This window comes from Paramisgurnus dabryanus, chromosome 17 (assembly GCF_030506205.2).
Source record: "Paramisgurnus dabryanus chromosome 17, PD_genome_1.1, whole genome shotgun sequence".
NCBI classification, from domain to species: domain Eukaryota; kingdom Metazoa; phylum Chordata; class Actinopteri; order Cypriniformes; family Cobitidae; genus Paramisgurnus; species Paramisgurnus dabryanus.
Window position 1 is genome coordinate 1,688,517 of NC_133353.1, and position 288,358 is coordinate 1,976,874.

Here is a 288,358-nt window from a genome sequence, read left to right on the forward strand (position 1 = left end):
TTGTTTCTCACTGCCTATGAGGTTCGCACACACCCATGCGCACACCCACATGCAATGTCCTGTGAAAATTCTCAAGCCTGTCAACAAAATATGTTCTCCCTTAAGAAACACAAGACTTAAATCACAGCTCCGCTGCCTGGTCTTGTTCGATAGGAATGCCGTCGCAACCAGAGAAAATGGTATGCGGCAAGTTGGGGGGCGAGCTCAGGATACTCTCCGTTTAATAGCATGTACAGTACGTACAAATACCACAAAGCATACAAAACTGCCCTTTTTCATTTAATCTCGCTACATTGGAATAATGCAATAACCGCTCGATCTGATGCCGGACCGCGATTTCAGCAAAAGGTCAACTTATCTCTCAGGCGCACATATGCATGCAATGAGGATGGAAAAAATGTGTAATGATAATTCAATGCTCAGACAATGAAAACAAAGATTTTATCATTAAATAAAATATATACATGGAAGGAGCGTCTTTTTATTGGACGAAAGAAAGTGTTTTGCTTATCGAGGAGAATCAGGAGATGGAAAGCCAACAAAGTTGCCAGGCGTCCCCTTAAAAAGCACCTTTTCATTACTGTACTAGTGTGCTTTCATCATCCTGTTTGGTGGCAAAGATGTAAAAATCTTCACTATTAAAACGAACTCAGCTCAGGTTAAATCAGAACTGAGGGCTCTTTATGTAAGCACATGCGTTTGTGTTTATCTCTTTGTTCTACAGTCCCCTGCTTTATTGAAACTACCCTAACATTTAAAGAAAAAAAAACATGCTTCTCTTTCTCCACACTAAAGGTTCAGATAGGAGGAGGGGTTGGATCTTGGGTTTCACTTCTTCTCTGGCTTGAGGGCTAGCAGGCAGCTATTGAAAGGTGTGTAACTATGAGAACAGGTCAGATCAGTTCAGACACAGAGTTTCCTTAACCCCTCACTGTCTCGGCCTGAGACTCCAGGGTGCTCTTGACGGACCTAAAAGATGAAGTCAAGCACAGACTGATCTTCTTGACTTTTGACCCTGAGGTCAAAGGGGGGATCAATTGAATAAATGAAAGAATGGATCTTAATTGTGTGAAGGGAGAGAAATTAAAAGGTTGACTTCCCTTCCTTTGACTTCACAGAAACGCTTTTGGCTAATTTTAAGAGCCACAGGTGGAGATCGAATCGATGATTTACATTTTCTGTTAGAAGCAAAATAGGTTGGACTGCTTGTACATTGGCACATCAGTGGATAGTTCACACGAAAATGAAAATGTTGTCTCTGTTGACTCACCCTCATGTCGTTCCAAAACTGTGTGGCTTTTTTTAAGGGACTGACAGCATCAGTCACCATTAACTTTTATTGTGTTGTTTTACATATAATAACCATGAAAGGTCATTTCCTAACAGTCAGCATGAGGGGCAGTAAATGCTAACAGAATTTTCATTTTTGGGTGAACTCTTTAAATCTCTATAAGCTGATGGTTCTGTTTTATTTATTTATTTATTTATTCACTTTGCAATAGATTTTATGATGTTGCATATTCTTGGACCATAGTCAACTTTTGTATTTCCTTTAATTATATAAATTTTACAGCATGTTTACCAGATGTGCTTAATTATCATGCATGCTTATTCTTTAAAAGAGCACCTATTGTCCGATTCACGATTTTACATTTCCTTTGGTGTGTAAGTGTGTATAAGTACATGTTAGAGATATGCAAAAGGTACAAACCCCAAAGTAAACGATGACGCGAGTTATCGTCTCCAGCGTAAATCAATTTTCTTGGACTACAACAAACACACAGATTGTAGGCAACTGTTTACGTCCTGGGATTGGTGATGTAGTAAAGACTCTTAGGATGTGTTAAAAACAACACAGTAGTGTTGTTTCTGGGACAATACACTAAATGCGTTGTCCCTGAATCTACCCATCTCTGTGTTGTTATTGAAACAACACATTTTGTGTTACTTTTAACACAACTTGTGTTTTATTTTAACACAAAATGAACACATCCTTTCTAAGAGTTTAAGTTTTTTTATTAATGCCATTAATGTTCAGTGTATACCACTAGTCAACTAAATGAATCTAATATGGCAAAGATAAATGCACATTTATATATTGATTCAATAGATTTATAGCATTTTGGAAAAAAAAACTTTAATCAGTTTTTATAATAAATATTTGAAAATCAAATTATGGATTTGAATTTTTAATGTTATTATAACTTAAAGTTGCTATGTGAAAGTTTGTAACAGAAAACAGTGGTTTTCATCGTGTTACTTTTATAGTGTAGAAGACACATTTTTACCGAAATTATTCAAAATGGATTTATTGCGTTTTGGAACCAAACTCATCATCTATAATGTATATACACTACTGCTCAAAAGTTTTAACTCTTTCACCGCCAGCGTTTTTAAAAAAAGTTGCCAGCCAGCGCCAGCGTTTTTCATGATTTAAACCAAAGTTTAATGCCTTCCAGAAAATGTTCTTCTTTAAATATATAAACATACAATATAACAAATGAAAGAACAGACCCTCTGCTTTCAAAAAAAAAAAAAAACGTTTCATCCTACCTTCAATGGTTCTTTTGTAATCAGCCTTTGAATATGGGTAGGTTTCTGCAAAAACACCACATTGTGAGCAAAAAGCAGAGATAATTCCATTTTTGTAACGGACTTTTCATAGAGATCCCATTCAGAGCGATCTTTAAAACAGACACTGACATGCAGCCGCTTGCCATAGGGCAATACTTCCGAGTTTAAAAAGTTGTGGAAGGGTGGATAGTAGCGGTATTGCGGAAAGACGGAAAATCTCGTCATTGGCAGGGAAGCGTTTTCTCTTGATTGACGAGATATCTCGTCAATGGCGGCGAAAAACCTCATTTTTTATTTATATTTTTTATATAATAAACTTATACAAACTATGGCATAACACAAATGTAACAGTGGGAATTATTTTGTAACTAAAATCATCCAAAATAAATTATAACTGTTATATTTTATCATCTGAAGTGCAGTCACCCATTACCTAGAAATTGCAAAACCATACTTGTGTCATTTAATCAAGTTTCTTGAAGTTTTACCTTAGGAGGATCTTTAAATAATATTGAAAGAGTTCACATTTAATCTGGGCTCTTATTGGATGATTTCCTTTAATATTCAGCCATTTATTTAAAAAAAATCTAATAACAGAAATTAATCAGTTTGGCACAGGTATATTTTGTCTACGAAAGTCATTTCAAGCATTAAAAAAATTCAAGCATTTTTAGACATTATTATTATTATTTTTTTTCTGTGGTTTCTTTTGTTCATCTTTTATTTAAAGCTGCTTTGAAACTATTCAAAAAGGTAAAAAAGCGATATATAAATAAATTTGACTTGACTTAAAAAACAAAGAAATCACGATTTTGAAAAAAAAAATCTGTAGCTCATTGAGTGTTTGGATTAGCAGTGCAAAGATTGTGAGCTTGATTCCCAAGAAACACACACACACACACACACACACACACACACACACACACACACACTGTTAAAATGTATACAGTTCTTTTAAAGAACTGTATGTCTCTTTGGACAAAAGCATTTCCAATTGCATACATAAATATATTTAATATACTAAAGCAGAGAATGACATATGCTGTCAACTGACTCAACATTTCTGTAAGTTAGCCTGGATTACAGTACAGTCAGCCACTGTACCTGGCTCCACTCTCACTCTCTCAAAAGCTTTCCTCTCTTTTTTGGACGAGAGCTCAGTTATCACAGCTCTTTAGCTTCTCCTGCCAGATCTCTCATTCCGTGGCCTTTTGATCATAGACTGGTCAGGGAATTTGGCCACAAAAACAGTGTTTAGTAACACGATATTGAGAACCGAGCCAAGCAGGCCATTGGTTCCATTGAAAAGACTCACACACATACAAGCCTATATAAAAACACCCAGCAAGCTCACACACGCACAGCTTTTCACAATCCAGGGTCTAGAGCCGCAAGCCGAAAGAACACCCTGTTTAACAGGGTGCTGGTTTTACTGAGGCCTGTCATTTGGGTCAGCTCATTGCACATTACACTGACAATCTCTACTGAGCAAAATTTGAGCTTTATCTGAGACGTGCATAACGTTTTGAAAATGCAGAGGTTGCTCGCCGTTGTGTGGAAACGGATTGCTGTGGTTTTTGTTAGTGCTGGTCTTCATTTGTAACATAATCTTGCTGTGGAATCGTTGTTAAAAGCAGTTTGACTGCTTTAAAGCAAAGCTGAGTCAACGTGAGACTCTTTCTCAGGCTCTCCGGCTCATCGTTTCACATTTGGGCAGTTGAAGGGTCTGAGTGTCTCTCCCCTCGAGGCGTTTCAAGATAATTGCATCGTGTGACAATAAAATTAATGCGGGGATGATAAAGACTAACAGTAAAATATTTTCATGCAAGCAATTTACATTTCAGATTTGTTTTTAGAAAAGGACAATAGTGCTTTTTCGACCTATGGTGTACCTAGAATAGGAACGTAGTGACCCCAATCTGGAGGCTTAATTAAAAGGGCTGCAAAACCTGGGACAAATGGTCCACTAAGTAATTTTGAAGGTAGAAAAAATTTAATACCCCAATACATTACAGCAAACTATGGTGTTGTCCTGTTAGATACAGACTAATATGACATTGCCAACAGATGCAGAAGAGGCGGCAAGCGCAAGTGATTTACATCTTAAGTCAATGCAAAGATGCGAATAGGCATCCTGCGGCGCGGCATGCACGAATGGCATGGTGCAAATGGCATGGTGCGAATGGAACGGAACGTGCGGAAGGCGCGACATGTATTACACGAATTGAGCGTTGCCGCAGGAAACGTGCGAGTTGAAAAATCTGAACTTTGGCGGATATTCGTGCCGCATTAACCAATAAGATACATGCTATGTGACGTGATCACAGGAAGCGAGCAGAGTTGCAGAAACCTCTCCCATGATGCGAATTTCCGTGTGAATGTCTCAAAATTAAGTCACAACCTTGAACTTCGAATTAAAAAATGGAATTGTGGATGCTGCAACGCCCCTATGTCACGTCCGGTCGGCTAGCCAAGCTTTTGTAGTGTAAACGTACATGTGGTTGAATGTGTTTGAACAGCCACAGGAGACAGCCTTCTCTCTGCCATTTTTCTAATCTGAGGTACTGAATAGGGCTGCACGATGTGAGGAAAAGTTGCGATGTGCGATGACATTGTTTAATGTTGCGATGACGATGTGAGTTGCGATAAATATTTTATATTTTTTCATGTTTTAGGGGCCATTCACATGTCGCGCCTAAAAACGCATGGAAAACACTAGACACGTAGGTTATTGTCACATGATATGCATGCTGCGCTTGTGTCATTCTGAAAAGTTAAAATGTTACTGCGCGCCTACATTTGAAATAATGAACTTGAGCGCGCAATAGATGCAATATGTGAATCACCACTTCCACAGTACATGTGTTTGCGGCGTCATCTTTCCTAAATCCAAAATAATTTCATGATATAGCTGAAGTGCTGTTCCTTTTCACCACAAGGTCTTCGTCTGACAACACATTTTCCTCACTCTTCTCTCCTTTCTCCGCCATCGTTTTTGCTAACAGGCACAGCGTCGCAACTGACACCTCACAAATCAATCTGAGCGTAGCTGACTTGGGGGTTTGCCTGATTGGCCTAATAGCATGAATGTGCAAACCATCCGTGCGTCCCAAACTGCCTACTTCCATACTATATAGTATGCAAAGAGTACGAGAAGTAGTGCTTTTTGCCTACTATATAGTATGGAAGTATGCGGTTTGGGACACAGGGCATGTCTTCAGGACTACGTGATAGGTCAAACGTTTATTACATGCGCTAACCGTTTTCCCTTCATTCATCGCGTCAAGGCTGTCTGTTGCGATGTGTTCATCGCGTGAGTTCATATCGCGATGACGATGAAAATCCGATGTATCGTTCAGCCCTAGTACTGATCACAATATTTTACGTCTTTTCTGACTTCTGGTGCGAACACACGGTGTACAGCGCTATTTATTAAGCCTTTCATTAATAAAACTACAGCAGCTGATCTCCGTATTTTCCTTTTGCAAGCGTGTGAAAGTTGCGCGATTTTATTTCATCAATTACGCTGAAAATTCAGACAAAGCTTTAAGTACAAAACACTGTGCAGCATGTTTACATACAACACAAGCAGCAGACTGACATAATATTAGTTCGCGTTCATAAAAACTCGTCATTACTCCTGCTTGCGTTAAATGACAAGGTGCAAAGTACTGACAGGAATGTTCATCTGACAGGAAGCTTCGTTTTATCAGGTATGTGAGTGTACCATATTTTTCCACTGGCAGCACAACTAACATGGCAGGGCATCTCCGGGTTCAAGGTCAGATATTATATTTCATAAAAGTCTGGTCTAAAAATGGCATAGCATTTTTTGTGCTTTAAAAAAAGAGGTACAAATCGAGAATCGAATCGTGAACTTAGAATCGAAAATATAATCGAATCGAGGATTTGGAGAATTGTGACACCCCTAGAATGACTAGAATTTCACGCACAAATGAAGCGAGTAAACTCAAAATGTTCAAGCGTCCAACTACACACGAATAGTGCGTTTTTACCGCCTATACCACGTTAGGTGTGAATTCAGCATATCAAACGACTTTGTGTTGTTTCCGGGCGGACCGTTGTTTGCAACAAACACATCTCCTGGAAATCCTGTGTAATTCAACCAATCAGAAGACGACTTCAAAATCTGCTGAAGTGTTTCCAGAGATGTGTTCAATATGCATGAGATGTTCTGCTAACGGTCCATGGGTGTGACGTCTGAAGCTGATACTAGCATTTAGGGCCCCCAAAACACATGTTCTCATGTAAACCAATGGCCAAAATGCATAAAAAGTTTCCCAATTTTAGTTGAAAACGTGTGTGAATATCCACAAGTTACACATATTTCTGTAAATGAATTTCTAATTAACCAGAGTCCATGATTTTGAAAACATCCAGTAGGAACAGTAGAACACAAAGCTCATATCACAACTGCAACGTAAGCCTTGATTCATAGTGAGGTTTTTATTGCGTTGTGAACAGTATCCATAACAATATTTTGTTTCAGTCAAGAAGTCATCGCCCGACTATTCAGAAGCAAAAGTCAATAAAAGTGTTGTTGCCGCTCTGGGATGTGAATTGGCCCGCTCCGACTCGGAGCACATGGCTGTGGCGCACTGTAAAATAATCTGATAGTAATGATGAGTGGGGGGTCAAAACAATGAATGAAAAATTACTTGTCTCGCTATAAGGAGTCTGAAATGTGTCGAACACTTCTGGTATAATAGTGTGACCTGATCATAGTTTTTGTTCGGTTTAAAAACCTCAAGGTTATAAGATTTGAGCGTTCTTAAAGCTGCGTGAAAGATCCTCTGCCTTATGTGCAATATATCACACCCTGCATGTGGAAAAGGTTTTTTTCGATGGTAATACACTGAAGAAGGTAAAGAACGTTTTTTTTTTTCAGTAGTTCAGCGAGGAAAGGTTATGTAGTTGCATTTACACTGTCCTCAGTATGCCAGAGCAGAGATAATGCAGAAGTAGCCACCTCAAACTGTGCATGTGTCTTTCAAAAGATCAAACCTTCATATGTGGCAAGATGTTTTGTAATGTACAATAGGTTATTGCTTGAAAACAATTGTCTGCTCCTATTGAAAGCCTTTGCAGTTGCATCAATATAACGTCTACCACATTCTCTCTGTGTGTATTTGTTAAAGCAATTTCAACGCGTGCAATTTTGTGTGCAATTTTACTCGGGGTGTATATGTACGTCAAGTCAAGAGCTAAATTTGTGAAGAGATCAAAAAAGGATCTGACATCTTTCCTTGTAAATGAGTATTTTTATCAGGCTATTATGTTAAGGTTAAGTAATTTTACTTTAATGGCAATGAAAAGATTAATAGTGAGTACTGTATTTAAAAATGCCTTATTTTCACAAATGTCACTAGTCATTCATAACAAATTTGACTGTCTTCTGCTGCAAAACCCTCTAAGTGACTTTGCAAATCACTAAAGATGCAACTAGAAAAATTCAGAATTCAAAATGTAAAATGAAGAAACTGATTCATGCCTTGCTGCCACATTCGTGCAAATCCACAACTGTACCTTTTCTGTCACTGTGGGGTACCATCAAAGGTTCCTTTTTGTATCTTCATGGGTATACAACACATTAAAATGCTGAACCATTTTGGGTGCAATAAGGACCTACTTTGTACCTTTAAGGACCTATTGTGTATTAGTTACATTTAAGCGGTACAAACAATTAAAGGATTACTCAACTTTCAAAAACAATCCAGAAAGTTCACTCACCCCCATTTCATCCAAGATGTGTATGTCTATCTTTGTTCAGTCAAAAAGAAATTAAGTTTTTTTGAGGAAAACATTCCAGGATTTTTCTCCATATAGCAAACTTTAGTGGACCTCAACAGATTACAGTTTTAATGTAGCTTCAAAGGGCTCTAAACCATCCCAACTGAGGCAGAAAAAAGTACTTTTAAACCACACCTTCTCGTCTTGCACTAGCCGTGTGACGCAAAAGCTTGACCTTACGTATTACTTTATCCCATTGAAAGGTCACACGTTACATATGTGAAACGTACACTTGCCGACCATTTTAAACAATAAACTGACACAAATACATTGAGTAACAACTTCTGAATGGTCCTCTTGGCATACATCATGCGTGACCTTTCAACAGGATTACGTAATTCATTTTTGGCAAAAATGACAGTTGTTTTGCTAGAAAGATTCCTCGGTTTGCATCTTTAATAGCCCTTTGAAGCTGCATTGAAACTGCATTTTTGAACTGCACTGAAACTGTAAACTGTTGAGGTCCACAAAAGTCAACTATATGGAGAAAAATCCTGGGGAAATCCCTAAAAAAATTAAAAATCCAGATAATTTACTCACCCCCATGGCATCCAAAATGTTAATGTCTTTCTTTATTCATTCGATTATAAATTAAGTTTTTTGAGGAAAAAATTTCAGGATTTTTCTAATTTTAATGGACTTCATTGGACGCCAACACTTTAGAGTTTAAATACAGTTTAAAATTGCAGTTTCAAAGGGCTCCACACGATCCCAAACAAGGCATAAGGGTTTTATCAAGCAAAATGATTGTCATTTTTGGCAAGAAAAATAAAAAATATGCACTTTTTAAACACAACTTCTCTTCTTGCTCCAGTCATGTGACACGTCAGCGCGACCTCCCGTGATTGCATAATGAACGTAGAAAGGTCACGTGTTACATATATGAAACGCACATTTGCGGACCATTTTAAACAATAACTGACACAAAGACATTAATTAGTATCTTTCCACATACAACAAAGTCGGAACGGTCCTATTTCTCCACACTGAGGTGGTATTTTCGCATACGTAATCAGTGACCTTTTGACGTGCTCATGCAATTACGTGAGGTTGTGAAGTTGTGGCTTAAATTGCATATTCTTTATTTTTCTTGCCAAAAATGACAATCATTTTGCTAGATAAGACCCTTATCATTTGGGATCGTTTAAAGTCCTTTGAAACTGCTATTTTAAACTGCATTGAAACTGTAAAGTGTTGGGGTCCAATAAAGTCCATTAAAATGAAAAAAAAATCATGGATTTTTTTTCTCAAAAAACCTAATTTCTTCTTGATTGAATAAAGAAAGACATCAACATTTTGGATGAGATGGGGGTGAGTAAATTATCAGGATTTTTTTAAGAAATGGAGTATTCCTTTAAAAAAAAAAATGTATTCTCGACTGAACAAAAAAAGACATAAACATCTTGGATGACATGAAGGTGAGTAAATTATCAGAATTTTTTATGCAAGTAGAATATTTCTTTAACTGTAGGCTACATTTAAAGGTGCACATAGGTCCTTGAGGTACAGTAATGTACCCAAAAAGGTACAACATTGTATTATGTTTTGTATACCTAAAGCAGTAATTCTCAAAGTGTGGTCCCCCAAACCCCCCCAGTGTTCCGCAAAAGATGACCTAAACTAGGCAAGTGTTTATACAATCATCACTTATTTAAGTAGATTTTAAATGCATTTGCAAAACTGTGATATCAGTTCTTGCCATTCTGTTTTAATAACGTAAAAATGGATCGGTGGCTAAACCAAAGAGGAGTCAAAAGAAGGATCATAGCAGCTAAAATCCACAGATCTATTAGTTTTGTAAAGTACTAGTTTTTGTTTCATGTGTAAAATCCCTGTAATTTCAGTGATTTTGGACATTAAGGGGAACATTTTTTTCAGTATTTTATTGTTACCATAGTTACAACCATAGACTTCATATACCCACTACCTCAGTTTTAAACTAAAGGCTCTTTGGAATGACATTAAGTTATAGTATGTTTAATTGCAGTTTTTTTCATATGTGCAGTTTGTTGTTCATATTAAGCTGTAACTCATTTCACATTTATTTGTTCAAATGAAATAAAATTCATATAATAATTTCTGAACAAAGTATTGCATTTGTGTTTAAAAAATTAGTTTTTGACTTGAAACAGTTACATATTAAACTTAAATTTAGCTTATCCTTCCTATTTTGTTGTTTTTTAGGGCTGTGTTAGAGTGGGATTCTGTTAGGTGGTCCTCAGAAAAAAATTGGAAGATAAAGTGGTCCTTGGGCTGAAAAAGTTTGAGAAACACTGACCTAAAGGTACAAAACGAAACCTTACGGCACCACCTGAGTGACAGAAAAGGTAGAGTTTTGTACTTTCTTCTGACAGTGTGTTGCATTCAGGTACTCACAAAGGACACAAGTGTAAATGTTATCTTTGGTCATTTCACATTTATTTTCCATGCACTTTGAGTACTTTAAAAAAAATTGACATGACGATTTATATAACATATTTTTATTATTATTTTTATTATTAATAATAATAAAGTTCTTATCATTCATTTAGAGAAATACACACAAATGAGACTGTTGTTGATTGAATTTGAGTTCATATTAAAATCTCTGACCTTTGACTGCAAATGTCTGAGGAAGTCTGAGCACAGTTTAAAATATTGATATCTGTCATTTTAAAGCAGACACAACTGTCGTCTTTTCTCAAAAGAAAACATTTGTCCAAAAATCTCCTTCTTTCTCATTTTATTCCCATTGGTTTCCTCGAAAAAAACAATTGACAGATTAAATAGATTTTTCTTATGAGTGGGTACCTCAAGCCAAAGGCTAAATATGTGTACTGTAGAGCATGGGGGAAGAGACAGAGTATTAATAGACATTGACATTTTTGTATGCATGTTCTGCAAGATGGGTTCGAGGCCATCTGGTCTTAATAGAACATCAATTGATGTGAACAGGAAAAGAGACCAATTTGTTTTCTCACCAGGGGGTTTAGGGCTGGTTTGTAAATCTCCACACATACACACACTTTGCGATAGTAGAAAAAGCGTTCTTCTTGATCCTTGCTATTGTCAGACGACGGCCTTACAGTAGAGACACCCAAGGCAGCCTACGTACCCGCGTGTGTGTGAACGTTGTTTAAGGGATGTTAGCGAACACAGGCAGAAGGTGGCGGACACCACGCTTCCTTAAGATGTTCTCGGGGCTGTTATGAAAGGTTTCGCGTGTATTTGTGTGTCTGTACGCATCGAGGCGTCTGTTGAGGGGTTTGCTATTGTGAAAGGGGTTGAGGAAGGCATGAATACCCTCAGTCAGCCAGCTGGCAGTCTCGGGTCTTTGTACAGCCCAGCTTTTCATATTGTCTGCTCAGTTTACAAATAAACATGGCTGGGGATGAGGCCTACAACAAACAGATAGCCCCATTCATTGTGCCTGACAAGCTGTGGGGAAAGCCCAGGCCCCTGTTTCCACACACCACTCATTTCAGAATGCACATTCAGCCAAAAACGTCTCCTTATAGTTTTGTACATATACATTATACAGTACACATACAATTTACATAATGCAGTCCTTATGCTTTCCGTCCTGTAGTGTGTATATATGTAATGTCATACACGGGGGTCCAAAAGATTGAAACCATTGGTGAAGATGGTTAAGCATGTTTCAAAAAAGATTTTTTGTCAGAATACCAATTTAAGGGTTAAATTGAATTAGGAAATTAACATGAGTTGCTTAGTATTGGGTATCTTCCTCTTTAACTATAATGGTAACATGTACCTGAGCTGGCACGGACTTCACAACTTTGTGCAAAACCTGAGGATCAAGGACATAGGTGCCAATTTCTTTTTCCGTTGATGGGTGCTCGGCACAACATCATGCAGCGCTTAGGTTGCTTAGCAACGGCAGATGCTACGGGAGCGCCCAAGCACTTTGAAAAGTAGGAAATTTAAAAGCGTTTAAGATTAAAATTAAAGTGATAGTTCACCCAAAAATAGGGTGACCATACGTGCCATTCTTCCCGGACAGGATTTCGGTGCATCTTCCGGAAGTCGTATTTTTTGACCGCATACACCATTCAGTTAAAAACATAAAACATACAATCGTAGTTTCAGTCTTACCTTAAAATGTAATGGTTGCTTTTCTGTAATAATAATATTAATTCTCCATGACGTATGTGGTTGATAAATACGACTTTCGGAAGACGCACCCGAAATCCTGGCCAGGGAAGAATGGCACGTATAGTCACCCTACCCAAAAATGAAAATTCTGTCATCATTCACTCACTCTCATGTAGTTACAAACCCAAATCAATTTCTTTGTTCTGATACTGTAAACAAAAAGTAAGATAATTTAAGAAATGTTTGTAACCAAACCGTTTGTGGACCCCATTTACTTTCATAGTGGGAAAAAAATAATAGAAATTTAATAAAAAAGAAATTTATACAGGTTTGTAACCACATGGGAGTGAGTGAATGATGACAGAATTTAAATTTTTGAGTGAACTCTCCCTTAATTGAGTGTATATTTTTTCAGGGGTGCTTGAGCCCCCAAGCACCCATGGGATCGGCGCCATAACCAATGACTAGGGCTGTCACTTTTTATTCGATATTCAAATATGCATTCGAACATGGCGTGAAATATCCGTATTCGAACTATAAATGAACCATCCGGTTTTTAAAATGCCATGTTTAGTGCATTTTTTACAGTAACAACGGCAACTGTGCGCAGGAATCAACTGGACCAACATGAACCTAATGTGCATGTCAAGATAGAATTATAGTTTGTATATAAAATGACATATTATTGTTTATAGTGAATATTATAGCAGAATAAAAAGCTTGTGTTAATACGTTCGCATTTTGAAATTAGCATGTATGAAGATAATTGTATTATTTTTACAACGCAATGTAAACTTTATATTAAACAACAGTAGCATTTGTCTTGTAAACGGATTTGAAATGATCGTGTGCTGACTGTCGCGTGTCACATAGACGACAGAGTGAGATCTGCTTAACTCAGCGGTAAGTTTTATTTCATCTCAAATATCAAATGGTTTGTGCTCTCTATCATTAAAAACGGTAAAGCAAACAGCACGCGCAGAGATAATGCACTTGTCAATGACGGCTCACAAACGTGCGGGATAGTCTATGTATGTGTGCTTGTTGTCAATTAAATTTTTTTCTCACAAACACGCTCAAGCGTGGGATATGTGTGCTTGTCAATGAATGGCATTGAATCCGCTGAGTTTTTCGTTTGGGCTTGGCTATATGCCTTACTCCTGCTGCTGTTTAAGTTGTCACCTGTTCTGAGTCATTGTTATTCATTAGTTGATAACTTGCTGTTTCAATCATTAAGTAAAAGAAAGTAATGCAGACAGCGCTGTATATGACTGTCACTGTAAATAAATTGAATCTCCGTTACGTTTTTTTTTATGCGCTCGGGGGGCACCTAGATATTCGAATATATTCGGATGCATTGCATGATATTCGATATCCATTCGAATTTGATTTTTCTCAAAAGTGACAGCCCTACCAATGACATCTGACCAGACGCGAGTTCAACGATTTGCGCGAGTAGATTACATACAAAATCAATACAAAGACAAGATCAGACCTGTCCTCGCGTGGGGCAATGCGAATGACGCAATATGGGCGGGCACGTTGGCGGCGAAAACGCGAGCTATTCACCTCAAACGCGCCTTAGCCCAAGTAAAAAATATTCAACTCAAGCGAAAAATTTGCATGACACGAAGTTAAATCCCGTAAGTAATCTCGAGAGAGTAATGCGATGCCCCGCGTTTGGTGGGTACGTAGCATTACTGTGCATTCAGACCGCCACCGGCGAGAGCGTCAATAAAAGCTCTGGCTGCCCTGACAACGACGCTAAAGAAAAGTTGTAGTGGACGCTCTGACGCTCGAATGCATTCTCTGAACTCCTCTATGGCGGAGGTTTCCGCCTTCCGATTGGTTGCCGGTGAACATTTCCGCCTTCCGATTGGTTGCCGCCGAACCGCGTCATATCTCATTACCATAAAGTTGAGCTGATTTCAACTCTCCTCGACGCTCACGCTGTACATGATGCGCAGCGCCGGAGCTTGCCGCCGGCTCTCATTGAAAATGAATGACTTCCGGCCACTTTGACGCTCTCGCCAGTGGCGGTCTGAATGCACAGTTAGACAGGAGTTAACATGGTCAGTGTCCCAAATTGGCTTATTTGTTTAGTGATGTAAAAATAGTGCCTGGTCTCACAGGAATTCATAGCTATGATATAAGGTGGCAAATTTGTATGATATGAATTATATAAAAGTGTCCGATTATTATTAAAAAAGCTCTAATGAAGCATTAAACATCACTGTCAGAAAAAGTCTCCAGTGAATTATGAATATGAATTAGCGTATTATGAATCGTTTAATAGTTACAAACTTTATCTTATTTATTTTACACCATTGCTTAATTTTGAGGTTTATTTTAAATTTGAATTTCATCCATTTTTTATTTCATGACTGTAGACTTGTAAAGCCCATGAAGTGCATGGACGACACAGTGTGTGTACTGTATTAGCCTTCAAGCCTGTTGACAGCAAAGTGCGGCTAGAAGGTTTAAGCACAGATAAAACATGACAAAAGACCTTTTGAATCAAATGCTCTCTTTTCACGCACTCAAGTACAGACTTTCTCTCTTTCAGATTCTCTCTCTCTCTCTCTCTCTCTCTCACTCGCTCTCTCGCTCTCATATTCTTTTTTTTTTTAAGGAAAATAATAGCAGGTTGTATGGATCCGCCTCCTGGCCAAGGGAGCTACTTTGTCTTAATTACCTCAGGACGAGCGAGTGGCCCCTGAAGCAATCATCTTTGTTTGTTAAAACAGCGGTTATCTGCTTCGGTAGGGTCCATAAATAAAACATAGCCCAGATTACAATGTCATGTTCCTTAGGACTTTAGAACCTAGGAACCGATCACAGCAAGAACAAAAAATCCCTGAGCGTTGTACACACACACAGATACAAACAAATGGGTCTCCCCATGTGTGTGTGTGTGTGTGTGTGTTGTTATCTGATGTCAGCTTGTCGAGACTGTCAATGCTGAGTGATCTAGAGCGAGCTGATCGTGGGTATCCACAGATGTAAATAACCTTTTTCACTAGTTCAAGGTGGGACATCTGTCCACTGTCATTTATTTAGTTTATTACTATGAACTGAGGGACAGCACCAGTGTGTGCTGTAGGCAGCAAAAGCAATAAATAATGACCTTTCTGTCTGAATTATAATCACCAAAGTGTTGCCATGGCACAGATCTGTGGCACTTCTCTTAGCAGCAGGGAAGCATCCAATCATATGCCGGACATATGGATCCTGCCCAACCCTGAATATCGTTCCCAATAGAAATGCATACTGATAAAATACACCTTGCACACCCGGTATGTTTCTTGTCTGTTAAAAGTTGTGTCATCTTTTAAAGTCGCCATGAAACGGAAGTAGCGGTTGCCTTATTTTCCCCGTGGTGACGTATATCCGAATGAAACGGCTTTTGTGATGAAATAAGGCAGGGCTGGATTTGAATTTGTCCATCGAGATCTGATTGGATCGTTTAAAGTTGGGTCGTGTTGCTAATTGCTAATCGCTGCGATCTTCTACCGGACCCCGCCCACCTGCCATACTTTTGACCGGAAGTGAAGAGATATCGTTTTGAGGAGGGGAGGAGATTTGCATTTTTGATTAAAGATTATGAGAACACACAAATTTTTTTTTAAATAATGAAGCTCACAGATAAGTCATTTGTTAATAATACCACAATATTAAAAAAATATACATAGTTTTTCATTTCAATTTCATTGCGACTTTAAGTAGTCAGTATTGTCAGTTTGATGTTTAAAATAGTGTGACATTAAAAAGTAAAATAAATGCTAGGTTTTACTGTCATGTTACAGTATGTCTATCATATAAGGATTTCTTGACACTTCACTTTTGTTACTTGAATTGCTTTTGCATTTATACAGTGTCCAGTGTTTGATGTCACATAAAAATGGGGATTAACAAACTCTTTTAAACATGGAAATGAAAACAAACTTTAAGGATTTTAAAACAAAACTTTAAAAGCGTAGCAAATATTTATCTGCAATATATCGAGAAATATCAAATTTGAAGCCAGCTAATATCTGAACATTTATTACAGGCTTTTCTTCGAATATATAAAGAGAGATAAACAGTATTCATCAATATTGCACACATTTCAGAGCAGAAAACTTTCTGAGCTTTCATTTCAAATTGGGAGTCATAAACCACCTTGATCTTGTATGCAGGGTAAGACTTATGAAAATTTCCCATGCCTTATCAACTTTTGTTTCATTAAAGGGAAGTGGAACCAGGTATGTGCAGGAACCAAATTTTACCAGGGAAAATTATGGCCCGTAATGTCTCCGAGATTCAATCCATTCTTGAAAATCTGCATTCGACAGTAACCTTAGAGAAAAATCGCCCGATTCCAATCTCTTGCCTGTGATGTAAACCGAATCACAATCACAGGAAATGAATCCAATCACAGAGGGGTGGTGCAACAATCTAGGTCAGTTTTGTAAATGACTGCTACAGGCAATAAGATTATGGAACGCACAGATTCGGTGAAATATGAATCAGTAAATAAGCTCTGAATGAATAACACTTTGCTTCTGTTCCGTGTCCTGTAATGTTTATATTTCCAAGTTATTTTTTACGATGAAGACGTGATAAAGCAGCATTATGTGTCTTTGTATTAACAGTACAGTAGATGAATTAGTAAAGAAATATATATTTTTTTGCAGCATCTACCGGTCGCCAGCCATCTACTCCCCCCTCCACACACACCTTCATTTCTACAGCTTAACTTCATTGTTTCAATCCCTTTCTTTCATCTTAAGACAAAGATTTATGTAAATCTTTGGGCCCGGCGTTAATGCGAGCCGCAGTGTGAGAAATAGCATTCCTAAATCGCAGTATTGTTGTTGAAAATGACAAGGCGGCCCCCTAATCCCACAATGCGATCATCCAAATGTGTCATAATGCTCTGTGTAGGCAGGCAAATCTGAATATCAAAAAGACGCCACGCACCTCGCCAGAGTCTTCAGTTCCTCAGAACCGCTTTTTTAAAGAACTCGCCCCGTTGTCACTTACGGAAAGGAAAAATATAAAAAAACACAAATGTGACATTTGAGTGACTGGCTCAGTGTGCTGTTAAAGGCATTTTCTTTCTTTGTCTCAATGTCTCAGTCCTTTTTGTGCTCGGTTTGTGTTTTTTAATATGACCTTCTCATTCCAAATCTAGGCATTGTGATTTTTTTTATTTCAGATTTTGACTAGGAAAGTTTGATATTAGATTCATTGATCATATATTCAATATGCTGTGTGCGTGCATGCGTGCGTGTGTACCTGGTAATTATCACGTTGTGGGGACCAATTGTCCCCACAAAGATAGGAATACCAGTAAATGTATGACCTCGTGGGGACATTTTGAGGTCCCCATGAGGAAACAAGCTTATAAATCAAACAAAATTATGTTTCTTGAAAATCTAACAGAAATTTTTTGTGATGGTTGGGGTTTGGGAAAGGGAATAGAATATACAGTTTGTATGGTATAAAATGCATTACGTCTATGGAATGTCCCCAGAAAACATGGTGTGACGACCCCTGCTGTATGCGTGTGTGTGCATGTGCGTGTGTGCGTGTGTATTACTATATATACTGGCTATACTTGTCTTCCGTTTCATTGGATTTTTTTTTAGACAATTTTATATTGTAGAAAGCAAATTCTTAGACAGAGAGAGCGAATATTGACTTATTTTCCATTATAGACTACAATCATATTATTATTAGTTAAATATAATACAAAGAAAACTTTCTGTATACAGTACAGACTTAATTTTGACAGACTGTCAACAATATAGGTACAAAAGCTGTCACCGGTATGTTACCCTTTTAAAGGGTCCTAATATTTGGGTACAGATATGTCCCTTTGGGATACCAATATGCACCCTTTAGGTACAAAATGTACTTTTTGAAAGGGTTCCACCTAGGGATGGGGCGATTACCGGTTTCACGATAAAAGAGAAATAAATAATTCCAGGGACATGAAATATTAAATTGTGATTTTCAAAAATAAAACTTGTTTTCAGTGTGTGTGTCAGTTCTTTTTGAACATTTCCAAAACCATGATAATATTGATAACCGTGATAACTTTGGTCACTATAATCATGATATGTTCATACCGTTACATCCCTATTTCCACCCTATTAAAGGGGACATATCATGAAAATCAGACTTTTTCCATGTTTACAGTAAGTGCTATAATTGAATCCTCAGTGCTTCTATCAACCTAAAAAAATTTTTAACCCAGTAACTTAGTTTTGGTAAACCATTCTCTGCAAGCATGTGAAAAAATGTGGAATTGAAATTTGGCTCCACTGTGATGTCAGAAGGGGATAATACCGCCCCTTAATCTGCACTATCCAACCACGACACTGCCATTTAGTGCAGATATCAGCTGATTTGCATTTAAAAAGATGTACCCAAAAATGGCACATTTTTGCTCACACCTACAAAGTGGAAACTTTAACATGCTATAATAAATTATCTGTGGGATATTTTGTACTCTAGGACACCAAAAATTTATTTTACATCATGTCCCCTTTAACAGCTTTTGTACCTTTTTTACGAGACTTCATGTGTGTGTGATGTTTTAATATTTATGTGTACACTGCAGTTCGGTCTAACTAGAAATGCTGCATTTGTTAAGCCTCAAATTGATTTAAACATATTTGATTAGTTTTCTTGTCATTTGTCATGCCGATCCGTCCATCAGAGGGACAGAGGAGAGAGTCGATGCTTTTGGAAACTGCCATGAAACAGCCATGTCAATCAATTGGACAAGGACCAGTTAGTTGAATAATAATGTTAATAATTACACAAGTCTAGGGAATCCCTGATTCGCCATGGCTCGCTCATCGAGCTATCTTCCACAGAGACTCTTCTCGTCCGATAATTAAAAGGACCATTATACTTTTTATTCTTGTTTTTCTGCAATTCCCACTGGGTCAGGTACGAGTAAAATAGGAGAAAGTAGAAAGTCTCCACACCTCACTCATAGATCTATTTAGCAGTCTGAATTCGCCCCCTCCCCATCCGACAGTAAAATCTTAGGCCGTCACTCGAGGCCCGGTGGGGGATTTTGTGGGAAAGAATAGCCGTGTTGATCTTGAAGTCTTAAGTCTCAGCGTACCTGTCAACACTCAGGCTCAATGGTAAAGACTGTGGCTTTAAGTCACTTGAAGTTGCCTTTTAATGAGTGGGGAGGTTTGCACACCCTGTCAGACTGAGCCGAAATAATTCCATACCTTCTGAATAACCCAAGCGTGTCTTTTAATCCTGGTGCTGTTTATGTAATGGAAATAAGCAGGAACAGGTTAATGAGAGGTTGAGTTCTGGCCTGCACACACACACGCATGCACACACACACACACACACACACACACACACACACACAGGATCAGGGCTGCTAATACTGTGAATTAGGTGTGAGGTATGTTTAAATAGACATGATGCTTGTCGCCTCCCCTAAACAAAATCGTGTAATAGCAATTTTGGCATTTTTAGTCAAACAGATGATGTCATTTCCTTCTCCCCAACTCACATAGAGAGACTTATAAGCTATTTTTAATTTACTAAAACGAACATTTGAAGCTTAACCAACATAATCTTATGGCAGTTCGCAACTATTTTACGAGGTGGTTAATTCGTACAATCCTATTTGTACAATTTTGTACAGTCTGCTCCCACCCCAGTTATTGCTTTTTCCAATAATCATGCATTTTTGTACCATTCAAATTCCTGTGAGATCAGGCTGATTAAAGAGTTTATTCGTTTTTTTTTTTCAATAGTTTTATTTTGTTAGTTTTTGTCATTTATTATTCATATTGGGTCTCATTCACTAATAAATGTGTACGTTTTTCGTATTTATACGGAACTTCTCGCGAAAACTTTCGCACATGAGTTTGTTCTTATAGTTGTTCTTACGTTAGTGAATTTGGAGTGTTCTGCATTAGCGGCCGCGTGCACGAGGTTGGTAATTTGCATAAAACACACCCAAACCAGCTCCATATAAGGGCTTTTTCCTCAGCGCAGGTCCACAGAAAACTTTAGAGCAGAAGCAAAAGAGCTCGAAATGAAATTAATGATCATATTTATTATCGGCAAAGTTTTGTATTTTTTATTTGGGAGGTTTCGCTGTCGTTCGGAATCTAGTGCTGTCCACCGACCGGAGTAACGTTAAAGAAGTACTGGATGCTTTAAAAAATATGACATTTAATTTATATGACAGAGACGCGCATCTGTATCTAAAAGATAAAGTGATTGACGTTTGGACTTCTCATTACATTTACATGACATAGGCATTAAGCAGACGCTTTCATATAGCGATTTAAAAAGTGAGGAAGGAAAGTGTGAACATTTGTCATTACGTGCATCTTCTTTATATGTTTAGAAAAAATAAGTAGGTTATAATAATATATTATATAATGTGTATAATAATAATAATAATAATATAGATCATGTATAATAATATATAATACAGAAAATATTATAATATAAAATATAATCATGTAAACTTTATACATCAACATTATTATAAACATTATAATTATAGCCTAGTATTTGATTATTGTGTACGTGAATATTGCATACGAGTGGTTTATGGTTTTCTTCAATTTTTCTGTACATTTAGAAGACATTTTGATACAAAAGTTTTTGTTGAATCACGTGAAAACATCCGTACGCACATCTCACGCACAAATTTGTGCGTACGCATGCTTGGTGAATGAGACCCATTGTTTTTAATTATTCATTTATTATCAATTAAGAAGTCCTGAATGATAGGAAATTATGGAGGATAAGAGAGGGAATGTGTTCGGGACACCTCATGAGCTACGCTGTAAATAAATGGCTGTAGTAAAAATAACAGCCTCATGCAAAGCATTCTGGGAACCAACATCTCAAAGAAAATAAAAAAAAAGTTGATGAGGATTTTTGCTTCCCAGAATGCTTTGCATGAGGCTGTTATTTTATAGTGTTATTCTGTAAAGACAAAGACTTGTTAATGTTAAATGCTCATTTAACTTTGAACAAACTGTTGCCAGTAAATAACAAAAATTTAAATCTACAGTAAATAATCTACAGAAATATGAATCAAACCTCTGTTACCTGAACTGCTGCATCGCAGCTCTTACATTGAACTATTTTATCATGCAGGTCTATTGATGCATTTTGTAGTAAAATCAATTTTTCCAAAACATAGTGGTTGTTTTGTTGTTTAGTTTATTAGACTGTGCATTTGTGACATTAAACAAATTGGTCCACATAACACCTTAGTTGCATTTTGTCTGTTTCCTGCAAGAGTGGAATTTTATAGAAACGAATACTGTCTTGCATTCTGTCATCCCCTTTCCTTCCATCCCTCTTTTTCTTGCCCGCTTTTCTTTCTGTACTCCATCTTCTCTCTTTTCCTTCACTGGGAATAATCCCCCCTACAGGAGACTTCAAAGAGCAAGGACAGGCTTAATTACCTCCCTGCCTTTAAAATGATGCCAAATCAAAACTTGTTCTGGTCCATCTCTGTCCCTGCCCTGGCAGTGCTAATTTTGGCCTTGGATTCTATTTCGGATGGTTTTGAAAAATTTCGAATTAAATCAAAACAAGAAGCACATTGGAGGCCAATCGCATCAATTTCACATCACATGGCATTTTCTTCAGCTCTGTCTGATTGATGAGTGTTTTTGGAGTTATTTCAGAGTCGGATATAATATCATCTAACATCATCATACTGTATAGAGCAGTACTTGTGGTGCAATAAATAGCACATCATTCAAAAGTCGAAAGGGCTGCGCATGTTAAGAGTGTTTTGTTTGGCCACTGCGGATATTTTGTGGAGAAAGTACTTCCATACGCCCTTCGTGTTTTTATCTTAGAGGGGGTACGAGGATGGGGTAATTCGATCCCATTTTTTCAAGCTTGTGAAGTTTTTAAACCCCTCCAGGATGTGCCGGGAGGTTTTGATGGCTGGCCGAGGGAGAGCATTACGTCGGGGTATTTAACACTGTGGAGAGTTGAGAACGAGGGGGTTTAATGATGGCGTCGCAGACGGGATGAGCGCTAATTCACCTCCCAGGGCCCGCGATAGATGTGGCACCTGCGGAGTCAGCCATCAGTCAGCTTAGCCACCCTCGACAGGTCCCGGGAGGAGCTCTGTATCCCTCTAACTCACATTCACCAAACTCACGAGCTGTCGCGCTCCACAAAATGGCCTCATAATGATAAATACACAAGCACGTGTATGTGGTAGATTGCATCTTAGGGAGGATTTTAAAGTAGAAGACTAAGAAATTAATTTTTTAATTTTTCTTTTCAGTCTGTGACTAAATGATGTCTTTTTCAGCAATCTGTTCAGCCTACGTACATGGTCCCAAAAGCACATTATATGTGCTTTAAATTCAAATGAATGGATTTTTATGCTCTAAAACACGGGTCTCCAACCTTTTTGTGGGCAAGGGCTACCACAATATATAAAACAATTTGCATTTACTTTTTTGTTTTACTTGTTGATTTTATTTTATTTTACTTGTTGATATGTTTTAGTATTGTTTAAAATGTTAACATACGTAAACCAAGCCAAGCTAATATAGAAAATATGTTATTTGGACACTCCTGATCTAAAGTATTCCCTTAAGATTTTAAGTCATGAAATATTTAAAATAATGTGATGTCACATAAACTTGTTTTTATGTTACTTATCAAATGAAGCAATTTATTATAAATACTTGAAATGACAGCCAATTAAACTTGTAACAACATGTTTTTAACAATGTAATATAATACATGTTTTTAACAATGTAATATAACATATACAATGTTGTATATATACATATATAATATGTATATATACAATGTATATAACACCAAACACTATCAGTTTACATCAGATTAATATTAAGTTTATATTATAGAAAACACAAACTATAGTTTCTTAAATATTGTCTGGACCCTCCCACTGTTTTCACTTTAGTTACTTTTCAAAAGTTTTATTACAATTATTTTCAAATAGAAACAATTTGACCAAGCATTAGGAATTGTGTAGTGAGAAATAAAGAGTAAACGGCAGTAAAAATTATTTTTCTTTTTATTCAAGACCTGCATACCAAAGTTGCTTCAGTCCAAACAAGGGGCATCAGCTTCTAATGCTCAGAAGAAATATGGGAGGGAAAAAAGACTAAAATATACACAGAAGGGCGGTTTTCAAAAACAACAAGTGAACATAATCTGCAGTTTGAGATGAATGTACTGTATAAATGAGTGGACAAACAGTGTCACATCTTTTCTTAGATGCCACGTTAATCCAAGATTAATGCATTCTGGGAAGGGTTTGAAAATATACACGGTGGGGTCAGCTTGATTGATTCACGTCTGTATGAGTGTGGTCAATTTTAGTAACTCTTTAATTGTAGCCTTTGGTCAGAAGCAAAAAGCTTTGATCTGAATTGCAGACAATTAGCAAACCTTCTATGTAGAATGAGGTTTGGCTTGGCTATCCTGTTACCTACACGCTTGAAAGTCCCCTTAGAGTTGACTATGTTGATTATTTAGTAATGTTATGAATGTGTGTATTTCCTGTGTGTATGTGCTTGAGAAGAAAATTTGAAAGAGAGAGAGAGAGAGAGAGACCTTATAAACGTTCCAGACCTTTTCTTTACTTCCTGATTAGAAAATGACAAAATGACCAATAATAACTTGGACAACATGTTGTATTTGTGCTCTATTCTTCTCATGCTAGAAGACCTGCACTTCACAGGCCCCATAAATCATGTATGAAGCCCCGAATCAGAGAAATGATGGGGCTTTGTTTAAAAAATAAAAATAGTCAAAGGATCCATCAGAGAAAACAAAACAAAGACTGGGCAAGCATATAAAATTATTTACAACCAAGATAAGAGTGAACAAAACATTTACTGTTGTATATGTAGCTACAGTAAAAGGTCAGACAATCTCTTAAACTCATCTGTACATTTTAATTTCAATTTTCACAATTGTATCCTGCCAAATGTGTGTACATATACAGTCTATATATACACACGCGCACACACACACTCACACACACATACATCATAGTGCCTACACATGTATTTCATTCCAGCCATTAAGAAAATCCATTAATGAAGAAGAAACCAGAAAGATATACATAACAGGAACCTCTGTATTTCTCCTGTAAACATCTTTCTGTATAATATCGCTGGCCCTTTCGCCTACAGATTCTGTTAGCAATTCTCTTTTATTCAATTTAATCTTTATTTTTTTACACCCAAGGCAGATAAAAATTACTAAAACTCAAGACTTTTACAGTTACAGTGACAAAACATTTTAGAGACCACAATTTAAATTGGACTGCAAAATGAAACTTAAAAAAAAAAGAAAAAGACAGAAATTATAGTTGGGAAAAAATATATTTTTTCTTTTCTTTTTTTTGTAAAATGCCCAGGCATTCTCCAATATTACAAATACTGGTATACTTTTACAGTAAACAAGAAATGTCATAATATATATATACTTAAAAGTATATATATATACTTAAAATCCCATCACCAAAAAAAAACAATATACACACGCCACTATGGCATTCAGAAAATTTTTATAAGCAAACTTGGAAAAAAGAAAAGAAAAATTCTTGTTTGTTTAAAACACACATACACAGACATATCATTTTACCCTTGTACTTGTTTCAATACTGTAAACGTATTTTAAGACAGAGTGCACTAAACGTTTTACTTTTTCTTTTTTCCTTTTTTTTTTGTCTTTTTTAAAGATTCTGTAGTTCCTGATTTTTGTCCAGTCTCTTTAGTAACTATTTGTAGCAAAAAAGTCATCCATTATTTTCAAGGGACGCAGTCTAGTCCTGAAGTGAAAAAATTGTACATATATTTATATATATATATATATACTATATATATATTTGTCTATTGTGTGTGTTTTTGTGCAGTTATATGTACATATGCATACATATATACACACATAGACACACATTAGTATTGTGCTGGCTACTTTTAATTTAACTTTAAATGATGTGATATCTGTTTTATCATTATTGTTTTAGAAGCAAATTAAAACCACATGGACTCAATTTTTTTTAAATCCTTTGCTTCACAAAAGCGTTGCATTTGTCTTATAAGACAATAAATAGGAAGATCAGTATTCAAGGCACACTCATGTCAAATTGAATGGCAGTACAAAAACTGTCCAAATAAATTAATTTCATTTTTTATAGTGCCAGCATTGTGAAAGCCAAGCCTATCAACGCTGGCACTTCAATCTCAAATGCTCCCACTAGCAAGGCCCAATAAATCCATTTTTGAACATAATTTCTTGTTCAGAAGCCGTTTCTCTGTTGTTTTCAAATATGGAAATCAAAATAATAAAGTGCGGGTCAACTGCAAAGAGCTGTGTATGTTTACTTTTCTTTCTTTCGCTCTCTCGCTTGATTATTATATTCTTTTTGAAACCACAATATTCCCTCAGTTCAATCATTTGTGGTGTTAGGGCATCTTGTCGAAAAAGGGTGTTTAACTGGCAACAAAACAGGTGTGTGACAGAGACAGCCCTTTTTAATAAAAATAAAAAAGAATAGAAGAGGAAAGAAAAGAGAAAAATCAGCTGTGCATTCTGTAAGCGTGTTGCTACTTCTGAGAATGCTCTCAACTACACATCACAGGAAGTCCTAAATGAGAGGAAAGAAAGAAAAAAAATGTCTTACTGTTTTAGCACACGCTCAACAGGTCATGACAAACACTCTTACTGTGCAATTGACTAAGCTGCTGATGGTTCTAACAAACGGGACATGACCAGATTAACCAGATAACTCAATAGCATACACGATTTAAGTCTATAATCAGATTTGCTATGCAGTATAAATTTGTTTCTCAAAATGACTGATAAATATATATATAGATATATGTACAAAAATGCATAGGGCTGTTTCAAGTGATTTAAGAAACATTGTAATAGAATGACAGTATTACTCAAAGTATACTTGAATTAATTACCATCTAATCTGGTTAAAGTGGTAACTCCCTAACTGCAGACCCTAATGAAACCCCATAAATGAAACAACAGAACGAAATGCAAAAGAAAAGTGTTCAGATTTAAATGTCAATGAAAAACACAATGGTGGCTTTGGACTAATGTGCTCTTAGCTTTACAAACCCGAATTGGACTGTACAGACCTCTCTCTCTCTCTCTCTCTCTCTCTCTTTCTGTATCTCACACTCTTTTGTTTGTGTGGTGTGTCTGTGTGTAATTCGCTCTCATAGTGTGTAAAATGTTCCTCTGTATGTTTAACTTAAAGGGATAGTTCATCTGAAATTTGAAATGTTTACCCAAGTCACCGTGTGACTTTCTTTCCTGCATGGAACAAAACTAAACTGTTTAGCAGCTTGTTCATCTTGTGCTTTTCCATAAAATGATGGCATTGATGTGGATGGAGACCAGGGATGGCTGTGGTCACCATTCAATTTCACTGTATGGAAAAAGGTAGCTTGGAAATTTTGAATTTCATGCAAGAAAGTCATACAGATTCGGGTGAGGACCGTAAATTATGTTTCAATAAAGAGATTTTTTATTTTTAGATGAACTACCCCTTTAACTGAAAAGCCACTTTTATGTGAACGATTGAGTTGATTCATGAAATTTAGGGGGGGGGGGGCTGGCAGTGTACTGTGAAGTGTGCGGACAAGGGCTGTGAATGACCTGAAACAGAAGACTGGACTATTTTATCAGAGAAGACGGCTGAGATCAGATAGCGGACTTGGCAGAAGTAGCTATGCAGCTCACCCTGAGTTGTTTTAAAGCTCACAAAAAGAGCCATGAAGCCATCTTTCTTCTACCCACTATTGTGCTGTTCAGCGAAATCAAACTGCTTTGATTAAGTGCAATGTCTATGGAAAGGGTGCTGGGGATTAAAATTCTCTATGAACGATTGGAGTGAGACCGATTAGAGAAGGTTCTATTACTAGCGTTGTCTGGGTCGGTACTAGGTACCAAGAAGCAGCTGCCTTGGCTATTGTTTGTTTTATAGTCTCCTCTCCCTGATTTCGGACCTGAAGAGTTGACAAAGGTTTTCAGCCCCACAGTCCTCTTTAGATTAACTGTTAGAACTGACATTCAGTGCTACATACCCAATTAGGTTGACATGTTTAAAGATCAGTTCATACTACACGGCCTAAGGATTGTTGTCCGCTCATTTAATAAGTATGAATAATAAACAAAAAAAGTAAATGAAAAGAAAAAATAGCTTTCTCAGTTTGAAATTTGAAGATCAGATGCGGCTTCTCTTCAAGAAATTACATGTGTAGCTTAAATAACCTACATCGTAAGCAGCGGCCTATGGATTTCTCAAACGATACTCTAAGTAAAAAAAATCTCAGGATGTCTCTTGGGTTTAAAAGCAAAATCTCAGTATTTAAAACAAAATGTAAGACAATGGAATAAAAAATGATGAAATAAAAATGAACCTGCACATGCCAAAACACTTAAAAAATCCAATAAATACAGAAATTATTGCACAGTTAAAGGCTCCATTTAAAATATTGACTAATGTATCCACTACAAATAAAAGTCAAAATAGGCGATTTAGACCAGCTCCGAATTAAATTTTCCTTTTCTTTTTGCATTTTTCCTCTTCTTTAATGTCTTTATCGTTCTCAGATGGCAGTTTTTTAGGACAAATCTAACTCAAACCATTAACTTGAAAACAAACAAACAAGCAACCAAACAAAACAACCAAACTAAAAAAACAGAGTATCCAGCTACCCCTTTTAGAATCAAGGAATTGTGAGGCAAAATAGGAAATCTGGCTTAGCTTCTCTCTGCTTGTTCAATTTTGACCTCATTCGTCATCAAATGTTCCCCATGCCACTTTTTCATGTGTTTCTCGAGCGTGCTGTAGACGCTGAAGGGCATTTGGCAAATGTCACAGCGGTACACTTCCTTACCGAGCTGGCCGTGCGTCTTCATGTGGCGGGTGAGCTTGCTGCTCTGGGCACAGGCGTAGTTGCAAAGCTCACACTTGTAGGGCCTCTCGCCTGTGTGACTGCGTCTGTGCACTGTCAGATTGCTACAGTTCTTGAACACCTTCCCGCAGTACTCGCAGGTGTCACTCCTTCGGCTCTCTTTGGAGCTGGGTCGGCCGGGTCCTGGTCCCCCACCCAAGTGCGGAGTGCTGCCTCCACTAGCGGTACCGCTGCGGCCGGAGAGGCCCCCGTCCAGCAGGTCCCCTGGCGGCGTGGAGAATCGCAGGCTGCCGTTTTCGGACGAGTGCTCCGAGGAGGTGGCGAATGGAGATTGTCTGGAATCAGTGAAGCCAAGAAAGGGATCTTTGATGAAGTGACGAGATGCGGCGTAGCCCACCAGCCACTGGGAGTAGACATTTTCGGACGGGATTAGGGGAGCTGGGGGCATGTCCAAATCCTTCTCTATTTTGATCCTCTTGTTAGAAGAGTTAGAGAGGCTAGGGCTGGTGATAGGAGTGGGCTTGCGGGGAAACAGGCCTGAGAAAGAGTCGCCAGATCCACAGTTCCTTCCGTTTACAGTTGCCCGCTCCACTTGGTCCATTTCCCTCACTACCGAATCGTCATCGCCCCTCTGCACATCTGAACCCCTTTTGGAGAACGGAAGCCTTTTCCGATTGTCAACTATTAAGTTACTGTACTGCTGGATGGAGCTGAGTCCCGCATTTTCTACCATTTTACCCAAGGAAAGATTTTTATCATCTGAAGGTGGCTTTGAGCCATTTTCTCTATTTCGACAGAACTCAGAATCCATGCTAAAATTTGACTCAGGCCTGCTCTCATTTTCCAGCTCTTCCTCTTCTTCCTCTTCCTCCTCCTCTTCGTTGTCAGGCCCCATGCCCTCACCTCTGAAGTCTCCATCTCTGTTTTTCATTCCCTCTCCAGTGACATCACTGGTGCCCGGCTCGGGTGAGCTAGTAGTGGAAAGACCATCATCGGAGCGGCCCGTCATGGAGCCGGACTTGTGCATGTGGGTCTTCATGTGCCTTTTCAGTTTGCTAGCTTGAGAACAGGCGTGGTCACACAATTGGCACTTGTAGGGTTTTTCGCCCGTGTGGCTTCGCCGATGTACAACAAGATTACTCTGAAACTTGAAAGTTTTCCCACAGAACTCGCAGGACTTTGACTTGCCCTGTATCTGTGGAGGAGTGGTGCTATTAGGGGGCATGGGGGGCAATGGAGGGGTGTTCAGAAAGGGCGATTTCGGGCTGGGCTGAAAAGGGTTGGGATTGAGAAGGCGATGCATAGGGTTGGCACGACTCGGTGACAGCGGTGGAGTGGAGTTGTTGTTTCCAGCAAGCTCCCTTAGCCGACGGGAGAAATCCATAGACTGAGACTCCATGGCCATGGGTGTCATGCGCATCACTCTCTCAAAGGCACTGGGATGTTGGGAGATTATACCCATTTCCTCTGCGCTAAGGCGTTCTAGGCGATGGGGATCTAAGTGATGGCGGGGAGGGGGGCTGACGAAGGGAGGCGTATTGGGGAGGCGGCTTTCCACGAAACCTGGTGGGGGCTCCCGGAGTAGGGGTCCAGACATCCTTAGGAGGTGGAAGGGGTTATTGTCCCCCAAAAAGCTGGTTAGTGGGGACTGTGGTATAGACTCAGCACCAATGGGAGGAGGAATGGTGATCCGTGGGGTTAAGGAGGTATTGGATGGGTTGCTTTCCAAATAAATGCGGATCCCGTGCGTGTTCTGAACGTGCTGCAGAAGGAACCAGGCGCTGGTAAAGGGCTGTTTGCACGTCGTGCATATGTAACTTGAAGGTTCATCTCTACCTGCAATCAAGAAGAAAACAACAAAAATCTTTATTGGAAAAAGTCAGGTGACTTCCACAACACTAAATAGCTTGCTAAAAATTCAATTGGAAGACATAACCCACATGGTGGAGCTGTGCTAAAAGCAGAGCTCATGTGAAATGGAAAATGTGGCATGGGATCAAGGAATGATTACGTGTTTTAAAGAACAAACTTTGAGCCATCTGACATATCTGTAAAATGTGACTCGCACTTTGGGCAATGGGCACAGTCTCACCCATCATGCTGCCATGTGAACAGGGCAGCTCATACTTAGCAGGCCTGTGACAAGTGCATTTACATACTACACCGTGAAGGCCTGCTGCTGTGGGAACACTGCATTCCCTATTTTAGCTTGTCTTTAATCTTCGCTTTTACAAACGGCTGACTCATTTTCGAAGCGTTATGCCAAGCAAGAGCACTCTAAACTGGGAAACCCTCCAAGCGCTGAGACTGTCCTAGGATGCCAGAGTAATATGCCACCAAATTGGAAAAGTACAACTTAAACTGTGATTTAGGAGACTCTCATCACTATCAAACAAATAAAGTTGTCCCCTCAAAGAAACAAATAAAAAATGAGAGAGGGGGCTGGGGGGAGGAGAGCACATCAAGATAAATGGTTTCAAATAAAGAGTGAAAACACTGCCTGTGATTTAAGAGGCTGTGGGGAAAAAAGGGGAAAACGGCTCAACGGTCTTAGTGTTAAAGTCTGTGGCATTTAAAACAGCTCAAGGGTATTATTTACTGTTCCATTAAGAATTTCTCAAGATTGTTTTTCTTACTTCCTGTCACGTTTTTTTTCTTATTGTTATACTTCCTGGACCCACCCCTTCATGACATCACAATGAGTCATTGCTTCATAACTAATCATAAAAAGATAGCTTGAAGTTTGATTATGGAAATAAAATAAATAAATAAATAAATAGCATTCCCGGCAAATTAATTGCAAAAAAAGGCTATGGCTGAATGTGTTTTTGAAGTCGCTAAAGCTGGGTACAGGTAAAGTGTGAAGTGCATCGGTTCTCGAATCCGAGGATGCGTTATAAAGCAAAGCGGCTCCTGTGCTCGGTGTGGCTCTGGAGTTTTAGCTATACATGACTAATTGATGCTACAACTTCACAGAAACACAGCTTTCGCCGTGCAAAGGGGACTCATTACCGTAGCAGCACAAACAAGCCGGGTGTACTGAGTATACAATGAAAAAGGATGCTAAACCGTCTCTGCTTCACTCCTGGGGCACAAGTGTAGAAAAAAGATCAACACAGTCCAAATGGTAATTGTGAACTAGGAAATGAGTTTCATTTATTTATTAAATGAAAGCTTGCTGTTCTGACCTAATGCAGCAATTTAGGATACGCAGGAAAACATATGCCGCGGTAATTGTTTGGGTGTTTGATTTCTGGCTGTGCTTTGTGTACCTTTATGAGCGTTTTCATGTGCATGTATTTGTACGAGGGAGAGAGAGAGAGAAAGAGAAAACAACGGGTGTCAGTCACACAGAGGAGCCAAGACCGGGAAGCCCTCATGGGTGTCTATTCCAATCATGGCCATTGTAAAGGATCAAAAAGAGCCGAAAGAATGGTTGGTATCTGTTCTAGCGTTCCTTTACATGCTGTTGAAGAGCAATGCTAAACAGAGAAGTGTGTTTTCATAAGAAATAAACAGAAACGTGGGATTATATACAGCTGTAGCCCAAAGCTGCATTTTGTTTGTACCCTTGATTTCATCAAGGAATTTGAATAGCAAGCAGACTTAAATGTAAATTAGTAAAATCAAGTACTGCTACCAGGACATGCATATATAATTTTTTTAATTGCTGTATTAAATAAAAAAAATGGTTTCCAGGAGGTATTATAGCAAAAAAATATGTGCTGTTATTAAGTTCACCCAACATAGAAAATTCCTAGGATAATATATATTTTAGGATGATGCTCTTTTCTATATATACTGAAAATGAATGCTGATCAAATTTGTATTAAAACATATTTAGTATGTTCATCAAACGACACTGTTGTGTGACTTAAGTAATCTTAAAATATAGTACATGACTCATACATCTACTGTCATGACGCTTCTGTGGTCTGTGTGAGTCCTTTAGGGTTTCTCTATCCATTTTATTGCATGGACGATAGCAGATTAATATTCCCTGAAAAGCTATACAGTAAATGATGACAGATTTTTTTTTGCATGAAATATCCTTTTAAATAGTTATCATTAGTTTGAAACAAAAATCTGAATATTATCTGAAAAACTAATGGCTAAAATGCCCAGTCAACGCCTTTTCATCTATACGGATGTGTAAAAGATTAAGTATTGCTAAAAATACATTCCCTCCGGACGTTATTATGTAGCTCATGTGTGAGTTCGGAAAAACATCTGTTTACCTCTGCAGTCTACTCCTGTCCTGTAAAACCTTTGACTTAATTACAGTGGACAGACCATAAGCTCTTGCACAATGGCCATTATTTTCCCTTCAGCCTCTTCGGGCCTACATATATGCGCACACACACACAGACGCACACAAACAATCGTCCACCCTCCTCTTGTTTTATGGCAGATGCTTTCAAAGACTAATGCTCCATGTAAAGGAGACCTAGAAAACAAGCAGCGTCTGTGTTTACTAGTCACCGTTTTCCTTGTCTGTGTGTGTGAGAACCCTTCACTAACTACCAGGGCGTAAAACACAGGCTACTGTACTATCTACTATCTAGCATAAACAGAAGTCATCAGGGGGCCGAATGTTCATTTCTGCCCCACAATTAAGACGAATCAATGGCCGCTGCCTGAAATGGTATTTGTGGCCGCGCTGAAGGGACTCGGGCACGAGTTATTGAGAAGTGTTCAGCGCCCGCTCTCCCGGGGGGATTGGAGTCCGACGCAGATGGCAAATAAAGTATGCAGCCCGAGGCGAGAGCACATTATGCTAATTCTAATGTCAGCTGTACTTTAATATACAGCTCTATTTAATCACCCTATTATTTCACATTTCCATATGAAAAAAGGAAGAGAGAGAGAGGGAGAGAGAAATAGAGAAAAACCTTCTCTTGCTACTAACACGATGAGTTTGCTTAGGTTTAGGTGAATATATCCCAGTTTTTGTGTCGGCACGGGGCGCTGTAGCTATTCGCTAGCGAGGACAACACACATTTATGCCTAAATAAACCGCTTTCAATCAAACACATTGAAACATCAAGACACACACATTTGTACAGAAAACACTACAATAAAGATATAAAATATGTTCCAATACCTAAACTAATAATTACTGAAACATTCACATTCCTTCATTAACCAGAGTAATGAAGGAATACCCTTACTGTAAAAAGAATTGACAAAAAATGACACAATAACACACATACACACTCAAGTAATAATAATGCATAATAATGCACTGGAGTATATAGGCACATGCATTTGCATGACGTGTGTATGCGAATACGTTATTAAACATAAAACAGAAGTAATGTGCAATGCTTAACAGCACACCTATAATATGAAATATCCAGGAATATATGTAGGTTGGATTGCAAATCAGGTTATTATATAATTGGTCAGTCAGTGCAAACACCCTTGTTTACGTCAGCAGTAAATTTCTTTCTTTATAAATAATAATAACTTTGCACTGATGAAGCATGTTATATATATATATATATATATATATATATATATATATATATATATATAAATATAAATATTACATAAATATAGGAAAGTTCAAATAATGGATTTTGATTTACATTTACCATTTACTACAAAAACACTAATATATATATATATATATGTATATATGTATATATATATATATATATATATATATATATATATATATATATATATATATATATATATATATATATATATATGTATATATGTATATATATATATATATATATATATATATATATGTATATATATATATATATATATATATATGTATATATGTATATATATATGTATATATATATATATATATATATATATATATATATATGTATATATATATATATATATATATATATATGTATATATATATATATATGTATATATATATATATATGTATATATATATATATATATATATATATATATATAGGAAATACATCACCAAACAAACTAGACATAATCCACAATACAGACATTTTACGCTGATGCTTCAATTCAGTGTAGAAATTCTCTCAGATTTCCCAAATTTTTAAAAGAAAGGGCCAAAAAGCAGCATGCATGTAAGTTTGGAGTGATTAGTTTCTCAAGCTGAGCACTGACTGATTGTATTTTCAATTAGATATTCCCATCGAGGCCCAGCTGCCGGGCGGGAGATGGGTATGAGGACGAGGTATTGTGCGAAAGAGTGTGTCATCACTGGCATCAGTCGTTCATGCAGACCCCAATTCAATTAAAGCGAAATTATCACTAATAACAATCGTAGCTCTCCGCACACACGGACTTAAACGGCATGCAAATGTCTGGCTTTAAGACACACTGAGCGAAAATAGAAAGATGGCTAATAGGTTTCAGCATCTCACTGAGAGGTACAATGAACCACTTTAGCTTTCAACCTCAGAGACATGCATTTCCTGGATAATAATAAAAAAAACTATGACTTTATGATTTTGTGGTATATAGCTGAATTTCTTCTAAAGAAATGCTTTGCGTTGATTGACTTAGTAGTTAGCACTGTTGACAAGATTAAAAATAAACCCTGAATCATTTCAAATGAAGCATTATTTGGTGATTTGCATTTAAAAAATGCAGAGCATTTGAGGAAGAGGCACTGTTTCATGAGGACAAAGCATCAGAAATGTCATTGAATTTTTGACACAATAAAGGCGGTTATAAATTGAAGGGATGCTGGGGGGGTGTTGGGGAGAAAGGAATATAGCATCTTTTAATGAGGTGCTCATTTGCTGACAATGGTTTTCACTATAGGGACTTCATTTAGGCTGTCATTAAGTTATTATCTAGCGTAAAGAATTTTGCCGTCCTGTAAGTAGCGTGTTGGGTCTGGAAGCTTTTCTCTGTCTATTAGTGGAAGCGTGCCGCGCTGGCCTGGACGACTGCCTGTGTTTTGTTTGGCTGTGGTTCACACACAGCTTTGGCAGGGGGCTTCTTGGATGGTTTACAGAGGAAAGAAGGAAAAGCGCGCGCAGGAAAGAAAGGGTGAGCGAGAAACAGAGAAAGCAGAAACTAGCTCGTGCACGGTAGCTTTTCTGGGCTCACGAGGGGTTCCAGTGTCCCATTTTCGGCATTTACAGTTACGGCATCCAAATTTCCAACTGCAACTACTGTCATAGTACAGTAAAGAGAGTCACGCTGCTGACCGAGACGCCTTTGAGACATAAGTGCTTCATCGTGGCGGTCTGGAAACATTTTTCAGTTACGCAAAGCAAAAATAATGGCTGAGATAAAGCTGTTGAAAAGTGAAAAATTACTATAATTGTTAATAAGAACAGGTTAAGGGTACATGTGTAGAAAATGCATTCAAGAGCAGCATGATGTGCTAAGACTGTGAAGTTTAAATGAAACCAGCGAACTTAAGTCGCCTGAGCTTTAAAAAGCAATCTCAGATGTTTTATTGAAAATTCCTTTGAAAAAATCAAAAGAGATGCAAATTTACCAATACAGTAAGAGCTATAAAAATATATAGCATGGCTCTGATATTCTTGCCTTTGATTTGAGTTCATATTATGGTTGAGATCTCTGCTACAACTCTACAGGATACATCTGAGATTAGTGTGTTTCTCAGGGAAACCAACCTCACTGCTACGTATCTAAAAAATAAAACGTTAGAGATTTTAAAGAAATCTAATTTAGTTGATGACTTTGAATGTGATATTAAAACAAATTTGAGACTAAAAAAGAAATGTTTTCCAATCCACTGTTTACATTAGATTTATTGCGCTGTGACCATTCCAACTACAATTACACTTGCTTGGTGTAAAACGCCAGGCTTGTGGAGAGACCCTGTCTTATACAAACGTCTTCTGGGACATCTCTAATAAGCCCCACCTTCTCTTGGCCTGATCTCCCAAGCTTTTTTCCTATTGATTAAGTGTAGTCTGGTCCTTAATGATAATTTAGAGGGACTAAACTCCACAGGCCTCTGGATGACTATTCCGTTGAATGATTATCAGTGTGGACACCCTGCTCGAAAATTAAGTTAGATTCTCCTCGGATAGATATGCAGAGCGACGCATGTCCCATTAATTAGGACTCAAGCTGCTGTTTGCGGAGACGAGTCTCGTGAAACATGGCGGCAGCCTCATTCAGGCGAGCCGTCTGGCTGCAAAGGGCCGGGCAGCTGAGTGTAAAGAATCGCCACACGTCTCTATTCAACCAGATGAGCGCATCAAACAGAGACGCAATTGTGGGGCAAAATATTTGTCTATGCGCATCTTCAGACAGAGAGAAAGCTGAACTTGCGTCCATTACGGTTCAATGATTTAAAATGTTTGTAACAACTGGACAGGCAGGAACGGGAAAATAATCAAATGGTATACACAGAGAAAAATACGAAACAAATGGGAACACTAAGTTCAGATTTTTGCAATTTTAAAGTGTTGACATACAGTACAGCAAAACGGCAGTAAATTACAATTGCATTGTTCAGATAATTTGGACAGAAATCTATGAATTTTTTTTTTACCAGATTTAAGTATCTTGGCCAATCTAAACACAGTTTAAAGCATTGCTAAGACGGACATGATTTCTAGGAAGTTTTTGGGAAAAACATCTGAGAACCAGAAGATTTGCTCTGTATTAATCTCAATGCAACAACTGAAATTAAAGAGATCTAATTTACTGATATGTTTCATATTGGCTTAAACAATACCCCGCTATTTTACATTCACCAACATAACGCACAGATTTGTGTTATGTGCTCACTGAGCATGCGCCACCAAGACGTGTAAGATTAAACAAACGCCACTGTAAACATGGGCAGAACTGAGATGATGTTACGGCTCCACGATTTCGACACACGGCCGGCCACCCTTTGAGGAAGGCAGGGTGCGGGATAAGCCTGTAAATGAGGGCCGCGTGCATACAGTAATGCCGATCTCTGGAATGATGAATGCTATTGTACTGTAAGAAAGAGGTGGGTGGTGCAGACAGAGAGGGAGAGAGAGCGAACGAGAGAGGCGCACGGCATTGTGGGTCTCCCCTGCTGTTCGTCCCTGGAGTACTGTGATGTGTGCTCTTCAAAAGAGCTCCTGTCACTGTCACCGCTTCATTTAAAGTCAGACTCCCCTGAATTTGCATCTTGCAACGTCTTACAGGACGTGCCATATGCCGTCCGAAAAAGACAATGCTCACAAATAAATTGGCATCCCCCACCTACCCCCCCTCCTCCGCGCTCAGAAAAACAACATCTGAGGCGAGAGGATGTTGTTTAAAGATGGCACACAACAAAATCCAGGCACCGTCTGTAACAAACCAAATAACAAAACATCACCTCGGGTACGAAGCGAATCAGATCCGCTTAAAAATTCGTTTTTTCATAATGACTGCCTTTATACCCGTATGAGGTGTTAGTGGAAAAGGCTGGTTAACACCATTCGCGGCGCGGATCTGAGGGAGAAATATTCGGCTGCGTTAATTTATCCGGCTAGCTCGTGTACTGCAATCCTCTTAGGAGCCTGCGTAGGCCCCGAGCGGAGACTTCATACCTCACAGCCCAGTCTGAAAGTGCAATAACGAATAAAAATGCTCATTACCGAATGATTTCAGTTTTCTCTATGATTCAATTTGCAGTAATTACTGTGGCCTGTGCTAATAAAAACTGCTACAAAACGCGAAGGTCAACTACCAGTTTGCCGTGTTCATTTTCATCTCAATGTATTCATCCTTGCCGCCTAATGGCCCAATTTTCTCCTCTCGCTCTTCAATAAATATTGCTGGAATTACAGGTTAAATAGCTAAATTAAATCATGGCTATTATGGAAGGCTGCACCGGTCGGTGAGGGAAACAGGTCTACCTCTAGATATACAATCGCTCGGGAAGTGCCAATCACTAGACAGTTTACGATTAATGTCAACTGTGTCGAGGCCGTCAAATTACAGCGTTTATTCCCTGCTCCGCGCCCTGCGCTGTGAAATAAGAGAATCGTATGCAAATGCCTTATTACTGCAAAATCAAAAGGGTGTTTGTCATGCTCTGTAACAAATTAGGCTTTTAAACAAACTAGGTGCAAGGTAACTTGGGAAAACAGACAAAATGGAAACAAGCAAGACTTAACTGGTCAAGTTTTTAAACACTTTGCTTGGAGTTATTAGTTTAACCCCTTCATAAATATGATGATGGTCGAGATGCGCAGTGAAAGGTTTAATTGCCAAGCGCCGGGTCTTGGAGGTGTTTTTTAATTGCTTAGGATGAATTTTGTTCCATCTGATTACCCAGCGTACTCTAATGACCAGGGCTACTTATGACAACTGCAGAGGTGCAGGCTGATATTGAGGCTAGGAGGTAATTTGTATAATGACTGCAGAGACCAAAAGTGGAGAGGAACTGATTTGGTACCTTCATTCATCGTAGGTTTCCTGACTTGAGCACTAGGCAGCCTGTTTGTGAAGAGTCCCCTCATTATCCGTCCTCTCGCCCCTTAACGTTTAATTAATATCTTAACCTTTTGAGTTATTTTAGGAGACTCTGTCTTTTCATGCCAGAGAAAAGAGCAAAGGAGGCGAACGAGTGGAAGAGGAAAAATTGGTCACATGGGACTTCAAATCCTACTTCAAAACTGGACATCCTGTTAACCAGGACTTACTCAGATAACCTTGGAATTTCCAGAGCGTTAGAAGTCTCCCTTTCTGAGCCACAGTCTCTCTTTGAACTGCCTGAAGTTTTCACACACTGGAGTTCTTAAATTATTAAGGTCAAGATTATATTCCTTGTATTTCACGGTACCTGCCGAATAGGTGGATTGAGTTTCTGCGAACAGATGCACTTGCAACGTTCTTTGTCGCGTTAATGTCCTCTGAGTGCTCTCTCCTGCAAAGAGGATTTCAAACGAGAAAGAGAGGATGAGGAGAACAGAGACGGAAAACACAAAAACCAAGTACTCTGTGTTGTGGATCGATGAAGCAGGCAACGAGAGGGTCCAGCGTGCAGCCAGACCTCACAGCCCTTGTGGGCCTGGGGTGTCAGAGCGTTCCACATTTGATAGAGTCAATGTCATGACAAACTGATTTGCATTTAGAACAAAGATGACATGAGCCCCAGGCACAGGGTACCGCCCTCCCGTCCGCCCAGCTTGTGGAAAGTTTCCTGACATTTCTTGCATTATTAAGCCAGGGGCTTCATTACCATGTGTGTGATCTGGGAATCTCCCAGGCCTCTAATTCCTCCTCACCTTGAATTGCTAATGTCTTGTTTATGACTATCATGGCAAATCCGAGGCAACAATTACATGCAAATCGGTCCCTGCGCATTCTGCCGCCGCGAACAAAGCTGCGGAGAGTCAGAAACGTGTCCGCAGTTTTCCTCATATGGAGGTACGCTTCACGCTTTGACACGCAACACGTGACGTATGCTTGTAGCAAGATCTACACCTGCTCCGAAGGATTCCAAAAGGAGAGATAATCCAACTGAACTAGTGTCGAAAAGAGGAACAGCCGTAAAATTACGCATCTCAGAGCGTGCTCAGTGGGGACAGGACGGTTTGCCACAAAGACAGTGGGCAGATCTGAGGGGGAGAGATAGCATTCAGCAGGGGAGCAGGGAATCATGGGTGATTTACTAAGTGTAAATGAGGCAAAGGAATCTGGAAGCAGCTGTTTTTTACAGCCTGCTTGACATACTAGTGCAGATCTGGACTGGACAGCACACAGCCATTTCCCACAGCTAACATCTGCTTTACATTCTCCGCCTCGATCTGCCAAATCCCCAACTGGACAGGTTCAGTTCAACAGGATAAACACACTTCAGCAGTCTGGACAACACTACTCCATGACTTTTCTTTCCTTCTTTATTCTTTTTGTCTTTTCGGTCAATTACATATAGAAATGTCATCTGGTCTTATGTTCCTCCATTTTTCTTTATTTAATTTATAGGACCAGTGAGAACATCATCTAAAAAAAGGTTGCAAACCAGAATCAAGGACATATAACGCTCATCCGTAAAGCTTTAAAATGAAGTACAATTATGCAAAAATATGTGTATGCAAAACATTATGCAATGAAAAGCACGCTAAATAAATGTGTGTGCTAACCACTAAACCACAAATCCAACTATATCATGTCTGTAGTATCTAAGCGGTACAGAGTGAGAAGTGGGAAAATCCAGAGTGGAACTGGAGCTGAATGATTACTAAACGCTTTAAATGGACAGGAAAAAATCACCTCGCTCCACTCACAACCTCTGCTTCCAAGACCAACGAAGTGAGTGGAAAAAGTTGTGAGTCTGTAACTGACAGTGCTCAGAAATGTTCACCACTGATTAGCCATTTTGACTTGGTCTTAAAGTGGAGCTCTAAAAAAACCCTTATGCACATCCAAAACCTCTAGCCCCATAAACACGAACGTCCATTATCCTGTCATAATTTCACGAGAATTCCATGAGAACTGACATTTATATGACTGTCTCTGTTAAAGCTTCCCCTGACTGACAAATACGCGCTCCCCTTTTTGAGATCTGGGTGCGCGTGGCATCGCTGTGGTGCGTCTCCTCACGTGAGATTAGGGGAGCGGGGATTAGGCAGGTTGGGAGGGGGTACGGAGCCAAAGGGTTACCGGCATTATTTCTTATGAATTTAAACGAATGCTGAGCGGCTTAGTGAATCAGAATGAATTAAATTCATTAACTCACCCAGTGACAGCAAAGTGGCAGGGCGGAGAGAAGAATTAACACTTTCTCTCCAATGAGGTCGTGTCGTTCGACAACAGGCCCCAACGGTAGATAGGCGGAGAGCTTGTGTGGGTCAGAACTTTGAAGATCATGTCAGGAAAGCACGCCTCGTTGGGTCACTGTCAAGCAGAGGGAGCTAAAGGCGAACAGAAGGTCTCATCTTGCTTCATCGTCTCTGCGGACGGGGGAAAGGTGGATGTCAACCTGTCATTACCAGTCCACTGGATTTACTGCCGCGGAAGAACATCGCCTTTTAAATAAGGCTTAAAAATTACCATAAGCGTGGCCGCGTGTGCGCGCGATGGCGTGAAAAGGTAGATGCTTTCACGAGTTTCTGGATGGGGAACCTGAGCTAATATGGAAGGCCTATGTCAGCAGCTCTGTGTATGAAAGCCTGTGTCATGTTAACAAATTAAAAGGATTAAAGGTGAATGGAACAGACATGGCTTAACATCCACATGAGGCTGGTCAGCAATGGTGTGTGTGTGGGTGGGGGGAAATGGGCAGCATTTGGATGAGGTGGGGGGAATCCAAGCCCCCTAATCCTTCCACAGAGGTCTTAAGTAGCACCAACCTCACCTGCATGCCTGTACCTGCCTCAAAACAGATGAACTAAAAATGTTGTGAGTTTAGGACATGATGGAGGACTCACCAGTTTAATATTTAATTTTTAACATCAGTATTGCGGCTTCTGCTTCCAATATACAAAGGCACCATAAATCTCACTGTAAAGGACTAAAAACCTGTAGATTTCGGGACAACCTTATATGTCCGCCCCCAATGCCGCATTGAGAGAGCACGTAGAAAACAGGCCAAAAACCCCACATGATATTTCTGCTTTTCCTGTCTCTTATTGGCTCAACACTACCTTTCTCCCTCTAATGTAATACGTTTTCAATCTGTTGAGACACAAGGTCTACCATTATATTCTTACAGTATACCGTAACACATATTTTTGGTTATATTTATACATTTGTTAAAAGTAAAATAAAGAAAATTAAACTCTCTTAACCAAAAAGAGCCATGAAAAAGTTCCCTATTATAGTTTCAGCCTGGTTTGTGGGTCCCTATACACATTTTCACTTGGCCTTAGCAGTGGCTCCCACAGTACAGTATAAAGTATGTTTTGGCTTGACGTTGGGCACTGTTATTTACTCAGCAGTAAGGTGTAAAGATGCCTGCCTGTGGGAAATTTGAGAAAGGTGCACCCCAAACTCATGCAATTTTATCCAAAGTTTTTATGCTGGGCTGGTCGGTATCCACCAAAAAAAAAACAGAGCAGTGTTATGATAGCACCATAGTGTTTATACTTTTTGGTGAAATCCACCTACAATGGCTTACATTTAGTTATGGGTGCATATACAACGAGGATAGGAGAAAGCTTAAGGAGTTAGACTGAAATGTGGATTAAATTTAAGAACAGAAGTAAACAGGAGGTACAGTATGTGTGCATGTTTATGTGATTTAGCAGGCAGCGTCCGTGAGCTCTGGCCGAGGTCTCTGTGTTTACACTTTAAAGACAGAGTGAACTGGCGAGCTGTGTCCTGGAGTGCAGATTCAGACCAGACGCGGGTTACAGTGGGAGGGGTGGGTGCGTGTCGTCTATCATAAACGGTCCTTATAAGGCCTGATCACACACAAGCGGCACCTGATGGACTGCACAGAGACACGGGGCAGCAGACTGTCGGACCACGGGAATTAAGAAAACACACGCATACTCACACATAACCTGTGGGAGAGGTCCTTCCTACCATCAAGCGGTCGGCAGTGTGAAAGGGTCGTTTTAACAAGTACCTGTAAAATTTAATCAGGCGTACCGAATAATAGAGCCATCCATTGTGTACAGGCCCATTCACTACTTCAGACCACGGCTTGCAAAAACGCACTAATTGCACAAGCACTTGATTTTCACCGTGTTTGGCCGCGCTGCTGAATGTAAATGTTATTTTAGGGTGATGCAAAACAATCCCTTAACTATACTGTAGCATTTCGGCGTGAAACACTTAAATCAAAGAGGCAGGCCAGACACAGTGGACTGTGATGTAGCCGCAATTATCAATTTAAGTTTGAACAGGCCGCAGTGGTTTTCGACATCCCTATGTTTCTGGATAGAATTCAGCTCGACAAAATAATACGAGAAATCGGGTGCTCCAGTCGACATAAACAATGTACCCCTCCATGTCAGCGCAAGGAAAACATTTTGCAAGGAATGATTATAACAGTGAGCCGAAGTTGTAAAATGGCCCCGTTGTCAAAGAGATAATGATAATCACATGACTCCCAGCAGCATGAACCTGGCATGCTCAGCGTGTCAAACCACATGCTTGAAAATGCTCTTTGTAAGTGCGATTTTGTGTTGAAACCCGTTTTTTCCCTGACAACGAAAAGAAATGTCTGAAAACGATAAGCGCGATTACAGGAGGGCTACAGCGAGCGGCTCTCCTTCTGTTTAATTCCCAAGCGAAGAAAGGGGACGGAAAAAAGGGAAGCTTAAGAAAAGAGCGCAGCAGAAAGTAATGCTGGAAAAAACATGTCAGAGACTGTAAACGGAGGATAGGGTGGTGGTAGTGGGGGGTATGGCATTCACACAGTACGCCTGTCTCCAGTATAACTGAAACCAGGCCCTCTCTCATAACCAGTTCAATCTGTTTTCATTTGCCAGAAACAGAGCTCCTTGAACACCCCCTTCTCTCCTCCCGATACCCTGTCCTCGGCGAAGAAAGGACTCCAAATATCAAACTGTACTCTTTTTGCTGGTAGACCATCGACACTCCGGCACATTGTTAACAGTGGAACTGAATTTTAAGGGATTGTTTTAGCTGCATGTTTTTAAACACAAACTGCATTTTTTTTTACAATAAGCACTTTGGACTTTTAGAAAAAAATTAACTCCTAAAACATTTCATCACTCTCACTTATTTATTTAAATTGTCTACCGATAATCACACATAGCACAGGAGAATTATTTCATTTTGTTATCTTTTTAGTATTTCCACAAAAGCTTAATTTTATCAATGCAATGCAATGTATTGTGTTTGATAACATTCTGTGCTGAATCAATTGGCATCTCAAACACTTCACATTTTTGGAATAAAATGACCCATTCCTTTTGTCTTGGTAGGGCAAACTTCGTAGGCAACATTTCATGTTCAAGTACACAATTTAAATGTACTTTGTGGTAGAATATGGCACACTTGTTGTTTTAGAGAGTCAGGGTCTTAAGTTATCATAATTAACGTATTAACAGTACAACCTATTTGAAAAAATAAAGACAAACAAATGAAGGCAATGAAAAGTGTTCAAGCTTTAAGTGACCTTTATAAAACAAACAGCTCAAATTTCTAAGTTTTACTGAAAATTAACCTCTAGAACATAAAAAGTGACCTAAAGTTGCAGAAACAGCCATTATACTTAGTACACCGACACCCTGTGAAATCTAATTATTCTAGTAAATCGTAAGAAATAACAAGGCAACAAGTCAACAACAGAGGAAATGTGCCAGAACGACACTTGTATTGTGTTAAGTGCAGGTCAAGTTAGTGGATATAAAGCGCAGTGTGGATTTTGCAAATGAGAAGGTAAACACACTAAAATGTTTAAGTAGGTTGCCCCAGTCCTTGTCATCAAGAGGGGGGTGAACGTGGGACCATCCAACACCAGAAAACTGAAAAAGCTAACTGTCAGAGAGAAAGAGCCAAAGACTCCTGGCACTGCCTCGGTCGAGAAAAAAATGGACTTCAAAAATTGCATTAGATGAGTTTTCATTTCATTCGAGAGAATCTACATCACTGCCTGGGAAAGATGTCACAATAAGAGCTAAAACGGACCGTCTTTGCCTTGATTCTGGCTCTGCTGTGGTAGAGCCTAGCCCGAAAAAAACGTCAAAGTGTCTCAAACGCCCAGAAGTGGAGCACATGAACAAAATCAACAGAAAAGAGACTGAATAAAAGCCTTTGTGTGAAGCGAAAAGATAATGATTCATTCTCTTTTAGTCTACATCAACCGGAAATTACTAAAAGCCAGATCCTTTCTGCCAGTTCGGCCCTTGAATTTTTGTGGGGGATCCCCATGCGTCTATTTCTCTGGCGGGTTATTGATCTTGAGCGGTCAACAACGGAGACCTCCGAGGTGCAGAAGGGGACAAGAGTGGAGTCCAGACGGTTTTGGGAGCTGAGGCAGTGAGAGAAGATGGGGGCTTGTGTTGAGTGAATTAATTACACGTGCATTTTTGGATGGCGTGTACCATAATGAGCCCCAGCTGGGCCAGGCATCCAGCTCCCTTTAAATGTAACTATAAAAAGCTGGGCATTCAGCAATCCCTTCACAAAGACAGCAAGGCGCTATAAAATGTCCCTGTGATGTGTGTGTAGAAATGTGCAGGGGGCAGGCAGGGAGACGTGCCAGTTGGGGCGTCCAGGCGCACGTTTTAGGTGTTGAGGGTTGTTATTGCGTGGACGACAATGGTTCGATGAGAGGGTTCGAAGACTATCACGAGTTGGCTGACTTGGAATAAGCCAATGAATCAACGCCATCAATATCTCACAAATTTTGACCAGTTCCTTTTGGCTTCAACGAAAATGAGTTGTGTTTGTGTTCGCACATGCCACGAAGGTTCAGGAAACAAGGTTATCTAGTAAAAGGTTAAATCAAATAAGTGCTGTTTAGATTTACTGACAGACTTTACACCAATCATTTTACACCTCTAGGTTTTAACAGGCATGATTGATATCACTACCATCTGAAGACGAGGTCGATTACCTTCCGCCTTATTTCAGCTTTGGTGATTAACTTTAATGATGCTCATTTAACCTTGTGATTCCTATCTGATTTCTGGCCCCAACTAAACAGAAAGAGAGACAGGAGCGTGTGTGAGAGAGAGAGAAAGAGAGAGGGAGGGAGTTTTTGAATAGAGGAAAGGGAGAAAGTTGACTCTTCAGCTCCAATTAAACTGGACTGATGCACTGGCCTCTATTTAATTTAATTTCACATGCTACCTCTCACTTTCAAATTAGGCAGATGGCCAAAGTTCCGCCAGAGGCAAAATTTCACATGGCATCCTCTTCCAACAACGGCGGCCACAGACTGCGGACGGAGCAACGTTCCCAGTCGGCAAACTGCAGATCACTCCTGACCAAGACAGACCCACCTGGGACAAGAATACACTGCATGTACTAGACTATCATAAGTGTCAAAAATGCTTACCATAAACAGACAGGGTGGCCTTATTCGTCAACCCATGCTGTCCATGTGCAAATAATGCCTTCCTAAAAAAACTCTGGACTAATAAAGGGTCTAGAGAGGGTAACGAAATAAAAGTGGCTCAGTTACCTGAAAGATATGCCTTTCATCTTCAATTTTACCCTTAAGTCATGCCAGGTGCATTAACACCTCTCTTCACAGACAACAGGGGTGCCATCTTAAAATAACAAGACTCTCTCGTCTACCCCACTCAACCGCCATGAGCAATTTTGCTGGATTAACTGGCAGGTTTCTCCAGTGGCTTTGAGTGCTGTGCTGAAGAAAGTGATTTATTTTCCTACTTCTAATCACAAGGACGTGTATTAAAGCACAATTAGTGACTAAGATTGGCTGTAGTCCAGCATTGTTTACAGCTAAAAGCTCCTTGAGCTTGCAAATAAAGTAGCTTGCCAATGGGTGGCTTGGCCTTCCAACAGGTTACAACAACCTCGGCTTTTGTCGCCGCCGTTAATTTATCAGCCATGCTCGGTTATTTGATGCAGGGGTTTGCAAAGTAATCATTAAAAAAACTCAGTTGATTCTTAGTAAGGCAAACACTTGCACATGGGTTGCCATGTTTTCTCAATGGATTAAAGGGGCGACTGTGTTGTTGTTGTTTTTTTCGGGTGAATCATTTGATTGTGTTTTGATACAGCCAGAGGTTGGATTAAATGCATAAAACCGAGCATCTGATAAGTAATTGGGCGGAATGCAGCTCTTAGTGAAAGCAGACACCCGCTTGTTTTACCACGCTGCCACCCAGACAGTCCCAAGTGTAAAGTAAATAGAAAAATAGCACCAGATTCAGCCGCATATTCACCCACAGAAGTACAAAATAAACCCTGAAACGTGTATGCGCCAAACCCAAACAGGCATAGTATGGAAACTCTAAAACCGCTCGTATGCTCTAATGTACACCAAATGCTGATCGGTCTGTCATGGTAAGGCCGGGGAGGGAAGGGTTAACCTGAGAGTGTCTCGTGGGACGGTCGAACGATGCCAGCCCATGATCCTCCGCTCCAGCCAGCGCTTTGATAGAGCGCTTTTTCTAAACTCCACAGACGAGAGCAATTACTGTAAGAGAAGCATGATTATAGGTCTGCCATATCCATGCAGGCCTGGCATTTTCCTGCTTTACATGCCGGGGGTTTCAAAGGAAGAAAGACAGAGGACTGTACAAAGCAAAGACAAGAAAGGCAGGGGGAAAAGAAAGAGAGAAAGAGTGAAAGATAGAGACCCCGGGGAACAAATATCAATATTGCAGGATGCATTTCAGCTTAAAGTAGCTAGAGCCATCACTCTGGCAGGGTGGAATGTCTAGGGCCCTGCGCTGCGACCGTTAGCATGTGAAATTGGGTAGACTTAAAACCCCCTAAACAAGGGGATCAACACGCATTCGTCAAGCTGCGCTGCCCGCCCGTACGCCCCATCCACAGAGCGACCGTGTCCCTCCGAACGCGCTCCGCCACGCTTCCTACCTTCAACGGTGACGAACATCCCCTCCGTAAATTGTCACCAGGCTTTAATTTCACTCTTAACGCCGTTTTCCTATGCCTCTCCACACGATCCGCAAACTTTGTATTATTCAACCACCGGCCCCTAATCCTCCCAAGCTAACAGAGGAAAAATGAGCTTTTGTTAAGTGGTGATTTCTCCTGCTAAATGGCAACACCCTTTTGTGGGAAATATTCCAGGCTTGAGAGCCTTGGTTAGACTGTTCGGATTTAAACCCCAGAGATGGACTAATTCCTTCAGACGTGCCGTGTCAAAACCCCAAGCGGAGGAACCTGAGAGAGGAACCTGCGCTAACCTGGTAATCCCATCCTGTCCACTGCCTTCTACATCCTCCCCATTGTTCGTGCCGCCAATCCACTTTTGCCAAAGCGGCTTTACAGCCGCTGCCATCCAGGCCTGCTTAGACCCAGCCTCAGGGGCTTACAATACGCTCTCCGCCCCAGCATCTCCACCGCTTTACAAATTCAAATCTTCATGGAGACTAGTTCACAAAACAAACACTGCCAGTTTGACAGAGTCTCCGTAACGATATGCAAAAGGCAAGCGGTGAAGATACTCATTTTTTTCAGAATTGCAGTGAAGCCACAACAAGCTGTGGAAACTGCAGGGGGAGGACCGAGCTAAACAAATAACGATAAATATACTTCCATATATATGTTTGAGAAGTGGCTTCAAGTCGAAAATCTTAAGAGGATTTAAAAGCTGTCGGTTACCTTGAATAATTCTGCGCAAGCGACGCAGGGATAGTCTACGTGCTTGTGTTTCACAGAGCATCTCTGCTGACTATAAAAGAAAGGAAAAAATAAATAAAACAAAGACCAGCGTGAGGGCGAAAGCCACCAGCGTGTGCAAGAGTCCTGCCAGCGCTCGCAATCCAAATTAGTGACAAGTTTATTCCCTGTCTGTGGTTGGGGGAGACTAAAATCCTGCCATACGACAGCCACAAAGTGGCAGAGGGACTGTTTGATGTCTTCATGTGGGATATAGTAACCTCTTAAAGCTTGTGCGCCATCCAGAACACATAAGATTACACTCAAACAATTATAGTAGGAGGGCATTGTTTACTTCTTTACAGATTGCTTGGGAATCTGTCACTCTTTTGGCTTTTATTTGAGATATTCTTTGTCCAGTACCTTTGCATTTACATTCATGCATTTGGCAGATGTTTTTATTTTTAAACAACATGGTGTACTCAAGCTATGTATCTGATTGTGGATCGACCCCATGACCTTTGCATTGCTAATGCAATGCTCTACCAAGTTAGCAGGAACAGCTTTGATATCTTTCATAAACAATTAGGATTTTAAAGATATCACAAATAAAAATTGTTAAAATATTTAAAAGTAATGTCATGATATATTTGAATAATTTTTGAACGTCCTAAACATACCTAGCCTGATTTCACAGCTATTCGTACTTGTTTTACAAAGTAAATCATATGAAATGTTCAATTATAATAAAAACACACATCACAGGGGCAAAATCATACAAAAACGAATTGTACGAATTAGCCACCTCGTAAAATCCAGACAAATTGCAATGATATTCCATTGGCATAATAAAACCATATTAGTTCCAATGTGAAATTTAATAATGCTTTACTTTCCTGACTTTTTTCTTTAAAAAAACAACCGTTCTGTCTTCTAAGTGTTTCTCTTTTGAATGTACAGTAACACCAAAATGATTGAAGGGTTTAAAAGTGTTTCGGCCATTATCGCACTAATGCCCCACATGGCAGCATTTAGAAAGTGAGCCGGGCTCCAGGTATGCCAAAGCTGTCGCACACTCCGTGCATTACAGCATACCGCTCATATGTTGAGCGTCTGTTGGCACAAAACACATCTCTTTGTTTTGGATCCAGCCCCAGAATCCTCATGCTGCTAAAAGTTGTGTTTAATTCTGTCGCTATATCAAAATGACAAGTAGACCAGCAGATTATGAAAAAGAAAAGCACACACAAACACAAACACACACTTCTCACTCTTACTTGTGCCGCTTGTGACAATACACACACACACTCCCTTGTGATGCCTCTGCCAAACCACAAGCAAAGGGCCAAAATTCCATAGGCAAACGCTTGAACCCAGCAGGGCTCTGACAAAAGCGAAAAGAAAAATCAGTGGAAAGGTAACATTATTTAAGTGCACATCAATTTGTACACGCTTTACTAAAGCAAATCCCTATTGAAAGGAACAAATGGAGCTCATTTCGAAGGTAAAATAGTGGGTTATTAGAAAAAAAACACACAGAGAAAGAGAGAACTCTGCAAGTGAGACATTAAATTTTTTTATCAGGTTTCATGGAGTAAAAGATCACGTAAGCCGACACTGAGTAAACTGAGGAAGAAATCAAATCGTAAAAATGGGTTTTAATTGCATTCTAGCAATAAGACTAGATTAAACCAATCAGTTGTAAGACTTAAAATGAACCATTGAAATGAGGAGGAGGAGGGAACGGGGAACAAGAAGATCTGGAAGAAAATGAAAATTAAGAAGGTAAACGATCTTTTTTTTTATTCTATTCTGACGACGTCCTCCATTCAAATGGTAAAAATGCCAAAGCGCTCCGATGCCAAGAGTAGTCGTCTTGTTTAGAAATAAATAGGCTAAACAATAGATTCGAAATGCCTGTCAGCAGTTGAAGGCTTGTTTTCTTCAGCTCGCTTTATGACGTTTCATTACATAAAATGCTGTTTAAATGACTGCTCTTTTTCTTAGACCAATTACAGGAGATATCCGAGAACAGCGGTGCAATAAAGAAGCATCACAAAACGCGCTATCGTCTCTTTCTCTCCGGTACATCCGTCCCTGTCTCCCCTTCCTTCTCCGCCTGACCCCCCCTCCTCAAAAACACGCACACACAAAACCCCGCATCCACAAGCACCACTGCCACCAATCACAGCCCTGACGCCAGGACATCAATTCTCGCAAGTCGCAGAAAATTACCATGCATGAATGCAAAAAAGCCTGATCAGGAGTAATTAACACGGCTTCATATGCAAATTTTATTAATGCAGAACTACAAAGTCATTATGCAAATGCAACTTTCGTCAGGCCTCTTGACAAATATTCAGAGCTCCAGCCAGAGAACAGGTTTTTCTCTCTCTCTCTTTCTCTCTCTCTTTTCCTCTCCCTCACTTTTTCCTTAGCACAATGTATGTTTTTTAGGCTTTTTCTTCATATTCTTATGGAAGTTTAAATCTTAGCAGTGATGCGATGATGGCCAGGCATCCACAATTAAAAAGCTGGCTCTTGGTAATGACTGTTTGGCTTTGGAGCGAGGTAATGAACCTGTAATTCTGGGGGAAGTGTGTGCGTGCGTGTGTGTGTGTGTGGCGGGGGGAACAGATATGAATATGCATGAAGCTCACTGGCTTTGATGATTAAAGAAAATTTTAATATTTAAATGAGCGCATGCAAAGTGATTAACTGAAAAAGGCAACGAGGCAAAAATCTGAGGAGGATTTCAAGATGCTAAGAACAACATGGATCCAGCATTGGGTTTTTATGGTCTATTAATGACTAAAACTGTTTTCTCTCTCCATTTCTCTCTCTCTCTCTCTCTCTCTCTCTCTCTCTCTCTCTCTCATTCTCTCTGATTCTCTACTCCTTCTGGCTTTTCCTGTTCCTGACACTGCTGGACATGGCCCAAACGCGAGGATTTGGAAAGCATTTCAAAAGCCAAGTAAAGGTAGCACTTTTCTGAATTTTGAAGTAGTGGATTAAACACGTGAAGGGGAAGAAATTAAAGTCTGGTTTACCCAAGGGGACGTCTTCAGCAACACCGTGCGATAACTAGAGTAGCGTAGCCCGAACTAAGGCCACAAGCGTCAAGCTGTTGCTAAAACCAGACACTCAACTTTATTTACTTTACGTGCAAGTGCGAGACGAAAAGATTTGGAGAGCTTGCTTGTGTGGTAGCGTAAAAATCCAAAGTTTTATAAATGTACACTAACTGTCCTGCACGCTTTTAAAGTCAGTATCCATGCTTTACCACACACGCACAGATAAACACACTAATGCATATTTAAACTTCCCAAAGGACACACCAATAAACACATGATGTGTAAGTGTATTTATATTTGTGCAACTTTTAAGTCGTAAGTAGCCTACATGTAGTCCTTGAAAACAAGTTTCTCTCTTGTTTTTTTAGACGTCCTGAACTTCAATGATACACTCGCAGCCTTATTAAATATGCATCTGCGTCACACACTGGAATTTATATGCATGCATGGAAAAAGAAACATGCCACATTATAAGAATTTAGACTCGGGCTATTGCATAAATGTTAAATGGCTAGAAAAAATATAAAATGACTAAAACACTAGACAAAGGGGGTAATTACCACTTCAAAATGGCCGCTTGGTCCTGCACTTCAGGCTTTATTGAAACAACGGATGAAGAAAAAAGCAAGAGTAATGTGCCTGAACCAGCACATTAAATCAAACACGCATCTACCGTGGTACACTGTCTGCACACATTGATTCAGGCATAGCCCATGCACCAGTCTGTCTCCCTGCCAAGCCTTTGTGAATCTTAATTGAAAAAATGGCATGTGTGTCATATTATGGGAAACATGTTTTCGATATCTCTGCGCCTGTGTTGTGTCATTATTTATTGAAGGGCCCTCCCAGTGTATATGTTGATTCTGGGCGAGAGACGTGTAGCCTCAATTGAGATGCTCGGCGCAGCGAGGGAGGATCCAGATATCTGTTTATTTTGGTTTGTACATGGACGTCTCTGCTGGGCAGAAAATAAGAAAATACATCATCTTTTTCATGCAATCAAAAATCAGGCAGCTTGATAACAGTGTAAACCATCTAATGGCCAGCGCACGCTCTCTCTAATGCGCTATACAAATATTGAATTTAGACGCAACCTCTGAGAAATTATGAACCGTACATGCAGAAAGGACTAAATCAGGCCGGTCTTTGTAAGAAATATTACATAAACCTCGATGAACTTGATACAGCCAACACCCTAAATACTGAATTTGTGTAAAAAAAAAAAGAAGAAATAAACTAAAAATAAAGCTTTGCATAGTTGATAGGCAAAGCTGGCAAACTCTTCTGGCACTACACCATTGCAAGTGAAACTCTGCCGAAACAAATCTTTCTGGGCAAAACTTCAAAAACAGGTAGGAAGTTGAGGGCACGAAACAGGAACCGGCTGGCCGAGCTTTCTCCCTGCCTCGCTTTTTAAGAGCTCCACCAAATTCCTCTTCTGTTGAGGAATACATCCATACGATTGAGATATTTTCGCTGCACTTTATTGATTTGTTTCACAAAGTACATCGCAATTATATCACAGTCCCAAATTAGTACTAATCTGCATATATAACCACAAAATGCATCGATATTAAGGGTGTCGGGCCCTAAAAAAATAATCACACGATTCGCCTTCTAAACGTTTTGCATAACAAATATAAACAGCACCCGAGAATGCATTAATGGCAGGTGCGCACTCAGAAGCGAAGGGGGCGAGGGACAGGCACAAGGAGAGGCAGGGTGAGAGAGTAGAGTGTTTGAGGTAAATTTCTTTATAAATATAGCATGTCTCATGAAATATTCACCACGACGATCTGGTGAGCCAAGGGTCAGAAATAACTCCCCGTCGCAGCACTTGTTAGACGTGTAAAGCCGTGCGAGTGTGCTTGGATGGTGTTAGTAGAGAGAGATGAAGGGAGAGAGAAGCTATGACAGAAACAGGAGCCCATCTCGCCCCCCACAACATACGATGGGTCCCACCTATGGTTCCTTTGGTGACAGAATGTAAATGAACTGATCCAGCATACAGCTTTTGGATTTTGCACTTATGCAAAGTTTGGTTATTTTTAAGGCACTGTTTTGAATAAAAAATTCAAAGACAATCTCATGGCAATTCATAAGTGTTTTACAAGGTGGCTTATTTGTATGAATTTGTATGATGTCATTAATAAGATCTGCTTTGACTCCAATAACATTTGGTTTGGGGGTGGGGCTTCATGTTTTTTATCATTTGGTTTTGTACAATGAATTTACATAATATGAATTCATATGAATTTGTCACCTCGTAAAATAGTTTTTCCCACACAAGTGAATCGTGTTTTCAATACAGTAATATAAACATCTTCAAGTGGCCTAAAAAGCGATACTTATAATCGTTATTCCCAGTGGTCTAAATTAGTCAGATTACAACATAGTTGACACAATGATTTAGAGCACAGCTAAAATAACAAAAACTGCTCTGTAGGAAATGTTTGCTTCCTATTTGTCACTCTTATTTGCTTACTGATATTTAAGCTAACCTCAAAATGCAGTGTTGGTTTGGAATGGTACATGGCCACATCACCACACTTGCAGACTGACAAGTCCTTCATTACAAACCAACACCAAACACACTGAAAAATAAGCCTCTGTTTACGCATTATTTATACGCAGTCTAATTCAGTTTTTTTACAAACGCAAAATACTTTCATTACTGATGCATACTGTAAAATTCAAATCATACAACAAACTTTAAGATTAAAACAATTTTATATTTCTTCTTCACTTATGAAAAAAGTTTGTGCTGGGGAATCCACAATATATTTTGCTAGCATGACATATGTGCATACAATATCATTATTAAACATATTGTATCGTTTAAAATAATTAAATATAACGTCTTTACAATAGTTAAAAAATTTACTTTATTAATTTTCAGTTTTAAGGGATAGTTCACTCAAAAATGACATTTTTGTCATCATTTACTCACCCACAACATGTTTCAAACCTGTAAAAATGTATTTGTTCTGCTGAACGCAAAAGAAGATATTTGTAATCAAGCAGGAAACAAGAGCACCATTGACTTCCATAGTAGGAAAATAAAAATACTATAGAAGTCAATGGAGCTTAAAAAAGCTTTGCTCAAAATATCTTCCTTTGTGTTCAGCAGAAATGTATACAGGTTTGTAAGAACATAATTTTTGGTTAAACTATCCCTTTAATAACACATTTATTGTTTTCATTTAAATAAACTTTATTTTAATCTATGTATGTGAAAGTATGTTTTTTTATAAATAAAGCTTTCTTTACTTTTTATTAAAAAATTAAAATGAGGCTATATTTGATGCTTGCTACATAAAGCTATAAAACTACAAAAATACCATAGTAAACACTGTCAGAGATTCGGGTGTCTGAAGATCCTTTAGTTTGGTTGTTGCATTCTCATCTTTGAGGTTCATGAGATCATATTAAATTATTACTTTTTAATTAAAGCATGCACGCGGCAAACAGTTTCAGCACAATGAAGCCGCCGCACAGCACTCTGTGGTTCATAGCACCTCTATCTGAGATCAATCCATAATTAAATAACAAGTACCATTAAATGCCTGACCAGCTTCAGCAGGCTAAGCCATCTAGATGCATTAAGGAGCAGTAAATGTCTTATTTATTTGTTTATTTATGCACTTATTTATTTATTTTACATTTAGATTGCTTAATGATGCACAGTGGCTACAGCCAGCTATGCTGGCCCCTATATTTTAGTACCACTAAACTGTTTTAAACTCACTGTACGGCAGATAGGGGGGCTCCGGTGGCTCGGGCCCGCCGTATGCCCATAGCAGAAGCTTTTACCGCCCGAGGGTATGCAGAATGTCATATTTTATTTAATTAGGGCTATTAAATATAATTAAATTCCACCAAAACTTAAGACGGCTAAGTGGCAATACAATGCAACGCCGAGCGGGCCTGTGTCCTACTGATATTTATGCAGGAAATATTGAATTCAACCCTCAAGTGGTTCCTCTTCAATGGCTGTTCTATATTGTCATAGATAACGTTGACTTTTTTCATAGGCACTAATAAAGCAAAGCCACTGGGAGAATTATCGCTAAAAGCTATTTCACTAATCAGAATACTTTATCATGAGGTCTTTTCGACTGATTATGCGTTTTCCAGATCAAAGATGCAATGTTTAGTTATCATTACGCCGTCTCTGGAGAACGCTTACGTATGACTTAATGAAATTGCCGTTTATGCATATTGTGTTACTGCTTTCATCGAGCCAAAAACAAAGAATTATTTTTTCCGTAAAGGACTATAACGTGCCACAAGATGAGCCGTGATATTGGGCTGTTAACTTTAGGAATTAAGACCTGAGATGATGATTGGTGAATCACACAAGAGAGGCTTATGGGATGGAGGCTGACAATTTGGGAATGAAACGGTGGAGTTTAGGACCTGTGACAACAATGCTTATGCGTCAGGTTTAGACTATTTCATCAGCACATGCATGTGGATATATGTTTATCTTCTGCATTATGTGATACATAAATGCTGAAACAATGAAAAGGCATGTGCACAATAATCTATTTTAAGTATTTCTCTAAGTTCAAATTATCATTTACAAACCATGCAAATGTAATCATGATTTACATATTAATGTACTACTAAGGATGCGAGTTTGCATTTGTAACGAATGACAATTACAAATAACATTGTGTGGGCCTGCTCTCAAAAAAATGCTATGTTGTTTTTTACCCATGCTGGGTAAATATTGGACGCAACACACCGCTGGGTTAAAAATTACCCAGTGCTGGGTTGTTGTTACCCAACCACGGGTTGAAACAACCGAAGATTGGATAATTTTTAACCCAGCGGTGTATTCAGTCCAATATTTACCCAGCATGGGTTAAAGACAACACAGCATTTTTAACGGTCATGTTAGTAAAAAATTATTTGTGTTAAATTCTCCCTTGAGAATGGTCCAAAAATCTGGTTTTAGAAGTGCAGGGAACTCTTAGTAAAATAATGTTGGTCTGATCAGAGTTAGCTTTTGAAATCTCATTGATGGATCCAGCAGTAGCCTTCCTTATCAACATCTCTCGCATGCTCACGCTCTCCCTCATTTATCCACTTGAAGCTGGCAGATGGATATATATTATATAAAGGAAAATAACAAATTCGTGAAAAATGATCTCTGCTTTGGCGAGCAAGAGCACCATTGCTTTTTCCGAGGCGGAGCGGCTGGGTGTTTTTTGCACGTCATTTTCTGTCTCACGTCGAGAACAAATGGAACAGGAAAGGTTTAGCATAAAAGAATACTTTAACCTGCTGGGAGGCAATTATGAATACAAGGCAGCCTGTGAGTGTTTAGCCGCGCGCACGGACTGACATTCAAGCGTCTTAATCACTTTCACAAGACGTTTCATCTGTCGCTATGTTTTCTTTTCTTCCAACTGCATCTCTCTCCAGCCCTGAATTAATGTAAGGTGTAAAATTTACCCTGCTAACTGCATTGCGATTTACAAAGGCAAATGTTCACCTTTCATTTTAATAACCCATTATTTAAATTCTCAAGTATAAATGAGATTAAAACTATCCTTCTTAACACTGAGCTTATAACGAAAGCAAGAGAAAATAAAGAGGGTGCAGTTTTTACACCATATATAATGAAGGGAAAAAATTCCTATAATGTTGATATTCCTTAAAAAAAAATTTTTCTTATTATACAAAAACAGTAACTAAACAAAATTGGTATAATTATGCAAAATCATTGTGCATCAGTGTCAACACGATAAATTTTTTTTTTTTTAAGCAAATTGTGTGGTTGCCAAAACACACGCTTGTGGCTCTCACCAGTCAGTACACTTTTTTTTTTTTAAATCAGGGATGACGAAGTGTAGTAGAACGATTTGCACGTAACACTGCAAGGACGCTTGCATCATATTTCACAACCGCCGCCAACACACTCGCTGTAAGCAGACAGTCAGTCAGTCTCAGAGTCGAGTCTGCCCTACATCATGTGAGGTAGCGAGTAATTTAGCAGCGCCCTCATTATTTGAGACATTTAAATACGTGAGGCATTGTGGTGGCACGGAATAAATTGTCTCAGATGCCGCGGGTAACTTTCACAAATAAGGATTGTGAGGCATTAAAAAGCGACGTTATTAAAAACCGAGGCAGTGTCATAAGCCGCTCCCCTGCGTTTCCCCCGGTAACTTTGTCCAACCTAGAATATTATTTTATGAGACCCATTTCCCATGATCCCTCAGGCGTCTTTGCGAAGGAATTGACTGCGCTGTTTTGCAAGATAACTGTGAGAGTTCTCACCCTACAGCTGGACTAAACTAAACTGCCTCTTTACCCCATTCAATAGGAAACTCACTCACTCTTTTAATCCTACTCTCTCTCGCCCCTCTCCCCTCTTTTTATTTTATATATATATATATATTTTTTTTATGGAGTATTTGAATTTTAATGAGCTTTTCACCTTTTAAGCAGATGGCTCAGGCTGGATTTCTCCATGGAAGTGGGGTGAGATCTCTGTCACGTCTTGCACAATTTGTTTCAACTACCAGAGTCCTTCAGGGGGTTTTAGGGTTTTCAGTCAGTAATTTGATGTTTCACTCTGTGCGGTGTAGGCTCCCCTAATGAAATCAGCTAAAGGAAAAACAATCTCTCTCGAGGCTTCGAGATGAACGGTATCACAATCACTACAGGACGCCCAGAGTCCTACCGCGGTAAATGAGTGTGTGTCTCCTTTTCGTCTAAAACTCTGCAGGCAGTGTGCGTGTGGTTGTTTCCTATGCATTTGTGCGTATGTGAATTGGAACGCATGCTGGTGTTGGCGTCACTGATCGCATGACTTTAAAAGCCTAATCTGAGTGCCTGTACTTTTCGTAGAGAGTTTGACCTACCTGCCAGGCCACTTTCTTGCTTAGGGCAAATTCCTTTTGGGGGCGTCAACAGTCTCTCGTCCTCTTCTTCTGGTGTCACCTGGATTCCGATTTCGACCGGTTCCACCACTTTCCTCAGCTCGGCGCGGGGCGGCGAGGGGCTGTTGCGGTCCGCCATCTTGTCGTAGCACCCGTGGCCGGCCGGCAGAGACTGGCACTGTTTTTTCTTGTGCTCGATGAAGAGCAGGATGTCTCCCAGTGGGAAGGTTAGTTGGCACTGACCGCAGGTGAGGAGGTCGTGGTCACCCAGGCCCGGGGGCAGATGCCCGGCCATGCTGGGGTCCAGCAGCGGGTGAGGGTGGAGATCGGCCACGGCCAGTCCGGCATCCACATGCTCAGCTTCTGCTGTGAGAGACAAAATAAAGACGCATTTTAAGCTTTAAGACCTTTAAAATGGAAACCCTCAAAATGTACGTTTCTCACCCGCCTCTAAAACAACATTTCCTGATGATGTAATGCCTTACAGAATATTATCATTACTCATAATAACATATTTAAAACTGTTGAATATTTAGGTGTAAATATAATATTGGATGCGACTTGGTTTAATTCATTGGAAACATGTTACACTGTAAACATTTTAAAACTAATAAGTGTAAGCAAGTAAAGTAAAATTAAAGTTTACAGTTCACTGTAAAAGTCAATTCAAGTGTTCAAGACAGTAAGCGTTTTTATTTATAGCACATTTAAATGTATTCTCGCTAACTTCTGAATAAACCTGACTGAAAAACCTTAGTGTAGAAAATAATGAATGATGGCATGATGAATGAGGCATAATCACACAACTTGGCGGTCTTTTCGAAATTTGTCAGCCTGTTAAAATAAAGGAAACTGGGGCTCATTTAACAGTTTACCTACGTCCCATGACAATCACTCTAAACTTTCAAATCACAGAATAAAGGGAGACGTCTACTGAATCATCTTGCTGGCCACACACGAGGCACCTCTCCCTTTTCGGCGTGTCCTGTCCTGTACCAAGCCAACTTCTGATAAACATCCATATGTGAGGCCAAGACCCAACAGCAAGGCACTGTTATTAATATACAATACAGTACTTGTGAGGCTGAGAATGAAAATGAAAACCGGTGAGCGTAAAAAAAAGGAAAAAGGATGAGGAGGAGGGGTAAGGGCTCAGTTTTGGCTGTGAGAGATATTTGCACAACCTTGAGAGCAAGAGGCCCTGCAGATCTTCTGGTTGATTCTGTCACCTAGATAAACAACGAGGAATGGCGGGCTCAACGAAAGCCGGACAACCCCTCGGTCCCTTGGCCTCCATTTTGAAATTTCAGCCTCACCTTTCAGCACTCGGTCCTTTGTAGCCTGATGCCGGGGTGCGAGAGCAGTTTTATCAAAGACAGTAGAGGCCCTTGACAAAGCCCTCTCGGGACCCTCTGACAGACAGCTCTGTTGATGTTACATTTGACAGCTTATCCTTGCGCCATACTAATCATAAGATCTAGACAAACACCTCACTGACTGCCACTTTACACTCCTCGACTTCCTGTCAGTGCTTTCATGCTCTCCCTGCTCAACACGCTGCATGATTTGGGTGAAAGCACAAAAAATTGAGATGAAAAAAAAACACTACCATAGCAACACTTAAAGCCACACAGCGAGCAGGTGTGGATTTTTGAAGTGCACATAAATCTGCTATAGGACAATGCCGAGAGGGATTCTCAAATTGTCAAAGACTAAAGAACAAACATCAGGTATTTTTTATTTATTTTTAACGAATCAACAACCTTGTGATACAACCAGACAGCGTTCATGACAAATTAAGATCTAATTTGATAAGTGTGGTTATTTTTTCCACTTAGACGGGACTGCACATGCCCCCCCACACCCAAGGATGCAACACGCTACGAAAGGCCTAAAAATCGCTAAGATCACAAGAAATGTGTGAAACCATGCCGCTTATGAGTGAGACAAAGATGAAGGAGCACAACATACTGCTCGCACAACACAGGTAGCCCTGTTTACATCTCCCATAGGAACCGCCTAACCACTAATTTTCAATGATAAATTATAACAGCCTGCGCATCCGTCTGCAATTTGTCCACGATCCAAATTATGAATGCGGACAGATTTGTAACGTCAAGTCCAGAATGCGAGATGAAATGAAACCACCAAACCCTGTTATCTGATTGAGCGGATGCAATCGACATGTTAGATGTGCATCCTGTTAAACACTATATGCAATCATGTATTATAGATTGTACACCCAAACACAAATTAAGTCCCTTACTAATATCTATATGGGTAGCAATGGAGTAAAGACCCCCTCTGGGTAAAATCAGGCCATCTGTGCATTAAATGAATTTGCAGTTCATCTATGTAAATAAAGAGAGAAAGGCCTACGCAGACTAAGAGACTGTGAACATCCTAATATAGCAAACATGCAACTTAATATTCTGCAGTTAAACTGTGCTTTGACCAGCTATTATACCACAAAATTGTCTGTTTCGAATAAATAATTTGATTTATGTTTTTGTATGGTTTGTATTGCTGACATTTTTGTTCTTCGACAGTATTTTGAATGCAAATACAAGGAAACAAATATGATTTTATGGTAATATGCAATATAGGTTAAACCACTGACAGTGTTACATATGCAGTGGGGGTCCAAAAGTCTGCTAATAAAAATGCATCTATTTTCTTATTTAATGCTATTTATTTTCAATGCACATCAATGTGTTAAATATAAATTTAGGTTGTTTTTTTTTTTGAATATTTGTTTTACACTTTTTTATTTAATGACAGCATGCACTCAAACTGCCATAGACTCCACAAGTTTATGCAAAATATTATCCATGTTATTCCAGAATGATTTGACAATATGTGCTTTATTTTGCAGAAACCAAAAAAAAGACTTTAAAGGTTAAAAAAAAAAAATCCAACACTATGTATGTTTGGACCCCACTGTAGGTAAATTTTTGTGTAATGTGGGGGGGGGTAGTGCAACCGTTTTACATACATCAAATATATCTACACCTGTGAGCACATGCACAAAAGCTTATGCATTTGAACCAATAAATTAAAATTGCTTGCAGGCATGAGCAATAGGTGTGCATGTGTGTCGGTTTGTGTGTGTGTGTGTGTGTGTGTGTGTGTGTGTGTGTGTGTGTGTATGTGTGTCATGCATTTGTGCATCCTGGGAAGCTGCAACAGCAGAGGTGCACACACACAAACACATACAGGAAGAGGTAGATTTCTATTATTTACAAGTTTACAACAAGGACCAGTGTACGTTTCTCCAACATTAACAGACTAACACATATCTATAATTCCTTAGCTTTTTGTGCAATAAAAAAGTTATAAGCTAGTCTCTCACGACTGTGTAATGAAAGGTAAAAGTGAAACTGTAGCCTGGGAGAGAATCTGAGGTACGCTGGTGGAAAGCGTTAGCTTAATGTGTCACAGGTCTGGCACAGACTTGAATCAAAATGACAGAAAAAAAGAACGAACGCAGCTGAAATTCTCTCTCTCCCTCCACATCATTTGCTCAGTCTGTGCCAACCACAGGAAACACGCTGCTTGCAAGCAATGCCGCTAGTACGCACTTCAAAAGAAGGGACCCCCGTATGCACGAACACACACACACCAGGTGTTGTAATCATGTAAAGACACGTCACATTCGAAGACTTGCCCTTAAAGTCCGAATGAAATCGTACAGTAGGTCAAGTAAAGCACTTACATGCGATACCCTTCACACAACTCTCTGCTAGCCATGTATGAACATGAACTATGCAGGCCTGATCCACCGGTGTACGTTTCCCGCTGTAGGCAAACGGGTGAGAGTGTGCGATTCCTCACAGTCACACACACTCGCGTCCACCAGCGATAACAATGCTGTCACCACGGTAACATTACAGCCCATGATTTTCTCTGATCCCTCAACAAATACTCCATATAATTCTATCAGGGCCACCGAAATGTCAAATGTTATTTGTCTTTATCAAGCACTCTCTGGCAGCCGGAGAGAAAGATAGTGAGAAGGACAGTTGAAAGCCTTACGAAAATATGTACTGGTTTGAAAACGAGTGTCATATGACGTATACAAACGTGCCACTTTTTATATCATTTTTGAATGTTGCATTTGTGAATAATAAAACATATTTTTCCATTAAATTGGCATCCTGTAATTATACTTAATACATACTAAAAGATTTACCCTTTTTAAGCGATAAGCAGCCTTTTATGACATTCTCATTTACCCTACACTATATGAGTCATATTGCACACTAATAGGATTTCTGTAAAATGAAACCCATAAAAAAGACGAGGCTTTTAAAAATAAAAGCGTTTTAATTCACGTTTAAAAGCATATTTTTTTCAGTTCCCTCCTGAATTTATGCACCATTGTCGAGGAGCGCGTCTGACTCATACTTACGGAGTCTTTTTGTTTGTGAGTGGAACAAAATTGCTGTTGACAGGTATTTGGCTGATCACGGTAGATCCTGGGTTTCCCTCCAAAAACACATGCATGTTACATAACGTTGCATTAGCGTAACTTTCATCCGTACCAAGAAACTAAACCACAGGTAACGCTTTGCGCTTTTTGGCCCGCTTCCGTTTAGATTTGCATATTGATGTAAGAAAGTCGCAAACTCACATAGGTTTCATCGCTACAGTTAAGGCCTAATTAGACACCATTTAACGGATTTCATATTGTTTTTACTGACTCCATAAATTTCCTATTTAAATCTTGAAAGACTTTGTAATGCTGTCCAGATAGAAAGATTTAACCCGGGCCAATTAAAGCCATTCACTGTGTGCACATTGAAAATGAAAGCCAGAGAAAGGCCCTAATCAAACAATAAAAGCTCCGCTTTACTGTTTGTGCATTATTTTCCCATGTTTCCCATCAGCCCGAGCTGCACAAGAGCAGAGACGGTGGGTGGGGGCTTAGCTATTTGCGCTGCTACGTACACAAACCTGACCACACCAGCCCACAAACTCCAATTTTGAAATACCTCTTATGTGTAACACAGCCCACTCCGACCAGCCCAAGATGCATAACAGAGATGTAGGCAAGCGCCCCAGCCTCAATGTTTGTGAATGAACCTGTGACTATTTTTGTTTAAGCCTCATACTCAGATGGCATGCAGACAAACAGGCCGGCGAAGAGGTAGCAAGCAGACGTCTTTTCCATCATTTCACGTTTGCAAAGCGTGCAGAAGTGCCGTGTGGCACATGCGTGCATGCACATGCAGCTTCAGCGTTCACAGGAATTTATCAGGAATTAATTAGGGTGCCATTAATCTCTAACCTACAGTCAAGCGCACCAACGCTCAAAAGGAAGCCGCAAACCTCCGCCTAACGTTTGACAAGCTAGGCCACTAGTCTTTCCTGTTTTCTCATGCTTTAAAGTCTTCTCAGACGACCATACCTCCCTGTGTTTGTTTGTTTTCATAAATCTATATCATTTTTTTCCCCACAAAGGACACCGTCTGATGTTTTAGTCTCGCTTTAGCTCTGAGTTTCTTAGCCTGAAGGCTTTCTAAAACGGAACAAAAGACTCTTGTTCGGGATATTAAGTTGCTGCGAGTGTCTTGCAGAACGTTTCTGTGCAAATGCAAAGGTTTTAAAACACTAGTAATTGAATGAATGCTCCGCGACTGTGTGTGTGTGCAAAGTGCAAATGAAGCTGTTAACAAGAGCAGAACAGGGATCATCGTGGCACGCCGCTGCGGTGGAATTTTAAATGCACGATCCTCGGCCACTACAGCCCGTTGTTTAATTAAAAAAGGGAAGAAAAGGAAATTTGTCGTCTTGCAGATAATGAGAGATTAACATGATGATGTCCACTGGGAGCCTGTCTAAGCATCGCTACCACTTTATCTGGAAATCTCATCGGGGAGATATTACCTAATATTTTCCCAAGAAAAAAAAGACGGGGAGAATTATGGGTAGCTAGTGTGACTAAATATCACCTGAAGCTCACCATCTCTACTGTTTTCCTGGTTGTGCAAAGCTTTCCAATGAAATGCATTCAGCACGACATGCATAATATCCCAATCGGAGAGCTACAGACATGCGCACAAATCTGCACAGTAGCTCAGAAACCGGAGTGTACTGTGTTGCTCGGTCAGCCAGCTGTGCGACGTCAAACATCCAAGCCACCATTAAGGCCCTCGTGTCTCATAAATCAAGCTTGCATGGATATGCCCACTTTTGATTCCGGCGTCTTGATGCATTTATACTGACAGACAGGCAGGCATACACATACACTTCTCTACATTTCATCAGAGGGAGGCAACGTGCTCGCTCTCCCTCATCGTCGCGCAAACAAAAGGCACCTGAAACGAAAGGAAGAGCGAATATGCAAGCGTATTAATCAAATGTGCCAGGCAGACATTTTGCCCATTGTTATGAGAGAAATGTAAGCTCTGTAGAGGCTACCAATTTTTTATATCCAAGACTCGAATTTATTTATTTAGATGGGAAGAACAATAGGTCCTCAGTCTGATGGGCCCGGAAGTTCCAGAGCCACTTCATCATTTACTTTTTTTTTTTAGAGGCGACACTCAACTTTAAATATTGGTTTTGTGGACTTATCAGATCCTCTCTTTATGCATAAATAATGTGAAATAATTACTTAAGTGCCAAGGATGGAAAGGAGTGATACAGAGGCAGCACGAATGACAGGCCGAGTGTGTTGTAAGACCAGCTGCTGCTGAGAGGCGTTGACAGTTTGTCTCCGAGCACGTGTGTTAATGGCAATATCATTTCAAACATCTTTGCAGAGTCGTCAGAAGCCGCAGACCAGTAGTTCATTCGACTTACACATTTAAACACATTTAAGAATTATGTTTTAACACTATTTCTGCCTCCCTCCCCCTCTGGCAGACTAAGAGCTCCCCCTAGCAGGTCAACACCAGCACACTCACTGCAAAGCAAGCCGGCACATTTCAGCAATGAAATTAAAACAAGGACCTGAACTCTACAGGCATCCAGAAAGGAAGCTGTAAGACCTGTTTACTGAACATCATGTCATTTTATATTTATATTGCATGTTAAATAAATCTCTTTTCATGCATGCTTTTTTAAAATAGAGTGACTGCTTAGATTTAGAAATGGACATTTATCACCTTTAAATGCCTTAGGATCTTTGTAATAATGTCTGCATTAAAATACCTTTAACATTCAAGTTACGTTATTCAAACATGCCACTGTGTAGGTACTGTATATTTCAAAAAATAATGTAATATATTTTTATTAATCGTTTACACTAGATTTGATGACCTTACTAAAAACAAATATAGCTGAAATATACGCATTCAAAGCAAAGTTCAGATAAAGAGCCAGCTTCCTGTGCTCTCATGTCTAATGCAAAACACGCATCTTAACCAAGATCTAAATATTTACGGTGTAACTTTGTAATTCTGATGCTCAGCGAGGGAAAAATACCTCTTCGCTCTCTTCTGATTTGCCTCACTTGAGGATGACATCTGTTACTTCGCATTTAGATTTATTTTTACAGCGCTACACCTCAATAAAGACACTTTGTGCACTGACATGAAAAATTGAACAGGTGTCAAAATCCAATTTAAATTCAGCCATTTCAGTTCATGCAAATATTTCACTAAATAAACATTTAAAATTTTTAACGTTTAAAAAAGGCCTTTGTTTGATGAAACACAACTTTGTTTTTGTTTTACTTTAAAAAAATCAATTCTTACTAAAAACTATAAGTGATCATCAGGTGCTGAGTGTATATGACAGATCTTGCAAAAAATCAGATGCATGCAAATAATCAAAATGTGCAAAGAAACCGCAAACGGTCGCATTTCACATAGAATTAATCAACCACTGGGTTTACAGAATATTTGAGAGTCATAATGTAGCACACACAACCACAGGCTGCTAAACCATTAAAACTACTGATGTACAGCATTGCAAAGTTTGCAGACCGCTCACGCCGAGAACACATAAATTACCATGTGGACATAAAGTACACGCTCTTTCTCTCTCCAGCACTTGAGCAGACAAAAATTGCCTCTCACTAACTCAAGGCTAATCCTGCTAAGACACACTGGTTAACAAAAGCTAAATACCAAAGAAGACATTCTGAAAAGCAGACATTCACACACACTTGCTGTGAACGTTTGACATTTTAAGCAATATCGGCGAAATTTAAAGGGGAAATAATTAGAGAGAAAACCTACATAACACCTCTTCCCAAATTAGCTATCATTCACAATTCCATACAAATTTTCCTGCTCTACAAGTATAGCCAATTCAAATAATCAGCCACGTTTCAAACAGAATAGGCTGACACAATATTTTCGAGTGTGCACACACAGTGGGAAGGCATTTTCATAAAGTACCTACAGTACCACAAATAAAAACACTGGTGACATCAAAATCATTGCCACATTCGCATGTGATGTGAATTCTGAGCTACACGAAAGAACGCAGCCTTGAGTTTAGATTCCTATCAGCTAACACCTGGCCTACTTGGCCCTGCATAAAACCACTAAGACCTGATACGTTTAAGGAGCAACTCTAAAGCTTATATATTCATTCATCTGTGATGCAATAAATGCCCTTCAATCTGTTGGTTCTAAGAAGGAGAAAGTCAAGCACCCTCCTCTCCTATTCTGCATGTTAAAAAATATACAAAAGCTTGATGTCTATGCTGGCGTCTGCTTTGCTATGTGCACGCCTGCATTTGTGTCCGTTTGTAAATGTGTGTGTGTGAGAGAGAGAGAGAGAGAGAGAGAGAGAGAGAGAGAGGGGAATGTGAGAAAACACACACAGGGAAAGTTCCTGTAACTGGAGCATTCTGAAATTTAAAGCCCAAATTAATAACCACAGCCATTGTATATGCAATGACTGATGGGATATGGGATAACTATAGCGACACAATTCCAAAAGGCCATTTTTTCACCAAACCAGCACGATTGTTTTACATGCACAACGCACAGATGACATTTAATGTATGGGGAAAATCTAAACACATAATCTTTTTACAAATGGCACATGAAGATTCAAAATATGAAATGGTTAGTCACAAATGCACACGCGGCGACTTATAACAAGGGCCGTGCTAGCCCTGTGGCAAATCTAGCCATGATAATTCACGCATCAAGCTTTAAATATCAAACACACTCTCATTCTGTCATAAGTCAGAGTCATATTCAAAAGACTCAGTCATTTTTATAAATTTAACAGTAAATTCAAAAACACAACATAGAGGCATGCCAAATGTTTACAGTGCAACCGCGCACACATACTGTATATGCATACACGTACAGTAAAAGATTATTGAGTTATTTAGTGAAAGAATGGTGTGTGTTTGAGTATTTGCAAAGCATACATGGCCCTAACCATGCAATACAAAACAGATTTGGGTGGCATTACATCACTGGTCTCTGTTATATATTATCTGGATTGGCACTGTATATTACACTTAAACACAGGAGAATATGATACTAAGTCTGGGTATAATTCATTGTCTTTGTTTACACCGAATAAGCTGAATCTAGAAAAATCATGCATACAGTATTTAAATTAGTTGGTGGATGTGTGGCAATATATTTTGTAAGTTGTCTCTAATGAAAATGTATCAAATAACAGAACAAAATCTGTCTTTGTTTGTCTGCAAGTTTTGTTGTGAAAGATCTGACAGAACTACCCCACATTACATTCGCTTCACATTCACAACCTTTACTCGGGGGCAAACTTAAGTGTAAGAAACCGTATTAAACCTCTGTGCTTGCTTTGTTGTGTTGATTGTGCAAACATGCATTTCCTTCACAAAAGTAAAAGCATTGCTTAATCAAGTTTACTTCTGTTAAACCCCAATTCTAAAAGTTCACATTTTATTTGTCACATGGTTAATGTTAAACTAAAAAAAATGTTTGACATTAAAATTATTTTGTTTAAATATTTTTATGATCTGATGCCTATTTTCAATTTTCCCTGTGCACATTTAAAATTTTAAAGCACAAATGTTGCATAATTATATACTTTAACCTAGTTTAGGAAAAACATCATAGACTCACAAATTTGGTTGCAACCTTGCAAAGTGTGCTCTAAAGTCAAACCTTTAACCGTTCCTGTCTTTGGTGGTTACAGGTAGCTGTTTACCTCGAGAACTACTATACAGTAGACATCTTCTTGTAAAAAGTAGGGAGGACTTTGATTTCAAGCTAAACAAGAGAATGTAACATTGTATTTTAAAGACAGGCCTACAACTAAAAACATGTTACTTGAAAAAAAAGTTTAAATGTTATGTTGTCCTGCGATAAATTATTAAAACGAGCATATATGACAGTATATTTATATAATGCTTAAGAAAACAAAAACACACTATAATCACTGTAAACGAGCTCTAAAATTGCGCGTATGTCTTAACACACAACTTGTGTTACTGATGTAACATCAGTCTTCTTTAAAGTTTAACTTTACATAAACTTTACAAAAGCGTTTGAATATCAGTGTCCAATGCAAATTCTCGTGGCCTGCAAACAATTCAAATTCAAACTGTCTGATATTAAAATTAAACAAAAGGACTTTTATAACACCGAGTGCTGAGCTTAGAAATGTGCTGTATTTAACAAATATTTAAATGCAGTTTTATTAAAATGCCTATATTAAAAAGTCTATAAACCTTTAAAGTGAAACTTAAAATACTTTAACTAAATACCTTTTTAAGTATAGGCTACAACTAATGTGACTAGTTTATTGCGTTTGAAAAATGATTAATGATTTAATATTTATTTTTAGTGAGATCAGTCCATCACTAACAATAAATAAACCTTAAAACTGTTTCTGTGCTGCACGGAAAAATTGTTTAAATCAATCTCTTAAACACCAAAAACAACCTCTTAAACACAAATAATTAAAACAAATAAGCGACTTACGTGTTATAATTTCTCTTTGCGACAAATGTTGAGGGTTTCCCTGCTTGCGACGGGACATTGCCCTGGCATTTACACTGGCATCGCCCGGAGACCAGCACAAGGAATAGTCGGCTCGCTTCTTCTTTCCTCCGTGTCCGTGGGCTTCGTCCCCCCTCACTAACTAACTTTTCCCGGGACTTCCACAGAAGTGCCACAGCTCCGGGCCGTGGATGTAGACAGACGTCCCTTGAACGTGAGGAAAGAGAAAGTGTCTCTGCGCTCCGGAGCTCCAGATGACCAGAGACGCGCAGACGCTCAGTATCTCACCGACACACACACATGCGCTTCTGTTGTGCGATGAGGGCAACCAAAAAATATCCTTGAAGTTTCACGCCTTTGAGTGACAGTTGTGAAGAAACCACTGTAAATGTCTCTTGGAGCTTGTGAAGTAAATCAGAACGCGATGCCCGGTGCGTTTGGAGAGGTTGGACACCAAAGTGGTTCTCTTCGTCAAGTCAGCGGCTTATAGAATTGTCATAGGCAATTAATATTTTCTTTAAGTCTAAATAATAATTTAAGAAAGAAAAAAACTACTTATTAAATTGGATGAATCCAAATTCTCCTTGAGTGTACACTTCAGTGCGCTAAGCGCCGGACAGTTCTTCTTTCCAGGGCACTATTGCATGCGATGCCCGGTTACTTCTCACTCCCTCCAACTCTTTGCACTTGCTCCCCCTATTCGGCTTTGCGGACCGGAGACCAGGGATACGGACTTGCCACCTCCTTTCCAGATGAATGAAGACCTGCGAGGTTTTTTCCCCTTTTCTGCCTGTATGAAGATGGCGGAGTCCTGTGTCTCCGGGAGCTCTCTGTCGCTCTGTGGCGAGGGCTGCCTCCGTACAATGGGATAAAATTCAAGTTCAAGTGCGGACGTGACGTTAAGTCTACAGTGGGAAAGGAAAATTTGAGACTGCAAGAGCACTGGGGGCGACTAGTGGTGGCTTTTCACAACTATCGGATCACCAGAACAGCGGTGGAGAGCGTGGACATCGCGAGCCGCTGTCTTACACACACACACACACACACACACACACACACACACACACACACACACACACACACACACACACACACACACACACACACACACACACACACACACACACACACACTCTCTCTCTCACACACAGACGCGCACACACACAAACACGCGGCACCCGGCACACTGCCTGTCTGTATTCGCAGCAGCGCAAATACCCAGTGTGATATCGTACGCGCAAGAGCATTTGCAATAAAAAAAGTTTATTTTAAAAATAACCTAAGTCAGCCTTGGTCGCAGTACGTTTTTACATTTAATTCATTGTGCATTTTTTTTAAATGTGCATGCTAATAAATGAATAATTTAAGATGTTAACGGATATGGATTGACATAAAATATTAAAATTAGAAAAATCTCAAATGATTTGATGGAAAACATTAAGAAACGGACGGGCGTGCATGAATGCACCTGCTGTTTATCTCAAAAGCCATAAATGACGAGACAGGAGTTGATAGTCACACATCACATTTGTTTTAAACGTGCCTATAATATTTTAAACTTTATTGGTTTATACACACTTTAGGGCAGAGAAAATTTATTTATTTTTGTCTATTGTGGATTTCCTCTTCAATATTTCTGACCTTTACCTTTTGGTAGGTAATCGGATGAACATTTTTATTATTTTGGCTACATCAACAGATGACATTACGAATGTACTGTGAATTTTTTCCTTTTTATTCTTTTCTTTTTAATTAAGTTATTAATTACATGGTGGCAAAACTGTTGCATTTGCATGACCGAATATTGCAGGAAGCGGCTGTCATTTTGCAAACAGGGAGGAGTGTTATTTATTGAGCAAATAGTTGCATGATTTGAGTTTACTGGGTGAAATACAGTCAGTGTTTGTTATTTTGCCACAGTTTCTGTTTAATGCTCAGCCCGCATCACTGGTCTGAAAGTTGGTCATGTGGAGTATATTTGTAGGCTAATGTGTTTTGGAAACATTGAAACGTGGACGTAAGTTGCGCACGCGTTCATACTGTACAGTAGCTACAGTACTGTGTTTCCCTTAATATTGAAATCATCATCAACTTTAATTTTTAAAGTTATATGTTTATAATTTATAAATGAAATGTTCCGCAGTTACTTAACAGTAAATTAAAAATACATTTACCTTATTTATGCATTTTGAGTAGTCTTTTTATCAGTGCGCATAGGGCAAGACGTGACCTGTAGCTTACGCCGAGGTCTGTCCTGAACATTGTTTAAGACGTCTAGGAGTTCAGGGTTAAACTAAGATGTTCTAATGTGGTCGTTTTATTTTAAAATTGCATTTTGATAAAAAATGTAAACGTTCATACTTTAGTGCTCATGCGTATTTACATAAGTACTAAGTAATAATGAACTACACGTCGGCTACTAAATATGCAATTATTTTCTAATTATAACTGCTTGTAATTACACATTTTCATTGTTAGTGATATATTAGGATACTTAATTACAGTAACTTGTTATATGCGAACATGGATAGTGCAAATTGTAACCAATTGTAGCCTCTATTGAAACCAAATTGAAGCACGCCGCGCACAAGCAGAAAAACGCAATGGCACTGAGAAAAAATGAAGGATTATTGTTTTAGCAAAGGAGAGTATCTGCATTACTTGTGATTGTTAAGTTGTTGCGTAAAAGAGCCATTGCGCACCCAAAGGCGCAGAGAGGGTCCAGGCTGTGCCAGTTCAGTGGCAGGTAGATTTTAGGCGGAGCGCCCAGATGAGAGAGTATCTGCGTCGATCCATCTGCTCATGATCCATCATGGGATGTGATGCTGGGTGGCACAGCCTCGCCAACAATGCCATATATCCTACCGATGTCCCTGATATATCCTCCGCCCCTGAGCACAGCCCCTGAACTCTGTGTTAAATGATACGCAACTTTATCCGAGTTTTATCCTGCTTCACATTTAAACCAGCAACATGATTTTCATTAAGGATGAAGAGAGTTGCACGATGAAACGCGCCTATTTTGCGCATATGGGCCTATGTGTGCCATTATGGTGTTGGATGAACAAAAAGCCAGTTTTATTAGATAGATAGATAGATAGATAGATAGATAGATAGATAGATAGATAGATAGATAGATAGATAGATAGATAGATAGATAGATAGATAGATAGATAGATAGATAGATAGATAGATCACATTTCATTTGCATGCATTCTTGTCTCTGAGCTATTTACATTTGCAATTCCAGGTGTGTTTTTGTTGCCAAAAAATGAGATTTTATGATTTACAAGCATGTTTAAATCTGGGGACACCATCTTCCTCGAAATAAAGATTAGAGGAGGCTGTCGCTGAGACAGGCTCTGCCAGTGCTGGATTATTCTCCCTATAAAAAGCGTGAAATGTTCTCTGAAAAGCAGTGGTTGCCTACAGCTGAGAATCCCATTTTATTGCATGAATTCATTGGACACATCCTGTACTTTGCTTAGTCCTCTATGTTGCATTAAGTTCTTTCCCTTATGCCAATAAATTTCTCTCTATAACGACAGCTTTGGCTCAAACACTGCCTGGACCACAAGCAAAAAGCTGAACGCCAACTTTCTCCTCCATACATTACCAGTGGGCATATATAAATAGCCTCTTTAGTTCTTGTTAACCTCAGTACATTCGGAAACTGAAATGATCTACATCTTTGTTAGCTGAGAAACATGTGCTGTGGTCTCCACTTGTCACAGTCTTGTACATTTTGCTATTGTAATCATTGCATCTGAAATTATGAAACCAGTGCACATTATCGCTGCCCATTACAGTTTTGCACACTTTTGGTCTAGTAGAAAATATTGAAGTTATTTGGACATGAGGCCACACATCTCAGGTCCTTCTGAGGAAACATTTATACCTACTTTCAAGTATTTGCCAGCGAATGACATTAAAGCACAGTTTATTACATCACAATAAAGTCCCAAATTGTGATTATTGACCATAGCAAAGAACTAAGCACTATGATAAAAACATATGTCACTTTTATCATCACAAACAACCTACAAAAACCAAATAGGATTTAAAACTCTATACATTTACTCTGAAATTAAATGTTCTTATGTTTAGCTTAATTTTAATTACAACCTTATTGCAACGTAACTGCAATATAAAGATTCACATCGACTCTCTGAGAAAAAATTATCAGCTCTATGAACAAAGTGTGTACACCACAGTTGGACAAGATATGTATTTGTTATCCACTATCATTGGCTAAACTTGCAATGCAACAGTGCCCTCTGTTGGTTGATTAACGCACCACAAGGATTCACAAGCAAGTATCTTACAACTCCGGTTGTGTGTGTTTACCAATCATCTGTGTTTTAGTTTAAATTAGGAGACTAAAGAATATGTATAAATTGGTAAATGTTATTTTTGCTAGCTGTTATATAAGTTAATTACTTGTAAAGATAAAATATGCTGTAGTCTGTCTTCAACATGTAATCAAGAACAGATTAAATGACATAGTTTATTTTGAAATTGAAACTCACAGCTGGATATTCTGAGACATGTATTTATTTTCCTCATTGTCTGTCTTATATAATTTTTTTAAACTTCTCACAATACATAAGCGAGTCCCAAGTCTCCTGTCTGTGCACTTTTTTGCAGACGGTAGGATGTAGCAAATTGACAAGTTATTAAAACAAAGGTGCTGATAAAAAGTGACAGAATTACATAGCACATGTACGCATGTTTATATGCACTACATTAATCATGACTGTAAGTTGTCAAAATAGCCTGATGTGCACTATAAGACAAAGACAGAAAATATAGACTTCAACTGTTAATTTGTGACAATTGTTAGGCTGTCAGGATGTTTCTCTCACATTTTCTTTCACACACACACATTTGGTCCGCATAACTGGATGATTACCAGGTGCACACACACACACACACCAACACACACTTTCCATTAACATCTGTATTGTTTATACTGACAATATCACAAAATCATTCTTTAAACATTATATTGCTTAATAAAGTGTTTTTTGGCAGATCCTTACAATGTACTCAAAACATGAGTCCTAAATCAGTTTCCAAAAAGCCAACAGCCACATGAACTCGAATACGGGGATTATACCACCATCGTAAAGTTCATTAAACCCATCTTTGCCCCACCTTTCTCTCTCATCCTATATCAAGAGAGAAACATTAATCTAGTAAAACTGAAGGAATGTCAGCCTTAATTGCTGTTCAATGAGGAAAGAGAGATAAAATGGAAAGACATAGCTTCATCAAGCAATAAAATATGTGAGCGATAAGACCTTCTTATAAATCATATCTTGGCTCCCTGTCATCATTAAACCCTGGGCCTGGTGGCCATCTTGTAGGCGGCTCTCACCCCAGGCCTGCGAACAAGAACCTAACAGGTTTACTTCCTCACAGGGGCTTCCAGGACGGTCCCATCACCGGGACGGCACATCCCTGCACTTTCCGGTGGGGGGACGTTTGTTTGAAAAGAAAAATGGCAATAGAGTGTGACTAAATCAGTTTGCTTGGCAGTCGGACAAAGCCTTGATTCCCCGCTCCCGAGAGGGAACGCGCGGCACGCAAATCCTGGCATCGGATCGGAAAGTTGAACGTTGCCAAAGGCGCACAGTCACAACAATTAGCTACCTTTTCTGTCCCAGCCCCCTGGTTATCCATCCCCTAGGTGGTTATCTAATCGCCCGCCTTTTGTTTAGAGGAAAGACTCGCTTTCACTCCACGCCGACATCGTTTACAGCTGCCGCCTGACGTTTTTCTAAATCTGCGGAGGAGATGGGCAGAAGTGGCGGCCCATCACGGAAACTAAGTAGATAAGCGGGGATGTGCTCAACCTCTTAAAGGAACTTTGCATGCCTCCGGTGCACACAGAGCCTCGCAAATGGGGCAATCGCTTGTCCGGTTTCCAGCATGCAAGCTGCGATATTAGTTTGCGTAAAACTTTTAGCAAAAAGTGAATGTCGACTTAAACCCGCCAAGGGGGGAGAGAGCTGGCGTTTAAGGAGACCAGAGGGATTAAACTGAAGGAGTATGAAAATTTCTACTTTATCCTTTAGCTTATGGCTGATGTCAAAAAGGATACAGTGACTGCCGGGGTGGTGTTGAGTTTTGCGTCCTTACATCACAATACCACTGGGAACACGTTTCATCACTGCTGTATTTGTGGCATAAAGCTTTCCATCATTATATCTACTAACGTTTAATGGCCCATATCCACTTCATATTCTCTCTCTCTCTCTCTTTCTCTCTCATTCAGTGTTGGTCTGGTGACAGCATATACAGAGGTTACTGTGAAGTGCACGCCTATGCGGTGATGAATAGTGCGGTCACCTGGTCATCATCCCTGTCGTCCTTACATAGAAGTCGCTCTTAGTTCACACAGATAACAGAGCTCCAGCTGTAAATACAGGGCTCATTTACATCAGGTGACGATAAATGTGCATGCGTGTGTGTGTTCTCACCGTGAGAGCTCGCGGGATGGTTCCGGGCTGTTCTATATCAAAAGGCCCGACACGCTTTCAGCAGAAGACCAGGCGTTACTCTTGCAAGACAGAAAAATGATGACATAAATTAGTTCCTATTATTTTCTTGGGGGGCATGTGGCAGTGATGCAATCATAAGCAACACACCCGCTGACATATTTGAAGTGTCAATGTATGAACATTGAAGATGCAATCCAGTTGCCCAAGCTTTACTCCTTTAATATTGACTGGGAAATGGATTTGCAATGTTTGTATGTGCTCTTTTGGCTGTGAATCCAGCTAAATGAAGGAATCTGTAAATTATGACAGGCTGTGCCTTATAGACAGTTTTATCGGACGGATGGGCGTTGCACACTGTTCACGCCAGTGGCGGCTGGTGACGAAGTTCGTCACAACATGTGTATAGCCCATCATGTGTGTGGTTCGTAATTTAAAATATGTGTTCGGCGCGTCGAGTGAACCTGTGTGCATCACGTGTCTTGTCAAAATAAGTGCCTGCTGCAGACGCGTCTAAAGGGTTTATGATAATAGAGACACTCGCGTTTGCCAAACACTCACATAATCTCTCATGCGTATTCAGAGTTTACTGTTAAGAGTGTCTTGCGTGTATTTTGTGAACGTGAGCGTCTCTTATCATAAATGGTTTTGACGCGTTTGCAGCAGGCACTTACTTTGAGAAAACGTGTGAAGCACATGGTTCACAAAACGTAACAAAAATATATTTTGAATACACAAGCAACACACATGACACCCCGAACACATATTTTGAATTTGCGCCCCTCGGAAGTGCAGTCACGAGCCGCCACTGGTTCATGCCTGGCCCGAAGTTAACTTTCGGTCTGTTAATAGGTCTGGCTAACGGCTAAATTGACTTCTAGAACAAATACCTTGTCGAAAATAAAAACATGCTATCGTCTCTCTCTTTGGTTTACCAAAGCAAAGTTACTGGGTTGTTCTTTTTCACGTTTTTCTAGGTTGATAGAAGCACTGGGGAGCCAATTATAGCACTTAACTCTTTCACCGCCAGCGTTTTTAAAAAAAGTTGCCAGCCAGCGCCAGCGTTTTTCATGATTTTCACCAAAGTTTAATGCCTTCCAGAAAATGTTCTTCTTTAAATAAATAAACATACAATATACCAAATGAAAGAACAGACCCTCTGCTTTCAAACAAAAAAAAAACGTTTCATCCTACCTTTAGTGGTTCTTTTGCAATCAGCTTTTGAATATGGGTAGGTTTTTGCAAAAACACCATATTTAGAGCAAAAAGCAAAAATAATTCCATATTTGTGACGGACTTTTCATAGAGATCTCATTCAGAGCGATCTTTAAAACAGACACTGACATGCAACTGATTTTCACGCTATGACCCCTTTAAGTTGCTAATTGCTTTAAAGGTGCTGTGTGTACATTTTAGCAACATCTAGCAGTCAGATTGCGAATTGCAACCAATCGCTCACTCCACAGCCCCCCCCCTTCAAAACTTATAGAGAAGCTACGGTAGCCGCGACAGGACAAACATGTCATCGTCTGTGACAACGTAGAGACGAAACACGCTCTATACACTGCAAAAAATTAATTTCAAGTAAAAAAATTCTTAGTATTTTTGTCTAGTTTTTAATAAAAATATCGAAAAATTCTTAAATTAAGATGCTTTTTCTTGATGAGCAAAACAACCCAAGAAAATAAGTCTTGTTTTTAGATAAATATCAAATTTAAGTGATTTTGTCATAAAACAAGAAAAAAAATCGGACAATGGGGTAAGCATTAAATTTAGTGTTTAAGAAAAATTTTCAAGATTTTTTGCTTACCCCATTGGCAGATTTTTTTTTTTTTTTGCTTGTTTTATGCACAAAATCACTTACATTTGATATTTAGATTTTTTATATTTAGTTTTTTACTGAAAACAAAACAAAAATACTAAGAATTTTTATAATTTTTTGCAGTGTAGAGCAGTTTGTACATTTAGGGCTACTTTAGAAACATGACGCCAACTTCCATTTAAGGAGTCCCGCTGTGTATTTAGATAAAACGGCTCATTCTGGGGTAATAAAAACAATACAGGTCATTACGTAAGGTCTTTATACCACACTGATAATATAGTTGTGTATATTATAATGCATTTGTGTCAAGAGATCGTAAGTAACACAGTGCACCTTTAACTCTTCCCCCGTCATTGACGAGTTAACTCGTCAATTAAGAGAAAATGCTTCTCTGCCAATTATGAGTTTTTCTGGCTATCCGTATTTCAGCTATTATCTACCAGGTGGCGCTCTTACCCAACTTATAAAACCCGCAAGTATACCCTTAGGGCAAACAGTTCAAACTCCATGTATGTTTTGATCATCGCTCTGAATCTGATCTCTACCAAAAACATAATTTTTTCAGCTCTTTGCTCAAAATGTGGTATTTTTGAAGAAACCAATCCATATTTGACAGGTGATAAAAAGAGAACAAATAAAGATAAAATGAAACTTTTTCTGTTTTGTTGTTTGAAAGCAGAGGGTCTGTTTTTTTCATTTGATATATTGTATGTTTATATATTTAAAGAACATTTTCTGGAAAGCATGAAACTTTTGTGAAAATCATAAAATGCTGGCACGGGCAGGGAAAGAGTTAATAAAATGCCAAAAACAGCAATATGATCAAATATGTCAATGTTCAATAAATAATTAAAGAATATTTGTCACCCAATCTTTCAAAACCCAACTAAACCCAAATATATCTTAAATATTAAAGCAACACTATGTAGTTTTTTTACCTTTAAATAATGTTTCTAAAATTATTTCAGTGATAGAACAACTTTTAACTGGACAAATTATACTGTTGCTGCAACCTGAGCAGCCTCCTAGCTGCTACAAGCACACTCTGAAAGTGGCGGTGGAGGGTAGGAAACACAGCCCCGCCCCTCCCCCTGCCTGCAGAAGAGTGTCTGATACCAGGCACTGTTGCGCTTTTCAACCACACGGGGGAGCTGTAAGTCATTTTTACATGGAAACTACATAGTGTTGCTTTAAATGAGTAAGGTCAAAGATTGAAATCAATGCAAAATCAATGAGTGAAATCCAACTAATGCTTCTAATCCCATAATTAGATTATAAGACTTCATCCTTGATTTCACAGACAGGGTCACATATGCGCTCACATTTGTATATCACTTAGAAATGGGCTCATCAAATCATAACTTACGGTTTTATATTATAAACCATGCTTTAAAGAAATTAGGTTTGGCCATCATACAGTAATATTCAGACTGTCATTTACGCAATGAGGACAGAAGGAAGCTCTTTTATTCCAGACTGTAAGCGGTGAACAGAGTTAATCAAAATGTCACACACACAGTGACCCCACAGGCTGAACTCGCTGTATTTGTTTGTCGCCGTGACTTGTTATCAGGAAGCAGTATTTCGAGGGACACCATACATACTTTATACAAATGGGTCTCTGCGCACCCACCGAAGCTCTATCTGTTAGACGCACACACACGGACATACAATCTTCGCAGGTCCTGCACTCCGATGTTGAATAATGGCGTCCTTTTTTGAAAGCGGCAGTTCCAGCCGTAGTCTTTTCCATCCAGCACCATCAGCACTTTAAAAGATTAAGTCCTACCTTTCCTTATCACACTACGTTCCCTGCTGTTGGCTCGACACGAGGTCCTCGCAGGCCGGCCGTGTCCCCTCTCTGCCAGCCATGCTCTGCCGTCTCGACAGGGTCTTAATTTCGGCCTCTTCGGCGACTATCTTTTTGTTTCACATTTTCTCCTCCACGTTCCCGAGCCCATCTCTTTCCGGCCATGCGATTCATCACCCCGAGATCAGCTACAAGCGGCCTCTCTGTCATTGAATGTTATCTACCATCTCAATGTCAGCCCCTTCAGCCAGACTGTGCCACATTGCACTGAGAGGAAAAGGAAAGAGAACAGAAAATGATGTTAACGGTTCTTTATGGAACCATACAGACCAACAAAGGAACCTTTCAGGAACCTTTGCTTTGAAGAATCTCAATGCTGATTGGTCAATACAGTACTTACCTGTACTTATTTACATACATAATAGATTTAATAGACATAATCTTAGTAAACGATTATAGAGTATATAAGAAGGTCTAGGTTCTGTGAGTATAGTCACGGATAACACAAGGGGATCTATCTGATGTTTGTATCAATGGACCTCTTTAGCCTATTAATGTTAAATGGTGGGAACAGAGCGTGGGTTTCATCTGATGTGTTTGTTACAGGAAATGTATTGCCTTGTTTCGGAGTACGCTTTTATCCCTTATCAATATACTGCTTGCCCTTAATTATGCAGAGGTGACTGATAAATGAGTTTAGACAGAATTGTGATTATCTCTTCAATCTGCCTCTATCTGGAATTAAAATCAATGGCTAATCAGCACTACACTACATGCTACACTAAGCCAAAAGATGCAAACACACAGTACAGTGTGTCATGTTTTTTCATACGCCTTACTGTACACACTTATTATTTCACATACATATATTAATTTCATTATTCATTCCTCAATAAAGCAAAACTATAATCAAGATAATCTTTGCTGGGGACATTTTTGGTGGTCCTATGGAGGATTTGGATAATTATTGTGCTTTGACATTTCATTGATTAATTTATGTATGTATGTCTGTCGGTATGCTGTGTCCTTCGTCCGGTAGTATATGTCTGTCTGTCTGTCTGTCTACAGTATCAGTCTGTCTGTCGATCTGCAGTATCAGTCTGTCTGTCGATCTGCAGTATCTGTCAGTCTGTCTGCAGTATCTGTCTGTCTGTCTGTCTGTCTGTCTGTGGTATCTGTCTGTCTGTCTATCTGCAGTATCTGTCTGTCTGTAGTATCTGTCTGTCTGCAGTGTCTGTCTGTCTGTCTGTCTGCAGTATCTGTCTGTCTGTCTGTCTGTCTGTCTGTCGGTCGGTCTGCAGTATCTGTCTGTCTGTCTGTTTGTCTACAGTATCTGTCTGTCTGTCGGTCTGCAGTATCTGTCTGTCTGTCTGTCTGTCTGTCTGTAGTATCTGTCTGTCTGTCTGTCTGTCAACAGTGTCTGTCTGTTTACAGTATCTGTCTGTTTGTCTGTCTGTCTACAGTATCTGTCTGTCTGTCTGTCTGCTGAATCTGTCTGTCTGTCTGTCGGTCTGCTGTATCTGTCTGTCTGTCTGTCTGTTTGTCTACAGTGTCTGTCTGTCTGTCTGTCTGTCTGTCTGTCTGTCTGTCTGTTGGTCGGTCGGCAGTATCTGTCTGTATGTCTGTCTAGAGTAGCTGACTGTTTGTCTGTCTGTCTACAGTATCTATCTATCTGTCTGTCTGTCTGTCTACAGTATCTGTCTGTTTCTCCGTCTGTCTACAGTATCTATCCATCTGTCTGTCTACAGTAATCTGTCTGTCTGTCTGTCTGTCTGTCTGTCTGTCTACAGTGTCTGTCTGTCTGTCTGTCTGTCTGTCTGTCTGTCTGTCTACAGTATCTGTCTGTTTCTCCGTCTGTCTAAATTATCTATCCATCTGTCTGTCTACAGTAATCTGTCTGTCTGTCTGTCTGTCTGTCTGTCTGTCTGTCTACAGTATCTATCGGTCTGTCTGTCTACAGTGTCTGTCTGTCTGTCTGTCTGTCTGTCTGTCTGTCTGTCTGTCTGTCTGTTGGTCGGTCGGTCTTTCTAGACTAGAGTATCTGACTGTTTGTCTGTCTGTCTACAGAATCTATCTATCTGTCTGTCTGTCTGTCTGTCTACAGGATCTGTCTGTTTCTCCGTCTGTCTACAGTATCTATCCATCTGTCTGTCTACAGTAATCTGTCTGTCTGTCTGTCTGTCTGTCTGTCTGTCTGTTTACAGTATCTATCGGTCTGTCTGTCTACAGTATCTGTCTGTCTACAGTGTCTGTCGGTCGGTCGGTCGGTCGGTCTGTCTGTCTAGAGTATCTGACTGTTTGTCTGTCTGTCTACAGTATCTATCTGTCTGTCTGTCTGTCTGTCTGTCTGTCTGTCTGTCTACAGGATCTGTCTGTTTCTCCGTCCGTCTACAGTATCTATCCATCTGTCTGTCTACAGTAATCTGTCTGTCTGTCTGTCTGTCTGTCTACAGTATCTATCGGTCTGTCTGTCTACAGTATCTGTCTGTCTACAGTATCTGTCTGTCTGTCTGTCTGTCTGTCTGTCTGTCTGTTGGTCGGTCTGCAGTATCTGTCTGTCTGTATGTCTGTCTGTCTAGAGTATCTGACTGTTTGTCTGTCTGTCTACATTATCTATCGATCTGTCTGTCTGTTTGTCTGTCTACAGTATCTGTCTGTCTGTCTGTCTGTCTGTTGGTCGGTCTGCAGTATATGTCTCTCTGTCTGTCTGTCTACAGTGTCTGTCTGTCTGTCTACAGTGTCTGTCTGTCTCTCTGTCTACAGTATCTTTCTGTCTGTCTACAGTATCTGTCTGTCTGTCTAGAGTATCTGACTGTTTGTCTGTCTGTCTACAGTATCTGTCTGTCTGTCTAGAGTATCTGACTGTTTGTCTGTCTGTCTACAGTATCTGTCTGTCTGTTTGTCTCTCTGTCTACAGTATCTTTCTGTCTGTCTACAGTATCTGTCTGTCTGTCTGTCTAGAGTATCTGACTGTTTGTCTGTCTGTCTACAGTATCTGTCTGTCTGTTTGTCTCTCTGTCTACAGTATCTGTCTGTCTGTCTAGGGCAGTGGTTTTCAATCTTGTCCTAGGGGACCCACAGCTCTGCATATTTTGTATGTCTCCCTTAACTGACACACCCAGTTCTGTTCATGGATCTCTCCCTTAATAAGCTGATGATCTGAATCAGGTGTGTTAGATAAGGGAGACATGCAAAATGTGCAGGGCAGTGGGTCCCCTAGGACAAGATTGAAAACCACTGGTCTAGAGTATCTGACTGTTTGTCTGTCTGTCTACAGTATCTATCTGTCTGTCTGTCTGTCTGTCTGTTGGTGGGTCTGCAGTATCTTTCTGTCTGTCTGTCTGTCTATCTCGAGTATCTGACTGTTTGTCTGTCTGTCTACAGTATCTATCTATCTGTCTGTCTCTCTGTCTACAGTATCTATCTATCTGTCTGTCTGTCTGTCCGTCTACCGTAAATGTCTGTCTGTCTACCGTAAATGTCTGTCTGTCTACACTATCTGTCTGTGTTTCTTTCTTTCTTTCTGTGTGTCTACTGTATATATCTGTCTGTCTACAACAGGGCTATTCAAATCTTACCCTGGAGGGCCGGAGCACTACAGTGTTTAGCTCCAACCCTAATTAAATGTACCCACCTGTGATTTTCTAGTGATCATGAAGACCCTAATTAACTTGCTCAGGTGTGTTTGATCAGGGTTGGAGCTAAACTTTACAGTGCTCGGCCCTCCAGGGTAAGATTTGAATAGCCCTGGTCTACAATGTCTGTCTGTCTGTCTACAATGTCTATCGGTCTGTTTACAATATCTGTCTGTCTGTTTGTCTGTCTTTCTATCTGTCTACAGTATCTCTGTGTGTGTGCGCATGCGTGTCTATCTATCTATCAATCTATCTATCTGTCTACATTATCAGTCTGTCTGTCTATCTGTCTGCCTATCTATCTACAGTATCTATCTGTCTATCTTTCTGTCTGTCTGTCCATCCATCAGCCTGGCATTTGAACCCTGATCTCCCATCATGATAAAGATTAACTATACCATGTTTTATATCCCCCTTTGGACATGTCGTATTTGACTTCCCTTTGTCAAATTTATCTAGTACAATGAAGAAGATATACACAACCTTTTTTCTGCATTTGCAGAAATAGGAGTTTTATGACACTAAATGACTAAAGATTTAACTCATTCACTACCCACTACTGCCCTCCGCTGGTTAAATGCTCCACAGAACATTCAAAGCAACTGTTCTCTATCCAATACTTAATCATCCAAAAGATGTACAAATCTAAACCATCACATTGATATAACCTACTCGAACATGCACACAAATGTATTTTAGGTCATTCAAAACCTATTGCACAGCCAATAACAAAAAATACTAAAGGTGTTGACCTATCAGTACATTACTGCAGAGCTTAACAAGCCCATTGTATGATTTCGGCAGACCAGGCTCTGTTCATAACTCCTGCTGGTGTGTGTGCTTAGCAGCACTCACTTTAATTAACAACAGTCGAGGTAGCACAGTCACATTTAAAAGGTTGCCATTCCACCAATATGAAAGCACAATTAAATATTAATTGCCTACTGAATAATAGATGAAGAGTATCTGTGTACAGTTCAGGAGCCTAATTCCTGTTAAAGTACAAGTCTTTAATCAAGCGGTAATGAGCACTGCTATGTCAACAGGCGTTGTGCCCTATCAGCAAAGAATAGAGAGAATTACCATCGAAGGCTCGCGCCGCCGAGAGCCTGTATCAATTTTAATGTAATTATGCTTTACTAATAACAATTCAACTCATTATAGCGAGCGCTCGCAGAAATTGATTCTGTAAACAGCAGACACGCACGATTCTATTGCGATTACTCTCCAGAGGTTTCTTCCTGCTGTGTGGTAGGCCAGCTTCACCGTGAGAGCTACATGGAACTTCAGAGAAGACACTAACTAGAGATCTCTCCAGTTTTCTTAAGTTTGATTCAACTGTTAAGCCCATTTCACACCACCAGCGACAAGCAGCAGCAAAGTGACTTGATCTCATTCATTCCAATGGAAGCTTTGCTGTTTTCAGCAACACAAGCAACAGTGACTGCCTGTGACAGGAAGTGGGCGTGTCCAGCAATGCAACAAAGTTCAGAAAAGTTCAACTTTTATGCACTATGATCCATGTTCTCATTCTGTTTACGCCAAATTCTGACTCTACCATCTGAATGTCTCAACAGAAATCGAGACTCATCAGACCAGGCAACATTTTTCCAGTCTTCAACTGTCCAATTTTGGTGAGCTTGTGCAAATTGTAGCTTCTTTTTCCTATTTATAGTGGAGATGAGTGGTACCCGGTGGGGTCTTCTGCTGTTGTAGCCCATCTGCCTCAAAGTTGTGCGTGTTGTGGCTTCACAAATGCTTTGCTGCATACCTCGCTTGTAACAAGTGGTTACTTCAGTCAAAGGAGCTCTTCTGTCAGCTTGAATCAGTCGGCCCATTCTCCTCTGATCTCTAGCATCAACAAGGCATTTTCGCCCACAGGACTGCCGCATACTGGATGTTTTTCCCTTTTCACACCATTCTTTATAAACCCTAGAAATGGTTGTGCGTGAAAATCCCAGTAACTGAGCAGATTGTGAAATACTCAGACCGGCCCATCTGGCACCGACAACCATGCCATGCTCAATATTGCTTAAATCACCTTTCTTTCCCATTCTGACATTCAGTTTGGAGTTCAGGAGATTGTCTTGACCAGGACCACATCCCTAAATGCATTGAAGCAACTGCCATGTGATTGGTTGATTAGATAATTGCATTAATGAGAAATTGAACATGTGTTTATAATAATCCTTTAGGTGACTGTCTATGGCTGATGCACAATGCCAATGTTTAACGCATGCATGCACTGCTTTCGTAAATACGCATCAGATGCTAAGACTATGGATTTCATCAAAAATATCTTAATTTGTGTTCTGAAGAAGGTCTTACGGATGTGAAACATCATAAGGTAAATTACAAAATTCAGTTCATTTTTAACTAATTCTTAACAGTAAGTCTTATTGTGAAATGATGAGACCTTGTGTCCTGCCCCACTTCTTCTCTTTGAGCAAGAGAGGCAGATAAAGACAGAGAAGAAAGTAGAGATAATCTGATGCCACATTCACCTCTGATCAAGTAAGATTTTTCACACCGTACTAGAGAACTGCACTTTTCACAGCCAGCCAATGGAAAACGCTTTAGTGTCCGACCGTATCTGCATCAGAGCCACTTCACCGTCGCCCTGACCTAGAAACAGAAGACCCGGTGAGCCGGCTGGCCGGCAAAGGGGGCGAAGGGGCCTCGGCAGACAGGAGCTGGACGCTCAGGTGGACGCACCGAGCTAAGGAAGACGAGATGGCTTGTGGCACTCTGGCTTTCCAGCTGGCCAACTCGTTCCACTGTCAGGACGAATGTCTGTGGAGGACGAGAGCGAATATAAAAGAGGAGAGAGAGTTCATTGTACAGGCACGACTGATGAGGAGAGGCCGAGTCACATTTCTCCTCTACAGGGTCAAAGTATTTGAGTATGGAGGGTCATGAAAAGGTGAAGGAGAGTTTAATATTCCAGCTGGAGTCTCATATAGCTATGTTTTTAGGCATCAGTATCAAGTTTGGTCCATTTAGGCATTTAGCAGACGCTTTTATCCAAAGCGACAAAGATTAGGAAACAATAAAGCGATTTGTCATAGGGAAGCAATAATACAAGAAGTGCTACCAAGTTTTCACTATTTTCGAAACATGTTGAGAGAGAAAGAGAATTAGTTAATTTTTTTAAGATAGAAGATATGTCTGCAGTCAAGATCAATTTGTCAAGTATTTTAGGAAAAGATGAGTTTTTTTTATGTGTCAAGAGATGTGGCTGAGTGGACTCCTATAGGAAGATCACTTCACCAGCAGGGAGTAAGGGAGTGAAGGAAAATGTTTTTGTGTCCTATTGGGAAAATAAAACAAGGCTCATTTGCTGAACGACGTAACGTTCTGGATGGTTTGTAGATTGCAGCTTTTTCCAACTAAGAACTGCCAATTAGAATAGATAGTCTCTGACAGACATTTAATACTTTGTTTAACATGACATTTAAAACCATTTTATTAGTGCTGGGCAAAGATTAATCGCGATTAATCGCATAAAAAATAAAAGTGAGTTTTTGCATAATATATGAGTGTGTGTTGTGTGTAATTATTATGTATATATATATATATATATATATATATTTATATATATTTATATATATATATATATATATATATATATATATATATATATATATATATATATATATATATATATATATATATATATATATATAATATATATACACACACACACACACACATTCATGTATGTATTAAAGAAACATTTACATGTGTGTATATATATATATATATATATATATATATATATATATATATATATATATATATATATATTATATTTATATATATATATATATATATATATATATATATATACACACACATTCATATATATATAATTTTTTTTATATATAAATAAAAAGATATATAAATAAAACGTTTTCTGAATTGTATACATGTTTGTATGTGTGTTTAAATATACATAATAATTACACACAGTACACACACATACTGTATATTAGGCAAAAACTCACTTTTATTTTGTATGCAATAAATTTTTGCCCAGCACAAATTTTTATACAAAACAAGAATATAGAACAAGATATTAAGAATGGATTAAAGTTAATTGTGCCTACTTTTGTTTTAGAATTAATTTGGTTTAGCCCAATAAATACTGAATACTAAATTTAAAAATCTGATAAAACCCTGTGAACAAATGAGAGCAAACACGTATTTTCATAGATGAGCAATACATTTTGCTCTTTGTAACTTTATTTTACTATATGTTTTTTTATTACTCAAAACCTAATAAATGTACATAAAGAAAGAAGCTATAAGAAAGAAAATACCAGCTAATCAGATGTAAGCGTTAAAGGGTAGTTTACCCAAAAATGAAAATTCTGTCATCATTTACTCATCGTCAGGTACATTTCTTTGTTTAGGAGCACCATGGACTTCTATCTTTTTCTTTTTTTTTTTATTGGTCAGTGGTCACTCGGCACAATTTTGAAAATGAACGTTAAGTGTTGTTTTAATGACATGTTTGTGCATAGCCCTTGACTTCCATTCTGAAGCAGTCAAGAGTCTAAACGAGTCAAAAAGTCAAGACATGACCCGTTGTCAAAATTTCAGTGTCCATCACTGTAGTTCATCCCAAACAAACCAGAAATGAGACTCAAAGTGTTAAATACCAGAATTATCCTTTAACAGTAAACTCTGATTACGCATGAGATTATGCGAGTATCTGGCAAACGCGAGTGTCTCTTTTATCATAAACCCTTTAGACGCGTCTGCGGCAGGTACTTATTTTGACAAGATCGTGATGCACATAGGTTCACTTAACGCGCAGAACACATATTTGGAAATTATGACGGCCTACATACATGTTGTGACGAATTTCGCATTGTGCGCCCTCGAAAAAAGAAGTCACCAGCCGCCGCTGCCTTTGGTGCACCTATATGCACTATGTGTTTGTTTTAAATGTAAAGCTGTAGAAAAGTGTGAAACAGAAGAGAACGGACTCACTTTTTTACTAAGAGGGAACACTTGACCCATTTTAAAAGGAAATAACCAGCCCTAAATGGTGTAACACAACATCTTACCTCTCTGTCTATACAATTTCTACAGACTGTGACATCTGTCTCTAGAGGTCTTTAACTGGACTGTATGTTGTTAGGTCTCAGAGGGCATGTTGGTCTAGCTGTTCTTGTAAGCTTCAATGGAAAAAAGGTTTGGTATGTGTATATACTCTCTAGAGATCCAGTAGAGAACCACAGTTTGTAAGACAATTGAAGCTCTTTAAAGCCACACTCGTTGCTTCTGTCGCCTTTCTTTATGTTATTTTCCGCAGCTATGTATTATCGATCCCACAACAGACAAAATTTGTTTTCCCCAGTACAGTACAAGTGAAGAAATTGCAGTTCTTTCATTACAAAAACATACAGAGTAAAACACAACACGCTCTCTATCACTTTCCGTGCGACACAAGTCTGAATTCTATTACGGGGAAGCGGTGGCAGATACAATGAAATATTTTCAAGGGATCTCGAGGCAACAAAGTATATAAAATGCCATAAATAAATTATGAAAGACAATTTTAAGAGCATTAAAAGTTTGATCTCCTTCAGGAGAGGCCGCCGGGGACTTTTTGAAGCAGTAATTATTCATAAAAATGAAATGTCATATTAGTTTGTCCCAGCTTAATTTGATTTCACGTTGATGAATTTTTTCCGCTTCGACAGGATTCGGTTGGACAAATGTGGTGCTCTCCTCACATCATTCTCTCTAATAAAGACACATTTGTTTGAAGATACAGACAGGGAGTTCCTGATAATGATAGTAATGATAGTAATCAGATGTTTAATGATTATGTCTGTTACTGTATCTGATATCAAAGTGATACACTGATAAAACATGTATACCTTGAATGCATTTTAAGCTTTATCAACTTACATTTTTCACTTAAAGATTTTAAGATTTCAAGATTTAAAAATTAAATTTTTTTAGGTTTTACTAATTGAAGTCATTTTTTAATTAATCTAACTTTAATTTTTTTACAGTGTATTCTTAGTGTAATATTTAGTGTAAAAGGCTAAACCTGTGGCGGACGGCGACTTTGCTTTCGAGGGGTTTGAATTCAAAATATGGTTTAGCCCGTCATGTGTGTGGCTCGTCATGTCAAAATATGTGTTTGGTTCGGGACACACTCTTAGAATAGATGTGTTAAAAACAACTCAATAGTGTTGACTCTGGGACCAATCTCTGTGTTATTATTGAAACAACACATTTTGTGTTACTTTCAACACAAAATGACACATAATGTGTTAAAATTACACATCATGTGTTAAAATTACACATCATGTGTTAAAAGCTTAACGCACAAAGATGTGTAAAAAATTAACACATCCTTTTTCAGACTGCAGTGCTCCGACACATGGTGCAGACGCACTTCCGGCGACCCGAGTTCGAATCCCAGCTTGAGGTCCTTGGCCGATCCTATACCCCTCTCTCCACCCATACTTTCCTGTCGTCTCTCAATTACTGTCTATCAAATAAAAGGCAAAATGGCCCAGAAAAATTTAATAAAAATATATAATATATATATATTCTATTTTATTTTTCTGGGCCATTTTTCCCAGAAAAATATGTGTTTGGTGCATCATGTGAACCTATGTGAATCACGTGTCATGTCAAATTACTTGCCTGCTGCAGAAGCGTCAAAAGGGTTTATGATAAGAGACACTTACGTTCACAAAATACTCGCGAGACACTAATTTAACACTAAACTCTGATTACACACAACATTAAGCGAGTATCTGGCAAACTCTTTTATCAGAAACCCCTTCGAAGTGTCTGCAGCAGGCAAGTATTTTGACATGATGTTTTGATGAGCTTCACATCGTGCACCCTAAAAACTCACCGGACGCCTCTGGGCTAAAAATATTATGATTCAAATATACTATGAAAAGGATTGCTTTGTGAAACGTTGATACAGTAGACAATTAGGGTCCAGAAGCCTAATCCTCATTTGATTTAACTTACTGACACCCAAATTAACCCGTTGTGGGTTGGTCAAATTCATTACCCTTTCGGGGTTGTTCATGTACAAAAAAGCCACTAAATTAAATGACTGTAAAAATTTATCAAATACTATTTTTATATAAATCTGTTAATCACCCTCAGTACTGATCAAAACTACCAAATGTTTACACAAATTCCATGATTTTAACTCTTTAATTCCCAAGTTCATAAGTGATGTCACTGATTTGGGGGAAAATACACATAATGACAGAATTTCAATATAAAAAGTGATTGTGGACTGGATTTTTTTTACTACTTTCACAGTCTTGGCCATGTTAAAGATTAGTAAAAACATTGGCTTTGATGCATTCTTAGTTTTTGTGCAGCATCAGTTTAAATTTTTTTCTCCCTAATTTATTGTTTGTGGCTTTTTTGCCCCATTGACTTCCATTATAACAACATTTTTTGATTGCAAAGCCATGACATCTAATAATCATGCATTCTTGATTGTTGGCGGTTTTTCCTTTTGCTAAGAAGTGAGATTGGTCATTTTTACTGTTGATCATCATGTTAACCCTTTAGTAGCCCTGTGCAAAAAAACAGAGCTTAATTTCTGGCTTGTACATTGAGTTATATAGAGTATAACAGCATATTAGTGTGTGTGTGTGGGGGGGGGGTTAGGGGTTAGTATTGAGGAGCACCTCCCTCGTGCACCAGTTGCTGCTGCAGCATAGACCTTTATCACAGTAACCGGAAATACGTAATCGTCGTGTAAGCAGAGTTCCTGTCAAGCGTCAACACACTAGAAAAACATAAACCCGGGCAAGTTTAAAATGGATCAAAGAGTCTACACAACTTCGTTAACGGATTTGCGAAATATTACATTTGCTGATGTGACACGACTAATGGAGGAAAACTTTTTCCATAAAGAATTTGTCCATAAATTTCTAGGTAAGTAGAGAGCGAGTCTAACTGTTACTGAACTGTTAACTAAAACGACACATTATAAGTCTCGCCGGATAGCCTGAATCCACTTCTGTCTAACTTCACCATCAACAGGGAATTGATGGAACAGATACGGCTTTTTACATTGCCTTGACTGCGGAGGAAGTAGATTTCTGCGACGATTGCGTATTTCCGGTCATAAATACGGAAGTTGTGTGAAAGGTCTATTGAGAACTAATCAGGGAGAAAAAATAAAATCTGATGCTCCACAAAAACTTAAAATGCATCAAAGCCAATGTTTTCACTTATCTTTGACATGCCCAAGACTGTGAAAAAGAAAAAAAAACTCAGTCCACATCCACGATCACTTTTTATTTTGAAAATCTGTCATTTTGTGTATTTTTCCCCAAATGAGTGACATCACTTAAGATGGCAATTAATGAGTTAAAATCATGGAAAATCATTTTGTAAACATTTGGTAGTTTTGATCAGTACTGAGGGTGATTAAAGGTAGGGTAACACATTTTGAAAAATGCTAACGGTAGCCGCCTAGCAATGAAATCCCGATCCCACCCTCAAGTCAAATCGCTCTATAAAGTCACTCCTCTTTCCAAACACATGAACACGCACAGATCAGACGGTCATGTCTCATGTCTCATTCACCAGTGAGAGAACTTTGCAGTACAAAGTGAATAACACTTCCAAAATAACCAACATAAACAACTGGTTTACATCAGAATTAGTTTAAGCACACGTTCGGTTTTGTAGACGTAGTAACTATATCGTTATGCTAATCCGTAAACGAACACAAATTTCATAAGCAACACAACGTTTCATCAAAGTATAATATCTGAATCCATCTCAATACAAACATATCGCGTACCTACCTTACCAAAATAAACAGTGCAACGACCCTTTCAGACCCTTTGCCTCCTGTAGCTGTTTGCATCTCGCGGTAAAGCAGTAAAGTTACAGATGTTAATTTGGATTTTTGCTCTTGCTGATCCAGGCAGTTTTTGCTGTTGTTGTTATAAAAGATGCATTTAGTTTTGTTGCTCCTGTGTAGGTTGTCAATTCAGCAGAAAAGTTTGGTGTTCTCGCTGTTTACAGACAGAGCGCACGTGAACGCGCCGATGACGTATGGTGTCTGCGTGGACTCGCTGCGCGGTGGGAATTCAAATTACACTTACTTATGAGGGACATAAAAGGAAACGTCTGTTCGGACCGAAATCTATGATTTGTTGAACATTTTTTGGTCCTACGCCTTTCACAGATGACATAAATTTTTGACATTAAAATTACATTTAAACAACTTAACACAGTGATTGCTATCAGGATGTGAGGAGACTTTTAACCAGCATAACTAAAAATGTTTCAGGATCAAATCTGTTACCCTACCTTTAAAAGATTTATAAAAAAAAATTAATTTGATGCATTTTTACAGCCGTTTAATTTAGTGGCTTTTTGTACACGAACAACCCTAAAGGGTAGTAAATTTATAGGGCTGTAACGATTAATCGTGTGTCCCATTAAAAATGCCTGTCTGAAATCGATTCTAAATCGCAAGGCTGCGATTCTGTGTTTCATACACAGCTTGTGCGTATACTACGGCATTTGGTCAGTAGGATGTCCTCATCAATCTAAAATCACTATAAGTCGGAGTCGTTAATAACGTGCAATTTAAAAAACAACATTTGTTAAACAAACTCATTCAAAATATTCTTTATTATCATGAAAATACCTGAAGAACAGCGATTATAAATATTTCTATAGAAATTTCTTGTAATATTGTTCGTAATGTACTTCTTCTGTGGCACAAAGGGAGTTTCTGCATGAGAGCGCCCCCTGGCTTTGGGATGTGCCGAGATTTCACCGTAATTCATTAAAATTCATTCATTGAGAAAACGCGCATTTGCACGATTAATTGTTACAGCCCTACATATTGTTGAGTTGAAAAATTTCAAAGCATTTTCTAAAAATATGTGTCAATATAAGATTTATCACCAAAAATCATTCCATTTGCTAAAACACAGAGAAAGTTGTGGCCAAATTAAGACCAAAAAGGCCTTCAACAACCCATAAGGGTTAAAGTGCATACCTCAAGTTTGGATAATGCTCACCTAACATCAGCATTATCCAAAGCAGATAACCAGGTGAACGTATATGCTCACTTCTGTGAAAGGACACAAAGAGATGTTGTAGTGGGCTGACGTGTCCTTTGAATCCCAGACACACCTTGTTAAGGGTATTAGGATCAACAGTGTGATTGATCTACATGTCAGATTGGTAAGTGAAGGCGTGGATTCAGCTGTCCACAGCTCATTTTCCACCTGGAGGTCAATTAAGACACGAAGAGGTTAGAAATCCTAGGACAAGTGCTTTACAGATCAGACGCACAAAGCTAGCCTCATTTGACTGTCCAATGTCAATGTTTGGTCATCTATATGCATGGGGGATGGTTCTGACATGATATACAGAGTGCTGAGCCCCAGACTCTTTAATATGAAGGTATATAGAGAGAGAGAGAAAATGGAGGTGTGGTTGGTGATGGACAGAATAGAGATTCATCTTTGACTGTGCTGAACTCTGTAGTTATTTAACACTGCCTTATTTCATTGTAACGCACAGGCCTTATCTTTTTCATTAGCAAAGCTCGGAGTCGACCGGGTGGATCTTCTGACGCCCATACGACACTCTATTTAGCTTAACTCCTCAACCATGTATCAAGGGGAACGTCTTTCTGGCATTAAATATAGATGCAGTCGGATTAACATATCAGGTGAAAGCATGATTAATGTAAGATTACACTGGATAGCACCGCAGCACTTCCATCACTGTTAGGGTAATGGACTTTGATTTGATTTAAATCATCCTATCAACATAAGCAGCAGCGCTTTAGAGAGACGTGCAGTTGCTTTGACTGAAGTGCATGCAATGCAACTAACAAACCAAAATTTTATCGAATTAAAGATACTGCTGTTGCTTTTCCAAAAATTTAAAGGAAAACACCACAGTTTTTCAATATTTTACTATGTTCCAGCCTCAACTTAGACGGATTAATACATACCTATCTTTTTCAATGCGTGAACTTAATCTTTGTACAGCACCGTGTGAATGTGTTAGCATTTAGCCTAGCCCCATTCATTCCTTAGGATCCAAACAGGGATGAATTTAGAAGCCACCAAACACTTCCATGTTTTCCTAATTTAAAGACTCTTACATGAGTAGTTACACGAGTAGGTTTGGTGGCACAAAATAAAACGTGGATAAAAAATTTGAATTATATTGTATGGCAGAATGAACATATTCATGACACGAGCGCAAAAGACGTGAAATGTGAATTTTTCCATAGTTGGGTAACAACTATGAGTGAACATCATGTAGCCGTCTTGCAATTATCTTGTTTATTTCACTTGCTCTCTATTTTTAAAGTCCATGCGGGTGATTCTCGCAAAATTAGACTTATGAGGTGTCATGAAACATTTTGATTAAAAAAAAGTAAATGCAAAGTAAGAGTATCAAAATAAGAAGCATACAGTTACAAACATCTCTTCATGTACTATTTTGCACATGATTTCAAATGACATCATACAAGCCAATTTTGTTGTTTTTTCCACAATTAACGGGAACATTTTCATTACCGCAATGTGTCCATGACTGGATTTGGGTTCTTTGACATGGAAATATTTATAATTAAAAAATAAAAAACTTCAGTGCATGTTATACTATAAACATTTACAGTAAAGAAACATGTGGTATTTGCTCATTGGTAAATGTAGAGACAATAATAAGAAATATAAATGTTTCCAAGACCAATTTTCTCATCCTCCGCAACAATTTTAAATAATTGTTTAAGCCCTTGAGGAACTAACATTTTTTTTAAAAAATGTTGGAAGGGACATAATTGACTGTGACACAAAGTGGCTGTAAGCATTTCTTATTTTTTTCTCTCCAGATAAAAGTTGAAATTTTGTTTGTCATAGTACCTAGACAACTTTTCAGTACCGAAACATGAGTTTGTAAATGCATATATTTAATGTAATATCATGTTGCGGTAATGATAAATTTTGATTGATAATCTTTAAAATGTTAATAATTCTATAGGAAATATTTTAAAAAACCTCTAAAAATAATGCTTATAGTAAGTTCAGGCCTTAATCTTATATGTGCAAAAAAATGGCTTCAAAGGCTTTATAAAAATTCTGATGCTGGACACCTTTTAAATCTGGATTTTGTGAGAATCACCCATATGCATATTGAATTCTACACCCTCAATGAATTGTCGGGCGAACATATTGATATTTTTGGCCCGGTCGTGTTTTGCCTCCTTTCTCCTTGAGAGAGTGACCGGCAAAGGGTTAAACCCTCCCCCTGTTCTGCCCCGTGCCACTGCGTTTCTCTCGCTCTCTCACTGTGTCTCCCTGCATCCATTTGCAAATGATCTCGCTTGTCTGCATATTGTCACTTGCAGCCTGCCCACACATTCATCAACTGTCGGCCGGCTCGCCGCGCGCTCCCCGCGCCCTCTACACTTAATTGTTCCCACTCTGACCTGGGAGAATAGAGAATGATGTTTCTCTCATTCGTGCTGGTGCACGGCGTGAAGAATTAACAGCTCTGTGGGGATGGCCGGGCTGCGGCGCGGTCGGTCAGGCTCTCCCCTCTCCCCCTTCTGGGTTTCTGGGCCACAGTCCTGCCTTATTACCGCATGCAGGTGAGGATTCACTAAGAGACACAGGATAGATTGGTGTACACCTTCCATGGTCCGCAAATTGGGGATGTAGCACAGAAATGTATCTGGGTAGCAAATAAAGGACGTGAACTTTACTTTCCTACATCAAGATTTTAGGTTCATCTTTAATTCAATTCAATTCAATTCAATTTTATTTATATAGCGCTTTTCACAATTGTCAGCTGTTGCAAAGCAGCTTTACATGAGTAGATGTAGAGGAGAACACTGAAAATCAATACATAGTATAAGAAGTAGAATAAAGCGGCTATGGATAAACCGTGTAAGCGAGCGTATTAATAATGTAACATATACAGTAAAGTGCTAAGTTAAGCCAAAGTTGGCTGACTCTCCCTGGGACTAAAAAACCCCCTAGGAGAAAACCCGGTGGGAAAAACTCCTAGAAGGACAAAAAACCCTAGGGAGAGATTAATATTTATATATATATATATATATATATATATATATATATATATATATAGACACGGTAGGGATAGGAAGCGGGTAAGCGGATTAAACTGGTTCAGCCGGTGGTCGTTGGGGCGCATCGGCTGGGCATCACGTTGAAGGACAGATCAGTGGTGCGATGACCTTCACAGCAACAGGAACTGGGTCTGTTTGTCTCAATGTCCTCGGGGTCGAGGACGAGACAGGGAGACAAAAACAGAATTCTATTAGCGTAGGGGCCGTTCGCATGTAATGCAAGTGTCATACATTATAGTGGTTTAATTCAGCTCGGTTCCAGACAGGCTAACTATTGCGGCAAGAGTAAATTACCCATATGAGGTATGTGAGTGCTTTGTTCTAGACAAAATAACTAATGCGGGAAAAAGTACATTTATTGGACATTCTATGTTGAATGCTTTGTTAAAGAAGAATGTCTTAAGTTTAGATTTAAATTGCTCGACTGTGTCTGATGCTCGAACATTATTTGGTAAATCATTCCAGAGCTTAGGGGCCAAGTAGGAAAAGGATCTACCACCTTTAGACACTTTTGATATTCTAGGGATAATTAAGTAACCAGAATTTTGTGATCGCAGTTTACGTGGTGGATTGTATTCTGATAGTAATTCTTTAATATACGAGGGCGCTCAGCCATTTAATGCTTTGTAGGTGATTAGTAATATTTTAAATTTTATGCGATATTTAACTGGTAGCCAGTGTAAAGATGCCAGAATTGGACTAATGTGATCATACTTTTTAGATCGAGTAAGCAATCTTTACAAAGTTTATATCTTAGAAGTTTTACACTTTTAGACGCAGACACTTCATCAGTTTTTTTTTTTTACTTTTGCACTGCTAACCCAATGCTCTACCAGTTGAGCTACAGGAACTGCCCACCTATATACCGTACACATGTGGGAAGATGGCCATCTTCGGCTCGGCACCCGTGTGATCAGCTGGCGGGCGAGAGGTCAGTTTGCGAATGCGTGTCACAGCAGAGCGCTCCAGCAATGCAGAAATGCAGGGAACGTCACATACAATGGATTTATGGCTTCTTATCAGCATGTCATTTGCATTTGTGAGCAGACCTGGAGCAAAGGCCCATTTTCCCTGTCTGGATAAGGGGCCGTCCTCCGCCGGTGCCCAGGGGCTTCACCATGCATCACTCGCTCCCGCCCTCCGTTACTCAAAAAATTCCCACTGCATTAGCTAAGACAAGACATCAATTATACATGCCGTGGTTTCACTGTAGCAAAATACTATTTCCAGTTGGCTTAAATAGGATTAAAAATTAAATATTGCTGGCTGAAAAGGAATATAAAATCAAGTTGAACTTCCGCTATACTTTTAAGCAGGACTTTTGGGGCCGGCGCAGAGCAAAGGGCCTGATGCCGTCCATGTGATCGCAGAAAGGGAAACATTTTTAATTGGATGTTTTTTGGTGCAAATCTAGCAAATATTTACCCAAGCTTCTCCACAAACAAGTGCTTTCAAAAGTTAGATTTAAAGCGGCACTAGCAGATGGTGAAGCAGGCGCTGGCTCATAACTCAAGTTTCAGCTTGACTTGTGTGTGACCGCAGGGTACCATTTCATATTTTAACTCGGAGGAAGAGAGACTGATATTGCTATCAATTCAGCCATTTAAATGTTACACAGCAACTCCAAATATGCTGTTTAGGCTTTCAAAACAACTTCACATAATGTGAAAAAAGTGCATACACGCCACCTTTTGTGAAATCATGAACCTTTTTGCTCCATTTTTCTATTCTATTCTATTTTCCATGTTGGTTCTATAGAATGCAAGGGTCAAGCTATAGTCCAGGCCTGATCACTTATCTCCAAACCTTTGGTCCTGCATCATATATAATAAATAGCAATTTACATCATAAGAGCCACATCTTCTTTAAGAAAATTGTGGAGCAATACAACGGTAAGGGACTGTTTTCAAATTCTTAACTACAGTATTAAATAGCTTTAAATACGTACAGGAATAAGGACTTAAAGGGCACATTTTGACAGTTGGTTGAACCGGCTCAATCGGTTCTTTTTAGTCTGACGTGCTATTTCGGCTGTGTGTCCTGCGTCATCAACCCGGAACCTATGCCTGAAACTAAAGTTCGATTCAGTTCGATTTGCAAACCGGCTCGACTGGTTACTTCCTGAGAACCGGCTCAAAAAAATGATTCGTTTAAGAACCTAACATCACTACTATTCATTACTCTGCCTTAAAAAACTTAAGACAACGTTTATTCAATTCAATTAAATTCAATTTTATTTTTATAACGCTTTTCACAATTGTTAATTGTTGCAAAGCAGCTTTACATGAGTAGATGTAGAGGAGAACACTGAAAATCAATAGATAATATAAGAAGTAGAATATAGCGACTAAGGTTAAACCGTACAAGCGAGCATATTAATAATGTAACATATACAGTAAAGTGCTAAGTTAAGCCAAAGTTGGCTGACTCTCCCTGGGACGAAAAAAACCCCTAGGAGAAAACCCGGTGGGAAAAACTCCTAGAAAGACAAAAAACCTTGGGAGAAATTAATATATATTTATATATATATAGACACGGTATGGATAGGAAGCGGGTAAGCGGATTAAACTGGTTCAGCCGGTGGTCGTTGGTTGCGCATCGGCTGGGCATCACGTTGAGGACAGTCAGTAGATCAGTGGTGCGATGACCTTCAAAGCAACAGGAACTAGGTCTGTTTGTCTCATTGTCCTCGGGGTCAAGGACGAGACAGGTAGACAAAAACAGAGTTCTATTAGCGTAGGGGCCGTTCGCATGTAATGCAAGTGTCATACATTATAGTGGTTTAAGTCAGCTCGGTTCCAGACAGGCTAACTATTGCGGCAATAGTATATTACCCATATGTGGTATGTGAGTGCTTTGTTCTAGACAAAATAACTACTGCAGGAAAAGTACATTTAAAGGACATTTTATGCAACAAAAGGCAGCACTTACTTTATGTTGTACTGTATTTTGGGCAGGGGACAGGTGATTATTTAACGTACAGGTCCGTGACTTGGAAAAGCAATCACAAAATTCTCTTTCAAAATTTGTATTTCTTGGTTTAATATCATTAGAGCTTGTCATTGAACTTTTATTGGTTCTAGAAAACATTTTTACCCACTGCCGTCACTCCGTGAAGCAATAAGCATGTTGTCTTTGTTTTTTTACCTCTTCGCCGGTTTACTTCCGTGTGACGTGTTTGTGTTTGGGAGAAGTAATGCTGTGACATATGTGGTTTTATCAACCAGATGTATGGTCGTACACCTGTCCAATTTTGTCTGTAAGGCATCCCAGACCACCTCCTGAAGTAGTTTGAGCGATCTGATTTAAATCGGTCTCGAAAACGCTTCGGAGGGCATTTGGAGGGTGTGTACGCTAGTTTCCACACAAAGGTTGTGATCTATAAAAAACAAACTTAAAGGGAAAAAGGGCTCGCAGGGTGGGATCTGAGGATGATTCATGTACGCACACTTGCAGGTGATATTTGATTTATAAAGGGAACATTGCTTTTTGGCGTATGCCATTTTTGGCTTTTGTGCGTACGTAGACTTTTAGTAAGGATCCTACCCACAGTTTTATAAATGAGACCCCTGGTCTTTTTACAATTAGATACTGTAGCTATCCGATCAGGAAAAAGGAATGAAGTGGCCAGGTGTAAAAAGCCCCCCAGTTGTGTGTTTGGTCCAATATTTATCCAACATGGCTTAAAAATAACTCAGCCAGTCTCATTAGTCATGCTGTTTTGATTTTCTTGTTAACATGACGTCACACTAACAAAGCCCCGCCCACAGCCACTGACAGACTAGTTAATTTTACCCAAAAGCTTTTCTAAATGTGTTTTAGCACATTATATGCAGCTTAAGACACTTTTTACAGTAATCAGATCTATTTTTAAACGAAAGAAGTGTTTTATTTGCATTTAAAGGTACACACATGAAAACAGAACTTTTTTGCCCCCCCCCCCAAATAGGGGCATTTTGGACATGCTATAATATATGATCTGTGGGGTATTTTTGAGCTGAAACTTCACAGACACATTCTAGGCACACCTGAGATTTACATTTCATCTTGTAAAAAGGAATAATATGTGCTCTTTAAATCACGTAACTGATAAAGAGATGCACTATAGCTTTTTCAGTTAACTTTTTTTTACTTAAAATAATGATTTCACAGTTAATGTCAGTTTAATGTCATTTGACTTATAAAAGAAACTACATCAAGTGAACAAAGATAAATAAAAGCAAAAATTGCAAATTGGCTAATGATTTTTACAAGTTTATATAAACTATAGTTTTGGATTAGGTTCTATGACCTACACAAGGGTGAAGACTTCACAGCCCAAGGTCTTGGTTTAGTTACTGTATGTCATAAGTAAATGTCCTTTCAGCTATTTTAATATACAGTAGCTGTATCTATTAGAATTACTTCTAAATGTAAACGGCACACTCATAAAAGCATCTTTCATACTGGGTTAACATTCAAGGGTGCTGTGGTCAGAAACAGCCACAGCAATTACATAATAAAGTCACACTTCATCTCACAGGACGAAAGAAAGTAAACGTAGCGGTAACCACTTCAAAGGGCTGGAGAAGACAATGCAGTTTCCCTGTGATTGTTCAAGGGCTCTTTCTAAATATGACCGTTAACACTTCCAGCCGTCTTTCATGCCGAATGGCCACATTAACTAAGCCAGCGCTAAAAACAACACAGAAGACATGCTGAAGTATTCTCACACAAATTACCATGCTTTCATCTGTGCGGTGTGAGAATAGCCTCAACTGGAGACTTGTTTCCAACCACCTAGTGTCTCGTGTACCAAACTGATCAGCCTTATGCTCATTGCTCAAAATACAAATAAAGAAGTTTCCCACAGATACAAGATAATCCTCTATTCAAGGAAAGCGGTACACAAAGTAACTGTAGAGATGCTCTTTGTGAGAAATGCTGTAGCTGACAAACATTTGAATGTGTTAGCATTTAGCCTAGCCCCATTCAGTCCTTAGGATCCAAACAGGTATGACGTCACCAAACACTTCCACGTTTTCCCTATTTAAAGACTGTTACATGAGTAGTTACACGAGTAAGTATGGTGGCACAAAATAAAATGTGGAGATTTTGCAGCACTTCAACCTCTGGTGCAGTAACACTCCCCCTCTCACTTAAACTTCGGTCAATATTACTGCACCCGAGGTCAAAGTTCTGCAAACTAAGTTCACTTCCACCATACAATATAGTTCTCATTTTTTATCTGCTTAAAAAAATCGCCACGTTTTATTTTGTGCCACCATACTTACTCGTGTAACTACTCATGTAACAGTCTTTAAATAGGGAAAACATGGAAGTGTTTGGTGGCTTCTAAATTAATCTCTGTTTGGATCCTACGGAATAAATGGGGCTAGGCTAAATGCTAACACATTTATGTTGCGCAATACAAAGATTAAGTGTACGCATTGAAAAAAGATAGGCATGTATTAATTCGTTGAGGTAAGAACATAGTAAAATATTGAAAAACGGTGGTGTTTTCATCACGTTTCATGAAAACATCACGTTTTAATATCTAGTTGTGAACTTATTTAGTTGTAAAAAAAAAACTTTTGTAGCACCTTTATATTTAAGAGTGCAAAAGTCTAAAAAAAGGATACTAAATTCCTAAACTCATGAAAATTGTATTCATACTTGTATAGTACACAATGGGGTGGTTTCCCGGACGTGGATTAGTAAATATTCTAGACTGAAATAAATGTAAGAGGTGTCTAAACTGCAAACAACTTGCACTGACATATCTTAAAATACATCAGTGCCCTTTGTTTTGCCTCAAAATGCACACCAGTAATTTTTAGTAAGGCATGTTTGTTAAAACTAGTTGGGTGATTCTCGCGAAATTAGACTTATGAGGTGTCATGAAACATTTTGATAAAAGTAAATGCAAAGTAAGAGTATCAAAATAAAAAGCATACAGTTACAAACATCTTTTCATGTACTATTTTGCACATGATTTCAAATGACATCATACAAACCAATTTTGTTGTTTTTTCCACATTTAAGGGAAAATTTTCATTACCGCAACGTGTCCATGACTGGATGTGGGTTCTTTGACATGGAAATATTTACAATTAAAAAATCTAAAAAATAAAAAGCTTCAGTGCATGTTATACTATAAACATTTACAGTAAAGAAACATGTGGTATTTGGTGATCATTGATAAATGTAGAGACAATAATAAGGAATATAAATGTGTCCAAGAAAAATTTTGTCATCCTCCGCAAAGATTTTAGTCATTGTTTAAGCCATCAATGAACTAACATTTTCAAAAATAAAATTGTTGGAAGGGACATAATTGACTGTGACACTCAAGATGTCTACCAGGTAAGCAGTTCTTATTTTTTCTCTCCAAATAAAAGTTGAAATTTTGTTTGTCACAGTACCTAGAAAACTTTTTATATTTCATTACCGAAACATGAGTTTGTAAATGCATATATTTAATGTAATATCATGTTGCGGTAATGATAATTTTTTATAATGATAATCTAAAAATGTAAAAAATTCTGTAGGAAATATTTTTTAAATCCTCTAAAAATAATGGTTATAGTAAGTTCAGACCTTAATCTTATATGTGAAAAAAATGGTCTTCAAGGGCTTTTTAAAAAAACATGATGCTGGACACCTTTTAAGTGAGAATTACCCAGTTATATTTCCTAGTCCTGGCTTAAGATAATCTCGGTCCAGGAAACCACCCCTAGTAGTCTCAAACGTTGAACCCCACTGCTTTTTTTAAGAACCATATTAAAATGGTTATTTTACGGCATCATGCCTTATAATATTTAAGAAACATTTACTTTTTAAAGTGCATTCTTCAGCTTACAAAGTCAACCCTACACATCTAAAACATACAGTGCTGTTTGAGCCCCCACCACTTAACATACACCTGTACTCCCAACCTTATATCTACTTCGTCCATATGGCACAAGTGGCATATATTTGTATATAGTTGCATTACAATGGGCCCTCCGTTCAAAGCTTGGTAACATTCTATATTAATAGAAGCTGTGTGTATTATTCATAAGCAGAATTACTTTGGTGCCATGGTCCCAGGCCAAAGGGAGCTCGGTGCACTCCTGCTCTCAGCCCTGACAAGAAGAATACTAACAATACCGGACATGTGCGGGGCTGCCCGAGTTTACCACTGCCCACACTATCGCCATTATAATAATCTATTCAAGGATTAAAGGAGTTTTATCTTTGAGCCCATGAATAATGAAAGTGGAATTTCAAAATTTAATTGCCCCGAATTAAATGATTCAAGATAATGTTTCGTTTATAAATTTGTAATGGGGCTTGGGGGGCAAAGAATGAAAAAATACATGAAATAAAACCTTTCTTTCCCCCGAAACCACAAGGAAAGGACAATGGGCCGATACCCTACATCTCTTCATGGGAAGTAAAATAAAGACTTCCCAAAATGACGGGTGAAAAATGCACAGAACTTTAATCTTGGACTTTGTCAGTTTAGACAGATTCTAAGAAGTCTATACAGTTTTCTGGCATATACAGTTTCAGTGCAATCCACTGTAGGTCTTCATGGCTAGACCAGTTTAAAAGGTTTGAGAATACGCGTATTAAAGCTGTAAGACTTCAAAGCTATAAATCTATATACAGAAGCAGCAAGAACAAATCTACTTTGAACAGTAACAGTTTAGCCAGAATACCATAACAGAAATACAGGCATTAACAACAAACCGTATTACTTTTTCAATGCCTCATACTGAACACAGCTCATGTGACTGAATAAAGCTACACAGTGCTTTATATAGAGGCAAACTCATTGCGTAAAAGATCTAATCTTAATCCCGTATCAGTGTTTCACATCTAGAGAACAATAAAAATAACTTCTTTAAGGCTTTAAAGATGATTGGAATATAGATTTTGGTGTTGTGATGAATAATGACATAAAAATTTGCAAAGATCTAGTATGAGAGAGAATTATATTCTCAATATTTACTGCTAAGTTATCTGAAATGTATTAAAACTAGTGTATATAAAGGACAAAAGAGTTGAATCCTTTACATTGAATGGCAACCATATGGTCACCAGCAGCCTCTTATCCTCTGGTTTTGCGTTACGACATCAATGTTCAAATAGGAAACGAAAATATAACAAAAACTAAAAAAAATTATATTCTTCGAAATGCACAAAAAATAAGATCGTTTGTGGGGTTAAATTTGTTCAGAAACCTTAATTTTATCTGGATAACCGTAAGCAAGCAGCGTTAATGGCATTGATGATCTTGCAGATCAATTTCAAAACATAAAGAATGATTGTCTAGCGACACGACAATGTTACTGGAATGATCTACAGTAACAGCTGGTTAGAGAAGTAAACTCCCTACGTCAGCATTTTAGATGACTAAACAGAAACATCCTTGGCAGCGTCACCACAGCAAAGTCCTTCAATATATATATACATTTACTTTCATTTTCCGAGGTCCATGCAAGCTTTCATTTCGACAGGAGTCCGGTCATTTCCACCTTTTCTGGTACTCGTATAAAACGCAAATGAAACAAAATAAAACAGGCTTCTTAGTTTAAGCGAGCTCATACTCCAACTGTAAGCTGCATTTATTAAAAAACAAAAACTGTGACTTATTAAACTGAAATGCACTGCCTTTTTGCTTAAAAAGAAGATTTTGCTCCTATTTGTGCAAGTCTCTCTAAAGAAAATAAATAAATATCAAGAACTATGATTGCCACCATGCTCCGGTCAAATTTATTTACTGCCTTATGGTTCGTCTTCAGTTCGTTTGGTGCATGGGGCATCTTGGTGTTCGGGTGTCTTCTCAACCCCATCCCCTATCTCCTTAACCTCTGGATCTTCTTCAGTACCATCAAGATCTTTACATCGCCCATTAAGAACTGTTTTCTTGTACGCGTCCAGGCTGGCTTCGTCCGGCTTCATTTCGACTAAGCTCATCTCCTCCTCAAGACGCTCGTCTTCCTCCTCTAGCTTGCGCAGGATGATGGGAAGTTTGGCGTCTGCGTTCTCCAAAAGAGCGATGTCGCTTTCTTCATAGAGTGGCAGGGGGGTTCCCTCATCAAGCTGTTTTTGGAAGTGCTGGCGTTTGGTGCGACCGCTGGACACGGCACGCTCCAGAATCTCTTTTTCGGCCAGGCGCAGTTTTATAGCTATGCGGGAATGCAGAGACAGGTCGGGCTTCTCTAGCATGGACCGGTCCTCCTGAACAAAACAATCAGAGACATTTCAGATCAATGACTATTGGCTACAGTTAAAGGAAAACACCACCGTTTTTTAAATATTTTACTATGTTCTTACCTCAACTTAGATGAATTTATACATGCCTATCTTTTTTCATTGTGTGCACTTTATCTTTGTACAGCGTGTCGTGAATGTGTTAGCATTTAGCCTAGCCCCATTCATTCCTTAGGATCCAAACAGGGATGAATTTAGAAGCCACCAAACACTTGCATGTTTCCCTATTTAAAGACTGTTACATGAGTAAGTATGGTGGCACAAAATAAAACGTGGCAATTATTTAAACGGATAAAAAATGAGAACTATATTGTATGGCGGAAGAGCGCTTAAGTTTGCAGCACTTCGACCTCAAAATAGTGGCCACGTTTTATTTTGTGCCACCATACTTGCTTGTGAAAATTCTTATGTGACAGTCTTTAATTAGGGAAAACATGGAGGTGTTTGTTAGCTTCTAAATTAATCCCTGTTTGGATCCTAAGGAATGAATGGGGCTAGGCTAAATGCTAACACATTCACGACACGCTGTACAAAGATAAAGTGCACGGATTGAAAAAAGACAGGTATGTATTCATTTGTCTAAGTTTAAGTATTAACATAGTAAAATATTGAAAATGGTGGTGTTTTCCTTTAATCTTGTTTTAAATTGCAACTTATTTGATCCATTACATCAGAAGATAATGATAAATATAGCAAAGTGCATCACTACCAATGCCTAATTAACAATGACATTTTTCTGTTTCTGTAGCTCAGATGGTGGAACATGGTGCTTGCAACACCTAGGTTGGGGATTAAATCCTAGGAATACACAATGATAAAATGTATACCATGAATGCAGTCACTTTGGATATAAGTGTCTGCCAAATCCATACATTTAAAGGGGGGTTTAAAGTCATTTCATGCTTTCTGACTTAGATGCCTCATGCTAAACATAGGCAAAGTGGCAAAACAGCAGTTGGATGTATGACAGACTATTTCTGTGCCGAATGCACTTCGCCAGGGTTCGTACAAATTTCTAAAAGTTTTTTTCGAACATGAAAGATTAATAAGTAACGATCTTGCTTTATTTCTTTTATGAGCAATTTCAGTGCAGAAAGTACAGTGGAAGTCCTTATATGGGCGCTTTAACCGGAATGGAGCGCACACACACCAACCAAGAGCTCACACGAAATAAATGTCACCAAATAAGTGTGTTGTTGTTTGTGAGTAGTTTGGATGTAAGTTAACAACTCACACTAAATGAGCACTATGCATCAAATGTTGACTTCTACTATATTGTTGCCACAATTTTAATCCATTATTAGGGTTTAGGGCACTTTAAAAACCTTACACAGTAAAATCATGGTAAAATGGCTCTTATGTTATACTATTTCACAATCTTTAAAACATTTAGGGAAGATAGCCTTCCCTAAGTTTAAGCTCCAGCACCTCTGAGGTTGTCTTGTACGTCTTGAGAAGCAGCGCGGCCCTTGTCTCCAGGAACGTCCACAGCTTGATCTCATTTTCCCAGCTGACGGGGAATTCAGTGTTGCCCAGGGTAAAGATCTTGTTGATGGCGTGATCGCCCACCAGGTAGTCCTTGAGTTCCTCTACAATCAGAAACGCACACCTCTCTGGTTAACAAGTATCTCTCGCGCTATTGCGCCGGCAGGTCTGATTCGCCATGATTACGTAAGGTACGATTACACGGCTGCTAATGAGATGAAAGGGCTTGGCAAGGGAACGCATCGTCCGTGCACGCCACTGATTCATGTCACACCGGTAAAACAGAAGCCCCCAGCACAGGGGCTTGGCTTCGTTTAAAAATTAACATAAAAATTCTGAATAATGTATAGACTCAGACTTTAAGAGGTCTTGCCAGAGGACACGGCCTGGCTTTATGGGATTTATGACAAAAACTTCTCCTACATAGATGCTTATAAATATTTCACTGTGACTGTGAATCAGTGCTTGCACAAATCTGCTGGACTGTCTTAATCACTTAAACACCTGAAGGGCACTTGTTCACGACCGAATATGCATACTTTCCTTAAAGCTATATATCAAATGAGTAGTATGTCCGAATATACAGTTTCATCTACTGCCCATGCTAAGATTGTAAAAGCACAGCCATCCACTGTACCGAAATGGTCTTTGTGTTTAAACTTACTCAACTTGACAAAAAAACATTACATTAAATTACGGTAACACTTTATAATAAGGTTGTATTTGTTAGCATAAGAAAGTGCACATATTTTCTTTTGTCTAAATTTGTGTGGACCGTGATGCCTCTCACTTCCTGTTTCGCATGCCTCAGGTGACCCTTCCGATGTATTCTCTTACCTTCGGTCATGCAGAAGACACGCAAGAAGGCCAAAAGCTGGGCGGAAATGGGCGGCTCATTGCAGTGCAGGGCAAAAATACTGGACCTGTGGAAGCAAAAGATCAGAGAAGGTTCAAAGCAGGGTTTTCCACCAACAGACTTCCTCCCGTCCCTCGAATTAAACCCCAATTAACTCCATCAGAACGGGCAGGTGCTAATGGAAGCCTCCCGCTTGCACGAGACCGTGGCGATGCTCCCCGTCGCATGACAACTGATTGATCTGAAGCGATGAGAGGCCACTGAACTTGATGCATTTTTAAAAACGCGCTCAATCATTTATAATTTACCGTTTAATTACTGAAGCAAATCTATGGCCTCTTCCTGTCTGACTTACACTGGGATGAAAAGGAGCATTTAGGCTCTGACCTGAACCTTACATGGGCTTGTGTAGATTATTTATGAGAGACCCTGGTCCACAAAACCAGTTATAATGGTCAATATTTTGAAATCTTTAAGTTGAATATAAGCTTTCCATGGATGTATGGTTTGTTAGGATAAGACAATATTTGGCCGAGATTAAAAAAATCAGGAATCTGAAGATATGGGAGAAAATCGCCTTTAAAGGGACACTCCACTTTTTTTGAAAATAGGCTAATTTTCCCGCTCCCCTAGAGTTGAACGTTTGATTTTTACCGTTTTGGAATCCATTATGCTGATCTCCGGGTCTGGCGGTACCACTTTTAGCATAGCTTAGCATAATCTATTGAATCCGATTAGACCATTAGCATCGCGCTAAAGAATGACCATAGTTCCTAGCCATATCAGCCTAGAAAATCACAACTTTTAATTTTCTGTCAGTCTTAGTACACGATGTAACTACAGAAGAGTCAAGTTTTAAATAGGAAAAAATATCGAAAACTCTTTGGGGTTTTTTAAGCGCGATGCTAATGGTCTAATCGGATTCAATGGACTATGCTAAGCTATGCTAAAAGTGGTACCGCCAGACCCGGAGTTCGGCTGAATGGATTTCAAAACAGTAAGAATCAAATATTTTACTCTAGGGGAGCTGGAAAATGAGCATATTTTCAAAAAAAGTTGAGTGTCCCTTTAAAGTTGTTCAAATGAAGTCCTTAGCAACACATATTACTAATGTTAAATAAAGTTTTTAAATAAAATGTACAAAATATATTTACTTAATATCATCCTAACTTTTTTTGACCCACACAATGTATTGTTGGCTATTGCTACAAATATACCCAACTTATGAATGGATTTGTGGTCCAGGGTCATATATCCGTACAAAAAATGCTAATAATTCAAAAGTATACTACAGATCAGCATACATGAAAATAATATTTATTATTAATCTTCCTAGGGAAAATTATAATAATTATAACAAGTGTGAATTGCAATACTCACGCAGGTATGCCTGCACGTGCCAGAACCTCGGCCTTCATCGCATACAAACGCTCGCTCTTGCTCACACCCAGCTTAATCTTCACACGGTCGTGTGCGTTACCCTCGAAGAAGAAACCGTTGTGGATGACAAACTCTGCATTGGATCTTGTACCGTAGAATATATAGATCTAGGGAGGAAAAAAAACAAGAATGACCCCTATGGGCATATTTATGACAACAAACCAACTATGGGATCACATGCAACTTGTACTATTCCCCACTGACGATTTAGCCCCAAAAACATATTTCTACTCTCCACAAAAACATGCCTTTACACACCTCTCACGTTTCCCCTACTACAGTACATCCGCAATATTTACAGATAGCACAGAGAGAGTGTGAAGAAGAGAGATAAAGCACAATGCAATAGAAAAAGAGAGAGAGGACGGGCGAGCGAAGCACAGTTCAATCTTGTCCTCGGCCTCTTCACATCGAGTTCCGGCCCGGTGCGAAATCAGCAGTACAAATCAGGGATCAAACGGCTCTGTACGGAGAGACGAGCCCCAACCCTCGCCCGAGTCCCATGCGCCGGCCCCTGCACTTGCCTTCTTTCGCTAGCTGTCTTTCTGAATCTTATCAAATAATTCACATTCTGGGGTGCGGGGGGTGTATACCTGCCCTGTCACTGTGGGCCGTGTACATCTGCTCTTCCCATGGCTGGATCTGAATGCCTCTGCTCTGATATTACCCTCAAGCCTCCATAATGGCCACTGGCTGATAAATGCATCACAAAGTCGCACAGGTGAGAATGAAAATCGAAAACGTACAAGCGCATTAGGTGGCGTACAGCGAGAAATTCGCTCTGCCCCATCATTTGGAGAGATGGGCGATACTGGGAGAAATTTTGGATGTAAAGATGATTGGTCATTGTGACCTTACAATGGTGAAGCTGTTGTACGGGTCACACTACTCACCTGTTCACCCTCTTTGTAATCTCTGAGAGCTACGCATTCACATCGGTCATCCTCTAGATTGTAGCCGGTCGTAATCTAAAAGAGAACACAGAGAACGGTTTATTCACTTTGGAGAAACCTCGTATAATTCTGAGGCACATTTTACAAGATACAGAAGCAGATCAATTACAGAGTAAAGTGATTTTTCATTATTTTCGACAGATTTACAGAGATAAATGTGTGTAAAAAAATTGTGTGTAATTAAAGCGACACTCCACTTTTTTCAAAATATGCTTATTTTCCAGCTCCCCTAGAGATAAACCTTTGATTTTTAATGTTTTGGAATCCATTCAGCCGATCTCCCGGACTGGCGGCACCACTTTTAGCATAGCTTAGCATAATCTATTGAATCTGATTAGATCATTAGCATCACGCTCAAAAATCTTTCAATATTTTTCCTATTTAAAACTTGACTCTTCTGTAGTTACATTGTGTACTAAGAATTCTGACAGAAAATTAAAAGTTGTGATTTTCTAGGCAGATTTGGCTAGGAACTATACTCTCATTCTGATGAAACACAGTAAATTGTAAGAAAAACACTGCTAACACTAACATATGTTTTTATTAAACATTAAACCAGAGAAAACCATTTCATTACCTATTTTAATGACTGTGATTTTCAATGCATATCATAATTTGAAAAAAACTCATTTTAGGACATAAGCGCATTACAGTTATATAAACACAAGCGCTATATTGCTCTGTGGCAAAAGCCACCGAGTGCAATCAAAGACAAATTATCCAAATAAATATAAAAGATCCCCCGAGATCAAAGCATAATCTGCCGAATCGCAGTGCGTTTCTGCGTCTCTTTGAAAGTAAATGATTTGTGCAAGATTGCAATACAATTGAAAGCACTGTAAACATTCATAACATGCATGAATATGTTCATATGGCAGAAGTTTAATTTCAAAGATGGTCTTTCCAAAACAATGGCCATATATGATTTTGGATGTGAAGTGTTTGTTGTGTGTGATGGAGACAATGTTGCAGACTCACCAGGCCGTTTGTGTGGTTGCACATATCCCACAGTGGGATGAGGGCCAATGTGACCCGACTACCGTCTGCTGTGGGAATCTGGTTCTGTCGGGTCATCACAGAGGACACTGCCCACCTGAGTCACACACACAACATTACATCACTACAGTTACCAAACTAGGTTATATGATAATAATTATACTATTTATATATAGTATACAAGTAATTAAATATACCATAACTGTGCAAAAGTCTTAGGCCACCATGCCAGAATTAGATTTGTTGTTTTTGCAATGTTATAGTGATCATATATTATTGTTTCTCAGTCTCTTTAATATAATACATCCAGAAAATACAGGAAATGTGTATATAGTATTAAAAACTGTATAAAGATGTAAACTGATGTGTCAAGTTTTAGGGTAAACTCTCCTTCCACTTGAGCAATAGCAGGAAACTGCAAGATCTCTTAAACCCAAATAAAATAAAATCCTAATTTCTAATTAATTAAATTAGTCTTATTATTAGGCTTTTTACTTCATTCTGCTCAAAAACACTCAATATGTGTTTAGTGCCAAGAGAGGTCACACTAAACACAGACGATGCCTAAAGAGGACATTTAGTCCTGAAATTTTTATTTTTTAGTACATATTTCCTGTATTTTCTGTTTGTATCTTAATAAAATAGATTGAAAAATAAATATAGATGGACATTAACTTCTAAAACAACAATTCTGGTGGTGGTGGCCTAAGACTTTTGCACAGTACTGTATATATTTTAATAAATGAAGATAAGCACACAGCTGCAATAACCACTGACTTCCATAGTAGGAAAACAAATATTATGTAAGTATTGTGATAAATAATGGCAAGCACACAGTTGACGGTACCCATTGAATTCCATCGTATTTGTTTTTCCTACTATAGAAAGTCAAATAAAGTCAAGTGTACTTACCATCATATATCAAAATAACTTTGTGTTCATTAGAAAAAAGACATTCATACAGGTTTAGAACAACATGAGGATGAGAAAATGATTTTCATTTTTGGGCAAACTATCCCTTTAACAAACGATCTCTTGCTTTTAAGGCCTATTAAGAAACTCATTGCTGTACCAGCATTACACATGTCACATGCAAGTCATTAACATACAGAAGACTTAAAGGAATATTCCATTTTCTTAAAAGAAAAATCCAGATAATTTACTCACCACCATGTCATCCAAAATGTTGATGTCTTTCTTTGTTCAGTCGAGAAGAAATTATGTTTTTGAGGAAAACATTGCAGGATTTTTCTCATTTTAATGGACTTTAATAGAGAAAAATAAAAGAAAAAATATGCTCTTTTAAACCACAACTTTTCGTCTAGATCCGGTCCAGCGTGACCTAACGTAAATGCGTAGTGACGTAGGGAGGTCACGTGTTACATATATAAAACGCACATTTGCGGACCATTGTAAACAATAAACTGCCACAAAGACATTAATTAGTATCAGTTGACATACAACAACGTAGGACCGGTCCTCTTTCAACACACTTGTAAACACTAGGGCGGAGTTTCGCGTTTCGTCCTCTGTGACCTCTTGACGTCATGACGTATTGCGTGGGGTCACGCTGACTCATCACGACTGGATCTAGATGAAAAGTTGTGGTTTAAAAGAGCATATTTTTTATTTTTCTTGTCAAAAATGACAATCGTTTCGCTAGATAAGACCCTTATGCCTCGTTTGGGATCGTTTATAGTCCTTTGAAACTCCGTTAAAAAAAACGTTAAGTGTTGAGTTAAGTATTAAATGTTGGGCTCTATTAAAGTCCATTAAAATGAGAAAAATCCTGCAATGTTTTCCTCAAAAAACATAATTTCTTCTCGACTGAACAAAGAAAGACATCAACATTTTGGATGACATGGTGGTGAGTAAATTATCTGGATTTTTCTTCTAAGAAAATGGACTATTCCTTTAAAGGAAAACACCACCATTTTTAATATTTTATTATGTTCTTACCTCAACTTAGACAAATTAATACATGCCTATCTTTTATCAATGCGTGCACTTTTAATCTTTGTACAGTGCCTTGTGAATGTGTTAGCATTTATCCTATCCCCATTCATTCCTATGGCTCCAAACAGGGATGAATTTAGAAGCCACCAAACACTTCCATGTTTTCCTTATTTAAAGACTGTTACATGAATTGTTACACGAGTAAGTATGGTGGCACGAAATAAAACTTTTGTTTGGACCCATAGGAATGAATGGGGCTAGGCAAAATGCTAACACATTCAAGAAACCCTGTGCAAAGATTAAAAGTGCATGCATTGAAAAAAGAAAGGTATGTATTAATTCTTCTAAGTTGAGGTAAGAACATAGTAAAATATTGAAAAAACGGTGGTGTTTTCCTTTAAAGGTACAATAGCAGAAATAATGTATGTTTAATTCAAACGACCAGGAAGAGGTTAAAAGTTGTCACGTAAACTAAATTACTACTGTTTTGGTGTAACTAAAATTGTAAGTGGACTTCAGGGACAAACACAAAATGCTTTAAAACTACAGAATACGCCTCCTGTAGTCTATAACTAATCTGGACATTATTTATTTAAAGGAACTCCATGAAATCATGAGTCCACTGAAGACAACATTAACTGTGACAAGAAGCTATTTCATTCCGTTCACACAGCGCCCAACGGGAACACAGACTTGCATCATACCCAACAATCTAAAGATGAAAGGGGACCAATGATAAATTATTCCTTCACAGATAATTTGGTACTAATGAAAGAGCAATGAGAACAAACACCTTGTTTTCAGAGGCCAAGCTTAGACCTAAAACCAACCTATGTTTTTTAAATCTCAGCAGGGATGAGAAGTTCCACTTTTTAACATAGTAGGACATTTCACCAACCTGTAGTCGTCAAAGCTAAAGGCGTCCTTCAAGGGCAGCTTACTGGCATTCGGATGAGTCTGGGAAGTGAAGAACAGAAACAGTGAAGGGAAGAATAAGGAGAAGAGAGAAAATATAGAGGTAGAGGAGGAATGAAAGAAGAGGGGAAGAAAAAAGAAAAACACAAATCAGTCAGTTGAATTTCATTATGTGGCTGCCTAACAGATCCTAACAAGAGTGTAGCCAGGCAGAGAGCGTCCAGTGGTGCTATGCAAGGATCATGGTGGCATTAGCCCGCCATACATCACTGTCAACTTAATTTGTTGTGCCCAGCAGCCGTCATAAATCTGCTTCATCAATTTGGGTGACAGAGAGCCACTGGTGCCACAGAAATCTACATTTAAAGCCACAGACTCGCTCCCTCCAAGGGCTCATTTGCAGCGGGTGTCATGGAGAGGAAAAAAGCTACGATCTTGTAAAAAAAAAGAAAAAACACGGGAGGGAGAAAAGAATGCCGGGGTCTAATTCAGCCGGCCCGTGGCACCCTCCTGAACATGCAAAATGAGCCATAAAAATAGACGTAGGTATGAAGCTGAGAGTGAAGGATATTCTTCTTTTCCCCCCACAGGTACTCTTGTGGCTACGTGTGTGGCGCTTGTCCTGCGAAATGAAGCACGGTGCTCCACAATGAGGTACTGCGCAAACCGTAATGGCGTTGATATGTATATAACGCAATACATCAGAGAGCTTGCGCTCGAAAATAGTAATCACGACTTGGGTGATCAGTCCATCACAGAGAACGAGTGATAAAACTGCCCTGCAGACAACAGAACGAAACCAAGGACTGAAAGAAAAGTAAACTTTCAAAATGACAAATTATTTGCGGACCTGTATAAAAAAAAATATAACACGTATGGCGGCAAAATTTACGTGAAAACATTAAGGTTTTTGTATATAATTCTGCCAATTAAAAGAAGTTTGCGCATAAATAGGGGTGGTGACGGCACAGTGGATAAAACACTCGCCTTTGGTGTGAGAGACCCGGGTTCGAATCCACTGTAACACACTATTGTGTACCTGAGCAAGGCACTTGACCCCTGGTTTGCTCCAGAGGCGTGCGACCTCTGACATATATAGCAATTGTAAGTCGCTTTGGATAAAAGCGTCAGCTAAATGAATAAGTAAGTTAGTAAATACAATAAAGACCAGCCAATAAATTACAGAATATTTATTTTGGTTAGACAATTCCTTTAAAATACTACACACAGTGTTCTCCAGATAATCCGCTCTTGCAAATATACAATCCCAAGACATACGTGTGCTTATTAAAAGAGAGTGCAAACTCCTGTGAATCAAACTGCATCATTAGGCACTCAAACTGAGGAATATAAGCATAAAATGGACGTACTGTGAAGTAGTAGCTAACTTTTACCTTCCTTGTCTCTCCCCATTAATCAATTTCCTTGACACTAATTGAGCCCTGTATTCCCCCTTGCTCGGGAAACCCAGACACTTAGCGAAGACCGTGATACCAAAAGGAAAGTGTGTGGTCACATGTATTTGCAGGTTTGTTTAAAGGAAAAAAGGTCTTTTATCACATTCAGAAAAAGATCTCTGCTACAATTGACACAGCCATGCCGCAAGCTCAGGCAAAGGTGTAGCGCTCGCAGGTAGATGAAGGTCGAAGAGGAAGCTGTAAATTCTGAAAGCAGGTTATAATAACAGAGCTAAAGCTGTCCACTCCACTCATTTAAGCCTGAATTTGGTGAGCGGCTTGACTCGGAAGCAGCGCTCGCGTACGATGACGGACAACCATTAAAAGATAAGCCTCCTGTAAAGCCAGCGAGTCAGAATTCAGTGTCTTGGGTTTGAGCCTTGGGTTTGCAGCTGAAGGTAAGGATGAAAATACACATTACGGGTTTGACGGAAGTAATAGCGCAAATCTCCAGAGAGTGTCGGGCGATGTTCTCGGCAGATTTCTTTAAGCGAAGTAGTGCTGAATACGGCTAAATAAAAAAGGAAAAACATTTAGGAGAGCATCTGTATCCATTATAGGCCACCTGAAAAGAGTTAAAGCGCCATTAATGATATTTTTAGCCCTCTGAGAGACGAATACTCAGATTGCCCGAGTACCATAATAGATTCAATTAAGGCAATAATTAGTTGAACCGAGTGATAAACCTCTAGGGGGCGCAAGCCTGGTGCCAGGAAGGCCATGGAGAGGTCTGTCCGGCACTAGGGGTAAGGCCACTTGTCCGTAAAAAAAGAAATTGTGCACATGTTTAAAACACTGGGGTAAGATGAAACAGAGGGAGTTTTAGACGGCACGTTTGATGAGGTGTAGTTTTCAGAGATAAAGGGCAGCTGCACTGCTGCAGGTTCAGCTTGTGATACATTAGCATCACCAGAGAGAGGTAATTCATCATGTGGCACAATGGCACGGTGGCTCCGGGACGTAAGGGGGGGACAGCCCTGTAAATCAATTAGAAAACAAAAGCTCCCACCACGAGCGCCTGCTCCGCTTAACAAGGACGACGGGAAACGCGGCTAATTGGCCGGTGGCCTCCAGGAGGTCTTTCTGGTTCCGAGATCCCCGAGCACCCCGAGTCTCTTCCGCCGCACCAGTCGGCATTAGCGAGCTCTTCATTCCGGTGCATGCTGAGGATCAAACGGAATTGATTTTACCTTCTCCTACGTTGACCGTTCCAGCCGTCTTTTGGGTTCGGCTGAGCATTGATCTTTTGCGAATAACATACATGCACCTCGTCGTTCGGTGCCACAAAACTCCCGTTTTCCGAGCTGCATCGGGAAGGTCAGACAGATATCTTCCCAGGTGCAAGGAGGGAGGGGGCTGCGACTGTACCATTGGGACCCGGTTCATTTCTCATCAACAGCAGCAGATGCATCGCACCAAGGTTACTTTGCATTCGCTGCATACCGGGGTCACCTTATGAGGTTCACCTCCCCCACACACGCATCCGGCTCCGGCGAGGAAAGCGCAGCTATCATTGGTCCCCCACGGACACGGGAGGCGCACAGATACTCCTCAGAGGGAGCATGGCGCTGACAACAGCCTATCCCTCTTCACACAGGCAAATATATATAAAAAGCTCCAGAATTCCTGCAGGTGAAGGGCCTGGCTATCCTAGTTCTTCTCCGAGAGATGCCGGGAGGGGGGTGAGCAGGAACCAGATAAAGCGGACGGGAGGAGAGGAGGCAGAAGAAGGGGGCTGGGGTTGTCAGTCATGTGTGGAAGGTACAATCAGGTCAATTCAATTCAAAGCCAATGCGACAAGCTAATTTTCCAGCCCGGTCATCTGCGGACGCTTCAGAAGAGAGGCTGACATTGACAGTAGTCATTACAGTGACACTGGCTTCCAACCTGAAGAGCCGAGAGGAGAGGAGCCGCAAAAGGGACAGGACACTCACCGAAGGGCCGGCAAGACAACCCTCCCCCTTAACCCAATCTCTGTGCACATAAAAAGACACAGTGAGGAGTTTGTTTCACTGCGAACTCCTGCTTGAATACACACAGAGTAAATCTTGCCGTTATCGGAAAAGTTTACATGATCACTGATCAGTATGTGTTTTTTCTACGTCGCGAGGTTCCCCAGCTTTGTTTTACTGTAATGCTACATGGTTTAACCAACATGCAACATGAAAAAGTCTTCCAACTCATTTAGACCGGATCCTTGGAAGATTCACTTCTGCCACCTAATGGACACAAACATCTTGACAACATTCAAATATAAGAATTGATTAATTTTCTGATGCCAAAGGCCTAAGGAAGCAGATGCATACATTTTAGCTTATTGTGTTTCCTGTTATTTGTCACAATCACTGTAGAGAAAACAGCATAAATACATTTTTGATTAAACAGTTATTAACGGAGTATGAAAAACAATAATCTTGTTTCTAATTACCCACCCACCTCCTTTTATGAACTAGAAAACATTTAATAAGGAGAATGTCAACGGACTTACAGACAAAGTGACAAATACATTATCAATTTGCATGAATATTTGATGCCTTATCTTGACAATGTGAAATATTACTTTCTTTTCTCTAATTGACAGTCATCTAATGAAAGAAACTAAACTGGCGGATATTTTGAATGGAAATTGGGAGAAACACAGCATATTATTGCTTCCTTAATAGCCCAAGAACCAGAATGAAATGTATTCGTTTAATCAAAAGCCAATTTGAATGAATTGATCTTACTTTAAATCTCACTTAATAATTGAAAATGTGCATTACATATTATTGAAATGGCATTTCATTGTTATATCACGTAACTACAGTGAAAAAAGCCTAAGATGCCCATTGAGACGAGAGCTCACCAGGTTATGCTACAAACGATTTCCAAGGCAATCCAATATCTTTATATCTGAATTAGCAAGTCCCAAGCATCTATCAAGTAGTTTTCTAACCCCAAAATGTAAAACTCCAATGGACATTCAATCACATTAGCATAACCACCGTGTTTGGTTTGTATCAGACAGCATAAATAAAATGCTTGAAGGCTTCTTCAAAACACTTAAATAAGAGGTCAAAAAACTAAAAGCGCATCTGTCCGTTCATGACTCGAAAAGCATTTTGAGGGGTAAACATCTCCCCCTGTTGGCCAAAGAACACCACTGCAGCGCCATCTCTGAGCCATGTCAATGGCAGCTTATCAGAGGCCCTGAAATTGGGTGCAAGAGGGCATTATAAAGCTCCTTTTACCCATCTCCAATGTGCCTCCAACGGCAGGGATCCTTTTAAAACTGGATTTCCTCACCTTCGCAGACAGCAGAGTAAAGGACAGCTATTCATGTGGCTACAGAGTCTGAATAACTTCAGGTGTGATTGCTTAAAAAGCCCAGTACTCAGATGGCTAGCAGTCCATGTATGAGACACAGATAGGGCTATCAGTCACCTCGCTCTGCAAGACTGCCATACCAAGAGCACAACTCTATGGACTTGCTAAAGAAAGTAAAAAGGGTTTATTTATTGTGAATTCAGTGACACTGACGGCTAAAATTTGTGATGGGGCTTTAAGATGAATCTGTATTAACCACTGCTGAGGTTTTCCTCTCCAGAAAGATACAAGGCAATTCTTCACTGGGTATAATGTTATTAGTCACAAGACAAAGCATGTAAAAAGCAAATACAACATATTTGTAATTGAATTATAATTTATGATTCGCAATATACGCACACAACTCAAAAGAAAGATGTGTAACTTACATGGATTACTTTGTAGAAGTAGGCGTACTGTCTCGCTGTGTTTTTGTATTGACTAAGCACATCCTGTATGGCTTGTGTGGATAGCAGGTTGCGCACCTCCTCGTCTTCAAAATACATGGGCGTGTCATACTCAGCAGGCAGGGTCTTGATATAGGGCAACCAGTTTGAGCTGGGATTGGCCCGTTCACACAGCAAGTGTAGAGCCAGAGTCACATTGCCCATGGCCTGTAGGATCCGGTCTTGGTTGTACAGAGGGCCTGATAATAAAAATAAAGTTAGGGATTATATGCAAATATCTGTTTACTAGATAATAAAATCACAGCTCTTTCATTGAAACCATCCAAAGGTCACTTTTGGGTTGCTTTCACACCAAGTTTTCATTTAAATGACCAAGAGCCTGGTTTGACTTTTTTTGTACATACAACACAAAATCTGAGACCAACTATGTGTGACCTAGACCACAAAACCAGTCATATGGGTCAATTTTGAAATTGAGATTTATGCATAGTCTGAAAGCTAAATCAAAGCTATCTATTGATGTATGGTTTGTTAGGATAGGACAATATTTGGCATTGATACAACTATTTGAAAATCTGGAATCTGAAGGTGAATACAGTTAAATACAGCACCTTTTAAAACTTTATAAACACTAAACCTTTAAAACACTATGGGGCGGTTTCCTGGACAGGGATTAGAGTACCAAAACACACTTGTAGCCAATCAGCAGTAAGTGCTAAAAAACTTTTCTGATGGGGAACTTGTAGCAGTGATACAAAGGTATTTCCATGCCTTTTTTCTAGAATCAATATTGTCGCGTGGTCAATCTCACAATCGCCACCAAGATTTTCTGCAGTGGAGCTTATTTTTTCTCTTGTTTTATGTGAAAATTGCCACTCCAAATCTACCAAGTAAACCGACTATGTGTTTAGGTCTGCCGCCTTGTTACACATCATGTGAGTGACAGCGGAGCACAGCAAATCAGGAAGAGAAAAAAACTATCAGGTCTGATTGGTGAATGAATAGGGTTTGGGGTTTTACACTTTGTGAGTGTGACCAAGTTTGACTGATATAGCATCTATTGGCGCTTTTCCATCACATAATAGTACCCCACAGGTTAGGTCGGGTCAGCTTACTTTTGGAGGCTTTTCCACTTGGTGCAGTACGTAGTACACCTCGGTTGGGGTTCCAAGCGACCCGAGCTGATACCAAAACGTGACGCGTAAAAACTGTAGATCACTGTTTGGTCTGAGAGTATCGTCATTACCAGCGTCATCGCTCTAATGTAAACGATTAGCTTTACCTTCATGCTACCATGCGCTGTTTTGAGTAAACCTGTTGTCATCTGTGCTTTGCTGTAAGTTCCCAAACTCCCTTTTAGCGATGAAAAACATGCACAGGTTGAGAATCAGGAACACCATAACAGTTTTTTTTTCCAGACTTGCAGTTTGTGGCGGCACATTCGCCACGTGCACATCTGTATATGCTTAAATGCAACTTAAATAAGGCAAAGCGGAGCACGTCGACTGACGCCACGGGTGTTTGTACAGTAACTGTCATGTGATACAGAGGTAGTGATAAACATGATGTGCAAGCATCTATTTGTGGTGGTCAATTAAAATTTTGTGGCAGACTGAGAAATACATGAATGTATGGAAATGTCCAACGACGCTCTCATTTGTATGATGTCACAGCAGTAGGCATCGCAAATATAACGACACGCCTATAATCCCTCCCACTCTGAAGTGTTACTTAACTCAAGGGAAAAGCTAACCAAGCCAAAGTGAGGTGAGCTGACCCGACCCAAATCAAACCGTGGGGAACTATGCAATAGAAAAGCGCCATATGATTGTTGTTCAATATATACGTAAATGCGTGAATGCAGCATCTGAATACAAGGAATACTGTACATGCAAGTAAATCCCCGTCATTTAGAAAGATCGCATTTATGTATGAATCGAGATCGTGATTATTTTTTTCGATTAATCTTGCTTTCATTGAAACACACAAGAAAGCCATTGTGATATTCTCAGATTGTGCTTAAAATCTTGTGTATTATTGTGGACAACATGGATCATCAGGTTTTGCTCGAATTTGTGAAGTCTATGCTAGCTCAAATGCATATTGTCATAATTTTATGCATTTTTTTCATCATCAAAAATTAATTATTTTTACTTTCTGTAGTATTTAGTGGTGGTGGGAAAATGCTATGAGTCAACTCACCAAGAACAGAGTTCTTTGCGGACTCCACAGTCATGAGCATTTTTCTGGGTATCCACAGGAACAGTTCCTCTGCCTGAAACAGAAAAAACCATAGAACAACTGAAACAGCACATAAAAAAATCTATGAATTATTGTGTCAAAACTGCATTTTCTATACTTTTTATCATTTAAGCTAACAAATCACCCACAACGTCAATAAGAACAACTGTAGCAGACCATTCAAATACTGACTGCAATCGAGTGAGAAGTAAAATGCAACCTGTCGGGATCAATAACCTCGAATCAATCAGCGCTTTAAAACCCATGAGACAAGGCAATAAAAACCCATGAAAACTACATACAGACATGTAATTAACACTCATTTGCTGACCATTGTAAGCCAGAATTAAAATGATTTCATCTACCGCCAATATACATTACAACAGCATGATATGTAGGTGGTGGAGCAACCTGCCAACATACCGCACATGTAATTTCCATTTGCAGTGGATTGAATCTCATTACCGTGTGTGTGCACCTGCAAACATGTGATGTCAGGATAATACTGCATTAGTCTTGCAAGCCAGACTTTTGACAAGGAGCCATATTGTTGTTGTTTTATTTAGGCTAAGAGCAACCAAATTAAATGTTAAAATTAAAAGTGTTGCCTGACCAACTACAGCTCGCTCAAATCGACGACCGATAAGCCAGTCAGGATTCGACCAGCCATCCTGGCATCAGATGGTCTCTGGGCTCGAGGAGAAATATACCAACCTTGATATCTTTGGTGGCCTTCAGGCCATATCCTTCATCAGCAAAGCTAGAGATCTCGAAACCATCACACGAAGCTCCACACTCTGCAGCCCATCCCATCAGTTCGGAGAAATAGTCCTCTCTGCACCCCTCGAACATGACCGACATCCCTTAGGAAATAATACAATCATTTCCATTACTTTAACTCGCATTAGTGAAACTACTGTAAGTGGTTCTACCCATTACTTATGCATTTCACTGCTTATGTTGTTAAATGTTCGTGGATATTTATGTGCTCCCATGTGCATCTTTTGAGACTCTATTATACAATAGGATTTTCTTAAAGTCTTGCAGCAGTGCTTTATTAAAACACAAGTTATTCTAAATGAAACTAATACTTTATATTGGTGTCCATTACATCAATTTACTTCATGTGTGTACAGTATATTAAGACAATCAGACTGCCAAATAATGCATGTATAACTACATACCACTGCTTATGTAAGTGAGACTCTATTATGGGAAGCTTTTCACCCAAAAAACTATATTCTATCATCATTTACATATCCTCATGTATTCAAAATGCACAAAAGGCGCTATATGCCAATTGAAAGATTTTTTTTTCTAAAGCCATTTGATAGCTTTGCATCCTGACATGTCATATTTGAATATAAAGAAAGCATGAACGCAGTGATAAAGACAAATCAATAATTTCAACACATTAAATTTACAACTGTTCTTCCAAGATATGTATGGCTTTAGTGCCTACACATTATAATAATATCACGCATTTAAGATGCATTTTCATTTACGAGTTCATTTGTCCCTGTTTACTTTCATCGTGAGGGCACAAAGGAAATTCCCTACAGCGGAAAGTAATATGTTTTGAAATGACATAAGTAAATGCCAGCAAATCCAGTATTGCAAAATCACTTTCATGTAATTTGTAATCATATTCACGTCTTCTTGTAGCAGCACAAAATGTCATGGGTTCAATCCCAGGGAACACACATACAGATAAAATGTGTACATTGTAATGCACTGCCAAATTGCATAAATGAAAATGTCCCTTTTCAGTATTCATGTGAACTGAACTACAGTACCTTTCTGTTTCTTACGGATCTTCTCCACCAGAGCTCGGATCTGAATGTATTCCTCCCACTCCTTCCCAGGAGAGGGAGCTGTACTGCTACACTCTAAACAAGAGAAAAGAAAACATTTTAGGAAGTTTATTTGTAACAGACATTTATGCTTGGATCAGCATAACCCAAGCAAATGAAGCAATGGTTTAGCACAGTCAACATTTATATATTTTACATTTTACATATACATTTAAAATTACTTTTTGCTGCATCCCAGTGTTCTTAACTTTAATCCATCAACCCATACTTTGCAAAAGTGCTCAAAAGTACATTGTCCAAGTCTAATAACATTAATAAGTGACTAGTACCTTATGATGCCAATTTAAGGGTGTTTTAAGACCTGAGCCTTTTTTTTTAACCTGGTCTGTTTCTCCCTTGGTTCGGATCTTTAGACATAAGTGAACACGGCAATTGCACTCGGATCCGCACCAAAACAACTGCTCTGTGACCGCCAGAACAAGGTGGCAAACGAACTCTGGAGCAGTTGAATATAAGTGTGAAAGCAATACGACCCAATGGACAGGCTATCCTATTGCTTTTTGGTGAGCTTTTTGGTGAATTCAGGTGAGCACATCGCCATTCCTAACCAAAGCACACATTTTCCTTATAAAATGTCTTCTAATTGCTCTTCTCCGCGATAGATACATGGTAAGAATGTCCCGCCTAAGTTTTGATTCCTGTTAACAATAATGAAGTAATATAACCGCAGATACCAAAAAAGCCACAAAATAATCCCAGAAAAATGCTGTCTGTCGTTCCTGACAGGGGAATGGAAAATTAACAGATGCACTCTGACCAATTAAATGAGAGTTTACTCGCACGTGACTTGTATTAATAAAGTCTGGGTCGTTTGAAAATATTGCCTTTTTAATGGAAACCGAACCCATATGAAATTGCAACATTGTAGCCATTTAACCCCTGGTTTGGGAAAAACAAAGCAATCAATCTACAGGTCTAAAAAAAGATGTGGGATTTTAAATGAAAGGTTGCAGGTTCAAAGCTCACAAGTGGGATCTAAGATCTATCACCACTGTAATCCTTAGCAATGAAAAGGGGTGGGATAGTTTGGCCAAAAATAAAAATTCTGTCATGATAGGACTGTGACGATTAATCCTGCAAATGCACGTTTTCTCAATGAATGAATTTGAATGAATTACGATGAAATGCCACCACATCCAAAAGCCAGAGGGCGCTCTCGTGTAGAAATGCCATTTGTGCCACAGAAGAAGTAGCATTACAAACGCTATAGAGACAGAGCGCCGATATGCAAATTTGAAAACCACGCCCACCGGGGGGGAAAACAATCCAACCGTCTCCATTGACTTTGTATTGCGAGAGGCTGCCTCCTTGTCATTTCTGGCTTATAACAAAAAACAGAATAATGCCTAAAAGCTGCTGTGTGACAATATGTACAGCTAACAAGCCAAAGAACCCAGAAATAAGTTTTTATAAGCTGTCGAGCCGTAAAACCCAGCTTTTAAGGAGAATAAAGTGGATCGCCGACTACGTTTCCCCCTAGTGGACGCAGTTCTACTAATAGAAGTACTATGAAAAGTTGCCTGTTTCCACTTTTGTTTCTTTAAACGCTCGTTTTATGAGGTCGACAGCTTAAAAAAAACTTATTTCTGGGTTTTTTGGCTTTTTAGCTGTACACCTTGTCACACAGCAGCTTTTATGTATTATTCTGTTTTTAATTTTAATCTGTAAATAAGTTTTTATAAGCTGTCGACCCCAAAAACGAGCGTTTAAAGACACAAAAATGGAAACAGGCAACTTTTCATAGTAATACTATTAGTAGAACTGTGTCCAATAGGGGGAAACGTAGTCGGCGATCCACTTTATTCTCCTTAAAGACAGGGTTTTACGGCTCGACAGCTTATAAAAACTTATTTCTGGGTTCTTTGGCTTGTTAGCTGTAGATATTGTCACACAGCAGTTTTTAGGCATTATTCTGTTTTTGTTATAAGCCAGAAATGACAAGGAGGCAGCCTCTCGCAATACAAAGTCAATGGAGACGGTTGGATTGTTTTCCCCCCCGGTGGGCGTGGTTTTCAGGTTATGACGCGCGGCGCTCTGTCTCTATTCCAGGAAATGTCTAAAGGGATATTTATATCACTGTTCTTCAGATTGTTTCAGGTATTTTCATGATAATAAAAATATTTTGAATGATTGTGTTTGACGAGTGTTGCTTTTTTAAATTCGCGTTATAAACGAATCAAACTCATATTGATTTTAGATTGATAAGGACTTCCTGCTGATCACAGAGCCGTAGTACATGCACAAGCTGTGCATGAAACACAGAATCGGAGCCTTGCGATTCAGAATCGATTTCAGGCAGGTCTTTTTAATGGGGAACGCGATGGATCGTTGCAGCCCTACCCCATGACTTTCTTCTAATGGACACAAAAGCCTAGAAATAGATTGACAGCCTCAGGCACTATTCACTTCTATTGCTTCTGTCCCCATAGAAAGTATATATGAAAACCATTGCGTATCCTACGCTGTCGCGGCTACGCTGTAGGACGAACACATCTATAATGAGCCATCAATGTTACAAGAGTCATGTTTTTAACAACACAAGGGTAAAAAATAATGACAGAGTTTCTCCATTAAATCATTTCCCTTACCAGAAAATGTCTGACTCAAGGGTTTTTTTTTAGGATCCATCTGGATTTTTTTCATTAGAAAATCATTATAACTATCATGTAAAGTTATACGCACAAATTATACGATGCTATAAATGGGGGTAATTCATTGTAACATAATTTCAGAGCAAATATGCAGTTTATACTCACTCTGCAGCAGTTCAGAGATTAAATTCATCATCTCTTTTGGAGAAACCACAGCTGTGGCCCCGGTCCCTGATTTCTGGGTCTTCACTCGACTCTTTTTGCCCATCTTGCTGTTGTAGGAGAGGGGATAGCTGGCAAAAAAATTGGACACAATTTGAAGAAAATTAGATCTAATTAAATTAATATTAAATAACTTAAAAGTAACAATACAGCTAAACCGTGTTTCCACGCACCCTGAAAGGCTTCAAACGAGCAAATAGCTAGAAAGTACTTGGCTCAGCACTCTTTATACTGTAAACATAGCTGAACCTCCGCAGGTAAACTATAAAACCATAAGTGGTAAATAGCAGAAACGTGAATGTTTCACATCCAAATCAATCTTGAACCTGCCAAAAAAAGGTTAATGGTCTCTGTGAGGAATTACAAACACTACATTGCCCAAGGACACTAGAACGAGTACCTCAAGTATACCTGCCAAAAGGCTCATACTGTAAACATTCAGTATACAGTATAGTTTACATGAAACTAGAATTTATTGTGTATCGTCCATATGACTTCCCTGCAGGCTAGTTAAATTCAATAAACGGCTTCTGCTGATAACACAAAAAAGCTGAAAGTGCACATTTGTGACTAATCCTAGAGATACAGATACCAAATGTTACTAAACCCATGATGTCTACTATTTACAAAATAATGACAGACCCAATTATATTACTAAACCACCAAAGAAGGACCCAGCAACACTGCTCCAGTAGTTGACAGTAGACAGCAGAGACATGATACATATACTTCAGTTTAGTTTATTTTAGTTAAGAAGTCCAAACATTACACATGATCTCATCAGAGAGTATACAAAGAAAACATCAACATTCACACAACAAAAGAAAGACGGCAGATAATCTCAACAGCCAGATGCCTTAAATAACTCCGCCTGGCCCAGTGAATCCATTCAAACCCACTAGCAGCTGATTATTTGCTTGACACTACTGCAGTGCATTTCTGTCTTTTCTTCAAACGCTGATACGTCGATTGAACGCATGAATTAAACTCTCAACAAATCAGAGATTAACGTACATAAATAATACTACATCTATTACTCAATGGGCGTGTTAGAATTAAACAGACAAATGACTGCACAGGCAACATTCGTGGGTATCAAATGTTCAGCAGCATTTTTGGACATCACATACGCATCTGATCAATCGGCATTCTGCGCTTTTGATGTAAAGAAAAAAACTATTTTGTTTAGATAGCTCTGTCGGTTTTAAGACACAACCAGCCAGCAAGCTTCTGTTTCGCAACACTTTTCGCATTAGACACTTTTTACATCGTATTTTTGCGAAGTAATTTTAGACATGAGGCTTATTATGTGTTTATAGTTACAATAACTCATCCACGTACGACTGCAAACATCATTTAAAGCATATTAACACTAAAACTACCTTCCAATTGATTGCAAGGGCTGCTCCTGTCAACCTGGAACTCAATCCTCTTCAGAGCGGTCTGCTGGCACAACCAAACCTTCGTGTGAACGGCGAAAGTCACGCCCCCTATTCGATTTTCTAATTGCTGATTGGGTGTGGAAGATGTTCGCCCCGCCTATGTGTCTACCATACGCAATTTTGATTCGCTGAGGAAATATACGGACCATCATAGTCGTTACATAATTGGTTGGAATCGTACATATTTTTAATCGAGTCAAATTGTAAGCAACGATTGGTTTAATACAAGGCGGTACCTTTTGCAGTTATTTTATTGGTGGAGAAATGAGAGGATTGGTGAGGTCACATATACAAGGTTGGTTTGACTACACAAACAGACATGGCTTGCGTGTCTTGTGATTGGTAGTTTACTTTAGAACTATAAATTGACCATAAAAGGATACAGTTCGAGCAACGTGATTCGCGGAGGGAAACGTCAATCACAGCTACAAAACACTGTAAAACCATTGTAAAATATTAAATGTCTATACATAATATTTATATATTTATTTATTTTCTAGTGAGATAATAATCACTTTTATTATGTTTTCTTGTACAACTTTTAAGAATTAAGTTTCTCCCGGAAACCAAAGACTACTGCACCAGTTTAGAGAACATAATATTTATATTTTATGGTTTGTAAATTTTTGACATATTTTGTATTATTTGTATAATGTTGCATACTTATTGGTTAATAATAAAATGTCTGAATTGTTTACTAAATAGTACTTTTTATGATCAAATAAATAAATTTCATCAATACACTATTTGCTACAGTTTTGTTATAAGCTTTCAAATAAATTGAAACAAAAACAATAACTTTACCTATTACTTCATTAAAACCACATTGTAAATGATTTTAGAAATATCACATTGAAGAAACCTGGCACATTTTTCATGAATATACCATTTTTGGTTTGTTCACTCTTGACATGTTTTGTGTACATGATTTGCATATTGTTGTTTACTTGTTTTTGTTTATAGAAAATTTAAATGTCTTTATTATGTACTATTAAGGTATCATTTATGATCATGTAAATCAATATATTATTTGCACAGTTTTGCAATAAGCTTTTAAATAAATAAAAAAATAATAATGTTTATTTTCATTTGTAAGCATGTGAGGTAACCCTTTAAATTTTTAACAATATGTATATTGTATGTAAAAATAAAACTTGGCTTTGCAGAAATTAAATGTGAGGGTTAGGTTTGCATACATAAAAAAAAAACATTTAAGGAAAACTGCATGCCCAAGCAATTTTTGCTATCACTGTAAAAAAATCCATCATGAAGTTAAATTAAATTGGCTTTTAAACCTACTATTTTAGGTTTGGCTTGTCAAAACTTGGCATAACTTATAAAATCAAGTTGAAATCACTTAACTTTATTTTTAAGTTAAAGTAACATAAAATATATGTTGATTTGACAAAAATGCTGCATATTTTTATCCTTAAATCCGTGGTTCATAAAAGAAAAAGTGTAAACATGCATGTTGCATAATGTTAGATTTGTTCATGGTGATGTTTGCAGTATTGGCATCTATTGCAGTAAAAATCCAGTAGATGGCAGACTTGCCTCTTTTTCTGCTATGCACTACAAACCCAGAGGACAAATTTAAAACACACAGATTTTCTTTTGAACCTACAAGAGGGTTATTTGCAATTTATTTATCTGCTAAAATACAGGTCCATTCTCGGCTACATACAGCTTATTAAAATATATAAACATGCTAGTTACAGGTATTCTACAGTAAGTTATTTACATAGCACTGAATTGTATGTCCTAGAATACAGTTTTATATTTAACATACAGACAAGCTAAACTGAACATTGAATTTAAAAACAATTTAAACATAAATTGAATTAAACATATCAAATTATTATTCACAAAAGAAGCAGTGCATTTAAAAAAAAGAAAAATAACAGCATTTCAGATTCTTTTGTGCTTTAAAATGAACAAATAAAATAAAAAAATCAGTAGTTGTGTAGAAATGACACTTAAAAAACAAAATAAAAAATAAAAGAGTTTTTAGAAATGGGTGTACCTATTTTTTAGGTACTGTGAGACAATTTATACTGTTTTGATCACACATCTTAATTATTAAAAAACCTCAATACGCAATTACATAATTCTAAAAGGTCTACACATAAATGCGTAATTATATTCTTTCCTTTTTAAAATGTTTGCTGCTCATTTTGTCCACTTAAATGTAGAACAAACAAGTTAACTCGCTGCCAAAAGCCACCTGCTGAATCTAAGGTGAACAAAACCATCCAATACGAATGTTAATTCAATTTAGCACTGTGAAAGTGCTCTTATAAATATACAAATGAATGAAACTTTCAAACAATCGCAGATTTAATACAAAAATAACTTGATCGCTTGAGGGATTTCTGCAAAGCTCAAAATAGCTTTGATTTAAACGAACAATACAAAATTATGGCTTATCGGGTCACTGGTTTTCAAAAAAAGATCATTTGTGTGAATGCAGCAAGTATCTTTTGAGGCAGATCTCATTTACAAATATCAATATCAACATTTACAATCTGAATAATAGAACTTAAAATTATTTACTGCATCCACATTTAACTAAACATCGTCCATTCATAAGACTTCTATAGAGATCAAATACACACAAAACTGTGCTATCTCATATACATATTGCGTGGTGGTCACATGAACTAAGTCTATGGAACAGAAATAAAACTCAGCGAAACCTTATTATTAATAATAAAACCTCATAGCGTGTTTTTTTAACACCTAGGGCTCGATTTTATAATGTTTTTTCTATGTGCAGAAATATTAAGCTGGGTAAATGTGTAAGGGACAGTGTGATTGGCTGAGGTATTTTACATGCTCCAATCACCACCTACTGTACTTCATTAAAACCGCCCGTGCTAAAGTTTCATCATACGTGATGCTTTTAGACATATTGTATTGAAGATACCCAGCACTGTAAACTTGAATCAGACTGAAATGAAAGCATCCAATACTCCCACATCCAATACAGTATCTTCTCGGTTTGAGTATTGCACCTATTATGTATCTAGAAGTTAAAATTGTACACAAAGGACAACAGTTATCTGTAGACCTCATATAGATTGAATAGTACTTTAAAGGAAGGGGTGTATACATATCCACAAAGCCATATAGTCTCATATGCATCGTTCAGAGGGCTCGGCCATATTTGCTTTCATTTGACAACAAAACTGAAAACAGCTTCAATTAATCATGATTGTCAATACATTTAGTAATATTCCTTGCACTTTGTGACTTCAATTTGTTTAGCTTTATAACATTTAAGGACAAAATTTATTTAATAGTAACTGAAATTTAAAGGTCCACTGTGTAGATTTTAGCGGTATCTAGTGGTGAGTCTCTGAATTGCAACCATGAATATACCAATATATATGTTTAATTCCACAGCTCAACCCTCCCTTTCGAAACGCATAGAGAAGCTACGTTAGCCGTCACAGAACAAACATGTCATCGTCTGTGACATCGTAGTGACAAAACTTAGCATCCTATGGAACAGTTTGTCCATTTAGGGCTACTGTAGAAACATGGCAGCGACTTCCATGTAAGGGGACCCGCAGTGTATGTAGATCAAAACGGCTCATTCTAAGGTAATAAAAACAATACAGTTCATTTTGTAAGGTCTTTATACAACACTGATAATATAGTTATGTATATAATATTGCATTTCTGTAAAGAGATCCTTCTAAAATTTACACAATGAACCTTTTAGAATTAAGTTTTTACTGACATATTAAATGTATAGCATTATAGTATTAGTCTGGGAACCTGAGCTAATAGGTTGCAAATCAACTTCCAGTGGCTTTGGTGATTGAATATATTTTTTTCAAGGAAGTAACTGGAATTTTATTGCCTGCCATTACCATGAATAATATGGTCAAAATCTAGGAGTTTTTAGGAGTGAAATGGTTAAATTATGTTGGAGTGGTTTTAAGAGATTTACATTAATCCCTGTGCTTTTTTCTGGAATAAAACATGAATACATTAAGCTGCATTTTCTGAATACTGGTATGGTATGCAGATAAATCGATCTATTATTTTGCTTGTGCTTGTAGTGAAAACTTTACTGTATAATCTACCAGCTGCTATTGTAGGTAATATGACTGAAATGTCTCAGCTGAATGCAATGGGCAGAGAGAAGAGAAGCTGGCAGTAGATGCAAAGTTGCCTAGTTTTGAGACTGTCTGTTCCTCTTGTCATATTCACAGATTTATTTGTTTGTTCAAAGCTCTGCTGGTCATTGACACGGAGCTACAAAGGGCCTTTGAACTGATTCCCAGAGAGATGTTGGCGGATGGAGGGTTTCGATCCCGTCGCGTCACCGAGCTTACGCCACACCACCTAAACACACATAGAAAGACACACAGTTACGCAACGACTTATCACACAGATCTACCAAGAAAGAGGTAAGGGGGTGGCATTAGGGAATAACTTTGATCTAAAAAGAAAGAAGCCCTTGTTTTATTAGAGGTTCTTCTTGGATGCTGTTAAGAGAGCCGGATCTGGAACCACTAACCGGTGTATCAGAACCAGCTCGCAATTACAATGAATCAAATTCCTAAAATGATAAAACTTGCAGGACTTCAGCCACTTTGGTTTAATTTGTCTGTCTAAAATTAAAATATACCCTATCATTTACAAATATGTAGGTGTAAACTGATTGCTATGATTTTAACTGTTTCCCCGCCAGCGTTTTCCTTTTTTTAATTGTCAGCCAGCGCCAGCATTTTTTATGATTTTCACAAAAGTTTAATGCTTTCCAGAAAATTTTCTTTTTACATACTAGGGATGTGCTACAGTATGCACTTGCGTGTCTTTGCGTTGCGTTTCGGATCAGTCAGTCAGCGCGAGTCTTGTCGATCTTAATATCTTTTTAACATAAATCAGTTCCCGAACTTTATCTCTCTTAATAACTCTTTAAACATAAAGCAAGTCATGCATTTTATATTCAAATTCCTGCATGTCTTTAAACCCAAACCAAGATGTCAGACATGATACGCATCTTAGTAGGCTATATTAGGTTAATCATTTCACTCTCAGAAAACGTACAAATAACGATCATTTTAGATGTTTAATTACTAGAGTATTTAAATCGCTAGATGAGGGATTAATGTAGGCTACTTATTTTTCCTGAAAACCTCCCACTCATTTAGACAGAATGGGTCTCATTGAACTGTGCTGACAGGCGCAATAAACGTTTAAAGGTGATGTAGCCTACAGTTTTGTCAACGTGCTTTCAAGTTTGTTATTTTAATGCTACAATACAATGATGCATAGCATATAGGCACAAGCTGTACTGTATGAGGCTTTAAAAATGAGATGTTTGCTCTCCATGCGTATTAGTAACAGGAAACAAGTTATGTGTCTTTTTGATTAAAATTTTGTATTATTATTTTCAATAAATATTTACAGTTATTTAAGTTATAATTATAATAAAAATCAAAAATGCATTTAAAATGCCATTTTCATGTAATATGACAAACTTCCGGTTTAAGACACGCCCACTTCCGGTTCCATCCGAATACAAATACAGATACAAATAATTTTGAGACTGTTACCAAGGGGACTAATGCAAGCATCTCAGATAGAAATACAGATACAAATACTGACTCCGCTGCACACCCCTAAAAATACTATATATTAAATGAAAGAACAGAAAAAAGTTTCATCCTATCTTCATTTGTTCTCTTTTTATAACTTCTCAAATATGGGTAGGTTTCTTCAAAAATACAAAATTTTGTGCAAAAAGCTGAGATGCTTGCATTTTTATAAAGGACTTTTGTTAGGAGACAAATCATCAAAACATTTACAGAGTTTTTACTGTTGAATTTTTGGATTTGTGAATGTTTCAGTGTCTTATAAGTTGTGTAAAAGCGGCATCTAGTGCGTAATAGCGGAAATATGGATTGTCATAAAAACTTGCCAAAAACTCGACGGCAGGTAAGCGTTTTCTCTTATTTGAGGAGATAACTCATCAATGGCAAGGAAAGAGTTACAGGGACATTCTACTTTTTTTTAAAAGAGGCTGATTTTCCAGCTCCCCAAGAGTTAAACATTAAATTTTTTTACAGTTTTGGAATCCATTCAACCGATCTCTGCAATGATATTACGCAGTGCCCGAAAATAGTCCCCTTGGAAACTTTCAAAAGCTGGGGACTATTTTCGGCTGCTGAGTAATATCATTGCGCCTCCTGCAGCCATGTTACAGCAGCAAAGTACTTGATTATTATGACAGAATGAGAGTATAGTTCCTAACCATATCTGCCTAGAAAATCGTAACTTTTAATTTTCCGTTGGTCTTGATACACAATGTAACTACAGAAGAGTCAAGTTATAAATAGGAAAAATATTCAAACGCTTTGATTATTTTTTAGTGCGATGCTAATGGTCTAATCAGATTCAATGGATTATGCTAAGCTATGCTAAAAGTGGAGACAAGGAGATCAGCTGAATGAATTCAAAAACGGTAAAAATCAAATGTTTTACTATAGGGAAGCTGGAAAATGTGCATATTTTCAAAAAAAGTTGAGTGTCCCTTTAAGGATCTATTGTGTACCTTTAAGGGTACGGTTAACTGTTTTGTACCCCTAAAATTAACTCTTTCACCGCCAGCGTTTTTAAAAAAAGTTGCCAGCCAGCGCCAGCGTTTTTCATGATTTTCACCAAAGTTTAATGCCTTCCAGAAAATGTTCTTCTTTAAATATATAAACATACAATATACCAAATGAAAGAACAGACCCTCTTCTTTCAAACAAAAAAAACCGTTTCATCCTACCTTTAGTGGTTCTTTTGCAATCAGCTTTTGAATATGGGTAGGTTTTTGCAAAAACACCATATTTTGAGCAAAAAGCAGATATAATTCAATTTTTATGACGGACTTTTCATAGAGATCCCATTCAGAGCGATCTTTAAAACAGACACGGACATGCAGCAGCTTGCCATAGGGCAATACTTCCGGTTTTAAAAAGTTGCGGAAAGACGGAAAATCTCGTCATTGGCGGGGAAGCGTTTTCTCTTAATTGACGAGATATCTCGTCAATGGCGGGGAAAGAGTTAAATTGGTACAAAATTTTTCCTTATGATATACAATAGGCCCTTAGGGTATAATATTGTAGCCAGAAAGGGTTAATTTCAATGTGTTGTATTCCCATAAAGGTACAAAAATGAACCCTACCAACAAAAAAGGTACAGTTTTGTGACTTTTTTGTAACTTTTATTCTGGCAGAGTACCGATAGATACTGAAAGTTTGCTTTTTCTCCGTGTTTCAAATGATTGAAATACAAAATGTTGCCAAAAGTGAATAGGCCGATACATCGGTGCATCCTTACTTTACTTTTAACAGTTGTACCAAGAATTGTGCTAGTTATATCTAAATGCTGAATTTAATTACTTTAAATGTTTTCAAAACTCACAACACAATGTCATAACATTGTTGGTTACCTCAAGCACTCAAGTTGCTCTCAGCCAGTAGCATTTTGTTGAAAAAGGGAGTACGTGTGGGAACAGAGCACAGGTCCCCATTTCTTTCACTGATAGTAATTTTAATTGCATAGACAAGTGTGCGGTAAACACGGTGAGGTCTTTCGCCAAGGCCTCTCATTAAAATGGTCTGACAGTGGGTCTCTGTTGTGAAACAATGAAACGCTGTCCTAAATCAAAGCCATGGTAATTACACAAATTGACAAGCAAACAAACACAGAGAGAGAGGGCATAAACTTACAGTCCCCTACTGTTTATCGGTGCTTTAGAAATGGCAGCTAGTGTCCGCCTTGATGTACATCTTGTATCATGTGTATACTGGTATCATTTTTATATATACTGTATTATATAATTCTGTATTTGAATTGTGTATATTTTGTATTAGGTGTATATCTGGGTAATGTAAAGTACTTTGTGTACTTTATATACGTGTTTGCTTTGTAAGCTGCACTGTCTGGAGTATGAAACAATGGTTTTTACCCATTATTACACTTAGGTGTTGGTAGTGTGACAGTAAAGGAGATTATCTTGCTAACCGCCTGCATATTGTATAAAAATTGGACTTCCTCAACCTGGCAAGCTCTACTGTGATTGGTTGACTTTAAGCAACTTAAAGGTACACTCCAATTTTTTTAAATAGGCTCATTTTCAAGCTCCCCTAGAGTTAAACATTCGATTTTTGCCGTTTTGGAATCTATTCAGCTGATCTCCGAGTCTGGCAGTACCACTTTTAGCATTAGATCATTAGCATTGCGCTCAAAAATAACCAAAGTCCTATTTAAAACCTGACTCTTCTGTAGCTACATCGTGTACTAAGAGCAACGAAAAATTAAAAATTGGGGATTTCTAGGCCGATATGGCTAGGAACTATACTCTCATTCCGCCGTAATAATCAAGGACTTTGCTGCCGTACCATGGCTGCAGCAGGCGTAGTGATATTACGCAGCACCTGAAAAAAGTCCCCTTGGTAAACACTACTATATTGGTCAGTCAAGGGACTCTTTCTGTTTAAGTATGGGTTGAGGGAGGAAAGAAGCAGATGGAAGATGTTACTAAGGTCGACTCGACTTACATTACACATCTGTCTAACAATTGCTTTCTCTTTCTCACTAAGGTCCTCCTCATAGTCCTCTGAGATTTTCCTATCCAGGTTTTCATGCACCTCCAATACCTGCAAAACACACAAACAGAAAGCTAAGTGATATTCAGGTAGTGAGAAGTTCACCCTGCTTCCCCTATTTACACTTTTGTCTCATTTCAAAGAATTGAGGTGGTCACACAAATAAGAAGTAGGGCTGTCAGCGTAAACGCAGACGATGAGTTCATTAATCATTAATGCATTAAAGTCCCCTGTGGTGAAAATCAAGTTTTTATTGTTCTTTATATGTCTATGTCTTGTTTTGGTCTATGCTTTAAAATAAACCATGTGTAAATTAAGTTTTTTGGGAGTATGTTCTCCCAAAAATTTGTATTTTCCAAAGACAGTCTGGTTCATAAATCTGTATTAAATGTAAATCAACTTATAGAGCACAAAATTTACATAAACATAAAAAGTGGCTTATTTTTACTTTCAAAATGCACCACATTAATTGTGATATTTACCCTCAAATTGTACAAGGTGACTAAATTTGTTAAGTCTGATGGTTTACTTTGTGGCATATAGTAAATTATTTAAAAAGTTTTAACAAAATAATGGTATATTCTTAATTTTCATGATAAGCATGCAATTAATCACGAGTAATTTTGTATAGATTGACAGCCTTACTAAAAAGTTAACCATATGCAGGTCACAAAGAATCCTCTAGGTGGCACTCTTACTATCATCCGTACATAAACACTGCTGATTCCTAAACACATATGATTGTGAGTCAGAAACTAAATAGAAATCTTGTTAAAGCATGTTTAACCATCAAATGTTCGGTGTAATGTTAATGACTAAGTATTAAAGGGTTGGTTACAGTTATAGAAAGTTACAACTCTAAATAATTTAAGAATCTAAGAATCTAAGGCCTAATTTAAAGTATTGCCTACTGTAAATGCAAACATAACACATGCATCAGAATCTTACTTTCATGGCATGTACTACAGCTTCAGGTTTCTGTGCTGCTGGTAGGTATCCTGTGACAGGGGATGGCAGATCCCCTCCAGACATCCGTGTAGAACTCTGCAGACAAAGACATACAAACTTTAAGTTATAAGGAAGCATTTATACACAGCTTTAGTCAAAAAAGTCAAGTTTTTGTATAAATTGTATAAATTTATACAAAGTTTAATGTAACTTAAAGGTGTAGCGGAGGATTTTCTCGAATTTTAAAAAAGAACCGCCTTCTCCACTTTTTTAAAAAATGCAATTGCGCAACACCTCTGATTGACAACTAGGAGGACCAATAGTCTTGATGATCCACCCAGAAAAAGAAAATCCTCCGCAATACCTTTAACTGTAATATATCTCACAATCTTAAAGGGGACATTTCACAAGACTTTCTAAGATTTCAAATAAATCTTTGGTGTCCCCAGAGTACATATGTGAAGTTTTAGCTAAAAAAAAATATGATAATTTATTATAGCATGTTAAAATGTCCACTTTGTAGGTGTGAGCGAAAATGTGCTGTTTTGGGTGTGTCCTTTAAAATGCAAATGAGCTGATCTCTGCACTAAATGACAGTGCCATGGTTGGATAGTGCTGATAAAGGGGTGGTATTATCCCCTTCTGACATCACAGGGGGAGCAAAATTTCTACTACCTATTTTTCACTTGCTTGCAGAGAATGGTTTACCAAAACTAAGTTACTGGGTTGATCTTTTTCACATTGTCTAGGTTGATAGAAGCACTGGGGACCCAATTATTTCACTTAAACATGGAAAAAGTTAGCCTGGGTGCCAGCCGATCTTAGCCCCGCCCACCACATTTTGAAGAGGGGAAGATCAGTCTGGGGTTTTTCCGTCGAGGAGCTACTATGCGAGTCCCAAAGCTGGTCGAACCAATCAAATTGTGAGGCTTTATACCATGATGGACAGATGTTTAACAGTAACGTAATCAACCGCGTCACCAAAGAGCGCGTGTGTTGAATCTGTTTACAACGAAATGGCTGCCGCTGGAGAATTCAGATGTGTGGATTCTGACATTGAGTCTGTTCTAAAAGATATCGACAGAGCATTGATTTTAAAAGAGGAACAGAGAAACGCGAGCAAGGCATTTGTTTATGTTTTTGCCGTCTTTCCTACGGGATTCTGCAAAAGTTGGTCGCACTTATGGAGGACAAAGTTAAAGAAGCAACTGAAATGAGTGTCACAGCGATGCAACTCGGCATGCACGACGAGATGGATATAATTAGCGGTCATTGCCAGCTTCTTTTCGGAACCCCGGAATCGTGACTGCTGAATAAGTGGAGGGACATGCTAGGCTCCGATATTTTTCAAGCAAACGTAATGGGTATCGTCGTGGATGAAGTTCACCTAACGTACAAATGGTAAGAGATAGTCTTACTGTATGACTTAGTAAATACTTAATGCTGTGATATAAATGAAATGTTGTAAACATAGTTAGGTGTTGATGTACATTCGCTAACTCAGACTTAGTATAATCACAATGATGTTAGTGTCATAAATAAAATGTTGTAAACATAGTAGGTGTTGATGTACATTCGCTAACTCAGACTTAGTATAATCCCAATGATGTTAGTGTCATTGTAGCGAAATAACTAGCAGTTCGGTCAGGCTACAAAAGACGACATTTCAACATACGTTACACACTCCGTTGCTCTGATTGGTCGTAGGTCTATCCAATTGAGTGCAGAGGCATTTTTTGGTTGAGACAAGCCTCATAATTATAGCTCAATGGAGCGGTATCAGACTCAAATTCTGACTAGAATTGAGTATGACAACGTCAGGCTAGGAAAAAGTCAGATTTTCATTATATGTCCCCGTTAAAAGATTCACACTTAAATGTTTATACAGCAAAAATATAACTGTGCAAACATATTAATTTCTTCCATTACAAAACAAAATATTCATTTTAAAAATGTTTTTAAAATAAATGACTTGGACTAAATAATGAGGAATAGTGCTCAGAATGGATGGGAACACCCAGCATCTCAGGGTGAGACATTAAGAATTAAAGGATTACTTCACTTTCATAAAAAATCCTGATAATTTGCTTACCCTCATGTCATCCAAGATGCTTATTTCTGCTTTTGTTCAGTTGAGAAGAAATTAATTTTTTTGAGGAAAACATTCCAGAATTTGTCTCTATGTAGGGGACTAGTGGACCTTAACGGTTAGTAGTTAAAATTGCAGATCAAATGCAGCTTCAAAGGGCTCTTAACCATGGGTCTTCAACAGGGGGTTCAGGGACCCTTGGGGGTCCTCGGTGGTATAACCCAGGGTCCTCCAAATATTGTTTGAATTCAAAAAAATGTATGGAAAAATTAAAGTAGCTAACAATAGGCTAATAATAATAATATAAATTCCCCCAACATAATGTTTTCAGTTATATTAAAAAGGTACACAGAAAGAAATATTCATTCTATGTACTTACTTTTTTAAGGTAAGTGGTTGCAATAAAAAAAATTGATTTTTTAAAACTTTTGTTAAAATTTAGCTTAAAAATAAATAGATTGCAACCACTTACCTTAAAAAAATTGAGTAAATTTAATGAATAATTTTTTTCAGTGTAGTATGGCTTATTATTCTTTTTGAGTCTCTTTGTAACGTAACCATAATAACCAAGTATGTATGATAAATAGTAATAAATACAGTCCTAACTAACATGTACTGGGGGTCCCTGCTCCTCCTCTCCATCCATTAAGGGGTCCCCAGCCTATAAAAGGTTGAAGACCACTGTTCTAAACGATCCAAACCAAGGAATAAGGGTCTTAGCGAAATTATCATAATTTTTGCCAAAAAAAAAATATATATATATACTTTTAAACCAAAGTTCTCGTCTTGCCGTGTGACGCGCCAGCGCGACCTTACATATTACGTAATCACGTAGAAAGGTCACGCATTAAATATGTAAACTGACACTTTTTGACCATTTTAAACAATAAACTGACAGAAAGACGTTATTTCGTGTCATTCCACATACAACAACGTTGGAACGGTCCATTTTCTCCACACTTGTAAACACTGGAGTGGTCGTTTCGCATACATCATGTGTGACCTTTCAATGTGATTACGTAATACTTATAGTCATGCTGGCGCATCACACGATTAGTGCAAGACAAGAAGTTGTGGATAAAAAGTATTTATTTTTCTTTTTTGCCGAAAACGGTGTTCGTTTTGCTAGATAAGACCCTTATGCCTCTGTTGGGATCATTTAGAGCGCTTTAAAGCTGCATTGAAACTGCAAACCACTGATGTCCACTAAAGTATATGGAAAAAATCTTAAAATGCTTTGCTTAAAAAAACTTAATTTCTTTTAGACTGAACAAAGACAGACATAAACATTTTTTATGACATTGGGGTAAGTAAATTATCCAAAAAAAAAATTTGTATAAAAAGTGGAATAATCCTTTAATAAGATGTGAAGAGCAGAACATTCAAAACATTTATCAGTACTACAAAAATTGACAGTGTGAGTGATCCACACACAACCACAAAGGCATTCGTCACAAAGATTAACATTGCTCATGCCACTATCTCAGATTTCAGAACAGACCTGAATGCTGGGAAAAACATGAGTCAACCCAGGCTCAAAATGGGTTAAAGCATCTCATTATAACTCATCTCTGCTGGTACCCCTTCATGGGTACACATCAACAAAGAGCTCTTTCAGTGCACAGGGTCTCTCGAGCCCCCTGTTTAGAAACAGCCTTTTGAGTCCCGCTCTACCGTTAAATCCACAACAATTGAGCCGGCATTTCAACACTGGGGTTGGTAGAAGACCCCTGGTTAGAAGCTACAGCTCGCTTTTGGCCTGGGAGAACAGGACTACGATGTCCACTTGCAGTTGCCAGCAGGCTTATTGAGCACTGGAGCCGTAGGGACTTCACCCAGGATTGACCCAAGTACAGCCCGGCGCACTGGCCAGTTATGCATTTGCCTGGAAACTGTTTTGAGGAGGCCAAGAGTCCCATAACATTTCTTCTGGTGGGCTATTGTGCCATTTTATGAAGCTAATATAGGTTTTGATGCCAATATCTTAAGAGGAGAGAAACAGGTGGTCCATATAATGCTGTTTACATTTATGCTTTTGGCAGATGCTTTATCCAGACTTACAGTGCTTTTAAGCTATACTAGAAGTAGTTTGATCCCACACTGTAAAAAAATGGTCGGCAAAAAATTAAAAGTTGTGGTTTTCTAGGCCGATATGGCTAGGAACTATACTGGCGTAATAATCAAGGACTTTGCTGCCGTAACATGGCTGCAGCAGGTGTAGTGATATTACGCACTGCCCGAAAATAGTCCCCTGCCATTGAAAGTAACCAAGGGGACTATTTCCGTCAGTGCGTAATATCACTACGCTTCCTGCAGCCATGTTACAGCAGCAAAGTCCTTGATTATTATAATGCCAGAATTAGAGTATAGTTCCTAACCATTTTGGTCTTAGTACACGAAGTAACTACAGAAGAGTCAAGTTTTAAAAAGGAAAAATATTGAAACTCTTTGGTTATTTTTAGTGTGATGCTAATGGTCTACTCGGATTCAATGGATTGTGCTAAGCTAAGCTAAAAGTGCTAGACCCGGAGATCAGCTGAATGGATTCCAAAATGGTAAAAATCAAATGTTTACCTTTAGGGGAGCTGGAAAATGAGCATATTTTCAAAAAAAGTGGAATGTCCTTTTAAGGGATACAAAAAGGCCCTCAGCCCTAATCCAGTAAGACGGTTTGAGCTGACTGTTGTGATAAATAAAACCAATGTCACACACAATCCGTTGCAGTCAACAAACAGAGAAAAGAGATCTGTGCAGTGTTAATCTGCACTGCTACAAATCAATGCAGCCAAGTTTCCTTAAAAATCCCTAAAATTCCAGGATCAATAAGGGATTTTCTAAATAGGCTTACTAATGCCTTTCTAAACCTCTTTTGTGAATCTAGCATCTGTTATAAACGCACATTGATCACTTTTTAAAATGCATTAGAATCAGATATGTATAATATGTAGATGCCCGAGATGAAAAAAAATCCTATGATCATCAGGCTTCCCGCCACACAAAACTAAAATGTCTGCTGTGCGTATATAAAATAGCAGTGCTATTAATTCTATTTCTGCAATGCACCCAATAAAAATAAATTGATGTTAGTGCAAAATGCTGTTCTTTTTATAAGCAACAATTGCAAAACTTTTTTGACTACCTATACCTCTCCTTCCAGGATTCGAACCCACAACCCTTGACGCAATGCCCTACCAACTGAGCTCCAATAACATCTCCTCAGGTAACAACCACCAACCGATATGTCCAATCTATTCTATTGCCTCTACGAACCCCATTATTGTTTCAGATGCTCACTGATGCATTATTTAGCGCCACGGTGAAAGTTCAAAGCCATGCTAATGAGCTCGAACCTTCTTTCTTACAAGCCTTTCTGTCTCACAATATGAGGAGAGTTAAAAAAAGCCCTGTAGCCTCTGAGGAAGAGACCCGGGCCACTCTCTAATTGATTTCTCTTTCCTGTGGAGGCTGCTTCTCATATTAAGTGGAACAGCCGTGCTGTTTTCACTGTCGTGGCTGATGAGAGCACCGATTAGCTAAAGCGGAACGCTGCCAACTGCCAGGTTGCAGATGACCTTTCCTGAGGAGATGTGGTGGATGATGATGATGATGGAGATGATGATGTTAGAAGAAGAGTAAATAGAGAAAGAGAGGAAGCTCACTGATGCACACTTTGAATAAATTTGAAAGATGACTTAAGGGGAATGTTCACACAAACATTCGGTCATCATTTATTCACCCTCATCTCATTCAAAATCTGCATACGACTTATTCTTCCGTGGATTCTTCTGTTCAGGTTTTGTGCCTGTATAGTGGAAATCAATGGGGGCGAATGTTGTTTGATCACCAACATCTCAAGCAAAGTTACGCCCTTGTGATTGGGGGGCACAAGGGTACCAGCAAACAAGAGTACTGACTGCTTTGAGATAAGCAAGTGAGAGTGCTTTATGTTTTTTAAATATGGTTTAAGTAAATTAGTCTACCCATTAAAATATTAAAGAGCACCATGATGAAAAAAATATCAATGAGGTCACATTGATAAAGCCCCGCCCACTTACAGTCCTGCACTACCACTACCAGTGCCCCCCTCCAAACTCCACCTATGACCAACTTCCTTTAAAAAAAATAAAAACATTCTACTGTGTTCCGCATAAAAAAGTAAGTCATACATGATCAGTAAGACATAAGGGTGAGTAAACGATTAAAGACATTTTTTAAGGGGGGGGGGTGAACTTTAATTTAATTTATTTTAGGGATTTGACAGAGCAGGTAAACTGAGAGAAAGATCATCAAACTGATGACAAATAGACAAACTGAGAGTGGATTTATTAGATTTTGGAGTATGTATTTATTTGATGATTAATATTTGCTAATATGTGCATGTGTCAATGTTACCAATTCTCTAAAACATGAGTCACTATCCCTAACCAGATTTAAACCTGGTCATTGGGGCTGTTGGTGTATTTATCTTTTTGGCTCTGGTTTGCTCTAGTAGTCAATTCTCATTTGGCAGCGGTTTGAACACACAGCAGTTTAGCAAAGCTGGAACTGCAATGGCTAATTGTTGTTCAATTGAAATCCCCCCAAATCTGCTTAATCTGAAAAATCTTTGCTTAATCTGAAAAAGCTTTGGATTTTGGGCTTCACAGCAAAATAAAGAGGTCAGGCCAGGAACATAAGTCATGGGATACGTACGTTCGGTAACGTGTCCTGATACTGAGAAAGCGAGGTGAGCTGGGACTCTGAGTGATACAGGGAAAACCCTTTCCGAAGCGTCTTCAGATCTCCAACGTTCCCCTGCTGTGAAGGAAAACAAAAATTCAGTCAAACATCAATTCCTTGTAATTTATTGGATGAAAAGTTTATGGCACGTTTTGACCAACAAGATAATCTTCATAGATGAACACAACTTTTATGAAGTCAAAATTTGTTTTTGCTTAATTTCTAGTAAACGCATTTTGACTTAAAAAATCATAAAAGTTGTGTTCAACTGTGAAGATTAAACTGTTGAACAAAACTGATCTCATGGAAAGTCGTGTTATAGTCATGCAAAATTTGATTAATTTATCTGTGTAAATGGCACAAAATTCTTTTTTTTCGTGCCTTAAGCACAGATGTCTTTTCCGTGACACTCACACAAATTTCTATGATTATTTTTTGTGTCTGTTGCACGACTTTCTTATTCGTTTAATTTTATGTATTGTTTCCTCATAGTTTTTTTCTATTTTCTTAACATTGTCGGTTGGGGGGGTTAGAATCACTTTCTGTTAAATTTTTAGACATCCTAACCGAAACCCCAACTCCAGGTGAGAATAAGCAGAAGAAAAACATGTAGAAACCAATACATAAAAGTACATCCTTAACCCAACCCCAAATCTAACCCCAAGCAACAATGATTAAAAAATAGGAAAAAATGAGAAAACAACACATAAAATGACATGAAAAAGAAAGTCGTGACACGGACACAATAAACTATTTATAGAAATTTGTGCGAGTGAAAAAGACATTCGTGCTCAAAGCACGAAAAAAAGAAAAATTTCTGCCATGGACACAAATAAATTAATCAAATTTTGCGTGACTATAACACAACTTTCCTTGAGATCATGTTGAACAAAAAGTGTAAGTGTCATAATCTTTTGTTAAACGGAGAGCTTATTTTTTATGCTAATCCAAAAGTGGGGAAAATTAATGGGCTTTTTTGTCGAGGGAACCAGTGTCCCGCTAACTAGGGTTGGCCTATAAAAATATGTCATGATCCCTGCGGCACTCCATTAATGGTTGCATTGTCCCTTTATTCAAATTAATAGCAGTGCTCAATCTTATTATAACAAAAATCTTTACTACTACTAGCAGAGTACTAGTTCCCCTTAAAGGAGACATATCATGCTAAATCCACTTTCTTAGCTCTTAAATGCATTTTGTTGTATATTTGTAGTGTTTAGAAGTACATAAAAGTTGAAATTAGTCTCTTCAGGTGCTTTGTTGATATCTTTATATTCTTTTTTGGTCATATTTTCCAACCGGTTCTGATTTTTCTATTATCTATTACGTTTTTTGAACAATTACGTCACAGTATTTGCAGCGGAACTGCTAAATAAGGACATCGACTTCCAGCCCAACACTACGAGCAATCCGCCATTTTCAATTTCTCGCTGCGATATTGTAGTCAAAGCTCAAGGATGCAGAAGTTACGAGAGAGTAAATCAAAATGTTCGGTTGTTGAACCTGTGCCTGGTTGAGTTTTATTTTTCACGGAAATGTCATTTTTTAGTGCGCGAAGCACTTCAAGGATAACTATTTCACCAACCTCCACCAGTATAAAGTAGGATTTGCCGATAGACTTCGTCTAATTAAGGGGTCAATTACTTTATCTTTGGAGACGACGAGCAGAGCACTTCGGTAAGCTGTAAATAACTTTAAAAACAGTAAAGTACATGGTTGTCATGGTTTAGCAGTGCTGTTTCTCAATTCGAAGGCTGCAGCCTGTGGATGTCGCATGTGGTGATCAACCCTGGATTAAGTTATAGCATATTACAACAACTTACAATTAACTAAGAACAATAGTCAACTTTATAATTGTTAATATTCTGAAATAAGACAGCCGGCATTAACACACCATTGCGATACCTCCGTATGAAGACGTTGTTCTGCAGGTTCGTCGTCTTCATTTTCATCTCGCTCCATTTCCGACTCTGGCGCGAACATGTAAGGCTGGATGGACAAGTCTTCCGTTGTTGACATTTTGTGAATAACGAGTAAATAAAAAGTTTCTGTGCCGCTAGATAATCGTATCTCTGCTATAAAACTACAAAAATGGCCGAACGGGGTGGAGTTTAACCGAGTGTCACCTCTGCAACCTGGAGAGGGGGCAGGGTATGATGAGCATTTAAAAAGACAGTACCAAAACGAGTTGCTCTCAGATGTACCTCAGAAAAGGGGTAGAAAGGGGGCCTGTGGGGCTATACTAATGAGGAATTCAGACCCAAGCATTGCAGTTTCGCTTTATACAGACCACAAATAGATGATTTATATGTAAAACGAACAGATTTAAAAGCATGATATGTCTGCTTTAAAAAGATAGTTCACCCAAAAATTCTGTCATCATTTACTTTCCCTCATCTTGTTACAATTCTTTGTAACCAAACCATTTTGGGCACCATTGACCCTTAATGTAGTTTTTTCCTACTATGGAAGTCAATTGTGCTTCTGTTTCCTGCTTTATTACAAATATCTTTCAGCAGAACAAAGAAACGTATACAGGTTTGTTACAACAGGAGGGTGAGTAAATGATGACGGAATATAGATTTTTGGGTAAACTATCCCTTTAACACAGCTTGAGTTAATAAAGATGCCTCCCTTAGCAAACAGCACCAATAAAAATGTAATACAAGGCTGATCCTGTGGCAAATCCCCTTTATCCAAAGAACATAAACCAGCGAAAATAAAAGTTCTCCAGACTTTGGTAATGTTACTCAGCAGACACTAAACAAATGACCTGAGAGATCCTGAAACCTTATAGGCACAAACCTGAAAAACAACTGTAATACAGATCTGGCTCCAGCAGAATATGCTGCGTTCAACATATCTGACATGCAGACAAAAACCCTTGCAAAAACAGAGACGGCACAAAATGGCTAGATCATTTCCTGACTGCCGATTAGAGAGGGGGCAAAGGTAAAAGAAAGCAAAGGTAATATCAGATACGCTTCATAAATAATGACCTAAGAATGTCATCCAAACAGCATTTGTTTTTAAAACTTGAACTGTTAAATGTTTAAGTGTACCATCAAAACCTCATAAAAGGTCACAATCTTCCCTATTTGTATTCCATAACAGACATGAGGTTGAATACATTTTCTCCATATTTACAGCATGTGTTTGTGATTATGGTAAAATTCTCATTTTCTCCAATACAGCTCACTGCTATTGTGTGTTGTTTTTTTTCATTCAGTGATTGCTGAGCTAAGTGAGGTTATGACCCTTTTTCAGGAAAATATGAATTGCTACACAAGTTTAAGTGCTGTGTCTGTAAGTTACGTAACAGTCCTTCATGTTGTGAATGGAAATAAATCACTATAGCCGCACCTGACTTTCCACCCGCAGCTTCCTATGAGAATTGTAAAGTTTGTTAAGCGATGAAAGATGCTTGATGAGCTGTTCTGGGTGGTTTCTATGTGCTTGTTTACCAGCATAGATCAAAAGATACAATCTGTACTGTAAGTCTCAATGATATTTCGATCTCTAGATATGGTTGATTGCAAGTCTATTGGATTTCTTTAGTCGTTTAATCGTCTCCCAGATTAAATTTCATAGTAGGAATAGCTTATGCTTGCCTTGGTGAAAGCTAATATGAACAAAGTCTTTATTTTGGAAAGAAAAAAACAATTTGATAAAAAGACACATATGCAATTTTAATGAAAAGCATTCCCTTATGCTCCCCTCTGTGTTTTACTAAGCATGCAAAACTGAACATGGGTTTGACCCCAGAAGTAAAATCTTTGGCATGGTTTACTGTCCCTGCAGGTAATAACATTCCTTTCCTTTTAAGACTAAAGGCAACATTATGCTTAACACACAACTGCAAGATTTTACTACCTGTGTGAGAAATAAGTGACAGTGTTATTGCTAAATGACTTTATCGCATTGTCATGTAGTCCAACCGCCAAAAATCCATGCAATAAATAAAACTACACATTGCCTGCAGTGGAAAGAATGGCCTTTGATCAGCCATCAGTCACATTATAATACCCAAAAAGTAACGGTATATGGGTGCATATTCTGGGATATCTTTGCTAGAAGATTTCTGTCATGCTCATCTTTGGAGGCAATAAAAAGAAGGTGAGATTCAATCCATCATCGGTGAGAGAAAATATGACAAAATAATATTATAATATCACAAACGGACGTATCCAATTAAACTGATATTACCACTGCTATAAATGACAGCATTTGCAAGTTTTATCACTGTCTATATAGCTGAACGCAGAGAAATGGGAAATGAAAGCCGTCTGAGCCAGAAAATTATTAGTGACAGAGACGAGTCTTTGTCTCATATAACTGTCTGAGCTCCAGGGCCTTTCTTCAAAGCTATGACAGTGTCATAATAGAGAAATCAGAAGCTCATTTTAACGTTAAGCTTTGAGATTCAGTCCCAGTTATGCTTGCAAGCCTCTGTGTATTACATTTCCAGTCTATACTTCTATTATTGACTGATGTGACTTGAAGTTCAAAGGTTTGAAAATTCAGCCCCCATCTGGAGCCAAAGTCCAATCCCACATGTCCACTTTCATTTTTAATTCGCAATATTGCTGATGGTGTGCTGTGTAAGGTGCATTAAAAATCAGCCCTTTATAAAAATCCACTGGTACACTAATAAAATCACATTTAAAGTGGAGCAGATCAATGCAGCGCTTTTAAAGCATTTGTTAGTGAGAAAAATCATATTTTTTTACATTACACTGTAAAATATTTTAAGCTGGTTAAACTTAGTAATGAAAGTTCACCTGCTGCCTAAAATATCAGGGTTTCCTGCAGCACTTTGCAGTTCAGGCGGCCCGCCTTAGCTGGGAAACACTACCGCCTTAAGAAGGTCGTCCAAAAAAAAAAAAATTTGCTGCACATAAGGCCGTCAAGTGCATCTTGGAGAATAGCGCGGACGTGCTTCACACCGCAAGCGGGCACGCGCTCCACACCGCCAAATGAGAGAAAGACATGGTCCGTCACTGTCTGGAGGATAACTAGTAGCCAGTTGATAAAACACCTCAGAGAATAGCAGGGACGCGCCTCACACTGCGAGCGTGCACACGCGCCACATGGCCGAAATGATCCGTCAACTGTCTGGAGGATAGCCAGTTGATAAAACTTGTGTCTGTGAGGACTGTAAGTGGACTTATGTTTTGGGTTTATTTAAGCCAAATTTAAGTTGTGATTTTTGTTGTTTGAGCAACCTGCTATCTAGGTGCCTGTTGATTCGATATAAGAGGACTACAAGGTTACACCCTCGACTCTCACCTGAGATAATAGCTGTTTGTTGTCATCCTCTAAAATCCGGACTTTAGTCTCAAGTTGGTGAATGTAGTTTGAAGAAGAATCTGTGTCGAAGGAAAAAATACAGAAATTAGTTATAAGGTTAAAAACAGTTTGCATTAGACCTACATCAGGTATATTTACACATTACAATCAACAAACGTTTTTGTTTATAAAAAAATCCATAGTTTTGTGTTGCTGCTTTTCCTTGACATATAATCTATAACAGTGGTTCTCAAACTGGGGTCCGGGGCCCCCAGGGGGGCCGCGAGATGGTGCCAGGGGGCCCCAGTTTTATGACATTTAACAAAATACATTCATTTATCATGAATTCTGTGAAATTAAACCTAAAAAAAAAATAAGGCTACTAACCAACAGCACTACTTTGTATAACTTAATATGTTTTGTTTAATTAAAATGTTAAATTTTAGAACAGTTTTTGTCAGAAATTTTCTTCAGGGGGGCCGCGAAGGAATGCACCGTACACAAGGGGGGCCGCACGCGGAAAAAGTTTGAGAACCACTGATCTATAACATTTGTATTGCCTTGTACTATATATCTTTATCCAAGCTTTTTAATGCCGTCAAGTGATTTTTGCTGTGCATTTATTTGCTGATCCTGGTATTTCGAGTCATTTTTAAATCAAGATGTTTTCTATTAAGCACTGACACACAAAACCATGTCCCAGAGTGCATTGCAAGTACATTGAGTTAAATAAAAGACATCTGTCAAAGCATAAGTATTCTCTAGTAAAGGAGGAGCATTTGGCACAGTTCTCCTACACAACCACACAAAAGAATCTATAATACTCTTGAAAACCTCTTTTAAACAACAAAGATTTTTTTTAAAGCTGCTTGTACTTAAACCAACGGACGTCATAGAAACTACACACACAGCACGACTAAACAAACTGATTTTAAGTCTGTAAAGTGAAAGGTAATGGATCAGATGGAGGAGACCTTACTAAAGTAACCCCCCGTATGTGTGATGATAGGCTGCATTCCCAGCATACCTTTCATAACCTCTGGGTGATGGTGAGTGTGCTATCCTGAAGCCATACAAGTGTTTGTCTATCCCAGTGGTTCTCAAACTGGGGGCCGTTGTCCCCACGGGGTGCGAGATGGTGCCAGGGTGCTCCAGTTTTATGACATTTTAAAAAATACATTAATTTATCATGAATTCTGTGTAATTCAACCTCAAAAACAAAGGCTACTAACAAACAGCACTATGTTGTATAATTTATAATTTTTTTGTTTAATTAAAATTTTAAGTTTTAGAATGTTTTATGTAAATTTTCTTTGGGGGGGTGAATGGAACCACTGGTATATGCAATTTTACATAGCCAAACCCTAAATATCTCTTACTTACACAAAACCCTAAATTAAAGAGGACACAACATACTTATCTAATCATAAAAAATATGAAGAGTTTGGTTCCAAACCGCAATAAACACCATTTTTGAAAAAAACGAGTTACTGCCAAAATCAGTATTATATCAGGTCAGTATTTAAAAGTAAATTCTTAATTTTACGCAAAATCCAATATCCGCCGTGTTATTCTGTCATCTTTTTTCCCAAAACGCAATAAACGCCAATCCTCCTTTTCTACAGAATGCAATAAATCTGCTCCACAAATCACAGCGCACCATTCCATGCAATGTAAACAAACAATGGTGGCGCGTTGAGTACACAGAGTCCTAGTTTTCCTCATCTACTTTGTACTTTGTGATCAACAAACAAACAAAAACAAAATAATACTTTAATAGCATTGATAAACCTGTGGTTTTCTGTGAAGGGAAAGAAACGTGAGCCATCAACATCTAATAATTTACAAAAGAGGCACTCGGGAGACGAGAGAAGTCCCCATGAAATCAAAACTGACAAGTCTTATTTTTGAATGGAATATTGTGGTGTTCATTATAAACAATTTATCCATTTGGGTCATTATTTTTATTAGATTCATGTGCCCTTATAATAACCTGAAAAATGTATTGAACATGCGATCCCTCTCTGATGACGTCAGCTAGATGGCTTGGGCGGAACCAAAGTCCTTTTAAGGATGTCACGTCACTCCGTCGCCATATTTGCAACGCCTCCCAGGTCTTGTAATGCTGCTTTTACACCAACCGCGTTTGAGGCGTCAAAATCATGTCTACCGTGCAGTTTAATGCATTTGCGCATCTACAGCGAAGTAGACACGTGGAAAAAGCCAGCATTTGACGCGCGTCAGAGGCGAAATCTGCTTCTTGTGGGAGGGGCAAGTGCTATGTGGTTGTCCGTTTGCAAGAGGGCTGATGTTGATTGTGCATTTATCGAGAGAGTTACCATTTTGTATTTGGTCTATAGGGGGAACAGCAGCAAGCAGGCTCCTGATTGGTTAAAGCGGCCCGAAAATGTACCAAAGTTCAAGTTTTTCAACTCGGACGTCAGCCGCAAATTTGCGTCAAACGCAAAAAAAACACCATTCGCGCGTACCGCCCCAGGCGCTCAATTCGCATAAACTAGACGCATGAATGAGGAATCGCGTCTACTGCGCTAAACGCCTCATTCGCACCGCGAGACCTCTAGACGTGCGTCAACGCGTCTTCACATTGACATAACATTGAAATCACTCGCGCTTCACGCCTCTACCGCGCCTGGTGTAGACACAGCATTAGAATGAGACAAACAAGACCTGTCGTTTCTGCGCATGTGCAAAATCCCTTTCCCAGCGGATTCCGATTGATTATTGGCTCTTTTTACTGGGAGGCGGGACTAGAGCGGCCATTTTGACCATTGCAATCTACCCCATTCTTATCAAACAACTGATGCATCTTGTTAATATTAAATATCTTTGGTGAAACATCTGTTAACCCTGCCCGCTCCATCTGTCAGTCTGCTGCGAGTTCCATTTCTGAATGAAACATTTCATATCCAATCAACTCACAGCGGAAAACACAAGTCACACCTACTATTTTCTTCATGTGATATTTCATTTCACTCAGAAAAACATCACAATACGGAAGTAAAGTCAATCGCAACTTCCTGTTCACAGGGACTTTAAACCATAATAAATGCAGAGATTGGCCAATAAAGATCAAGGCCAGATAGATTTGTAATAAATCATATTCCCTGCATCTTTCTTTATACTTGTGATAGTCTATATTAAATTATGTCAACAGTGTTGCTTTGTCATTACCAGTAAATAAATATATATATATATATATATATATATATATATATATATATATATATATATATAAAAAAATTCTGAAAAACAGATGATGGCAATATGGGTGTGATTAAGGACAAATGACTAAAGAAATGTGTTTTTTGGAAGCATGCGTACACTCACGTACGCACAGTGTGTGATATAACAACGGTGTGAGGAATCTGTGATGGGTGGAGGAGACAGATAAGGGCCGTTTGATGACATCAGCACAAATAGTCATCATCAACATTTCTTGCTTTAATTTCCTCTCACCAGCAGTTAACATCACATTTGTCACGGCTGTTTCTACCCAAACTATTCCTGTCAGATCTTTAGAAGGAAAGAATAGGCGTGAAACGTCCGGCTGAGAGCATCAGTGAAGGATGGGCCGCCTGACCCTTTGAAACAAAAAATCAAAGGTTCCTCTTCAGAATCCTTTGACCCAAAACCAATAAACCATGTAGGGTGAACCGATACACATTGTTCACCCAATCATCCAGCTTATACAATTTTTTATATATTGAAAATGATAATCACCATTTTTTTCTTTACCACCAGGTGTCACTGCAGTCTCCTGCTTGCTTACAGTAAAAGTCTGATAAACCGTATCACAAAAAACAAACGGCTTTCTATCTTTCATTTCACTTTTTTGAATACAATACATGCACAGAGTGATGTAAACGCAACTCCAAAATAACTTGGATGGCACGGATACAAGAATGTGGACACAGCTGATCCATAATGGGCCGGAGAAGTAGGCAGAGGTCCTGCTTAGTAAATCCTCTTTACATTTCCTGTGACCCTTTAATCTAACTACAGTAAATCTGATCGCCTGACACACAGCCAAGCTGATTAGGAAAGCTGTCTGCAAAGCCTGGCCGGTTCTGCCATGTATCCCCCCTCTCCCGATCTTGCCTCCCTCAAACCCACCACCGACATTCCCATGAGTCCCATCCACAGACAGGAGAACGAAACAGCGGAACGTTACACTCCCTCCACCAGCCCCATTCACAGTCGGAGACCATCTTTTATCTCCGCAGGACTGCAATGCAGCGGGAACTCTTTGTTTGTGTGAGAGAAAATACTTTTCTACACCCCTTACTGGGGTTTTGTTAGCTATCCCACAGGAATGAAGGTATACGCCCCGATATGAATACAACCGTTATCAATGTCAAGGATTAACCGCAAACTGAACAAATGTATTACCATTTGATCTCGGAAAAACAAGGGGATTATAAAAGAAACAAGCTTCTTTTAACCCACATGAACATGCTTTCAAACACAAAAAGGTGTACAGGATAAAAATACACTCCAGGAGATTATAAGACAGATATGAAAGGCCAAGACGATAAATTGAGGCAAGCCACCGCCGTTGCCCACCTCTAGCAGACCATGCTGCATATCTCAGCTCAATCGGATAACCTCAGCAGTTTTTTAGGAACGTTGTAGGCTTACAAACAAAGCACAGAATCTTTTTTCAACTTTAACAAGCTGTCCTACTGTGTCATTTTAGAAACGGAGAGAAACACGTGTTAAAGGCGACCCCGGATCTGTTCTGGCACGGCCGCTCTCGTCTCAGGGTGCGCTTGATTTAATTGTAGAGACACTGTAATGTCGGATAGCCTAAGAGAAATTCTCCCTGTCTTATTTTATCCTGTCATGACAGTGACACTTGCACTGCAGTGTCGTTTCTTCCCTTAAAAAAACGTGCCAGCTTGCAACATTCTCATTTTTGTTCCTATTTATTTCCGGTAGTGATGATTTTTTTATTGCGTGATGCCTATTTTTAAAAGCAAATGAGCCAATTCAAATACCAATTTCCAATTTTTTATTAAAAGGCCCCATGAAATTAAATTTAAACTTTTTTCGTTTTAGTAATAATAAGTTAGGCATAAGGATAGGGTGGCCATTCGTGCCAGTTCCGCCGGACACGTCCCGAACATGTTTTCGGGTTCGTTCTCTGGAAGTCGCGTTGCTCGACCGCATATACGTCATCAAGGTTCCCACATTTCAGTTAAAACACATTCGAAAATTAAGATTTATTTATTTTAAGACATACAATCATTGTAGTTTCATTCTTACCTTGAAATGTAACGGTTGCTTTTTTGAAATTAAACCCGAAATATTAAACCTTGATGACGTATGCGGTCGACCAACGCGACTTCCGGAGAACGAACCCGAAAACATGTTCGGGACGTGTCCGGCGGAACTGGCACGAATGGCCACCCTACATAAGGATATATATTAGGGATGTGCATACTAGGTATGAATAATGAGTACTCGATGGGGGGCGGGGCAATCAAAGGGTGGGGCGTATACATCATGGTGAAAATGAAAATATTTTTATTAAAAAAACTCAAATAAAACTTAATTTTGAAGAAACTATGACAGAAAAATGAACACATACTAGATTATTAATTAATTAAATGATTTTAACAGAAAGTTGCATGATGAAGTGAAACCAAAGGGTTAATAAACACAAACTGATGCGGTATCTTTATGACACACTCTCCATAATATTAAGCCTTATATACAACATATATGTTTTATACAACGTGCAAATACCTGCACAAAATGCAAGACTTACACTAAGTTATGTAGCCTACTGGAGAGAAAGTTTAACTTCCGTTTTGGATGTGCACAATAGCAACGCGCTTTGAAACACGTCCAGCTAGGGATGCTTAACGATTAATCGCGATTAATCACTAGCAGAATAAAAGTTTTTGTTTACATCATATATGTGTGTGAACTGTGTATAATAACTTTGTATAAATAAATGTACACACATGCATGTATATGTTTTAGAAATGTTTACATGTGTATATACATTTGTATATTTATGTATAATTTATATTATATATTAATATAAATACTTAATATATACATTTTTTTTTCTTAAAATTATACATGAATGTGTTCATATTTATATATATATATATATATATACATATTTATTATACACAGTTTACACACATATGTGATGTAAACAAAAACTTTTATTCTGCTAACGATTAATCGTGATTAATTGTTTAGCATCCCTACGTCCAGCTAAAGCACAAGCTTCATAACATTAAGCAGCTTTTGCTATCATTTAGCGATTAGCTGTGTTGTATCGTCCTCTCACCTGTTCTTAGTCAAGATATGCTTGTATCGCTCTCTGGTATCTCTTGACATTTGATGTTTAAATATGCGATGAAATAAGGGAACTTGTGACGGCGCTGTACATTTTGCACCTGACTGACTGTATTTTCGTCCTACCGAAGTGAATCCCAAAATTACGGCATCCTTTTAAACCAGTTCCTCAGTAGTGTGTTCGGCTTCACAGCATAGCGCAGATCGGCGGGTTGCCGTCTGTTTGTTTTTGAATCCTGCATAGGACGTTACTGATGGCATACACCAGTCTGTGTAGCTCAACCCAACACCATCTAAGCCGCCATAACCACAAAAAATAAATAAATAAATAAACCCACATGATCATCGTTTTCGTGATCGATCATCGATCCCACGTTAGAGTAGGCCTACTTGAGCAATCGAGTACTCATGCCCCTAATATATATAAATTGGTCAGGCCCAAAATGCTAACAAAATTCGGAAACAGAATATAAGCATTCAAAACTACCGAGCCCCTAAGGTGACATTGTAGTAAAAAAAATCTTTCATGTGCTCACGTGAAACTTTCATGTGCTCAGGTGAAACTTTCATGTGCTCACGTGAAACTTCCATGTGTTTACATGAAACTTTCATGTGCAGATTTTTTTTTACGTTTTGTTTCGCGTGCTCGCGTGAAACTATCGCGTGCTCGCGTGAAACTATCGCGTGCTCGCATGAAACTATCGCGTGCTCGCATGAAACTATCGCGTGCTCGCATGAAACTATCGCGCGCACACGTGAAACTTTCGCTTTCACGTGCTCGCGCGATAGCTTCACGTAAGCACGCAAAACTAAACTTTAAAAAAAAAGTTAAGTGTCCTGCACCCTACATCTGCTGGAAATCACAAGCGCCTGAGATGAGACACTTGTTAATACATTTACTAGTACTTAGTGCACTATGTAGGGGATAAGAGACGACTCGGAGAGTGTAAATATACTGCACATTCCAATGCACTTTCTGGGGTCTTTAACAGCAGTAATGCAGCGGATACCATTTGCTTTATTGGGCATACAAAGAAATAGGACGACAAAGATATGCCGTCGAGACTTTACTTAAGACAGTTCCCTTCAGAGAAACATACATAAAACAGCTTTGTGTCCATAACATCCGGATCAACCAAAATGAAACGGCCAGTTGCCGATCACAAGGTAGGGTGCAAAAAACATCTGGTTCCGATTTATGGTCGATTGATGCATCTCTAATTTTCGCCGTTATTCGTGTCCTACCCTGGAGTTTCAAACTTTCAAAGTTTCAAAACAGAAATGCTAATTTTATTTTGCTAAAACTATTCAATAAAATACAGTAACTTATTAAATGATTTACAAATCATTTGTACATTTCATTGAAAAGGTTACAATCTAGCCATTACAGACAAAGAGAAAAACAAAACAATGCGTGAGTTAAATATAAGTGGACATCAAAGATGGATTACTCTGCAAGGACTTTGATCTCCAGCACACACTGGTTACATAAGGTATGTAACTTTTGTGATTGCTGGCAACAATAAAGCTATTACGGTAACTCTACCGGGCATGGATGAGGCGTTTTTGCTATCCTAATCCTTGATTTTGACATGCCACCCAGGCAGGTTAACTTCTGGAATTCATAAAAAGCTCATTAGCTTTTCCAGTTGACCCCACATTCAATTTATACATAACGTAACTCTATAATAACATCTCTACACCCCCTCCTTCTATGGGTTCATAGTCCCCGAGCAGCATAGGGAAATAAGCTTTAGTAGGACTGAGGCCCAGGACTGATTTCAATTACTGCAAGATGTGAAAGTGGAGCTGGGCAAACAGTGCAGTATTGTTCCTCACCACTCTGCTCCATATTGCTGGTGTTAAGCATTTCTCTATGAAACCTGATGATGGTTTACATTCGGGGGCCTGGATACAGTTCACCCCACAACTGGAGCATTGATTCCCTGCAGCTCTATTCTTGGACTACATTGAACGCAAGGATTGTTAGATTAAAAGTACGTTTACTTCCGCAGCGAGTTGATTCTGCCCACTTCTGACAAACGCAGACATGGTTTTATGTTTCAGTATTCTTACCAAACCTGTTACATATTGTACTTATACTTATTGTAAAAATAAGGAATATATGAGGAGCTCAGATGCAAAAGCCGCTAAACGCCACCTGCGTCAAAAATTAGATAATGATAAACAGAATGTGCAGGTATTATACTCACCTAAAGGATTATTAAGAACACTTGTTAAATTTCTCATTAATGCAATTATCTAATCAACCAATCACATGGCAGTTCCTTCAATGCATTTATGGGTGTGGTCCTGGTCAAGACAATCTCCAAACTGATTGTCAGAATGGGAAAGAAAGGTGATTTAAGCAATTTTTAGCGTGGCATGGTTGTTGGTGCCAGACAGGCTGGTCTTAGTATTTCACAATCTGCTCAGTTACTGGGATTTTCACACACAACCATTTCTAGGGTTTACAAAGAATGGTGTGAAAAGGGAAAAACATCCAGTATGTGGCAGTCCTGTGGGCGAAATGCCTTGTTGATGCTAGAGGTCAGAGAAGAATGGGCCGACTGATTCAAGCTTATAGAAGAGCAACTTTGACTGAAATAACCACTTGTTACAATCGAGGTATGCAGCAAAGCATTTGTGAAGACACAACACGCACAACCTTGAGGTGGATGTGCTACAACAACAGAAGACCCCACCGGGTAGCACTCATCTCCACTACACATAGGAAAAAGAGGCTACAATTTGCACAAGCTCACCAAAATTGGACAGTTGACGACTGGAAAAATTTTGCCTGGTCTGATGGATCTCGATTTCTGTTGAGACATTCAGATGGTAGAGTTATAATTTGGCGTAAACAGAATGAGAACATGGATCCATCATGCCTTGTTACCACTGTGCAGGCTGGGAGTGGTGGTGTGATGGTGTGGGGGATGTTTTCTTGGCATACTTTAAGCCCCTTAGTGCCAATTGTGCATCGTTTAAATGCCACAGCCTACCTGAGCATTGTTTCTGACCATGTCCATCCCTTTATGACCACCATGTACCCATCCTCTGATGGCTACTTCCAGCAGGACAATGCACCATGTCACAAAGTTCGAATCATTTCAAATTGGTTTCTTGAACATGACAATGAGTTCACTGTACTAAAATGGACCCCACAGTCACCAGATCTCAACCCAATAGAGCATCTTTGGGATGTGGTGGAATGGGAGCTTCGTGCCCTGGATGTGCATCCCACAAATCTCCATCAACTGCAAGATGCTATCTTATCAATATGGGCCAACATTTCTAAAGAATGCTTTCAGCACCTTTTTGAATCAATGCCGCGTAGAATTAAGGCAGTTCTGAAGGCGAAAGGGGGCGCTTACAGCTGTGGTTTCTTTAAATGTCACTTCAAAATGTCATTAAAACATTTTTAAATATGTCTTGGGCTACTATATGCGCTGCCATTTGGCAATATGACATTTACAGAAATCTCATAATCAGTGACATCACATGACCTCAGGATCACGTGTCCTATTATGGCCATAAAAGCATTTACAAAAGATACAGTGTTCTGTCAGTATGTACACTCTTTAGCCATAAATAAGACAAGATTCTGAGAAAATACCCCCTATCTCTGTTTGAAAAGTATGATTAGAATAAAAATATCATCTCAACAATGAAGCCGACAAACCTAAGCAAAGTACAGAGCGACTCCCTCTATAAAGCAATCATTAATGACAAAGCCTACAATAAAACAGTCTGCTTCCTGTAAAACAACCTTGGCACTAGGAGACAGCGTCAGGAAGTTTTGAAGCAGGTATCCAGTTCAGATTGCACAAGCTCAACAATAACAAGAGATGTGCTGATTTTACTCATTAACTGTTATGAAAGAGGCTCATGCCCTGGGCCTGTGGGTATGTCTGCAGCACTGCTGTCACAGAGAAGCACCTGACGTGAGATGCAATGACAGCATGAGACTACAAGGTATTAAAAGCACGGTAAAGCAAGACAAATCCAAATGTCAGAGCATATTACTTTAATCCAACGGTTGGGTTTGTCCATATTTTAAACATCCATTGTTTTAACCAACCCAGCATTTACTACGTCTATTTTAGTGTGGATGCTACAGAAAATTCAGGATGCAGATCACAAGCTTTTGAAACACACCCTTGGTGATCTTCCTTGTAATACAACATAATATTTCACCTATGACATATCATGTTCAAGGAAACACCAATAGGCTTTGTGTACATGTGTCAGTGACAGAGTGTGCTTACATGACATGGCCCATGGGTGCATCTGAATGTCAACAAATGCTTTTCCTGTAACCTCAATGGGGTCCGCAGCCTAAACCGCCAGAAGCAGACAGAAAAGGGGGTGTGAGGCGCAAAAATCAGAAGAATACAAAACAGCAGGGAGGGAAAGAGAGAAAGAGCGTTCATGTGTCCTTCTGCACGTGGCTTTGGGTGGAAACGCCACCGTCACTGTTAATCTGTGCTTGCGGTGCAGAGAACAGAGGGGGCGTCACGCGGCAACAGGGACGTGAGTCAATGCCCCCCGTCGCTTGCACAAACATCATGCACGCTGTCTTGGAAACCACACCGTGGTCACTGTGAACAACACATATCCTTTGGTGCTCAACTGATACCCAGAATGCAGCGGTGCTACACAAATTTATAAAAAAAAAAAAATTTTCTATGACCATGTTGCAGTAATAGAAAGCACAAAACTCCATTAGAAAACAACGAGACACCAGCAGGCAATAAAATTAACATAAAAACAACATAAAATCCCGCAGAACAGCTTTTTACAGATTCCTCTGCTTGTTGACCCTTTAGTGCAGAACAGCTCACTGCTGAGCGTCTAATAAATGAGTTTTACTGTCGCAGGACACAAGTCACTTTAAATGCACACTTACTAATCCTTTCCGATGGGCTATAGCCATTGTACCGACTGCGTTTTTTTTCTAGCAGGCTCTGAATGCTGTAATCATCTTATATCTGAAATCTGTAGATTAGCAGAGGAGCATATGCTCTCGTCCCTACTGAATTTATCTCTGTCTCTCTCTCTTTTCTGCACCCATCTTGTTATTTTGCTCTTTTCCCATCTCCAACTCAATATTTGCCTTTTAAAGAAGTGTCAATTGGCCGGAGGTCATCTGTTTGGTTAAGCAAACTCATACAGTAACAGTGAATCAAGCTGTGTGCTCTGTGTAAAGACCAAGTGCAGTGTCTGTTTACTGCCAGCTAATTGTCACTACAAGTTTTGCGATCGAAAATACACAACAGTAAACGTGCCTATGAATGGGCCATATTATTGGCTTATCTATTCCATCGGTCATTTATCTTAACGCTACACAGGGGAGAAAAGCTCTTAACGGTGGTGAAGAAAAGCAGAGGATGTCTCCAGACGGCACTCCGGGGAGGAGCCAACACAAGATCTGCTGACACCTCATTTCCCATGACTGTGAATGGAGAAGATGCTCAGACAATGGAGTACTAACACCATACTGACTACCATATTCGTAAAAAAGTGTGAAACCATTTACAGTGACTTCTCATCAAGTAAAAAAATTAATGTTAACTGATAAGTCTAATTTTCAAACTATTGGCTGTTCAATCAAATCCTGTGTAGTATAGATTGTGGTTTGATTTTGCTTCAGATTATTTTTGCTCTATAAAAAATCTCAGGTTCAGCACAATGCTACTGCACATTTTAGCAAATCATCTAGGGATTCAATGCATACAGAAAATCTGCAAAGTGTGCACGTTACACATACCGCATGCTGCAGTCCTGCAGGAATAGTATGTTAAAACCAGCTGCTTACATTAAAGATTCAATGTGGGACTTTCCCTTGACAGAAATTCAATTAAATATATTATCAGTGGTGTATAAAAACCCTACAAAATAAACTGTATTTTTTTTATTACCCGAGAATGAGCCGTATTTATCTACATACACCGGAAGTAACCGCCGAGTTTCCAAAGTAGCCCTAAACGAACAAACAGTAGATACCGCTGAAAACCCTACAATGGACCTTTAAAGACACAGTTCACACAAATATGAAGTTTATCTCATAATTTACACACCCTAATGTCATCCTATATGTTTATGACTTTGTTTTTTCAGTAGAAGAAAAACTAATAAATTTACATTAAAATGTCGTCATGTTATCTTTTAAGCGGTCAACATGGTGACATTTAGAAAAGCACATCCATCCATCATTCAGGTAATCCAAATGACTCCAGTGGCGTAATAAATGTCTTCTAAAGTGAAAAGATACGTTTCCAAGATTTTGATACATTGCATATTCATGAAAACATATAGATCAGTGCAGTAAATTTATATATGGTGGCACGTTGATAAGATAGAATCTCATTGGTTTTCGTGACTACTTGTCATATGCTTGTATATCGTCGATTTGCAGACGAAAAATGTTTACACTTGGGTAAATTATTTCTTTAATTTACTTTAAAGGTGCAATGTGGGACTTTTAGGGGTCTCCTGACAGATTATTGCATTACATGCAATACACATAACTTTATTATCAGTGTTTTATAAAGACATTACATAATTAACTGTATTGTTTTTTTACCTTAGAATGAGCCGTTTTTATCTAAATACGCCGCGGGTGCCCCTACATGTTTGTACAGTAGCCCTAAACGGACAAACTGTTCCAAAGAGTTCGTTTCGTTCCTACGTTGTCTCAGACGACAACTTGTTTGTCATGTGGCAGCTACCGTAGCTTCTCAATGCGTTTCTAAATTAAGGGATGAGCAGTGGCGGCTCGTGACTGCTCATCCAAGGGGCGCCAATTCAAAATATGTGTTCGGGGTGTCATGTGTGTTGCTTTAATTCATTTTTTTTTTTGTCGTGTCCATCATTACAGAACAAAAAGCCAAAGGAATTAATAAATCATTTTGTAACATGTGATCTAGGCTTTTACTATTTGTTTGCTTTTCTGGAAGCATTTACTTTCATTGACATACATGCTAATATCCCTCATTCATGTTTTACATGTAAAACTGTGTCTGGAGATATCATACTAAACATGATGAACTGTCAAACACGCCCTTTGAAAATATGCACGCACGGCCAAAGTTCGGTCCTGTTAGATGTCTGTGAGAACAAAGAGCATTTTAAATAATCTGTTTTCATTTATGTATGAAGTTAAAATAAACTTTGGTAACATGTTAAAAGACCAATAATTCAGTCATCAACTTTAATGCTGATATAAGACACCCCTTGTACATCTCAAATAGAGTCAACAGAGGGCTTTTGGGGTCTCCCAGCCTGCTGCAGACGAAATTCGTCTTGATTCAAAAATAGAGCAGTGAATAAGCGAGTGACGGTGTGAGGATCCGAGAAACGCGTGGGGAAGATAGACTGCATACCAGGGTATTGATAAGAATGTATCCTAGCAACAAGCCCTAGTGTTTGACTAAAGGGTCTGACGCTGCTTTAGTTATTGCACCTCCAGCCTCTGCCAAATGAGCTTTCCCTTTTCTCTTTCGGTTTTTCAATGGCTCTCGTCTTTTCACTCGAAGTCTTTCACACACATACTTAGAAAACGCACTCTACCGACTGCAGTTCAACTTGGACTATGAGAAAAATTTTAATAAACTGCATAGTATATCTATTATAGTAATCTCCTGTCTGTGCAGATTTATATGCTGTATCCGTTACCCACCGTGACCCATCTTTTCCTAAATAAATAATCACATGGTTATTGGGCAAATGGGTCACGCCCATACTAAAGGTGCAATAGTGTAAACAACAACTGAATAAAAGCTTCCTGTATGACAAACATTTCCGAAGATGTTAAAAACAACAATTTAATATAATAGCAGAGGGCTGTTGTAATACAAACCTACAACAAAGTGTTCACCTGATGTATTCATACTCATACTGTAGATATGAAGGAGATTTGTGGTTTGAAAGTTTTTACTTGTTGGTCAATAACAGACAGGGCTTTTCACACTGAGCTTAGGTTGCCAAATGCATGTAGTGTGAAACGAATTGGAGTTAGAACGTTATGACTCGATGCTTAGCAATGGACAACCAATCAGAAACTGAAGTGCACATACCTCATGTCACTATCTGTGTAATGAAAACACCTGAATTTAATTAAAAATTAAATCCCAGGAGACTTAAAAACAGCCAAGAGAGATATAAGTTGCATACTGTTCTGTTACTGAAGTGGAAGCACGACACAAGCTGTTATTTAAAGCAACAGCGCACTATTTTAATTCAGTTAGTTTGACATCGCTTTGTATAATGACTGTTGACACGGCAAATATGCAAATTTTAACATTAACGCTAGGCTAGGGTTTAGAAATACTCAGTGTGAAAGTCAGATTATGAATACCCAGGGTTATCTTTTAACCCCTGGTGAACTCTTTCCCTGCCAGCGTTTTAAAAAAAGTTGCCAGCCAGCGCCAGCATTTTTCATGATGTTCACAAAAGTTTAATGCCTTCCAGAAATTTTTTTTCTTAAAATATATAAACAGACGATATATATATAATGAAAGAACAGACCCTCTGCTTTCAAACAAGAAAATGTTTTCATCCTACCTTCATTAGTTCTCTTTTTATCACCTCTCAAATATGGCTAGGTTTCTATAAAAGCGCAAAATTTTAAGCAAAAAGATTAAATATTTCCATTTTTGCGAAGGACTTTTGATAGAGATCAGATTCAGAGCGATACTCAAAACATACACGGACATACAGCTGTTTGCCCTAGGGCAATACTGCTGGGTTTTATAAGTTAAGTTTTATACCGATGCCGATACCGATATTAAACACTTGTATACAATACTATATAGTTGGTCTATTAGCTAGTTTATTTCTGCATCAAATTATTTTTACTGAACATGGATTTGATCTAATTAACATTCAACTGACCAACATAATAAGAGAGGCACAAATTAAGCTAAAACAAATATAATAAGACCGCATGACAACCTTCAAAGGTGGTTTTTGCTATTCAGCATTTATTTTATTAACAACATTAACTCATTGTTTTACATATAATGGATTTCTTTATGCAGTTAATTAATAAACAATCGGTATCGGCCTTTCTCGTGCTATTGCCGATATGCCGATGGTTTTAAATTAATCAAAAATCGGCCAATAAATATCGGCAGCCGATACATCGGTGCATCACTACAGGGAAGCGTGTTTTTTTTTTTAATCGATGAGTTATATATACAAACAATATATAAAATGAAAGAACAGACCCTCTGCTTTCAAACATAAAAACCTGTTTCATCCTACCTACACTAGTTCTCTTTTTATCACCTCTCAAATATTCAAATATGGGTAGGTTACTTCAAAATATTTGGTGAAGGACTTTTGACAGAGATCAGATTCAGTGTGATCCTAAAAAAACATACATGGACATACAGCTGTTTGCCCTAGGGTGATACTTCAGAGTTTTATAAGTTGCGGAAGATTATAATGGTATTATGGATTGCCAGATACTCGTCATTGGCAGGGAAGCATTTTCTCTTAATTGACGAGTTAACTCGTCAATGGCGGGGAAAGAGTTAAGTATGAACAGTGTGACACATGAAGCAGATAACCCAGGATTCAATTAATCTGTGGTTTAGAATAACCCAGAGTTAACTATTTCAAGTGTGAAAAGCCCAAATCTGGAGCATCTTAGTCACTGAATATGGCGATCCCAAACAAAACAGCCATGAAACATTGTTCAACAGAGAAGGTCTCAACAATGGTTATGTATACTAAGAACTTCAGCAACAAAGAAGATAATGGCATACAGGCATCATATACATGTGCTATTTCCCCTCAAGCTTATGATTTGTAATTCAAACTCGCATGTAAGAAATCTCAGTTGGCCCCCACCCTTGGATAATTCCTTTAATACATTATTTTAACTAATATGTTTAAAGCAGTGGTTCTCAAACTTTCTGACATTCCCCCTCTCCTTAGTGCATCCCTTCACTGCCCCTCCAAAGACAATTCATGACATAAAACAATCTCAAACTTGGAATTTGAATTAAAGAAAACATTCAATTATACAATGTTGTGCCGTTTGGTTAGTCACTATATTTTTCTGAGATTTAAAATAAAATAATGTATTTAATAAAAACTGGGGTCCCCTGGCACCATCTCGCGCCACCCCTAAGTGTTGGAGAACCACTGGATAATAGCATCACTGCTTATTCTCAGGTTCCAAAGAGGTGCATAAATCTGTCATTTCCAATGACTTTTTTGCCTGGCAAATTACAAAGTTATACTGTATGATATAGTAAGAACCACCTGACAGTTTATGTACACAAAAAACATCTTGATCTAACACTTGAGTGAAATAGAATCTAAAATAAAACAGGAATGAGACAGGAATAAATAAACAGGATCAGAGATGCTCTACGCCATGTAACTCGAAGCTCAATAGCCCTAGCAGAGAGACGTTATGACTCTATTCAATAAGTGGACTTTGAAGGACTCTTGCCCCTTTGTGCTTTGAACAATAACGCTGGACAGATGGCTCAAGCAGATACAAGGGCACACAACCTCAAACCCCCTCTAGAAAGCCAAAAGAGTCTGACAGTCCTGCTCCCCCCAATGTCTAGAGTAAATCGCAGACACAAAAAGATAAAAATGTGAAAAATCAGCCTTATATTTACCAGATTTTTTCAATGCGCTACTGTATGTCAAGTAACAAGCAGAGATTGAGGGTTTGATTGCCAGAAAATGCATTAACTTTGTTATAATGTGCACTTTGAATGCCATATAAGTCACTTGCATAAAACATTATTTGAGTGCTTGAAAAATAGATGAAATAAATACTGTTAGAAGAATTCAAGCTTAGATCGTTTCCTCCAGCGGTAACATGCCAAGACAGTGAAACTGAGTCAACAAGATCAGTTGAACAGGGCTGAAAGCTGAGCTTACTAGTGAAATCAATGAGTACAGGCGGCTCCCTGGACAACACTGACCTATTTCATAGCTTTGGCATGGAAATGTGGCTCCATTAGAGAAACATAAGCATTCTGAGCTATAAAAAAGAACGTTTTGAATGCAAGTTCCGTCATCATTTACCCCCGGGTCTCTCTAATCACAACAAATGTTTTGTTTCATGGTGCACCAAATGAATGTCACTGCAAAACCAATGAAGTTACTTGAATATAATATGTTTTTACTAAAAGGGGTGAATAGTAGAGATTTACCATTATATACCATTATAGACGGTTTCATCGGACGCACGCGATACACGTCTGGATCCGAACCTTACTTCCGGTTTTGTTTTTTTAATGGTCTGACTAGTTGCTAAACTGATCTCTTGAACAAATGCCTTGTCGAAAATAACAAATGTTTTGGTTTCCTAGGTAATCTATGTGTTGTTTTATTTGTTGTTTTATATGTTTGTTATATAAATAAACTACGTTTAAATAACTTTGTTGTTATTTATTATTAGCGGAGTTTACCGGAAGTTACGTGCGGACCGCGACAGCCGCTTGTTTATGTTGTTACTGGTGAAACGGTCTATAGGTCTTGTCCTGTAGGCCATTATTGTTGTTTTGGTTACACTCGGACATTCTCCTTTTGTGGTCCGGAAACCCAAACACATCTCACTCCGGGTGCTCTACTGACCCAATATCTCTGAATAAACACAGTGCCGGCCCCCTCCATCTCTACAGGATCAATCAACCAGCTTATAATTACTGTTGCTATGGCGTTCCACACCCACCCCCGAGCTTTGAGCAAAACCAGTGCTGCCACCCACCCTGTGACCCCCTTTCCATCCACTGCCTTCATATTTTCAACAGGGTGACCGAGAGAATGGACAAGAAAGAGAGAGAGAGGGGGTGGGGTGTACAATAAGATGGGAAGATAGGAATCCAAACCTAGAAAGGTAGAGAACTATTATGAAGTAACACCTTGAGGTATATACTTTTATATATGGCTGTTTAATTATTTATTCTGGACAGACAGGCTTCAGTGGCCTGAAATTCCAGGCTGATGTAGGCATGGATAAAGTAACTTCATTACTTTAAATCTGTTCAGTCGTCTGACAGGGTTAACCAGTTCACCAGCAACAGCTGGTAACAATACTTGTTTCTATGCATCCAAAATACAGTACAATTTGACAGGTATTCCCTGACCCCACTGGCCCTTAACAGTATTCACTTATGCCTACTACTAATGTGAAACTTCTACTATTGTTGTCCAGGAATGTAGAAACTCGTGACAGCCGACTGTTAAAAAAATACACAATTGTCACATTTGTGAGGCTAAAGCAGAAAAAACACACAAAAATAGTCTACATTTACATATGTAATATTTCGTATCGTCCTCTACAGATCTATTTTGTGAGTATCTGGATAAAATTTGAATTGCTAGTTTTCTTCACACACACACTATTGTTTCGCTAGATGCTTAAAGCAAAGTTTGACGTCAATGACATCAAAGACCATTGTTGTGTGTCTCATAAAACTGATCTGCTCTGTATTTGAGACCATTCAATAAACAATGTACAATACAATTCAGCCTAGATATGGTTCACCTCAGTCAAATATTTTTTAAAGCCAATTATATTAACCAAAACTTCTTTGTAATCTCTAACCCCCCATAGTTTAGAACAGAGGAGACTGCCTGTCCTTCTAGGTGGAAGATCCTTTTATTACTTGTAGCCACTAAGCTTTGCTATGATTTACCCAACAATGTTCGGGAATCAGACACATTCGATCAATTTAAATTTAACTACAGACATTTCTCTTTAACAAAGCATTCACATCATTTTTCTAGTAAATATACTTATGTCGCAATAGTTAGCTTGTCCGGAACTGGGCAGATATTCAAGCACTAAACTGTATGACACTTGTATGACTTGAGGGTCATCACACCACTGATCTACTGGCATTTCTTCAACGTGATGCAAAGCTGATGTCTGCCCAGGTACCACCGACCGCTTCCATTTTATATATGAAGAGTTTTGTTGCAAAACAACGTTTTTAACATTTTATTATGTTATCATGTTATCATTTTGTTTTATGGTGCTTCTTAGCTGTATTTTTTAAGTTATGAAGGTTTAAATCAAAACAAACCAACTGCAGTTGAATTGATATTAATTGGAATGCACATCCAAAAAAACGAGATTTCTGGAAAAAAACGTAGTTATCTCGTTTTGCAACGAAACTCTTCATATATTTATTCCCATAAAATTGTATAATATAGTATCTAATATATAGTATATCATCTATTGAATCAGCTGTGTCTGGCTCTCTCTCAAAGTCTCTCCTTCTACCTAGGACTTTTCCCACAGGGTTTTATACTAGGAGTCAGCTGACATTGATTGGCTGAACTTAGAACTCTCTTTTATACATTACATTACTACTACGCTTATGGTTTTATCTCAGATGCTTTACTCTGCTTCTTATGTTGTCCACCGATTTTTCTGTGTTTTCTCCATTTTTTTCATGTAAAGCTGCTTTGAAACATTTAAACAATTGTGAAAAGCGCTAAATTACCAAGAATGTCCTGGTCTGCTTTAACCATTAACCAGCATTGTGCTGAAGACTGTAGTGACACATGAAATTGAGGTGTAATTACATTCATTCATTGACTTTAGAATCTGATTAGGGAGTTTATTGAAATTCTCCTTGAAGTAAACATCATCAGTGATGTTGTAAAAGAGGGAAGGTAGCTTTTTTCAATAGACTTCCTCAATGATGCCTATTCTGAAAATTTTGTCAGTAATCACTCACCCTAATGACGTTCATCACCCGTAAAACCTTCGTTCATCTTTGGAACACAAATAAAGATATTTTTACTGAAATCCAAGAGCTTTCTGAGCCGCCATAGACAGAAACGCAACTCACAACTTTCAAGGCCCAGACGACAACTGCCTGTCTTTCCAAGAATGTCCTGGTCTGCTTTAAGCATTGGCCAGCATTGTGCTAAAGATCGTAGTGACACGTGAAAATGAGGTGTAATTACAGTCATTAACTTAGGAATCTGATTAGGGAGTTTATTGAAAGGATTCTCCGTAAAGTAAACATCATCAGTGATGTTGTGAAAGAGAGAAGGCAGCTTTTTTCCATAGACTTTCTCAATGATGCTTAGTCTGAAAATTTTGTCAGTAATTACTTACAGTACCCTCATGACGTTCCTCATCCGTAAAACCTTCGTTCATCACCCCATAGAAAGCAATGCAACTCACAACTTTTAAGGCCCAGAAAACAACTCAGCATTTTGGGTTAAAACAACCCAGCAGGATGGGTTTATCCATTTTTAACCCAACATTGTGTTGAAAATATTCCAGCATTTTTAGAGTGTACCTGGCTTAAAACAACACTAAACACCATTTTTCTCTGTTCACTATAGCACTTCTGACTTGCTGGTCCCAGGAGACCATTTTGTTAATGTCAGAGGATTGAAGTGGGGCAGCCCCATTACAAACCCAATTTAAAATTTGCTCTGATAAATGCCAATGCCTTGCATGCTTTGTAAGATTATTATTGTCTTTAAGAAGCAAAGGCTAGCAGGAGGGAACAAGCAACGACAAGGCAAACATCCGATTCAGCAGAACCTAAGACCCCCTCCTACAAGCAGTCAGCTGTTTGTTTTAGAAAGAACAATGCTTTGCTCCAACAGCTCAAGACGGCCAGACCAGAACACAGTCACTTAACCTGCGTCTGGCTCTGATGAAAAATGCCGTCTTTGCTACTTGGTTACTATTTGAAAGCTTGACGAACAAGTACTGACATTGGGAATTAAAATGAACGTCTGCATTAGGCACAGGAAGGAAATTCCCAGGAGATCAATTCAATTACTATTATCTCACAGACAACTCAGTCTAACAAGAAACATGGTCAGGTGGGAATTCCTGCATTTCCCATCATCAATATAAAACAGATCTCCATCAGAGGGGTGACCTCCACATTGAAAGCTTTGCTCGTAAATTGTGATCCACTTTATGACAAGCCAGACATCTTTAGCTTTGACTGGAGCAGAGGGACTATAAGACCTGATGGAGGGTTTGAATAGGTTGACTAAAGCTCTTTTCACTCCAGCCGTGGGAAGAGACAGGGTGGAGCGTTATCTGAACTCTGTAACAAAATCTCGACCCCAGCCTCTAAACCTTCAGTTTGCTGGTGGGGGTCTTTCAAAAGAGACACTTTTACCCCTCAAAGGAACAGATATGTGACCTTAAGTCAGGTCTTGACTGGGGTGAACAATTAGATGATGCTTAACTATAATTAAAGAAAAGCAATAGGGTAAATAAAAAAATAAGACATTGCACTGCACTCAGATAAACGGTATAAAAGTTGTCACTGGAACTGTACCTTTGAAAAAGGTCCTAATATGTAACATTTTGGTGCAGATATGTACCTTTTAGGTACAAACATGTACTTTTTTAAAAGGTAATGCCCAGTGACAACTTTTGTACCTTTATTTCGGAGAGTGTGGGAAAGCAAAATGCATGCATCATCACAGTTTTCCATTGGCAATGTATATACTGTAATTTAACATTTTCTGGAAAAATGCTTGCCCATGCATAACTAGCTGAAATGATGCTAGGATTTGAATGTGGTTGCTTAAATCCACCATTAGAGCCACATCGCCAAAGCTCTCAACATATGGGACTGTTTTGGCAATTTTATCATCTGCCAGTTAAAACCATAAATTTGATCACTTAGAAAAGTAACAGCGCAAGTTGCACAATTTGAGGTATCATTTATCCCCATAACATAAACAGTGTGAGATGAGTTATGCATAGTGTTTGGTATGAATCCCTGACTAAACAATTATTAGGAAACTGTGAGATTCATATGAAAACTGTCAAAACTTGTAATGTTGGACTTGTGTTATTATGACTCAGTTATCTTTATTTAACTAATATGGAAAAGCAATCATCTATGCAACTTTCAGATATGAGTAAAGGACAATAAATGTATCAAGCCTAACCCTTTTTTACAACGACCAAAGATTCATCAATCTTATATCTGATACCAAGACCTCTAAATCTCAGGTCCACAACAAATAAAACAATAAAAATAAAATGCTATATTTTCTTCTTAAAAACATGTGCTCCATACATGTGACGTGACAGAGAGTGATGTTTTGACGTCTCGTGACTAAAGAAAGGATAAGGGTGGAGTTGTGGTTTGGCAGATCAACTAAAAGTTGGTGAACAAACGACAAAATAAAAGAGGTCTGGCAGGTGTTGGCCAAATGCCACAAGACTGCATGCGTAGTCAATGAGGGGCATCTGAAGACAAGGGGAAGCACTGATTTCTGATCAGTAACATATCAATATTCTAGTCAAAACGTCAAAGTTAACATCCCAAAGAAATATATGTGAATAATGTATGATAAATGCATCCCATTCAAATACTTTTATCACAATCCTCACTTCTAAGAACTCTAACCCATCATTAGTGGGCATTAAGTCTTAAATATTGATAAGCTGAAAGTATCAGCAGTAAATAAAGAGACATTTTATGTTTAAGATGTGAGGTTGTTATTAATCACCTGCCATGCGGCGGGATGAAAACAAAATCTGTAGAAAGACAGCTTATTAATTATTAAATCCCTATAAGACCTGACTTCAGGCTGTGGCAAATAGTGTAAAGGTATCTGCTTGGATAAGTTAGGCTTTACTGTTAGGCTTTATGTGCTAACAGATCCAAATGAAGTAAACCTAAGGTCCACCTGAGCATAATCTGTATTTCCCTGAAAACCAAACATGACTGCATGTACTGCATCTGTATAACATGGTGTCCATGCATTTGCCATTGCGCACAATTTTCAGAATCTACTTTATGAATGAAACTATTTCAGACACATCATTATTCTCCGCTTGCATGTCAAAAATCTGTGAATATTTTGGACTTACCATTATGTCCATTGGGTATGGTCCTAAGCAGATGGTTTGTGGACAGATCATCCATAGACCTTCGTATAGACACCATCTTGCCCTCTGAAGGCTTAAGCAGATGACTGTGATGGTGATCTGGACTTCCAGCACTACCAGTACTGGATGTGCTGCTCCCATCTCCAACATCTCTCACAGTACCAGAGCCACCATTCAGGTTATTCAAACTAGACTGGCTGTCTATGGAGCTCCTAGATCCAGCCCCATTCCTCTCATCATCCAACATTACAATAATCTCCTTCAGCTCTGTATTTTCTTTCATTAGACTCTCCTGTCCAGCTTCCAGATCTTTCAGTTTTTGCTGGAACACGCTAACCTCCTTCCACATAACGCTGGCGGTGTACCTGCCAAATCTCTGCCATTCCCTTGAAAGCTTTTTCCCTTTCTGCCGATCATCATCCAAAAAGCAACACAGTTCCCTAAGCTCCTGGTTGTCCTCTTGCAGTTTCTGGTTGACCTCCTTCAAACTCCGTATCTCGTGGAGATGCACTTGCAGTCTGCGGTTGACGTCCTTCATCATGTTCCCATGCTCCGCCATCAAGTTCATCTTCTCATTATCCGCTTTTCGGAGTCTCCTAAGAAGATCTTCTTTGCTACATTTAAGTAGCTCTTCATCCGATATCTTACTTAAATCATCCCTCGGGACGTCTATAATATTTTTTGCCATATTCGTTTCGTTGATAGCCAATTGCAGGAGCGATCCAGTCAAGGGTTCCTAAACATTTCTTGGCGAAAACGTGAGGAGAAATATTAAACTCATTATGCAAAATTAATCCAGTTATTTGAAAGACAATAGAAAAAAATCGCAATAAGATAACAAAAACTTAAGCAAGAATATACGAAAATAAAAAAAGTAAATCCTCTTCTGTCGTAATTATATGTTTATTTAACAAGGAATCGTCCCATCTTAACCAGTGTAGAGAAAAGAATTCGCACCCGCATCGAAACGCAACCGCAGTTGAGTTGAATGAAGCGCAATTGCGCGCAGCAGTCTGGGTACTTGCGCTTCAAGCTAAGCGTTCAGTGACGTCAGATCCGCGTACGGTGAGGAGCGCTTCAAACGGCAAATATATTTGAGCCCTTTCGACTTTTGGGATGTTTTTGGCCTAAATAAATATTCCTAAACAAAAAACAAATTAAACACGTCCATGTATAACGAAGAAATAATCTGAAAAAGAAAGGAAAGTCAAAAAAGTGTGCCAGTAAACACAAAAGATTCTGATTGGTCCATCCCGGCCAGCGCTGAGAAAACTAACAGAAAAATATATTTTGATATTTTAATTTAATTTCTACCTAAATAATAACACCGAAAACTTTAACAGCCAATTAAAATGTATTATTAGTTAAAATATGGAAATTATTATCCTTACATTAGAGACAACATTAACTAATGCCCGCACACCCAGCCATTCTCAGAGTCAGTTGTGTGAATACAACGCCATCTTTCGCTTGAACTGTGGTGTAGCTCCCCTGTCGCTCCCATTTACAGTTGTTGGTTGGTGTCAGCATGGCAACAGACAAAAATGAACTGGAATTACGTAAGAACTGCTGAGACAGTGATAAAACAAACAATTATTAGAATTGACCCAGACCCTTAAAATGATCCATCATAATAGAATAGAATAGAATAGAATAGAATAGAATAGAATAGAATAGAATAGAATAGAATAGAATAGAATAGAATAGAATAGAATAGAATAGAATATTGATAAAATAGGTTATAAAGTCTGATTCCATTATGGTATCATGTAAACAAACTATAAACCCAAAACACTGCGTATTAATAGCCATAATAACCTACATGCAGTTACACAGTGCTAATTGTTTCCAAAAATCAGAAGAATATGCACACAGGCCTCACATTACTTAATATTTTATCTTAAAATAAATTCCAAAACTACTCCATGAAACAGCATTTGTTTGATGTGTCATAGAGGCCAAGTATAAAACATGTCTAAATAAATATGTTTATAAAGATTCCCTTTTTATAAAAGTCTAATTTGTGTATATGCACTCTGCTAAATATGGATTTGTTCAAATGTATTTTTCTGTGTTGGGGTCACGTTGATTTCTAACAGAAAAAACAATAAACTCAATATAAATCACCCACTGATAAACTACAATATCTGTTTTAATTTAGCAATGGGAGAATAATATTAATTTTGAAATATAATTTTTGCACATAAACAAATGCAATCTTTCGGAGACTACGTCCATTTCAACAGAACATGGAAAAACACAGGTTAGGATATTTGTAGGGATGACTAGGTCTACAGGGAATTGCACAACAGCAAAAATGTATAATATTTTTGGGTTTCCATGGTTTATTATAGCCAACACCGTGATATTAAATGTACCTTTTGAAATTACACATTATTAGGCTATCGTTGGTTTTATTTGTAGTCTCCCAGACCAAAACAGGCATATGCAGTGCAGTGCAGGTTATACGCAGGTATACGGAGTATACCCACCTCTTTATTTGATGGCAGGGGGTATACCCACTTCTACTGGGGGCATACATTAAGAGTATACCCACTTCTACTGGGGCATAAATTAAGAGTATACCCACTTCTCCAGACACCACTACACCACTGGGCTTATGCTAACATTTTTGATGGAAAACTTTAAAAACATGTCACTCAGGTTAAATATTGCTCATATATTCCATTTTCATAATTAACCTCTAGGCTGCATATTAAAAAGGGGCTTGGATTTGTAAGATCCCAAACAGGACACAAGGGTTAAACTTAGTTCGTGGAAATCATGGCTAACTGCAGAGTTACGTTTGCTGGAAGACTTTAGCTACAGTGAGAGAGTTGTGGTTTGGATCCGACTGTGTCACATCTGCTCGGGATGTAAGGCGCGTCTCGTAACTCAGACATGCAGATGAGGTTGATACAAACCCACCAACCCATTTGCGATTCCTCTATAGTCATAACAGAGTAAATTAGACGTGAATTTGTTTGGAAATGGTTGATGATTAAAATCAGGGCAAAGTGCATAACAGCTTAAGCCAGTGAGGACATACAAAGAGTATCTTCGCCATTACATAACTTTGCTTCCATGTATCAGGAGGAGTTGGTCACTGGGATATAAGCGATATGTCTTATTTTTGCGATGTTTTTGGACGCATCTGGCAATCGCCTTTTCTTCTGTTTTATTTGTTTTGGATAACACCTGCGTTATTGCATCCGCAATGTTTGGATTTTAAACCTCCTTTTCAGCCTCAACAGGAGCTGCAGTTCTGTCAGATGTATAAATACTTCGGCTGCTGTGACTATGCCAGGGACCAGGAACTGATGGCGAAATATTATCAAATACTGGACAACTTCGATTACTTCGGGTTCTCGAACTGTGCCGCGTACGTGCAGGATCTGCTCTGCCAGGTACTTTTGGTTCATGAGTCCAGACGGTGTTTTTTAAATGTATTCGAACAAGATAGGTTACATGTCTATCAAGGCTTAGCGCAAAAAGAAAGAAAAAATAAAATGAATAAGGCAAATTAAACATAACAGTCCGAGTCGAAACGGTAGTTGTTGGGACGTGGTCAAATGACGTCACCAGCAATCACGAGGAATCTCATTGATCGATTTTATTTTATTCAATTTTTTATTACAAAAACATCATGTAAACATGTCAAGTTGATTAAGTGCAGTTTTTATCATGTGTTTTTATTCCCCTTAAACTAGATAAGTGTATCGCAACACTTACAGCAAATAAATAAAAAGTAAGAGTAAAATAAAGTAAAATGTAAACTGGTCAAACGCACTATTTATTTATTTATTTTGCTTTTCTAACTTTAAAAATACAAAGAACATCTAACGAAAGTAAATAAACCCATATGGCAAAAAAATATATTTTAAAATATATATTTTAAATATACAAAAATATATTTTAAAATATATTTCAAAATATACAAAAAAATATATTTGCTGAAATATATTTTGGAATATTTGTACAAAAATATCTTTTTACACCCATGTATTTTTTGGTTATTTTTGTATATTTTTAAATATATTTAAACAATTAATACATTTTAAAGCATAAATGTATTCATATATTAAGCCCTCCATATATTTCAATCCAAGGAAATATATTCACGTTGCATTCTTTGTTACGAAACTGTAAACATAAAAGTTTTAAATAAGTTAAAATATAATTATAGTTTCAACTTCAAAAATTTTCTTTATAAAATTCACTTGTATTTAGGATATATTTAAATATATCTTTTAAATAATACATTTTACCATATGGGATGTAAACTTAGAAATGTATTTGCTTGCCCTTGAAATAAAATTTGAAATATGTTTTGATATTTCCAAATTCAAAAATATATTGAATTGAGCATTACACTGAAAAAAAATGATTCATTCAATTTACTCAATTTTTTAAGGTAACTGGTTGCAATCAATTTATTTAAGCTACATTTAAACAAAAAGGATTAGTAAAGTAAAATGAAATAAAAAAACTTTTGTTTAAATGTAGCTTAAATAAATTGATTGCAACCAGTTACTTAAAAAAATTGAGTAAATTGAATGAATCATTTTTTTCAGTGTTCTTTCTACAAAATTCAATTTAGCATATATTTATAATATATTTTTGGCCAGAATTTTTTTTTTTTTGCAGTATGGGCATATACCAGATTTCTACATTGTTAAACCTAACCATTCAAACACTCAGTAGCTGCATACATAATCAATAACAACAACAAACAATTAGTCAAACTTAATTAAAAACAAACACCACAAGACTCCCAAATATATGAACAAATAACATAAATACACAGAAGAAAATCAGTCGGCATATGGGGGTCACATGGGGTTTCGAGGATTGCTTCCTAAAAGCACAACTTTTTTGGGGTTTCCCATGTGTTGAATGTGGACGTGCAGAAATGAATAGGCAACCTATATTTTCGAGGCTTGCAAGATCCAATTCCCTTATTTTTTACCAATTCTCCTCTTCAGGAATGTTCTCCATATGCTGCTCACCTGTTTGATGCTGAAGACCCCAGCAAACCCTTGAGGACCATCCCTGGACTCTGCCAAGACTACTGCTCTGAATTCCATTCCAAGTGCAATTCTTTACTTCCACTGCTGTCTGACGATCCACTGCTTCATGGTCTTCAGCATGACCAGCACAAGCTTTGTCAGTACCTGAAATTGGATGACCCAGATTACTGTTACCCCCATCTACTAAGCAATGAATTGTTGACCAAAAATCTGGGCCGCACTGTAGCTGACTCAGAGGGCTGTTTGCAGCTGTGTTTAGAGGAGGTAGCCAATGGACTAAAAAACCCTCTTGCCATGGTTCATGCAAATGATGGCACACACAGGTTTTTCATTGCTGAGCAAGTCGGCTTGGTCTGGGTCTACCTTCCAGATCGATCAAAGCTTGAACAGCCGTTTCTAAACATCACAAAAGCTGTGTTGACATCCCCATGGGAAGGTGACGAAAGAGGTTTTCTGGGACTTACCTTTCATCCTAAATTTAAATACAATGGAAAGCTGTATGTGTACTACTCTGTGGAGGTGGGGATTGATGAAAGAATCCGCATCAGTGAGTTTCGAATTTCCTCCTCGGATATGAATGTGGTTGACCACAGTTCAGAGAGGTGAGCACTCACTTTACCTGCTTAAGCCCATTTGAACTAATTCTTAGCAGGAATAGAAACGGTAGACTTGGTTAACTGATTTAACATATGACAAACAGGTTCACTAATTCTCCATGTGTTTTTGTTTCGCATTGTCTTCTCAGAATTATTTTAGAGATTGATGAACCTGCTTCTAATCACAATGGTGGCCAGATTCTCTTTGCTGATGATGGGTTCTTGTACATCTTTACTGGGGATGGTGGAATGGCAGGGGATCCATTTGGGAAATTTGGAAATGCACAAAACAAGTAAGTTTCGAGGTTGCATTAACATTTAAGGATGATAATAACGCATATTTGGGGATAGATTCCAGCTAAAAAGACTGAGGTAATGGGGTCACAGGACAGGTAAGGTGCGGCTATATGTAGACCCTTTTTTGTGCTGATTGGTTGGATTGCATGACCATGGTCCTCCTGAACTTAGTAAACTTAATTTAGACGATGCAAACTCAATAGAATGTAATAGAATTTTTTTCTTATTTCCTATCTCTTATTTGGACATTACTGCTAGATCTGCTCTACTGGGAAAGGTTCTTCGCATTGATGTGGATGACAACGAAAGGGGGCCACTGTATAGAATTCCACGAGACAATCCATTTGTACATGAACCCAGCGCCAGACCGGAAGTGTATGCCTATGGGGTGCGCAACATGTGGAGATGCTCAGTAGACAGAGGGGATCCTGAAACCAAAGAAGGAAAAGGACGGATCTTTTGTGGGGACGTGGGCCAGAATAAATATGAGGAAATAGACATTGTGGAGAAAGGACGGAATTATGGCTGGAGAGCAAAAGAGGGTTTTTCTTGTTACGACAAGAAACTCTGTGCTAACAGTTCTTTAGGTGGGTACAGTGAGTGTACTGAAGATACTGTAGTTACACAGATCCATTACTATAGATTGCCACAAGGATGATGTAGAGGGTATGCACATAACGTCACCTTCTGCGAACGTGGCTGAGGTTACGCTCACTGAGTGGCAAAAAGTCTGAGCGACAGCATTAGCATAGCGTGAAAACCGCGTCTAAAATGGGAAAAGTAGTGGTGTGATCGATTGTGCTAACCGATTCAACAAAAATGTGGAGCCAGACTGCCAAAAAAAAAAACACTTAATGGAGAAGTAAATTAGAAGCAGTAACCATATGTCAGGTATGTCAAATTTTGGGATAAAAAATCCTATAAAAATACACCAATGGATACTCTTGTTCTGTATAATTGCAAATGTTTTGTCAGTGAGTCTTCATCAAAAAACATCCATTATGATGAGCCTTGTGTTCTACAAAGGTGGAATGGTTTAATAGTGCTACGCAAGACAAACATATATGTCAGGAAAAGCAATGTCTGGCCATATGCCAATGTCCACAGACTTGTGGTTGTGTTGCAAGTTGTTAGGATCATTGTTAAGGCCAAATAAATTCAATTGAAGCTAATAATAGTCAGTTTTACTGGCATTTTCGCAGCAGCCGCTATGAAAACCTAGCCTGGTCCAACCAGACTCTCGTACCTTCATTTCATTTGTACAGAGAGTCTGGCCACGCTCCATTGCAAAGCGTTACTTCCATTAAGGAGGGTCCTCTGTTGAAGTTTAAAACTATTGGATCTGCCCAGAGTCACTCAGGATCTGCCAAAGCCAATCGCTAACGTGTGGCCGTGACGTATATCATGCGCCGAAACGGCCGGAAACAACAAGCCCGAATGAACAGACCAACAAAACTTAGCAAATATTGTTCTTGCTCCGACTTTAACTTCTGTATATTTGCCAGTTTTGCAACAACGGACCGAATAGCTTTTCTCACGTCTTTCCCCGCTGCCATTACTGAACTACAACTCAAACTGACGCACGAACTCAACGTCATGGTTCTTAGCCACTCCCCTCTGTTCGCTGATTGGACCTGCAGATTTTTGCAGGAGAAAACGAAAACCAGCCATTTTGTTGAATGTTTTGCCACTCAACAGGGCGAGCTTCGGTGTGGAAACGTGGAAAAGTGACGTTGTTGCATGCCCCTTTATTTTTGGCCAACCAAGAAGATAAGGAGACACTGGGTTCTCTCGCCAGAAAGTCCATTCATTTTTCCCATAGACTTTTGGCACTTACATCACTTCATATACACGTTTTGTCCAACAAGTTAGGCTTCACAAAAGAACACAACTTTTATGAATTTTGAATGGCAAAGGTGTTTAAAAGAAACTAATTTAGACTTCAAAATTCATAAAAGTTAATCTGTGAAGATTTTCTTGTTGGACAAAACGTGTAATCTATAAGGCAAAAATGAAATGGCTTTTTTAGTGAGAGAACACAGTGCCCCGCTAACTTCCGGGTTGGCCTACAAAAATACGTCATCCCTGAGGAACTCCATTGTCTCTGTTATCAACCCATAATGTTTCACTTTGTATATTATCTTTGTATTTTTAGATGATGTTCTTCCAATTTATGCATATCCACATAAAATTGGTAAATCTGTCACCGGTGGATATGTTTACAGAGGCTGTGAATATCCAAACTTAAATGGCATGTACATATTTGGAGACTTTATGAGTGGGTAAGTGTGACATATTTAATCAAATTTATCACTGTGTTTGACCACAAGCAACCTGGGAGCATATGGTGATACTCATTTTGGACCGTATGAATTTTCACAGACGCCTGATGAGTTTGAAAGAGAACAAAAACACAGGCAGATGGGATTACAATGAGATCTGCATGGGAATGGGTCTGACTTGTTCATTTCCAGGGCTGATCAACAATTATTATATGTACATCATTTCATTTGCAGAAGATGAAGCAGGTATGTACCATTTAACAATACCTAATTTATATTTATGGCACATTATTACATTTAGAAGCATTTTTATTGTGTTGATTCTCAAGAATGCTATAAATTGCTTACTAGTGCCTCTCTGTGGACAAAACCTTTTGCGAGTGTTCCATATTAAAGGGATAGTTCACCCAAAAATGAAAATAATGTCATTAATGTCTCCGTTCAAAACTCGTAAGACCCCTGTTCCTCTTCGGATCACAGTTTAAGATGTTTTATATTTAGTACGAGAGCTTGTTGACCCTTCATTGAAAATCTATGTACGGTATACTGTTCATGTCCAAAAAGGTAAAACAACATCATCAAAGTAGTCCATGTGACATCAGTGGGTCAGTTAGAATGTGTTGAAGCATCGAAAATACATTTTGGTCCAAAAATAACAAAAATGACGACTTTATTCAGCATTGTCTTCTCTTCCACGTTTGTTGTGACGTATGACAAGGCTGACATGTTATCTGGTGCCCCCAGCTGTTTTTGTTTTGTTTACAGTCTGACGGAGATGCACGCTGTAAGTTTGAAAAAAAGAAAGACAAAAAAAGAAAGAGAAGACAATGCTGAATAAAGTTGTAATTTTTTGGGGGGACGAAAATTTATTTTTGATGTTTCAACACATTCTAACTGACCCAATGATGTCACATGAACTACTTTGATGATGTTTTTATTACCTTTCTGAACATGGACAGTATACATACATAGATTTTCAATGAAGGGTCAACAAGCTAAATATAAAACATCTTTAACTCTGTCCCGAAGATGAACGGAGGTCTTACGAGTTTGGAACGACATGAGGGTGAGTCATTAATGACATTATTTTCATTTTTGGGTGAACTATCCCTTAAACCATATGTCATCTAACCTATGTTATTTTTGACCAACCAGGTGAACTGTATTTCATGTCCACCGAAATACCAAGTGCAACATCCCCGACAGGTGTTGTGTACAAGATTGTTGACCCCTCAAGGTATTTATTTGTTATCACTTATAAGCCATTGTGGCGTGCGAAGTCCAGCTTATGTTGTCTCATAACAACTTTGTTCTTCGAAGTGAAAAAGCCTGTGTTGGCAGTAGTACGTGCCTCTGTAATCTATCTCTCTTTCTGACGTAGATTAAAATCAGCAGTGGCCAAGTACTCCATTACCTTTAAAGTCTTAGTCTGCCTAATATTCATGCAACTTTAAGTTTGTATCATACGGTTTTCCATTAATTGATTAGGTAACCAAAATGTTCATATTTGTAATGTGTGTAATCACTTTCACTTCACTGTAGATCTCTTCTAAAATAAAGTTATAATGCATTGTCTGGTTTATTGCAGACGTGCACCACCAGGAAAATGTCATTATGAACCACTCTCAGTTCGTGTTAAGAGCAACCTAATACCATTCGATCCCAAGGAAAGTAAGTGTTTGTGGTCTCTAAGTATTAATGTTACTTATGTTAGCCCCACCTCATCTTTACTTAAAGGTGTTTTAAACCATGGTTTATGGGGCTGATGGTTGGCATGTGTGTGATTGCTCTTTTCACAGCACTGATAGGAGTCAGCATTCCAACACAGCTTCCAAATTTCTCAGATGTGGAAAAAACTCCTGAACCTGATTCAAAAGACTGGCTTCAAAAGTTGCTGGACATGTTTAAGGAGCAAGACGTACAGATCAACCCGACTCCATTCACCCCAACTACAACTAAACCTATCAGGACATCCAGACAGCGGAAGGGTAGACGCAAGAAGGGCAAACAAAAGAATGGAGCCGTGAGGTTGGTTGGGGATGCAGAAGGGCGGAGGGATCGGGGAAGAGTGGAGGTATATGCGAATGGGGAATGGGGAACCGTCTGCGATGATCTCTGGAACACCAAGAATGCCGTGGTGGTCTGTCGACAGCTGGGGTTCCAACACGCAGTCAAGGCAGCCAAGCACGCTGAGTTTGGAGAAGGGAACCTGAAGATTATTTTGGATGATGTGCAGTGTGAGGGGACAGAAGAAACTCTCCTGGATTGTCAACATGCCGGTGTGGGAAAACATAATTGTGGTCACTATGAAGATGCAGGAGTTATATGTGGAAATTTAGATTAGTCAAAAGAGTTTCTGGATCAAACAAATTGTTGTTATTAGCCTAGCACGTAGGTCTACCTCGTTTATTTCTATACCATAGAGGACACTATAACAAAATGTGATAGTTCAGTAACTAAACATGTTTTTCCTGATTTGCTGCTAAGTTCATAGACCTATGTGAATGTTTATCTTTTTCGATTTTTGTAAAATAAATTACGTCAATACAAATAAAATTTGAAACGATTGCGTATTTGTGTGGTTACTTCAGATCAAACATGTTTTGATACATTGTATCAAATGAAACAACTGTTGCATTATCGCGAAAACCTCTAGGTGGTGCCTTAAAACCATAAGGTGGATAAAAGTTGGTTTTCGCATTTAACCATTCCAGCAAACAATCTATTTTAGAAACAACCCGTGAGCAATGACACAACATTTGTTTTCGAGTTGTATAATAGGTCAAAGTTTGACGATTACAAAAAATGTTTACGTTTTTAGGCTATTTATTCGGTAGCTCTATGTACGTAGCTCCCTCAGCTTCATTCGAAGAAGGCATATTTAAATACCAAAATAAAGCAAGTATTAAACAAAGATTTCAATTGTAAGACGTGTTGTATACCGAATGCTAGCTTTATTAGCAATTAGCCGGATATACGCCAACAGTCCGGCTCCATAGCTCAGTGGTTAGAGCACTGGTCTTGTAAACCAGGGGTCGCGAGTTCGATCCTCGCTGGGGCCTGCCGAGGGTATTTCTTTAACTTCGATAAGTTTTGCGTAATATATTTTACTATACAAAACTATACAAAATACACGCTTACATGATTATTGCGTTTACAGTAGTTTTAAATGCAGTTGTTCAACCTACCTTTTATTTGCTCATTGTGTGTAAATTAAATAATAATCAGTGGTTAAATATATAATTCTTAATTATTTACTATCAATTATTCTTATATGTTCAATGTTTTCATGAGCATTATTTTTAGATACACTTTTCATGACCGATATGTAAATGTTCTTCACAAACACACATTTTGCATACGTTGATATTTGTACATTCAGGTAAATGTCTATCTGAATCACCTAAAGAAAGCTGAATAAGCCTCTCTGTTTTCCCAATGCGGGCAGATGACATTGTTCTAGTTTTAGTAATGATGTCTTTGTGTGCTCTGTCTGCTTTAAACAGGGTCATTGATATTCTAAGCATTCAATCAAGTAGGTAGTGCCAAACCATCTCTGCCAGCTTCCTTTCAAAAGTTGGCATCCCTTTGAAAAGTAATTTAGCTCTGTGCGTCCAGCAGCCCATGATTGACTAAATAATAGAGGCCTTTTTCTTAAGAAATGGAGTGATGAACATCACTTAAAGCTGATTCCTCTGAACGTCATGTGTGATGATCATGAATCTTCATTAATTTAATACTAATTCAACTACACCTACTAATAGCTGGCAAATTTTGTTTTCATTACAAAAGGTTTAGGTTAAAACAGAATTTCCACTTTCACAATACAAAATCTTTATTGTTTTGTGTTAGTATAAGTATGCAATGGAACATATGGTTGTCATGCATTTAATATATGGATTTATTCATCTTTTCATGCATTCATTTTTTTGCTTTTAAAATGGTTGTGAAACATTTTGGGACACTGCTTTTCCCCACTTTCACCAGCAGAGGTCCTTGTAAAACTCTGAATTGAAAAACGTTGAGTAATGAATCTTTATGCAATTGTTCAAAAAAATTCTGGTTCACTTCACTATCACTACTTTAAATTATTACATGGTATTTAATGTCAGGTCTGCAATTCAAGTTCTTTGCTATTATTAGAAATAAGACTGTACTATAATGATTAAAGTGTATAGCTCACATGATGTGAAATAATGCATACTTACTGTATGGAGAGGGTCATTTAAGAAATAAAATGTTAAATGGCTTTATTTCCTATTGTTATGATAATAAAGCACTTATTTTGGAAAACTTTTGGTCGTTATCAATGTCTTGTTCTGTAGTAAAAGTAGTTAATTTATGAAAAGTTTGTTTATTTGGTGCATTATGGGTGTTGAGTATAAGATGGGGTTAATGTTGTTTTTGCACACCTCCCTACAAATGGATTGTTGCTCTCCTGAAAATTTCTTAATTTTTTATATTTATAAAATTATAGTTTTTTCTTAATGTATAAAACTCAACCTGCATGAATAGAAGGGTCTGCTACCTTTAGGAAGGTCACTTTTCAGAAGAAATACGCTTAACCAAGTCAGTTAATGCACAAAAAAAGTATTTATTATTTGTTATTGAACAGGAAACAACTATATACAGAAATATTTACAAAAAATGAAATCCACAAAAGTGAAATTCTAAATTCTAAGTAAAGAGGAGGTCTAGAAAACTTAATACTGTTCACCTACTCGGGTCCTTCATTTAAAACAAAAGACATATCTTAGGGACTGTCTCATCCGAGACAGGAAGTTGCGGCACTTTTCTTTCACCGTCAGGTTTGGATGAACTGTGATGGCGAAATCTTCAGTTTGGTCACTCTTCTGATTCCACCCACCAAGCACCGTGTAGTCAAGAATGACCGCAGACACAACCGTTGTGAGATAGTTTACTGACATCTCATGATCCTGCCATGCTGCCCTCAAGTAGCCCTTATCTTTCACAATGGCATGAGCTTCATTTACAATCCGAAGAACGATCTCATCTTCATTTTGAAACAGCTGTCGGATGTTTTTAACAACATGAACTCTTGCCAGATTTCCCAGTTCTTGAGCCAGTTTGTTGAAAATAACATCATAAAGGTAGATCCCAGGAACACTGATGTTGTATGTGCTTTGAAGTTTGGTAAGCAGGCCATCGATGACGCTCTCTAAAAAGTGTTGTGGCAAAATGAAACCCTGGGGGTTCGCAGATGGCCGTTCAGCAGCTCTAAATGAGGAAGTTTCTTCTTTAATGGTTTCTTCCTGACAGTGTTTTTCTCTCCGACCTTGGCCTTTACGTTTGTTCTTCCGACGGCGTTTACCAGTGGGAGCTTGAGACTGGTGAAGTGAATCCTCAAGCTGTGGTGGTGAATCAGTGGGAGCGGGATTTGTATGCTCATCCCATACGTCCACTCTTGATTGAGGGGATTCTGCGTGTATTTTAGCTCTTGAGCTGTATACCTTTGTAGGCTCTGGTGTAGCAGACTTCGATGAACTTCTCAAAAGTTCTTCCAGCTCCCGATCAAGTGAATCATCATCATCTAGCAATAAATCAGCCGGAGATGAAGATTCACCAGGTAAATGCACAACTTTTTTAGGCTCTGGAGTACCAAGGTTAGTTGAACATCCCAAACGTTCTAATTCATCCAGCTCCTGACCAAGCAAATCAACAAGGTCGAGCAGTTTCCTAGTGGGAGCTGAAGATTCCCCAGGTAAATTCTTAGGCTCTGAGACCTTGTATGATTTAAGGGGCTCCTGTTGTATTTGAGCACTTGAGCTGAAAAGGTTCGTAGGCTCTGGAGTAGCAGGCTTTGGTGAACATCTTAAAAGTTCTTCCAGCTCCTCATCAAGATTCAGCAGCGAAACCATAGAAGATGAAGATCTGCCATGTATCTCCTTAAGCTGTACATCCAATGCTGTCTTAATTTCGGGACTTGGGTTGAACACTTTCTCGGGCTCCGGTGTAGCAGGTCTAGGTGAACTACCCAAAACTTCTGGTCGCTCAGGCTCCTCACGGTGGCTGGTAGCAACATCAAAATACAGGTGTAAAGCTTTTTGAGCTTGGACCTGAGCAGACAATGACAAAATCTGAATTAAAATATACAATGTGGAAATATAGTCCATTATTTGTCCCAATTTTTGCATAAACTAATCCAAAAGATTTCTGTCTGAAATAAATGTAAACTTGCAAGTGCGCCATACGTTGTTTTCTGGAAGAATTGACAGAATTGATTTAGGATTGGGTTAAGGGCTTTAAAAAAACTTCTCAAACAATTTTTTACACTAATTTGAGGGGTAAAAGTGGATAGCAAAAAAAATATTAAATATATGCTAAATACATTTTGCAAAAAGAAAAGTTTAATTAAATTTATTTCTTAATTTGACAATATATTTTAGTCTAACCTTCATATATTAACATATTTTTTAAGATGTATTTCAGGGCCAAAAAGACATCTCTAATTTTACAACCCATATGGCAAAAAAATATTTTTCCTGAATATAAAATATAAAAAGTCAAAATATAAAAGTTTATAAAGTATATTTTTACAGTTGAAAATAGTTTTAACCTTTTAAAACCTAATGGGTTGTTTTCCTGGATAGAGTTTAGATTAAGCCTGAAATAGGCCTTAATTATATTGGGGCAATTACAAAAACACATTGCTGCTGTGCATCTTATAACAATACAGTGGCACTGATATTTAAAAATAGGGTTTGTAACATTGGAAAGTTTTTCTTCCACTGTGATGTTAATATAAATGCTTTGAAATGTATTTATTTTTGAAATATATTTAAAAATATACAAAAATGGCCAAAAAATATATTGGTTAAAAATACATTTTTGTAAACACATTTCTAAAAATTTCAGCAAATTTTAATTAAATACAATCACTAAAAGCTTTATTTCGCCAGGGGAAATAGTCCCTGACCGAACAGCAACAAAATATTCAAGATCATTTATGTTGTTGACGTTTCTAAGGGTGGTTGCTAAGGGCGCTCAGTGCACAGTGCGCATTTTATCTTGAATAAAATCACTGAAACAACCAGTTTTTAAAAAATATGGCATATTTTTATCTCTTTCTAAACTACCAAACATAATTTCTGTATAATAAATTTAAATAAATTAACATTTGTTCTTACCTTGGCTTTAATTGGTGGAAGCGGAGTTCTTTCCAGTCCAAAAACGCTCAGGTCAGCATGAATAAGATGTTCGACCTGGCCGATTGGTTGGAGAAAATAAGGCTTTAAAAAATATTTGTCCATTTTCTGTCTGCAAGACGCAACTAAGCACGAGCTGAGCAAAAGTAGAAATAGAATTGTGGGTGCGTCATCGGTTTTTATAAGCAAGATGACGTCAGATATATCCCTAATGTAATATAATTTAAAGTTCACTTATGATCTGTAGCTCAAGACAAACTAAAAATGTGATATAAAAAAATTCACAATAAGAAAGAACCTTTTTAATTCTCTAAATTACCTTTGGTGTTTTGTTTGATAAATCTTTCAACAAATCCGTGTTTAACTCAGTTTTGACGTATCTGTCTTCAATATAGGGTAATTGTATCATTTACCATAGTGCCATCTATAGGCTTTACATGATAACAGGCCTAATTAGAGAATATTTTCTACATTTGCCAAAAGCAAATTAAACGAACTTGCTGTATGGAAACAATAAAGGGAGGAAATAAATATGAGGAGTGCTGTTTCTTTTAGTTGCCACCTGTTTACGATTTTCCCCCATTCAAATTATACATTTTCATTAAATAATTGGAAACAATTGTTTTTGCTAACAAAGATTGTAAATCATTGTAATCGGTTGAGAAATGTAAATGTTGTTGTTTATTCAGAAAAGGTGTTTATAGTGCAGTATTGACAGGACTCCTATGGCAGCGCCGTTGACGAATCACGGCAACGGACCAAAGGGCTCAATGCGTGATCTATGCTTTATTATGTCTATGTATTGTGCTTTTTATATTTATAATAATATCATTGTTTTATTGTATTGTCTTTCAAAGTCCAATAACTTAAAATAAGACTTGAATTGCAATGATTTTTATGACTGCTATGTATACCAATGATGCTGATATGACTTAATAAAGGGAAAATAAAATATTTAGTTTATTTACAATATTATATTATATTATATAATATATTTTTTTAAAGATAATTGAACTTGAATTGTAATGCACCAACCCCCTCCTCACCACAGGACCATATTATACCACCATACCTTCCCCAAAAACAAGTTCAGGGACACGCACTGCATCAGGTACACTATTAGTGCGAATATTATAAAATAATAAAATATTTATTATTTATTTCGGAGGAACTAAAAAAAGATGATTGAAGATGAGATGTACGGAGAAGGCTACTAGAGAGCCACTTTTAAATAAAATGAGAAATACATTTTTCAACTTAATAAACAAACATAATGTAATTCCTGACGTGTTCAAACTCGATTAGTTTGTTTAGAGTTTTTTCATGATGAGGTTAACTATATAGTTAGTGAAAAATGATGTGTCTCCTTGACACCAACAAATGGCCTATTCTTTTGTTTTTATTTACTGAATTTTCATTGTAATACACATAGACGACACATAAAAGTAAAATGTGTTGTAAATGAATGTTAAATTTAAGGGCAACTATATATTATACTAATGCACATATTGACAAAAATTGCGAGAATACGGATTCCCATCATCTGCAGTTCACTGGCAAATAGCAAAATAGCAAAATTATTGTTGTTATTGACTATTTAAACTGATGTTAACTGTGACACACACAAAAAAATCTGTTTCACCCACGTGACACAGGGAACGCGTCCTTGTGGGTTGTTAAGGTTTATTGTTTTGTGTGTATCTTTTTCTGTTGTATTACAGGAGTTTATACGCTTGATTATTGAATTGATAATATATTTGGCTTTTGCGGTGAAGCCTTATGTTTATGATTCTTGATTATTTGATTGCTGAAATAAACTGTGACCAATGCTTTGGGTAACTTTCATATCACTCCATGAAGTGGCCTATACTGGGATGTCCCGTTCATATCGGTTAACTGCCGTGCAAGCGCACCAATCAGCAGTCATGTCATATTTTGTTTTTGATAGTAGTGTAATAAGCTAAAAAATAAATAAGAGGTGTGTGACATCGTGTGCCTGCACCTGCATTTATTTACATCCTCTATTTGTGTGTCTGATTTGTTTAAGTAAGACATGTATTGTATGCCAAAAAGTTTACTTTTAAAGCATTTGTCATAGTTTAAACTATTGAGATTAATACGCTTGTCTTGTTATAAGCATCATGTCAATCGCCATAAATATAGGCTTGTTTAATTCAAAACAGAGGTCCTAGCTGTTTAGTCTGAAATAAATGAAATGTGGGGTTAGAGAGACACCTACCGAGATTTTAAGTGCAATTATTTGATAAACGGATTTGTGTATGACCATAACCTACCAATAGAGGGCAATGTTCACTGCAGTATAGTCTGTAAACTATAGAAAGTACATAAATGACCAGAGGCGGACACTACTTAAGTGTTTTTACTTTCTACATAAAAGTAAATTTTCAAGTCTTCGTATTTTAGCAGCGTTTTTCTTTGGAAAACATACATTTCAAAGCATATAATCATAATTTTTACTCCACTACATTTCATAATTTCAAGTTTTTGGTTTATATTTAATATTTAAAGGGGTAGTTCAGCCAAAAATGATATTAACCCATGATTTACTCACCCACAAGCTGTCTGAGATGCATATGTCCATCGTTTTTCAGACAAACACATTTTCAGATATTTTAGAAATTTTTTAGATCTTTCAGTTAATTAAATGTGAAGTTACGGGGTCCACGTCCTTCAAATCCAAAAAAAGTGCTTCCATCCTTCACAAATTAAATCCAAACGGCTCCAGGATGATAAACAAAGGTCTTCTGAGGGTAATCTGTGCAGTTTTGTTGTAGAAAAATCCATATTTAAAACTTTATTAACGTAAATAAATACCTTCCGGTAGCGCTGCCATCTTGATCGCGTCCGCATTCAAGATCAGAGCTTACGCAGCTTACGGAGGTTACTCCGCTGCTGCTCTGTGCCCCCGCCCTCCGAATTTGTCATACGTCACTAAGAAAAGTGCGTATGTACGCTAATGCGCTCTCCTGAATACAGAGGAGTCTAAGATGGCGGCGCTACCGGAAGGTAGTTATTTACGTTAATAAAGTTTTAAATATGGATATTTCTACAACAACACCGTGCGGATTACCCTCAGAAGACCTTTGTTTATCATCCTGGAGCCGTTTGGATTTATTTTGTGAAGGATGGACGCACATTTTTTGGACTGGAAGGACGTAGACCCCATAACTTCACATTTAATTAACTAAAGATCTAAAACATTTTCTAAAATATCTGAAAATGTGTTTGTCTGAAAAACGATGGACATATGCATCTCGGACAGCTTGGGGGTGAGTAAATAATGGGTTTTATATCATTTTTGGCCGAACTATCCCTTTAATATAGTTTAAAAAAAATATATTTTTACTCAGAGCTTTATGTTCACAAACATGCATGTGATTTGATAACTAGGCTACAAAGATTTACATTTTTTATAAGCCCCCCCCCCCCCCTTCTCAGATAAGATTAAAAGTATGCATTTCACAAATCATGACATCAAGTTTGAAAACAGTATTTGTTTTCCTGACAAAAATACGCAGGATTAAACTGCTTCAAACTTTATGGGGCGGTTTCCCAGACAGGGATTATCCTATTCCCAGACTAAATTGCATGTTTGAGCTGCTTTCATTTCCAAACACCTTGTACTGACAAATTTTGTCCCAAGATGCACACCAGTATAGTTTTTATGTTTGTTTGTAAAAACGACTTAAATGTCCTAAAATAAAAAAATGGTCTAGTCCTGGATTAATCTAAATCTGTGGAAACAGTCCCTGTTACTAAAAACTGAACCTCTGTCTATGTGAGTATATTTCCCTGAGAATGAGCATCTATAGTGATTATTGATTCATCAAGTATTGAAAACTATGACTACTACCTCCTATAAAGCAGATGGACCATGTGATTGCAGAAACAGTCACGTCACCCCAACGTGAACCCATTTCATATCTCCTCCTGGTAATTATGGTCCATTAATGGGACACTAGTGAGTGCCCTCCTTTAGGAAGCTATAAGTGGTGCGCTGAAGCAGAATAAATCTCATTTCCTGTCATGTTTCCTTCTCTGTTCTTAAGAGGCATTGGCTTCTTACTCATATCTGTCACTGCTCATCTCGGTAGACATTTCATCAACACATTTTCCCACATTGACAAAAGAATTTAGGGCAGACACAGGACCTCTAAGGATGCAGAATGTAAAACTGCAGGCAGACACTTACCATGTAGTTATTTTAGTTTTTGCCAAATGAATGTTCGCTGGCTTCCAAAAGTAATTTGGACAGTTTAGAGGCCTGGTTCAGGTAAAGACAAGGCAGGGACTAGGTCGGAAGTAAATTAAGCATTTTTTATAAACATTCCTTAAATAAAGACAATATTTTGAGACAAATAAATGGTATTGGCATATTTTAAGATCTGTCAATGCAAGTTATTTTCAGATGAGACAGCTCAAACGTGTTTTAGGCAGGGACTAGACTAAAGCTTTGTCTGTGAAACCAGGGGAGAATGTACTGTGTCAAGAATGTCAGAAAAAAAATGATCCCTAGCTGTCACTGTTTACATGTTTTTGAGCCACTTGAATGTTCTTTTAACTGATCTCTTTATGTAATCAGAGATTTATCAGACCATGAAACACAGATATGTTGCCATGCCCAATGTTGTCCATTCAGAAGTGTGTGTATGTCTGCAGTTCTTGTCTATTATTAGTTAGGTGACAGACATGAAACGGGTCAGTGAATGGGGGGGTCTGTGCCTGGCTCCAGACCGCCAGGCGATCCTACATACAGCTGTTTACTCACAGCTTGGGGTCTTCCTGTGGACCTGCCCCCTCCAGAGGCCCTGAGTGCAAGGGTTTGGCCTTTAACTCAGCGACACTGCCCCCAAAGTAGGTTAGGATAATCGGCCACAAAACAATTAATGTTTGATAAATTAGCTTTACATTTTTCTTCACTATGTCTGGTATTGAACAAATGACCTTTGTGCTATTAATGCAATGCTCTATCAATTGAGCTACAGGAAGAATGAACAACATGGCACTGCCCTGGCAACCATCCTGACTACCTAAGCATCATGGCGTGCAAAAGCTATCGCTTATAAAGCCTTCAGTTTACACACTTCTACTGTATATATCACATTTTTCATTCTGTAGTATACCACAGATCAAGAATTGCCCGTTGGTGGCCCTAAAATCTAACAAAACACAGGCATGGATAGCATCCATAAAGAAAATAAACATTATGGAGGGACCCTCAAGCTCAGCAGATGTGGCGCCTTGCATAGAGAGCCGGCAGCAAACATTTGGTTAACTCTTCTTTCGGACAATGAAAGATCAGTCTTTACGACGTCCGTCTGCGTGGTGAGGCGAGTTATCTTCCGCTATTGTGCTCCTTTGAATAGAAATAGGCGAGATACCCTCCCCAAGTCAATGATAACATCTCTTGAGTATAGGTTTTTATGACAAAATGTGCACCAAACAATAGGTTGACCCCAAAATGTTTAGTCACTCGTAGATTTTTGTGCACTCTCTGCAAAACCTCAGGCTCTGTGCTAAAAACAACAGACTGCTCAGCAGTTATTGTGGTTTTATGAAGACAAAGCCCTGTAATTTAAGGCTGTTTTGTGGATAAGGAAATGGCATTGATTTTGGTAAGTTGGTTAAAGTGGTAAAATGTGTGGCTCGGAAACTGCTAACACTTTACAATAAGCTTGTGTTTGTTAACATTTGTCAAACACTCCTACAAAAGTCTGAAGGATTATTTGGAAATGACATTCAGATTAAATAGTCTATATTAATAATAATTATAGACATCTTAGCAGCTTAAATAACACTTTTTTTGTGCAGGAGAATAAACAAAATTGCTTTATCAAAAAACAAACTTAAGACGTCCCCTTAAAATCAAAATGTGACAAAATCTAAGTTTTTTTTTTTGCTTTAGTAATTTTATTTAATGTTAGCTTTAAATAGAGCTTCAAAACACTGAAAAATTTGTTTAAGTAGTTTAAACGTACACTCTCTCTGATACGAATCAACGATTGTAATGACATTACTCAGCACTTCAGGGGTTTTGGCTAGATGAAATACAGCTAAATATCACGTAGTGTTGGGTCTAGGGTTAGGTTTGGGGGTAGGATTAGGATGAAAACAGCGGTTCTGGCTAGATGAGCTACAGCTACGGCCTAAATCCCATGAAATGTTGGCTTTAGAGTTAGGTTTTGGGGTACGATTAGGATAAAAGCAAGACTTTACGAGATTGTGGCCGTTGCTGTATCCCTTCTAGTCACAACCCACTTCAGCTTCTCATCAGATTCCAGGCTATGAGTTAAACCAAATGCTGTTGTGCTATTGGCTATTTTCGAAGGAGGTGGAGACACTAAATATGTCGCACCCTAGCCTCCTGTTTTAGTGAAAATTACATTAAAGGCATCGAACAAAGCTACACATTTCATGAGACTTATTTTTTTTTTGGGGGGGGGGGGTTAAAGGGATAGTTCACCCAAAAATGAAGTATAATGTTATTAAAGACTCACCCTCATGTCTTTCCAAACTTGTAAGACCTCCGTTCATCTTCAGAACACAGTTTAAGATGTTTTATATTTAGTCCGAGAGCTTCCTCCTTCCCTCAATGGAAAATGTATGTACGGTATACTGTCCATTTCCAGAAAGGTAATAAAAACATCATCAAAGTAGTCCACGTGACATCAGTGGGTCAGTTAGAATGTCCTGAAGCATCGAAAATACATTTTGGTACAAAGTAACAAAAATTACGACTTTATTCAGCATTGTCTTTTCTTCCGGTTCTGGTGTGAACCATGTGCACGAGACTGAAATCACGTGACTGCAGTGACGTGGCTGACGTGTTATCTGGTGCGCCCCAGCTTTTTTTGTGCACTCGAGCTTTGTTTACAATCTAAGGAGACGCACACTGTAAGTTTGAAAAAAAAAATCCGCAAACATGTCTGAGGATAACACGTCAACCGAGTGTGCCAAAATGGTTTTGACGCGGGTGCAGCGGGCACTTATTTTGACAAAACACGTGATGCACACAGGATCTCCCAACGCGCATAACACAAAACATATTTTCTAAAATGGAACCACACACATGACACTTCGAACACTTATTTTGAATTAGCGCCCCTCGGATGAGCCGTCATTGTCATTTAAACAATTTAGTTCATCATTAAACATTTATAGTAAATTCAAGACAGATTTAGTTTAATAATTTTTGAACTTTCACATTTCGATAAAATGTCTATTTTGAAATGCATAAATTCTGCTTAATGTTATACTGTACACATTTAATAAAAATGGTTCTCTCATGTGTTAGGTTACCATGCGATGAGCAGAAGTATGACCATTGTTGACCCTGGCAGATGTTTCCTATTGTTACACTCTTAAACATTCAAGGTGCTAAAACCAGTTCTTGACATGGATCCTCTAAAAGAAATTTTTTTTTCCCAAAAACCAGTTAAATAAATAACTTCTTTCTTACCTTTTTATAGGTCCCAGTACCTTTATTTTTGCCAGCTTGTGTAATGTACAGAACATTCATACTTAAGCTATTGATGTTTACATTGAAATAACATCCTCTGTTATTATATGACTAGTGTTAAAGAACAATTGAGACTGACATTATTAGACTGTCTGTTATTTGTTTCATGTGTGCCTTGTGTAAGCAAAGTCCCCAATTCCCAACAGATCAAACCCAAATCAATCTCAGCTGTGAATTTGGCCCGCCAGGGTCACAGCTAAAATTCAACATCTCATTCTACACATACTGTACTGTATATAAAACACTCTCACACACGGTGTACAGCTTTTCTGCTGGTGTAGCTAAAACTCTCCATATATCATTCAGCGTCTTGTTTCAATCAAATCATTTCCCTTTGGGAGCTTGAAGGGGGTTACAGTACATACAGTATGAATGTATTGACTATATCAGCCTGGCTGTACAAGGACTTTTAAACATGCAAACAGAAATATACACAAATAATTCTCTTTTTGTAAAGCACAGAAATCAGGAGGGCAGTAGAGACCGCTGGTAGACAACATTGACAGACGTTTGTGGATCTCCTGCAGGAAGTATTGGGGAAATAGGGTATTGCTTTTGGTCTGGAAGAGCAAACATGGTGTTAACCACCAAACACTGGCAGCTGGAGGACCTGTGCCTGTGCAGTCTGTACACGTACAGTAGCTCCTTTTTCATAAGCTGGCTGGTTTATGAAAAACTAAGCTTTTAGTATAACAGCTCAAGAGAGGAGAACGGGTATTTCTCCAAGCTGGGAGGCCAAATTATGGAAGTCAGAATTCTGAAAGGTCAACACATGAGTTTAAAAGCTATTAGTTACAGTTATGCAAGGTCATTCCAAAGTGTATTAATCATACAGTTCCTCTGTAAGGTTTCCAGAGATGTTATCAAAAGCATTATTTAAGTCCATGGTTATATAAACAACAAAAAGATCTGTTTTGATATGCTCTCAGACAGCAGAGAAACACAATGCTAACCAACCAGTGGCGGTTCTAGGGGGTTCTCTTTTACAGATTTTTGCGATCTTTGTTTTTTACATCCGTAATTAGACAGTAGCATAAACATGGTATTTGACCTGTTAATGCCTTTAGTGCACACTGCAAAAAATGATTTTCAAGAAAAAAAAATCTTAGTATTTTTGTCTTGTTTTCAGTAAAAATATAAAAAATTCTTAAATTAAGATGCTTTTTCTTGATGAGCAAAATGACTCAAGAAAATAAGTCTATTTTTTAAGTTTTTTTTAAATTTAAGTGATTTTATGCATAAAACATGTATTTAGGGTTTAAGAAAAATGTTCAAGATTTTTTTTCTTACCCCATTGGCAGATTTTTGGCTTGTTTTATGCACAAAATCACTTACATTTGGTCTAAAAACTACACTTATTACTAGACTTAATTTTTAGATATTCTAACTGAAAACAAGACAAAAATACTAAGATGTTATTTCTTGAGAATCTTGAGATATGACAAGAATAAGGTCTAAATGTAACTGGCCCCTCTAACAGTACAACTGGCCCCAGATTGGCCCTCCCAGTTGAAATGGTCTAGATCCGCCACTGTAACCAACCATATAGAATATGAATAAAAAAATAGGAAAGGAAAAGACAAACATTTCTGTTATTGTTTTTGCATTTATAGAAATATGTTAAAGATGCTATGCAATTTAAAGTCGCCGTAAAATCAAGTTTTTAACTCATTCTTGCCAGCATTTTTTTGTGATTTTCGCAAAAGTTGAAAAGCCTTTAAAATTTGCCTTCGAGGAAAAATATTCTTGTATAAATATATAAACATACAATATATTTAAAATTAAAGAACAGACCCTCTGCTTTTAAACAAACAAACCAATTAAATTAAACTTCTTTAATTTGTTAACTTTTTTATCACCTCTCAAATATGGGTAGGTTTCTTCAAAAATACCAAATTTTGAGCAAAAAGTTGAAATAATTGCATTTTTTGTTAGAGATCAGAACTAATATCAAAATTTTAAGGTGGAGGATGGGATTTGTGTGAAAGAAAAAACTTTTAATATGTTTAAAACATTTAAATATGTAATTTAGTTGATCAAAGATGAGTTGTAAAGGATACAAATTTTAACCACAGGGGGACTTGAAATGTTTTTGTAAGATATTTGTTTTGTTTTGAACAATGAATAATTTTGGTCCTCTGTTGGGTGATGTCCAATTGAAAATCCTTTGAGAACCACAGATCTTAGCTTTGCTTGTAATTATATTGATAGGCTATACATTATTGGATGTGCATCATTTCCTAGCCGCAATGAATCTTGGCTTGGTGTCATTAACCCTATTGCTCACAAGAATTTTTCTCTTTACTCACTTTCCTTGTACGGTCTACTCATCTGCTGATGATTTGTCATCCTTTTCAAGAACCTTTTAAATATGGTCTACATATGTTTGGCCCGGTTTTCTCATCCATTGAGTTCCTTTCTGAATTAGTAATGTTTAAAAATAAGTAATGTCTTTATGCCACCATCATGCAGATGTCCACCAGCAGGCAGTTCTTTTAAATTCAGATTCAACCATTCTGAAAGCTAACTGGCGATGGATTCTCAGACTGTCTTTACAGCCAATTGAAATGTGGCTTCCTGTCTTTTTGGCACATGTCAATCATTTCATCTGCAGTTCTCCTGGAATCTTCCCAGCTTTCCAGGGAATAAATTATATCACTTCTGGGAAGTGGATTTAATGCAAACAAACAGCAATGTGCTAATGACTGGAACATTTCACACCCAGCAAACCAGTCCAGCTTTGATTAATAGTGTCTGGTGTTTTTTTTTTTTTGCCAGACAAAAGTATTTTGTTGTGTCAAACTATATTAAAACTACATTTTTAGAAGAAATGTTGGGCGGCCAGAATATTTGGGTGTTGCTATGAGGCGTTTGTATGTGGATGTTAAGCTGTTCTGAGTGGATATTGGCACAAAAAAATGGCAGCACATTGATAACTTCGACTTGTGACTTGTAAACACTTTCATCACACATAAGAGAATAAAATAAGGTAAACTATTCCCTTAACAAACTGAATCGCATCATTCATCATGTCTGTAGTATAGCAAAAACAAATACTACAGCTTAAGTGTTTGATCAAATCCCCAAACCCATGTTTGAGATTCAGGTATCATGATGTTTGTATTTACCTAGGGATAGATGAATAATAAGAGTTATGTACATAACTTTATGTACTTTCTAATGTAAACATCATCCATGCAAAAGACCGCTGGAATACAGGTCAAATACAGACTGTGACGTTACAGTTGAGATGTACGCCCCAACATTAAATTACACATTATAACAATGTTGTTACAATGCTAAAAAGAAAGTTTTGACTGCTGAGTTAGCGCTATATGCTAGTTAATGCTATATGCTAGGGTTAAGGCTGAAGTTCTGTTGACGTTACAGTTACGTTTTGCAGGTCTTACCACTTAGAAACGTCCATTAACAATCTCCAAACAATTGATTATTCCTCACAATCAGTATCATCGTCTGATACAGGCTAAAACATAAGGTCTGTTTACACACACAGAGAGAGAGAGAGCTACTTAAAAGAGCTGCTCTGTGAAACAGCCAATTAGAGCAGAGCTCAACTTTATTATTCATGACCCTTTCAAATAAGGTCATAATAATAGACCATTTCATTCTAAAGGCAAATTCAAGGGTTGAAAATGGACATGTAAAACCATCTCTGGATCGTTTTTGCACTTAATAAAGCCACATACTGTACATTCTAGATATCAAAGAACAATTTAACAGATTATTTCAATGCATTTCTTTGGCACCTTTGGGTGGTTTCACATCTGTAGTTTGTTTGGTTCATTTGGTCCTGACCAAAAGCAAAAATTATACATTGTAGCTTTTTTAGCAGTTTTGGTTCCTTTTCATACCACACTGATCGCTCTGGTCCGCACCAGTTGAAACAAAACAAAATTCAGTCATGTGATAAGATCCACATCACTCATTGGCCACATGTCTGAACGTATTTCCTAAACTGCTTATCGATTGGTCAGAATCAACGCGCGGGAAATTCCAACTGAATGCCGGAAGTAAACAAAAAGAGGAAAATACAGCAGACACCATGGACAGACGACTGTGCGCTGTAATTATGTCCGTGGTTGTTATAAATAATTTGTATACAGCATTCCAGACAAACTTTTCCACAATAAAGCACGGATGCTGCTTGAAACAACGCTTTAATGTGCTGCAAATGCGGAAGCCAACATATTTCTGAGGCTCCGCACCTCCTCGCAACTCCAGGTATGTTCGCGACCTACAATTGGGCCAATATTGCTAATAAAAACTAGATGTTTCTCAATGTCAAGGATACTTCCTTAACAAGACTGGTCCTTCCAAGTCACTTCTAGGCGAGGCTCCTCTTTAGCATTCAGAGAATACGTAAATGGAACAAGCTAGCAACTGCACGTCATTGCGTCATTACGTCAGTGAAAAGGTGTGCTTTCGACGCTGCGCGCATAGGATTGTGGGTGATTTCAGAGCACGAAAGCTACCCATATGCATCCTTTCCTGTATTTGGGATATTTCTCGAACGAAGGACTCAGTCCTTGGTTGAAATTCCGAGGATCTTCGATGGATGTCAATGATGTGGCATCCTCGAAATTCTGGCTTCCGATGATCCCTCCTTGACATTTAGAAACACCTAGGCTGTTTCTCAATTCCAAGAATGCAAAGAAAGGACTTGGGTTCTCGTGAAGACTGATCTTGCCAGGCGACCTTGGAAGAACAAACTCAGAAGGTCGCGAGAACACAGAACGCACTAATGAGAATTGAGATGTTTGCGATCTTTCTGTTGGTCACCTGGCCTCCCCAGTTTTCAGCGCGCAAGTCTGCGCTCGATGGATCCTCGATATCAAGAACACATGCGGGTATTTTCATGCGTCCTCTGTACTTGTGTTTTTTTTCTCTTTACTTGTGTTCTTGAGAATTGGAATTGAACTTTAACAGTTAATGATGAAGTAGAGCGAGAACACAAGGACGCAAGATCACTGAATAACGCATATTGAGAAACAGCCCTACTGTCAACAAACACTTCCTCATCCTGAATGCACAGCGCAGCTGACTACGGTAGCTGCTTTAGTCCAAAAATACGGAGTACTTTTGCAGTTAGGTCGGTTCAATTTTGGATCGTGTTCTCACCACAAACAAACAGCTCCAGAGTTCGTTGGAAAGCATACCGAGACCACCTCTTCAAGGAGGTCTTGGTCCGCTTGTTTGGACCGCTTTTGGTGCTGGATTCTCACCTGCCCAAACAAACCGCACCATGTGAGCTATCGAACTCTAGTACAATTTAACCAAACTAAACAAGGCAGGTGAGAAAGCACCCTTAAACCCTTACGAAAAAGAAGTACACTTCAAGTTAATTTTATTAAGTATACTTAAGTAATGTTCGAGTATAGTTTTAAGTATACTTTATGTAGTAAGTGTACTAACATTTATGTTCTAGTAGTATACTTGTAAGTGTACTGCTTGAATACCGCTTGGGACTAAATTGGCCCACTTTTAGTATATAAAAGTATACTTCTAAGTGTACTATAAGTGTAAGAGTAGTCAACTTTAAGTGTACAACTAGTGCACAATTAGTTCTTCATTTGTAATGCAAGTGAACTCATGAGTATACTAGTAGTTTTCTAGACTTATACTTCAAGTGTACATGCAAATATTCTGTTAGTGTACTCTTAGTAAACTAGAAGTTACTTATTGTGTGCTGCAGGTATACTTCCAAGTGTTCTTTTAATATACTTTTAGTTAACTAGTAGTTTACTAGTCATATACTGAAAGTGTACATGCAAGTGTTCTGTTAGTGTACTCTTAGTTAACTAGTAGGTTACTTATTATGTGCTGCAGGTATACTTCCAAGTGTTCTTTTAATATACTTTTAGTTAACTAGTAGTTTATTAGTCATATACTTCAAGTGTACATGCAGAAGTGTTCTGTTAGTGTACTCTTAGTAAACTAGTATGTAACTTATTGTATACTGCTTGTGTAACAAAGCACTTTGACACTGAGGATCCATCTGCAGGTTTTTATTAAACACACTCATATTCCAACAGGCAAGGTCAAACAACAGCAAACACAGCAATGTAGGGCAGGCAAATCTTGTAGTCATGAAACAGGCAAAAGGGTCAGGGCAGGCAACATACTCATAAACCGGGTAAAACAAATAAAGATCAATAAATACAGATGGATATGCAGGCAGGCAAACGGCTCAGCAATGACAGCCGGTACAAATCAAGACTTTGGACTGACTGAATGTTTCCAGAAAGTTTATATAGGCTGTCCAATGAGTTTCAGGTGCAGATTAATCAGTCCAGGCATGCGGGATTATGGGAAATGGAGTCCAGAACGAAAGTTAATATTCAGGGGGTTCAGCCATATATATAGATATATATACAACCTCAAATCAGAAAAAAGTTGGGACACTGTAGAAATTGTGAGTAAAAAAGGAATGGAATAATTTACAAATCTCATAAACTTATATTTTATTCACAATAGAATATAGATAACATATCAAATGTTGAAAGTGAGACATTTTGAAATGTCATGCCAAATATTGGCTCAATTTGGATTTTATGAGAGCTACACATTCCAAAAAAAGTTGGGACAGGTAGCAATAAGAGTATAAAAGTTAAATGTACATAAGGAACAACTAAAGGACCAATTTGCAACTTAATTGGCAACATGATTGGGTATAAAAAGTGTGGCAGTGCCTCTCAGAAGTCAAGATGGGCAGAGATAGTCTATATTCTATTGTGAATAAAATATAAATTTATGAGATTTGCAAATTATTCCATTCCTTTTTTTACTCACAATTTCTACAGTGTCCACTGTAGTGTCCCATTATATATATATATTTTTTCTTTTTTTATTGTTTGATTATCTCACTGATAGCATACGAAAGATTTAGCTTCAAATTGAAAGTACAATTAAGGTATATGTCAGGTATAAAAATTAATACACAGGAACAATTTATTGTACTTTAAGTGCAATATATATATATATATATATATATATATTTATAGTATGATGTTAAGTTCACTTAAAGTAAAGTTGAGTAGTAAACTACTAGTTAACTAAAAGTATAGTAAAAGAATACTTGCAAGTATACCTGCAGCACACAATTAGTAACTTACTAGTTTTCTAAGAGTACACTAACAGAACACTTGCATGTACACTTTCAGTATGAGTATACTAGTTAACTAAAAGTATAGTAAAAGAATACTTGCAAGTATACCTGCAGCACCAAATTAATAACCTACTAGTTTACTAACACTAAAGATTCTCCATGAAGATAATACACATTTGTACTGTACACTACATATACTTTCAAAATTTACTTAAAATATACTGTTTCTAAAGGATGCTAAATAATGTATTTTATAAATATGCTGTCAATGCATTATTATAATGATAACTTTAACAGATAAAGTATACCTAAAATAAACTTTAAAATAAGTTCAAATTAGTATACTTTAAAAATTGCACAGAACTTTAACTCCAAGTATATTTTTTAAAGTATACTTTTAGAAAATATATTAAATTATAATTATTTTGAAATATATTAAAAGTTTAATTGTAAGCAAATATGTTGTAAGCATACTTTCAATATATTAAAAGTTGGTACATGCTAAGTTAAATATACTTGAAATACAATAAAGTATATTTATTTTTTACCAGGGCTATTCATATGGCTTTTTGCAGTTTTCTTGATGTAGCTTTCGTTGTTGCATTTTTACTTAATACTGTTAAGTATATGTCAGTAAACAAGTATAGGCCAAATATACTTAGACATTTCGGTCAGTATAGGTCAAGTATACTTTAGTACAATTTAAGTATATTTCTGAGAAGTACCTAAAGTACATTTTAGAGAGGTACATAAAAAGTAAACTGAAAGTATACTTTTTTATTTTAAGTTTAAAAGAAGTATACTTATAGCACACTTGAATAAACTTCTTTTTCGTAAGGGAAGTCACAATGAAATGGTAGCGATTATCTTACTTTCCACACTGTAACATATATCTGAGTGAAAGGAAGTACAGAGAGATTTGAGATTTTTGATTTTGATTAAAGATTATGAGGGCACATGAGTTTTTATTTCACAGATAAGTTGTAAAAAATATTCCAATTTCATTGTAACTTCTCATTGTGTTAACAAGCACCACTAAAGATTATGCAACAGCAATATTGAATTTGCATGTCAAGTAATTACAGTTTCTGTTCACCACTGACACTCCGAAGTGAACACATGTGAAGTAACTCCTTTAAAATGAAGTGCGAAAAGATTGAACAATAGCAGAACACAGAATTCACTGTTTGGTTGAATGCAGGACACATTATAAAATCAGAATAGAGCAGTATAGAGTTTGCTCTGGGAGCTGTAGCCAGTCAGAACTGCAGGCTTTGATCATGGCTCATCACGGGCTGTTCCATCAGCGCCCATATGGAGTCACTTTTCTCAGGTCTGTTTTGGATCTCTCTCTCTCTTATTTATTGCCCCGAGTGTGGTTGTAAAACAAGTCCCTCTCAAATGTTGCTCGCATTCGCCAGCTCTCGTATTGATGGAGCGACGTTACTTTTGTCCATCCATTCATCAGGATTTACGGCGGATTTTAAGCACGAACATTGTGGCAAAACGGAAGTGTCTGCCTAATTTTCCTGCGTTTATTACAAACATATACAAACTACAGATCTATAGCCCTGCAAGGGCTATAAATTTACTCTGATGGATCTGATTCACAAACCCCCAAACCATATCCCATTGTGCGCTCAATGGTAATTATACCTCCTAATGCATTAATGGTTTGCAGTACATCGAAAAGATGTATGCTTCAGAATCGACCTCCTAATCATTCATAATGTATGGGAGAGAGCAAAGGCCATAGTCGTACACGAAATAACCCAATTTGCTTGTCTGTCTTTGGGGCCGAGTCTTTATGTTTGAGCAGCGTCCTGTGACCATTCACTACTCTATTTATTTTTGTTTCCTCTCGTTGTGAGAGACAAAGAGCAGGCGTCCCCCCGGCCTCCTGGGGGTCCCTAGGAGGGGGGTGTTTTCTGTGCAAACAGCCCCAAATACAGGTACAGTTATCTTTGCATGACTCCCCGCATCCGGATCCCAGCCGGCGAGCTTTAACTCCGCCGTGGGAGCCGTGAAGGTCTGCCCTCTAATAAATATTCTGTTTTAACTCTCCGGCATGTGTAATTTCTGCTTGTTTTTTCCAACGATAGAAAAGAAACATTACGATGAACGCCGTGGGGGATCCAGAGACGGCCGGTTCACTTCAAAGGGCTCCAAAAGCCTTTTTAGTATTTAGATAAAAAATATGTTTCAATAAAACGGCGGCTGTCTACACTAATAGCACCATGGTTTATTGCTTTTTGTAATTGCTTTAATGCACTTTTTTGTTTTCACAAGCAACCCAAGAATAAACTACAAATGGGATTTTTCATACAAAACCTCCAAACACAATTATAGGGGTACAATTTTTCCCCTAGTGGATTGGTTCGGTCATTCAGTGTAAAGGGCTCATAATGCATATGTCCTACGGCATAGCCCTGACGTTGTAGGCTATGCGTCAGTTTTCATACTTCTGCGTCGTCATCCACGTCGACATGCAATTACACTTGCAGACCGCTAGTTGGCAGTACCCATGCGTGTAACCCACAGTAGCAGTGCAAACAGCCAAAGAAGAAGCAGCTTGGCCAGTAAACCCTCCAACGAAGAAGAAACAGCTTGTTGTGTATGGCTGCATCCGAAATCCTATACTGTGACAGTACAGTAAGTACTGAATTAATTAAATGAAGAACCTACTTATCGACCATTAAAACAGTAGGTACTATATAATATGAATATGGATAGTATGAATGAATTTGGTGATGTTGATACATCACGTGACATATGTCATCATAACAAGTTAGTCGTTAACTGGAACATAGTTAAACAAGCATAATTTAACCACAAGGGACAGCTGTTTAATATATGTATTTGCATTTGAATAGAGCCGTGTTACAGCTTTCGGGCATTTTTGAATAAAACAACTCCCCTCCGTCTTCTTCTTCATTGGATAACTCCTTTCCCGGGGATCACGGGATGGCAAGTGTTCATCATCGGGAACTTGCCAGAAATATTTTTTTTGCCTGAAATTACTGTTTTTCAAATACTATGAATTTGGACATACTACTCACCTTGTCTACTGCTTTTTGCTTACTATATAGTATGGAAGTAGGCGGCTTAATTCGCAGCCTATGATTTGAGAAGACCAGCAGTGATGGAGGTAAATAGGCAGCGAGTTTGAGTTATCACTCCTCAACTAAGCCCATCTTTGTTTTGACCACAATCAGAAATGCCTATGAAGAAATGCGATGCTAATTTTTTTCCTGATGGCAGGGGTTCTAGTGGACCAATCACAGCATTTACAGTCTGCGTAGAATCGTCACGTTGTTAAATTTTAGGCAAGGCAGACACCTGCCTACGCCGTAGCTACAGAGTAGAACCTACACGACTATTACAATTGAGTTTACCAGATTTTCTCCATTTTAAAAATAAAGTTGCTTCATGATGCCATAGAAAAAACATTTTTGGCTAAATGGTTCCACAAAGAACCTGTAACATCGGAAGCTGGTTTGTGGGAAAAAAATGACTTTAGATTTTAAATGTATAAGAAAGAAATGGTTCTTAAAGAGCACCTATTTCATTGCTTAAAAACAACGTTATTTTGTGTATTTGGTATATGTGTTTGCGTTGTTTATGGTTAAAAAATATAATTTTCCACATACTGTACATTTTTGTAGCTCCAGATTTCACTCTCTTCCTGAAACACACTGATTTGAAAAGCTCTGTGTCCCTGATTGGCCTGAATACCTCTGACACTGTGTGACGCTCCTTACCATGTTTGAAAGATTTGCGCACAATGCAATGCTAACTTACAGGCTGTGACTCTGAAACGGGAGGAATTATGATAAGGCCGGTCTTCTCTACCTTACCAATCCCAGGAAGTAAACTGTTGCCTACAATCCGTGTGTTTGTTGTAGTCCAAGAAAAGAGATTTATGTCGGAGACGATAATGTCATCGTTTACTTTGTGGTTTGTACCTTTTGCATATCGTTAACATGTAATAATACACACTTACACACTAGGAAATGTAAAACCGTGAATCGGACCATTGGTGCTCTTTAAAGAACGTTTGACTGAATGGTTCTTTGAGGAACCAAAAATGATTCTTCTATGGCATCTTCTATGGCAAAAGAAACATATCCTCAACAAGTAACATAATTTAAGTTATTCATGTCTGCAGCCAGTAATGTGCCAGTAACATACTTTTAACAAAATTGTTAAATAGACACAGCACAGTCATCTCTGAAAGACCTTGCAGTGACCTAAATACCATCACCTGAGCTTTTATTGACACCCTTTTATGAGGAAAGAGGAAACGGACAGAAAGAACAGATGTCAGGAAACCATGACAAAACCACTAAGGAAATCCTGTAAGTGCCACAGTGGGCTTCCAAAACGCGGAGCGGGGGTTACTGACCTCCAAAGCAGCACCTGACTTGGACTCGGTTCAGGTTGTGTCCAGGCTGAGGCACTCGAGCAAAGCTTAATGTGGAAGGCAATTAGATTATTAGCACAACAGATGGCAGTTACATAGCAAGATTGCTATTTCATGATAAGCACCGCGGGACCCTGGAGGGCTTTAGTCTTTCCTCTTGTCTCAGCTTTCAACTTTGTTACTCAATACATATGGCTGGTAACATTAAGCACAGTTCTAATAAAGACATGATACCATGCCGCTTGTCCGATTCATTTTGCATTAGCTGGACTTAAAGCCAATGTTTCAATTTTTTTTAAAAACAAAATGTTCTTACTTTTAATTGGTAATTGAGAAAAGGGTGCACATGTGTTTAAGGCAACCTAATCTTCAGCAGAAAATGAGAAAACGAATCTACCGTTTACTCCATCAGGCTCGCATTAAAAAGTCTGGTGCATGTGTCCTTCACATGGCCCTGCCTTAGTTTTTGCGACATTTAAAACTTTTATAAGATGTGCAACCATTTCACACTTTGCTTTTGCGGTTATTATTAAAAGAAATTTGGTAGTAAAATCATTGCACGTGGACCAAACTTTCAATTATGGGGTTTAGATTTGCACAACATTCTTTAAAATGCTGGGTTATTTTCAACTCGCATTGGGTCCAAAAGGGACAAACCCAGTACCTTGGGATGTAATTAAACCTATGCTGGGTTGTTTCAGACCAAAATGCTGCATTGTTTTAAAAAATTTTGGGCCAAATATAATACTTTTCTGGGTATATTTAACCCAATAGCTGGGTTTATCCCTTTTTGATCTTATACTGGGTTAAAAATATTTTTTTATGTAAAAACATTAAGCTATTGGTGGTACAGTACTTAGTATTTTCTGAAATATTTTCTAAGTAAAAAATTACTTGGATCTAACAGTAGTGCAAAGGTGCACTGTATATGGTATATGTAGATAAAAAACTTCATTGTAAGACAATAATACCATAATGGTTCATTATGCAAGTTCTTTATACACCACTGAAAATATAGGTATGTATATTATATTGGATTTTTGTCAATAAATCCTCGTAAAATGTACACATTGCACCTTTAAACATACAAAACAAACAACATCACACATTGTTATCAATGTTTTATTATGTCTGCTCACATAGGGTTTGATACAAAGACAGTTGATGATAGACAGGAGAAACATTATTGAAGAAGAGCAGTGTTTGGTGTGGCACTTGAATGTTTTCTTTTGACGGACCATAGTGCATGGAGTTATTTGATCATCCACTTGATAGTAACGGTTACAAAAACAATAAATACTGTACAACAATATATCTAAAGTAAAAATTGACATGCCAATCATTTTACATTACATACAATATCCTTAAAGAACGCAGCATTTCTTTTATCACGTTATAATATTATAAACAGTACGGTACATTGTACATTACATGTATAATTCAATATACGATTATATATACACACACATACAGTATACTGTATATTAAATAAAGTGCCTTTCTATTTGAAGTTCTGAAAGGTGAAGCATCATATAAATCAAATGTACCAAAAAAAAAAAAAAACGTATTACAGGTCAACTTTAATCAATCCCATAGATCAGGTTATTCTTACACCAAAAAAAAAAAAACCCTTAAATGTGCCGTTTAGTCTCAACAAAGGCATAGCTTTCCCGATCTCTCCCTGAGTGAGTGCAGAGAGTTTAGGAATGAACTAGACAGATGTTACCTCAAATATATTATTGATCACAAGCCAAAAGTCAATACCCAGGCAACCAAATTGAGATTTACTGACCTGCTACAGAATTTAGACATTCAGACAAAAAGCTCGCACACACCAAAAAGCTCATGAAACACATGTCAAGCAAATACACCATAACTAAGGGTTTGAATGCAAAGAGAGGCTTCAAGACGAAACACAGACGGCATGATGTTTTCATGCCTGGCACTTGTTAGTTCAATGAAAATATCTTCATGGTTTTGTTCAGGTCTGACAGTGATCACAAGCGATGCTAATGTGCGCAAGGCAGGGGTGCTCGATCCTAAAGACCTTCTTTAGTGAACCCAAGGACCCCGATCAGCAGTTTTAGGGTTTGTGGTTTATTTAAAGATAGGAATAAACTCGAAAAGAATGCTGATCTTGAGACGCAGGGCTAAATACTGATGTCTTGAGACTGAGATGAAAGACCTTACAAAATAATGATCTGAAGTACTAAAGCATGCCAAACTTTTGGATAGATGCATTGATTATTGGTGTTTTACATCATAAAAATCTGCTTGGATCCACAAAGTTGTATGAAAAGTCCAAACCAAAACTAAAACCACAGTAATGTAATGATTTAGGATTATTTAGGACCTTAAATGATAATTTAAAGGAACTTTCATTTTTGTATAAACTATTCATTTAACCCTTGTGCATTATTCAAATTCACTACCCTTTCATGTTGTTAGTGGCCAATAAAGGTCACTAAATTAAACGGCTGTAAATATGTATCAGCTTAATTTTTTAAATTTTTTGCATAAATCTGTTAATCAACCGCAGTATTGATCAAAACTACCACATGTTTACAAAAATTCCATGACTTTAACTCTTTAATTGCCAAGTTCATAAGTGATGTCACTGATATAGGGAAAACACAAAATGACTGATTTTCAATATAAAATGTGATTGTGGACTGGATATAACTCAATGTACAAGCCAGAAATTAAGCTCTGTTTTTTGCAAAGGCCTACTAAAGGGTTAATGGTGTCACATGATGATCAACAGTAAAAATGACAAATTTTACCTCTTTGCAAAAGGAACAAACACCAACAATCAATAATGTATGATTATGTGTAAATATAAGATTTGTCAACAAAAATCATTCCATTTGCTGAAACACAGAGAAAGTTGTGGCCAAATTAAGACAAAAAAGGCCAAAAATGGCCCCAACAACCACATAAGGGTTAATTAAAAAAAAGAGGTCTTTAACTTTCAGTATCCCACCTGAGACTAAACCTTTTAATTTCCGGTTCAATATCTTGACTTCCGCCACATTACATCATGCAAAGAGTACACACTGCATTAATTTACACATTAAGACGTCATCCGAGGTGGGCGTTTATACAGGTGTTTGTCTGGTATTTAGGAATTACATCAACCGCATACCGTTTTAACATCTCACTAAAAGACATTGTGATAAACGGGCATGCTGACAAAGGTGACTAGGGTCCAACAACATCCCATAAGCCTCCAGGATTGATTAAGACTCAAGGATGAACTCAGATGTTGAAAGAGGCTTTGTATTTAACAAGACGTTCATTCACCTTTTAGGAAAGCTTCAATCCGTCAACCAAGCTTGGCCAAACCCCTACACCGGTGTCAAGTGAGTGTCTCGTATTGCATTCACTACAAAGCTGTGTTGTGTTGAAAGGCAAAAAGAAAAGAAAATAGGATCCAATTATACCGACGATTTTTTAAAACATGCCACCCATTGCTAAGTTCAAATAAAGGTCCTGTACTCCGTCTCAGATTCCCTAATTGTGGTTTAGCGCACTTCTTCGCTGAAGGTAGAGGTCAAATGGTTCTGTATAAATATATCGTCCCGTGACACAAGGTCTGTGTATATTTAAAACAACAATACACAAGCTCCAAAAGAGATGAACTATTCGCCGAAATATTTTGAATCTGTATGCAAGCGGCACCGCGGATTGTGTTTGATTTGTTTGGACTGATCCTAGGCCAGGATCCAGCTTCAGGTCTAAAGTCAACAAAATCGGCATTCTGTTGCGTTTTTTAATATGTCGCAATTTTAGCAGCTTTACTGGAATTCCTTTAATGGCAGATCTGAGTCTTTGAGGAAACTGAAGGTAAACAAACATAAGTCCAATGAAAATACAGCCAACTTGCCATTCGCTGAACCTTGTTAGACTTTGCATGTATCGTCACAGAGAGAAAAAAAAACAAAACAAAGAAAATTGCATCACAGTCCTCAGATCTGGGCTCTGGACCAACATGTTTAACCAGTGTTATTGCAGTTCAGCTGTACATAACAGCTTGTGACAGTATCTTAGGCTTAGCCCCAGTCCAGATGTTACTTTAAGTAACTTTCCAGATGAACTTCTCCCCAACTCTATATTAGGTCTCCGCTAAAGAGTTTCTTGACCAATGACAACTCAGATCAAAGCAGGAAGCTTTTGTTGCCTTCATAATTGATGGGGAGGTTTGCATTCACTGCATATACTAAAAAATCCTCAATACTGTTCGGTAATGTCCTCCATCAAACAAGAAATCAAACATCCATTTGAATTTAAGCTGTTGAATTTACAGTTTCCAAGTCACTTTGGAAAAAGCATTGGCCAAATGCATAAATATATCGTAAATAAACTAATCTTAGCATTAGATTAGTACTCTCTGGCCTCTTCGAGTTCATTCATGTAGACATCATCCTGTGGATTCACAACACACTGTAAACCGTTGTTGGGCGGTCGCACCGAATGAAACCGACTCCAATCTCCTTTACAGAGGATCCAGGGGAGCACGTCAACTTTGTAGTGTAGTTCCGGAGAAAACTCCGTACTGATGAGGTTGGGGGCTCCGGCCCCTTTGCCCCGTGTGATCAGCTTCATATGATCGTCATAGCAACAGTGCTGAGCCGCCAACGTGGTGCTGTCGAACGAGAGCATCGAACGGACGCAGAACTTTGCGGATGGCTTGTAGATGTCCAGCCTCTCTTTGGGGCCGCTGGCGTCTCGCCAGCGAAACGTTTTTTGCAGTTTCCTATCAAAAATGTTGACGGCGCTGTAGACGGCCTCCGACGGGTAGACGCAAGGGCAGCTGGGTAATCCGGTCAGGACTTGGTGCAGGTACTTCTGGAGGAAGTCGTTCTTACAGTTCAGCCACTTCTCACAGCTGTCGACATCTATTCATAAAAGTATATAAATAATGACAACTAAAGTTAATGTGTTACGGTAAAACATTCAAAAGCATATGAAGGTCCTAAGAAGACCACAAATCTCATCACTGAATGTGCCTCAGCTGTCAGCACCAAATTCCCGCGCGTCGACGCACTGAATGGTGGAATTTGCAGAGTAATACAAATTAGTCTGCAAAGGAATTATTGAAGCGTTTCCACTATACCACCGGCTATGCATTTCCCACCACAAGTGTGCCAAAACATAAGATATATACCAGGTTCTTCAAAAACTTTTATATTCCATTGTGAATAATTATAAATAATGAAAGCGAAAAACACTTCATCCTGTTGATTTTTGAAAATACTTTCATTATGATTACGGTTGAAGAGAGCTATTTTTTTCAATGTTCTGTGCCAAAAGTTAGAGACCAACAAAAACTCCAAAGCAAATAGTGGTGGTTTTGGAAGAGGAGTCGTTACTTTGTGGTCCCGGGAAACCGCTCTCTGTGGTGCATTGTGTCAGAGACCTTAACCAGTCTAAGAGATCTCCCACAATGCTCCTCTCATAGGGTTCCCAGAGGAGCCTTTTCCATAATGACGCTGAGGAAATGTGTCTTGAGGTAGATAATTGCTAAACAAATTGATAAATATTTCGACCAATAAAAAGAGCACTTCTACGAGGCTTTAAAGTACAGTATTATATTACATATGTCTATACAAACAAATCAACACTAACAAACCAACAGTATATTAACAAAACTACTACTAATTATCACGTTCTGATAAACAGTTTGGGCGGTTTCCCAGACAGGGATTAGATTAGTCCTAGACTAAAATAAATGTAAGAGCTGTCCAAACTGAAAACAACTTGTAGTGACAAAATGCACGACAGTAATGTTTTTAGTAAGGCATGTTTGTTAAAACTAGTTAGATTTCCTAATTAAACTAAGGCCTAGTCCTGGTTTAAGCTAATCCCTAGGCCCTATGGGGTGGTTTCCCGGACAGTGTTAGGTCTAGTCCCAGACTAGCTTTCACTAACATATCTTTAAATACATCAGTGCCATGGTTTTGTCTAAAAATGCACACCAGTAATGCTTTTTGTAAGGTATGTTTGTAAAAAATATTTAAATATCCTAATTTGACTAAGGCCTAGTCCTAGCTTTAAGGCAGGGTGCATGATCTCTGAAAACCAATGTTGATATTTGAAATTACCTAAACAAACACGCCCCTACCCAAATAGAATCTGGACCTGCCCCTTAATGCTGATTGGCTACAAGTGTGTTATGGTAGTCAGCCCAACTCGCATTTCCAAAGTATTTTCAAAAATCATGCACCCCGCCTTTAATCTAAACATTGTCTTTGAAACCATCCCATAAACAGCTCAAATTAAAAAGCCGGTAAATGGCACCTCTGTCAAAAATGAGATAATGATATAAACCATATGCTCTCAGCACGTAATACACGTTCATTTTCCGCAACAAATCCACTTAATCCTGGTATCAGGCCATTTAGAAATACCGGTTTGTTGGCAGTATCTGTTTAACGGCACCAATTCATTTTTAACACAGTTTTTATTCCTCATGCTAAACAAAAGCAAAGGTTTTCTGGACCGAACCCACTCCTCTTTCCTACATGTTTCTGAAAGTTTTTTTCCAACATAGTTAACTGTTACGTATCATGGACCCCTTATTCCTTTTATGGGCACTTCCCCCTGGAAAAGTACGCCCACATGTCAATCAGAATGAGAACTCTCATCTTTTGCATTGTTCCTTTGAGCAGAAGTCATCACTGCACTTTGTTATATATCAAGAATCAACAATGGCACGATGAAAGAAGTGTGTTTTTGGAAGTAAGAAGAAAACCTTATTCAGCTTTCCAAGTAACCCTGTCTTAAGACACCAGTGGATGCAGTTTGTTTTTTTCCCAGACAGCAAGGTAATTGCAAAAGGGTTTATGTTTGTTACCTGAATTTCGGAAACAATTGCTTTACAAACAAGGCCCAGTTCGACGCCGGATTTGCTTGAGTGATGGAGTGGACCCAACGTTAAAAGACCCCATTTAGGAGTCGGAACAACATCATTTCAAGTGTATAAGTGCATATAATGTAAACAACACGAACATATAGCTGTGCTGTACTCGTAACGCTTTATCTCTTCTAACGTATGCTTTCAAGAGTTTTTCCTTTTTTCCCCCCGAAAAATAAATAAATAAATAAAACGGAAAGGCTGTTCTGTCTTTTATAAATCTGACAACACGAAAGACTCTTTGGACATATGAAGGATGTAATACTACTCTATAGGTAACCAAAAATAACATGAGCTTGGCAGAAACTCTGTGTGTTATGTGATCTTTAAATACCAATGAAATTATTTATGAAAATCAGGCATTTCCATTACTGACTAATAACCTTTTCATTGCCATTAAAGGGAACATATCATGAAAATCTGACTTTTTTCATGTTTAAGTGCTATAATTGGGTACCCAGCGCTTCTATCAACCTAGAATATGTGAAAAAGATCAACCTAGTAACTTAGTTATAGTAAACCATTCTCTGCAAGCATGTGAAAAAATAGGTAATTGAAATTTGGCTCCCCTTGTGATGTCAGAGGGGGGTAATACCGCCCCTTAATCTGCACTATCCAACCATGGCACTGCCATTTAGTGCAGAGATCAGCTCATTTGCATTTTAAAGGACACACCCAAAAATTGCACATTTTTGTTCACGCTCACAAAGTGTCAATGTTAACATGCTATAATAAATTATCTATATAATATTTTGAGCTAGAACTTCACACATGTACTCTGGGGACACAAAATAGTTATTTGACATCTTAAAAAAGTCTTGTGTCCCCTTTAAAGTGAAATTACTGAACCTAAACATCAGAGTCTGGTAAAAAAAAAGAAAACTTGTCAGACACACTTAAAGGGTTTTGCATCTCTAAGCTCTCCATTTATTGTTGCATTCTTTGATATACTGTATAATATTTAACTGGTCCTCACCAAATGAGTATGTATATACACCATACTGTGTTCATGGAACTCAAATATACCTACACATTTCACACAAATACAAATAAAACTCAACCAACCTGTGTCAAAAAGCTCTGTACTGTTTGACGTATCAAGAAGAGTCGGTTCCGTCACATCATAAATGTCATCTGTAGATGTGAGATACAGAACACATGTAAAATAAACAGACAAAACAAGCACAGCATTTAAAATATCCAAACCAACTTTCAGGATATATTTGTGCTTTTCTTTGGGAATCAAACCTCTTGAAGTTACTCCAACAGTTAACAGCACAAGCTTAAAAAAATGTCTTTTATTACATCTTACTGAACATCAAATGGTCATTTGTTAACTTTCATCTTATATTTTTCTGTTTTTCTATTACTGGTCAAGCTGGTTTCTCTGCTAAGGCCTCCCACTTTTAGTCAGCAATAAAACAGCATTGCCCATCTTGAAAGGGTATCTTTGGAGGGCAGTAATGTTTGAAAAGAGTCTCTTCAGTCCATCTCAAAGTGATATGATAAATACTATGATCTAACAATTAAAATACAACTTAAATAGGTATTTGATCAAATAAAATATACATTTAAATTGTAGGTGAACTAAAATCTCAAGTACTTGTGTTGGCGTATGTGCTTGTTTGCCCGCGGGTGCTGGCAGGTTGTGGGCCGCCCTGTGTTATGGGCTTCAAGACTGAAAGCTTTCTTTGAGCTGCTACGTTAAAGCCAAGTAAACGTCTGCTGCTCTCAAAGAGCAGTTTTATACTGTATACAGTACACGCTCGTAGCCAAACTGCACTTTTCCCAACATGGGTCTGATGGGCTTAGTGTTTGACTTAGTGTTTGCACATCTGACAGAGATGAATGAGGTATTAGTGGACTTTTCCATCATAATTAGGAGCCGGATGGTATTAAGATTAAGATCAGTGAGTGGATACCGTTTGAGAAACGCTATTAATGCAGGAATGGAATAAAATTGGGGATAAAAACGGACAATTACTTTTAAGTGAAATGGTAAATGCTTATTTGTAAGTAGCTTTGAATGAAAGTGTCTGCTAATTTTAAAAGAAAGATTGATAAAATCAGCCTGTAGACATTTTATAAATATTAAAGGATATTAAGTGATATTAAAGGCAGAGTTCATCCAAAAATATGGAAAAATTATATAATGTAAGCTACTCACCCTCATGTCATCCTAAATGTATATAACTCTTGCTTCAGTTGAACACAAACAAATCATTTTATTTGAAAATGCCACAATTTTATATCCTTCCATGTGGGACCCAAAATGCTCCAAAAAGCACATTGATCCATCATAAAAGTAACCCAAATGATTCCAAACAATTCATATTTGAAGCTTATTTAGAAAAACTTAAAACCAAAACAAGTAGATATCAGTGCCAAATTTAAATATGCTGATAACTTCAAAACTCATTTGTTCTTGAGACTCTTTTGACTAGTTGTCATGTGATATTTTGTTATATAGAAAAGAAAGGTCAAAATATGTAACACTTAGGTTCAGATATACATTGGTACCAATGTGTACTAAATATGAACGCCTTGGTACCAGTATGTACCTCTGAGGTACTAATATGAACTCTTTAGGTGCAAAGGTGTAATATTTGAAAGGGTATACCCCAGTGAAAGCTAGGGACCATTTGTGACCATTTTTTCTGGTTAATCATTTTAAATATTAAAGGAATATGCACTTTCATAAAATATCCAAATAATTATCTAATATGTTTATGTCTTTCTTTGTTCAGTCGAGAGAAAATTCAGTTTTTTGAGGAAAACGTTCCAGGATTTTTCGCCATATAGATTTTAATGCAGTTTAAAATTGCCGTTTCAATGCAGCTTCAAAGGGCTCTTAACACTCCCAACCTAGGCATAAGGGTCTTATCTAGCGAAACGTGACCTTTCAAAGTGATTACGTTATATTTAAGGTCAAGCTGGCATGTCACTAAAGGTCAGTGGGGCTTGTGACTGCTCATCCGAGGGGCGCAAATTCAAAATATGTGTTCGGAGTGTCATGTGTGTTGCTCGTGTTTTTAAAATATGTGCTTGTTGAGTCATGTGAACCATGTGCATCACATGTTTTGTCAAAATAAGTGCCTGCTGCACACGCGTCAAAACCGTTTATGATTAAAGAGATGTTCACGTTTACAAAATACACGCAATACACTCCCTTAACAGTGAACTCTGATTACGCATGAGATTATGGACCCTATCTTGCACCCAGCGCAATTGACTTTGTCAGTGACGCATGTATCATTCGTATTTTGCGCCGGCGCACAGCGGGTTTTTCCCTCCACAGACGCACGTCGGCAAACTAGGGAATGAGCTTGCACTCCCTGGGCGGTTCAGTGCAAAAAAGGAGGCGTGTTCCGGCGCAAACCATCCCTGATGCTATTTTGCAGTTTCAAAAAACAATTGCGCCACTGACCAAAAAAAACATTATGCTATTTTAAGGGCGCATGCTTGACCATAATGTATAGGGTGCACAACGCGCACACACTTTGTTTTTCTAATCTACACAGATGCAACAGTTATTTTTGCAAATCATAAATTGTTACAATAAAAAATATTAATACATGAGATAAGGGAAATCATTGTGGTGAGCATTGTGGTGATAGTTTTTATTTATTGTGTGGCTGCGTTAAAAAATTCTCATGCAAATAACGATTAAAATATTTTCATAAGTTTGTTGTGTGGCTGTATTACGTTTATTTTATGTAAATAATAATTAAAATGTTTTCATAAGAAACCTTAATGTATATGAACTTGATTTGTAAGTGTACTTTGGGGTTGGACCTTGCTTGCTTTCTCCCGCCGGGAAAATAGATCCGCCCACAAAGTCACTTGCGCTTTGCGCTTCACACTTGAGTTTCAGATCTTTAAAATAGGGCCCAAAGCAAACGTGAGCGTCTCTTTTATCATAAACCCTTTAGACGCATCTGCAGCTGGCACTTATTTTGACAAGACACATGATGCACATAGTATCACTCGATGTGCCGAACACATATTTTGAAATTACGAACCACACACTTGATGGGCTACATACATGTTATGATAAACTTCGCATGAGGGCCCTCGAAAAAAAAAGTCACCGGCCGCCATTGCTAAAGGACCACTAAAGTCCACTATATGGAGAAAAATATTTTTTTCCTAAAAAACGTAATTTCTTTTCGACTGAACAAAGAAAGACAAACATCTTGATTGACATGGGGGTGAGTAAATTATCAGATTGTTTTCATGAAAGTGAAATATTCCTTTAATTCAACTTCAACCAACAAAAATATATACATCTGGAATGGCATGATGAGTAAATTATGAATTGTAATTTCAACTGTTCTTTATTAAGGAGATTATAACTAAGATAGAAGACTCACCTGGGCATCGCTCTAGGTCACATGTCCGTGATTCTGTAGCAGTGCAGGCATAGCCACATGAACGAATCCTCTTCTGGTTGCCCTGGCCACAGGTGGCACTGCATGGTGACCAGTCGCTCCATTCCTCTTCTTCGTATTCTGTAAATAAAAGAATGAATGAATAAATAACTGCATGAATGAATAGGGAAAATCTGTGACAACCTTCCTTTAAAGAATGAGTTTATATTGTAAATGAGCTTACAAATTCCTCACACAGCATGTGGGAACGTCATGCAATCCTGCTGAAACCCCAAATGATAAACCATAAAAATGCAACTCCCCATATAACCAATGCTTTATTTCAGCTTTTGTGGGCCTACTGAGGATACCCTAAATGATTCACCTTTCCTTTCACTCTTTAAATACCCGTAGTACTTAGTGTGTATCATCCTTACAGAAAACAAAAATAACCAAACACCAAGTGCATCCCTTTGGTGTTTGCACAAAGAAACTAATGATGCGCAGCTACATTAATATTGGGTATCCCTGTGTAAAATATAATCTCCCTAATGAACAAAATGTGGGCTTTCCTGGCAGGAGAGGCTTACGTTTTTTTTTTTTTTTTTTGGTAATAAATATGTCAGAGGCAAAGTGAGTCGCTTACAGCTGTGTGAACCAGGCCAACACAAACACTTCAGCAGGAAGGCAAAGCCTAATAGCTTAGACCTCTTCCAGCAATGCTCTCCTTCAGCAACCATGCTAAAGAGATTAAAGTTTCGGGGCTTTACAGAGCACTCCACGATGGCAGTGATGTGAAGAACGTGAGAAAGACCGAGAAATAAGTGCATTCTGTCCTTAGCATTTTGGTTGTCATAGCGGAGAAAACGGCAGTGTCAACCACTTGATATTTGTGTGGTGTCACCCTGGGTAGCCAACATTTACATCTGATAGATAAATTATTTTATTCATTTTTTTCTATTCTTTCTACAAATATATTTATGCTTTATTTGTTTAAATGAAATAAATCTGTTATTGCGGTTAAACTTGGCGTAGTGATATGGAACTGTAATGCAGTCTACACAGACCTGGAGCTACTTCATAGGTTGCATTTACTGAAAAATAATGCATACCTGTTGAACGTTTCTCAGCCAATCAGAATGAAGCATTCAATAGCCCTGTGGTATAAGTAAGGAATAATTGAAGATAGGCCGTTAAATTATTCAAAAATAATGCACACTCAAGGTGGTAATGCAGGATGACGTGAAGTGGAGTGTCATAACACCACAGGTGTGCATTATATTCAAATAATTCAAAGGACCACAGACATTGCTAAGACATTGCTCTGGAAGTTATTTTAAAGAGCACCTATCGTCCGATTCACATTTTTACATTTCCTTTGGTGTGAAAGTGTGTATTAGTACATGTTAACTATATGCAAAAGGTAAAAACCTCAAAGTAAATGATGACGCAAGTTATCGTTTCCAACGTAAATCTCTTTTCTTGGACTACAACAAACACACGGATTGTAGGAAACAGTTTACTTCCTTGGATTGGTTATGTAAACAAGACAGAGGTATTCAGGCCAATCAAAATGTACAGATTAGCTGGCCAATCAGGGACACAGAGCTTTTCAAATCTGTGCGTTTCAGGAAGAGAGTGAAATCTGGAGCTACAAAAATTTACGGTACACTCAAAAAAATGATTCAAGCCCTTCTTAGACATGACACATTAAAATTGTGTTCAATAAATGAAAAAAACCTCATTAAGAGAAATAAGTATATATATTTAATTAGTATAACACAAAATAAATATGTACAATAATTTATTGATTTCTTTTTAATTGCGTTAACACAATTAGTTGGAGTTTGGGTTCTGGAAAAAGAATTTCCCAGCATGCTTTGCATGCAACTGCTTTTGGAGAGTCATTTTTTTAATTAAGTGTTATTTTATGCATTTTAAGGTAAAGAGAAAGACTTAATAGTGTTAAATGTCCGTTTATCTTATTGATTTAGAAGCGTTTGTGTTATATTTTTTCAAATTGTTTGGTTACCATCGTGCAGAAGAGTGGCGCTTGTGGTTAGGTTGTGGATGTGACATATTTCTCTCAATGAGCACTGACTGTGTTAATGCCTGGTTGGAGATCAGTCTTTTCTCAAATGCTCATCCAAAGTATCATATACTATTATTATTAGCATGCTAACATGTGCTTATGCTAATAACTATGATTTAAAAACGTTATATATAAAATAACAGAATTGAGTTCTTCAGACTACATTACATTGAGTTATTCAAAATACTCTAAATTGAGATATTCAGACTACACTAAATTGAGTTGAGGCAACTAATTGAGTATTGCCATTTACTTTAAATTGAGTTGGACCAACTCAATATATTTTAATTGTGTAAAGCAGTTTTTTATGAGTTAGGGGTACACATTCATATTGGATGGAAATCCTGCCCACAATTTTATTGAGTTAATCCAATGAATCATTTTTTTGAGTGTATTTGGAAAATAATGTTTTTTTTTTTTAGGGGACATATCATGAAAATCGGACTTTTTCCATGTTTAAGTGCTATGGTTGGGTCCCCAGTGCTTGTATCAACCAAGAAAATGTGAAAAAGATCAACCCAGTAACTAAGTTTTGGTAAAGCATTCTCTACAAGCACATGAAAAAATAGGTCGTTGAAATTTGGCTCTCCTTATGATGTCATAAGGAGCTCTTATTATAGACGGTTTCATCGGACGCACGTGATACACGTCTGGATCCAAACCTTACTTCCGGTTTCGTTTTTTTAATGGTCTGACTAGTTGCTAAACTGATCTCTTGAACAAATGCCTCGTCGAAAATAACAAATGTTTTGGTTTCCTATCTAATCTATGTGTTGTTTTTTGCTTGTTATATAAATGAACTACATTTAAAGTACTTTGTTGTTATTTATTCTTAGCGGAGTTTACCGGAAGTTACGTGCGGACCGCGACAGCCGCTTGTTTATTGTTGCTGCTGAAACCGTCTATAATAATACCATTATCCAACCACGGCAGAGAAAAAAATAGAGAAAGAAAAAATAATTCACAGCACATTTGAGTTTCAATTTCAACAAACCACCATCATTGTGATCTGTGCTTGCACTTCATCCGCTCATTTGCATTTTAAAGGACACACCCAAAACGCCACATTTTTTGCACACACCTACAAAGTGGCAATATTAACATGTTATAATAAATTATCTATATGGTATTTTGAGCTAAAACTTCATATGTGTACTCTGAGGACACCAAAGATTATGGCATCTTAAAAAGTCTTGTGACATGGGCCCTTTAACCATAAACCACGCAAACACATTGTATTATACCAAATATAAAAAAAACGTTGTTTTTAGCAATGAAATAGGTGCTCTTTAAGACATTTGACAGGTCAAGTGTGCAATTACGAAAAATAATGCAAACCAGTGGAACATTTCAACAACAAAAAAAATCAGAATAAAGCATTCAGCAGTCCTGTGGTATAATTATAATAAATGTAAAAAATAAAAGATGCCTGCGATTCTAACATCTAACAGAGAACATATTAATGGCATAATTATTGGCAAATCTTTAAAGAAAAGATAAAACACACAAATCAAAAGATTTCTCTGTATCCTGCATGTGCTTAGTTTATAATACCACAGACACTTCAATAAGCTACAAAAAAAAACCTCAATAAGGGAGGTGAAAAGAAAAAACAGGCCTAAAATGATCGACCAAGCGTTGCGCCGTACAGTTTGCAGCCCGCCTGCAATTCTGTGGCTCACCATAATTACAGAAAAGCGCTTCATTACTGTCCGCTGCCTCCAGTTCAGACCACATCATTAATAATGTGGCTCATTTGCCCTCTCTCTTCCTCGCTTTGGCTTATTTGTACACAACACACACTCCCACCCTAAGCACACTCATTAGGTCTATTTAAGGCAACAGAAAGAAGCCGGTTTCAATTTCACACCCACATCCTCAAAGGCAACAGCGTTCACACGACTGCAGCGAGTGCGCTGCATTTGCACCATTTCTGGCCAAATGTTGTATTTGACCACACACATCACCAATACACTTTTACAATGATGTTGGCAGAACTTGGTGGAATAACGCTTTGAAGTCAACATTAAAGACCACCTATTATCCGCTTTAGACATTTCTAAAATTTCCTTTGGAGTGTGTGTGTATTTGTACATGTTAACGATATGCAAAAGGTACAAACCCCAAAGTAAACAATGACACGAGTTATTGTCTCCAATGTAAATCTCGGTTCTCGGATTGTAGGCAACAGTTTACTTCCTGGGATTGGTGATGTAGACAAGACCGACATTATCATAATACTTCCGCTTTGGACTTACGTAAGTTAACTTCTGTTAGCAACCGAATCTTTCAAACACTGTAAGGAGCGTCACATTTCCGGCTTACATCAGAGGTATTCAGGCCAATCACAACTTACAGATTATCTGGCCAATCAAGAACACATAGCTTTTCAAATCCATGTGTTTCAGGAAGAGAGTGAAATCTGGAGCTACAAAAATGTACAGTATGTGGAAAATAATGTGTTTTTAACCATAAACCACACAAACACATTGTATTATCCCAAATACACAAATTAACGATTGGTAAAGTCTTTTTAGAAAAGTGTTTAGGGTTCCAGCTGAAGTTTAGCTTCCCGTCATCTAGTAATTTGTTATTGATGAGTTTAGTTATAGAAATGCAGAATTGAAACTATAAACATGTTAACTATAAAACCAGGAGGATAGTCTGTTGTTTATGTGTATGTGAATGGTCAAGCAAAGCAGATGTCCGCAGATGTTCAAAGAATGCACATTGCGACAAAATGCAACGCATCTCCTGGGCTACATACTACTTTATCCTGTATATAAGTTATTTGTAAAGTTATTTTTAATTTCTTGTTCAGAAATGGATCTGTAATCCATACACACACACAAATGCAGCACCAAATGCTTTTTACACAATTTACTGAGGCGTTAAATTAACTTTTGTGCAAAAAAACGAGAAACATTTCATTTCAAAGCCTGTAAATTGCTTCACATTCCACAGAGAACTCAAAGTGCCGAACCGTGTGAATCACAGCAAAGTGCCGGTCTTTTGGACGAAAACACAGCACACAACGGCCTGTCTGCTCTTCTTTCAATCTGCCGTCTAATTGAACACAAATATTAGTTGTTTAGTCAGTGAATAGCCCCCTTGCTGCTATTAGCAAGCGATGGGGCCGAGCATTCAAACAGCCACACTTTCCGAGCATCGGTGTCAACTTCAAAGAGGACGCACAAAAATGTGATGCTCAAGAGTTCGCTGTCAGTAACGTGAACCAGACGTGGCCTCGAGTTTCCTCCTGCAATCCTCTATCCAACACTTTCTTTGTGATCTTTTCTTTAAGGGCTCTGAACTCTGTGTTTTTTTGCTTTTTAAGGATAAAATAGTATTTAAAATGTCGCTACGGTTTGCCTCGTATGTAAACGTTTTGAGCTAATGGCCTGCAGTCTGGAAAGATAACATGTGTATCGAAGCTAATATTGTAATAATGTATTAGGGCACATAGCATTGGGTCGCCTTACACCATTTACTGCTGATAGGCATCAGAAGAAAGTCTCAGGAAGTAGCTGCGGGATTGACATTTACAACCTTAAAGCATAAATCATCCTGTCAAGGCTTAAGAAGAGGCTGGGGCCCGCATTTAAACTGAGGGAGTAGGGGTAGGAAATCGGCCTGACGTACGTACTCTGGTTTCCCAAGGAGCCTGAGCATTGATATTTCTGATAAAGAAAATGTAGCTACACAACAATTGAAGATAAGCATTTATAGTTTAACTCCATTTTTGAGATATTTCAAAATAACTTCTTTTGAAATCCTGCTGGCAAACGACTTCCCACGCTTACCGTAATTGTCCATGGTGTCCCAGCCATTCCATCGCCTGTTCCAATCAGCACCCACGCCACTCCAAAATGAATCTTCTCCCTCATAGCCAAAACCTTCTCCGTTCTCCTCCAAACTTCCTTGATTTTCTTCACTGGAGTCATGGTATTCCCAGAACAGAGGCCAGAAAAGCTTTTTATGGCCCAGGAATTCTTCAGAGCTCAAAGACCAGTCGTTCCTGTCCTCCTTGACCAGATCCATCTCAACCTCCATCTGAGGGTTATCCACAACTTCAATCGTGACCTAGAAGAGAAAACACAAACCAATTACAAAGAATTCTGGGAAATTAGTAAGTTGTGGATCTGCTTCCCTGATAGAAAATCAGATAAAGTGGTTTATTAACCATTTAATGACCTTAAATAACTACGCCCATAAAAAATGCTGGGTGGTTTCAACCCACGGTTGGATAAAATAAAAAAAGTTGTTTCTCGACATGCCATAATTCCTAACACATCATCACGCTGGATATCCTAAAATTATATCCTATTACATTCCCAAAATCGGAAAGATCCCAAACTCCACCATTGGTTTAAATGAACCTGGAAAATACGAACAGTTAAAACAACCCAGGATTTTAAGTTGAAACAACCCACTATGGGTCATTTTTTATATTTTACCCAACCAAAGGTTGAAACAACCCAGCATTATTTTAGAGTCTAGCTTGGACTAACAGGACACCATATACATCCTCCTACAGTAGCATCAGAACTGGATTTGCCAGCAGAGGCCACGTTTGGATGTGATGTGGTGATACACAACATCAGATTAAAAATAACTCGAATCAGTCATCGAACAATAAATAAAGGCACAATGTTTCTTCTATTCCCAACGCAGGATTGTCAGAAAGGATGTTCTGAGGTAACAGGTTTGTTGTGTGCATGCTGGGGCTCGTAATGTTCGAATCAGACCGGCTAAGAAAATGATAGCAAAAGTTCCACCAGACCTAGACAAAGGACTGGCTGTTTATTTCCCTCACAGCGTAACAATCTGATGGCTAAGGCAGCTGTTTATAAAGACGCGGGGCAGTTTAGAGCGGGTGATTACGCTACTGTAACTGTGTTGTTTACAACCGTCGGCCTCCACCCCTCCGCTCGAAGTTCCTACTCGTTTTTGTTCATGCTAAACAAAACCTGTTCCTATTAGATGGACTCTTCACCCGTATATTACATTTATCAGTAACACTTTACAATAAGGTTGTATTTGTTAACATTAGTTAATGATTTAACACTTAACAATACTGAAATTTTACAGCAGTAATGTTACGGGGTCCACCCATAGTCTACGACCTTCAAGTCCAAAAAAAGTGCGTCCATCCTTCACAAAATAAATCCAAACGGCTCCAGGATGATAAACAAAGGTCTTCTGAGGGTAATCCGCGCGGTGTTGTTGTAGAAATATGCATATTGAAACTTTATTAACGAAAATAAATACCTTCCGGTAGCGCCGTCATCTTAGTCGCGTCCCCATTCAGGAGAGAGTATTAGCGTAGTGTACGCACTTTTCTTAGTGACGTATGACAAATTCGGAGGGCGGGGGTACAGAGCAGCAGAAGAGTAGCCTCCGTAGGCTGCGTAAGCTCTCATGCGGACGCGACTAAGATGGCGGCGCTACCGGAAGGTAGTTATTTTAGTTAATAAAGTTTTAAATATGGATATTTCTACAACAAAACCGCGCGGATTACCCTCAGAAGATCTTTAGTTATCATCCTGGAACCATTTGGATTTAATTTGTGAAGGATGGACGCACTTTTTTTGGACTTGAAGGTCGTGGACTATGGGTGGACCCCGTAACATTACATTTAATCAACTGAAAGATCTAAAAAAATTTATAAAATATCCAAAAATGTGTTTGTCTGAAAAACGATGGACATATGCAACTCGGACAGCTTGGGGGTGAGTAAATCATGGGTTTAATATCATTTTTGGCCGAACTATCCCTTTAAGTATTAATATTATATATATTATAAATGATACATAAATATACAAATGTATGTACACACACGTAAACATTTCTTAAATATATACATGCATGTGTGTGTATTTATTTATTCAAAGTTATTATACACAGTACACACACACACACATATGATGTAAACAAAAACCTTTATTCTGCAATAGATTAATCGTGATTAATCGTTATGCAAGCCGATTTTTAACCCATATAATCTTCATAAATAACTACTAGTCTAACTCTCCTAAATTTCAAATATTGTTGAGGTCAATATATAGTAAAAAATCAAGTTATGAGCAAAAGCACAAATAAATACAACAGAACTAACCTACAAATGAAATAAACAGTGTTGTTTATGTTTTCAGGTTTGTGTGTCGTTTTTAGGTAGAGTACAAAAACTGAATAAAGTAATCAGATAATACTGCATAGTTATTTTAAAGTGTTACCTATACCTTGAATGACCTGTAAATTACTTTGGAAGTGTCTGCCAATGCATTAATGTAAATGCACTAGAAAACGTTCACATTGGCTGTCGCCGCAACAGAGAGACATAAAACAAAATAGCTTTTTCGGAAAACTACGGAAGATACCGAGCCCACTTGGACGACTTTGGAATTTTCCCTATTATAAAACTCAATTTGCTTAACAGGGTTCTCCTGTCAGTTTTTTCCTGAAGTCAAAATTTGTTTCCTCTCAAGTCCACTCGCACACATAAACTTCATAACAGTACTAAAAAATATAAAAATCTCTTCTTTGCCGATGTCGTAAAACATTTAAAGGTTGGGATCTGCTCGTGGAGGGAGCATTAAAAGTGCCCGTTAAAATAATACGTCGACCTTTCACCTTTTACATTCTCTTAGGATTTTATTTTCACTCGCTACACTGTTCAGGAGTTCGAGCCACACCGGTGTAAAAGGTCTCGCTTGCGGTAATTTAAGAGGCCTTCCCGTTTAGGAGCAGCTGTCACATGACCGCCGAGAGCCCAGAAACTCCAAGTCCCCATTGCAATCACAGCAGCGCACTTTACAATAACAGTGAAACAATGAGAGCATAGGTTAATTACATTCACCACAAACTGTTGCCAAGTGAAATCAATCCATTACCCCAACTCATTATGCAATGATTTAGTGCACCCTGAGGAAAGAAACGACAAGGTCCTGGGAATTCCGAAATGTTAGCAACCCTAATATTAACAGTGGTCTTAAGAAGACAATAACTAAAGCCAAGATATATAGACTGAAAACAAATGAAACTCAAGGACCCCAAGGGACGAAATTATTGATTCTTTTCATTAACTTGGTGTTTTCAAGAACTAAAATCTGTAAACGGTGAACTGCTTCTTTGGTGTACATGGGATAAAGTGAAAGAACCCTGGTTCTAAGGAGGTGAAAAGTAAAATTAAGGTCTGCTTACTTGAATATTTGGGTTCTGGGAGCCCAGGTCTGCATTGGCAAGATCAGGAAAGTTCTTCAGGTCTAAAACGAAAGGTTCCTCTTCCTCATGCGGAGCAGGTTTGGGGAGAACTCCTTCAGAGCGAATCTGCGACCATCTCCTCTTATAGCGTCGAGGTGAATCCGGGATGCTCCTTAGCTGATTGTGCTGCTGAATTTCCAACAGTGTCTGTCTGGCATCTTTGGAGCCGCCATGACCTTGAACCTGGGAAAAGCACAACAGAGTTTCCTCTTCATTGCATCCCACAATCATCAGCACAACATCTGGAGATCTATCGTGAGTTGTTTACATAAAGCACAAGGTTTCGTTCTGTATAAAGCCCCTGGAAAGGCCAAAGAGATAAGTACTTCTGAGAAATTTCGTCATGCAGATAAAGACGTTTAGAGGTTCTGTCTTAGTTCAACACCATATCAAATCTATACAGCTGTGACCTTATGGCCAACATGAAAAAAATGTGTGGATTTCGCATGAACCCATCTGGAGTAAAATGACTAACACACGACAGCGTATCAGGTGGATTTTGGAACGGGATTAAGAGAAATCACAGCAATAATTTAAGATCCTTCTCTTGCTTTAACAACCCAGGAAAAGCCCAGACCAGACCTCTGGAAGACTTCACCAGTCTTTTATAAAGTTGCGCGTACCAAAAGCCTTCCTCAACTTCTTTGATTTCCATGCTGCATATCTATCAATCGATGCTCTTTTGAGTTACTATTAGCAACATAACAAAACATGGAGCAGTGAAACATCAACAAGTAGTAGAGATTGCACGCTCGGCACTGCCGGCTCATTCTTTCTCACTGGATGTGAGAGAGTCGTGGCTCGCTCTCTTGACAGCTGTTTGACATTACGGCTAATGCTGTATGCGTTTAAAAGATGGAGAGGGATGGTGAATTCCTGGATGAAGAGTCAGGCGTCGGGACAGTGCATGCAGGTAAATGATTACACATTAAGGGATATGTATCTCTTTCATCTGGTTTACTTTAATATGGAGACGTAGAGTCTGCGGCGGGACAAAAAGGCTTCCCGTTGTCCCGACTGCATGACAGTACACTGTAAAAGGGAAAAGTAGGATTAACTGAAAAAATGACTTCATGGTTAGTAACACCTAAAAAGATTTTTTATATTCTCACTGTGAATTTTTTTATAGAAAAAGCAAATTTACCAATGAACACCTAATTTTTAAAAAATGTTACCTTAATTTTTCACTTAAAGTAAAAAACACGTTGATTTTTTAAGTAGATCCAACTTTCACGTTCTACAGTGTACTGCAAAGCCCTTTATTGCGTATTACTTATGATGTCCACTTAAAGCATCAAGCATCAGGAATGTGACAAGTGAAGGGGGATCTGTTATTTTTTATAAATTGCCCCTCTATATCATTTACAGCAAAAACATTTTAAATCATTTTAAAATTCTTTTTATTAGGGATGTGCCGATAAATCGTTCAATGATGCTTGCTATGCTTCTCAGTGAATTACGGCGAAATGCCGCTACATCCAAAAGCCATAGGGGGCTCATCGTTATCGGACAGGTATTATTAGTATGTATAAGCATTCATTGTCCCATCCTTAATTTTTATTATAACTGCATTTTTTTTATAGCTAGTATTGATCTGATCTTGACATGGGAAAACATCAGTGGCGGCTCATGACTGCTCATCCGAGGGGCTCAAATTTAAAATATGTGTTTGAAGTGTCAATATGTGTTTGTTGGGTCATGTGAACCATGTGCATCAGGTGTTTTGTTAAAAAAGTGCCTGCTGCCTAAGCGTCAAAACCGTCTATGATAAAAGTAAACTCTGATTACACATGAGATTACACGAGTTTCTGGCAAATGCGATTGTCTCTTTTATCATTAACTCTTTAGAAGCAGCAGGCACTTATTTTGACAAGACACGTGATACACATAGGTTCACTTGACGCGCCGAACACATATTTTGAAATTACGAACCACAAACATGATGGTCTACATACATGTTGTAATGAGCTTCGCATGGAGCGCCCTCGAAAAAATAAAGTCACCGGCAACTACTGGAAAACATACTTATTTTACACAGTTAACCCTACCAAATTGTGCAAATAAAAACCGGGAATGAAAAATATTCACAATGGAAAAACGTCAATTTCCCATATATCTCCCATATGTCACAAAGAAAGTTTTTAGGGGAAAAAAGGAATAAATTGCAAAATTTTGTTTGTTTTTGTTTTTTTACACATCGCCTGACAAGCATAAAAAAATAACACAAACGATCATTCTTTAAAGATGCGAAATTGCATAACCTCCCAGAAGCACAACACCTCATACACAACTACTCCAAAGTATAAAGGCTTTCCTTGTCATTAACTCATTTTCTGCCAGGTTTTTTTTAAATGTTCCTGCCAGCATTTTTGTGATTTTCATAAAAGTTTCACAAAATGCCTTCCAGGAACTTTTCTTCTATTAATGTACAAATATATCAAATGAAAGAACAGACTCTCCTGCTTTCAAACAAACAAACAAAATGGTAAAAAAAACATTTCATCCTATCTTAATTTATAACCACTTAAATATGGGTAGTTTTCTTCAAAAATACCAATTTTTTGCAAAAAGCTGAAATAATTGCATTTTTGTAAAGGAATTTTGTTAGAGATCAGATTCAGAGTTATTATCAAAACATATACGAGGTTAATTAATTAAATTAGTTTTTGATTCAGTTTTTTATAAATTGGGTACGATGCCATTTAGCGGATAATAGTGAAATTACAGTAAAAACTCATCAGGAAAGCGTCATTGGCAGGGAAATGTTTTCTCTGGCAGGGAAAGTGTTAATGCTTGGTTAACACGCCTACATCTCCTTCGATAAAATAATGGCTAGCGGTGACTGCGATATACGTAAATCTACCAACATCCATCGATTGTTTGAAGGACTCATCAGGGGAGGAAAAGTTACTTTTTAGTAACATCAGTTAATTGAAATGGCGTCATTTTGCAAAAGTTTTTATTGACATTTAGCAAACACTGCAAAAGTTCTGCGCAAATCAGGAAACTTTGATATTATTGGTTCATATTTTTCCCCGCCCACACAGATTTGATTATGTATTATGAAATGTTGTTTCAGGGGCAAAGAAAGTTACTACATTCTGATAAACGATTATTTTTATACATTTCTATACATCGTTTTTAAATAACCTTCTTTACTGAAACGTAAACAATAAAACCACCATTCTCAAGTCGGCAATAAGCACCAGATGACACTTTACATTCTGGTACACACTGCGCTTCAAAGAGTTCTCGCAGATCCTCTGCACATAACCCAGCACATACTTCAAAGCATGGCAACATACACAATCATAAATCAGAAAGCAGAAGACACATGTGTCTTCATCATGACTACATGTCGCTTTCCATCAATTCTCTAGATCACCAAACCTCTCCCCTACCATCACATCTTCTTTCTTTCATCAGATGAGAAACACGCTCCTCACTGATTCAGAAGATCACCATGGTACATTTAAACATGTGGTGATCCTGCTCTTCCTCATCCAGAGGCCGGGTTTGATGGTCCCCATGTTCCCAGCTGACGCAGTAAAGGGGGGGGGACGTCTGATCAAAGCCTCTCTCTACTGATCATGCATTGCCTGCCTTGTCTCACTTCACTGCTTGTGTCTCTCCCACACGCAAAACAGATGTCCTCTGCTCCAGACGATAAACTTCACCCTGAAGTTCATCATTACAGGGAGTGAGGCTCTTTTAAGGATTTCAACATTATCGTTGGGTTTTAAGTGACAGGGGGTAACATTTTGGCACACATTTTTCATTTCAAACAAGAGATTATTTTGTCAATATTATTGCTTTGTGTTTCCATTTAGGGTTTTGACTCAAATGCCAATGTAGGACTCTAATAGACAAAACCATAAGTGTTTAAAGCCTGTTCCAAAATTTTAAGTAATAGCAATATGCAAATATGGTAATTTATCATTTAACTTTTTCCCTGCCATTGACGAGTTATCTCGTCAATTAAGGGAAAACGCTTCCCTGCCAATGACTAGAATTTCCGGTTTTCCGCAATACCGCTATTATCCACCAGGGGCCAACTTTTACAACCCGGAAGTAACGCCTCACGTGAAAGAGAAAGAACTCTGTGTTTGTTTCAAAGATCGCTCTGTATCTGATCTCTATAAAAAAAATCCTTCACTAAAATGGAATTATCTCAGCTTTTTGCTCAAAAGTGGTGTTTTTGAAGAAACCTACCCATATTGGAGAGGTGATAAGAAGAGAACTAATGAAAGTAAGATGAAACGATTTTTTTTTGTTTGTTTAAAAGCAGAGGGTCTGTTCTTTTATTTGATATATTGTATGTTTATATATTTAAAGAAGAACATTTTCTGGAAGGCATCAAACTTTTGTGAATATCATGAAAAAAAACATTTTTAAACGCTGGTGGGGAAATTTTGCTCATCAAGAAAATACTTTTTGATTTAAGAATTACAAAAATAATTAGAACGTCATTTTTTGCAGTGTCGCACCAAAAGCGAGGAAACAAAGCATTTAAAAGTGGCTGAAATCGCCAGCCAGATGCCAACTGTGGGCACTTGCCAGCATTTCTTCGGCTTTGTACCACCCATCCTCCATTGTGCTTGGGCGGCTAAATAAAAAGTGACATTGATGAGCTGAGCGCTTCACCCAAAGTTAAAAAAAATTCAACTCTGGGCGCAAAAAAAAACCCAGCCAGCGGTGGGCGTTTTTGAAGAGCGGCTCTTCCATTGGAAACGATTGAAAAAGTACGCCGGCCGCAGACGAAAACACTTTGGTTTACACGCCCCCTTACAGTATAATTACATTTAATCAGTAAGTGTGTTCCCTGGGATCAAACCCAGGACCTATGTGCTGCTACTAATTAAGCTACAGGAACACACATTTATAAATACCATATAAACATGGTAGCATCACAGTCAATCAAAAGTAAGTTTCGCCTCCCATGCTCTTCTCATGAGAAGCACTACGTCATGCACAGAGCAGCTGTCTACGTCAAGCAATTTAAATAAGACATCAGTTTGAACAGACAGCAAGGCAGCTCACCAAGTTTCAGAGTTAATTCATCTAGCAAGCATACAGTGAGAGTGCAGCTGGGAACTACTGTCCATTTTTTACAGCCGTGTGAAAACTAATGAATTGTTACCATCCCTCAAATCTTTTCTGCACGTCTGTACCAAAAGCGACTGGGGATTTCGAACGTTTCTTCGCTTTGTGTTCCTTCCAATGATCTTTCATACCTTTCTCCTCAATCATTTTATAATCAAACCTCTGAGAAAAAGTCAAGCCAAGATAAGCTCCTCACTCAACGCAGCCGTTTGCAACGGCCTCCTTCCTCCCTCCAGTGAAACTTCTTACCCACCAGCTGAGTAGGAAAGGACGGCTTTGATTTTGCAAGAGCTCTCCAGGTTAAGTCGAGAAGAGAGACTTTAAATAATACGTTCCTGTGGTGCAAAGCAGCTTAGACACTGAACAGAAGTCCCTGGAGCTCTAGGAAAGGGCCAGCAGAAACAGGGGAGCCAAAACAACATGGCCACATGTGAGCGGAGAGACACTGCATGGACAGATTCCTGCTCCGACCCTGACTGACACGATCCCTGTCCTCGTGCCTCAATGTTTTTCTTTCTCTAACTTTGTTTCTTCCAGCATACCATCATGTTACAATCTGATTCTTTTGGCATGCCTCAACAGCATCAGTGCCATGTGTTATCTCTTTTCACAAACAGTTATTGTGTTTCAGAGGACGTGCCATCTGGATGGGTGCTTTACTCTGAGAGAAACCAGAGAGATGAGATCTCTATAATATCTCAAATGTTTCTCGTAGAAAGCAATGACATTAGATTGAGTGAAAATGAAGACAGTCTTCAGGTTCTCAGATTTTCCTCAAAAACAAGCATATTTTGATATGTTAGAGATGTTTTATTTCAAGACTGAATTAGAGATCTCGACATTGTAGACACTTAGATCTTGTTCACACTGTCAGTCCAAATTCGATTTTGGTACATATCCGATTGGAATCCAATCACAGTTAGAACTTGTGAACGGCCAAAAAACAGCATGAAATTCATTTTTTTCTAAGCCGTTTCAGGCTACATCCAGAGTTGGTTTTAAATCGCATTTCCAGAAATCAATTTCACTCTGACCGCTCTGATCACATTTGTGTAGCTTTTTGGTTACGTCATGCTATCACGTAATTTAAACGCAATCCCAGCGCAAACTTTGGAACAGTCCATTTCTGAAGAAATGATGGAGTGTTTGGGAAAGTCCATGTATTTGGGATTATAGTTTCTACAATGTCAGACGTCGAGGCAGATTGTCGTGCTAGTGCGACGTCATTGCCATAGAAACTTTGTACTGAAAACAAGACAAAAATAATAAGAACGTCATTTTTTTGCAGTGTCGCACCAAAAGCGAGGAAACAAAGCATTTAAAAGTAGCTGAAAACGCCAGCCAGATGCCAACTGTGGGTACTTGCCAGCGTTTCTTCAGCTTTGTACCACTCATCCTCTATTGTGCTACCCAGCCTCCATTTATTGCCATAGAAACTTTGCAAATAATCCAGAACACGGCAGAACGCTACAGGACGCACACAGATCAGATCTGAACAGTTGTGATACACAATATGGACAGTGAGTCTGTCAAATCAGATACGAACCAAAATGGCATATGGACTGACAGTGTGAACAAGGTATAATACTACGGGTAAGTTGAATGCTTGAATCTGATTGGCTGATGAACATAGGTGAGCAATTATTTTCTGGGAAACGCACGGCGAATGTAGTTCCAGTCAGCTCTCTTCACTGCATTACAGTTCCATATCACTTTGCATAGTTAAATGTAATAACGGACTAACAAAAACAACATGACAGACGATTTTCCGAGGCAATAACAGCGCTGTTTAGAGATGCACAGAGGTAGCCTCATTTACACAATCTCTCTCTCTCTCTCTCTCTCTCTCTCTCTCTTTCTCTCTCTCTTTCTCTCTCTCTCTCTCGCTCTCTTTCTCTCTCTCTCTCTCTCTCTCACACTCTTTTTCTTTTAGAATGCTATCAGTGGCTCAAGCCTCCATTGCCAGCTTTAAAATAACGTTTTGGAACAAGCAAAAGAGCCGTTGGATGAGACGTGAAAGAAATAATCCTACTCATAATAGCGATTTAAGTACAAAAACCTGACGAATCCCTTTAAATATATCATGTGATCGATGTCTTGAGGTGTTTAAAGGGAATAATTTACTCCGGGCCGTTGAATTACTGAAAAATCATGCATTATTTTTCTAATAATTCAATGGCCCGTCATCAATTATTCCTTACATATACTGTAGATCTCTTTTTTGTCTATCCAATGCTATCTCATGGAAATTCGTACTTATCTTACGAGGTGCCTAATTTGTATGACTTCGTACGACCAGATTAGTACGATTTGCTTATGACTCGTGATTTTGGGTTAGGGGTGGTGTTTCCCTATTGTTTTTTTTATGACAATCTTATGTTTTTGTATGATTCACTTTGTACAAATGTATACGAATTACAGTAGCCAACTCATAAAATACATACAAATTCATGTGAGATCATGCTGGTCTATCCTTTTCTCCTATGAATCATCTAGGAGAACCATCTGAAAAAACTTGATACATAAATGAAACAAATGAGAAAAAGTTTCAAGGACGTATGACAGAAGAACCTCTGAGAAACAAATTTAATTTGGGACTAAACAAATAGGTCCTTGTCAATTAGATCCCACACAAATGGTCTGGGGATGAATTGAGTTTGGAATGTCAAGGTGCCGCCACCACCACAAGGGCATCAGGGCTGGAAATGCAACACAGTCCATTAAAACTTTTAGAGCCGGATTTCCCAGACACCCTCTTAAAGTCTTACTTCTGACCGCCTAGACAGAGAGCAAAGCAGAAGCATTAGCAAAACGAAACTGAGCGGCTTGCTCATGATTCAGTAAAATGGATGGATTTGATTATTCTTATCCAAAAAAATTTTAAAATACATTTTTAATTCATCCAAGAACTAATCAGTCACAAAAGTCTATTCTTTCCTGGCAGTCCGAGGAATATTTGTAACCGAACCGATCAGAAGTGCCATTGACTTCCATAGTAGGAAAAAGGATCCTATGAAAGGAATTGGGCTTCTGATCGGTTTGGTTCCTTTGTGTCAGTAAGAAAGGCAAAAGCAGACTGCTTATACTTTTAAAAATAAAGGTGCTATAAAAGATTCTTCACAGAAATGCCATAGAAGAACTAGTTTTGGTTCCTCAAGAAACCATTCAGTCAAAGGTTCTTAGAACCATTTCTTTCCCACCTATACTTTCTTCACTACTATATTGTGAAACTGAAAGGTTCAGATGTTAAAAGTTGGAACCATAAAGCCATAAATGCTTCTGCTATGCCACTGTGTAGCATCTCTATTTTCGGTGTACTGATGGAGACATCACACAGGTAGTATTGACTGATGTCAAAAATCACCATTATAATGATATCCTAGAGTAATATTTGTTGAGCCCTGATAGCCAACGGGTACCAACTATACTGTATACGTTCATACCAACTGCATTAAAGTTTTAAACTAAAAATCTGTGATTTGGATACATATCTGCTCTTTTACGAGCTTCAGATGTTTATAATCAGATCTCTGTACTGCACAACATGTTTTGTAGGGCCAAGATCTGAAAAATGGTTGTACTCAGCAACATGCAAGCAAGTTATAAAATCTATTTCTACGTTTGAGCTTCTATGTGTGTGTTCTGGTGGTTTTTTGAAATACTATCTGGTGTTTCTTCATTAAGCTCTCGATATGGTTTTTTGCTATACATTTTCAAGTACAGATTATGGTTTACAGTTTCAGCTTAACCTCAATTAGAGCGCTGGACATTTGAGAGCTTTCCACACTACAGTCATCATGATGCTAAGAAACTTCATCTGAGCCTAAAATTATTGAGCGTATTAATTTCAACACCAAGGCTGCTGAATCTCTACCAGACTTTCTCCAAGAGTGGCCTCCAGCTTGCTGGTTTGAGTATAAGTGTCACCTTGTGTGAAAAGCAACAACTTGCGCATGTCTTCTTGAACACCAGCAGCTACTTTAATAAAAATATCTTTCCAGGTTGGCTCAGAAGGTGTGGAGAATATCACACCGCACAAAGACAGTCTTGTATCACTGTGTACCAACCTACATCAGGTTAAGTTCTCAAACCCCCATTGGATGTGTCGAGTCTTGAGCAAAATGTTTTTAACCCCCACTTAGGTTGTGCATAGTGATCTACTATACTGCACACTATCTACAGCGCTGATCGATACACAAGCACAGTCCGAGGTCCCAAAGCAACAGATGGGCTTCGGTTTTGTATCGATGACTTTACTTGAAATCGGAATAAAATATCCCAAATAACCCATGAGCATTTAACTTCAGTTTATCAATGAACAAATAGGGGAAATTTAACTCACAACCCCATCCATTGTAAACATTCAACACAGTTAACTAGTAAAACTGTAAAGTGGGGGTAGTTTGATCAACCTAGAAAATGTGAAAAAGAACAACCCAGTAACAGTTTTAGTAAATCATTCTCTGCAAGCATGTGAAAAAATAGGTAATTGAAATTTGGCTCCCCTTGTGATGTCATAAGGGGATAATACCACCGCTTAATCTGCACTATCCAGCCATTAAAAAATATAGTAGGTCATTCAGATTTCACTCCCTATGTGACCTAAAAATAAATATTATAATAATATCGCCCCTTATTCTGCACATTTTTGTTCACACCTATAAGGTGGCAATTTTAACATGATATAATAAATTATCTATGGTGTATTTTAACGCTATATCACGAAAATTCGTGCATATTTTACGAGTTGGCTAATTCGTATTAATTCATCTGACCACATTTGTAAGTTTTTGTATGATTTGCCTTGATTCCTGTGATGTTGGGGTTAGGAGTTTGGTTTCGTTGTTGTTGTTTTTTTCATGAGAATTGTACGTTTTTGCATAATTAACTTCGTATGAATTCATACGAATTAGCCAATTCGTAAAATATGTACGAATTCTTGTGAGATCATGCTGTGTATCTTGAGCTAGAACTTCAAACTCTGAAGACACCAAAGACTTATTTTACATCTTAAAAAAGTAAAAATGTCTCCTTTAATATTTAACCTTTTAAAGGTTACCAATTAAAGTCATTTTTAAGTTGATTCAACTTTTTACAGTGTGGCTTCTGGTTGTTATGTGACATTTATCAACAATTTCCTACACCTGTTGCTCTGTGAGAAGATGGGCTGTATGTTGAAGTAAATGTTAAAAGAACCTATACAGATGACAAAAGTTTTCATAATATCGTTGACCAAGATGGTTAAAAAGTCTGGATCATTCACTGTTACAGTATGCATGAGCTATTCCATGTAGTGTTGACCTACTATAATTTACATGTAGAAAAAATTCTTGTCGATCAATGTATCTTAGAAATTACTTAGAAATTTTCGATTACTAATTTGGGAAATCCAAAGGAAAATGAAAAAGAAACCTTAAGGAATAAAATATGCAGAAAAGCATCATTATCTTAAAACTTATGTTTTATCATTTTAGTTTATTTATTTATTTAATCACGTATTTGATTCCTGAAATATAAATGAAATATGATCCCACCAAAAAGAGGGTTTTTACTTAATATCAAGAAATTGGGACAGAAATTGCATTTACAGAGACTCTTGCAACATCCATTAATTTGTACATGATAAATTAAGAGACTCATTCAGATCAATATAAAGACAAATGTCCTGTATGAATCTTACCTCTGCAGAAGCACTGCTCCTGCTTTTGATGTGATTCGCTCTGCGCTTTTTTGTGGGGAAGCCCTTGACCAAAACCAGGCAAAGTGTCAAAAAAACGACCCACCGTACAGCTTGGCTTCGCATCAGCATGACTTCGTGAAAAAACGATAAGACAGGATTATGATGTAACTTTTTGATTAGTTTCTAAAAAGGGCACTGCACGTTCTTCAACTCCAAATTGCTTTTATCAATATAGACCCTTATATAAAACCAATCCATAGAGTCAAAAAATTCAGTAAGCGTGCCCGGCAATTTCTGAACAACTCAGTATTCATGTTCTTTTCTCCATCAGATCCTCCAAGCGCATTCTCACTAAATATTCCTCGCTGTGTTATGCAGAAAGTTTTCCACGTCCCGCGACTCACATAGTGACAGATGCACGCAAATGTGACTCTGCCCCGTGGATATGTGTGAATAAAAAGCCTTGTGAAAGAACGAACGTGCGGTGGATATCTCCTCAATCACGCGCAACGCGGAGAGCTGCGCGCACTGGAGAGCTTAGAAACGGACTGTGCAGTATCCTCACCACTGACTGAAAGACGGCATAAATGATGTGCATATATAGGTCTGAATGAGCCACAGGTTGTGTAGTGTAGCAACCTCGTGAATGCACTGGATGGATGGGACATTCATCTTCCTCCGCTTGTGTGACGTAAATGGAGGCGGGGTTCAAACGGCAACACCATGACTGAATGAATGAATCACTGAAAACTATAGCTGTGAGGGGCATGTTGCATAATATATAGCATAAAAATATTACAAAAACCATAATGAATCATGTTTACCATTACAAAAGTCCTTTATGTCTTCTGTGCGTTATTCCATTATGATGAATTGTGTTCTGTTCCATTCCTCCAGATAACATCCCACAAAACTAATAGGACCCAAAACATTACCAATAAATAGAGACCATTATTGCTTCAATTGAAACCAATACAATTCCCAATATAACCATTAAACCCATTAGCATTTTCATGGTGGTCTCATTTTTTTTAAGCAGTATTGTTTAGGAATGGCTTGTTTGTTCTGGTATAGCTCTGAAATTTAGTTCATTCTATGTTGATAAATGACATCAGGTAAATCCAGCTGAAAATTTTAAATTCAGACTGACATACGTAGTCATATTAAGATGTATTTTATTATGCATATAATGCATTTTTTATAATAGACTCAAAACTAACTTCTCACATCTCAACCTACCACTAATAAAATGGGCGGTACCAATAAAGTAGATACATTTTTTTTTTTTACATTTTATTAAAGTTGAATACCATCATTGAGAATTGCTTTTGTCTCAATTATACATTAATTGAATTTTGGAAAAGTATTAATCTTTATGAAAATCGGACTTTTCCATGTTAAAGTGCTATAGTTATTGTTATAATAATGTTATATGTTATAATAAATTATCTATATGATATTCACATTTATTTTACATCTTAAAATTAAATGTCCACTTTAAATAAAATGAATTACTATAGGCTTAAATGTAATATGCAATATTAATGTCTCTTATAATGTGGTCTCCCGGTAACAGAAGTAACCATTTATGCTCACAAACTACCATGGATGTGCTGTATTATCCACTGAATTAATTATTTACATCACATTTAAAGTGTTGTAGGTCAGAATGCAAAATTACAACATGAGAAAGGATTGAAATTTTTTTAAGTCATTGCATTTTTATTTTCTTAGAGGAGTGAAAAAGTTCCTGAACTGATATGAAGCCCACAGTGTACTTAGATTCAAAAGTAAATCTGAAGAAAACATATGGACTACTGGCAGCAAATCCGATTAAACTATAACACATACAGTGCACGTAGTAGAGCATGTATCCCAGTTTTCCAATCATATGAATCCATCATTGCCACCTTTATGTCATATTTAGCAGACACAATACATGTGATTGTTTTTGACATCAGGTAACTCCTTTCACATTCCTTTCGGTTAAATTTCAAGGACCACAGGTAAAAAAATAAAATAAGACATAGGTTAAATGAAATACATAAACATATCTGGATTTTGATGTTGTGAGGGGATGTGATAAATTAAATACTACCTTACAGGACAAATTTGTTACAGTAACAAAGGCCACAAAACAAAAAAGTGTACAGGTTCAGCACCTTTAAAGCATTATAAACCAGCATATTTGGTGATTTCATCACACATGTATTTCGAGGGAATAACAACATGATATAAAAATACTCATCAGTAGTATCTTCATCGAGAGTAGGCACATCATGCATGTGTTTAAGATATATGGAGCTGCCATTGATGATTAAAGTACACTTCTCCAAACAATAAAAGATAAGAAACATGAACAATAAATAAATATGTACAATAAAGACTTGTGTGCGTAAACTGAGTCTCTATAAAAATTCATATTAAAGTTTTGCATATTAATAAAGAAATCAATCAACAAGCATGAAGCAGCGCTCGTTCCTAGTTTCTAGGTAAATTTTACCGCACAACTAGCGCCAACTTTGCGCCGCTTAACTTGCAATCTGTGTCCAAGTTTTCTCAGGAGGTGTAAATTTGATAAATATGCACGTTCCTTCACAGATTATACTTGGACATTACCAAGATTGCCTTCTGCGATTTATATCGCGCTGAAAAAATAAATACACCGGTAACATAAGAAAAACGATCGCCAGATTAAAGTAAGACACCAGAGCTGGCCGCAAGTCAAACAACAAACTGAACAGCCAAGTTGTGTAGTTTTTGGTGTTTGATTTAGATTACACAGTCAATGTACTGACAATGCAATCAAAAGAAACAGTAAGTCCTCTTATAGGCCGGGATTCTTGGAATCATGGGATATGCTGTATGTCTGTTCTCACTTACAGGGAAAATGTATTCAATGCTTTTTTGCACGAAAACGGTTTCGAGGGTTAAACTGACATATGGCTTTAGCAAGTACAAAAAAGACTTACGGCCTCACGTGGCAGGCGAAGAGAAATCGAAGAAGTTTATTTCCCAAAACGAATGCCACAATGAGTTAAGAACAGACCCCAGACCTCACATCAAACCCGAACTGAAATGACAAATGAGCAGGAAACCGAGTAGCGACAAAGTGTTTCTTTCTAAAAGCGCCAGTGAGGTGCTGATCAGTGCTTTATGTGTCGAAATAAAAATGGCTAGGTTTTTAAAAAAAGTTAGATTTATTAAGTGGTTCCTTCTTTCAGGGGACAGAAGATGAGCAGTGCACATTTGGTTAAGAAAGGAAGTGCGTCATTCCTCGTTCTCCTCGTATGTGGTCTCATCAAAAAGCCGATCCGAGGAGGGAAGAACTTTGCGGCGCGAGTACTTCAGCTGCAGCAGGTCGCCGACTTCACTGATCACACCCAATGCCTGAAAACAATCAACACGCTCCATTACTTTCATGGTTACACATGTAATTCATAACATGCTGATGCCAGAGGCGGCTGCCACCTACAATGCAATACTTCAATATATGCCAAAATATACACTCATTGAAGTAGAAATTATTTTATAGTTACTACATCCCAATGTATCTTGCATATAAATTTATGGTTCAAATTGTGATGACACATGGACTATTTTGGGGAAAGTACTATGAAACTTAACACATAATTTAGTTAAGTGGCTAACTACATTAAAGCTATTTAAAGGTGACATAGAATGATTGAACTGGGTATTTATTCTTGTTCTGTGATGTGACATGTACAACATTTTGGTTAGGTCTGTATGCCTTAGAAGCTTCCTAAAAACCTCTCTCAGAAAGCTATATTAGGGTGGGGGATTTTAAAAAATGCGTAGTTTTGCACCTATTTGGCATCCCTTTGGGCTTAACTGGCAACCTCATTATGAAATGCAAGCACTTAACACTGATTGGCTGCCTTTGCTGCCACTCAAAAGACTGTAAACTTTGACGTCTTCAGAACACAGACAGACCAAAATTTTCCAAAAAGAAAAGCACACCTCGGAATGCAAATCGCCATTTCGTCTTGAAATTCGCGAACACTGCTGCAATTTACTTCCTGTTGGAGGCGAGAGGCCGATGTATGCAAATTATTTTGAAGGGGAGGGAATTGGATGAAAGTGGGGGGAGATGCATTTTACGTAACATGTATCCATTGTTCAGATTGGGCCTTTTTCTGTCAGACATTTCTAAAGGAGCAATTTCTATGAAACATAGATGTTCAGAATGTTCAGCACTTTTCGCATGTTCGTGAATGCGGGTAGACTACCGTTATTCAACTAAGACAAGGTAAAACGTATTTTTATTCTCTGTCCCCTTTAAAGGTGGAATATTTAAAAAATATATAATGGTGAAACTTAGCTCAAGTTCGGATTTGAAAGGAAAACCTACACCGTTTTAAAAACAGCCGAGGCATTGTCACATATTAAGGTAATTAGTTACACCACAAAACCGGCCACACAAGTGAGATAAAAAGCGCAATCCATCTACTTCAAAACCGAGACCATCCCTGCGTACGAAATCGCATACTACGACATACATATTGAATTAGATCAATAACAGGTGAGCCATTAACTTGGATGCTATTAAACAAGCGCCATTACCTATAGCAGGGGTGTCTAGACTTTGTTGTGTGGTGATCTACTTTTAAAATGATAAAGCCGAAAATATCTACATGCTAAAAAACACAGTTTAACTTTTTAATAACACTTTAAATGTGTGTTAGGTCTATACTGCATATATTACGGGCTGTCGATATTACTATATTGTTTTGAGGAGTTTTAAAAAATCCTTGTGTACATGTCGAGTACTCCTTAAAATAGCGGAGATGCGGTTTAGTGAAACAAACTAGAAAGTGACAACAGTATCAGAAGCATAAAAAGGTTACACTGCCTCTCTCTCTCGTTCACATGCGCACACACCGTGCGAGTGGATCAGACTAGTATCGACATATTGGGCTCCTCTGACCTATAGGAACAGCTGTTTTCCTTATGTATTAATATTTTAATAGAGCAGCGTTACTGCTTTCCGACATTTTTTAATTTGACAACGCCTCTCTTTCTTCTTCACCCGCCTCACAATGTCAAGAAGGGCAAAATTTGCTATATAGACCAAAAACACTTGCTGTAAACACATTTATTTCTGCTGTAAGCCCAGCAAACACAGAACGTTCCCCTAACATTAGTTTTTGGTTATATTTTGGTTATTTTTTTGGGAACCAAATAATAACGTTCTGGGAACATTCTTTTTAGGTTTTATTTTTGCAACCATAAAATAACGTTCCCATAACGTTGCAGGGTGGTTATTTTTAAATAACCTAAAAATAACTTATACAGAACGTTTTTTTTGGTTATTTTTGGAACCATAAAATAACATTCCCATAACGTTGCAGGGTGGTTATTTTTATATTCATACTGTGCTCCTCTCTCTCGTTCACATGCGCACACACCGTGCGCGTGGATCAGACTAATATCGACATATTGGGCACCTCTGACCTATAGGAACAGCTGTTTTCCTTATGTATTAATATTTGAATAGAGCAGCGTTACTGCTTTCCGAAATTTTTGAATTTGACAACACCTCTCTTTCTTCTTCTTCGTTGGGTGACTCCTCTCCTGGGGGCTCATAGGATGGTTAAGTGTCCATCAAATGCACACTTCAAAATATAGTAGTTATATATATAGTAGTTTATCTGGATATTTTTCACCTACTGTTTATCAAAAATTCACTTTGCCTACTGCTTTTTTCTTACTATGACTGCGTCCGAAACCAAAGGCAGCTGACTTGTTGCATCGCTTCCTCATGAGGCAATGACTTAGGCGGCAGCTCTGTGAAATGCATTCGGACAGCCTTCACAGGCAGCGTAATGGAATTCTGTTTGAAATGTAAACAGAGAGTGCCTTGATGATAACTAATCCCATATTTGAAAAAAGCGACAATACTATTTCTCACTAGAAACGCAGTCAAAAGGTGTACAAATTGTAAATATAACTTTATGAACACTAAATTTGTGATCCAGCCACTTTCTTGGCCACCACCTGTTTTCGAACTCGACCAGGCTTGACCTATCACATTCCCAGTGCACACACACACAGAATTGTGGGACAAGACAATGACGATATCTTAGGAGTCAGGAAGTAAAGCAAACATTGGATTTAGACGTGCATCGATGCCCTTCTGCCTTGGAATGATTTTAGAGATTTCGGACATAGCCTTTATGATATGATGGAAGTAGACGATTTTGGACGCAGCACATATCAGACGAAAAAATAAGATTCATAACAAATAATTCAATTTAATGTATCTTCCATACAAATATGTGGTTAAATGTGATGACACATGGACTACTTTGTGTAAACTACTATGAAACCTACATGAAAAACGCCATTTGAAGTAGTTACTTTAGTTATTTGTTCATGGTATCATATTTAGGGTTGCAATATTTTTAAAACATTTAGGGTCCGTTTCCCGGACAGGGTTTAGGTTAATCCAGGACTAGGCCTAATTAATATTAGGTCATTTAAGAAGTTTTTAAATTAAGGCAGCTCAAACATGCATTTAAGTCTGGGACTAGGATAAGTCCGGTCTGGGAATTAAGCCAGGATTAGACGAAAGTTAAATTAGAACATTTAAATAGCTTTTATAATTGTGACATAAAACCACTGATCTATATAAATGACTGGATTGCTCATGACGTCACAATTGTGAAGCCACCGTGCCGCCATGTTGGTATACCCAACCATTCTATTAATTCAATGGACGCTATCAGATTTGAATGATAAAACATCAATTTACTAGTCTCTGTTTTTATATCTGAAGTATCCCTGTACATTATTACAACGCAAATGTCCTAACCATGTATATAGTTATTTACTGAAATTGTACATTTTGCTTTTTAAACAGTTATTATACATTCATCTTTATTACAGTATCAGATCAGCGGACAGACCGCAGCATATTTAGGTTTAATAACAACGTGCTCATTCTGAAATCTGAATAAATAACATGCTTTGTACTGTATGTGAACGCCATAATTTGCTGGTTTTGTAATTATCTTTACAAGTTACCTAAACTTATTCAGAGAAATACCGCTGACCGTGTAGCTGAAGGTCAAAAAAACTTTATTTATACTCGTGTCATTAACAGAATGCAGCAGACACACCCACCTTAACGTTTTTTTATAAATTCGTTATCCTGCCCTATTTAAACATAAACATTGCAAATAACAACAAAATTAACTATTATTTTACGTACACATATCCGAAAAATTAACCTTGTGTGACTGATACGCTGTAAAGCGGGTGAAATTAGATCATGTTTTTGAATGGAAGTCAATGACGCCCTCTGCCGGTTGGGTATACCAAGATGGCCGCTCGAACTCTGCGCTGGCTTCACCTCACGCTGTTACGTTACGCGTTCTATGCGCAATCCAGTCATTTATATAGATCAGTGCATAAAACCATAAACTGTAAAAAATTTCGACCTTGTGTCCATGACATCACCCATAGGTTTATAAAGAGCTTTTTTGAAGCGGGGCCTTCCGTTGCCATCGCTTCACTTTGCATCATTCGCGGAAAACGAGAAAATTGGTTGCTGAAACCACGCCCATCTAGCTTGACGGTAGTGACAGCAGTGGCAGTTAACCTGTCACTCAAGTGGCCACACCCTTAATTATGCAGAACTTAAAGGCTTAATATAATTTAAATGGATAAATTACAAAAAAATTTACCCGCCTCACAATGTCACGAAGGGCAAAATTAGCTATATAGACCAAAAACACTTGCTGTAAACACATTTATTTCTGCTGTCAGGTTGGGCATTTTAACATGGGGGTCTATGGGGATTGACTCCCTTTTGGAGCCAGTCTCTAGCAGCCCGTAAATTAATTGCAGTTTGTTGGCTTCACGAAAGAGATTTCTTAAAACATTACTAGTATGCATCTTGAGACAAAACAATAGGACTGATATATTTTAAGATGTTGTTTTTAGTTAAGACAGCTCAAACATGCATCATTTAAGTCTAGGACTAGGCTTAAGTCTTGTCCGTTAAATCGAGCCATAATTACCAAATGATGTAACTTAATTTAAGTCTGGCTTTTTGATGGGAAAACCTACACCGTTTTATAAACAAAGGTATTGTAGCACTACTGAAAAATATGAAGTGCACGTACTTATACCCCAAAACATGAGATAAAGGAAAGCAGTTTATCAATCCAGTAACAGAGAATGTATCAAAAAATAGACTGTTTGCATCCAAAACCTCCTTTATAAACTACATTTAATTGTATTTATTCAGCTATGAAAGAAATGCAGGAAAACACGTCAGTGGGGCATTGAAAAATGTGTTGACGCGATAACTGGTCACATCAAAGTGCGCAGTGTTTTCTTAAGCGCAGAGAGGAGGGGGATGACCGCCGGTGTGCTTTTCACCATAGTTAAATCAAAGTGTCCTTAGGGAGGCAGATTAAGATGCTCTTTGATCTCCTGCCAGCGCAGACCCCTGTGGCAGGCGCTGCTTATGTAAACCCTTGAATGGCGGCCTCAGCCATGTTAATTTATAGCGTAGGACAGTTTAAGGAGGAGCCTGAAATTCTTTCCTCAGTGATTATTTTCAAACAAAGCGGGTGTATCAAGTTTGCGATACTACGTTTCAAAAGATTGATGGACGGCGGTGATGGATATTTCTGCTCGTGCTCCTGCTGAAAACCTGTTGATCGTCCTTTCTTTTTAAAATGCTTAGAGTGGCCGGCACATTTCAACCAGACTCACCCGGCGGGGTTCTGTATTTAAACAACTTTGACTTAACACATCAGCATGTCATCAAAGCTCACAGTTTTTTTCCATTAGCTCAACGTACTCTATTGTAAACACTAAAAATCATGGCATGAGAACAAGGCCCAGTGAGAAAAGGGTGCCATGTTGCTTTTAAGTCATTTAAATGAGCGAGTGTATTTGCTGTGGCGAGAAAACGAAAGGCTTACCCTGTCCAGCATTTCTTTGGAGTGGCCTGCGGAGATACAAAATCGGGCTCTAGACTCAATGATGGGCGTCGCTGGGAAGCCCACCACCACCACCCCAATGTTTCTCTTTAACATCTCCCGACCAAACGCCCTAAATGCATTAAACACACAGTCAGACCAATGCCCAAAAAAATATTTAGGAAAAACTGAGCTTTCCTTCATTTGCATGCTTTATTATTTTGTCTATTATTTGTATCCATTATGAGTCTCAGGGTCAGACATTAACCAAGGTAAAAATGCATGCCAAAGTGACTTTAGATATTTCAAATATGAGTGCAAATGCATATCATTTCACAGTTATCTACCATTTAAAATGTGTCTCAATTTTATTTGAAAGATGCCCTTCTAACATCCAAATAAAAAATCTGTAATACTTTAAAATATGAAACTATGGATGCAGTTTGGATACATTTGGTACATTTTACATTGCGTTTCATGTATGATTAATATGTATTGTCCCTAAATAAAAAAATTATAGACCTTGATCTGTAGAAATGAGTCAAACATATTACTTTTAATCCTATGTAGAGGTATACTGAGAGAATGGAGGGAGAAAAAAAGACCAACCCAATTTTGGCAGGCATGTAGAGCATCATGGGTACCACAGGTGAGTCATTGTTGCCATAGATAATGAATCCCATCTCCCGCATTCTCCTGCGAAAATATACCGTGTTTTCAGCCAGCCGCTGGATTCGCGAACGACCTGCAACCAAGAAACCGCAAGACGTTAAAATAGCCAAAGGTTTCAGAAAAAAGAGATTCTGTCATTTGGCACTCCACATCTTTTTCCATAGGCTTTCATGGGATCAGACAATTAAAATTTACCAAGCCACAGATCTCATTACTTTAGATGCAAGTCGACCACCTGAGCTATAAACTTTATACTTAGAATAAAAAAATGTCTTGAACTCGAGCCTTTGCGATCGGTAGATCAGAAACTGTTAAAGGCGAAATATTTAGTACCTGCTGATTTTACACAGCATTTTAAATTTCCCCTGTGACATCATCGAGGCACATGCCCTTTGCACACAGAAAGATGTATCAGACGTTTACGTTCTATGTTTCCAAAGTGCATTTTATCACACTTTAGTTCCATCAGCCCCGATGTCTATGCCAGAAGATTTTAATCAGCTGGTTAAACAAAACACTGCCGCTGCAGGTTACAGGAGAGGGACGCTAATGCAAACAATCTCCCAGTAAGGGTTGCAATAATCCTCACAAAAACAAGAAAATTAGTGTCTTCATTTTTCAAGGAGGGAATCACATCACTAGAGCTCCCAAAACATTTTGTTCATCGCATCTGTGATCCATGGTAAAGGCCTTGCGTTTCAGAGAGCCTTGGCTCCGTACTTTCAAACATTCCATGCATGCTAAGAGCTCAAATAGAGGAAATTCCTGATCTTTGACAATGTCTCACTTCAGTGTCATCCAGATGCCAAAAATCTGAACAATCACCATACTTGCCGTGCCTGACACCTACACTACAAGGTCTGAAAACCGCATCCACATGAACTATCCCGACAAATATATATTTGTGGTAATGACTATGCAAAATTTAGTCTGGTGTAAGGTGTAAGTTAAACACAATTCTGTAAGTTTTTGTAAGAGGAAAGCATAGAAAGCCTAGCCTAGCGAGTAATGCAATACATGTACAATCTTAGAAATAAATGAACCCTTATGGGTTGTTGGGGACATTTTCTTTGTTGTTGCTTTTTTTTTGTCTAAATTTGGCCACAACTTTTCTGTGTTTCAGCAAATTGAATATTTTTTAGTGTCAAATCTTCAATTCAATGCTTTGAATTTTTTCAAAAACTCAACAATATACCGTGGGGCAAATGTACCTTTTTGGGTTGTACGTAGACGAAAAAGCCACCAAATTAAATGGCTGTAAAAATCTACAAAATTTTTTTTTGCATAAATCTGTTAATCAACCTCATCAAAACTACCAAATGTTTACAAAAATTCCATGATTGCCAAGTTCATTAATGATGTCACTGATTTGAGAAAAAAAAAACACACACAAAATGACCGATTTTATATATATTTTTTTATTGTGGACTGGATTTTTTTACTTTTTCACAGTCTTGGGCATATCAAAGATTAGTAAAAACATTGGCTTTATTGCATTTTTGGTTTTCTCCCTCATTTGTTGTTCGTGGCTGTTTTTGCCCCATTGACTTCCACTATAACGACCTTTTTTGATTGCAAAGCCATGACACCATATAACTATGCATTCTTGATTGTTGGTGGTTTTCCCTTTTGTGAAGAGGTAAAATTTTAAATTTTTACTGTTGATCACCATGTGGCACCATTAACCCTTTAGTAGGCCTGTGCGAAAACAGAGCTTAACTTCTGATTTGTACATTGAGTTATATGGAGTATAACAGCTTATTAGAGTATTGTGTGTGTGTGTGTGTGTGTGTGTGTGTGTGTGTGTGTGTGTGTGTGTGTGTTTGTGGTGTGCGTGCATGTACGAACAACCTGAAAGGGTAGTCAAGTTGAACAACCCACAAGGGTTAAATTCACATGACATTGTTCCAAAGCTGCTTTACAAAAAATGTATGTTTATATTAGAAAATACAGTTGTAAGCAGGGTTTGAAATTAACTTTTGCACTCACCAGCCAATTTGGCTACAAAATTTTAAAGTTACTGTCCATTCAGAACATCGATTAGCCATTAAAACAAAAAAGAAAATAACCAGATTAACTATGTCACATCTTTATTTATAAACATTTATTATACATTTTATTATTATTTATTATAAAATTAGAATTTTATAAAAATTCTGTCATCCTGCCATATAAAGCATGTCACTGGAAAATAAGTCATCAAGTGTCCCGATGTATAGTGAGCCAGTGTCCTTAAAAGTGCACACTGTACACACTATACTTATTCACGACCTACGGAGCTAGGAAACTGAATGAGAAACATGGAAAGATGAGCCATTTAAGACCAATTTGCCTCTTCCTCTGTTGGTCACCTTGGTTATTTGGGGCGACTTTCCTTTTTATGCTGGGTTAGTAACTGGGTTAGTCGCGCTGTTGTTTTTTGTGTAGTGACAGCTGACAGGTGTGTTCAAGTAAGCCAGATATGCACCGATGCTGCATAATAACGCTGTATTTAGTATACCATGATGACTTATGATTTGAGTATTTGCATTAAACTTTGCAGATTTGGTTTACATAAGCTTTACTAAGAAATTAACGATTGAACACAATTTTAATGCATAAACCCGCCGACGATTTGACAACGTGACCCGCCACAGCTGTAAGCCAAATGGAAAATGTCAATTTATGTATATATTAAAGCAAAGACAGTAATTTTAAATGTTGTTACATGTGTAAAATATGATGTGTAAAAGATCATTTGGCCTTTTTTGGAGGTCTTTGTTGGGTTGTATGGTTTTTCTCTTCCACAAAAGGTTCTTTGTGTTGAAAAAAGGTTCTACCGACTATAAAAATTTATATTTTTGGAACCTTTGACTAAAAGGTTCTTAGTGGAACCAAAAATAGTTCTCATATGGAATCACTGCAAAAAATAACCTTTATTTTTAAGGGTATACTGTGACTGATGTAAGTGCAAGTAGTATCTGATGAGCCCTTGTGAAAGGAGACTTGACTCGCTGTGAAACTGGAGTCCTTCCACAATCCCCCAATGTAAATTGGTCACTGACAGATAAAGCAGGTTTCCCAAGTCATGACCGGGTCACCAGCTTAGCGGTAAGGAAATTAAGGCCGGCAAATGAGTAACGTTAAACACGCTGGCAGCCTATCTCGCTGGCTTTACGATCCTGGTGGTTTCTTAACACGGTTTCTCGCCCAGCTAACCTACAGCTGTGCAGCGGGGTCCACATGTGTTCCTCCACCTCCACTTTGCTCTGAACCAACTGGAACGTCTTTTACAATAAAGAAAACCACAACGGTGCCAAGGAGAACCTGAATCATAGGAGTCTGATGAGAATGAATCATCCGAGTTGGAGACACATACTCATCGTATTCAGGAAGAATAAAGTTAAAGAGTGGCTATTAGGGTTGACAGCAAAGACAGAGGACGACTGGGGAACCTGTGGTGCTCTTAATTAATGACGGTATTTATCTCAAGAGCCTTGATCAGCTGGAATAACAGCTCAGGTAAACAACTCTATGTACATGAACATCTGAAAGCAATAACTCTTCAAGGAAGTTCAAGCGGGCCAACGTCAGGCTGCTCAGATAGCGGGCCGAAGGGTGTTGGGGGTGGGGAGCGCAGCTCTCCAAAGTAAATCTTTCTGGGGTACCTTTTCAACAGCTAGTTTCACAACGCACACCCCCGCTAACTTCTTCCAGACCCAGAGCTGGAGGATCTGGAGAGGCAAAAAAGGGACCGAAAGAGCTTCCAGATGTGGGGACTGTTTCCCTTTTTGAAACGCCAGTTCCTCCTCACTTCCTTTTCATCTGAAGGGAGGAGATAAGTAAAAGCACCAGTGTGGAGGGACGCGCTCCCTCGCGAGGACCTCTGCGGAGAAGTACAGGAAGTGCAGCAGCTCCTTCCAGGCTCACATCTGCGCACCGTTCCTTCACCTTTATAATTCATAGGTCACAATGGTGGCCGTAGTTCTCTACTATGCTGACGTCGCCGTTGACTCCGGGGCAACAGAAGAACATGAACTTGCGGGTCTTTGCCCCCATTTATAGGTTGATGCATTTCAGTCATCCAATCAGACATACGTTCAATCCATATTCCACACGTGTGGGATCAAAAAGGTCACGGATACGTTTTAAACGAAAGTAAAACAAAAACTACTCAAATAACATTAAATGAAGTCGTCAATAGTCGTGGATATGATTTGCTGACAGAGATCTCAAGTACAACAATGCACCTTTCCACAAGAGGTGTCAATAAAACAGAAGCTCATTACAACATCTGGAATAACAATCCATTAACCTTCTTTAAGGGGGCTTTGGGTTAACACATTCCTACACCCAAAACACGTGTATCTGCCCTTTCTCACCGAGCACGTCAACACCTCGAGACAAAGATGAATGCCCAATGTTTGTCAAGGCCGCCTGTGTGTACAGAGAAGCAATCGGGTTTAACAATGAGATCCTGCATGTTCTTCTCACTTAACAAAGCCAACGCCACACACCACGCCGAGATAAAAATGCCAACTAAGTCAACTACCATGATTTATGAGGGAAATCTTTTGAATGCGGTCACATTTAGCTCATTTGGCCTAAAGTTCAAACAAAGGCAGGAATTTTGCTGCAACATTTTAAACAATTAGAGTTTTTGAAAGGTTTGCAAGCCAGATCCAATTCAAGAACTTTATTTCTTCTGGAATGCAATGGTTAAACAGCTAGACTATAAAAATCTAAATATTCTGTATTCAGTATCCATATTTTTTTTTTTTATCTACACCGGTCAAGGGCAAAGTTCGTCTTGTAAAAGGCAAATGCAAATGAATCACAAGATTACCCAACACGTCAGCTGACTTTGGCTGGTTGAGATCTGAGCTCATGCAGAACGAACATCAACTCTATAAAACGGTTAGCCTGATGATGTAATTAGACAACGGCCAAACTGACCAAAAAATTACCCAACTAGAGTGAACCTCCGAGTCTGGCATCCAAAACAAACTTGGCACCCGAATTACAGCTGGCACTTTGCACCCTACAGCACACTTGGCGATGTCGGCGCCCATTTGCAGCGAGTGTCAATTTGTCTTCAAGAACTATTAAAACAGTCTAACGTTATTGAAACTGGAAACGAAAGCTTTCTAGCATACCAACATCTCCGACATCATATTAAGACGTGACCCATGATCACACAGGAACTGGAATGCTTGATTTAACGTGATCTTAATGAAATGACAAGCTGTGAAGCAATATAAAGCGAAACAGACTGGATCATTGGAAGTAAATGAGAGCTGGAGGCAATTTGTTCACAGTAAAGTCACTTGTCAGATCAATGCAGTACTGCACACTTTAAATTAAACATGACAGACTTATGGAGAACGCAAAGATGAACAAGTGTGGCAGGGGTGGGCCAAAGAAAGAAAGGTAGAAGAGGGTTAAGTTCCCATGAGGATACTCAGGATGTCTCCGAGCTGACCTTTGCTTGATTAGTTTTCTTTGTGCATCAACCCCCATCAAACACACACACAAACACTCCGATTGTTCAAGTCCTCCTTCGCTCTCTTACTCACGGATGCTCCTATATCAGTTAATCTACAATAAATGTCATTGGTTAATCTGTAACCTGTTATTACTCCATGCACCTAATGGCTCCTCTTTCTTTCTAACAATTCTAACACAGCCATTCTTTGTAATGACCCTGAATTTACTCAATAGAAGGGTAAGCATGACAAAAAGAGAATAAGAATGACTGGATTTTGGTTTCAAGGTAATAAATCGATGAAACAGACTGAGAAGTAACACAACAGAGGGTAAGTTAGTCTGGATCAAGTAAATCAAAAGAATGGACTACTATTTCAACACTTCTGGATCACATTAGCATATGTAAATTAATGAAGAGGCTCATTAAGGGTTTACAAGAAGAACAATAACATTTTTTGCTATAAGGCACTTACACTTAGGGTGCACTCACATAATCCAAACCAAACCATGCCCCAGTGCGATTGTGAACCTAAGACAAAACTAGCATTAAAATCAAATTTCTTATTATTTGGATATTTTTTATAACAAATATACTTTCTAGTTATATTTTATTGGGTTTAAACTAGGGGTGTAACATTTCACACAGCTCATGGTTCGATTCGTATCAAGGTTTTATGGTCACGGTTCGGCACTGGTAATGTTCAGAAAAATATTCTACTGACAAAATAACAGAACACTCTTTTAGTAAGTAATAAATTTACTTTTGTCACTTAAAAACATCTAAGCTTTCCCATAAACAAAGTGCATTTCAACCTCTGTTTTTCACCAGATGAGCAGATTAAAACTGCATTACCCTACAAAAACATCCAGCTAAGGCCAGCATAAACTGGTAGCTGGTTTTAGTTGGTAGTTAGTGATGCACCGATGTATCGGCCGCCGATATTTATCGGCCGATTTTTGATGAATTTGAAACCATCGGCATATCGGCAATAGCATGAGAAAGGCCGATACCGATTGTTTATTAATTAACCGAATAAAGGCAATGAGTTGCATGTCTGTTGTTCAATAAAAATGATTGGTGTGCACTATACTTAAGCACCAACAGAAAACCTTTGTTGAGCTGTCTCAAATGTCTTGGACAATAAAAGAAACAGACTGCACTTTAATGGGGGAAATAAGTCCAACTTTTTTTGAAGTAGCAATATTTATACTCTGTTTAAAGCAATATTACTGGCATTATTTATGTTTATAAAAAAAAATGAGTTAAAGGAATAGTCTACCCTTTTGCCATATTAAACTATGTTATTACCTCAACTTAGACGAATTAATACATATCTATCTTTTTTCAATGCGTGCACTGTACAGCGCGTCGTGAATGTGTTAGCATTTAGCCTAGCCCCACTCATTCCTATGGTACCAAACAGGGAAGCCACCAAACACTTTCATGTTTTCCCTATTTAAAGACTGTTACATGAGGAGTTATAACAGTAAGCATGGTGCCACAAAATAAAACTTTTTTGGTACCATAGGAATGAATGGGGCTAGGCTAAATGCTAACACATTCACAACGCGCTGTACAGTGCACGCATTGAAAAAAGATAGGTATGTATTAATTCGTTTAGGTTGAGGTAATAACATAGTTTAATATGGCAAATGGGTAGACTATTCCTTTAATGTTGTTAATAAAACAAATGCTGAATAGCAAAAACCACCTTTGAAGGTTGTCATGTTGTCTTATTATATTTGTTTTAGCTTAATTTGTGCCTCCTCTTATGAATGTTTGAATGTTAATTAGATCCAATCAATGTTCAGTAAAAATAATTAGATGGAGAAATAAACCAGCTAATAGACCAACTGTACACTATTGTATACAAGTGTTTAATATCGGTATCGGCATCGACCAGAAGTTGTCTGTTAAAATCGCTATCAGCCCAAAAAAATCCTATCGGTGCATCCCTAGTGATAGTAGCTGGTTAAGGGTGTTCCTCTCAGACTGGTGGGTCACAACAATGTGTAAAAATTATTTCATGAACAAAAAAGAATTAAATGTCAAAGGAATAAAATAGACAATTAATCATCATAATTGGCAAAGCCCCAAAACAGGCAATTAATCGTCATAACCGTCACAATTTATTAGACAATTAACTGTCAGCCAAATTTCATAATCGTGACAGCCTGCTGAGAACCATTAAACCCCTAGTTTAAACAATGAGTTAAAATACGTGTCCCCGTCTTTTAAATCCAGTCTAAAGTCTCATAATCTAATAATGAGATTAGGCGCATCAAAGTTAGATTTCACATTGACATGACCTTAGTCAATATTAAAGATATCAAGGTTTAATATTCACAGAATGTTCTTTACATTATTGAGGATGAGGATGATTTTATGTATACGATAGTGGATCACAAAAGATGACTTTAGCTGGGTTTTCTCACATCCTGCTGTGAACAATTGGGGGCACTGAAGTCAAAAAGGTTGTGATCCACTGATCTATCAAGTCAAGGATCCAGCGTAGAGGCTCAATGCTTCAAAGCTGCAGTCAATCAACATGAATCTGGTGATAGACTAGAAGTCACTCCATCAACAGGTAAAGAAGAGAAGCAACTAGTGGACAGCAAGACATTGTTAGGTGATTCTCTAAAGGAACAATGAGTCTTTAAGGACCTCGTGTATGGAAACTTAACAAAGCAAAGTTAAACTCGTATTAGTCAAATCGAGCACTTCACCTGGACCTGACGAACCGGGGGAGCTTGTTTGTTGTAGCTGCCAACCTTGATTGAGTGGCGGGGGGAAAAGAGGCAGTTTGTTGGGTCTAACCAAAGGGCCAGATCACACTAGCTACATCGGTAATTGTTAACACATTTCCGAGGTTTAAACTTTGAGCTAAATATTTTACCTGGACAGAGTCTGTGTACAGCTGTAGAACTAATCAGTCTCATTTCATGAGCGCTTGGGAAATTGTACGAAGAAAAATCTCACACTGACAGATCTTTTTTCCTCCTACGGCCTACTTCAAAGCGATCCTTGAGAAACACTTATTTCAAATCCCGGGCCAAGTTTATCCAGAACGCACAGAGCAAACAAACTTAAGGATTGTATTTTCGCAGTGAAATAAAACAGTCAACAAGCAAAGACAAGAACAATGAAGCCGGCGAAGTAAAGGGACGCCGTTCTGGTAATAAAAAAGTGCAGATGCACGGCCGTACGCAAGAACAGGAAATTATATACGGAGGATGACAAGAGGTGTAACGAACATGGACTGTTTACTGTACTGGCTGTCGGAGATGTTGATCGAAGGCTGGACTAAATTAGCACATCTGGGATGATCTGTTCCTGTAGTTCAATATGTAAAGATTGCATTAGCAGTGCAAAAGGTCATGGGTTCGACCCGAGAGAACACACATGCTGATCAAATAAAAACGTCTGCCAAATGTGTAAAATGCAAATGCATACTTGCTCAATAGATCTCTGCATCTTGTGAACACCTTATTGGAAATATTTGCTATTCTGATTTTTATCTTTATTACATAATGAAGAACAGTTAATGTCATAACTATGCTAGTTCTAATATGGCACTGTTTTGCATAACAATGTAAATGTGAATCGATTTTAAAATGCACCATGGTACATCATTGCAAGCAATGGTCTATTATATTTAAGCAAATTCTGCCACCTTGTGGTGCACCAACAAGGCACAGTTTGCATGCATGCATAAAACTATGACATTCTTCTAATCTATCCTACACTTACATATGCAAAGACAGCTGCTAACCAAGCTACGTGGTGGGTTAGTGCCTTTAAAACTTTGCTCTGTTTGTATCCTTACCCGATTAACACAGCAACATTTACTCAACCATTGACATAAGCTTGGGGCAAAACGATCTGTTTGTCTGACAAATAGGAAGTGTTTGGTAAAACTGGTCTGAAAGACTGCTCCATTTGCTACCACAAATGATGCCTTAGATTCACCAAAACATAAAATATCCAAGAAAACCCACCTATTGACGTTCCATCCTCTCCCATAATGCACTTCATAGAAGTGATGATTTGCTCCGCGACAGGAGGCGGCATGGAGGTGGCGTAAATCGCGCTGTGCGAGTGCGTTCGTAGGTAGTCTATCAAATCCTAAAGAACGAAACACAAGATGTTTCACAACGCCAAAATAGTTTGTGGGCTTTATATATTAATTTAAACACACTGAAAACTGTTTATTACCTTTTTACCTCCTATGTAACCACCTGCAGCACCAAAGCTCTTTGTAAAGGTGCCCATCATGATGTCCACATCCTTGGGGTCCAGGCCAAAATACTCCACCACCCCTCTGCCGGTCGGTCCTAATGCCCCGATACTGTGAGCTTCATCCAGGTACAGATAAGCCTTGTACTTCTTCTTCAGGGCTATAATTTCTGGCAATCGTACAATGGAGCCCTCCATACTGTGGAAAGCAGAAGTTATTCGGTAAGGTTTGGAATAATACAGCACAAGTGATTGTATTGTCTTCATGAGTAGATATGGGTTTCTAATGGTCGCCATCTCAAGGTTTTTAATAACGTCACAAGAATGTTGTAAAACATTAAATTTCCACTTTGTCTGTGTTTGGTATATATAATATAACACATGTTGAATCAGTTTCTACTCAGACGCAGTCAGTTAAACCATCGAGAACACAAGGAAGATAATTCAGTAAACCATCTTCTTCTGTTTATAGTAACATCACTTCATTTCCTGCATGCTGTTTTTTTCATTCATCTCTATATATCAATTACTGAGTTAACTAACAACACAGTTGACTATCTTAAAGTAACAGACTGTATCTATTTCCCCTTACATGATAGAGAACTAGTGAGCTAGATCTAAAGTTGGAACAGTTTTTAGACGTAGCCATAGTTGGAACCATCACACGTTTAAAGGAAAACACCACCCTTTTTCAATATTTTATTATGTTCTTACCTCAACTGAGACAAATTAATACATACCTATCTTTTTTTAATGCTTGCACTTAATCTTTGTACAGAGCGTCATGAATGTGTTAGCATTTAGCCTAGCCCCATTCATTCCTTAGGATCCAAACAGGGATGAATTTAGAAGCCACCAAACACTTAAATTTTTTCCCGATTTAAAGAAGTTATATGAGTAGTTACAAGAGTAAGTATGTTGGCACAAAACGTGGCGATTTTTTAAGCGGATAAAAATGAGAACAATACTGTATGGAGGAAGTAAACTTAGTTTGTAGCACTTCGACCACGGGTGCAGTAACATTGATGGAAGTTTAAGCGGGAGGGGGAGTGGTCAGAAGTGATGATGTTACTGCGCGCCGAGGTCAAAGTGCTGCAAACTAAGTGCTCTTCCGCCATATAATATAGTTCACATTTTTTATCTGCTTAAAAAAAATCACCAATTTTAATTTTGTGCCACCATACTTACTTGTGTAACTACTCATGTAAAAGTCTTTAAATTTGGAAAACATGGAAGTGTTTGGTGGCTTCTAAATTTGTCCCTGTTTGAATCCTGTACAAAGATTAAGTGCATGCATTAAAAAAGGTATGTATTAATGCGTGTATGTATTAATGCGTCTAATAGGCTGTTTACACGATCGGATCACAAGTGGACGACGTTAATGCCAGGTGTAAACGGTGTTCAAAACATTTTGAGCTCATCCACTTTCGACCACTTTCAACCACATCCAAAGGTAGTCGAAATCACTTTCGATCGGATCGCTTTGGAGTTACTGAACGCAAATGTGGTTAAATTCGAACAGCCACACGCGACCGCCTTCTCTCCGCCCATTAATCTAATCTGAGGTATTTAACACAAGTTTTACTTTTTTTACTTCTGGCGTGAACATACGGTGAACAGCGCCATTTTTAGCATTCATTGATAAAACTACTGCGGGTGTTCTCCATAGTTTCGTTTTGAAAGCGTGAAAGTTGCGCGATCCTATTTCATCAATTGCGCTGAAAATTCAGAGAAAGCTCCAACATATAAACGTACAAAACACTGTGCAGCATGTATACTTGCTAAACAAGCAGCGGATTCCGACATAATATTAGTTTGCGTCCATATAAACTCATAATTACTCCCGCTCGCGTTTGAATGACAGCAGAGAGACTCGCCCACCGTCTCACGGACCATCCCCTCACAGTATTCAGAACAGAAGTGGTCGAAAGTGGACAAAAGAGACGGATTTAAATACCAGGTGTAAACGTAATAAGTCTCTCTCGTCCACGATTGATGAAAACAGATCTTAATACCAAGTGTAAACAGCCCCAATGTTGAGATAAGAAAATAGTAAAATATTAAAAAACAATGGTGTTTTCTTTTAAAGGACACTTATTATGCAAAATGCACTTTTAAAAATGTGCATTTGCATTGTATGAACACAACCACTAAAAAAAATCTTCCTACTCCTTCTTTTTAATCCCCATTAAACCAAAGCCGTCTCATTAGACATTCCACTTAGATTTTCTTGTTAATGTGACGTCACACTGATAAAGCCCCGCCCATGGCCACTGACTGACAGTCCTGCATTACCATACTTTCCTTCCTCAACAAGTTGTATGCTCTTCGCCCTATCTCAATTGTGAGATACTACTGTCTCAGACTGTATTCACAGGAATCGGGTCTATTTTAATTGAAAATGGTCACTGTCTCCTTTTCTCAGGGGGTGAGGAGCAGTAGCTCATTTGCATTTAAAGGTACAGAAACAAAAATAGCACGTTTTTGCTTCCACCCAAACAAAAGTATTTTAGACATGCTATAATAAATGATCTATAAGGTATTTTGAGCTGAAACTTCACAGACACATTTTGGGCACACCTGAGACTGAAAACCGCAGTGGTAGCATATTAATAATAAATGTTACTTTCATATAAAAAACTCATGTCATCCAAGATGTTTATGTCTTTCTTTGTTGAGGTGAGAGTTTTTTTTTAGAAAAAAATCCAGGATTTTTCTACATACAGTGGACCTCAACAGTTTACAGTTTTAATGCAGTTTAAAATTGCACTTTTAATGCAGCTTCAAAGGGCTCTAAATGATCCTAACCGATCTTATCTTAAATGATCTCATCTTGCAAAAAATATTTTTAACCACAACTTCTCGTCTTGCACTAGCCATGTGATATGCCAGCATGCCCTCATGTATTACGTAATCACATTAATTAGGTCACGGATGATGTATGTGAAACTACCGCTCCAGTGTTTACAAGCTTGTGTCAGTTTATTGTTTAAAATTGTTTGCAAGTGCGTGTTTCACATATTTAACGTGTGACCTTTTGATGTGATTAAATAGTATGTAAGGTCGAGCTGGCGCATCATACGGCTAGTGCAGGATGAAAAGTTGTGGAAACTGCATCTTTAAACTGTAAACTGTTGAGGTCCATTAAAGTCCACTATATGGAGAAAAATCCTGGAATGTATTCCTTAAAAAATGTATTTCTTTTCGACAGAACAAAGAAAGACATAAACATCTTGGATGACATGGGGGTGAGTAAATTATCTGAAGTTTTGATGAAAGTAGAGTAATCCTTTAATATGAATAAATGAATTCCTAGTAAGTCAGGAAGTTTTTAAAACACCTGTAGATGCCTTCCACAAGAATGAGGATTTTCTTCCAGGGTCGATGTGTCCTAGGCTGGCCATGAACTATAGCATCTCTGAGCAACTTTTCCAAACTTTGCATATCTAGTGGGATTCAAATACATGGATGCCATTTTAAATCAAAATAATTACAATCCATTTACATTTATTCATTAGACGTTACAAATGAAAAAGCATTTAGTCTGATCAATGAGCGATTTATCATATTTAGCAATGCAATTATTACTCATTTATTACAATGCAAACATTACAAATGCAAAGTAAAATGGTTTACATTTCATCAGTATCCTTTGTTTTTTTAGATGTACCACAGCATTACAATCAAAAAAATACAATAATACGTTAACGCAATAAAAGCACAATAACGGCACATATGTGTATTTAGCTGTGGACGTGAGCGTTTGATGTTTGCATAAGGCGTGTCTTCATAACAAATACAAATTATTGCATGACCGTTTACGCAAGCCACTGGTAAAGCAACTCGCATTCATAGATCTCATGAGAACCACCTGTGGTATGTTAAAGATGTAGCATCAAAATTTCACAATTTAAAAAATGACGACATATTAATTCATAACAAACTGCCAGTGGGCCAACAGGTTTAGGCTCTTTAGTAATAAGTGAGCAATCTAAGTGCTTGTAAACTTTGCCAGGGCAGACATAACTCCTTCACATTTTGACTGCGGGGGCTTCAACAGGAATTAAACATTCACCTTGTGACACCTTAAACCCATTTAATAATCGCTGGCAGCCATCTGTCTAAATAGCTGCGTTATTCTGAATGCATCATTTAAATTGGCTAATGCAGCAGCGATAGGAGTTGACCTTTCTATTGATAAAATCTGTATTCAACGCGTGTAACAGGACGTTAACCGAAATTGGCATTAAGAAACTAGTCCAAACGCAAGCACTACAAATGAAAACTACAGTAAACCCACACAGATTTTTAACAAAAGTCTGTTAATCTTCGACTCCAGCTGTTTTGACTGAATAGTTAATGCTTTGTGTAGCTTGTGTGTTTTGGAGCTCCACCGAAAGCTCAGCCTTCACCTTGTGCATGTAAGAGATGTGCATGTGCGCAAACTCACTATTGTGCTTAAAAACCCGGATGGTGGAGCAGGAGAGCCGGGCTCCCAATACCAGAGAGGCGTGGTTTAGCTCATCACTCAGGATCAGGCATCCCTACACAAGACGATGAAATAAATGAAGTCAGGTCACTGTAATATCTGGCCGTGGCGGCCGCTGACTTTTTTTTTCGAGGGCGCTCGATGCAAAGTTCGTCAAAACATCTATGTGGCCCATCATGTGTGTGCGGTTTGTAATTTCAAAATATGTGTTTTGTGCATCAAGAGATCCTGTGTGCATCAAGTGTCTTGTCAAAATAAGTGCCTGCTGCAGATGCGTCTAAAGGGTTTATGATAAAAGAGACGCTCGCGTTTGCCAAATACTCACATTAACTCATGCATAATCAGAGTTTACTGTGTCTTTCGTCTATTTTGTGAACGTGAGCGTCTCTTATATCATAAACGGTTTTGATGCATGTGCAGCAGGCACTTATTTCAACAAAACACGTGATGCACATGGTTTACCTGACGCAACAAACACATATTTTGAAAACGCAAGCCACACACGACACTCCGAACACTTATTTTGAATTAGCGCCCTTCGGATGAGCAGTCACAAGCCGCCACTGATATTTGGACCAGTAAAGATGGAAAGCAAAGCATATATTTATATTCAGTTACAAACAGCTTATAAGCTAAGTCTCTTGCTTAGGTGCACCATGGGATTCAAATTTACAAACTTTCAGTTATAAAAAAAAAAAAACTGTATCCTTAAAAGGGAAGAGGAACATGATTTCTTCTTCTGTTTCATGTTTTGTAATCTTGGTTTTCCCATCCGTAAGTTTCGATCACAAACTTGTGAAATCTCTCTGGTAGCCTCGAGTCGCAACTATGCACATACATTTTTTCTTGTGGGGGTTCTGTGTCTTATCAAATCTATTGCATATATGTGTGGGCAATAAAACTATTTGAGTTCAATCCCAAAGTCTTCCTATAGCGGCCGCCTCTACATGCACTGTTGATAAAGCATGACTTACAGTGTGTGAATGAGAAACGTTCACCGTGACATAAGCATGCACTGACAGGCCAAAAAGGGATACGCCTGCACTAAAACTGCAAAGATTTTTGGGAGTTGTCTGGGTGTAACATCACAGCAATACCTTGCCAGCTAATGCAGGAATGTTCATGGAGTTTGTTGCAAAGCCCATTCCGAAAGCCATCGCTGACTCTACGCCGAGGAATGAGGCCACCTGCTTCTCCAACTCTTCGTGCCGGTCGAGGTTACCTAAACAAATCGTATAAATAAATCAATGAACATTTACTGTAAACAGTAACTACGGTAGATGTGTGAATATTTTCTACTAAGCAGCTGCTTTAGTACCTTAAAAGTATGTAAGTAAAACTAAGTGTCAAGTAAATGTGAGCACTTGTGTTGTGTTGCAGTGCAGTACAAGTAAAACAGCTAAGCTTAACAATTTATGCGTTTTGAAAATCATAATATTTCATAAAGAAGGATCAATGAAAGGGACTGACCCATTTCCTGTCTGGTGCTGGCCACGCCCGCCCCGTATTTCATCGTCACCTCTCCAGCAGCAGCGGCACAAGCCCCCGTGTTTTCAGCAAAGCCAAGGTAATTGTATGAGCCCAGATTGATGACATCCTTCACCACCCGGCCAGTGTATCTGCAAGAGCACGTGCACTGTTAGAAAGAAATCTTACATTTGATTTTTTTTTTTAAAACAAACAGTAAGACTTGTCTAGACTAATCGTATAAGGTTAAACAGGCTTTATGCAACCTCACTGAATAGAAAAGATTGCAGGAAACGTTGGTTTCAAATACAAAAACCATTTTATTTTATAAAATTTACAGGGCATGGCTTTGAAAGTGAACTTAATAGTGGAGGTATTTGCACTTTTGATAAATGCAACTCTTATCTCTCAAAAGGTCAAACAACCAACAATCGACTTTCCTAGGCAACCAACTTACTCAAAGGTCCAGTTGTAATCATTGGAATTTCTTTCCACAAGGTCAAACTTGGCACCAGGAACACTGCAAATGGGCCTGTTCCAGCTATCCCGAATCCTCATGTATAAATTCCTTGTGTAGAAATCCTCAAAATCTTGATAAAGTGGAACAAAGTCCTTAAGTAGAAGAAAAGAGAATCACATACCTGACATTTTTCTGTCTCTAAACTGAAAACTGGATAACGGGAATAATATTTTGGAAAGCATAACATCCGTATGAGGTGGGTGTGCACCAAAACACAACACAACCTTTTGGTGCCCTTATGTTCTTTACGGTTATGGCAAACTGCACAATATCCTTCCTCTGGCAATATTCTCTTTCCTCTCAATGTACTACTAACAAATTAACTGAAATTTTGCAACAATGATTTACGGTCAGTTACAGTAAATGAACACAATTTATAAATGGCACAGTCTTGCCTGGCATGCAGGCATGTGAGATTAACAATGCGCTTGTATTTTTTGACCATAAACAACCTGGTGAATAAGAACTTAACGATTAATCACAACTAATCATTTGCAGAATACAAGTTTTTGTTTACATCATTGATATGTGTGTACTGTGTATAATAATAATTATGTTTATATAAATACACACACACATACATGTATCATTTTAAGAAAAAATATTTAGTATATACACATTTGAATACTTCTTAAATATATCTATGCATGTGTGTGTGTATTTATATATTTATAATTATTATACACAGTACACACATACATATATGATGTAAACAAAAACTTTTATTTTGCAAATGATTAATTGCGATTAATTGTTATGCATTCCAAACCTGCTTTTTTAATAGGAATAGTTGCGACTAATCGTTCGAAGAATAAACTTTTTTGTTTACATAATTTATGTGTGTACTGTGTGTAATAATTATGTATGTATAAATACACAAATACATACATGAATAATTTTAAGAAAAATATTTATATATTAAGTATTTATATATAATATAAATTATATAAATATTAGTATATATGCAAGTAAATATTTCTTACATATATCCATGCGTGTGTGTGTGTGTGTATTTATATATACATAATTATTATACACAGTACACACACACACATGATGTAAACAAAAACTTTTATTCTGCAAATGATTAGTTGTGATTAATTGTTCTGCAGCCCTAACCTGCTTTTTAATAGGGATGCCTAACGATTAGTTGCGACTAATCGTTTGAAGAATAAAAGTTTTTGTTTACATAATATATGTGTGTACTGTGTATAATAATTACACAAATACATACATGTAATAATACAAAAATACATACATGTATAATTTTAAGAAAAAAATATTTATATATTAAGTATTTAATATATAAGTAATATAAGTAAATATTTCTTAAATATATCCATGCATGCGTGTGTGTATTTATATATACATAATTATTATACACAGTACACACACACACACATATGTAAAGAAAACTTTTATTTTGCAAATGATTAGTTGCGATTAATTGTTATGCAGCCCTAACTTTAATAGGGATGCCTAACAATTAGTTGCAACTAATCGTTCGAAGAATAAAAGTTTTTGTTTACATAATATATGTGTGTGTGTGTATAATAATTATGTATAAACACACACACACACATATATATATATTTAGGAAATAATTACATGAGTATATACATTGATTTTTATATTACCCTATGTAAATATATTTTTTCTTAAAATTATACATGTATGTGTGTGTGTATTTGTATATGCATAATTATTATACACAGTACATCCCCATATATTGTGTAAATGAAAACTTTTATTCTTCGAACGATTAGTAGCGACTTCATAACAATTCGTCCTTTACAATGTTTACCTTTTGCTCCTCCCTTTCTCTGGCTATGTGGCATTTTTCTATTTTCCACTCCCTCATGAAATCCCGCAGATATCCAAAGATTGTAAGGATGCCGTAGCCCATGTACGTGAGCACGGCAACCAGCATAGGAGTTTCCTCAAAGGTTTCAACGAAAGGCCTGCTGTACAGCTCTCCATTGCATGCAGCGTGGTGGTTAACCTGTGAACCCGTCAAAACAATGTAGTCATGGTACCGTCACATTGTGGTTATTGACTGCAAGATGTTTAAGATGCCTGCGCATTGAAAAAGTTGATCCACCAGAACAACATATTCTTTTAGGTGTTATTTTAACGGTTTAGTACAAGCGCATTCTTAAGATTGCAAGCTTCTTACATGTATTTGTACGCTAAAGCTTATTTATATACAACTGACCCTTTCAATCAACTTGTCTCAAGGTCATTCTAGTAATGTGAAGTTCACAGAGTTTATCACATCAGCTATCAACATGTTTCATCGTCACCGTTGACCACAAAGTGGTTCAACCTTAAAGCAGGCGTCTCCAATGTTTTTCGGGGCGGGGACCCCCTAGATGAGAGAGGCATGGAGCAGGGACCCCCTGATTGATACTAAATGTGTCAAACAGAGATTTTTAAGTAAGCAGCAAGGTAAGTGAGGCTGCCTTTTCATAGTAGGCACAACACAAAGTGGAGTAAAGCTAATTTTTTTCATTTTGTTGGACCCCCTGCAGTTCCGTCGCGGACCCCCGGTTGAAGTCCCATGCGTTACAGGGATAGTTCACCCAAAAATGAAAATTCTGTCATCATTGACTTTTTTGAGGAATGTTTGTAAACAAATCGATTATGAGACGTATTCACTTCCATAGTATTCTTTTTTCCTACTATGGAAGTCAATGGGGCTCATGATCATAGCCACTATTACACACAGTGCTAATTCAGACAGGCATATATACTGTACAACAAAAATAGCAGATGTTCTTTTTATTGACATTTGTCAAAACAGTGAAGCCCTTCAGCTGTAGAGGATGTGGTTTAAAACTCTTGAAACGCTGGACAGCACCCCTTCGCCTTATGTACTTTTGCAGCAATTATACATCTATGATGAAACTCGCAACAAAACCAAGAACAAACTGACAGATGCACAGAATCTGACATTTCAACATCCATGGCAACTGAAAGTTACTTAAGATGACAGCAGATTACATTTTGGATTGTAAAATGGAAAGCTCTGTGTTACAAACATGTCTATAACATAAGTGAAAACAGAGTTTGAAATGCACTTTGTTTATTGGAAAGCTCAGATGTTTTTTGTGACAAAAAATAAGTTTGTAAGTACCAAAACCATGACCATAAAACAAACCGAACCGTGAGCAGTGTAAACAGTTACACCCCTAAAGCACACAGTTCACAGCACCCACTTTTTCATAGTAGGAAAAGCAAATACTAGTCTATAGAAGTAAACTGGTACTGTGAACTGAGTGCTTACCATCATTTATCAAAAATCTTCTTTTGTCAATAATGACAATTTTCATTTTTGGGTGAACTATCCCTTTGGAGATGACTTCACTGTCCACAAACTTTTTGTATACCTAATCTAGACCTGTCATTATCTAGAAATGCATCAAAAACTTAAGAGCCTAGACGCAGATTGGTAACATTATCCCTTCGCTAAGAAAGAATTGAGCTAAAGAGATTAAGTGGTTCATTCAAAACCCTGTGATTTGCAGACACATGTGACTAGTCATGCCCCACTAACAAATGCCATGAGTCTAGCAACAGTAACATCCACGTGAGCTGTGACCAGCTCCAAGACAACTTTGCATTCATTTGCAATGTTGACAAGACTTCCAGGAAAGCCTTTGAAAAATGCGCAACAACTGATTTACAGAGGTCGATTTGTCTTAAAGTCCTTAAACTTAAAAAATGGCAAGACTGTAAGATTAGACAAAAAATGGTGACAATAACAAAGTGAGGATCCTGTAGGTATAGCATTGAGTTTCATCATCCCACCGAAAGGTAGTTGGATCGAATCATATAGAATAAACTAATGTACATAAAAAAAATCTTTAAGTCAATTTGGATACATGTATCTGCCAAATTCATAAATGTATATCTGAGAATACATGAAGCTTACAAAGACCTAACCTCAATCATATGTTAAGCCCAACCACTTGAACTTTAGGGGTCACAGGTCACCTTTAGTGCCTTGAGCCTTTATTTCAGTGTAAAGGAACCATATACATTTTTGTGGATCATCAAAACCAAGTTTCCACAGCAATATCATCCCAGCCAGATCATTTGGCTTCTGTTGTTTTGATGGCCAGAGCACGTGAGCATCTGGATGAAGCCACAATCCAAGTGTACTTTTCAACATGTGATGAAACCATAAACAGTGAAAGTGCATTGCATGTACTAAGCGCAAATCAGATGATAACAGTTCTCATGTTCTCATCGCATCATCATCATCATAATATATTCTAAAATGCATGCCTCAAGATCCCAATGCATTGGCCTTACCTTCTTCTCCTGCTGTTGATACTGATGATGAATGTGATGATTCCTCACCATGCCATTTCTTCCTGGTTTCACACCATTCGCCGCATGACAATCCTCGTTTTTATTACTGGTGCTCGCGCTCTCAGTCATGCTTATCTACCACAAGACACATGCGCACACATGCATGAAGACGAAAAACGATGAAAACGAGTCGGTGAACGGTGTACCAGGGTGACGCGCTTCCCCGCTACTCCGAAACCCTAAAGGGAGAAACCTGAAATTCCAGCCTCCGCATACCGGAAGTCAACGCCTCCGTTCGTGCGCGCTAGCCAATCAGAATGCGGATGTGCGTAAGTGGGCGTAGCCTCGTGGCAATCCGACCTTACAATGGGAGTGGCCATGTCGCGCACTGATGTTAGGACGAATGAACTCGAGTAACCTCTGTGTTTTACCTGTTTATCTCTGTGTTTACAGTTGCATGCTGCTGCTATCAGATCAACTGTCAAATGTAAATACGCTTATATAATATGTTTGGATAAAGGTTTTATTTTGGTAAGCATGTCTGTTTCATTTACAGTAGATGGAGGAGAAAGCAACATAATAGCCGTCCTTTCGAAAATGTATTATTGAAACCTTGGTAATATAAATGGTAATCAATTTACTTACAAACGTGTTTATTTATAATCGAAAAGATTAGCTATTAGTTTTATAATCCTACTTTGTAAAAAAAAAAGAAATTCACTATAACATAATATTTTTTAAAGTAATAAAAAAGTACGCTTTTACTTTTTTCTTTTCTTCATTGAGATCACTTATTTTTTTTAACACTCAAATTTTAAAATTAGAAGTAATGTCTTTTATAATTTTACATTATTTAATAATTTGCTTTATCTTTGACTGTTGTTAACAATATATAAACATTTCAACCATTACTTTGGGATTTGTTTGTAATATTTGTTATAAATAAAGATTATTTTTATTAGTTTCTCATTACTTTTATATATTTGAGATATTTGAGATTATTAATACCAGACACAATAACTTTTTTAATAAAAAGAACTCGCAAAAATAGGCTAGCCCTACTATTACAAGCATGCTTTTTACTTTAATTGTTTTACTAAACTTTTTCTATATAATTTTTTAATACTGCCATGTTGATGTCTTACCCCAAGGGCTTGAGGAAACGAAAATGTAATTTTCAGTGCCCATTATATATAACAACATTGACAATAAAGTTGACTTTGACTTTAAACAATTTACAAAAGAAAAAAAATATAGATTTTAATTTAATTCTTTTTTTAATTTATTTTGCATTTGGTAATCCTCTGCATTTTACAAATAATAAAATATAGCTTTATTTTGCTTATTAATTGTTAGAAAATGATTAGATTAAATTATATGTATTTATATTTATAAAAAAATACATAATTTTTTTCATAATAAAATATGACCATGATATGTTTTCGAGATATATACTTATTGTACAAATGCAAAATAACACTACTAGTGCTGGAGAAACGCAACATAACTGATAGGGTGGAGTGAACAATGTGGACCAGTTGGTGTCTCTCTTACATCACTGTTTAATGAATACCTCTAGGAGGAGCGACTATGGGGATTTTGCCCGCATCAGCGCATTGCACAGTGCAGACTACACCCTGTGTATCCTAAAGAGGAAAAAGCTGTTAACACACCCTCAAAGGACCACAGTTTTGACTTTTATCTCTAAACTATCTTAGCTATGAGGAAACCAAAAAAGAGAGAGTTAACAACAAATAAATCATTTTACAGATACTTACATTAATGCATAAATCGGACGACAACTTGATTTTCCAACCAATTATTTCAGGTTTAGACTTGTGATAAGTTGAACATTTTTAAATTAATTTGTTTAAGTTAAAGTAACAAAATATACAGTATGTTGCTTTAAACTCATTTTTTTACAGTGTGCAAAACGCTTTCATTTTTTATTTATTTATTTTTAACAACTGCAAGTTTGACCCTTTTACGTTTTTATGTTCTTATAGGGCCTAATATAGGCTATGCATGCTATCTTGACTGTACTCTTCTAGGCCAAACCCGTACGGTTCAAAACCCACCAATGAATCATTGCTAACAAAAAATACATTACACACAAACACTCTCCACGTTTCTTTTCCACACGCCAAGTCTTTATCTTTTCTCTCCCTTCTTTTACACAGAAAAGCTCTGTGTTTAATTAAAGAAAAAACTATAAAGGAGAAAACTGTAGTCGCTGCCTCGGGCCTTGAGTAGCTTTTAATGCTGGTTCTCCCCCACTTCATCTCACTGCATTGACTTCTCATACACTGAACCTGGACTGTGGTTTATATAACCGTCGGGTAAAATGTCACTCAAGGAGATTGGTGTCAGAGCTGATAACGTACCAAAGTGATCGGAGACCAAGATCTCGTCACCTAATTATGGAGCCTCTTGCCCGACGTGCATCTGGAAGGGAGTGATAAGAAAAACGCAGCTGATGGGAATAAAGCGTTTCTGAGCGGGGGGGTTTGCAGGGGTACCATGGCGATTTGCAGTCCCTCCATATCTCTCTCCAGCTGCTTAGATTCGTGTTTGCTACACTTTCCAAATTCACAGAAGTGGGGAAAGAAAGCTGGGAGATGGAAACTGAGTAAAGGCGGCCATTTTCTTAACCGTGCAGATGAACCACCCAGCTCCTATGTGCATTTTTATAACCAACTTCATTTTTATCACATGTCAGTAAGAGTTTATCGGTTTAGCTCTGTGCCATACATCTGCCATCATTTCCTGAGGTCACCCCTCCAACTATCCAATTTCTCAAAGTCATCCACATCCTCATCGTAAGCGGGAAACGTGCATGTCAGGCACAGTAACTGAATTGATATGTAGGACTATTAAATAAATTGTATGTTGTTAAAACTGACATGAATATTAATATTTAATCTGAAAAAATGTGCTTAGCCATGTAAAAGTCACAGTCGCGATTGTAGCCCAACTGGTAAAGCATTGCATTAGCAGAGCAAAGGTTGTGGGTCAGATTACCTTATATGCACAATAACTTTAATGCATAAATGAAAATGCATACATGTATAGCTTTATGTGAAATTGTATAACAATATTAATAATTGTTATTCTCCAAAAGAAGATGGTTGTATATTTATTTTGGTGACGTGAACGTGATGAGAATTTTCTACACACGATGATGCAGCATGCCAGAAACATGTCACATATATGATAGGTATTCAGCACACAGGTAACACAGGCTGTTATCAGTTTCCTTTGCGCTTGTTCCTTTCTGTAACAACGCACGTGATACCTGAAAAAAATGGGCTAGATTACAGAAAACCTATTAGACCTAGGGGAATTCACTGAACTGCATAGCCTGAAATGAAGGATTGTCAATGGTCCGGTTCATCCGATTGAATCCTTCTTTCATGTTACAGAAAAAACTTGAATATCCTTAGCCAGCAGAACATTGGACCTGGTGCTAAACTGCTGGAAGTGTTTTGGATCTAACACATAGTTTCTAGTTTCCTCCAGCTTTCCTGTTTGCTTTAAAACCTTTGGAAGGAAACTTCTCTCTTCCTGGCCCGTTTATCAGACCCACAGGGCCCTGTGAAAACAAATGCAAATGACGTTGCTCCTCCGTCCAACCAGCTTTGCTTATTTTGAAAGGAAAAAATCTGGTCTGAAATTTATCTGTGAGGGTGAACGTTTTCATTACAGTTTTGAAATTAGATTTTTTTAAACGTTTAGTCTCTACAAGCAATATAAATCTATATAACCCTTATAAAAAGTCATTTATTTTTTGTTATTATTATTTAATATATATTTGTGGATACATATAATATATCTTGGGAATAGTTTTGAAACTACAAAACAAGTTCTTGTGTAGAGAAAAACACAATTTTTAAAATGTTTTGAGTTGACAATATCTTATCTGATCATTTAACAGCATTCTTACAATATCAGATTCTTAAACATGTGTGTAAACATATTTGTCCTTGCCTTGGGCTACAAGATGTGTCAAATATGAGTTCCTGTTTAGATTCAGCTTCATTTACACAGTGTCCTTTAGGTGACGCTGAGGTACCACAACAGGCTCATGACGAGTGAACTGATTTGAAATCAGTGGTGAAACTGTATTACTGCAAAGCTTCTTGCTTTATGCCTGTAAATAGATTATTTAATAAATGTAAATAACAAATGTATATTTAATAGTAATTTACACTGTCAGACAAATAGTCAAAAATGGTTGCTGTCACTGGGGCAATACCCTTTAAAAAAGACCTATGTACCATTAAGATGCAAATATGTATACATTTGTTACCAAAATTAAGGTACCACTATCTTTAGTACCAATATGTAGCATAGCTTTGAAGCACTAATACGAACTCTTTAGGTTCAAAGATGTAAATTTTGAAAGGGTACCACCCCACTGACAGCTATGTATGGACCATTTATTTTTGGACAGTATACTTTCACAAAGCTGTTTATCTTTCATTTACACAAATACATTTATTTATACCAATTATAAACATCAAAAATACAGTTTATAGTTGCATACTTTAATCAAAATATACATTTTAGCCTGGATTATTAACTTTTTTTACAATTTAGCTGACACCTTTTCCAAAACAACATGCAAATGACTTTTTTTTACAATATTGACATCTTTAATTAAACAGCTATTGCATTTATATACATTTCACTACAGTATATACATTTTATAAACCCCCACACCAAACCTATCCTCTAAATATTCATATCATAATAGATAACCCCAAAAGACCCTTTCATTTCATAAATAATATATGCCTTTTGTTCTTCATTTTGTGGAGCCTTTTATCAAAAGAGTCGTTGTGCATTATGAGCGAAATAATGTGAAAGGTAACATATTCACATCAAAGCTAACATTGCCGTCCGCACTGCATACAGCGAGCATCTATAATGTTCCCGCCGCACTACATTACTCTGCGCATCTAACCTGGACCCAATTACAGGGGCCCTGGAACAATTTCACAGAGCTTGTCTGGCTACTCAGCAGATAGAGTTGCCATGGGAGCCACCGTGATCGAAAAAGAAAAATTACAGGCTGCCAAAAGGAAGAGCGAGAGGGGAGAGAGAGAGAGAGAGGATTTCACTTTGTCCAACATTCAAGGATATTAAATCAAATGTAAACAACTGGGTTTTACCTTCAAATAGTTTGAAATATGCCCAAACAGCCACACTCTTACAAATGAAGGTCCTAGAAATTGTTGTTTGCAGGGATGCCGTAAAATAAGTATTTCTAATTTTCCAAGCAACTTTTAAGTCAAAGGTTATTAAGAGACCCATTCCTTTATTATCTTTTCATAATTAAAAATTGAATGTTACGGAATAATGTACTGTCATTTAGATAGTAAACTACTTGTTCAAAATAATTTCTATTAATTGTATTAAAAGAGACTTAAAGGTGCAATGTGGGACTTTTAGCAGCATTTAGTCGTGAAACTGTTAATTGCAACCAACGTCTCAGTCCAGAGTCCAACCTTTTCAATACGGATAGCAATCACTGGATAAACAAGTTATCATTTGACACTACGTAGTGACAAAACATGCTTTATAGAGAAGATTGTCCGTTTAAGGCTACTGTAGAAACATGGCAGGCGTAATGGTGACTTCGATGTAAGGGGACCCACGGTGTATGTAGATAAAAACGGCTCATTGTAAGGTAATAAAACAATACCGTTCATTTTGTAAGGTCTTTATACACCACTGATAATATAGTTATATATATTTTATATTGCATTTCTGCTAAGAGATCCTTCTTAAAGTTACACATTGCACCTTTAAAGGGATAATAATAGTTTTCAACAATAATTTAAAAATTTGTCATTACTCACACTCATGTCATATAAAACCCCAATGTCTTTCGTTGTTCTTTTAAACCCAAATGCAGATTTTTTTATTTGTTTGGGGCTTTCTGGTTACTATGAGAGTGGATGATGACCACCTCATTAAACGTGCATTGTATTCCTCTTTAAAATTTCTACAAGCAACATAAAGTGGAATTTTCTCATACATTTCTCTAACCTTTACAAAAAGTACTGTTGCAGTCCCACTGATGTATCAGTTATAAAAATAATTGTAGTACTTTGAAATACATTATGGTACTGAATGATTACAATTTGCATATACTATACCTGGCCACCTGCAATATAATCCAAAAATACAATGGCACATGTTAAAATTATCATGAAGCCATGCACAAAAACATTCATAGACAGACATTGACGTTCAGCCACATTATATATGACAGTGGCTTCCAGGATGCCAGAATGTAATATCCACACACTCAGAAAAAAGGTCACTGGGGCAGTTCCCCTCCAAAAAGTACACCTTTGTACCTAAAGGGTGCATATTAGCACCTCAAAAGGAACGTATTGGTACCTCGGAAGTATACATATCTGTACATGAATGGTACATATTAGGACCTGAACAGGTACCATCTCAGGGACAGTTTTTGTACCTTTTTATAACTGTACATAGACTGGTAAAATTTGCAGTAAAAATGCATTAAAGGGGACATTTCATGAAAATCAAAATTTTCCCATGTTAACAATTGAGTTCCCAGTGCTTCTATCAACTTAGAAAATGTGAGAAAGATCAACTCAGTAACTTAGTTTTGGTAAATCATTCTCTACAAGCATGTAAAAAATAGGTCATTGAAAATAAGCTCCCTTGTGATGTCAGAGGGGGATAATACCGCCCCTTAATCTGCACTATCCAACCACGGCACTGCCATTTAGTGCAGAGATCAGCTCATTTGCATTTTAAAGGACACGCCCAAAACGGCAAATTTTTGCTCACACCTACAAAGTGGAACATGCTAAAATAAATTATCTATATAGTATTTTGAGCTAGAACTTAACATATTAACTCTGGGGACACAACATATTTATTTTACATTGCCCCCTTTAATGTAAATGGATGTTGATGATTAACTTTGCTTGTCTAATTTAAGCCCAGACAACTCCACATAAATTTACAATAGGCATTTTTTGTCTATTTTTGCTAACAGATTCCTCTACCCATTGAGCTACAAAGTTAACAGCATGTGAAACACACACACACACCAATAAGCTTAGCAGAACTCCCAGCTCACCACTGACCACAGAGTTCAAATATGTCACCAATAAACAAAAAGTGTATAAAACAGCAGCAAGCTATAAGACCCCAGCCCTTCAAAAGCATTGCCCCATCCCGCTACCATAGCAACAGATGCAGGGCGATTAAAAACAATGTCTGCACAAATAACATAATGGGCCATAATCAACACACCGGGAAGCCAGGGGGCTCTGCCTGCCGAAAGCGCACATCACCATAACAACGGCAGCTGGTGTTCCTCTGTGTGTCTGAACATTTGCTCACCCAATCTGTGATTTTATGACAGAACGAAGATGGAAAGAAAGGGAAAGAGAAAGGAGTGAGACAGAAGAGACACACTGTAGAGACCTGAACCCAAGATTTGCTATAATGACAACCAACATCGATAAGCAACTATTAAAGACTAAATGTATGATCATAGCGTCAGATATTCAAGGTTTGATAAAGAAATATAACACAGTGAAGCCATGATTTGTGCAATAGCTAGCTGTACAAAAGCTGCTCAAATTTGGGTATTTGTTTGGGAACATGTCTTCAAGCTAGACATAAGCGTCGCTTATGAGTGTATACAAGAAATCGCAGCATCACTCGACGGGAGGAGAACTTGTGCGGTGAGACAAAACCGAGCTGATGTTTCATATGTTTCACAACCAAACCATACAAAAAGAAAAACAAATAAATGGAAAGCATAAACAATTGAATGGTGTGACCTTTGAGAGGCTTAAATTGTGTTTTAAAGTAGCACTTGGTGACATTTCAAACGCTCTGGAGAGTATAAAGTATCTGAGAGCTTAAACTGCAAGGTAGAGATATACACTAAGCTTGGAGGTGAATAAAATAATAAAAAATGAGAAACGGGCATTTTGAAGGACGAAAGGGAAAAAGAAATGATAGATCACTTATGTAACGTCAGTGATACTAATCCTATACTATTTCACTGAAATACATTTAGGGCCGGCTTCTCTGAGAGGGCTTATCCAGTCCCAGACTAAAATGCATGTTTGAGTTGCCTTATCTTGACCTGACATATTTAAACATACATCAGTACCATTGTTTCGTCTCAAGATGCACACTAGTATTGTAAAAACTACTTAAATGTCCTAAAATAACTAAGGGCCTAGTCCTGGATTCATTTAAACCCTGTCTTTGAAACCGCCCCATAAAGCCACACAATTATAATCTCACAAAGATGCAGGGTTCGAAAATTCACACATTTGCAAACTATGTGCTCTAAATAATTACGTTAACCATTTAATTCTGTCACTAATGAAGCTAATGAATAAATAGGTTGCAAAGCATTTTACATTGCAGAATGGAAACTTTTCCATTTCAGCAGACACTTAATATTCCCATCATTTCTGCCAAACCACGATGCCGCAATATTGCCTCTGATCAGCTCTTCTCACAGGACTCCAAACAGATGTGCAGACAACGCTCTGTGTGCTCTTTAAACCACAAATCAAGGGCAAAGACTAAGCCTGTTAATGGTGCGGAAACCGTTCCAGCTGACAACGACTAAGGTGGTTAAGATAAACTCAACCAAATCACAATCAGGATGACACACACACACACATATTTTTAATAACCAATGCCAGTGAAAAGTGCAAAAACATAATTCAGATGAAAGAGACTAATACGAAATCAGTAGACAGAGAAATAATGGCATGACTGCTGTGCCAAATGTTGAGGAACAGTGTTGATTTTGGTTAAGCGATCATGTTTGGAGTCACTAGGGGGAGTGTTGTGCTTACAGAATGAGAACACAGACCTGTTCCCATATTCACTGTCCTGTATCTCAATGTGACTGCTGCAGTAATTATTGGTAATGGCAGTGATTATAAAAATGACACAGTAAATGCAATTTTGGCCCGATTTGCAAAGCTAATGTCCTTTAATTAGCTCCCTAAATAAGGGCTTTTGAAGGTAAATCATCTTTTTTGCTTTGCATTGAGGATAAATCATCTTACTCACGTTAACAAATATAGTCGCACCATGCTACATCCAATATGATTACTAGGGTTGTCGCTAAAATAAGTAAGGCCTAGTGTGAACGCTGTAAGGGGTACACTATGGGCATACCCTAGGCCCACTCTAGATTACGCGAATATTTTAAAACCAATAAAAATTTGCTGTAAAGTAAAAGTAAAATTATTTATGATTTATTTATTTATATAATTAACATCAGTATATATTTTTAACTCATTTCCTGCCAGCCATTTTTTTTTATTTGCCAGCATTTTTTTTTGTGATTTTCACAAAAGTTTCACAAAATGCCTTCCAGGAAAATTTTCTTTTAAAAATATATAAACATACATTTACGTTTGATCCTATCTATATTTTTTCACTGTTTATAAACTCTTAAATATGGGTATTTTTCTTTAAAAATGCAAATGTTTTAGTAAAAAGGTAAAATAATTGCATTTTTATGAAGGAATTTTGTTAGAAATCAGATTAAGAACAATTATCAAAACATACACAGGGTTTAAAATTAGAAAATTGTGTTTTGGCTTCAGTTTTTTCATAAATTGGGTAAGTCATCTAGTGGGTAAGATTAACATAAAAATTCATCAGGAACACTTTTTAATGCAATTTTAAAGAGCACCTATTTCATTGCTAAAAAAACAACGTTATTTTGTGTATTTGGTATAATACAATGTGTTTGCATGGTTTATGGTTAAAAACACATTATTCTTAACACATAATCTCTTCCTGAAACGCATAGATTTAAAAAGCTATGTGTCCCTGATTGGCCAGCTAAACTGTATGTCGTGATTGGCCTGAATACCTCTGACATCAGCTGGAAATGTGATGCTCCTTACCATGTTTGAAAGATTCACTCACAATGAAATGCTTACAGGAGTTAACTTACAGGCTGTGAGTCTGAAGCGGGAGGAATTATGATCATGTCGGTCTTCCCTACATCACCAATCCCAAGAAGTAAACTGTTGCCTACAATCCATGTGTTTGTTGTAGTCCAAGAAAAGAGATTTACGTTGGAGATGATAACTCGTGTCATCATTTACTTTGGGGTTTTTACCTTTTGCATATGGCTAACATGTACTAATACTAGGGGTGTAACGGTTCGTGTATTCGAACCGGACCGTTTCGGTTCAGGGCTTTCGGCACGGTGCGCACGTGCACCGAAAGTATTTTGTGTGCGCCTGTGCGGAACATAATACGTGCGTTTCCGCACGAACATATTAAGTGGCGGAAGTCTCCGCGTTCAGCGCAAGTCTTCTGTCAAACATATAACATAATTCGGCCCGCAGAAAGATTTTTATTTACTTAGTTGTATATCCGTTTGATTATTGATGTAAACGTTTACGTGTCGTATCTAAAAGCGCATGTTAAACGCGTGTCAACGCGCTGCTTTGTTCTTTCAAAAGTGCGTGAGAGGATGCAGTGTTTCCCACAGGATTTTGAGTGACTTGTGGCGGTGATGACGTCACATTCTAATTAGCATATATGTGACGTCATCACGTGTTTGCGTTTGATCGAGTGTTGGCACCTGAAATATGTTTCACTTCTACTCTTTGATCTGTCACGTTATATTGGATTTTAACACAACTGATTGCTATTATTTACATTTTATCAGTTCTGTTGTCAGACATAAAATGAGCAGACTATAGCCCTATTCGGATGGGATTAGTTTTACGGTTGTAGATGGCGTAATGTAATTTTACCACAGGACGTCTGTAATATTGATGGTCAATTCGGACGGGATTAGAAATCTCAGTTAAACATTCAGAAATGGGAGGGGTAACTCGCAGGTCACCTCTCTCGTCGTCATGTGCACGTTGCTTCTTGATATCAACATGACACAGACGAGAAAAACTCGAAACACTGTGTTTAATTTCAGTTTGGGGAGAACGTCAGTTTCAGGAACAGTTCTGTGCCTCTGATAAGTGAATTTGACTTTTTAAAGTTTGTGTCGTGTTATTCAGGAACTGACTTGCCACTGACTTGTTTTTCGCCTAGAATCCAAGTAAATGCTTAACTTAAGCGCTTTTATATTTGAAAGAAACCCACAAAATAACAGGAAATTACGAAACGTACGTGCATGTTTACAGCTGGTCTATAAATCACCATACATTTAGCCTACATTGAAGTCTTACTGCTGTTGCTCTTCTCATCAATGTCTTGTTATGAGACCCTTTTTATATAAATGCGAGTTTTATTGTCGCGTATAGCGCCGACAATTTGGTGCAAATTCAGAAATATGAGAAAATACACAGTAACTGTTACACAAATTACTACAAAACACGTGCGCAGTGGCAGTCATATCGCATTATAGAGAGGGAGAGAACGGGTGTGTGTGGGAAACACTAATGCTAACCTTTCGTCAAGTCATCGCCGTCTTCTCTGTCAGTAAAATCTGTGACTGTTGACGTTTACGCGAAAAAGGAGGAACGGACATTGAAACACCGCCACCTTTTCAGGCTCATGTGTGAGAGAGAGAGAGAGAAAACCAGTCCCATCTGTCAACTGGCTCTAAAACTCCAGACCAGCACTAATGAACGCAAACAAACCACAATAAACCAAATCATTAAAGAAAGTCAAACTTTATATTTGGATCATTGGGATAATGAAAGTAAAAACCAAAGTAAACTAGAATGCTATCGGGCACTAAACAGAAAATACAGTCTGTCAGAATATCTCTCCACAGTAAGAGATGTAAAGCAGAGACGAGTCCTCACTAAATACAGACTCAGTGATCACAGTCTGGCAATAGAGAAAGGCCGACATAGACAAACATGGCTCCCAAAAGAAGAGCGAATCTGTGTCCATTGTGACAGTGGTGAGATCGAGACAGAGACACACTTTCTCCTTTACTGTGGTAAATATAAAGAGCTTAGAGAAAAACACTTTGACAAAATCTCAAAGCTCATACCAGAGTTTCATAACTCTTCAGACTCAGATCAAATGAAGATGTTACTGGGGGAAGACAGACACCCATCAGTTGCTGCTAAATTCATTTATCAGTTACACACCATCAGAAATAACCCACAGCCCTGATCTTGTACAGTACTTTTATTTTACCTCTCATCTGCCTCCATAAATGTACATTTGTATACTTCCAATGTTTATATTTCAAAGTCTACTTTATATTGTAAATATCCTCTGATTCTATTTTATTTTGCAGTAGTACTTCATCCATCACCCAGCACCTTAGCTTAATTGCACCTTAATGTTTGTTAATATTGTGTTATTGTATGTTTCTTGTTTTATGTATAATGCTTTGGCAATATTGTAAGTGACACAATCATGCCAATAAAGTTCTTTAAATTGAAAAATTGAAATTGAGAGAGAGAGAGAGAGAGAGAGAGAGAGAGAGAGAGAGGCGCGCGCGCTGCATGCAACATAGAAAGGGAGGGCGCGCTGAGTACTTGCAACAATGAATTAAGACGTTTTTAAACAGTAAAATATAAATGTAAATGGGGATCATGAAAAATCTATTTGTGGCGGCCAGCGCTGATTCTGTGGCGGTGCGCCACGAGTAAATCAACGTATGGGAAACACTGGGATGCACGTCTTTCGTTGCTACGCATTCATGAGACGCGCTTTCTGTGACAGCAAGAATAAGGAATGCGTGATCAGATTTTTCATCTGCATATCACGTCAATCATATCATTGTCACAATGCGATCAGCTGGTCGGGACAGAGAAGAGCTGTAACCCGGGCTTACTCAGCTGTTACTCAGCTGCGGAGGGGTTCGTAAGTAAAGTCACAGCTTACATTGATGACTAGGGGTGTAACGGTTCGTGTATTCGAACCGGACCGTTTCGGTTCAGGGCTTTCGGCACGGTGCGCACGTGCACCGAAAGTATTTTGTGTGCGCCTGTGCGGAACATAATACGTGCGTTTCCGCACGAACATATTAAGTGGCGGAAGTCTCCGCGTTCAGCGCAAGTCTTCTGTCAAACATATAACATAATTCGGCCCGCAGAAAGATTTTTATTTACTTAGTTGTATATCCGTTTGATTATTGATGTAAACGTTTACGTGTCGTATCTAAAAGCGCATGTTAAACGCGTGTCAACGCGCTGCTTTGTTCTTTCAAAAGTGCGTGAGAGGATGCACGTCTTTCGTTGCTACGCATTCATGAGACGCGCTTTCTGTGACAGCAAGAATAAGGAATGCGTGATCAGATTTTTCATCTGCATATCACGTCAATCATATCATTGTCACAATGCGATCAGCTGGTCGGGACAGAGAAGAGCTGTAACCCGGGCTTACTCAGCTGTTACTCAGCTGCGGAGGGGTTCGTAAGTAAAGTCACAGCTTACATTGATGACACAAGCAAAGATTAGGAGAAACGTGCAAAAGATCAAAGATGGCTATGTATGCAGCTCACTAATCTCAAAATGAGTGTATAATAAGTATATCATCATGTTGCTTGCTATGCAGTTACACATAGAGCAGTAATATTATTTTTATACAGAGATGGTACATAGCCAATTCAATTCTGTGAGTTAAACAATCCAAAATAAATCAAAACAGAAAATTTTTAGTGGCAAAAATGTAGGCTAATAGTTCATTAATGTATTCAGGAATTGAATTTGTTAGTTCAAGGTTTTAGTAGAAAAAGTTTAAGAGAAGGTTAAGATAAGAGTTACCTTCTGTTATAAAATAATGTAAAAAATAACTTTGCAGTAGTATTTTATTTATTATTTTTTCATTTTATATATATTTTATACTTTAATAAAGTGTTTAAAAAAGTGTAAACAAATTGTAAAAAAAAGTTTAAAGTAATAAACAACCTGCAGTTTAATGTTTGCATTTCTCCCTTACTGTACCGAAAATGAACCGAACCGTGGCTTCAAAACCGGGGTTCGCACCGAACCGTGATTTTTGCGTACCGTTACACCCCTAACTAATACACACTTACACACCAAAGGAAATGTAAAAACGTGAATCGGACAATAGGTACTCTTTAACAACATACAGTATATTTCAACATTTTAGTGAGTTTTTTACTTACTGCCATCATTCATATTGTAAGATTGCAGGTAAATCTGGCACAATAGATAAAAGGTTTCATGCTAATGCACTGTATTATCCAATGTGATGCACTGACTCTCTTGCTGATAGATGTGTGACTGACTTTACTGCTGTAAATTTTGTGTTATGAGCAGGGAACGCACACAGGCGCTCGTTCTTTCTGCTGATTTAAGACAGGGACGTGGCGGGTGGCAGGGTCTCGCACCCCTGCACCCGCCTCACACTCAGTCGCCGGTACCTGCCAGCGCCGGGTAATGTGAGGTACGCTGGAAAACGGGAGGGCAACAGGGCAGAAACACGGCGCCAGCAGGAAGAGCAGATAAAGTGGCATCAATAAAAATTATATGACTACATACATCATTCTGACAGCGTATAATTTTATCTGTGAGGGCAGGGCCTTTCTGCCTGCTTTGAAATGGATGTGGTACCTAGAACCTGACTGCCGTGCGTGGAGGTGCTAGAAAGTGAACATAGACGAGAGCCATTTCATCCTCGCTCTACGAAAGCTCTTTCTACATACTTGATGTTTCCCCGGGCGTGTGGGCGTTTAATAACATTTTATATAATGTTATGCTCAATGTCCTTTTGACCTCTGTAAGAAACTTGAGAACGTTACTTTTTAGGAACTAACAGGACAGCTAATACTTTAGGGAAATGCGGGAATAATCGAGTTTCTGACAATTGAAATGGAATGCATTCTCATTTGATGTAATTATAGAGGAACTCGAGTCAATCCAAAAATAGGATAATCACCATCGTGCAATTGGTGAAACTGTCTCAGCGGTACGTTCTCGCATAAGTGACAATTGCTCTGGTTAATGGAGAGGTGTTTGTGTGGAATTCGTAAAGGGCCGGCAGTAAGACCTTTTTCAAAACCAATTACTTTTCTTTTTGCAGACTCCTACGGTCATACAATAAGCAAAACTAAGAGGTAATTAATCCAGTGCTTACTCAAAAGACTCGGAAAGGCAAGACCCTGGTATTTCAAGGACTGAACGTCTTTAGGAAACCAAAACATTTGTTATTTTTGACGAGGTCTTTATTCCAGAATTCAGTTTATGTGGACTGCATTTATATAGAGCTTTTAACAGACGTATGCCCATCCAAAGCACTTTACAAGCTTGCCTCACACTCACCCATTCATACACCGATGGCCGTGTCAGCCATGCAAGGAGCCATCCAGCTCATCGGAAGCAGCTGGGGGTCAGGTGGAGCCGGGGATTGAACCACCAACCTTCCGGTTTGTAGACAACCTACATGAACCACTGCCACCCCACAAGTCCGACCATTAAACAGAGACCGGAAGTTATGTTCAACCAAGATGCATCTATAAGCCACTAAGTTTTCAAAGCCTTTGGATGTGACAGACCATGTGACATCCCTGAACTTTTTCTCCAATTCCTTTCTACAATGACTACAATGCTTCTATGCTTCAACATCATGTAAAGATCAGAAACATTAATCTTACAATTCTGAGCTGCAGACGTGAACTTTGATAGCGTTTCACAAGAGGCAAATGTAGTGACAGCTGTGCATTGTCACCATGGTAACGCAGACGGCAGCGCTTTCCACCACAATGGCTGTGTCGACCTGGGTCCCTCAGGGAACTTGTCACAGGCAATGTCACACCGGCTTTGACATGTCGTGACACTGCTTGACCAGATTAAAAAGATTATATGCCATCTCCCTGTTTTCCTCTGAAGGTCAGGTCTGTTTAGTGTTGCAGCTCTGGGTGAGCAAACATGGCAACCGGCCTTAAACCAACAGACGTGCGCTTGGCAAATTGTCACAACTCACAACAGACCGAGCTGAATGTCAGCGCTGCTCTTCAGACTGAGACGCACTGTGTGTAAAGTTGGTCATAGCTGGGTAAAGTGAAGAACTACGCTTGAAGTCGAGCTGACTTGACGTGGGACGCAAGAACTAGCAAAAGGGAAAACAAAGCATTTATTTGCATCACAAGCGACATAACACATGCAAATGTCACGGAGTAAAACGTGCCTGTGAAAACCTAATTTTTCGTTTTCTATAAAAATGCTACATAATGTAAAGAACATTCTGTGAAAATATAAATTTGATATCTTTAATATTGACTGATATTATCTTTGATGCCCTCATGTCATAATAAGGATTATGAGACTTTAGCTTGGATTTCTCAGACAGGTATGGGTGATTCTCACGAAACCATTGAAACACCACGGCACTAATGATTTTAGCTATAAAATGTGTAATATAGTAATATTAAAAAGCATCAGAATTAACACAATACTGTGTTCTACCTTGCACAATGTGTGATTTCAAAATAAGAATTTATAATTTGTCAATTTTATCTCATTTTCTGCTGAAATTCTCATTACCGCAATGTGTCCGGCTGTGTTTGAACATGCGTTATGTTGTAATTTAATCAAATTAACACAAAAATATTTAGAAAAAAAATAAATGGATGTTTTGCTAGACTACTTTAGATGACAGAAAAAATATTTCCTGAATATTCATGTATAATAATAATGAAGAAAAATTAGGAAAATTATGTGTCCATGCCTGATGTTCTCATCCTCCGCAACACTTTTTGAGAACAGTTTAAGCACACATATAGATTTTTAATAAAGTTTAATTTTGAGTGACCAAGCACATGGACCAGTTACTTCAAGATGGCTACCAGGTAAGATCATTTTTTTTTTACAGTTAATTTGAAATATTGTCTTGTCAGAATGCTTACACGACATTTTGATTATCATTACCGCAACAGATGCTTATTAAATGTTAATTTAATTAATAGAAGCATAATACTTAGATTTTAAATGCATGTGCAGAATCTCCAAATTATGTTCTTTCAGGTTTGTCATGTCATTTTGAAAATATGTCAGTGTTGATGTTTTCTGACTGTTGCGGTAATGAGATTTTTTAGGACAAATTTTTTAAATTATGTTACAAAAAGTGTTAAATGATAAGTAAAAGTGTTTAAATTAATGTTCCCATTTACTCCAGACTTTGTTTTCAATGTCTGGTGGGAAAAAAAGTAAATTTAAGCAATTTTTACATTTTCATGCTTGACATTTTTAAAACCAAGTTTTCGTGAGAATCACCCATATAGGGTTTCTGTAGCTTAACCGGTAGTGCATTGTATTAGCAGTGCAAAGGTCATGGGTTCAATGAATACCCTGAATTGTGGTACACATGTCGGTTTGGATAAAAGCATCTTAATTTCCTATTTTATTTCAATACATTTCAGCATTCACTGTATAAAATATGTTAAATCAACACATATTTTTATGTTACTTTAACATAAATTAAGTTAAACAATTTCAACTTGTTTTTATAAGTTAGGTCAACTTACAAGTCAAACCTTAAATAGTAGAGTGAATTGGCTTGCAAAACCAACGTTTTAACTTCATTTAGCATTTTTTTACAGTGTAGAATGCTTCGTGTCCAAGCAAATTAGATGGACCAGAACCATAAAGCATTGCATAATTTTCAAGATAAAGTTTAATAGCAGGTGCATTTTACATAAATAAAACAAAAGCTATAATTCAATATTGTCCTCAAAGCAATAAACAAAACAGGCATGTTAGGAATCTCGCTCATAGCCTGATTCAGTTTTCCTCTTCTTATTTGTTCCAGTTTCATCCTCTTCCTCTGGTTTTTGACTGTTATCTTCAGATGTGTAATCTGTCCCGCACAGTGACTCCATTTTGGGGAACGTCTGACCGGAAGCCAGTACCTGTCTAACAGTCACATTCACCCGAGATGTCTGTAAGTACCAGGAGCAAACCTTCCAATCGTCCTTTGATACACTCTGAATGATGTCATCATCCTGCGCCTCCCCATTCAGTCTTTCATTTAGGCAGGGTGGCAGCATGTTTTCAGCAGGGGCGGGAACAATGCAGGGTACTGCGTGATAAAGCAGGCGACTGGGTCCTGACATCACCATTATGTCACCACTTTGCATGAACATGGCAGTGGGGGGGTCCTCCCTCTTAGCCCCGCCCAACAGGTAGACGGCAGTCTGTCCAAAACTATGAATGTGACAGTGACAATAGGGCATATTATAGCATTACTGGTAATACATTTAAACTTGTTTGTGTTACAAATTAGCAGTTAAAATGCACAAGACTTGTTAATTCAAGAAGGACATATAAAGCAGTAACCACCAACAGAGTCATCAGGACCTGACAGGAAGCAGAGGTTATTTAGCAATAACACCCGGTTGCCTCTTCAATAACACCAAACTCTTCATATATATATATATATATATATATATATATATATATATATATATATATATATATATATATATATATATATATATATATATATATATATATATATATATATATATGAAGAGTTTGGTTCCAAAACGCAATAAACGCCATTTTTGAAAAAAATGAGTTACTGCCAAAATCAGTATTATATTAGGTCAGTAGTTAAAAGTAAATAATTAATTTTACGCAAAATCCAATACCCGCCGTGATATTCTGTCATCTTTTCTCCCTTTGTTCCCAAAATGCGACAAACGCCACTCCTCCTTTTTTACAGAACGCAATAAATCCATTCCTGATATTACAGCGGACCATTCACGCAATGTAAACAAACATGGCGGCGCGCTGAGTACACGGAATCCTAATTTTCCTCATCTACTTTGTACTTCGTGATCAACAAACAAAACAAAATAATACTTTAATAGCATTGCTAAACCTGTGATGGTTTTCTGTGACGGGAAAGAAACGTAAGCCATCAACATCTAATAATTTCCGCGAGAGGCACTCGGCTGCTTGTTCTCCAGACAGCATCAAGCTTCTCTCGTACTAAAACATTGACCCCAGAGGATCTTATGAAAACTTTACATTATTTTACTCAAAGTCAACGAAAATCGAGCGGGACCAAAACATTTTACAGCTGATCGCTGTGAAAATGTAAAGAGACGACGTCAAATATAACCGCAGCAATGTGTTCTTAATATAACAAAGTAAGTGTTTTGGTTAATGCCATTAATGTTTATTTTTTAATCATTGTATACCACTAGTCAACTAAATAAATATAAAATGGTAAAGATGAATGCACATTTATACATTGATTTAATAGATTTATAGCATTTTGAAATAAAAAACTGTCATGGATTTATTGCATTTTGTGGAAAAAATAATTAGTTTTTATAATAAATCTTTGAAAATCAAGTTATGGATTTGAATTTCTTATGTTTTTATAACCTAAAGATGCTATGTGAAAGTTTGTAACAGAAAATAGTGGTTTTCATCTTGTCACTTTCTTGGTATAGAAAACACGTTTTTACCGAAATTTGTCAAAATGGATTTATTGCGTTTTGGAACCAAACTCTTCATATATATATATATATATATATATATATATATATATATATACACATACACATTTTGTGTAATATTAAACTGTACCTGTCATAATGATTTGCAGCATCTGGGTTACTATGTGTTATTTGTTTTGAGTGGTTATCTGGGAATAACAATCCTACAAATGTCACGAGCTTAGTTAAATAAAATTTAGTTAAACTGTTTGGT

At 38.1% G+C, this 288,358-nt stretch overlaps 7 protein-coding genes and 1 non-coding gene across 12 annotated transcripts in view; 2 read left to right on the plus strand and 6 right to left on the minus strand.

Moving 5' to 3' along the window:
- Positions 1-23,536: 23,536 nt before the first annotated feature.
- Positions 23,537-70,525, minus strand: bcl11ba (BCL11 transcription factor B a). Of its 3 annotated transcripts, XM_065251896.2 has the most exons (4): positions 69,450-70,523; positions 58,536-58,923; positions 28,413-30,262; positions 23,537-26,140 (listed from the first exon to the last, which is right to left on the minus strand). In XM_065251896.2, exons 1-4 carry the CDS (start codon positions 69,505-69,507, stop codon positions 26,118-26,120), a joined length of 2,319 nt encoding a protein of 772 aa, XP_065107968.1. In that variant the 5' UTR covers positions 69,508-70,523; the 3' UTR covers positions 23,537-26,117. The 3 variants fall into 3 exon arrangements, with proteins under 3 accessions (XP_065107968.1, XP_065107959.1, XP_065107950.1); XM_065251887.2 differs by having other exon boundaries at positions 23,537-30,262; positions 58,536-58,920; positions 69,450-70,525; XM_065251878.2 differs by having other exon boundaries at positions 23,537-30,262.
- A 33,308-nt stretch (positions 70,526-103,833) lies between these two features.
- Positions 103,834-127,829, minus strand: setd3 (SET domain containing 3, actin histidine methyltransferase). Its single transcript, XM_065251909.1, has 13 exons — positions 127,751-127,829; positions 126,312-126,439; positions 123,478-123,570; positions 122,396-122,544; positions 121,643-121,715; positions 119,423-119,679; positions 114,215-114,273; positions 111,343-111,457; positions 110,305-110,379; positions 109,352-109,518; positions 107,953-108,038; positions 107,059-107,219; positions 103,834-105,597 (listed from the first exon to the last, which is right to left on the minus strand). Exons 2-13 carry the CDS (start codon positions 126,412-126,414, stop codon positions 105,142-105,144), a joined length of 1,794 nt encoding a protein of 597 aa, XP_065107981.1. The 5' UTR covers positions 126,415-126,439; positions 127,751-127,829; the 3' UTR covers positions 103,834-105,141.
- Positions 127,830-129,408: 1,579 nt separating this feature from the next.
- ccdc85ca (coiled-coil domain containing 85C, a) lies at positions 129,409-173,697 on the minus strand. 2 transcript variants are annotated; one of them, XM_065251936.2, is made up of 6 exons: positions 172,668-173,696; positions 149,471-149,550; positions 144,155-144,259; positions 137,374-137,469; positions 136,378-136,476; positions 129,409-132,166 (listed from the first exon to the last, which is right to left on the minus strand). In XM_065251936.2, exons 1-6 carry the CDS (start codon positions 173,371-173,373, stop codon positions 132,077-132,079), a joined length of 1,176 nt encoding a protein of 391 aa, XP_065108008.1. In that variant the 5' UTR covers positions 173,374-173,696; the 3' UTR covers positions 129,409-132,076. The 2 variants fall into 2 exon arrangements, with proteins under 2 accessions (XP_065108008.1, XP_073668395.1); XM_073812294.1 differs by lacking the exon at positions 144,155-144,259 and having other exon boundaries at positions 172,668-173,697.
- A 1,823-nt stretch (positions 173,698-175,520) lies between these two features.
- Positions 175,521-183,461, plus strand: hhipl1 (HHIP-like 1). Its single transcript, XM_065244850.2, has 9 exons — positions 175,521-176,092; positions 177,671-178,317; positions 178,461-178,604; positions 178,867-179,195; positions 180,764-180,890; positions 180,991-181,136; positions 182,046-182,127; positions 182,479-182,561; positions 182,690-183,461. Exons 1-9 carry the CDS (start codon positions 175,808-175,810, stop codon positions 183,232-183,234), a joined length of 2,388 nt encoding a protein of 795 aa, XP_065100922.2. The 5' UTR covers positions 175,521-175,807; the 3' UTR covers positions 183,235-183,461.
- Positions 183,462-183,879: 418 nt separating this feature from the next.
- Positions 183,880-183,952, plus strand: trnat-ugu (transfer RNA threonine (anticodon UGU)). Its single transcript has one exon. It is a non-coding gene; the product is annotated as a tRNA-Thr (tRNA).
- Positions 183,953-208,281: 24,329 nt separating this feature from the next.
- ism2a (isthmin 2a) lies at positions 208,282-239,202 on the minus strand. Its single transcript, XM_065251950.2, has 6 exons — positions 238,570-239,202; positions 227,727-227,969; positions 224,327-224,606; positions 218,435-218,572; positions 215,127-215,195; positions 208,282-212,043 (listed from the first exon to the last, which is right to left on the minus strand). The coding sequence occupies exons 1-6, from the start codon at positions 238,696-238,698 to the stop codon at positions 211,526-211,528; spliced, it is 1,377 nt and encodes a 458-aa protein (XP_065108022.1). The 5' UTR covers positions 238,699-239,202; the 3' UTR covers positions 208,282-211,525.
- Positions 239,203-241,750: 2,548 nt separating this feature from the next.
- Positions 241,751-268,954, minus strand: sptlc2a (serine palmitoyltransferase, long chain base subunit 2a). 2 transcript variants are annotated; one of them, XM_065244847.2, is made up of 12 exons: positions 268,695-268,952; positions 266,182-266,379; positions 264,315-264,469; positions 263,861-264,009; positions 263,488-263,612; positions 262,352-262,445; positions 261,242-261,347; positions 257,881-258,100; positions 257,664-257,790; positions 248,136-248,271; positions 247,530-247,659; positions 241,751-241,959 (listed from the first exon to the last, which is right to left on the minus strand). In XM_065244847.2, the coding sequence occupies exons 1-12, from the start codon at positions 268,821-268,823 to the stop codon at positions 241,840-241,842; spliced, it is 1,689 nt and encodes a 562-aa protein (XP_065100919.1). In that variant the 5' UTR covers positions 268,824-268,952; the 3' UTR covers positions 241,751-241,839. The 2 variants fall into 2 exon arrangements, with proteins under 2 accessions (XP_065100919.1, XP_065100920.1); XM_065244848.2 differs by lacking the exon at positions 266,182-266,379 and having other exon boundaries at positions 268,695-268,954.
- Positions 268,955-285,923: 16,969 nt separating this feature from the next.
- Positions 285,924-288,358, minus strand: part of alkbh1 (alkB homolog 1, histone H2A dioxygenase) — a 7,141-nt gene continuing 4,706 nt past the window's right edge. Inside the window, exon 6 of the mRNA XM_065248757.2 lies at positions 285,924-286,840. Coding sequence (XP_065104829.1) covers positions 286,393-286,840 — 448 coding nt within the window. The 3' untranslated portion in view covers positions 285,924-286,392. The remainder of the gene's footprint in view (positions 286,841-288,358) is intronic.

Excerpts from the sequence above, each read along its gene's own strand:
- bcl11ba (XM_065251878.2), bottom strand. The coding sequence starts at position 69,507 with ATGTCCCGTCGCAAGCAGGGAAACCCTCAACATTTGTCGCAAAGAGAA. Across the intron at positions 58,924-69,449 it reads GCAAAGAGAAATTATAACAC|CAGAAGCTGAGCATGTGGAT; the intron begins GTAAGTCGCTTA and ends TGTCTCTCACAG. Across the intron at positions 30,263-58,535 it reads GAAAGTGGCCTGGCAGGTAG|AGATGAACCTTCAAGTTACA; the intron begins GTCAAACTCTCT and ends GATTGCAGGTAG.
- setd3 (XM_065251909.1), bottom strand. The coding sequence starts at position 126,414 with ATGGGCAAAAAGAGTCGAGTGAAGACCCAGAAATCAGGGACCGGGGCC. Across the intron at positions 121,716-122,395 it reads AGGCCACCAAAGATATCAAG|GCAGAGGAACTGTTCCTGTG; the intron begins GTTGGTATATTT and ends TTTCTGTTTCAG. Across the intron at positions 119,680-121,642 it reads CGCAAAGAACTCTGTTCTTG|GCCCTCTGTACAACCAAGAC; the intron begins GTGAGTTGACTC and ends TTTTATTATCAG.
- ccdc85ca (XM_065251936.2), bottom strand. The coding sequence starts at position 173,373 with ATGGCAAAAAATATTATAGACGTCCCGAGGGATGATTTAAGTAAGATA. Across the intron at positions 136,477-137,373 it reads CTGTAGTACATGCCATGAAA|GTATTGGAGGTGCATGAAAA; the intron begins GTAAGATTCTGA and ends TGTGTTTTGCAG. Across the intron at positions 132,167-136,377 it reads TTGTTAGACAGATGTGTAAT|GTGGTGTGGCGTAAGCTCGG; the intron begins GTAAGTCGAGTC and ends ATGTGTGTTTAG.
- hhipl1 (XM_065244850.2), top strand. The coding sequence starts at position 175,808 with ATGTCTTATTTTTGCGATGTTTTTGGACGCATCTGGCAATCGCCTTTT. Across the intron at positions 180,891-180,990 it reads TTTGGAGACTTTATGAGTGG|ACGCCTGATGAGTTTGAAAG; the intron begins GTAAGTGTGACA and ends GAATTTTCACAG. Across the intron at positions 182,562-182,689 it reads ACCATTCGATCCCAAGGAAA|CACTGATAGGAGTCAGCATT; the intron begins GTAAGTGTTTGT and ends CTCTTTTCACAG.
- ism2a (XM_065251950.2), bottom strand. The coding sequence starts at position 238,698 with ATGCTGATGCGAAGCCAAGCTGTACGGTGGGTCGTTTTTTTGACACTT. Across the intron at positions 215,196-218,434 it reads TGACCTAGAGCGATGCCCAG|ATGACATTTATGATGTGACG; the intron begins GTGAGTCTTCTA and ends TCACATCTACAG. Across the intron at positions 212,044-215,126 it reads TACAGAGCTTTTTGACACAG|ATGTCGACAGCTGTGAGAAG; the intron begins GTTGGTTGAGTT and ends TTTTATGAATAG.
- sptlc2a (XM_065244847.2), bottom strand. The coding sequence starts at position 268,823 with ATGACTGAGAGCGCGAGCACCAGTAATAAAAACGAGGATTGTCATGCG. Across the intron at positions 264,470-266,181 it reads GAGAAAGGGAGGAGCAAAAG|GACTTTGTTCCACTTTATCA; the intron begins GTAAACATTGTA and ends CTTCTACTTAAG. Across the intron at positions 264,010-264,314 it reads GATTACAACTGGACCTTTGA|ATACACTGGCCGGGTGGTGA; the intron begins GTAAGTTGGTTG and ends GTGCTCTTGCAG.